The sequence below is a fragment of the Ostrinia furnacalis genome, unplaced genomic scaffold, assembly GCF_004193835.3.
Source record: "Ostrinia furnacalis isolate ACB-3 unplaced genomic scaffold, ASM419383v2 OfSCF3453, whole genome shotgun sequence".
In the NCBI taxonomy this organism is placed as follows: Eukaryota; Metazoa; Arthropoda; class Insecta; order Lepidoptera; family Crambidae; genus Ostrinia; species Ostrinia furnacalis.
The window spans coordinates 298,004-586,361 of NW_021133692.1; the positions used below are offsets into that span (position 1 = coordinate 298,004).

Sequence of the window (288,358 nt, forward strand, 5' to 3'; positions counted from 1 at the left end):
TCGCTAAGGACTTTATATTAGAAACAAATTGAAATCGAAATACTGCTGAATTTAATTAAAACTCGCTTAACCAAATTGAAACTATATCGGAGCAAAAGAACAAGATGCAAATTATTTTCTCGACCGTTTCAACGGTTTGAAAACTAAGGCCATAAACATACTGAGAGTTATTGCTAGTAGGTATTGCAACGTATCTAAAAGAATTTTGCCGTTTATTTTTAAATACTTGCATCAAATAAATACTTTCTTTCTTTCAATGCACCAGCAATAGAGTCGTTATTTATATGCTTGATAAATCCGTGATACATAGAGCACAAGTGATAAAATTGCGATAGTGATTGATATTAGCTACTGATATCACAGTTATGGAATCGATACTTACCTATACACTAGCAAAGTATACTTGCAATTTCAGGTATAGCACTTGCAATGGTGATGCATACAGTTAAGAGTTTAAGACGCATTAATACTAGTAATGTTGCCTTCAGACCTACTTACTGTCTTGCACGCAGCTCATTTGCTTCACTTTATTTTATTTTTATTTTTCTTTATTTAGAAAACCACAGCTCTTTATAATATTAATACTAACAGGTAATTTAATGACGCGCTTCAGAAATGCGCGTTTGAAACGCTGAAAAGCCTAGCCTGCAACCAGCCTACATAGACCATCAGAGGCATATCCATTAAATCACTCGATGACAGAAGAGTCACGTCCGGCGGCACTACAAAGGCAGAAGGATGAAAGGCGCGCCGCCGCTTTGTACTCGCCGCCGACCTGTTGTTAGAACGCGATTAATATTTTTTTAATAATAAGCTGATGGAGTTAATGGAATTTGATTGATGTTCTTTTGTTTTAGTTACACTTTAACCCATTAAAAAGTATTTTTAATCAAAATTTTGCTCTTTGCAATGTTTTTAACTAAATCCATTAAAAACTTTAGTATGTCAATTAACTCATCGACTGTTCTCTTGAAATTTTAGAATTTTGAAGTGTTTTTAGTGGCTCTTTGCAATGAAAGTAATCTATATAAAAGAAAGTCGTGTTAGTTACTCCACTTATAACTCAAGAACGGCTGAACCGATTTAGCTGAAAATTGTAAGGGAGGTAGTTTATAGCCAGGAGAAGGACATAGGATACTTTTTATCCCGTTCGAAATAAAAAAAAAAGTCTGCTTATTTATTGCCATTAAGGCGGAACAAAGTTCGCCGGGTCAGCTAGTTTTAAATAAAATAAATTTTGCAAGAGATTCATAACGAAGAACTTTTCAATACATACGAATCTAACCCTCTGCCTTTTAACTTTATTTTAAGGATCTTGTATGAAGAAAATGTACTCAAAACCGTTAATTAAAATCATTGCGTCGTTAGAAATTTTCATCAACACATAAAGTACTAGTGATGGACAATGCCGGTCACGCGATACCTCAATCTGTTCCACATTCCATTGTTCAGCTAATTATCGAGTGACTGACGCCATCGTATTCACGCTCCGCTGACTTAATTATATTTTGTGCTGGCAATACAATTTCTGTGAAGTCCTTTTAACTATCTATTTAGTTCGATGGTTCAGTTAAAAGTTCGTGATTCCATTGACTAGATTTTCGCTTCCACAGAAAGTACAAAGAAATTAATAGTCTTTCCTAAGGAAAATAATCGTAGTGTGATTCGATATCGACTGCGTTAAAAAAAAAATGAAATATGAAGATTTTAGTTCTTGAAAGATTCCGCTAGGGGCGCTGTACAATCCGTCATACATTGAATGTGACTTTTTTACGTAGTTGTTAACGAATGCGTTTGAAGTAAACTCACACTTCGCCCCCTGAACTCTGTTGATTATTATTTATCGGATAATCGCGTTCCTCTAAAAGTCTTCCTTTTGCCACTAATTTCAATTAGTTTTCAAAAGCCACAAGTTAGTATGATTTTCATTTGGAAAACAAGTAACAAATTATATTTTAAAACTAAGGGATAATCCTGTTTTAACAGCTTACAAATCCATTGATTGGTAGTTACTGGTTACTCAATTGTGTGTAAAATATTGAATTGATAAAATTTCAGTTTGCAAACTAAATTGTTTATGTTATTGACAAACTCCGTAACACGTATCCGAATAAAACTTTTAAATCCTAATAAAAATATCATTCACTCGACGCGAATTCTGTTTGATCATGTCAATATCAATAATCGTAAAGGCTCACCCTTGGGGCTGGGGGCATAAAGTCTAACATCGCGTATCGGCACCGTTAGTACAATCATGATTTCTTTATTGTCACTTATAGTCGTAAAGACAATGATATTAAATATTTATTCAGCCAGTACTTTCGGCTGTTTTCTCGCTTTGTTGATTCGCAGTATGGTAATGTGTGACGTCATAAAGTAAACGATTTTAATGCCTACCATCCCGGCGGTATGTTGATGTTTTTACTAGATTATGTTTATGGCTGTTTTTTAGTGTTTTTTCGCGCGTTGTAAATGTTACTTACAGTGTTTTTGGGCTGATATGAAAGTGATGAGCTGGCATGTGATTATAGTTAAATATCATTATTATGGTGAAGTTTGTTGAATACTTATTCAACAAACTCTTTGAGACCGATGTGAGTCATTGATTCTTCTAATAATAATAGTCCTAAAAATCTTGAACTATACTTACGAAATGCAAGACGCTACATAATTTCAGCTCACTGTAAGTTTATTAAGCCGAACTGGCCAGATGTATCACTATACTATAATGTCCATTTGGCCTAAAAACTATGAAATAATAAGGGTCAAATGAAATAGTAAAAGGCCGTATCGAATCAAATGTAAGGTCATACCTGGCGCTATAAAGGTAGACGCGCACTGCGCTCGTAAAGTGACCGGCAGTAAAACAGTAATGGACGCCGTCATACTTATTGGCCAGTCCAGTTTTATAGGCCAGGATAAGATTTAATCATAATAATTAATGATAGATGTGGGGAACAGATATTTAAGCTAATTACAGTGAATATTAAATTAATAGCCGTAATTTTCTGCTAAGCTACTTTATGTGATACCTACACTAGAAGTCCTTTTTGATAGGTAACAAGTCTACGGTACGATTAAGTTTGCTTCTAGTAAGCTTATCCACCTGAAATAGTCCGTGTTATGTATAACATACAAAATCATTTATGTTTCTGTGTTTAAGAAGCATCTCCGACTAAAATTGCAAAAAGAACACTACTAACTTTGCAACTTAACGGAAAAATACAAAATTTAAATACTTTTAAGGGCCCTCTTTTTGTAGCGATGCAGTGGCGCTGCTGTAGCGCGTTGGCATCACTTCTGTCATCATCATCATTTCAGCCGTAGGACGTCCACTGCTGAAAATAGGCCTCCCCCTGTGCTTTCAACGTTGAACGATTGGTAGCGGCCTACTGCCCTGCCCATTGCCACTTCAGCTTGCTAATCCGTCGGGCTATGTCAGCGACTTTAGTTCGTTTACGGATTTCCTCATTTCTGATTCGATCTCGCTGTACGATCACTTCTGTAGTGCGTTGCAAATGCGACTAACGCGCGTTAGTAGCGATTACGAAACGCGCGACAAAAAATCGCTGAGGGCGATGGCCCTGAAAAACTATAACATGGGTTTGGGTACTCACAATATTTTAAACCATTACTTTTCTCATCAAATATTCGTAAAATGAAATAGAACATCTTCTGGCATGAGCAAATATCTGCTTTAGTCCAATAAACTTGTCATTATCTAAAGTGAATCAGACATAAGGTGTCCACGACACGGATGGGACTCGTAAAGTGCAGCCGTAAAACTCGTAAAGGCACATAATGGCGTCTCATTGGTCACTCATTGGCTGCGCTAGTTTAATGCTCGATTTCCACCAAAGAGAAGAGGGAGATGATTAATTTCAAGTTTCAATTGCTTAGATTTTAGACCGTACGGACACTTAATATAAAGAATTAGAATTGGAGAGGAGATGGTGTTTTTTTAATATGTTGTCCCGAAGTGATGATAAGGCAAGCTACTTGGGACGTGTTTAAGCGCCCTTAAAAATGCATTATGTACAGTCGCGGAATGAAAAGGTTCGTCACCTTAGTGTCGGTTTTCGCTTGCACTAGGTACTGTAAGAGTCAAACCTGCCAACATAACAGTGCAAGAAACAGTGCTGCTAACATTTAAATAAATATGACGTTTGCTAACGAATAAGGTTTTGCTCGTTTATTTTTCTATCCCATCAGTGCAATGCAATGATGACATTGACCAATTGACAATAGGTTTTTTTATTTAAGAGAAATAATAATGGCAGGTTGAACCAATAAGAAGGTTTTAGTTTATCAATCATAATAATCTTCTTGACAAGATAAATCGTCAAACAACTTTGATCTGAATGATTTTGAACTTTACTGACGAACAGTTAAAGATTATTTTCTCTAACTCGAGATTATTTTGTAACATAGTTTCAAAAGGTAATATGTGCTCGCGATTCGTTGAAGGAATCAATTTGAAAACTGACGAACCTTTTCATTCCGTGACTGTACTAAACTAAAGAATTTTAATTTGAAAAACTTCTCCGCTCGGCTTCGCTTCGGAGATCTGATTATCTGAATCTGGGGGCGTAGTGTGAGTTTACGTCAAACGCATTCGATGTCGACTGCGTAAATAAAGTGACATTAAATGTATGACGGATTGAACAGCGCCCCTAGCGGAAATTTCCAAGAAATAAAATCTTCATAATATATTTTTTAACGTGCTCGCTAGTGACGACGTTTGATGTAAACTCACACTAAGCCCTCTGATACTCAATACATATTCCTTTCGTCTCGTTTCCACTCAACTTTGGTGGAAACAGTACCTTATAGTCGAGTGTAATAATATAATATATCATATTTGTAAGGAATTTTGCACTGTTAACCCATGAACTAAACCCATCATATTTTATTCCACCGCTGTCCCAATTCTCAAATTTCCGATACTACCATTTTATCTGTATAAATCAAATCATGCTTTTCTTATTCCATCTTGCGTAACTTAATGACTTTCACACGGCCCCGGGGCCGCCGTGGCTTATGGTTTCAAAGCCCTGGAGGGCGGCAAAACAATCTTCGCCGGGATATCGCCGACGTCATTGCCGAAATCTTTCTTCAAATATTTACGCGGATCTTTTGCGCAGCACTCGGAAATAGATTTGTGTCTAATGCTCAGGTTGAAGATGCCTGTCGAAACTGGTTACAGGAACTTAAAGGCGTTCACGTGGCACTTTAATAAAATATGTACAACAACAGCTGTTCCGAGCGATCTTAAGAACTGAATAACTATGTATGTGTCTGTGGTATCAATTTATAGTTTTTAATATTACCTTAAAAATGGTACCATTTTAATTTGTCATCTATGTATTTGTCATTTAGTTTTTGTGAACGCTCGAAACAAATAAGGTTGATTCCATATTTTTGCTCCCGAGTGTAGTTGTTGCAATTCACGAAAGCGTTTGAGCTTTACATATGTGGTGGCGCTACTGTTCGTTTTTCAAAGGTTTTGATAGATATTACACTATTGTTATGTTCATGTACACGTTCGTACATACACAAGTAAAGCTCACTCGCCTTCGTGAGTTGCAAGAACTATACATACTTTTATATGAAAACAATATTTATTACATTATGTATTTAATGAATTAAATAATAGAAGATATAATATATTTTGAATATCGTCACGACAATATTTATTTTATAATTCATAGCTCTATACCATCTACGAAGCTTTATCCAGCCTTGAACATTATCTACACTTAGGTATAGAATTTGAATTAAAAATATTACGTTAAAGTTGTGTTTTTGATTTTAGTAAAATGATTATACTCTAAATACTCAAATATATTATTAAATATCACCTTAATTAAATTACACGTTAATTTAGAATTATATATATAATTAATTAAATATACTCACAATAATTAAATAGTTTTGCTTTGGAGTAACTAACAATAACCGAATGCATGAAATTTGTTTAATTTGGCATACTTTATCGCTGATTAATTGATATGCATCAATACGTAGCATTAGCGTAGAATTTGTTTGGAAGCCAATAATTATCAAAATTAAAACGTAACGCAACGTAATACAAAGAGCGTAGAAAAAAATACGGGTAAAAGCTGACTGTCCAAGATTTCCAAATACTTAGTTTATTTTTATTTAAAATAGATAGCCAGTGCTAGATTAATGCCCGTTTTCACCATCAATCCCTAATTTTTAAGTGATCCCTACGAAAACCAAATTCCTGTATGTGTTACCATTAGGGGTCACTTAAAAATTAGGGATTGATGGTGAAAACGGGCATAAGACTACTTGGTGCATGAGCACCCAATATCGGTCTTAAGAGAAAAAAAAAAACATATTTGGTACCAATTGAAAAGCGACTTGCTTAATTATCATCATCATCATTTCAACCATAGGACGTCCACTGCTGAGCATAGGCCTCCCCCAATAATTTAATTTGCAAATGGATTGATCCGGCAATGTCGACGGCAGATATTACACTATGCATCTGTGTCACAAAATCACCTGTTACCTGTATGTCCTGTCACAACTGCAGAATATGCCACAGTGTTAAGTTCGATGTATTGTGCCGTTGTTTTACCTACCTTCATACATACCTTTATAGATCGATTCATTCACGAAGACTCGCCCCACTATTCTTCTGCTAATGTTTGAGTGTTATCGGTACACGTTAAATTATCCATGAGTGCACACGCACACAGCACACTACAATAATGACGCTCGGATTGCTCGGATCAATTTCCCCGTACTCCGCACTTCCCTCGACTTGGTGGGGCGCGTCTTCGTGGATGAAACGATCTATATCTAGTACATAATATATACATAGCTATGTATCCCAATCCCACTCCGCACATCCGACCGCATAGTCTTTGCAGATTTATCCCGGGCTCAGCTTGCGCGTTGCTCGGATCCGTCGTGTGTAGCGTGCTGCGCTGATCTCACATACTGTAGGTAGACGCAGTAGGCGCTGTTGAGAGCTAAAATTAACAACGAACTGTGATTTTTCACGTAGGAATTAACACTAGCTAATGCCTAATTTACGAGTTTTGGCGTCCATTTGGTAAACTGTAGACCTAGCAAAGCAGTCCGGNTTCCAACTGCTATAAGAAACCACGGCTATAATCTTTATGTTGACATGAGATTCAAAGAACAACAGCAACTGTTGTAAAATCAGAGTCAAATCATCAACAATCTCAGCTCACGAGTATTTCACTAACACAATCCCTTCGAAAGTACGTCGTACCAACATCTAATAAATATATAATAGTAAATCAAAGGTGACTGAATGACTGACTGACTGACTGACATCAACGCACAGCCCAAACCACTGGACGGATCGGGCTGAAATTTGGCATGCAGGTAGATGTTACGACGTAGGCATCCGCTAAGAAAGCATTTTACGAAACTACACCCCTAAGGGGGTAAAACGGGATCCACGCGTACGAAGTCGCGGGCGGCCGCTAGTTAGTAATATTATCGTATAAAATAACACNTGAAATATGAAGATTATAGTTCTTGAAAGTTTCCGCTAGGGGCGCTGTACAATCTGTCATACATTGAATGTCACTTTTTTACGCAGTCAAGTCGAATGCGTTTGAAATAAACTCACACTACGCCCCCTGAACTCTGTTGATTATTATTTATCGGATAATCGCGTTCCTCGAAAAGTCTTAATTTTGATACAATTTTCAATTAGTTTTTAAAAGCCACAAGTATGATTTTCATTTAGAAAACAAGTAACAAATTATATTTTAAAACTGAGGGATAATCCTGTTTTAACAGCTTACTAATCCCTTGATTGGTGGTTACTGGATACTCAATTGTGTGTAAAATATTGAATTGTTATAAATTCAGTTCGCAAACTAAATTGTTTATGTTATTGACAAACTCCGTAACACGTATCCGAATAAAACTTTTAAATCCTAATAAAAATATCATTCACTCGACGCGAATTCTGTTTGATCATGTCAATATCAATAATCGTAAAGGCTCACCCTTGGGGCTGGGGGCATAAAGTCTAACATCGCGTATCGGCACCGTTAGTACAATCATGATTTCTTTATCGTCACTTATAGTCGTAAAGACAATGATATTAAATATTTATTCAGCCAGTACTTTCGGCTGTTTTCTCGCTTTGTTGATTCGCAGTATGGTAATGTGTGACGTCATAAAGTAAACGATTTAATGTACCATCTCGGCGGTATGTTGATGTTTCTACTAGATTATGTTTATGGCTGTTTTTTAGTGTTTTTTCACGCGTTGTAAATGTTACTTAGTGTTTTTTGGCCTGATATTAAAGTTATGAGCTGGCATGTGATTATGCTTAACTATCATTATTATGATGAAGTTTGTTTAATATGTTCTTTGAGACCGATGTGAGTCATTGATTCTTTAAAAAAGCCGCAATATTATTCTCAACTTAAACACTGTTTTGGCATAAAACATGGGCTTACAAAATTTTGATTGAAATAAACTAGAAAATAAGACAGGAATAGTCCTAAAAATCTTGAACTATACTTACGAAATGCAAGACGCTACATAATTTCAGCTCACTGTAAGTTTATTAAGCCGAACTCGCCCGATTTATCACTATATTTTAATGTCCATTTGGCCTAAAAACTATGAAATAATAAGGGTCAAATGAAATAGTAAAAGGCCGTATCGAATCAAATGTAAGGTCATACCTGGCACTATAAAGGTAGACGCCCACTGCGCTCGTAAAGTGACCGGCAGTAAAACAGTAATGGACGCCGTCATACTTATTGGCCAGTCCAGTTTTATAGGCCAGGATAAGATTTAATCATAATAATTAATGATAGATGTAGGGAACAGATATTTAAGCTAATTACAGTGAATATTAAATTAATAGCTGTAATTTTCTGCTAAGCTACTTTATGTGATACCTACACTAGAAATTCTTTTAGATAACAAGTCTAGGGTAAGACGAAAAATTTTGCTTCTAGTAAGCTCATCCACCTGAAATGGTCCGTGTTATGTATTTTATACAAAACTAGCTTTCCGCCCGCGGCTTCGCCCGCGTGGAATTTTGTCAGAAAAACTTTATCGCGCGCGTCCCTATTTCAAAAACTATCCTATGTCCTTTCCCGGGACTCAACCTATCTCTATGCCAAATTTCATCAAAATCGGTTCAGTGGTTTAGGCGTGAAAGCAAGACAGACAGACAGACAGATTTACTTTCGCATGGATTATTTATGTTTCTTACGTTATTAAATTTAATAAGCAACTCTGACTAAAATTGCAAAAAGAACTACTAACTTTGCAACTTACGGAAAAATACAAAATTTAAATACTTCTAAGGGCCCTCGCCCACGGCGATTTTTTGTAGCGATACAGTGGCGCTGCTGTAGCGCGTTGGCATCACTTCTGTAGTGCGTTGCAAATGCGACTAACGCGCGTTAGTAGCAATTACGAAACGCGCGACAACAAGTCTCCGTGTTCGAGGGCCCTGAAACTATGACATGGGTATTGGGTACCTACTCACAATGTTTTAAACCATTACTATTCTCATTAAATATTTTTAAAATGAAATAGAACACCTGTACTTCTGGCAAATATCTGCTTTAAAGTTGAGGCCAATAAACTTATCATTATCTAAAGTGAATCAGACATGAGGTGCCCACGACACGGATGGGACTCGTAAAGTGCAGCCGTAAAGGCACATAATGGCGTCGCATTGGCCACTCATTGGCTGCGCTAGTTTAATGCTCGATTTCCACCAAAGAAAAGAGAGAAATTATTAATTTTAAGTTTCGATTGCTTAGATTTTAGACGGTACAGACACTTAATAAAAAGAATTTGAATTGAAGAGGAGATGGTGTTTTTTGAATATGTTGTCCCGAAGTGGTAATAAGGCAAGTTTCATATAAGTTATATATATAAATAGTAATAAGTTTCATTCAATACATATTCCTCTCGTCTACTTTCCACTCCACTTTGGTGGAAACAGTACCTTATGGTCGAGTGTAAGAGCGTTTTCATTTTTACATTTAGGCGATTTAGCAGCACGACAAACGCGCGACAGACGCGCTGCCGAAAATTTAATACTATGTGACAGCTGATGCCTCCCTTCACATTACAAAAACGCCGCTGCCGCGCTGCTGTCGCGCTACTAACGCCCTAATGTGAAAGCGCTCTAATTATACCTATCATATTATGTGTAAGGAATTTTTCACTCTTACCCCATGATCTGAAGCTTCATACTTTATTCCACCGCTGTCCCTACTCTCAAATTTCCGATACTACCATTTTATCTGTATAAATCAAATCATGCTTTTCTTATTCCATCTTGCGTAACTTAATGACTTTCACACGGCCCCGGGGCCGCCGTGGCTTATGGTTTCAAAGCCCTGGAGGGCGGCAAAACAATCTTCGCCGGGATATCGCCGACGTCATTGCCGAAATCTTTCTTCAAATATTTACGCGGATCTTTTGCGCAGCACTCGGAAATAGATTTGTGTCTAATGTTCAGGTTGAAGATGCCTGTCGAAACTGGTTACAGGAACTTAAAGGCGTTCACGTGGCACTTTAATAAAATATGTACAACAACAGCTGTTCCGAGCGATCTTAAGAACTGAATAACTATGTAATTGTATGTATATGTGGTATCAATTTATAGTTTTTAATATTACACATGCCACAGTGTTAAGTTCGATGTGCCGTTGTTTTACCTACCTTCATACATACCTACTTATAGATCGATTCACCCACGAAGACGCGCCCCACCGTTCTTCCGCTAATGTTTGAGTGTTATCGGTACACGTTAAATTATCCATGAGTGCACACATACACTACAATAATGACGCTCGGATTACTCGGATCAAATTCCCCGCACTCCGCACTTCCCTCGACCAAAAATTGGTGGGGTGCATCTTCGTGGATGAAACGATCTATACCTAGTACATACATAGCTATGTATCCCAATCCCACTCCGCACGTCCGACCGCATAGTCTTTGCAGATTTATCCCGAGCTCAGCTTGCTTCAAGCGTTGCTCGGATCCGTCGTGTGTACTAGCGTGCTGCGCTGATCTCACATAGTATAGGTAGAAGCAGTAGGCGCTGTTGTGAGCTAAAATAAACAGTCAACTGTGANAACTGTGATTTTTCACGTAGGAATTAACACTAGCTAATGCCTAATTTACGAGTTTTGGCGTCCATTTGGTAAACTGTAGACCTAGCAAAGCAGTCCGGTCACCGTTCGTCAAAAACTTTGTGAGAGGTTTTTGTTCTTGGAGGCGTGATTCGACTGAAAAGAAATGTCCTTTATGTCGTTAGTCATACGACAGGATCTTTCCATAAACGTGTCTTTACTTTTATTGTCTTTTGAAAAACTGTCGCTCAACAAAGTTTGAATTTATTCCTTCTTTTGAATCATCTTAGTAGGAATTTTATTTATTATCATTTAGTTATTGTGTAGCTATATTCACTGATGGAAGTATTATCAAAAATTAGAGCAGCTTTTTTTAAGCGATAATTTCAATTTTACTTTTGCTCTACCAGTTTAATAGTACTGCACTTTCGTGCATTATGGTGTTGCGCGCCGCACGGTTGCTGTTGCATCGCTCGCAGCCTTGTTCGTCCAATCGGAAATCTAAGATAGCTCCGGTTGCTCTTGCTGGCCTTTTGTTTGGGGCTTAAGTTGTCTTGTTGCTGCTTGATACTCGTACGCCCGTACGCCATTTTAAAAACGAGCCACCGCTTAATTTTGTAATATTGGAGCCATAGAGATATAGAGAGATGCCAACTTCGAAACTCAGTGTCGCATAATTCACGCACACAAAGTAATCAAAATATGTGCTCATTATCCACTGCGGTATTAGTTCTCAACGTTCGAATAATCTTTAGTACTACGCAAGTAATGTGAACTGTTTACATTATGACGTTGCTGCTGTCATAATTGCATTCACGAGAAATGTGTTCTGTTTTTGGGCATATTGCTGCGACACCGGCTACGCCCCCTTGTCACATCTCCCTTTAGTTCTTGTGATCTGTGGTTGGAGCTGATTTCGTTTGGAGATGCAGCTAAAGATTGAAGGTAAAGGTAGCTGTTTCGACGTTATTTTTGGGATTATGATACTTTATTTTTAGGTAAGCCGCTATTGGAAAGTTTTTCTCCGTAGGCTTTTGGGTAGGTGCTTACAATTTCCATGTCAATGATTTCTATAAATAAAACGCTCACCCTTGCGCCTACACCTCTGAGGGTCTTAAAATTGTACAAAAATAGCCTATTCTTTACCTAATATATAATTAGTAATCTAATTAACTCATTTTGTGAATTCGACTGCCCGCAACGAACAGTATCGAATCTGAAAAAAAAAATACTTTATAATAATTTATCCTGTAGGTAGTTATCTATCTTATGTAAGTAGTTATAAGATCTATTTCACAATATAAATGTATACTCTGATAAGCTGTCGTCTACACAGTTACCTAATACAAGACGTACCTACATAATAATATAAATAAATCCAAGACTAAATTGTTTTCAAGCCGACTTTATCACATCTGCGCATTAAGGCGCTCCAAACGGAATATACCAAGATTATGGCAGAAATAATTTCGAGATTGGTGGCACTTCAAAAGAGTAAGATTTTATATTTCATTTCTAAGCGGGAACCGCTTTCGCTGCAAGGATTATAATGTGATAGGGAATTGAAATAATTTCGCCGACAGTCTCCGGATTTTATATGTGCATTAAGGTACGTTCACACTCTAGAATCTTAACGAATACACACATAGGTGATATTATCCGTTCGCTTTAAGGTTGCCGCTGGCGATATGACGTCACTCGAAGTGAAGCGGCTATAACTATAACAAACTATATTTGAAATATTTTTATTTATTATTTATTGACAAAAATTGTGTATTTGCGTAAAATAAGACACATTAATTGCGTTTAATCGCTAACTGATTGCGTTTAATCTCAGTTGGGAGAGACGACGCGCATTCCACGGACCGGCAAACTTAGCGCGAACGGGTAGTACTTTTGAAATTGTAATATCTGTTATTAAGTAAAAGTATAAGAGTAAATATAGTGCCTCTGAAGAAATCTTTACAAAAAAACCTATAGTTTTAAACATTGCAAATTCCAGGCTTTGGTGTTAGTATTTTTTACTTAATTGATACCAACGGTGTCCAAATTATTTGCTTAAGAATTAAAAAAAAAATTGCTTCTTCTACTGAGTATGATCTTTTGTTTCTTTAATAAATTGAGTTTAGACACGCGTTAGCATATCAAGCCAAGTTCAAGTAACAGAACTGGGCAAGCAGCACCGTGTGTAATATTACACGAAACATTTGGAGCCTTTTTGACCCCCTCATAACTCAAAAACTATTTCACATATTACTATTAATTGCCAAAGTATTTTTGTCTATTGATAGAATTCATTAGTTATAGTAATATTTTAACTCAGTACTCCATTATAGACACGCCCTAATATTACTCCGATGTGCTTTTATCATTTCGTATGAGAGACGAGTGTTTGTATGTGAATTGTCAGATGTTGGATGTAATACACTTCTTTTGTGCGCCTCGAGATTGAAAATAGGTAGGTACCTTTATATTTTTGTCGCCAAACGCTTATGGGAACAGATTTATTTTATTTGGGCTGAATTATTCGTTCGTGCCTAATCTGATTATTAAACGAATTACATATTACACATGATTAAATCCATAAAAGTTGAGTCATAAGAAACATTTTCATCTTAACGATAAATACTTACATTAACCTCCAACCATAAGAAAATAGCTGAAACCGGCTGAAAGAAAGCAGAATATCGAAGAATTTCAGTTCATAATGTATAAGTCCTTACGGGGTTCTAACCCGCTAAGTATTGCACTTGTTTTTTGGTAGGTCACAATTACCTGAAGATTTTGAAGATCATGTACACACGGCCACACTGTTAACTATCCATTTCCGTTTTTGCTCTCGCTCTCATCAAATGGTGATTCTTTGCGATAGAACGAGACGACATGGCAGGAAATGGTAAGTAACACTGTTGCCGATGGTACCTACCACTTACCTACACCGTATTATGTGATAACAACGAGGTAATACCAGATTTTTCAAAATTTCTGGAAATAATTTCTTCCTTTCTCTTTGTGCTAGCCAATAGTATTTAATAAAACACCATATCATTTTTTATAATATTTATTAATACCCCCTTTTCTCTCGTTACAATGTATTTACAAAATACAAAAAAACAAAGTAATCGTTCGTAGTAATCTTCAGTGTGCAGTCCGCAGCAAAAGTCATTAAAAGATCCTAAAACCTTAGATGTTAAGGTACATTTTGGAACTTTCGCTACAAACTTTACAATCGTAAGCGAAACGTACAAATAAGTTCACCGAACACCCATGACGTCATCTACGCATTATTATAAGAAACATAGCTAGTTATAGATCAGCTACGACACTATTATTATATCAGTATTCTACTTTACAAGTATACAAGAGATGGAGTCAACAGTTGGAGGCGTAAAGTCAGCGGTGCACTCACTCATTTTATAAATGCTTAGCCAAGTTCTGCTAACTCATTTCTTCTCTAGAAAATCAAATTCTCTAACCCACGGTGGCGTTATTTTAAAATCTAAATTAGGCTTTGATAATTATAATTAAAATTCATCAAAATGTGCTCTAGAATTAAAAATATGCAAGTTAAACATAGGTGTCTTAACTTGTATTTAGTCACTCATATTTACCAACATAGTCATATTAAATGCAAGTTACTGACAGTCCACTTGCTGAAACGGTCGGCCATTAGTGAATACCTACTCAATGTCAAATAATAAATTCAGGATTCACTCCAAAAAATATATCTTACACTTCTTATTAATAAAAGATCAGCATAAAACGGTTCACATTATCCCTTTAGGATTCCAGTCAATAATAAAACTGTGTGACCAAATCCCGCCCGAGCCCTATTTACCTTCAAAGACTAAACCAAAGTTTCAGCCTTTACTTAGATCTCGGCTTTATTTGCCCAGACCCAGGTAAAACTGAAGTAACTCAAAGTCAATAGAAGAGGTCAAGAAGTGAACAAGTCTTTTGGATTTCACTCCAGGACTTAACGAGTACTTTGTTGCGAGCGTTTTGTGTTTTGTGGTGTAAGTCGCAACTCAGTTTAAGTAGCTGAAGATTTGAAAATAGGTCGCCAAGAAATTAAATTAAAGATGAAAAGACACTCAGTATTGAGATTCAAATAATCATCTGAAGATAAGGTGGGTAGGACTAAATATCTTTGATATAATCATAATCTTTGGAATAGTCATCATTGTTACTGACGGGATTGCTACCATGTACCTTAATTTTGAGTTTCCGATATTTCCGGCGCTTGCAACAGTGCCGAAATATCGGAAACTCAAAATTAAGGTACATGGTAGCAATCCCGTCAGTAATAATAATTATGATAGTGACCATGAAAGTTTAAAACTTTGGTATAGTCATTTTTAAGGAATCAAACTAATGAACTTATGTCAACAATCAGCCTTAATTCCGCTTTATTAATATTTCGTTTACCTTGACATACGGTATAGACAGCTTTTAATAGACTTTCTCGTCTCCGCAGGAAGTGTCTAGTTCACAAATCAGATTTAGAAAATAATATTGGATATAAAAATCAAATTATTTTTTCTGTTTTTCCCTTCACAGGGCACGACCACCTGTATTACACGTGCCCATAAAGCTTTTCCTAAATATCGTTAAAAATAAACCTCATTCTGACAACGCCACTCTTGTAGCGGAGTTTTGGGCTGACACTGTATAGGTTTTTTGTCGATACGATAAGAAGAAGAATCTCATTTACCAGTTACTAATCATAATATGAATTACTGTGGGGATAAAAGCTGGTAAAATTTATTTGCTTCCAATAGGATTTGAACTCATAATCGCAGTTGTTACAATGGAGTAGGTAAGATATTTTTAGTCTCAGAAGTAAGTATAGCACTAGGGAGTAGGTACTTATGTGCTTTCCAATTAAATTTATTTGTTACTGACACTCCTAATTACAAAAATCTTCTGGAAATCTGTCCGTTGCAAATTCAAAGTAGGTAGATAAATAGTTGACCAAACACCTATAAAATGAGTAACCGCAAACTGTAGTAACAATGAAATTAAACTCTAATAATTGCGACGCGATTCTGTTAACAACAGACGAAAAACAGTCAATAGATTTTTATTATTTCATTTATTTGTCATTATTAACTAGCAATTAGGAGTCCGTACTCGTTCCCGTATTGTAGTTGTGTAAGTTAAGCGGAGTGCGCACGAGCTAACTTGTTCTTCGAAGTTTTACCTGCGCGAACTTATTTGACACTGCAACGCAAACATGTGGAGCGCGCATTAGGCTGCGGCGAAAGTTCCCGCGGCTACGCCTGTCGGCCGCCGAGTTTATCTTTGTGGAAACTGCTTTGCGCTTGTGTGCACTACTGCTTACTTTCAACGGATATTATTCCAACTTAATTATTTCGCGAACCACGAGCTTGTCTTATAATTTAAAAGCGTTTCAATGGTGGCTTATGCAGTCTTTGTCTAACTAAAATATGNAAATGTTATGTATATTTTAGTAAATCTATCACAACTAAAATGGAATGTTATAATGTCTTTTTACACAGTCAAGGAAAGAATACGGACTCCGCTTCAAAACCTTGTTCTAAGAACAAAAAAAAACAATTTTTCACCACTCGAATGGTTATCTACTAGATTAACTTATACACGAACTCGTTTTTATGTACAACAATTGGAAATATTTACATGCTTTTGATATAAACATTTATCCTACAATTACGTATAATTGTAGTTATGTACAAAATTATGTTACTTTACACCTACTTGCGGGAACATTTGCTAACAATGTTGTTTTCCTTTGAAACAATTGGGTTTTAATTAACTAAATATCACAATGAAAGGAATGAGCAATCGTTAATATATAAAATCATTAAATTCTAAATTACAGCCAAAATAAATGTAAAGGACTCAGAATAAATTTAAACTGACAGATCTGTAATAAATATATTTTGTAAGTAGGTATCTACTAACCTTGCGCCTTTTGACCTGTAAAATATCGTAGGTAAGCCACAATAGGCTAGTTGCCTAAAAAATTTTTTTTAGTCCGTAATGTTTAATATCAAAAAATATTGGACACATATATTTTTATTTGTCAATCTAACAAAAAATTACATAGTTATGGTGCGTTGAAGTTGCGCACGACGTCACGACGTGCGGCATTTTTAAGCAAGCGTTGACGTCACGGGCCTCTTCTTATGAACTTGTCGGCCGTTTGGTGTAGTGGTTCAGAACGGACCACTATGCCGAGAGGTCCCGGGTTCGATTCCCGGCCGGGCAGAAATTGAAATGATGAATTTTAATTTCTGTAACGGGTCTGGGTGTGACTATGTATAATATTTATATATTTAAAAAAAAAGTATATAAGTAGTATATCCGTTAAGCTAGCACCCATAACACAAGCATTAAGTTGCTTACTTTGGGGCTAGCTGGCGCTGTGTGAAATTGTCCAAAGATTTATTTATTATTTATTATTATTTATGAACTTTGGCGCGCTTTATCCTTTAAATTTTCATTAGTTTGAAAAAGTGAAAAATACGTGTAGAGTATTTTTTGATAAGTTAACTGACGGACTAATTAAAACTCTTGCTTTTTGACCCAGGCAACATCCCCATTAATAATGAACATAGCTTTTTTTTTCAGTTTTATTTGTATCAGGTGTTTTGACGAACTGTTAATTTAAGACTGCAACTGTAAATAAGTACTTACAATAAAAGTAATTTTTAACAACCTTTTTAGATAATTATAATCCGGATCGTTAAGAGGTAGTTTAAAAACATCCAGTAAACTCCAAATTGTTTAATTTTGGTGATTTATATTATCATTCCAAAGTTAATAAATTAATGTGACAATTTTAATTCGTAATCTTTACAATTTCTAAAAGACAAACGTAATAAACATAGTATTAGAGACAATTAGTGTTAAATTACAATTATCGCTTCGTCGATCACACTTTGCCGATTTCTTACTTTGCATACCAACCCCTAACCAATTTTAAATTTAGTTTAAATCTAGACTAATTACGGAGACTGGGACCGGCGTCAAATTCATTTAGTTATAAAAAAGTAAATTTTAAATTTTTCAATAGTTTTTCAAATTGTAAACATCACAACCTGTTACATACTTTTGTTATTTAAAACCACATTGGCCGTTCATAAGGTTAAATTAAAAAAAAACATGCACTCATTTAATTTTTTAAAACTTTGACGAAAGAGCAAAATTCTTTAAACTTCCCTAAAACGTTTCTGATTTCTACAAATGTATTTCGGACCAGATATGCTTTCAGTTGTTTCAATTCAGAAACTAAAAGGCAGCCCAGGTTTTTGCAGTCATAAAATAAAAAATAAACTCTTTGCTTTATCAAAGCTGCTTTAGCTTTTGCTGCTCTATATTTTATTTGTGAAATAAAGCTTTGTCTCCTTCAGTCAATTGTTGATTTCGATGTGAATGAAAAGAGACAAAACTGTGTTTAATTAAAACTGGGACCGATTCTAATTTGTATGAAGAATCGGCCGATAGCTAATTGGTGTACTCGAGATGTGCGTAATTTCACACAATGTCCTTACTGATTGCCCGGCTCAACAATCGGCCGACAGAAAGTCTATAGCCTGCGGCTAGGCTAAGACGGCGGCTCGTATTACGATACCACGCTCAAAATTTGATTTAAACTCAAGCGTTCACTTTAAGATTATGTCCTGTGATTGGTATTAAACACAATTTCAACCTATCAAGAACTAGGATTGAGTTTCAAGAATCATACATTGGAGCCATAGTGCGTTTTCAAATCAGTGGCATGTGACATCTGTGCGTCTAGATATAGATCGTTTCATCCACGAAGACGCGCCCCACCATTCTACCGCTAATGTTTGAGTGTTATCGGTACACGCTAAATTATTCATGAGTGCACACGCACACTACAATAATGACGCTCGGATTGCTCGGATCAAACTCCCCCACCCCGCGTTTCCCTCGACCAAAAATTGGTAGGGCGCATCTTCGTGGATGTAAAGATCTATAATAATTATGTATAAAGACTGGTAGTGGTGCGGTAACGGCGCCATAGTGTCTCAATGAGGGCTATCGTTTTAGCGCTCACCAGTTAGCGCCACTGTAGAGTAAGGTCCTGTCACTTGCTAGTAGCGAAAACAGTGGCATCAACTGGTGAGCGCTAAAGTGGTAGGAGGACTATCGCATTTGCACTCATCAAGATGGCGCCACTGTAGAGTAAGGTCCTGTCAATCGCCAGGGGTGCTAACTGTTAAGTATAAAAACGATAGCCCTCATTGCAGCGCTTCTTCATGCCTCTAATTTGACAGCACCCTATTTCACTAATAAAGGGGTAAACAACAAAATATGATCAGAATTCAAGCCAATCCCATACCCTTAGCCTACGGTCCCCGGGCCGGTCAGGGCGATCATCTGCAAGCCATCGAGGAGAGTAGGTACGTCACGGCGGCGCAGCTCAGCTGGGACGTGAGGTAGGAGGACGCTCGGTTGCTCGTCTGCATGGCCGCCGGGTGCTCGCCTGGGGAAGAATGACCAACTGAGCAAAAAAAAACTTGTGCTGTTTGTATGTAAAGCAGGTTACATCTAGCTGTGTAGTATGTAATGTATCAGATACTCTATCAAGTGAGTAGATAGGCACGAGCCCGCTGCTCGCTGCTCGCGCGTGGTTCGCAGGGAGATCGCAGCGACCCGCCGACGGGCGTACAAAGGTGGCTCGCAGTGAGCTCGCAGCCAGATACGCGATGACCGTGGACAAGCCGTACTCACTTGAAGGTTGGTTACGTTATTTATGCTACGTTACGTGCTACATGGCAGGTGAGTATCCTGCCTTAGGCACTCGTGCCTGCACACCTTACCTGCTCCCTAAACATTTACAGCCTTGCGACACTGGCGGATTGCAAGCGGTTTCAAAGTGGAGCGGCGACGCAGCGAATACGTCGCGAATGCGCAACGTTCTCGCCTAGATTTCGCCGCGCAGCCGCGGTGTCTCCGCCAGTGTGGCAAGGCTCTTAAGGCTAGATTAAGAGAGCTTAGTGGTAGTCCATTGTGATCTTATTTTAGGACACGCCTTAAGAGTAGCGAGCTTCCATTTTATCCTACCGATCGCTATACAATCTTTATTTCTTTGAAACATGTATAAACTCATGATTTAACCTACGCTTTAAAATGTTGACTAGAAGCGAAGGATCTTGTCAAATTTTCTAACAACTTTAAGAGCGATAATCTTTTAATCCTTGCTCAGCACAACTTTTCCGATCTTGTGCCATAAAATTAGTATTGTCATATTACAAAGCTAATTTGGAATAAGATCATTCCTCCAAAAGGTATTAAATTTTCATATTCATACTCGCGCAAAGAATGGAAATCGCTTTGAACATCACATCCCCAGAAATCCTGTGAACACGTTTAGTATGTTCTAGTTTTTCTGGTAATTNTTATAACATACTAGTGGCCGCCCGCGACTTCGTACGCGTGGACCCCGTTTTACCCTTAGGGGTGAAGTTTCGAGTTTTTTAGGGTTTACCCGGAAATTGTTCAAACTTTTCTCGCTGTAAAAACCATCCTTGGACTTCAACAAACATTAAAAAAAAAGAATTGGTAAAATTGGTCCAGGCGTTGTTGAGTTATGCGCTTACCAACACATTTTGCGATTCATTTTTATATTATAGAAGATTAAAATTATTGATTTTAAAACATAATTTAAATTGGTTTAGAACTTGTGCTGTTTGTGTTAGGTACTTGTGCCCGCAGACTTTACCTGCTCCCTAAACACTTACCACACTGGCGAATTGCAAGCGGTTTCAAAGCGGAGCGGAAGACGCAGCGAACACGTCGCGAATGCGCAACGTTTTCGTCTAGATTTCTCGCCGCGCAGCCGCGGCGTCTCCGCCAATGTGGCAAGGCCCTTAAGACTAGATTAAGAGAGCTTAGTGGTAGTCCATTGTGATCTTATTTTAGGACACGCATTAAGAGTAGCGAGCTTCTATTTATCCGACCGATCGTTATACATACAATCTTTATTTCTTTGAAACTCGTATTTACGGTAAGAGGCCTAAATGATGCCACTCATGATTTTTTAACCTAGGTACGCTTTAAAATTTTGACCAGAAGTGAAGGATCTTTTCAAACTTTCTAACAACTTTAAGGCCCGGTTTTTTGATTCGTAGTTAAAATAACCAATGGTCAAATTTGACAGATGTCAAATGACAAGTGGTTAAATATCAGAAAAAAATGTTTTTCGAACAATGGTTAGCTTGACTTTTAGTACATTTTTTAACTATTAGTTAACATTTTGTTAATATTTAACCATTAGTAGCAAAATTTAACAATTAGTTATTTTAACTAAGAATCAAAAAACTGGGCCTAAGTGCGATAATCTTTTAATCCTTGCTCAGAACAACTTTTCCGATCTCGTGCCATGAATTTAGTATTGTCATATTACATTGATAATAATTTTGGAATAAGCTCATTCCTCCAAGAGGTATTTAATTTTCATATTCACACTTTCGCGCAAGGAATCGAGATCGCTTTGAAAGTCACGTCTCCAGAAATCCTGTGAACACGTTAGTATGTTCTAGTTTTTCTGGTAATTAGCGCACATGTCACCCAATAAACAAGCGGAAAACCTCCGAGCTCTAATTGAAGTTCGGAATAGTGATAACTCAGAACTGACATCGGCTCCAGATAATGTAGCTAACGAACCCGAACTAGCGCGGTCCGGTAGATTAGACTCGCTAACTTTTAGTCAACGTTCGAGTTAGCGCTAATCGATCCGAAGTTTCGACTTCAAACGATTTTAAAGGCTAGGACAAGTGTCTTTGGGGATTACGCTCGTTAATGGTTTCCGATGGAGGAGACATATTTGTGAAATTTGATATTGTTCAGCATTCACGATTGAAATATAAGTCTTCAATTGGCGGAGCAGATAATTGGTGTTTATTTTACTTTGAATTGTCTGGAGGCAATTCCATTGAAATACTAATTAGTTACTTTAAAGCGGCACATTAGCTTTTGTGTTATTTTTTAATTATCTACTATCCTCGATAAGATACTCTATTTCAAAACAAACTGAATTCTCCGCCCTCTGTCATCTTGTTAAAATAAAATATTAGATCACAAACTGATAGGTAGGATTAAAAAACCCAATACTGAGGAGATGTAACAAAAATACATTATAAATTAATTTTAATGCATGATCCATCATTCAGAGACGAAACGGAAAAAATATTTTACCTACACAAAATCATAGAGGCCGGGTGCGCGTAATAACTTCGAACTCCTGCTACGTTCTTCGGATTAATTTCGTTGCGGGTCCAATGGCAGTTTCACTTTCCCCCTTCACTGGTTGAGATTTTATTGGCGGTCAAGTTTAAGATCCTAGGATAGATCAGGATCCTACAGAGGAGTTTCAGCGGTGGGAACCTGAGGTGGGAATATTCCCATTTTGTCTCCATCTCCAGGCTAATATCTATATATATAAAAGAAAGTCGTGTTAGTTACAACACTTATAACTCAAGAACGGCTGAACCAAGTTAGCTGAAAATTGTCAGGGAGGTAGTTTAGAGCCAGGAGAAGGACATAGGATACTTTTTATCCCGTTCGAAATAAAAAAAAGTCTGCTTATTTATTGCCATTAAGGCGGAACAAAGTTCGCCGGGTCAGCTAGTAGGAATAAATCAACTTACCATTGAGCACGTGCACGGACACGGAGGCCGGGTGCGCGTTATTCGGCACGCAAGTGTAGTTTCCAGAGTCCGTGAAAGCGGCCTTGGTGACCAGCAGCTTGCTGGTGGTTCCACCTTCCGTCTTCTCCGTCTCCAGGCTGATCCCCCCTCTGGGAGAGTCGAAGTCCACTACTGAGTTTCCGTGGTACCTGCGGAAAGATCTCACGTTATTACGCTAGACTATGTAAGAAGTATGATTGCATTTTCTTGTGACGTGTATAAATAGATTTGGGATTTTTAAGGGTCTTCGCCCACGGCGACAGCATCGCTACTAACGCGAGTTAGTCGCATTTTCAACGCACTACAGAAGTGATGCCAACGCGTTCCTAACAATGCGACTGCATTGCTACAAAAAGTCGCCGTGGGCGAGGGCCCTAAAGTTCATTTATGACATGTTGTTGTCAACAAAATAATGATTATACCTACCTATTCGTAAGAGGAAAAAATATATGCCCTAAATAATGGGCATAACTATTTAGTTCTTTACCCGACAAGGTTTACAAAAATAAATCTTAAATTCCTAGAAGCTTATGAATGGACTGCAGTTTTTAATAAGATTTGCCTGTATTTCAAAACCTCAAAAACTTCTCACGTTCACAGTGAATATTTTTGTAACTCGTACATTGTTATAAGTTTATAGAAATATAGAAACTTCTGTCTGGTATTAGTTTTAGCACACGCCGTACGTGTCTTTGTTTCTAATTAGATAAGAGCGGCGGATGGAGGCAATCTTTCTTCTCCAGTAGAGGCTATTTACTTTGAAACCGAGTTATTCAGGTTCTTATTTATTTGTTTATTGTACAAAGAAAAATGCCTGACTTCATTTGTATTCAGCACCGCCGAGCAATTTGTGGTAATATTCTACTCGAATGGACTTTCATAAAATACTTTTGATTTATTGTGATTTTATATTATCTAGTTCGGGCATGTAATGGAATTCTATACCAATCGTTAGCATAAAGTAATAGTCAAGATCAAATTGTTTTCTGAAACAAAGTGGCGATAAAACAAGACAAATAATGAGAAAAGCATCCAGAACGGTTTGTTCAAATGGAGGGATTGTACTTGGATTTAGTACATTGTTATCGTCAACATAACGTGACAGTTAGAAAATAAAGAAGCTTAACGACTAGATTATGTGACGTAATTGGATAATTCAGGATAGTAAATCAGGCCAACTATTGTTTCAGCTCTATTTAATTCGGCGTTAGTGGAACGATCCATTAATTGGTAATCGATTACAAACCAAGTGACCCGTAAAGATGGGGATCAAGACACGGTAATAGGGGGGAAAATAGAGAGAAATTACAGAGAGATTCTTTAATCTTTGCTCAGCAATGAGAAACAATTGACTGAAAAACAAGTGAATGTCATAAATTCAAAATGGAACTGCATTAAAAAGTGGAGTGCGAAAAGCGCATCTCTCCAAATCCTCATTCCAGCAGCAAACACACGTTCTCAATTCAAATCCAGAAAAACTGTTTACCATAACACAGATGCGCTGGAGGGCGGCGAAGAATGCACATTCACCGTGCACGTCAACGATATAGTGCTCCCTTTCTTCACGAACACTTCTGGCGAGCCCCAGATCGTCGCCGCCGCCGCTGCAACAAACGAAAACGAACCTTAACGCAAACGAATCGGATCCGTATCACAACACCGCACACCTAGAATGCAATTTGAAAATGTGACACGTTTGAATAAAGCATTCTAATCCGGTGGACATCCGTTCTTTGTTTTAGATTTTGAAACTTGGAAGATTTTAGATGACAATTTTCTTGACGAGTCTCATGAATTTCGTAGTATTACATAAAGTATTTCATATTTTTCAAGTGGGTTTCTTTCTATTGCTCCATATCAAACTAAATATAAATGGGGTCATTCACATTTGCCTATACTTTCATACTGCCTATCACGATAATAAGACGTTCAAGACAGAACAAAGAAACTTTGTAAATGTTTCACATTGATGTTACGTGTCGCGAGGCGCATGTGAATGAACCCTTATTTTTGGGACAGAGATGACACAAACAACAAATATAGGCATGTAAGCCTCATGCTATAAAATTATGATGTCACTACATTTCAAACGACACTAAATGAAAGATGACGTCATAAGCGTTACCATGCAAGATGCCACAAGGCGCCGTTAGAGATGCGGTCACAAAATGGTGAACGAATTTTTAACACATATTTTCTGAAAAACTGCTCAAATACTTTTAGTTTACAGATTGGGTCTCTAACTCGTCTTAAAAGCCTTGACCCATTTGGAACGAGTAAAATAATAAATAATTCATTCTGCAACTCGTCCAACTGTACTACTTCTATCTTGATCAGAAACGACAACGGACTTTACATTTTTTTATACACTTCAACACTCTAGTTGTTTTATTAGCTAAATTCCATGCTAGTTAATTAACTTTCAAATTTTCAAAATATATTTTCTAAAACTCGTGCCAATAGAGCCATAAGCTTGTGGGTCGAGTTGATGAAAAAAAAATCGTCTGCAACTTGCGGCGGAGACAAATGGGAGTGCCTTGTAGCACGCTTGTAGCCAAATGCGAGGCGCTAGATGAAGTAGGAATCAAATTGGTACCTGAGGATCGGGGCGGGGCCTGGGTCGCGGGGGTGAGGGACTCATCTGGAATGCACAAGACAAAAGCTTAGGAGAGGGCAGAGAGAGGGAATACGAAATAGCATATGACCGTAAAGTAGGGACGTGCAGAAGGCCTTGTACAGATTTGTGCGAAAAGTAAAATTCTAATTCCTACTCTAGAATAAGATTTAACTAGAATATATCAGATTTTCTTAAGTAAGATTAGTTTAACAAAAACATTATCATTTAAAGATGAAACATTTTGAGATACGTCTGGAAAACCAATCTCATTTACTAAAAATTTTGGTTTGATTGATTTTTTTAATAGCTAATGGAGTCTTAACTGCGTCTTATATTTATGATACAGCTACAATGTTCGAAAATACATCTATTGACTTGCTTTGTTATTTTCTTCTTCAGTCTGTAATAATTTGGATAGTTTTTCTATCTCAAATATTTTATTCAGAGCCTCAGGCTTTTAATAAATAAGTCCAGCTTGTCGTTATTGCATTCCATTCAAAAGAAATTCCAAAAGGAATTTTTGTTTAAAAGTGGCTCTAAGCTCTAATGTAACTACATTTTATAAACCAGATAGGTTGTTAAAGTTTCTTATTCTATCTCAATTTACTATCTAATTTAATTTTTATTTCATGATTTTCGTCGGTGTTGCAATATTTCAGACTGTTCATGATGTTTGAAAGATTGTTCTGTGTTATAATCAGCAATATTCTCTTCACTACAGCAATATCAATATTTTTGTTACCGTATTCTGCATCTTATTGACTTGTACCGTGATTTTTATTTCCCATAGGCTCCGATTCCTACTTTTGTTTACTTATAGATCGTTTTACCCACTAAGACGCGCTTCACAAAATTTTGGTCGAGGAAAGCGCGGAGTGCGGGGAGTTTGATCCAAACAATCCGAGCTTCATTATTGTAGTGTGCGTATGCACTCATGGATAATTTAGTGTGTACAGATAACACTCACACATTAGCGGAAAGATGTTGAGGTGCGTCTTCGTGGATGAAACGATCTAAATCGAATGAAGTTCGTTAGAAATGGCCCTACTCATTTTTCGTATGATGTAATATGACCGTAATAGATGCACCGACCTTGAAACTATTCGATTCTGTGCTAGTCGTGGACGAGTTTGGAATCTCAATTCGAGGTCTAGATAAGACAAAGTCTGTGAATGGAATTGAATTGAATAAAATGAAAGCTTGAAAGGACGTGTAAATAGTGCAGTATTTTTAAATCAGAATAAATAGTGAAGCTTTTATAGAAAGTACAAAGAAAATGGCGTTAGTAGCTTTAAATAGGTTGTATGAAGTAGATAAATAAGTAAATATTATAAAATAAAGTGTAATTGTTATCATTAAACATTGATTGAAGAGGAAAGTTAAACTCCACATAAAAACACACGTTAGAGTTATAGGTACGGTACGGTTAAGGTTAAGGTGATGCAACTCAGCCAAAGAAGTAAGAATTCGAGTTACGATACACTTTCAATTGTTTTTATTTTGCAAGAAACATCAACAACGAAGTGAGCATGACAGGTACAAATTATTATCATACAAAAATAGCTATCAACCTCCTCCCTGTTACCTCCGACAAACGCACTCGTAACTCACACTTAGCAAAAAAAAACTATTTCCACCGACAGCGCTCATTTGAAACCGGCCAAATTGAGACGGCGCGAATAAATTTGCAAAAGAGATATGGAGAGAGCATGTACGCGATTTATATTACAAAAACTATGCTTGGGGATGTATGTGTCGATCATTTTTCAACAATAACAAGCTGCGGGTAATTGGCTCGCAATTTGAGAGGTTTGCTCGTAACGTGTAGCATTTTAGGGTTCCGTGGGCAGTCGGGTGAAACGAAACTCATCATGGTGTATTACGTGAATAGTTTTGATCTAGTGGGAGTATCTAAATGGAGAACACAAGTGAATTTGCTCAACATAACCAAACATCTTGATGAAAACAATCAGGACACAAATGCTACTTACATTGTCTTAGATTACATAGAATGTAAACAAAATTGCAGTAAGGTTTACTTTGTGTGTAGACTATCGTTCGCTTACAGATTTATTTCTAGCCCTGTATTATGAAACTTTAAAATAGTGAACGAATTTTTGTTACTTACAAAATCAGCTCTCCGTCTCTTATTCACTCTCTTTCTCTAAATTACTTATAATTATTTTAGATAAGAATATAATCATGTAGATCAGAATCAGAATCAGAATCATGAGACTTTATTAAAATATTGTCAAACTCACCAAGAATGTTTATAAACCCCGGAGAAGTTAGTAATGAAGGTACTAGGTACTCAAAACAATTTAAAAACCTAACGCTCTGTTGTATTCTGAGAAAATTTCCCAACTAGTTATTTAGTATCATTGAACAAGTAACTCAGAAAAGAGTTGATCCTAATATTAATCCGGTTTCAGTGGTCTGATCACGTAGCGGGAGCTTCGGCGGATTAATCAACTTCAATTTGTTGAATAAAAATCGTGAATGGACTCCACAATGTCTATATTTCAATAGTTATGCCTGTTGATGACAATCCCCTCGACTTATTATTTCATACCACCTGGGTATAGGTGGGATTTTGAAGACTTCAAACGTAGGATTACTCTAAAACCTTTACTGAGCTGAAAGCTTCATCTGAAATATTTTAGGGCGACATTTCAAATATCATGACATAACAAAAAATAAAAATAAATAAAATAAATCTGTTTTAAGCTAATCGAGGAGTAAGAGAAATTTCTGATTTTAAATGTAGAGGTCTAATAAAAAGGTAAAGTGCCCGCAGTTAGTGTCAGTTAGTTATCTAACTTACCTAATTTATTCCCATTCATCAGCTGTAGATGGGAATAAAGAGGTGTTTGAGAATTTACTATCCAAGAATGGCTAAAGATTAGCTTTTTTTCTTTCAATTCTTTCATCAATTAGCAGAAAATGAAATATCACATCACAAACCTGAAATAATAGAAATGTTCTAAATTCTATACTGTATTTGGTTAGTAAAAAGTTTATACTATGCTAATACTAGTTAGTTTAAAACTGAACTTTACAATTGGACTTGCAAATGCTTTGAATTGTAATAATTAAATGGAACGTGTTTGTCTTCAGCCGTAAACATTTTAAATTAAAGACAGGTAAATCCTTTGAATTCGGACTGATATTTGCGTCAAATATTTGTGTATGCCTCGTTAGCCAAGTTTGAAATCTACACAGTGAAATAGATACTTAAATAACGAAATGCGAATATTTATTTTTTCAGTGGCTCGTAAATCAGAATAATTACTTATTACAGGGCATATTTTTTGGAGCAAAAAATTGAGTAACTGATTTTTTTTTCTGAACAACATCGAAATGTGTACAAAATTTTTACGTGGATCACAATTCTACGAGTAATACCATTTAAAATAGGTACTTCTCTCTTATAACGGTTAAATTTCACTATACCTCTGTCAAAGACTTCTTTTCTAGGAACACACCGTCCCAAGGAGTCCCCTAAAAGGCGTCTCTTTGACGAATCGGATTCACTTAAGTGTAGAGTCACAGGCAAAGGGGTGTCATGAGAAAGACGTCTGTCATATACCTGCTCGAATATACTGAGAAGCAAACTGCTAACATAATGCACAATATTTAGTCTACGTGACGCGAAGGAGACCCAACCTTGTGCAACATTTTGTTGAAAAAAAATTTTTTTTTTCATGTTATTAATTTATTTAATTCCACACATGAATATATTGATGATACATTATGATAAGTGTGAAGCTTGTGGGTAGGTAATTTTCCGGGGTAAAAAGAAAAGGATTTTTTTATTCCAAACCAAATGTCCCGATCAGCTTCGTATCTGTAGTACCTACATCTGTCGATTTCTTACATAATCTTCCAAACTTTCTCTGGACTACAACAAATATACAACACAGTTTTAGCGAGACTGACGTACGAAAATATGTTTTTAATAGTAGATTGATTTTAAACACTATTTATTGCAGTTAACTCGCACACACAATGCTTTTTTAAACTATACTTTTCTTTTAAAAGTAAACATTTCACATTGTAACCTTGTTTAAAACTTAACTTTTTTGAAGTTGCCGCCGTTTGTGTGGAATTTGGTCCTGAGATATTTTAATTTAAATAGTCTTCAATTCGAGATTTAATTGCTTCTTAAGATCGTAATTCATTCTAGCGATTAGGGAGGCTTACAACTCACGAATAAAATGTGGGCGGCTTAAGACAAAATAGAGCTCTTTCAGCTTGTCTGCTCAAACTGAAAAATAAAGAGGCAACTTAAATATTTAGTCTATTTATTGACAGCTGGATTATCTTTTTTAAGACAAAAGAAGTAATGACCCTATATTAGNGTGATAAATATAGAGTGAAAATATATTTTTTTGGAATATTTCTTTTTTATTCTGCGATATAATAGCAAAAAATACTACCTTAATCTCGAGCTAAGCTTGTAACAAACAGACCTCATTGACGATAAAGATCGGCTACCATAATAATGATGATTATTAATAGTTATGTACAAAGAGACGTCTAATGAAGGGGCTCATCAATTCAAACATCACCACTGCCCTCAGACGTATTTCCGGCTTTAAAGCGATTCGACCAAGTGGTACCATTTTTGCCCTTTGAAGTGTCCCGCCCTTGCGTTCGCTGAATAATTTAAGACTACACTCACAAAATAAAGCAACATATAGTAGGGTCTTCAAACCACTACCAAAACCGTTAAGTAGCTTAAGTACGCTTATCTTAGAAGAGTGCTAAGTGTCTGAAATAATTTATTAATCCAGAGTTCTTTCAATGTTTTAACTCTCACTATTTATGGCTGATGCTTACTTACACATCAATAGATTCTTACAGCTGATCCTGATTAAATACCTCTTGAATCATGAAAATTTTTTTGAATCTTGAGACCTTGTGATATTAAGATTTTAAACGCAGACTCGAGTCCAAAGAAAAAAGGATAATGCTTTGAAGATGAGATCTAAAATAGTGTATCATTTCTTACTAATATACTCAGAATGAAATCACTGCATTTACGCTACTATAGTATGACGGACGGACCTTTGTTCATCTATATTTCACTTTGGTCCATCTTCTTCGGTTGGTTAGTAACCACTTGGACCCTTTTTAGATGAGATGATAAATATTTCATACCGTTTAAAGTACCTTTGATTGAACGATGTAGATTTCGTACTATCGATTCAATTTAAGTCGTTTCTGTCGAACAATTAATCGATCAAAAAGCAATTTGCTTTGAGTAGATTTGCGAAATTAATTAATTTTGTTCAAGTCTTGCTCTACTCACTTACTCGCGGCAGGTTCACAGTGATGCAAATATACTTTGATTTGCTTTAACTGAATAAGGCCCAGTTTTTTGATTCGTAGTTAAAATAACCAATAGCTAAATTTGACAGATGTCATATGACAAGTGGTTAAATATCAGAAAAAAAATTTTTTCGAACAACGGTTAGCTTGACTTTTAGTACATTTTTTAACTATTGGTTTACATTTTGTTAATATTTAACCATTAGTAGCAAAATTTAACAATTAGTTATTTTAACTATGAATCAAAAAACTGGGCCTAAGAATTTTATTGGTTGTGTTTTAACAACTACATTTAATTTTGTGTGTGGTGGGTTCATGTTCATATCTATATTTATAAAAGCAAAAGATCACTGATTGACCGACTCACTCATCACGAAATCTCAGAAACTACAAGTGCTACGAGTCTCCAATTTTGCATGGGGGTTTCTTTTAGAACATAGGTGCTCACTAAGACAGGATTTTGCAAAATTCAACCCCTAAGGGGGTAAAACGGGATCTACGCGTACGAACACGCGAGCGGCCTCTAGTAGTAATAAAACTAATTTTAATATGCAGGTAGATACACTCGACATCAAATAAATCGCACCTCCCGCGACAAGCACTTTTAAACGTGTGCATCCCCACTTCCCACCAATATTGGCACCATTTAAAAGCCTAGTTCTAAACTTCATTTCATTAAAGGAAAGATTTTTATCCCAAAAATGTGTCTTTAGAAGGATCCAGAGTCACTTCTTCAAAAAATAGGTAGTTACGCTTGAGCCAACTTTTATGGCTTTAAAACTGTTAAGTTGGGATTAATCGCTATCTATCTGTTAAAGAGGACACGTGTGATCATTATTTGGTTTTATAACCATAAAATTTGGTCTAATTGATCCCAGAGAGAACCCAAAGTGAGGTCTTTTTTCAAGTCACATTAATGGTATATGTTAATCATTTATTAAGAAATTAAATGTTTTTCTTTAAGGATATATTGGGCTTTCAAATAACACCTACATTGTTGGGGTACCATGATTGTGTCAGAAGAAAATCTTTAAAGTTCGCGTCGCGGAAGGTGCGGTTTATTTGATGTTGAGTGTAGATAGCTTCAAGCTTACGAAAAATACGTCAGTTACTTAAAACTCCAAAAAGTTCTCAAAGTCAGCAACATTTACTAAAAATGTTTACAAAATTACCCTAAAACTCAGGTTTCCTCATAAAAACCAAACACAAACGTCTTGGCCCCAGTGCACGCTGACGTAGACGGATGCGTTCCACTTTGTACCGCCGCATTAGCCCCCTTCTAATATGACGAGAGATGAATGCGAGATTACGTCATCGTCACTTTTCACGTAACGCGAAAAAGGGGAGCGTGATGAGCGCGGGCACACAGTGAATTAAGGATGAGAAGGGGTAGTTTGAAAGGAATTTTATATTTTGTTAGTTGACATTAAGTTTTACTAAGACAAAACACTAGTGTTTCTGCACGTATTATAAAAAGGCACAAATATGGAGATGTACAGGTTTAAAATAATGATTAAATCATGGATCAAAATTGAAATTCAATCAATGACAAACTTCAATAAATACTAAAATTTTTAAATAATATTTGGCTCCTATGAAACATGACATGCCTGGTTTAATCATCATCATCATTTTAGCCATAGGACGTCCACTGCTGAATATTGGCCTCCCCCAATGCTTTCCATGTTGATCGATTGGTAGCGGCCTACGTCCAGCGCTTCCCTGCTGCCTTTATGATGTCGTCGGTCCACCTTGACGTCCCACGCTGGTTTAATTATGTACAAATTTTTGATATTTCCGAATACCTTAATGCACGTGTCGCGTCAGTCACTCCAATTATGATACGTCGTTTATAATTTTCTTACTTCTAATAATTTGATATTAACATGTAACAAAAAGTGGAGGAACTTCTGTTCCCACTTCGCGTGGTGAGTAGTCGTTTCTGTATGAGCTAATTTGTTACAAAAGCCGAGTACGGTTTTATTTTTTGTCCCCCGTGTGTTTTGGTATATTTAGTAAAGTGCACGCGTAGGCGACGGGATGTTATTGTGTGTTAAGGAATATGAGCTGTAAAAGTGTCGTCAAGTATTTCTAAAAAGGTCAGAGTCAGAAAAAACCTTTTTATAATGGTTTAATGTTCTTACCTAAATAATTATATTTTGGCACTAGAAATAATGGTTTTAAAAGAATTTATTTAAAATCCTGTTTCCCATAGTAAAAGGAGTAAATTAATAAAATTTATAGCGCCATAGTTTTCGTACATAGACAAATATTTTAAAGACCATGCGTATGATTACTTTTATATTAAGCCAGAGTTTGGGTAAAAAACGACCCCGGAAATTGTTTTTGTTTATTTAATAGTCATGTTGATTAAAAAAGGTCTTCCACACAAACAATCTCGTGTTGACCTTACTCATGCATTTCAAAATAACAATTACGGCCCTTTTAATTTACTATTTCGGTTGGTCATTAATTTTGTAACGGTACAGTATCTCGGGGGACCTGTAGCATTATGCAAAAATACAAAACAAATTTTTGTACGAAACGGAATTTATAATGAAACATTGAAATTGTCTGTGCATATTTCATGAGAGAGGCATAGCTTTTACCGCTGACCCAGGTTTGTTGGTGAAGGTTATCGCGTCCGAAATCCACGGAAAATAATCTCAAACTACGCTTGTTATAAAAGCAAAATTTTCCTGGAAAAAGTAAATAGGAGGGAATCTCGAGTACCAAGAAGAGCACAACTAAAATTGAGATTTTTTTGTGAGTAGCATCCAATTTGTATGTTTTAGGTTTTCTTTCTGTAGATTTTCTCGTTTGCATGTACTCGTACATTTCATAATTTATAATACGAAAAGGACAAGTGCTCTAAATAATATAGGTACTGTGAATTTTAAGTATATTTGCTTTAAAGTTTTTAAAAATATATTTTGTAATAATTCCGTAGCCAAAAATGTTACTCATGTTGAAATTCTTTCAAATATTTTACTTTTTGATTACTTTATCTTCATAGCGAAACAACAAAAGTGCCTTCTAACTATCAAAATTGGGAAATTTAAACAAAAAATAATAATAATTTAAACGAGAATCATGAAACTTCAATATTGTTCCATTGAATAAATTTATTTGTTGCTTTTTAAAGTTTGTTAACAAGTTTTGCTGCTGTGGGTACTTTATAATTGAGTTCTTGTAACGTCAACAAATTGGTTCTAATTAATATTTTAACTTGAAAACCATTTCTGATTTCTCTGTAATTGGAACATTGTAACAATAAGGCTTTGTTTACACCTGCACACTGTTCCCACACGTGTGCACGTGCCGTATTACATTAACCGGTACGGGGAAGTCGTGTTGGTTAGTCTTAATGAAGATCATTGTTAGTTTCGCGTACATTCTATTGCATACTTTTTTAATAAACATAGCCCTTAATGCTAAAAGTTGCAGTTTAAACTAAAATAATGTACCTGTGAAATCTATTGTGCTTTCTATCTCAGAATCTTAGCAACTGAACTAAACTCCTTTTAAGGAGTCGCACATCAAAGGAAAACTTTTATGAATTTATATTTGTAAAATGGTAATAAATATTACTTTTATGTACCACAATTTAGTCTAACGCCATTTTCTTTGCCAATAAATAAATTATTATTATTTAGCTTTAAAAAATACACCCATCATCTCACACACAAATGCAAACGTATTTCAGCGTGTTGTGTTACTTCACCTTGAGTAAAGTACTTGCCGATCAATTTTTCAAAACACGTCTATCATATTAAATTAGGAGGCAGATAGGTATTAATTGTGTTGTTTTGCCTTGCTGAAGAATATGGGTGTATTTACTAATCAAATTTTAATAACAAATCTAACTCAACTTACGTTACACCTAGCCCTTACCTTCAACATTGAGCATGACCGCCATATTGATCTTCGGCTCAGTGTTGATCTGGCACTCGTAGACCCCTGCATCCCTCGGCTGCACGTAGTCTATCTTCAGATCCCAGTCGTCCGAGGGTTCTGGGTGCAATACGCTGAACCGAGCGTCCCCGGTGTACGTGAAGATGTGGGAGGTCAGGATGTGTAGGTCGCGTTTGCGCATCCATGATACCTGGAGATAAAGTACAGTTTAGCTGTGGTTTTTAGAGCTGCATTTACATGGCGTCGTCGTCGTCAAACAACGACGTATCTGCAAAACGTTATCTTGCACAAACACGTCTCTGTATTGCGTTAGAATAATTATATCCATCGGTGTTTGATTCTGTAGCTTCGAAAATAACAATTATTTTATTTATAGGAGCTACTTTTGAGTAGTTTTATGCCAAAAAACAAATTTTGACGGACATAGACATGCGACGTTGCTCGACTACGACGACGATGGGATTCCCGTGGATGATGTAAGTGGCTACAAGGAGAAATGTGCGAACATTAGACCTCAAAAACCCGTCATGGCTTTTGGTAGAATGGAGTGCTGGCCAAACCTTCGCCTTTTGCCTTTGGTAAATTTGAGAGGGTTATCCTTCTCAAGTGGCTAAATAACCCAATGATAAATTATAGGAAAATTTGACACCTATGTACATTTTTGTGCATCAGATTTAAATAAACCATGTAACTTAAAAGGGCTATTGCGTGAATCTCTTCTTCTCAGCACTTGCCAAATGTTGGTCTCGAAGCGCTGGTAGGGTAAAAAGATTATGAGACATGTAGAGGCTCCTTAAGAGCAAAATATTTGACGATTTGTAAGCACTATATTTTATAATAGTCTATACAAATAAATAAATTTTGACTTTGACTTTGAATCGCGTAAATTCGTACTTTGACTTTCAACTTTATCAATTTTCATTGTATAATGTTGTATTGTTTGTGCCATTTTTTTCTTATTCATCACCGAAACCACGTCCTTGTCATTAACAACGTCCGATATTAAATAACGCGATTAATTTGACAAACAATAACAAGGATCATTAAGTGGAATGAAATAATGAAGTCGATGTTAATTTAACAAAGCTATTTGTGATTATATTTCGCGATGAATCATTTTAATTGAATTTGTGATATGAAATTTCTGAAAATGCTTATGATACGATTAAAACAGATATTTTTCTTCTCCCTTTTTTTGGCAGTCAAGGCAAGAGCATACACCATACAGCTAAGTTTTTTGTTTAACAAAATATGGTGTAAAAAACGGTTCTTTTTCAAATGTATTTTGTGTGAATTGTGTGCCTACTCTATTTGCAGTTTGGTCCCCACCTTAACTCAACGAGCTTAAATATTATGTTCAATGTGCAAATATTTTTTACGTGAATAAGTTTTTACGTGTAAGACAAATAAAATTTGAAATCTAAGTTGTGTTCTTAAAGAATCGCAGCAAAGGAAATTGCCAGAGCCATAGCAGCCTTTGAGAAACTTATACGCTTGTCGCCTTGATGTTGAAGGTTTTATTAACTTAACCATAGAAAAGGCTCAACGTGAGAGCCAATTTAAAAACCTTAACTTGAAAGCATGTCTTGTGTTATTCACATTTCTTTTAGTGCAATTTATTTCTCACCATAAGTATGAATATTCATAGGTAAAAAATATCCATTAAAAATAGCCACATTAGATTTTTAGAATAATACAAACATCTTTAAAATTGGTTTATTTGTTGAAACTGAAATACTTACGCATTTCGTGCTGATGTAGTGAAAAACCCCATCACTCAATAATTTGTCAGTCAAAATTTTTATGGTTCTAAATGCCATTTTGCTAATTCCATAAATAGTTTATGGATCAATGATTTATCGGAACCTTGTTTCAAAAGCAAAGTAATGATTTGGAAAATGTCACAAGTTTTCTAGCCACTTCCCAACCTTGATTAGGCTTTTGACATCGCAAGTAGATAATTGGGTAAATACGTAACCGTAATTATCTCACCTAATAATATCAGGTTACTCATAAATATGTTTTCCCTTACTTATTCGGTGGGCACTCGGTAAATAAAGATATTTATCACCTGTTTCCTTATTTGCGTGGATCTTCCAAGGCTCTAACCTTGGCCCAAAGGAAATTAGCTAAATTATCAGTAACCCAAATATTGTAATGAAAAATATCTATATTTAGGTTCGAAAAACCATAACTTACTGATTTTGTACGTACCTATGTTTGACAGAAGAAGAAGACAGAAACGGACATAGTATTATAAATTATTATCTTAAGAGTTTTAATTGCTTTCATCTCACAAAAACGACACCCGCTTAATTAATTATTTTATATAAGTAGAGAACTATTTATAAATAAATATGCACAAAACATGCAACGGCCGTCGGAACACTTCAGACGCTTGGCCTTTGATTCAAATTACACCAACAATAAACGTTTGAATTATATTTTTAATTCGAGCGCTCGGGGCCTGAGAAATTAGAAAATAAATTCTCCTCCTTTGTCGAGTTTTTGTTTTTGTGCGTAATTACAGTGAGCCGGTCTAAGCCAGGCTTGTAATTAAACAAGATGGAGCATCCAGACTCTTTACAGCATTCGAAATAAACCAATTAAGTGACGGCTAAGCGCTTTTTCGGAATCATCATCTCTTTTTTGAAGGGCCGCGAGCAAAGTGCGGCTTAGGAATTTATCCTACATAATTGAAAACGTCGTGATGAAAATATTTTTGTGAAAACTTCTCAGCTCACTTAAAATCTGTCTAGTTGAGAGAACGTTAGACTCGCTAGACCGAATCCATGTTCAATATCCACAACCACTCAGCGCCACACAAATAATTCTACGAGAAAATAATAAAGGTTACGATCACGAAATTCATTAAATAGCAAAAAAGAACTGAAAGGGATTCTGCAAATTCTTTTGTATAATAATATATTTATTTAAACGCAAAGGTACAGCTTCTAACGTGAAACATTCCGGGCGTTTCGTGCAAAGAAAGAATGCTTCAAAATAAGAAAAGGTAAAGAGGTCATTGGCAGAAGTGGCATTAAATCTTCCCGGGCGCCGAAAAAGGCGAATACTCTTGCGTCAATCGAGGCGACCAATGAATAACCAGAATTTATTGCGGCCAAAACTAGCAACCAATGGGAGAGGAGAATTTATCGCGACCGAAAGCGTCACACGAAATAATCCTTGAATCCCAGCGCTCATCCCGCGACCTTTTTTTTGGAGGAAATGACGTAAGATAATTCCTAGCGAACAATATATTATAATGCATCGTGGGACATGTCAGAGGGCTATTTATTTTCAGGAATGGGTTGCGGGGTCTTCGTCCATTAATATGGCGGCCAGCCGACCGTGGCTGAGGAGGGATATCGAGGGCCCGATGAGGAGTTCGACGTTGAAAAATGATGTGCGCCAGGTGGAGGGCGTCAGATAAGAAATATACACTGATGGGACAATACAAAAAGTTGACTCTAATGTAGGCTATTTGTAGGCACATTTGGTAGGATTTAGAGGAAAAAAATTTTTTTTTTATAAAAAAGGAAGGTAGTTGGAATGAAGGAATGACGAAGGAATGCCAGTAGGTAACATAAACATATACATTCTAGAAAAGAGGTCATTTAAAATAAGCCTAAGTAAATTGATCAATTTTGACACACTTTCACTTATTTATTTATTGTTTTGATTCTCCAACTATTTTGAACTCTTTACTCATTTTTGCGTTCGTTGTTTATCTTCAACAATTTTTATGTACCTACCCAGAAATAGTAGGTAGGTACTTACAATCAAATACATACAGATCTTTAGATTTCTGCGAAATCTATCAACCTATCTGAGTGGGAATCGAACGTGAATTTTGTATAAGGTTCATTGAATTTCTTAATTACTTCACTTTATTGACGTAGGCGAAGCGATACAGACGTCTCAATGTCATTACTACCCTCACTCGAGTAGTAATCGAATACACTTGTAAATAAGTAGACTGTAAACTAATTAAATAGTGTCAAGGGATCAAATGTGTCGATTAATAAACGAACAAAATTGTAGTTAGATAATGATGATACAAAATTTAAGTTAGGTTTACCTCAAAGTATGCCTTAGTCGACACAAGAAAAACATAAACTTTTTATGAACATTATTATATTTATGAACATAATTACATTATTTTTATTTTAAACTAGCTGACCCGGCGAACTTTGTTCCGCCTTAATGGCAATAAATAAGCAGACTTTTTTTTTAATTTAGAACGGGATAAAAAGTATCCTATGTTCTTCTCCTGGCTCTAAACTACCTCCCTGACAATTTTCAGCTAAATCGGTTCTGCCGTTCTTGAGTTATAAGTGGAGTAACTAACACGACTTTCTTTTATATATGTTACAGGAAATGTATGAATTCTAGGAATTGTATACTATTCCTAGGAAATGTATACAATTCCGAAGCTATTTAGGAAATGTATAAAATATTGCTTCAGAGATTTTTTAATACGCACATATCCTAGGACATGTATACTTTTCCTAGGAATTTTATAGAATTCACGTAAATCAATGTAATTCAGATTTCTTTTTTTTCTCCGAAACATAAATGGCGCTACCACGCCGCGGCAGCTGTGTATGTGTAAGGTCGCAAGTCTAACCTAACCTAACCGAGACTTAGTTATCCAGCTACAGGAGTACTAAAACCTTCATGCCAATAATAGTTTAATAAAAGATGTTAAAATTAGGGTTTTCCAATACTTCAGCGTAATATGTATGCGTGATGCCGAAATAAAGGTATGCCAATAGGCAAGTATTTTTTTCGGCCAAAGTATAATAGTGCGAAAACAACTGTCAGGCTAAACAATAATAGTTGTGAGTTAAAAGTACCTATCGGCCAATGTGGTTTGGTTAAATGAAATTTTAGGCGTACTGAGGGGCACTCGATCACACGACCGCGCTTGTGCCGCTTAGTTTTATACATTTCCTAATACAATATTGGAATTCTATAAAATTCCTAGGAAAAGTATACATGTCCTAGGATATGTGCGTATTAAAAAATCTCTGAAGCAATATTTTATACATTTCCTAAATAGCTTCGGAATTGTATACATTTCCTAGGAATAGTATACAATTCCTAGAATTCATACATTTCCTGTAACATATAGATGAAATAAGATTTCTCATTTTGGATATTTTGGTTTGTTGGTTATTTTGTGGCGCTGTGATCTTGAGGGTTGAACTTTGGGTGCGGACAGTAGTTGGTAAAAAATCATGAAACTCATTTATTTTTTGCAGGTAGACTTTAGAAAAGCGCTATTATACGTTCCAAATATAGCTTGCCTTATCAACAAACACTGTGCTAAAGGATCGTATACCTAATTATTATCAATATAACACCTGACCAAGTAGATTTATGAATATCTTAACCTTCGTGCACGTGCTCAATCACAGTAATCTGGCCATAAACAACAGTTATTGCAGGACAGTGCGGGCATTAGCCGCATTAACGAACAGCGGCAATAAACCGCGGTGCAGGGACAATAATGCGAATTAATCCTGGATTCTAGGAGCAACCTCTCTTATTGAAATTAAGATTGGATTGAAAAGCTGAAGTTAACTGAACTTCAATCACCTTTCAATACTCAATAATTTATTGTAAATCCATCGAAGATGTTACAAAATATAAGACCAGTGTTATGGAACTCTTGGCGTTACGATTCCACAACATAGTTTTCACACAATGACATGTCACGGTTTGTCATTTTCACACATCCATTAATTAATTATTTAAACCTCTTGAGCTTGTTTTTAGATATTTTGGTATGTTGATCTCGCCTCAGAAGTTTGATAAGAGTGAAGCAAATCAACAAAGATTTGAAACGCTGGACTTGACGTTTTTTCATTTCATAGATTTCAAGTGACTGTGTTTACATAAAAGCCTGGTTCACCGTCTCTAACTGTCAAGTAGGCTACTCGTTGCTTAAAGTTACAAGTACAACGAAACCATGACACTCACAAGACTTTAGCGCACAAGTGACAATTCAACCAGGCAGGTCATGAAGTAACTACTTGGCTTTACTCGGAAATCGTAAAAGAGGCCCTTAGCGTTTAAGACCTCATGGTCGAAGGCCACGAATGTGGCAACAAAAACTCATTTGCTTATTTATTTTAAAAGAAACATAATAAAGTAAAAGTAGAGTCCACCACATCGTAAAGGTAGCAGGGAAGCGCTGGACGCAGTCCGCTACCAATCGATCAACATGAAAAGCATTGGGGGAGGCCTATGTTCAGCAGTGGACGTCCGATGGCTGAAATGATGATGATGATGATGAAAGTAGTTGGTACTTACAGTTCTATTCCCTATGTGTTTCGCCCGACACCTGAGCACGGCGGCCTGACCGACCACCGACGAGACATTCCTCGGAGACACGTCGTCGAAGTATGGCCTCTCAGGCCGCAAGCTTTCGCCGCTGCCGGCCCCGGGCAGGCCTAGACCTGGGGACAAGAATAGGACTTATAAATAACAGATAGTTTCAGTATAATTACGTCCAACGCTGAAAATATGAGGAGATCCGTAGGAGAACCAGAGTGACTGACATAGCCCGCAGAATCGCTAAAATCAAGTGGCAGTGGGCGGGGCACATAGAGTGGGCGCGTAGAGCTGATGGCCGCTGGGGCAGGAAAGTTCTTGAGTGGCGACCACGAGCAGGGAAGACGTAGCGTGGGCAGGCCTCCCACTAGGTGGACCGACGATCTGGTGTAGGTCGCGGGAGGTGCCTGGATGCGAGGAGGCTTAGGACCGGTCTTTGTGAAAATTCTTGGGGGAGGACGTTGTCCAGCTGTGGACGTCTTTCGGCGGAAACGAACGAACGTCCAACGCTGGAAAAATAATCCCCAAGGACTTTCACAATGGCCGGTACAATTAGTTGAAATCAACGATTCTCCTTCGTCACATTATTATCACATTATATCAGGGTTCTTAAACTAGATGGGTACACGTAAAAACAAAGTATCATCTTTTGTTTGTTGTTCTGTTATGGAAAATAAAATGATTGAGTATTGAGTTAACTAGAAAGAAGCCTACAGCGGCAATTTTTTTTTCATGAAATACGTTCTTGTCTTAGTTAAATATTATTGGACGCTTCAGATATTACATAGATAGCATTTATGAGTGAAAATATACGAGATGTTAATTCATATCCTTACATGGAAGGAGAAATATTATGAGTAATACACCATTCCCATTTTTCCTTGTTATCAAAGAGATCAATTCTATTTCTGAACACCCTTAACTCAATTTGGAAAATATTTTCAGAGTCATTTAAACGTAAAAGACTTCAAACTCTAAATTAAAGATCAGAAAGAATAAAATTCTGAATCTGTCTCAAGTGCTTGTCGAACTAAATTCATTTAAGCAACCCTAAACGATTTGCTTACTAGAGCGAGACATATTTATACAATCTGTGTAAGAGCGACAAGGACAGCTTGACCTTAGCAACTCATTAAGTCAGTGTTTGCTCAGTTGAAATGCGACACAAAATATGAACGAGCAAACAAAACTACGAAGTTTATACGTAAATATGAAAATCAAAATTAAATATCTATGTAGTAGTAAATCCATTTGCGCCTATTTGTACAAGGGTTATGATGTCTGAAAGGTTGTTATAAATATTTAAAATCCCAAATGTTTTGTGTAAATATCTTGTAGCGATATTAATGTCACAGTGGAATGTAAAGTCATCTATAGTAGACACGAGTAGGTACATTAAAACATCAATTTTGTCCATAACTTTGTCTTAAGAAATTATTGCACGTATTCACAAACATAAGGGAGAGTCCGCTAATTTGGACCAGTTTTTTTCAATCCCATTTTACACATAGTTTTCTTTTGTTTTTGCTAATGTCCATGGTATATAATAAAAGATACATTATTCAACTTACTATTTCATAAGTATTAATTAACATGATTATTGTATATTTAGCACAAATTAACAAAGTACGAGTTCAGAGCTTCGGTCCAATTTAGCCAACCGGTTCGATAATTTGTACCACAGGTTTACTAAATTGGATTTCAATAAATTTCAAGCCTTTAAGAAAACTATGGCAAAATATTATACGATACATTCTTAACAAATTAGGAAATGAAGAGGAACAGTAGTTAATAACATAGACAATCGATATTGTTTTACACGTTATCACGATTCTGAGTACAAGTTTTGTAATTCCAATTACCGTAACGCACACTTGTACCTAATCTACTTTGCCAGTCTTTTGCTTTCATTTATTATTAGTCAAACATAACTACGCTATTATAACTTCAAAATATGATTTACAAAAAAAAAATCAAAATCCTTTGGTAAAGTTCCATACAAATTGATGTGGTACAATTTAGCCGACTAGGTGATAGTGCTTTTAAAAAATCGGTAAAAAATATAGCTTANACAAACATACTATGTGGTCTTTTCAATTTTACTTTTCTATATTTTCCACGTTAAAACGTCGAAAAGCATCGATATTTCTTTGGGTATGTTACACCTTAGTATCATATTTCAAAAGTAGATAAAAAATAATTATGAATGTTAAACCCTCAGATTTTCCAGGAATTTCACAACAAAAAATAAGTAACACAAAACATTTTCGTTACAATAGTAATATTCATCTAAAATCACAATACAGCACGCACAATACTGTCATAATAATAGCTGTAATAAAAACACAGCCGTTTCAAAACAAAAGAAAATTTTCCCGTCACTTACCGCCAAAATGGAATTAAACGTCTGCGAAACTAACACATGTCAAACACAAAACTACTCTAAAAAACAAAGCCCGCATAATATAAACGGGGGCTAAAACAAAAAGCATCATTATGGGAATGTCCCACCTCACTCTGACGTCACGCTCCGAACCGGAAATAGAAGCCTTTGCCCCTTTTATAAAGGAACGAGAGTATAAACCTGCGGTGGGGCCACGAAGCCGGCGTGACGTATCGCCGCATCCGGTCGGGAATTAAGTTTAATTGGCTTTGTAGTTCATTTTGGAGTGGTTAAAAGTTTCGGGTGGGTGCAGAATAGCAATGTCTTTTTGTCTAAAATACCTAAGAGTAGGTATACGGTAAAGCTGTGACCTAAAACAGGTAATTTTTTGTTCTGTTGTTCTGTTTCAATCTTTAGTTTTGAATTACAAAACCCAAAATAATTAATGGAAAGCCTCAATCTATAGGTGCGTGAAATTGAGTCGATTGTGAAATGTAATCATTGATAATTATTTATTGTCGATTATACATAAATAGGTAGGTATCATAGATGTCAATTTTATGAATGGGCAAGTCGGTTATAAAACGTTACTGATGTTACGATCATACTATCATAATAGTATGATTGATTCTTTTCATCAATTTTGGGAGTTGTGTAGGCTCTTCAAAAATGTCAGCGCTATATTTAATGTTCTGGTGAGGGTCGCGCGCGGGAGGTGCCTAGATGTGGGCGGCGCTGCAGGACATTTATCCTTTGTGTTTTGCTTGTGGATATCCTTGGGGAGGCCTTTGTACAGCTGTGGACGTCATTGGAATGAAACGAACGAACGATATCTATTCCGTCACCTAAACGTTTTACAAATAAATTATTTGATTTGAAAAAGTAAGTTTGTTCTGGCGTTTTTTCAGCACTTGCCATAATGTATGTCTCGAGGCGCTGGTAGGGCCCAATACCTTTTTTTTTCTTTCTTTTACTGTACGATGACGTTCATAAGTGCCACCAGTGGTCAAAATTGAATAAAATATTTTTGATTTTGATCAAAATTTGGGCACAGGCAATGTCTTCAAACGCCTCGCTCCTGGCCCCGCGGCAGTCGTTCGCTGCAGCCGTAATGTGGACGACAGCGATGAACTTCTTTGTGAACACGACGACTGCGCTTTGAGCACAACACATCGGGATTTTGTGTTTTTTTTTGCTATATGTAATAGATACTTTTTATTGAGTAGTCTTTAACTGGTAGGTATTGATACGAGAGCTATGGATTAACTTATGTTTTATTAGAATGTTCAATTTTAATAAAGTAAAAAAACCAAAAAAGCTTTGAATTCAAAAGCAATGTGTGTGAAAATAGCATAAGATAAATGAAACATGCGTTTGCGGGAAGGATTTTCTTTATGGAATCCATAAAAACTAGCAGAACTTAAAGATCGCGAATACAGTGCGTTCCAATGCGTCTGAAAAAGATTCGGTGAGCATGGGATCTAACAGTTCTTTTAAATAAAATAACCATATAACTGAATCGAAACTATTATCATTCGTTTACTATAAAATATATCTACCTCTCATGCAGCATTTGAAACAGCTGAAACAAAATTCCATCCACGAAAATTTCGCAAGTGGCAATTTTCGCTTGAAAATTATAACAAATGCATTTAGGAAATACCACGAAAGATAAGCTGAAACTATAAACTTGCGTTCCTTGCGGAAGCGGCGAAGTGTACAGACGATATCACATCAAACTAAACACTGGGGCATCTTATATCGTTGGAATAGGATCTACTTTGGAACAAAAAGGTGTATAGGTGCGGTCGACGGTAAGTTTTACGAGAGACGAGCGCAGGTGTTCCGTACAACGCCGATAACCCCGGAATAAAACTACGGTTCACTTAAAACTTAAATGATATTAATATTTTTAAGAGCTCAGCCCCTACTTTGAAGGCACTAAAATCTGAACATTGAGTTAGTTGGTAGCAACTTTTAATGAAGAAAAGAGCGTGTCGCTCATCCGTGGCTGCGAGTATAATAACATTATTAATAACTTTAAAAAAAAAAATAACCGACTTCAAATGCGTGAACACAAAAAAAAACTAAAAATTTAAAAAATTTGATAATACCTATTCAACAAAAAAATAATCGTTCAAATTGGTTCATAATCGGCGGAGATATTGCGTATAAAAAAGTTCATCCCCAATTTTCCACCCTTGGGGGTGGAATATTTTCTTCAAATTCGCATGAAACCACCCTTTTGATAATACCTATTCGACAAAAAAATTATCGTTCAAATTGGTTTATAATCGGCGGAGATATTGCGTATAAAAAAGTTAATTCCCAATTTTCCACCCTTGGGGGTTGTTTTTTTATTATTAAATTTAAATGGGACCACCCTTGAGGTATTACCTATACGCCGAAAAAAGATTTGTTCAAATCGGTTCATAATTGACGGAGTTATCGCGTAACAAACATAGAAAAAAAAAACATATGGGTCGAATTGAGAACCTCCTCCTTTTTTTGAAGTCGGTTGAAAACACGCTTGTATGTAAAATTGCATCTTAAAATTTAAATGCCCCAAAATTATATGCCAAATTAGTTTTAAAGTTATTCAAATAGTTTAAACTTTCTTTCGAGGTAGTGCTTACAGAGCTGTGAGTTTAAATAAGCGTGGTAACAGTTTCTAGATTCATACCAATAGAGAGAATTGACTTTCTTAAACCTGACCACAGTAAATACAAGAACAGTAGACCTTCGTTAACATGTTAGTAGAAAAATTGTCTGGTTTTTTAATTTCGTAGAAGTTCAAGTATAGCCTGACCAGGAACATAAAAACCCTGGAATAGAGGCGCTTCAATTGCATTTGATAGTGCAACACTGAGTACAGTCGTACATGTGTTAAATTAATAGGCTAAATTTATGTATCAGGATTCAGGATTACGGGCTAATTTGATATTTTCATAAATTAACGAAAAATATTATTAAAGGTAACCTGGTTTAAATAAATTAAATGAAACCATCAATCGAGCTAGTAGGATTTATTTTATTATTCATCAATAATCAAATTCAGAACTTGAATATTCAACTGCAATGTCTGCTCATGAACGCTTCAAACTCGGTACTTCTTTCCCAATTCCATAAAATTCAAAACTTAGAAAGTGACAAAAAACTTTAAAATAGGTAGTTGAAACAGACTACAGCTAATTTTCATAGTGGACTGTACTATACGATAAACATGTCAGTCAATTTGACAACCTTTGTCGGAAACATTATTCAATGAAAATATTGTCCGAACCCTTAGTATTTCTCTTCGACAAATACATTAACACATCGTGAACCACTTTTCTTTCACGACTATAAAAATATTTAGCAATTTAATTCACAAAATCAATTGCAAACATTTAAAATAAAGTTTGTTTACACTTTGACAACAATAGACTGACATGCAAGGTGACATGTCAATGAAGTTTTCAGTTACTGTTGCCATTAAAAGAAATTAGTACCATTAGTTTTCCGCAACATGGCGAGGGTTTTTATGTTCCTGGTCAGGCTATAATACAGAAGGCCATAGTTCCTTTTCCGTTTTTTTTTCTCGCTTTCATCAAATGGCGATTCTTTACGATAGAACGAGACGACATGACCGGAAATGGGTAGATGGAAGTGTGGCCCATAGTACAAGCTTCCGAGACTATCTGTGTGCTAGCTATCAATGTGTCTCACATAATATTATTATTATCAAATTATCTTTCACTGTTAAACGATTTTGATATTACTCCTAATAATCGATAGTTACAAACTAACTACGATTAGGTTCCTCTCCCCAAGTAAACAAATACTGTTTTTCTTATAACGGGACTATTCCCACTTCTCGTTCGTCACCACTGCGACTCCTGTGTAGCCAGGATCTACAGCTTGACCGCCATAAAAACGCAACCAATGAAGGTCAAGTTTGTCACGGGGGAAAGTTAAACTGTCATTGGACCCGCAACGAAATTAATCAGAAGAACATAGGAGGAGTTCGAAATTAGGGTTCGACTGCCCTCCATTGCAAAGCGGATGACAGGTGACAAACAACATAAGAAGTATCGAGGAGGTTTTCCCACACCAGTGAGTCTTCTTCTTACCCCTTCTACAATGTTACTTAGATCTTTTACTTTTCTCCCAGCATTTATCGGTGTGACGCAATCGAAGAACACTTTAGCAACTTTGATTGTAAATTCGTTTTTACTGCCCGACTTGCATGAACACTGTCTTGGGATGGAAATGAAATATGATTGGCTAGGATTCCGGCGATTTCGTTAGCGAATATACGAATAAGAATATCTGTAAAGTTATTTGAAAACACGCAAAATGAGCTTGTGGATCTAGATCCAACTTTTCGTTATTCAGAACTTCAATTGAAGCAGAATTGATACAAGTTCATGATTAAATAATCCTAATAGACAATAGTGTTATGGATATAGGTCGCTAAGCCATTTTGGTTAGTTAGCTTTTGGAAATAATTTTAATTTGTCTCAACGCGACATTTTTTATATGAGTTACATAATAATATGTACTCACGGCTTGACGTTTCGGCTGCTATATTGCAGCCATGGTCACAAGCAGACTGGTGGCTCCCGGCGCCGACCGTTCGAACGGGCTTGAAAATATTCGCCACTAGTGGTGTAACAAATAACCGTGTTTCTCTATTTTAGTTGAAATGGAACGCGAAAGTTTAAAATCTGATATAACGAAAGACAACGTATAATGTCATTATTATTGAAAAAGACACGTCTTTCCCATTTGAGTTTTATTACAAATAGACTTTAAATATAATTCAAATAATCAACGTTACACAGCTCATTTACCAGTTACCCTAAGCAAACTCAATTAAAAAAATTAAAACCCTATTCCACTTGGTGCAATTGCAGCAATTAGTGGAACAGTAAAAACTAATACACCTCTTTGGTTATTGCAATGCGGACTGCACCAAAGCGGGCTTCGCGTGATCCTATCGCGTGATCAGCCTGCATTTGGAGCGATACCGATACAAAGGCAATGGGAGAATGCATTTCCAATTGAAAATGTGGACTTGGGAATAAATAAATAGGGCTTTAATATTGGTTATGATAAAATCTACAACAAATAGTCAGAAAAGAAGACACAGCAAAAAGTTTCAAAGCCTACATTACCAATTATAGTCGATCATTTAAAAGAATTCAACCAAACTTAAGCAGCCAATACATTACAATCATGAAATCACACACTAAATTACTGCAGCTCCATAACTAACATAATTGCAGGTGCATTTCAATAGCACTCAACCAATTTTTTTTATTATGTTAAAGTTAAGCAGAGTGCAATGGACTGACAAATGAAAAATGAAAAATCGTGACAAAGAAAAGATTAATGTGTAAGGTCCAATTTCCACCAAAACTGAGACGAAGCATGACAAGCGGAGGCCACATGTCTTATGTGAAAATAACGAAATCTAATTGGTTATTTAAAACACATCTCCTCTTGTCTCCGCTCATAAGTAAAAATAAGAGCTGATAAAACTGTAAGCGAAACGTTTTTTTAAAGCTTGAATTTAGTATTTTACATTAAATGTATACGTACTACAAGTTAGGCCCAATTTCCACCAAGGTGGAGATAAGCGGGGACAAGAGATGTGTTTTGAGACTTTATTTCGTTTTTAGAAATCATATTTCTCTTACTTATACATATTAAGTTATTGTTTTTAGTGTGTGATTACACACTATCTTCTCTTATAAAATAATCGTCTTTCACCATCGAAATAGAAATACGAAAAGCCAAATGTCAAATAAATACCAAAACTGGCCGCAGCTGACACATAATGTGGCTAATGCACTCCGCGCCGGCTATTGCTGAGATTGCTATTGCACTTCAGCTCGAGGGCTAAGCACCAATGCATTTACAACCGAAGAGATAAACTTATTTTTCAGTCACTTGTCAAAGTGAAAAGAACTCGATGACTTATTTTACTCTAACGTTCTGACGTAAACCAATGTAGATAAATAATAAGTAATATGCTATTTCTGCTATTTCTATTTATTTATATTAACCGGCAGACAGTGGTGACTGAGTTTGTTGCGGCGCTTCTTCTCAGCACTTTCCAAATGCTGGTCTCGAAGCGCTGGTAGGGTAAAAAGATTATGAGACATGTAGAGGCTCCTTAAGAGCAAAATGATGATTTGTAAGAACTATTTATTAGTCTAAACAAATAAAGAAATTTTGACTTTGACTTTGACTTTAATAAATAAATAATAATAAAGTTTATTTAGGTAACTTTTACACATTTTAATTACAAGTATTTGGGGCTTCCCATTAAGCAACCAGTTTTGCTTGTGTTAGGAAGCTTCGCTCTTCTATAATAAAATTACAAAATAAATGATACTGTTAGAAAAAGTGTTGGTGACATCATATTTGAAATATTATTTGTCTTATGCCCGTTTTCACCATCAATCTCAAATTTTTAAGTGACCTTAAACTAAATGCTTGTTATGTGTTACCATTGGGGTCACTTCAAAATTAAGGATTGATGGTGAAAACGGGCATTAGCGTCCAGTGTCCACACATAATGTGAATATTCTCAGTGCCCACTCTAGGTAGTTGATGAGGTTGTTATTGCATTAGAATTCTGAATTTAGTTCTTCTCAGTACCAACCGATAGATATGTTGTCCTCAAGTGGTGGTGAGGCAAGCTGAAAAGGGACCACAAATTAAATAAAGAATTTTAATCTTTGACTTGAATGAAAAAAAAAGTAATTAAATAAACAAATGACAAACGTGTGTTGCTAAGTCGTCCTCACTGAATGAACCTATAAAAATCTACACTAATATTATAAATGCGAAAGTAACTCTGTCTGTCTTGCTTTCACGCCTAAACCTCTGAACCGATTTTGATGAAATTTGGCAAGATAGTTTGAGTCCCGGGAAAGGACATAGGATAGTTTTTATCCCGGTTTTTGAAACAGGGACGCGCGCGATTAAGTTTTTCTGTGACATAAATAGACAACGAGAGGCATGAGATCTAAAATAATAGATTGAAAAAAATATTTTGTAGCTAGATTGTATCTAAAGCGCTTCAAAAGGACGCGCTTGTCGCAAAAGGAATTCAAAAGCCTAAAATAGTTTCAAATAGAAGCGACGCGACCCGCCCCTAATGTGGCTAATGCACTCCACTCCCGGCTATTGCCGAGATTGTTATTGCACTTGGGGCTCAGAACGAATGCATTTTCTAACGGGTCGGTTGAGAAAAGAGGGGTAAGGCTCGATTTATCATTCGATATTTTTTAAATGTAACCAGATTTTTCATCAGTTTTAAATGTAGGGAGATTTTTAGTGTACCTACTTCGGTAGAACAAAGTAGACAGTGAAGTAAACCTGTTCTCGAATGGACATCACCATCAGTGTACTTACCATGGGTTAACGTTAGGTGTGCTCGCTAGCGACTGCGTAAAAAAATGACATTAATTGTTTGACATATTATGCAGCGCCCCTAGCGGCTACTTTCAAGAAACAAAATCTTCATAGAGATTTTTGACGTACTCGCTAACGAGCATGCCTATCGTAAACTCATGGTAGGTACACTGGTGATTTAGTCTCTGCTACAAGAGCATATCCCTATAACAGCCAAAAATGGAGGATTTGACCTTCACTCCTGGAGGACTAAACCTTTGATAAAGAGGCTGACAATAGTGTCTGAGTTTCTTGCGCTGCTTATTCTTAGCACTGGCCCATTTATTGTCCTGAAGCAGTGGTAGGGTTAATACTGGGACGTGTAAAAGTACTTTTTTAAAGCCTATTTACAGAAATAAATGAGTTTTATGAGTTTTTACTCCTTACGCTGGCTAGATGGGTTGGGAAGGCTTGACGTTTGTATATTTTGACCCTTAGCCCTCGTGGTCCTATTTATTCTGCTACTGGTGTTTACGTCTGCTGCCTACTTGCTTGATTGACCGATAACTTCAAGCAAATCGCATTTTTTTGACGTTCTTTAATCCTTCAAGCTCCGCGAATCCAGACACAATACATAATCAAATTGTTACGCAGTTGCCGGCTACCGCTTGGGGCTGAGAGATTAAGGGAGGATATTTTTTTTAATTTGATTTGATTTGATAAAGTCCCGTAGTGAACTCCCATAGACTGAAACGGTGATGATGATATTTAGACTATTTTGCATCACCCTTCATAATACATAAACTGTAGATAAGTGTGAATATCCATTACACTAAGCATTAAATTACCCAATCCTAATTACCGTCCTAAGGTCGAGCAATATTATTGTAAGGTTGCTTATTACGGTAATTCCTTCAAAAAATTCATATTGGGCACTTCATAAATAATGAAATTTTGGACCCCTGTCGGCCGGACCTGTGTGATTACAATAATAGCGGGCAAGGGTGAGTCGGGGCTACAAACGGATTCTGCGAATGCCCTGCCATTCATATTTCGGTATAATGTCTGAAATTATACTGAAAACGTAATAATATTGTCCTGAATGGCCCAGCAGGGATTACGGATACAGCTGACTTAAATCAAAATATTATTTCAATAATTCATAACAATATTAGCTATATGCAGATTTTTTGTATTTCTCGGAGATATAAAGCACTTCTTTGTTTGACGATAATGTACCGACCTTTTAATCTATAGATTTATTAGTAACAGGCTTGACTTTGTCAAATAATAGTCTAGATTAATTATTTTTTGAACAGACATTGAGAAATGATGAAATGTCATAGCTGTAACTCTGATGAAAATAATACGAGTAGGTAGGTAGGTCTAATGTATACAAACTTGAAGAATAATCAAATTGAATGTTGCACAGATTTTCTTTTTATCCGACAAAGCGATGTCAACGTCCAGTGGTCCGCCAGAAAGTGATAAAAAGAAACATTCGATTGGATTTTATACCTTTATAAAGCCGCACCTTCATCCCTTCGCCCTTTACATTCATTCCTAAACACATCACACGCCTATTAGCCGATTTAACAGCACCAGTAATCTATCCCATAAACCGGCCTTATCTTTCCAAATGAACACATAAAAAACGCCCGACTCGCTGACGGGCGGTTTTTCGAACGCCAAAACGTGCCTCGACTCGCAAACAGAGACCAACACAAACAACTTTCAACCTAGACCCCATATAAATAAAGAACACACCGAAATTTCTTCTAGCATTGAATATAAAGCCCACAGATGGCCCGCAGGGTTTGCTTTGTTTTGATTTTATTGCCTTTATTTGCTTTTAGAGTTTTAAAAGATAAGTTTCGCGGGATTTGTGGGATTTTTTTTACAGCAAGTTGATGGGAAATGGGGTCTTAAACTTGAAGAGGGACCGTTTTCTGATAGTCTTTTTTCACCTGACAGCAATAATGGGTATTTTGTTTATCTTCAAATTGTTACAGTAGAATATAAATCAATCACATTGTTTTAAGATGATATCAAAAATGTTTGCAACAAAAGTCAGTCTAGTTAGCTTGAACAATATTTTGATCGTAAGTGCTTATTAATAAAATAGATCTGTACAGATTATGAATTCTTAAAATTGCAATTTGGTTTTCAAATTGGCTCTAAATAAATCTCTGTCTAGACTCTCGACACTGAATCATATTATTATTATCTAGATTTTTAAAATTGTATACAAGTTGAAAATTGTTACTAAATATTTGTATTTTGTATTGCTTGGTATCGGTTTCAACCGTGAATACAACGCCAGAGCTTCTTTCTTGTTCTTTTAATTTTTTTTTAACAGTTCCACTAATAAATCTCTATTTTTATTTTTGCAAGTGAGCTTTTAAAATCACTTTTACACGTCCCAGTATTGACCCTACCACTGCTTCGGGACAGTAAATGGGCCAGTGCTGAGAAGCCGCAGCGCAAGAAACTCAGCCACTGTCAACCGAAAAGATGTAAGACTCGTTTTTTTTTTCTTCCAATGAATTAGCTCCTCATACATTAGAATTGAACAATAGTATTGATTCCTCATAGTATCATAGGCACAAGCGAACATTCAATACGATCTGCGAATGACGGAATTGCCTCCCTCGGAGGTCAGGCGGGATGAGCGCAGCTCTCCCGAGGGAGTGCGACCGCATAACCAATAACTTATGATACGGGTGCGAGAGTGAGGATAAATATATTATGTATTATGGACGCACGTCTTATCTCTCCAGAGTAGGTTATTGGGTCCTTTGCTAGTTTTTTCCATGGAAAACTTTTGCTGGACGGTTTGCGGATCGTTGTTATAATTTGACGGTTAAAGTATGCCAGAAGTTACTGGGTCAGAAAGTGTGCTCCAAAAATTATCGTTAAAATGAAGGCAAGTAGAAATAGAGCAAAAAAACAAATCGTGTTGTATTCGAAATGTACTAAATATTAAACAAGCTAAACGCTCCGGGCTTTGGGTACACGAATGTATCAGTAAATTATTACAGACCTACTTTAAGTAGGTACCTTTATGTATATTACTAAAGTATTTTTTAACAAAAGTAGGCCAATGTATAAGAATATGTAGAATATAACCAATAAGTAACTTTCTCGAATTAGTTTGTTTTGTCATCTATCAGCTAGGGAATATGAAACGAGGAATACCTAGACAAATGAAAAAAATGTACTAATAAACATTGTTGTGTGAAAGATATCGCCATTAAAATGTATTTAAAATAAACAAATGTTGTCCCCCATAAAACACCATCTAAATCAGTATCACCCAAACGCCATGAACACCGATACGTGTTTAAGGCCCGTAAACGTTACGATCGCGCGATAACGTGTAAACTCGCCTTTATAAACGTGTGAAATCGCCCTTATAAACGGCGCGAACGATATAAATTCTTGTAATTGTGTTCCGAAGCGAAATTTACGTTTTGCACATATAATGGCGTAGGTATTTGAACGGAATACCATGGCGGTGGCAGTTTGGATAATAATTTATATCAGTGTATTTTGTTATAGGATGCAATGAGCGAATACTGTTGTTTCACCTCTTTTCATCACTTGTATGTAATTTTGTTGTAAACTTTTATTTGGAAAATCTTCCTGCAGGACTTTTGATACCGACCTATGTACGTGTAGTAAGGCATACTACGTGATTATTTCAATAATTTATTGGTAATTGATCCATTTTATGAATTTTTATAATTTTTATAAGTATAACATATTATTATAATAATTATAATTATAATATAACATATAACGTTTATTAATAAGTTACATTATGTAATTAATAAACGTCGCGTTAAGACCCGTGTCTTACTATTTTAATTGAAATGGAACGCGAAAGTTTAAAATCTTAAATGAATTAACACCTGTAAGGCTCATAGTTATAAAAAATAGTAACTGAACTAAGCCATAATTTTACTCAGAAGAAAACCAGTGTCTTCTTATTATGATGATGCCACCACATAGTGATATCACGTCATAAACACGGCAGAGTAATACCACAAAGAAAAGTTTTCAGTAGGTGCTCATCCCGAAATACCTTCCATCGTAACCCCTTCATTCAACAAAAAGTATTTTAAAATCTAACATTGACAGGATAATAAATAAAATGGACAGACAAATAAATCACTCATTTGTAATACCATTTTTGATTCCCTTAGGCCCTGAAAGTTTCGAACTGGTCGCGTCATGTGTGGTCTTTCAACGGACGCTATGGCAAAAACTTAGATGCAACTCAAAAGTAACTAGCGGTTGCAGTTTCATTGCAGTATCGTTGCAGTTGCTTTTCACCGTCTGTTCTGGGCGTTACTGTTAGTACCAGTTATAGAGTTCAAAGTTGTTACACAAAAAGAAACAAAAAATGAAATAACTTGAAAAAGTTAAAATTGTGTAAAGCATGCTTACTGACATCATTTTTACTGTTCAAGAGTAATAAGTCCTTTTATCACGTAGCACTGTAACTTAGCGTCTACGGCGTAGCGTCGTAGCATCGTAGCAGCTACAAACAAAGTTGACATCATTATAATAGACTCTATCACAACCGTGTAAGGTGCATTTTAATTGCATGTTACCTGTTACCCATTACGTTCAATTTGGCTTCACATGGAATTTAGCTACATTGATATAAACATAATTCTTGTACAAGGAAGCTTTGCTACTTAATATTAACGGTGCTGCAACCGCGCTAGATGCGAGTTAATGTGTTAATACAACGATCTAAGTTGATGTTATGAGAACGTTGTTGACACACATTTTAAAGTGAAAGTTATGTAGGTATTTAAATCATCTTTTTTATTATCATACATATTTATGATTTGGTTTGTTTATGAAAAATAAATACGAATTTACCTAAGCACTTTCAAATTCGTCTTTTTGGCACATAAAAGCTTTTTGTAATTTAAGTAACTTATTCGGAACTAGTCCCATGTCGTAGATAAGCTTATTTTCTCGTACATACAAGACACTTACGAGGTTTTAGAAGGAAACGAATGAATGACCACAATATTTCGGGACACGAATACACGCGCGGTCAATGTATTTAGGCGTGAAATGTAACGCACGTGTAAAGCCAAAACGATCGGTTAAACACGCGGAAAAAACGCAAATAATTTTTTTGTTTGCGTTTTTTCGGCGTGTTTGTTTTTTAATTGGTTATTTAGACCGTTTATTTAAATTATCATTTTGAAACCCGCGATATTTTTTCAAAGGGCAGGAATTTTGATCGTATTCGCACATAAAAATCGGGTTTAGTTATAGAATACAGTAATTCTTTTTTAGAATAAAATGTTCTCTTCTACAACAAATCTACATAGTGTTAGCCCAAAACTCCGCTACAAGAGTGGCGTTGTCAATAGCCTTTATTAAACCTTCCTGCGTGCAGTAAAATTGTTTGGGCACGCAGGGCGACATCATGTGCTTCATCGACTGGGGAACAAAACCACACTTGCACTTCAAATTTGAGCCATCCAAGAATCCCCACTTGAACAGATTGTCCTTACTACGGCCGACCTGACTCCCAAGTCTATTTAAAGACTTCCAGGTAAGCCAGGGGAGCTCATGCCCAATTTAGTGTTGTAACCATAATTTATTATACTGTTAATATTCAAGTCGACATTTCTTATATTTCATAATTCATCAATCTTACTAAATAACTCGTGGCATTGTATTAAACTTGAAAAATGGGCTGAAAACAGAGCACTTAGGTAATTAATGTAGTAGCGAACGGTCGTTAGCAAGACAGGTCTATTTAATTTTCATGGGCACATTAAGACTTTTCTTTGTGAAAAGTAATTTTTGATATTATACTTTTAATACTAGCGTCGTGGTAATTTAAACTAAGATATTTAGAAAAGAGCAGATTATAGCTGTCTTATCAATCATCTAAATATGGTTTTAACTACTGAATATTACTTTTTTAATATTGCGAACTCTTACTGACTAGTTCTATCCATTATCATTATTACTCGTATAATTTCGTCTCAAAGGGCACGTTATATTTTTTTATGTTCTATAGTATAAAGTATATTGGCGGACTTAGGTGTATACTCTATAGACCAATCAATGGAAAAATAAAAAAATGTTTTCTTTGAGTAAAATTAAATTTTTTATCTACAGTATTAAGAGTACTTTCCCTCCAGGTGGCATTACAAAATTCCAGCCTGTAGGTATAGTGGCGCCATAGTAGTGAATACAAATGCTTAGTCCCTACCGCACCAGTTGGTATCACTTTCTTAGCCACCAGCAAGTGACAGGACCTTACTCTACAGTAGCGCCAACTGGTGATCGCTAAAACAATAGTCCTCATTATGTCAATCTTGAATCGACAGCGGTATAACGTAAATATTGCAAACCCCTGCCCTGAGTAGACTCAGCCGTTGTTCGAACGATAAATAATCTTACAACTCTTGTTACTGAAATCACCAATTTCATGCTCCGTTTTCACTAATTGCGAACGCTTCGTTCATGATTTGAAAGGTCAAAAGTTTTGGGGTCAAATCAAATCGATACAATCAATGACTTAATAAGGTAGGTACTAGTATGTAAATATGTATTAACTCAAAACAAGATATACCAGGAATTCTATTCAAGTTACAAATTAACTTCTTGGAAAGCTATTTAGAAAGCTATTTAGAGCATGTATTCTGGTGAAGGTAGCTACTAATTTTATCTTCAATGAAAACATCTCGTACGTTTATATTTTTATAGCCTTCCTAGAAATCATTCACCATTTGTCTTTCATGTAGGTTGGTACAGTCGGCAGCAAATTTGATTATTATTTTATTTTTAGCACCATTAACAACTACATAAGAGTTGCTAGTGTTTGCTATATTGAGAAGTGAAAAAAAACTTTCCAATTTATAACAGTGGCGATCACAATAGACCGATACCGGTCGCAGTGATAGGTACTGTCGCAGTGATACTAGGATTTTATAGAACTAGAATAGCCGCTCAACACAAAAAACAACTTTTTAACTTATGTTGCGACGTGAAGAAGACGTGAAGCCAATTAACTGGAGATAAACGAATTAACCTGTTTTTACTAGTACTTACTTGCATAATCTTTTCTTAAAGCTTTTAAACCTTTGTTTGTCACCTGTCATCCGCTTTGCAATGGAGGGAAGTCGAACCTTAATTTCGAACTCCTCCTATGTTCTTCCGATTAATTTCGTTGCAGGTCCAATGACAGTTTTAACTTTCCCCGGGAAAAACTTGACCTTAATTGGTTGGGTTTACTGGCTACACAGGAGTTGCAGTGGTGGGAACGAGAGGTGGGAATAGTCCCGTCGGTAGTACTAACTTTAACAAAATTTGTACCGAAAATTATCATAAAAAAGTATCGTTCCATTTTCCAGTGCCCGTCAAGCGACTCGCTCGCGCAGAACACTGCTCGCCGTCGATCGCGTAACCTCTATAAATCAATTAAACTGCTTTCAGCGGGGCAAGACAAAACGCTACAACGTTATTTCGAAATCATCCTCCTGGAATAACTTAATTTTTGTACATTGTTGGTTGGGTCTCTCTTTGAGTACATACTTTTATATTTGATGTTGACAAAGGAATCGTTGAAATATTCGTATTCTTTTTAGTACCAATTGAAGCATCGGGAAAAATACCTTTTAATTTTTGATCACTAAGCACCACTTTTATTGCTATTTTAGATCTCTTATTTTTATGGCATTGAGCTTTTTTTTTATTCAAAAATGATTTTAAAAATCTTGCAAATGACTTTTTTTTTTGTTAATTCATGTTATTAATACTTAATATTAACTTTTGAATATCCCTAGATTTCTGTTTTAATAATTTAGTAGATTTTTAGCCAGCGTGAAACATCTCGTAGGAGTATACAGTATACACCTGCTTGACTTGACTTAATAATTACTGGGTCAAGTTACTCTCCGTACCAAACAAGCCATCGCGAAGCCATAAATCAACTGGATGGTCCTCCCAATGGCTGGGCCATCGGACGGCCCGACGATACGCTGTATTTCCATTATGTTTTATTGCTCTCAAAATGCTTGAGTAACAGCACTTGAGCAGTTTCGTGGACATTTACTAATATTGGAATCAATTTATTGNCATCATCATCAATGATTAGTAAATCAGAGAGAATAGGCACTTACAGGGCAGGTGTTTACTTACCATCCTAGACTGCATCTTACTCAAAATCAGGTGTGATTGCGGTCAAATACCTGGTTTATACTGCATAAAAAATATTCGATAGAAAGACGCATAGAGATTTCCATGTAGCTTCAAACCTCTAGTAGCTCATAAGGACTATAAATAAACAAAAGTTTAATTACGTCACCACTTATTTAAATGAGTTTCAACAATCACGCTCGACTACAAATGAAAAATAAAGCGTAGCCTTTAATGGCGTCTAAGTAGATTCGCGCGACCCTTTTAAAGAGGGCGTAGACGTGTGATGTATATGTTACGGTTAATGTGATTAATTGAAAATTATTAATAATAACTGGTTATTATGAAAAATTACCGACAGTCGCGGTAAAAGTGATAAATTAATCACATTTAACAGTGATTATTTAATAATTCAACCTTAGTACTAACAAATTTCATAAAAGAGAACAACATCTTGTGTACGTGCTCGTATACAGCCAAACTTTTGAACGTTTTGATATCATATATTAATATAATTTGGCTTAATGAGTTTGGAATGATTCTTGCATAATATTAATTTTCCATGATGCCTATAACATAATGTTTTGATTAAAAGTGAAAAATAGGTTAAGGTGCGGCGAGGGTGGCCCTTGGGCCACCCCTAAGCCGCCTATTTAGTTTTATACACACATAAATGACCTCATATTAATCACATTTACCAAATCATGCGGTTATTATTCATAATTGCATTTAACAAGTGTCATTTTTTATAGTTACTTTTATGAATCCTCAATGTAACCTTGTTGGTGTTCAAATAAATAAATAAATAATAACCGGCGATTATTCATAATTTTCACATTTATCACTTTGACCGTAACATGTATAGCAGGTACATAATTTACCTACTTTAGATTATATTGATATACATAATAATCAGTTTGAAAGTAGCAATCTACTGTGATGAGAAAAAATTAGATTAGTTTTTCAATTAAGTAAATTAATATTTTTAGTAGCTTTGAAATTACTCAATTATTGAATAATAAAACGACGACTTTCTCTTTGCCTTGCAAAATTTTATAGTGGAACCGAGTTTTTACAGCTTTTAAAAACTATTTGAATTAAATGGTGGCGTCATTTGCTTTAATTAATTTGAAAAAATTCTTCCACGATTTCACTTAATTTGTTCATTAGTTCAAAAGATTTTATAATAAATCTTCTATTAAATTCAGAGATGATAAAGATTAAGAACTAATTCTATAAAGATTAAGGACTTATTCTATGTAAACAACTGGATTATTTCAAATCAAATTTTAAGACAACAGCAGAATAACTAACGGCTTTAGTAAGATTACTTAAATGGCTGAAAAATTGAATTTTTAACTGGTTTATTTTTGTGTTTATCAATTTTGTATCTACTTTTATCAATAGTTGATTGTAACAAAACCTTTTTTTATGGAGAACAAAGCAGTGATCAAACCGCAATCGTAACTGATGTTAAGTGAGATGCAGTCATATCTGCCCTATAAGTGCCTATTCCCTCTCGCCTTGAAAAGGCCTGGCTTATAGTCTTTAGGGAAGACAGCAGCAGGCAGCGAATTCCAATCCTTAGCTGTTCGCATTTTAAAAGAGTTATCGAAACGAAACCATCAAAATGAAAATAGATATTCGCGTAGGTACAGTCGAGTTCATAAATATATCGACAGTGCCAATGTTTCAAAATTTTAACGATCATAATATTATTTCAATACAAACTCAAACATCAATAAAAGTAATGATTATAAACTGTTCATTCATTAACATGTTGCGGTAGCGTAGTCAATACTGCAACTGCAACATTATTTTGAAACATTGGGCACTACCAATATATTATGAACTCGACTGTACATTATACACTCAAAATCCAGGTGAATAAATTCAAATCCTATTCCATTACTTACGAGCTGTACCCACTTTGCAAGGGTTACGTGGGATTAATGAATTCTAACTAATAAAGAGTGTAGAATCGCGTTAGGTCCCGAGTGACTTTGATAAATGCCCGCGCAGGAACGCCAGGCGTCTTCTTAATGCTGCTGTAGGATTACCAACGGGGTATGGAAGTTTAATACATTTGCAAGTCTGTATTTGATCTAGGATTAGCTTAATTTTGCGTCTAAACTTAATGATACGTAATGAGTTAGGAACATATTTTGAAGGCTTTTTCGTTAGAGTTTCCCTACTGAAAAAAAAAGGATAGGAGAAATATTTTAAAAAACCTAACTTGGTTCGCTTAATACGTGGTTTAAAGCCTTTAAACTTAATAAAGGTTTTTTGCCGTATCTTAATCCTTTTTTACATTTTGTGCTTTAAGAAGAAGCCTTTTCCAAGGTGCTGTGTACCTCTCGATATTATTGATAAGATTTGATACAGGAATTTATAAATGAAAAGATAATAAGCATACAGAGCTATTTCCATGTAAGCATATTATATTTTCCACGATAACATGCAAACATTTTCAAACTATATTACATAGTTTATTTTGCATCAATCTGAGTCTAACGAAAAAATCCAGAACGTGTCCAATATAGTACTTACTTAAGAACACTTTTGTGATAACTGTCAAGATATGTAGGCCGCGTAGATCCTCGCGACATTTATACTCTCCTATCCTGTATAACCCAAAACATCCGAGCTCTAATAGGTGATAAAGTATCAAAAAAGCTTTTCCTAATCTTACGGCCCATTTTTCTCGTTCTTCCCCTAAGTGGGTCCTTGGCGGGGAAAGTTAAACAACAACTCGGTTGGAGCTAAAACTTTGTGGTGAGACCTGAGAATGTCTAGACAATGTTAACAATCCACGGGTTGTTTGCTCGATTTACATGTGCCAAGAACGTTTTTATTAGTACGGTATGAGCTGTGCAGCATTATCGCGAGAGTTTCTGCAATACTTTAGCTCATGTAAGTTAATGAATGTTACTCTGTTGCTTTGGCTTTGAATCCTATTGTAGTTTAAGAGGTGGTGAGCAATTTAAATGTACATCACACTTAATACAATGAAGCACGGTTCACAATAATCACGATATCAAAATGAGTTTATACATCAATGGGCAAATTTGAAGATTTTGTTTTCATAAAACAGGAAGACCAAACTTCTAGCGAAATTTAATTCAATAACAAAACAATTTGGGTCGTTGCTGACAGAATTGAATTAATGGTTCACAATCAACAGTGATTTTCGTAAACATAAACGTCCAAATAAATCTAAACACCCTATTTAATTACAAACAAAGATCGTATCGGCACTCTAACTTCTAAACCAAAAACAGACCCGATCTTTATGGGCCATAAAGTAGCTAAATAGTTTTTTATCGGCTTCCATCGAGTGGGGGGGGGGACGTGACGTCATTTGTCACGCGGCTCGTCGCCTCCGCTGGATTAATGGAGTCGGGTGAGTTTGCGGGACAAAGTATTAGTTAGTGGGACAATTGTTGCAATTTCTATTCGAGGGGCTTTTACACGCAGCGATTGTTATATTTTCGCAGAATAAAGGTTGATTTAAACTGTTTGTTCGAACTAAGTTTGTGGCAATTTCACGAATGGTGTTGTGAAAACGTATTTCCAAATTGTGTATTTTGTAGGCGAAGTTTATTGACACCCACTAAAAGTTCAAAGTTCTCTATGGAATAGTTTGATAAAGGTGTAGGCGTAAGGGAAGTGGTTAATTTAATTTCAAAATGTCAAATAATTCAAAGTCCTATGATTCGGATTAATGAACATCGTCGTAATTTAAGTTGCCTTCCGCGGCGTGGATCCCATTGTGATAAAATACCAAACATATTTAGGTTTGGAATTATCACTCAACCACCGACCACCGACAATCGTAAGATTCATAACTTTAGTAATCGCTACTGAAGCATCACGACCATAGTCACGACTGAGCTAGAAGTAAACCACGAACAGGCATCAACTAACCAAGATAAGCATAATATCTTAGAATTTGATGTAAGTACTATTGAAAATTGCGAAACGAAATGACATCAGAATATCTATAAAAGCGAAAGGTCACTGACTGACTCACTCATCACGAAATCTCAGAAGCTACAAGTGCTAGGAGTCTCAAATTTTGCATGGGGGTTCCTTTTAGAACGTAGGTGCTCACTAAGACGGAATTTTCCAAAATTGAACCCCTAAGGCGGTAAAACGGGGTCCACGCGTACGAAGTCGCAGGCGGCCGCTAGTAGTATTATAATTATAAACCAATCATTATCAAAACTTCCAACATAAAGCAGTCAATTCAAAAAAGGGTTATACCATTCAGTAATTACTTTCGTCACCAACTTAACAGTCCACGACCCATGGCTAGCCCAACATAAAATTGCGAATTAATTCACGGAACTCCCCTTTCACTTCCATAATCGGGAACACCACTAAAATGTTTGGCCGGTTTGGACATATCTGATTTTGTGGTCATACGTCCACTAATCCTACTAATCGACGCGACCGCGCTCCATTCTAAGCCTTATTGCGTGTTCGCACCGTGAATAAACGGCGAGAATCGTATGCAACTGGAGTACAAATGAGCTGGTCAAATAGGTTTAGGTGTTTTCTGATTATGTGAGCCGTGGATGGATGGGAGAATTGAGGCGTCTAGTNGTCTCCACATACAAGAGACGCTAATTTAAGTTGCCTTCCGCGGCGTGGATACCATTGTGATAAAATACCAAACATATTTAGGTTTGGAATTATCACTCAACCACCGACCACCGACGATCGTAAGATTCATAACTTTAGTAATCGCTACTGAAGCATCACGACCATAGTCACGACTGAACTAGAAGTAAACCACGAACAGGCATCAACTAACCAAGATAAGCATAATATCTTAGAATTCGATGTAAGTGCTATTGAAAATTGCGAAACGAAATGACATCAGAAATCTATAAAAGCGAAAGGTCAAAGGAAATCGCAGAAGCTACAAGTGCTAGGAGTCTCAAATTTTGCATGGGGATTCCTTTTAGAACGTAGGTGCTCACTAAGACGGAATTTTCCAAAATTGAACCCCTAAGGCGGTAAAACGGGGTCCACGCGTACGAAGTCGCAGGCGGCCGCTAGCAGTATTATAATTATAAACCAATCATTATCAAAACTTCCAACATAAAGCAGTCAATTCAAAAAAGGGTTATACCATTCAGTAATTACTTTCATCGCCAACTTTAACAGTCCACGACCCATTATGGCTAGCCCAACATAAAATTGCGAATTAATTCACGGAACTCCCCTTTCACACCCATAATCGGGAACACCACTAAAATTTTGGTCGGTTTGGACATATCTGATTTTGTGGTCATACGTCCACTAATCCTACTAATCGACGCGACCGCGCTCCATTCTGAGCCTTATTGCGTGTTCGCACCGTGAATAAACGGCGAGAATCGTATGCAACTGGAGTGCAAATGAGCTGGTAAAATAGGTTCACGTGTTTTCTGATTATGTGAGCTGTGGATGGATGGGAGAATTGTTGTTTTCGCTGTAGATGTAATCGTAAGTGCTTTAGTTCGAATTAACGTATTAATAAACACGAAAAGGTTTTCATGAGGGCTCTAACATAAATCTACATTGACTTTTTTTATGTTATTTTAAACCTTAGTCTCAGTGGAGATGGTGAATTTTAACATCTCTCTCTTCTATAGACAAATCAAGTTTTTATTTAAACAAATTGATGCGTTAAGTGTTTTTTTCTACAACAGAACCACTCGCTTCCACCTTTGGCCTGATCATCATTTACCATCAGGTGAGATACAGGCCAAGAGCTTCCACGTTGTGGATAAAAAAGAAAAAAAAAAAGATGTGGATCAATTATTATTCAGGGAAATAAATGCCAGTACATTTTGTAAGTATGACCCTACAATATATTGAAGTACCCACTTCCACGTTAACTATATTGAATATTAGTAATTGTTTGCCCTGATATCGGTGCGTGGGCTGGTATGTCGTTACAAGCTAAAATTGTGTTGACATTCTATCTAAGTACATTTTAATCTAATCTTTATTTGTATACTAAGGGAATACACAGCGGTTATACGACATCTTATCTATACGTCAGTCAGTCAAGTCAGTTGACAACACATCAGACTATGCCATTTACTTTAAAAAACAGAACCATTTTCAATTTTTTTAAATGCTAAAATGTTTACATTCATGTACTGTCGTCTGCAGTCTGTCCATTATAAACTTTTTGTGACTAAGGCCCAGAACACACGGTGAAACGCAATTGCAACGAAACTGCAACTTCTAGTTACTTTTGAGTTGCATCTAAGTTTCTGCCATAGATTACGTTGAGAGCCCACACATGACGCGACCAGTTTGAAACCGGTTTGAAATGGTCGCGTCATATATGGTCTCTCAACGTCAAATACTCGTACAATTACAATTTAAGGTTCTTTAACTAAACTAGATAGAAAACATTACAATGTGATTTCCATTTCACTTAGTTGTACCCTTTTCTCAGGGTCGAGCCCTCAACTCTCTGGTCCAGCAGCCACGAAAGTGTTCACTTCCACCACGAAAATAACGTTAACGTTACCGACCGAAAGCCATAATTAAATAACAAACAAACTGTTAAGGGAAAACAGAACTTTCACGCCCCCTGCATTAGCGATTGTCGCTTATTTAGATATAAAATCGCGGGTTAATCACCAGCGAGATGTACCGATAAGTGCCGTCCCATTTAGCTCTAATGGCCCTGAATTAAGTTATACTTAAATGGGGGAGCGTTGTGTTGTTTGATGGAATTAATTCGACGGTACTCCGTGACGAGAGGTTGGTATCGCTCGTGCTGTCGCTGTCGTGCTGAGCTGAGTGAAGTGGTACGGGGGAATGAGGTGTGAGATATTTAGAGTAGTAATTCAGCAAATATGGCTTTGATTTAAGATTTGGTACATATTTATTCGTTTAATGAGACTGCAACGTTGGCATTAAATAATGTGCGTATTTTTAAGTGAGTTTTTTTTGCATGATGCCCGCGTTTTGACTCCATTTTTATTTTGACTAGTTTGTCTAGTAAAATATGAAATATTCACATGCCTTGAATGTAAACAACGTCTCGTGTAGCGTCCCGAGTAAGGTGTCCCAGTTCGATTAGCCGGGTTGATGTTAATGAGATCAAACAGCCATTAGTCAGGCGTCGTTGCCAAGTTCTTGGGCCCTCACTTTTTGTTGCCAACTCCGGGCCAGTGCGGCTGACGGCTCGCCAGTTTTAGTGTCGATAGTTTGCAACTGTTCAAACATTTGAAACTTTATTTTGTAATTAGTTAATAGAAATAAACGTTGCTTGATAGTAAGTTTGAATGAATACATTAGTATACAGATTTTCATAGTAATGTTTCATCTTTCAGAAATGATATTAAAGAAAAACATGTAAATTCGTCTATTTATTCAGTCCCAATACAAATTTTCTTGTAAATTATTAGTAATGATCATATTAGCGTTTTAAATAATGTTGTTTTCGTTCTCTTCACCATCAAAGTAAGCCTAAGTTGATTTCCTAGGTCTCGTCTATCGTTTATCAAAATTCACCATCATGTTGTGTGTTAATTAATGATTCAGGTGTGAAAACTAACGGGCCTAGACAGAATATCTGTCTAATGTGATTCGAATAAAAGTGTTGACTTTTTCCTTCAAAGTATTGCCTTATAAATAAACCTATCTTACTAATATTATAAATGCGAAAGTTTGTGTGGATGTCTGGATGTTTGTTACTCTTTCACGCAAAAACTACCGAACGGATTTTGATGAAACTTTACAGTATTATTGTTTATAACCCAGAATAACATATAGGCTATAATTTATGACGATCTGTGACAAATTAAATTTCACGCGGGTGAAGCCGCGGGCAATAGCTAGTTCTAAAATATATTCACATTTAAGATTAGATATTACTCTCTCGTTAAAATATCGATGTAAGTCATCAAAGGACGACTCTAGCAAGAGTCGGTCTCTGATGATTCGGTTCTTTTTGTTTCCAAACTCCGACTCGAGTGCTGTTTGTTCGGTCGGTCATTAGGGGCAACTCAGAGGCATTCACCTGGAAAACTTTCATTATAATTATTTCCAGGAAAGTACACACGGAAAAGGACTGAGTCGTTGATGCCGTTACAGTGTGTGGTATAATGGTAAAGGATAAACATTAAGGGCTAATATTTTTAGCTATGCTGAAAATATTAGCCCTTAATGTATTATTAAAAACCATCAAACTTATGGAAAGTAAAACTAGGACATTCAAATTCAAATAGTTTATTTAGTACAGAGGCCCTTTCCAGGCCACTTATACACGTCCCAAATATAGCTTGCTCTACCACCACTTCGGGGCAACATAATGGGCTGGAGCTGAGAAGAAGCGACAAAAGAAACTCAGTCACCTTTAGCATCATTGTAGAGTCAATTAGATATTAAGAGATTCTTAATTAATATTTGGCAATTATGAAGCATAATCCTAGAACTGATGATTTTAGACTAAGAATAAAAATTAAGCCCTGCGCTATTATGAAAACAAGAACATGTTTTTAGTGCACGTGGAAAATATTGATCCAAGATTTACTAATAAAAGACAAAATGGAAAAAGTAAACGCGGAAGGAAGTCTAACCAAAGAATGGGCGAAAAATTTTATTTACCGATCATTTGTTTATCTCCTAGTGTTTTTACTAAGGAAAACACAATAAAATAAGCATAAAAAACACATTCCAGCTGAGGGGAGAATAATCAAATCCTATATAAATAAAAAAGCCAACAAAATGACCACGTAACCTCACTTTTATTTATTTGAAATGTATTGTTCGTTTACAAGATATTTATTTGTTACAATAAAAAAGATACTGTGTTTGTGGAAACCATAGTAACAACGTATTGGAAAAAAAAGATAAAATATTTTTATTTTTAAATATAAAATATAGGTAACGTATTTTTTAAATTATTATTCACCTAGCTTTGTCTAATTTAGTATTGATGACGTACTGTAGCACTTCATGTCTTTGTATAGGTGTAGGTGGTAGGTGACTATGCCGATGTACCTACTTTAAATAATATGTTAAACTAATAACCCAATGGACGGACCATGATTGAGGTTGGCGGAGAATCTTCTGCAGAATACAGAAAGTTAATGCTCAGCAGAAATCTGGATATTTTTCAGGAACTAGGGCGGTTCCTAAAGTCTGACCTTTACGATAGAAGCTCTCAATTACATATTTAATTTGTCTGTTTATTCGGATGTATCACCTGGTACAGTTTATCCGGCACCTCACTCTACTGACCCGTGATAAAAGTGAGCCGCTTGACTTGTTTTTAAGCAGGTGATCGATTCGTTAAGTCGAGACGGATGATCAGAGACGATGGATCAGTGAATAAGCCTTAAATGTCAACTGAATGATACTTTTTTTTTCATTGGAAAATAACTATTTTCCAACTTACTTTATATTTAGAAACCTGCTCGATAAAGTTTAAGCACGTTTAAGTTCTTACAGAAGTGTGCAGTTCATTATTTATTCCGATGGGAAGACAACTACCTACATAGATGGCGTTGACTATCACATTGACAATAAAGTAGCATTTGGCCCCCTAGACAAAACACACCCCCTACACTCTTTGATCGAATCGAAAATCGAATCTGTCAAAACTCCATACAAAAAATAGGCTTTTCGACCACTTTTCGACTGGTTTGCTATTATAATGTGCACTTTGTCTAGCTAGACCCACGGCTACATTTTGTGCAGCTGACTTATACAGATATCTACACTATCTTTAAATGCTTTGACTGGTCATTAAATCAAGAAGTAGGTACCCAAATGCGACAAACAAAAAAGTATTTTGGGCCATAATTTCAGGGGGAGAAGGGAGGGACAAGGGCCAGTGTGTCCTCCCAGGACCATTACCCAGTTATCGGGGAAGTTTGGCATTATTTTATTGTCAGACATTTTATAGGCGTGTTTAGTGTAAATTATTGCTGTGGCCATCAACTCCATGAAATATTTGGCAAACATGATTATAACGCTCTAATGGGTCAGTTCACTGAATATACCTACTTGGAGTTCAAGGTTTTTAGTCCAAAACTTTCGATAGGAGAGTAAAGGTTTTTTTTATTAATAAACACCGTATCTATTTCAAGAGTAGCTGGGTATAATGTAACAAAATATCAAAATAATTTTATTATTATTTATTATTTATTTATATTTATTTAATTTTATGCTGTATTATGTAATTGTATGTGAAATTGTGAATGTACCCACTACAAACTTTAACGAATTTTAAAGCTATCTAAATGTAACTGTCCCAATGTAACTGTCTTTAAGTTGTAAAGTAAATTAAAAAAATAAAATAAAATAAAATAAAATGCTCGTGCTTAAGTGTCGTTCTTTGGGTGACTTACGTCAAGCAGTGCTCTGCGGATGGCATGTCAATTTGGCTGAATGATGATTATAATAGATGATGATGAGGTACAGTGTACCAGGGTTGCTAAAACTTGACGTAGCACGCGCGATGCCAACATAACAAGGGCGTCCGCGGCAAACCAGCTTCTTGGCACACTCGTAAACGCATGTCAAGGTAAATACTGAGCTGAGCCTATTGATGCAGTGTGGCTCAGTGATTGTTTTTTCTTTTTATTTACTTTTTATTCTAGGTGATAGTAGAGACAGTGCAGTGGTAGGTAGGTAGTTCTAGATGAAAAAGGTTTTAATGACATCATGTTTAATTGTATCACATATCTCTCCCACTCCCAATGATGGATTATGATTATTCTATTACCATTGCACCCCAACGATAACTTACGTAGTGTTGCGTAAACTTTCTCAAACTCGCTATATTGTTAACAACGTGATTTAAGAGATTTATACATTCGCCTTGGGCTCGGACGTCGTTGATACCACTTTATGTCCCGCAGAGTTTTTTGGCCTATTGACGGCACTTTTGTCAGGGTAAGTTATGGGTGCTTAAGCATTCAATGCCTCTTTGATAGTTTGAGTGGTATTAGCATGTATTATTGGGTCGGAGATGGAGGCGAGTTTAAATTGTTCGGGTTACGAGGTTTCTGGGTTACGCTCGATAGTGTATTGCGTTCTATTTTTCCGTGATGTAACTTAGTAATATATTGTAATATTTTTTGCAGAAGTATAAAAATAAAAATAATTTAAAAGCATTGTTGGAAGGTATTTAAAGGGATTATTTGTTACTACGATGATGTGCCATAACTTATTTGGAGAGAAATCAATTCCAGATAAAATGAAAACTAACTAAACATCTTAGTTTTGTAGATTAGAGTTCATACAAAGAAAGTTCACAATTGAAACTTTATAAAAGCCAATATTCTTCCAACAATCACTTAACTAGGTACTGTACAATTTTCGATACCCCGTTGGTTGATGAACTCTTAGACAAACAATAAGTAGTTATTCAAAGTTATCACATTTTTTTTAAAATTTGATATCTTTTGTTTGATGAGATTTTGATGTGATTACCCAATTATCCAACAATCACACACAATCACTTAAACCAACAACAATCAAGCAGTAACCCAGCTTACCCAAATAAAAATATCCATTCCGAAAATGCAAATGGGCGTCTCGATAAAATAAAAGCATCCCGCGCCGCTCTCGATGGGCCCGTATAAAAATAAAGAAATACAGAACACGGCATAACCTTTAAAAAGGCGCTCAAAGTTCGAGCTCAGACTAAATAAATTCAAAGGGAACAGAGCTCATTTCAAATATTAAAAACCGGGATCCTCGATATTCCCTCGAAAGAAGCTGGGACGAGCGAAGACTGAATACTTCGCGAGGTGCGGTTCCGTATTTGTAAGAATTTGTTCGGAAAGAAATTGTTTATTTATGGATTACTCAAAATGAAGTAGCAGGCAGGATTTTAGATGGCTTATGCCAGTTTTCACCATCAATCCCTAACTTTTAAGTGACCCCTTTGAAAACAAAATTCCTGTTATTGTGTTATTATACATTTATTTTTAAGTTGTAAATGGGGTCACTTAAAAATTAGAGATTGATGGTGAAAACGGTAGTTAGGTAGGTACTTCAAGGTTCTTAGGTAGGTATTTTCTTCAAATCATAAAAACATTTTACAACTTAATAGGGTTGGTTTAGAAATAAGTATGACTGAAATTCAGTCACTGAATGCTTATTAATAAATCAAAACCACTTGCTCTTTTCATAAAAGGTATAATTTTAGACGAAATAAAAAAGGCATTGACAAAGTAACGCTTCGTTAATTTTATTTATTTGTGGCTGATCTTTTTTGGATTTGTGAACAGCAATATTTTTAATCCATAAAACTTTTCTCACACAAAACCGCGAAGTATTTTTCAAATATTTTCAGCATCCCACAACTAATCTAGACGAGCTTTAGCTTTTTTTTATATTAATATTAGTACCTTGGTATGCAATAGTTAAAAAAATTCATGCAAAAATGTGTCCATTAACTTAACTTAATTCAGTAATTAAAAACTGTTGAGTGCGAGTACAAAGAAAAACCCGGCGTGAATGTTAATTAAATATTGGCTTTTCCGCGTTAAAACTGGCTATGTGTAAATATTTCCAAAATTTTACGCTTGTGAATAATGTTGTTGTTTCTTTACCAAGCTTGTTGAAAATTAATGAGACAAGAAAATAATAACCAAAAGGTACGTAATTTAATACTAGTGCTTGATGAATACGTATTATTGTGCTGAAGTCATTCAGATCAGACAAAAGTAAACAAATAACAGCAAAATTGACATGACACTCTCTGAAGGCGATTTCATTGTTTTAAAAATATGTTGGACTGTTATTTCAATTATCATGATTTAAGAATATTCAGATTAATCCGTGAGCTATTGGTAGAAGACATGGATTGATGCATGCCCTGGCCTCTGTGATCTTATTTTACAAACAGCAATAATGTGGATTTACCTTTACGCGTTAGCTTTGTCGATGACCACTTTATCAAGTTCCAAAAAAAATCAGAGAAACTTTGCCGCGAACAAAACGCCCATGCCTCAATCCCCCTTCCAGCGTTCGCAGAAAACGCCAGAAATAAATCACTTCTCGCACGGATCCCTTCGCAACTTAAAGAACCCTAATACTTCTGTGAATGACCCAAAATATTCCTCGCAAGGTATTACGGGAAAGTTCAATTCTCCAAGCTAATGCTTATAATCTTTGCAACTTTTAATAGGACAGGGCCGAATTTGACGGCCATTATTCAAAAAATATACTCCGGGGGTGTCCCGCCATCTGTGAAACTTTATTTTATTCGGATTACGTCATCTGACTTAAAATGTAAGGCAAATATGTGTAGTGGTCTCATTCCAGTTCTAGTCTAAAATGACCGACCTCTAATTTTATCTGTGCCACAGTCTACAAAACTTGCACATAAACAAAGTCATCACCTGCCTTAAATTTAAGACATGACGTATAGGAAAATACATAGACAGCTGCGGTTGCGGGTAGGTCCTACCTCCAATCTTTCGGAAAATGTATGAGTTGTTAACAAAAGTTGAAGCTCAATGTGGTTCAAATTGTTTGAAGATTAGTACGCTATATCTTATTATAACTCCACTCCATTATAAATTCCAGTAAGATGATTAACAGTCACTTGGAGGCACAGAAAAATAATGAAAACTCGATCCGATGATTAGTGTTTTTCTACGTCATAATTTTTGTTGCTTTATTGCACTAGATAAGATAAGAAACAGTATTCATTTAGCTTAATCCGCTTCTATGTGCATGTATGAGCCTACTCCATTCGCCTACGATGTGACCTACCCGGTCCCCGGACGCGGTCGGTAGTTGACATTTCTGTAACAATATGGAAGACGTATTGTGTTTTGCAATCGTGTTTTCGCTTTCATATTTCGAATTAAAAAGGAAAACTTTATGTAACTTTTTTGGGAAGAAAATGATTGACAGATATATTTTCAGGGAAAAAATATTACGGATTTTATCGCAGCTTTGTAGCAACTTTTTCAATCTGCCTAGGATTAGGGTGTAGCATTAAATTCTTAGGCTGGGTTGCACAATCTTACTATAACTTTGACAAACATAAAAAATCTGTCAAACTCCGTACAAAAAACACCGGTTATCGTTATAGTTACGGTCTATTTAGTTTGTACCATTCACAAATAATATTCATTAACTAAACTAGGGCCAAATTATGCTATTATTGCTTTCATAGCAATAACTGTGGTTAAACTTAATGTGCTTAGTAATAACACAAAATTACAATTTGTGCACTAGTTGTCGATATTAACAAAGTATGTTCCTATTTTGTGTTCCAATTTTATTTACGTTCAAAATTATGAAATAAGTAATGAAATATCCATTGTAACGTCCGTGAAATGCTACTGTGGTCGTTACTACAAATGTTCAGAATGAAAGTGCAATTACCCTCATGTCCGAGTTCGCTGACCTCGAAGGACAACACTAAAATCTCTGCCGTCGTTTTTGTGCTACGTACGACCTACGGGTCCCCGGCGACTCGTGCGCGAAGCAACTTTTGTCATTACATTATGTACTACGGGTCTGTCAACTTTGTTATAGTCGCTTATAGACATCACAATGAATGTAAAAGGTTTTTGTAAAGAATGTTACACAAAAACATACATGACATGATGTTTTTGTGATCGTAACTACGTCTGCATAAGTGAAATGTGGCATTTAAGCAGTTTCCTTCTTTAAAATTAAAATAAAACAAACACGTTGGACTCCAATGGTTAAGAATTTTAAAACTCATTTTATTTTTGCAAGTAAGCTTTTAAAAAGCACTTTTACACGAGCAGATGTGTGCTTCGTGTAAATTGTCACAACAGAGGTGGCAATTATGGTGTCAGAACTTTCGTAATCTAACTAACATGGGATAACATGCCTGCTGATACCTACACAAAATGACTTTTTTTAACGATATTCTTCTTTGAAATACTGTAACGGCCCTGTATAAGGTTCTAAGGGCCACAGCAGACAGTCATGCTAGTTTTAAGATCGGTGATGGGCGATTTTGTAACTGTATCGATGCTTCCTAAAAGCGACTCAATCGCCGCTGTTGCGTTTTTGAGTGCGCGGTGTATAACATATGGTCGCTGCTTTCAAACGCGGCAAAATTGCCGATCGCCGATGCTATGAGAACCTCCTCCCTTTGTTGAAGTAGGTTAAAAAGTATCATTTGTGTGTTGTGGCTCTAAGGGATTTCCATTGAGCGCTGAACTTTGAGCGCGCATTTGGCCATATTTTAAGCCGCAGTACAGTGCGGTGTAATTTGCCCGCATAATTGAATTCCCATCCGGACGGGTATGCGTCGTGAAATATGCGGCTTATTGTCAATTTTATTACGATACCCACATCTTTTTTGCGGCTGTCGAATTATACTTGAAATCTGTTTTGTCATACGTAGAAGATAAGTAATTACTTGCAACTGTGGGTTATATAAAAAGATTGTATTTACTAGAAGCATTATTTAGCGGTGTGACGCAGCTTTCCAGGAAAAGCGTAAAACTAAATTTCATTGACTTTGTTGTGAAAAAGTTTGGAAAAACACTGTGACATCATGTGAAACCTTTTTTTGTTACAAGAAATACAAATTGCAAGATGATGAATAACAAAACTAAGGATTTATCCTAAGATTAAAAAAATGTTAAAATTATTACAAATTATCATGAGTAGGATTGGATAATTTTTCAGTGAAAACAAAAACCATTATCGGTAGCTTTAAATCTCTTGCAATCCGTCAATTTCGTTAAGCGATCACTTTTTTGTAAAAAAAGACTGAATAAAAATTTTAGATGGGTATAATCCTCTTATTAATTATAAGTTTTAATAAATTACATTATTTCGCACCTCAAACTTCCTCAAGCATATTTTGGGTCACCAGAAAAATGCGACCGCCGTTATATGAAAAAAAGTTGAGCGCTTCCAGTTAAGGGGGATATTTTGTTAAAAAATATGAGGGAAAATTTTCATCGTACCCCACATTTAGCAGCGCTCATCACTCGCCTTAACGTCCACTAAAACAAAATGGCCGCCGTCCATTCTCCCGCCAAATTAACTGTTCCAGCGGCGAGTGGCGCGATGACGCGCGAAATCGATTCGCTGAATTACAACCAAGACTTTTTAATTTTAAAACTAGATAAACGTGCGATTAGCTGGGTTTATGGTGATAGCCTCGTGTAAATCGTACAACTATAATGGATTTAATAAGTATTAGAGCGGAATTCTTCGATGATGAAAGGAGGAAATGTTCACAAAAAACAAACTGCTTGCAAAAGAATACCTACCTACTTTGTAGTCGAAAAGAATAAAATTAAAATGTATTGGAAAAGAAATGAAATGTTAAGCAAATATTTCCTTTTCTTTGACGTATACACATTTTTCCATTGAATTTCCCAGAGCTTAAGATTTAGATCTTTATCTGTCAAAAGTAAAAGGTAGACAAAGGTATAAAGATACGGAACTGTATTCGGGAGTGGAAAAAGGTTTTCGTTTCCGAGAAAACTTACGAATCATTTGCTATTCGGGATACACTTTACATGACCATTTTGGGTCCATTCCAGTGATAACCCAAATCATTTATTTGTTTAGAGTTAGAGCACTTAAGTATAATAGCAGGTAGTTAGATAGATACGCAGTGCAAAAAACTATAGTTGACCTATTTTTGTAATTGAAAAAGTTGGTTGGTAATATCTACTATAGTATTTTGTTCACTAGATTAAAACAATAAACCTCCCACTTGACTGTGCAGATGAAAAGCGATGAATAAAAATTAAATTGTGCTTGCTAAGGAAAAAAACATTAAACTTAATTTACCTCCATAAATTTTAATAAGCATTATTAACGTGTTTCATCCACTAAAGAGGTTTTAACGAGGAACTTAATTAACTGTACAATACGAGTGTTGTATTGTTTTGATACAGCTGAATACTCAGCTGCTTAAAGCGATGGTAGAATCTTGTACAGGGTGTTTGGAAGCTAGGCGCAAAGCCTAAGCCGTTAGCATAGACCACTAGAACATTTTGAGCCCTATTACTTTGTTCCAAGTAAAAAAATAAACACCCTATATAATTGAAATTCTGCTCAAAATATGGGGAAGTTTTAAAAATAGTGGCAACAAAGGCCCGAGCTATCAGTCCCGGGGGAATGACGCGGAAAGCGGTTTAAGTGTACCGTCCCGCGGATTATACGCGGGTTACGTACCTGCGTGTACAAACTATTTCGTATTTCATTTTGGGATTAGATTTTAATACTCCCATTTTTCTGGGTAACACGAAAAAGTTGGAAACATTTTGATTTCTAACAAAAATTAGTGAAACAGTGATTGTGCCCAAAATATTTGATAGAGCTTTTTTTCGTAGTTTCATTATTTTGACTACGATAGTTGAAAAGTTGATTTATTTTTTTTACCACTTTTTCGGAGTAAAATGTGACTTTGAAGTATTAACATTGCAGTCTTGATAATTATATTTTTTTAATATCTTATATATTTTTTTTTATATCTTATACTTAACTTTTTAGTGATAAGTTATAAAAATGAAAACTTAGGTATTCGAGGCTAAGTATTTGAAGTAAACTACAAAATAGTTACTGAAGACAACGCCACCCACCGATGCGCTCCATTAGCGAGCGTTTGACCCACTTGGCACGGTCCCGGGTTCGATTCCTTGTTTTGCCCGTGTTTTTGTATCTGCGACTGTTTTGGGACACTTTGAGTTATGGTGCGAGAATAAGTCACAACCAATTAGGGACGGATGGAAGTAAGATATTGGCAAGTGGTGGTAAATGTAAATACTTCTACAATTCTGCTGAAATGTCTAAAGGTTATGTATTAAGTTCGGCCTGATCGTCACTTACCATCAGGTGAGATACAGGCCAAGAGCTTCATCGTTGTGGATAAAAATAAATATTTCAGCATTACTGTCTAGGATTTCGATTTTATTAAAAGGGATCAATTTCCAATTATAAGGCGACCTGAATTGTTCTGATTCAAATTTTTACCTCACCATCATCATCATTTCAGCCACAGGACGTCCACTGCTGAACATAGGCCTCTACTAATGACTTCCACATCGCACGGTTTGCAGCGGCCTACATCCAGCGCCTTCCTGCTACCTTTATCAGGTCGTCGGTCCACCAATTTTTACCTACTCGTACTGAAATAAGAAACTTGTACTCGTACCTAAGTAAGTAGATCGTGTTTTTTCAGAACCATACCATTAAATATCCACCAAAGAAACATGAAAAACGAAATACATTTTGTTTGTTTTATTCAAACATTTAGGGCACAAAATATGATTAAGTATGCACATCGTAGCAAATATTGTTTTGGACACGATTCTTTTGTCTTTGATTCATTTCCACGCTTGTTTTCACAAAATAAAAATAACTTTCATTCACAAAATTTATTACGAGCAGCATGAAGATCCATTACAAAGGGAAAATTGATATTTATTAACCACGAGACGGAACGAAATTTAGCTTCAGCATAATAAAATTACTTAAATGTGCCTCACAAACAGAATTTAATTTATGAAATTAACAAACAGCCAATAAACAGACTTTGTTTGTCATTGTCTTTTATTTTCTACAACAATAACATTTGTTTTGGGGTTCCGCACCTAAATAAGAAAGACGACATTAAAATAACAAAGAATACTACGTTGTCCGTAAGTCGTAATCGTTTTTGTCATGAACTCTATTAATATTAAACATATATGTCGATACTTCCATGGAACTCTAAATAAGTCTATTCGTATCGTATTTTTATCGTTACATGCTTTGAATAGTCTTATGATTACGATAAAATAGTGAAATATATGGCTACAAAAAAGAAACCGAAATTGTGAACAAAATTAATAGAAATTGTGAAAAAACATCGTAGTATTATGACATAGTACTCGTACATATCGTAAATCTATCAAAACGGCAAATCCGCACTTCTATTGGAACTTTCATCTAAATTCATGGAAAAATATAAAATATTTACAAACATTTTAGTCATTCAATGTGTTGCGCAACCGATCCGATTTCTATATCGAGTGTGAATTTATTCATTCTTATCGGTCTGATAGCTACATTTAAATATTTTTTGTAGAGCGGTTAGTTTTAAGCTGCAACACTATCATTTTTTAATAGCTGGGCTTCATTTACGACAATGTCCTAGATCTTGGCTATGCAGAAGTGCGATTAGTCTCGTACTGTATCCTAGAGCAGTTTTGATAGTACTAAAACACAACTAGGGCCTCATGCAAGTTAAGTCCGAAAGCCCAAGCCATGTGCGTGCATGGTGCATTGTTCATTGACTTACTTCTAAATTTCTCAGATGCATAGGTGAAACGCTAAATATGCCCACGGCATTCCGACTTTTTGCTTGATGCTATTTCAGAACAACCGTGAATGTGACGAAGAGAATTAAATTCCAAAGTACAGACAACAGCATGTTAAGCCAAACACAGGGGATCTTATGCAATTCTCATAAGGGTTATGTTGCAATAAAAATGACTAGTCTGATGTGATGCCGTCTGTACATTTACCAGCATATCAGACATCATTTTGTTGCAAAAAGAACCTTATTGTCACCACTTATGATATTACCTATGTTTGATTGTTCTGTTGTCTTTTGTACTAGTAGGAAATAACCCTAGATCATAACAGGGCTACTCCGAAAAACGTGATCCAAAGTTTCAAATGTTGCCATCCCTCTCACGCATATCGAGATGCCAGCATGAGCGACGATGACAGATAGATTTGAAACTACGTAAACAGCGTTCGGAGTAGCCCTCCAGAGGCGATGCACAATTCGAAAAAGGAACATCGCGAAATATCCGCGCAGTGGAAGTTGATTGATGGCTCGGACATCACTTTGAGACTTTGTCGCGCAGTTCCCAGTGTCGGTGTGAAATAACTGTAGGTAGTCCAATTTTAGACGGACATTGACTTATTTGAGTATTAACTGGCACTATGACACTTGATTTCCTTAACATTTTTTAAGTAAGTGATCCTCTAATTTATAATCGCATAGGATCGCATGTCACATTATCATTTTTTTTAAGCAATTTTACCATGATGAAATATAACGTGAGGTTCGTAATGAAACATCCTTACAAAATAAGTAGGTAATTTTTACTCGCAATATAAAGAAACCTAGATGCAGGATCATAGTCTCGGGAAGCCTTACCTTACTTTTAAGTAGGATATTGATTATTTTGGTTTAATGTTGTTAATATCCCTAGACCTTAACCTTTAACTATGGACGTCGGGTCTCAGAGGCCCACCCCCCTTTTCAATTTCTCGGTTTAAACACCTTCCCGCCACGTGCTGCTCTCGACCATCTCAGTAGCTTCAGTTTTAACTGTGTTAGGACCGAGGAGGCATAAAAACGCGTTTTCCGGCACTCATTACGTGAGTAATACCCATTCAAAATTTTATCGGGGTCTGGGAGACCCGATGACTTTAATTTCCATACAAACATACTTGTATGGATGTGACTTGTCAACTATATTTTTTTTATAGTATATCATTATAATATGTTGTGAATTGTTTTAGTTTAAGAATACATAATGGTAGAAAGTATCTGAGTACATTAGCTATATTATTAGCCCAACTATCTAAGTAACATTCCAGAAGTAAGGTTTTACTTGTAGACGATCCTTCTTTTGAGTTTAGATGTCTTAGAAGGTACTATTGCTGCCGATTCCGATTCTGAATGGTGTTTATTTTGCCTATCAAAGCTCTCAAAGAAAGATGACACATGCCTGTAGAGATAAATTTGTCTTTAGTGTTCTAGGCCACTGTTTATAATTTTTGTAAGTTTAACCCTTGTCAACATTTTTATTTTATGTCTTTCAGAAATTCTGTTTATGTTTTTATGTTACACGGTTATTAATTAGCAAGGAAAAAAATATTAGTTTGATTTATTATTAATCGACTGTAATTAAGGAGCCTATATGTGATGCTAAGTCAATTAACACTGAAAAATGTCTATGTTTTTTAAATTTGCCAAAAAATAATTAAATAATGATTAAAAATTGATTACATTTACTACTAAATCCTTTATTAATAGTTATTAGANTTGAAGGATGGAAAAGTGGGTACCTTGGAAGCCATGCGGTTATAAGCCGTTACCCTGAACGTTCCTCTCTTCTTCCGGGGTCCAACGGGTCTCGCACACTTTTAGGCTCCAAGCAGCGTCCTCCACGGCCTCAAGCGCGCAGTGCCAGATGAAGCCCTTGCATCTCTTCGACAGGTAAGCGTTCAAACTCTTGCAGAGACAGAGGTTTGATGACAAGGAGGAAATGCGAAGAGATCAGCAGTTTAGAAAGGAGAAACAATTCATACGAAATGAAGAGAAATTAAAATATATGAAATATCATCAAAATATTATGTTTCAATTATAAAATCAATGTAAAATATGAAATCGTTTAAACTACAAAATATTGTAAAATCCCGCATGAAAACTGCTCGCTAATTTAAACTTCACTCGCAGTTTTCAGCATCCCAGCCCTCGTCCAACATAACGTTTAGGAAATTTCTCATGTGTGAATATTTTTAAATTATATTAATAAATTATCGTGGATGCATTCTGCATCACACGATTTGAAACATAGGGGATCACATCCCCGAAAATAACAAAATTGCGGTTGCGCAAGATCGACCAAAATTCCAAAGTCATTTGACAGCTCAACTGACAGCCGCGATGTCAATCGCGAGACGTTTCGTTTCGCCGCTTAGATAAAAAGCAAACACTAATAAAAACCATGATGAAAACAATTTCCAGAACACCGAAAATACTCCATTAAAAAATAGAATAATCAAAATAAAAACATTAGGAAATGTTTCAATAAAATATATTTGAATTTACTGAGCAAAAAGCGCCATCTATTGCAAATTAATTCAAAATCACGCCAATAGATGTCGCTAGTGGTATCCCAAATCCAAATATCGAGCAAGAAAATTAATTTGTGAAAAACAGCCAAAACTGCAACGCTACATATTAGCTTCATACGTCAACTTTATACGTCTTAATGGAACTCAGTTATACTACGACATACTGAGTTCCATTAAGTTTTTATGTAGTTTGTAAGAGATTTTAAATTTTAAATCCACTGTGACGTCAAATCAAGTGACGGCAATAGTTTAGTTCTTGCAACTAACGAAGGTGAGTGAGCTTTACTTGTGTGTGTACGTGTACTGCACATAACGTCGTGTTTATCAAAACGTTTGAAAAACGAACAGTATTAGCGAGTCACCATACATGTAAAGCTTGCTCGCCTTCGTGAATTGCAACAACTATAGCCGATTTAAGTTTTTTTAATGAAGGAAAGGGACAAAGTTAAACAAATCTTTTAGTATTCATTTGTACCCCTATAGAGCTTCAACCAACATAGGGCTAACGATGTTTAAACAGTTTATTATTCTGACGACAAAAGCTGTGGCGATATGTAAGCAAGCTTACAATAAATAATTCTGTCTGTCTAAGCCTCTTTAGTTCACAATGTACAATGTATGTTTTGAATTAGTAATTAGACGATAAAATAGTACTTAAATAACTAATACCCATTTTCTGAATAGAGATTTTTAGCCTCATGCTTATTTTCTACCTACTCAGGTAAATATGAAAATCAATATGAAAAGTCCATACTTCAGTATGTAGAAAATGAGCAAGCTCTAATACAGTGATAAGCTTAAAGTGTTATCGCCTCTAGTACATGGAAAAGTGAATAGAAAGAAACCCATAGTAAAAAGTAACTTTTTTTTTATCCACAAAGAGAAAGCTCTTGGCCTGTATCTCACCTGATGGTAAGTGATGATCAGGCCGAAGGTGGAAGCGAGCTTCACCAGGAATCCTCAACCACGGAGGAACTGGCTATCTTACCTCTAACTGCCGGAACACAACAATGCTGTTAACATTGTTGTTATGGCGACAGACTTAGTTAAGATGGTGGTAGATAGCCAGGTGGGCTTAGAATAAGCCCTACCACCAACCAAACCGCACAGAAAAATCTGCCTTCACTGGAAATCGAACCCGAGACCTGTGCGTCTGAAACAGGTGGTCTTACCACTAGACCACAGAGACGGTTAAAAACTTACCCTCTATACATACATACCTAGTTAACTTTTATTTATATGCGTGAATACATCCAAATTACTATTTATCTGTAGCTCCTGTTTCCTTCCAAATTTTTATGTCCCGCAGTTAATATTGCTGTGAGCGGATTGGAGATATATCGGCACTACTTAATGTTTTTTAGAGCGAGGAGAGTTTAGCCGCTAAACGGCGATATAGAAATATATGGCGGCAATATATTTGGTTGTGTCTGAAGAAAGGGATACATTGACTGGAAATTGACAGTCCGGCCTACACAAAATATTGAGAAGTTTAGTAAGTAAGAGGCGAATTGAAATGTGTATGGAAATCTCACCTTTGTTAATTAAATATTTATTTTTAGAAGTACCTAAGTAGGATATTAATAGTAGTAGTAAAAGTTTGCGTAAGTTGTTTCAAAACTCTATATCATTCATATTCCTCGGTAGGTACCTATCTAACTATCTATGTAAGTACTTCTTATGTTAAGAACTGTATCTTAATGCGATTATTTACTTTATTTGATAAATATAATTTCGAAAAATATTCACAATAAAATTTACTTCTCAATGTTGGCAACAATAGATAATATCATTTAACCATATTAAGATAAAAACCATTGAAAAATTACTGGGGTAATTGGGATAAGATGCTAAGCTTAGGTTGCTTATTTATCAAAATAGATATTCCAATATCGCGTAAANAGTCAATTAACACTGAAAAATGTCTATGTTTTTTAAATTTGCCAAAAAATAATTAAATAATGATTAAAAATTGATTACATTTACTACTAAATCCTTTATTAATAGTTATTAGATATATATCAACTCTTTGATAAATTCAAATTGGTTCAGATATGAAATTATGAAGAATTTTAGATAGGGGTCTGTGAGACCCGACGTCCATGGGAGTGTGATTATTTTTTCACGACTATAGTTAAAGGTTAACAAAAATATATTTTTGAATTTAAAAATTCAGGAAACCGCAAAGCTTACATTTAGATTTTCCCTTTTCAAATGGAACAAAAATAATCCGCCGATTTATCTGTTAGCATAGCCACCGCTTCATTCTCTACCTACAATACCCGCTTTCATCACAGCTAAAACGAAACTAACACTGGCCGAAAATCTGAATACTGCCAACGACAACACTGGGTGTCATCGCCGATGAAAAAAAAAGTAAAACGTCAGAAAAAAGGCGGGAAAATTGCAACATATCCGCGCGGCAAAGTGAATTGATGGGTCGGACGGATCGCGCGTACATTTTGTCGCGAGAATGGCGAGCGATGGATGCGACGAAAAAAGGTTGCGCCCAAAAAAGGATGCGTGGAATTGGCTATTTGGACAGCAGTACAGTTGTTTACTTTTACGTCTCCAGTAACTAAAGAACTCGAGTCTTTTAACCATTATGATCGTAACAAGTAATTGACAACGGAATTGACAAGCTTATGCGTAGGTTGGTACCTATGAGAAGTTTTTATCATAAAGCAGCAACAAAACAAATTAAATTTTTTGTTGATGAGAGTGGGTTCAACATTCTTATAGACAAGTTCAAATAAAATTAGTATTTATCAGTAAAATTATTTGTCTCACATCAACAATCACGCAAGTGATCATTACAAAAGCACTCGATATTTTGTTAACCGTACCTAGTATTGACTTCGAAGCTGTCATGGCCGTCACTGTCACTGTGAAAAATGGAGTACTCTCCCGAAGGCGCCCGAGGGCCGCCTAATGACGGCACTCACAATGGAGGACTTACTCGAATTTAAAAAAGATTTAAAGTTGACATTTGATTTTTTAATGAGCTGTCGCGTGGACGAGTGTTCTCGAAATTTGAAATTCAAATGTGGAATTCAAAAATCATTTCGGCGTAAACAATAGAATAAATTGCTATTTGAATACCTTGCAATTTCAGTTTGAAAATACATAGATATTGAGTGTTAGGGTGGTATACTCGTACAATACTGCCGTCTATAAGCTAAAAGGCCGCTTAATGACAAATTCGAAACCAGAATGACGAATTTATTCGTTGATTAGTGTAGGTTTTATAGGTAAATAATATGTACATATTGTAACTAACGTGTCGCTTTATGTCGCTTCTCAATTTGATTAGTAGAGTCAGTTTGGGTTGTTTACTAAAACATAAGGCATAAACTCTTACAAAACTTTAAAACCAACATCTTGTTTCACTCAAAACTCAAGTGTTCAATTAATTATGTAGAAAGTAGGGTACCTACTCCTTTAATTTCAATTTTAGCCATTAAGTTTAACGATTATTTTCAAGATTTCAAAGTTTAAGACGTTTTATGTACCAACTTCGCTTCTTAAAGTTTAATCTCGTGGCGAAACTTTTTAAAGAAAACCACGTGATGCAAAGTTTTCTTTTAATTAAATAAGTATTGATGAGATTATGAAGCGTTGGCGTCGACGTCGATAAAGTTATGGTATCCGATACCTACTTTGTTGGTTCGCGAGATATGACGCGGCAAAATCGCGTTGAGGCAAACTTTCTGGAACTGACTACTCGGACAGACGACCTGATAAAGATTTAGAGATTCCTCGCTCCTAATTTCAGAATATTATCTAAATAATCTAGACAATGAAATAAACTCTGCCTATCGTAACGTTCTGATTTTTCCTGGGTATCGAAATGGGAACATAATTATTATTTCCCTTTATTATACCACTTTTACCCGTATAATATGATCAGTTTTTAAGACAAATTCCCTAAAGTTTATGAAATAAACAAAAAAGTTAAACCACACTCTCATTTACTAGGACATCAAAACTAAAACTTTGAAATTTAATTTTCACCAAACCCGCCGCCCAGCACAACAACACAATACAAAGGCTAACGAACCAAAAGTACCCGCGATATTTATATTTAGAGACAATATTCCACCTTGAAGTGTATGTTCGTCACATACTAAACCGACTCACGTATTTTTCACGGGTTCCCTTAACATGCTATTGCGTAATATTGTTCGTGAATTTGTATACGTGACGCGAAAAATAACGCGCGTAGGCTCCCAAGTCATTCCATAAATCTTGGTACTCGACTAGTTGTATGACACTATCAAGGTTGTAAGCTATTAGTAAATTGCTTTTATTTGTAGCATACATGCATTGAGTGTGGAATATACTTAACCTTACTGGTTCTTATTAACTAAGGGTTACCTCCTTATGAAATAGTATGTCTGAGGCAGATATTTCATCCTTTAAATATATAAAATTACTTAAAGTATTAAGTGTTAACTCACAATCAGCCCATACTTGAATATCAATTTAAAGTGGCTCAAACGAGTGCGCAACCACGCACCAAACCACCAACTTTTGAAATGTTCACTAGTTTGCGAATTATATGAGCACTAGACGAATTCCCAACAATACGTCCCAAATGTTTGGAATTCCAACTTTACACGAGAATTGAGATTAAATTTTTAATTTGACAGTTTATTCAGAGCGTTTAATTGCATTTATAAACTTTGATTAAACGTATTTGTGATGTTAAAACGTCATGTGGGAGATTAAATTTCAAATGAATACTGTTAAATTTAAGTGGCTCATTAATTTTGCTCCAACTATTTACAAAATTGATAGGTAGGTATTTGAAATATTATTTTAAAGTGCATTGACAATAGCTTTTTGTTAAGGGCCTCCCCCTTTTTTTCAGCAGTGGTCATTCGGCTGAAACAAAGTAGAAAAATCGCATAGTTATTAATTAGTCTAAATTAACAGTGATTAATTATTAACTGAAAAAATCACCTGAAACGCAACTGTCTAAGCTGTTGTTCCTCTCAATTCATAATTACCAACAACAAAAAGCTCTTAGATAAACAAATGTTCATGAAAATAAAGTAAAACGCAATCATCGAGCCACGAGAGCACACACTCCTAAGGTTGCTATAAACAATCAAATAACAGGCGTGCTTAAACAAAGAAGCATATAAAATACAGGCAGTACAGATTCCGGGAACACCGCCGAGTCGCAGAGCCGGCGGAATCGGATCAACCGGGAGCGATCACAAAGGGACTTTGAAGGCAGATGAATATTTTGCGATGCAACTCAAATCTTTTTGGGAAACACAAAGGTCTGATGTGCTAAAATTTAGGATTGACCTATTCAAGGTTCGATTCTCTGTCGAATTCAGATTACAATGGACTGCTACTTACCAATGTTATCTACGTTGGTTAAAAGTAATATTTTGACTATATTAAATTAAATTTGAAATTATTCACCAAAAAGTTTCGAGAAACTTTAAAAAGTGGTTAGAGCGAGCTAATAACTTCATTTGGAGAAAATAACTTCATTGGCAAATGAGTAGTGCAAAGTCAGTGGACATACCTAGGTTTCAATCCAAGAATGGGTGTTATGTAGTTTTGTACATAATTTATCGTATATTGTTTTTGGTTAAGGCGATCGGAAGCAATAAGAAACAAAACTTAGTATGTAATGTTTTTTATACACAATAATGAAATTGAAAATTCTGTCTGCTGTGTAGTAAAATAAGTAATAAAAATCATTTAAATAGAAGTCCTTTGTTGATTCTTATAGCATTTTCCATAATATTACGCAGACAATTGTATTGTCATAACATTTTCCGGGAAATCTTACGTGAAAACAAGCTTCAATTATATAAGGTTTCGAGGAAGCATTCATATTATTTAGTGGCTTCAATAAAGCAACGTCGAAATAAATATGCGTACTATGTCTTGGATAAAATTATCAATATTTTGAATAGCAGATGCTCTTAACGCTAACATTTTTTAACTTACCTAGTCAAGGTATAGCAATATCAATTGAAAGATTTCGCAACATAATATTGTTATGAAGTTACGTACTTTGGATTATTTTAATGAAGAAGGATAGCATAGACGTAAGCATTGCAAAATTATAAATGTCGCAAACATGGCTTGCCAACAATAGACTATAGAAAAATAAATTCTGCCTGTCAATTTTCACCCGATGCGACGGGCCTTTAATTATTATGAATGAAAAGTTCTTGTCCATCTGGGGGAAAATTCTACTATTCTGAGTCGTTATCGAGCAAAGCAAAGGCTGAAGTACATTGACATTATCACAACGGAATTCCTTGCAATGCTAACATAGTAGTCTAAACCGGCTTTTTAGTAAAGCAATTTTGACGAGTGACAGCCGATGCGCTGCAGCTGTCACGTAAGAGTTTAATATTGACTATCACTTCTCCCAATCCACAGATAGGATAATGTAAAGTAAGAGGTACAAATATGCATTGATAGTGTAAGGCCTCAGCCTCGAATTTAGCGGGCAGCGGGGCGGGAGCGGCGGCGGCACGGGAGCGGGGCGGGCAACGCAGACCCGTTCTCGAAACAAGCGGGCAGCTCGCGCGGCGCTTTAGCGGCGAAGTGTTGTGTTCGGGGTTGTGTTGCCCGCTAAACTCCCCGCTAAACGCCCCGCTGCCCGCTAAACTCGAGGCTGAGGCCTAAGGAATTGGGTACGTCCAGATTGCATTATTAACACCGCAGAACAATTTGTCGAGGTGAAATTGAGACACAGAAATATATTCAAATCTATTTGTGCCAGACTTAAGGTATTCAATCTGGACCGAGCAGAATTTACAATTTAAAAATTTGTTGACATGCAAAATGCAAAAGTAAAGACAATATTTTTACGTATTCCATTTTACTATACAGTTTCCGAAATACCTCTACAAATGTTATTACGTCCTTGAAAATACATTATGATCAAATACATAAAGTTCAAGTAATATTATGACTGAAATCTTAATCTGGAAAAAATCCTCGTCAGTTCGATTTTTCAAGTTGTTTATTTAAAATTTAGTTTGAGAAGCGACTCAATTCGCTAAGAAATTTTAATATTCTTGGTATTATTTTACAGGCTTACCTAAAACTAACTTAACGTAGTTTAACTGGCTTCACTTTACTCAAATTTCTAGGAAAGTATATTAAAACTGATATTAACAGTATTTACTTAGGTTACTGGTGTGTACTATTAGTTATTTATCTTTTACTGAACTTTTGAGTCGGCTTGGCCTAAGTGTCTCCTTACTTGACTGGTTCCGAATGGGTACTCTAAGGGCCATAATTGTACGTTTGACTGTACACCTGAGACGGCCCCGAGGTCTCAAGTTATTGTCAGCTTTTGCAGGCATGTTGTCTTGAGACCCTTCACTTAATGAAGCTCTTGAAGAGAGGTGAGTTTCGAATGTTCAGGGCGGTGAACTTCTCGAAATGAAACAAAGGAGTTCTTCTTTCTTATTAAAGTGGCATCGCTGGCAGTCTTTTACAATTCGTTGTATATTAAAACCATAGAATACGACAGCTTGAAAACGTCGCACTTGTAAAAAATATAGAGCTTGATAGGCGGTGTAAACATGTAAAAAATCAGTAACTAAATAATCCAACTAAATCTATTAGATACCGTGATCTTATAAACACTTCGTTTGACTAAAGCTCACAATATAATCGTTGGCACTGAAACTCTACAAGAAATGTTTTCAAAATGTACCCCAGTTTTGAACCCGCTTTAATCTCACAAATCATTCCTTTCAACGTCGGTATAAACAAGCCAACCCTCCAACGTCTATCGCAATCTGGCGAGCTTAACACGCAAAAACTACACGGAAACCTAAAAAGGTTTCTTGCAATATTTCCCCCGCATTTGCAATCCGCAGTGAATTTGCATCGTGAATAAATTCACAAATGTACTCAGAGTAGGGATGCGCTCATACGATCCGATCTTTTCAAGAATACGATAAAGAGATAATTTGGGATTAAACCATTTTTAAGCAGATTAAATAGCAAGCCGATGTTTATGTCACTTTACTTACCACAAAACTTTTCTTTGCTAGTATCAAGGATCGGATGGCCAAAATCAAATACATACCTAACTCAATAAATATTGTTTGGTTTTGGTTCTATCTTTGGGGACAGTTTCCAAAGCATTTTATCATTTACAAAAGTGTACGCGGATGTTATCGGATTGGTGCTACTTTGTTTCTCAGATTTCTTCTTCTTTTTTTCAGTCAATATTCTAGAAACTAAAATAGCCTGCGACACTTGTGACTTAACGATGTTGTTAAATCGGATCGACTCTAGAACCGCACATCCTTAACAATTTGAAAGATGAATCGCTGCATGTAAGCGGTGTAAGCCGCGGGATTTATTTATAGGAAGCGGTAATGCTGTGGCGGGTTAATTTTCATAATGTTCGCCGAGCTTTGAATTTCATTGCTGTTTTAAAAGTGTTGAAAGTGAGAAAGAGTTGGACGGTTGGAATTCAACAAATTAGATGAACACTTTATAGTTCCTGTACTTTTCTGTATATATAAAAGAAAGTCGTGTTAGTTACTCCACTTATAACTCAAGAACGGATGAACCGATTTAGCTGAAAATGGTCAGGGAGGTAGTTTAGAGCCAGGAGAAGGACATAGGATACTTTTTATCCCGTTCGAAATTAAAAAAAAAGTCTGCTTATTTATTGCCATTAAGGCGGAACATAGTTCGCCGGGTCAGCTAGTTTGTCATAAAAGATTAACAAAAATAGCGGATATATAGACAGACATCAGTCTTTGGTAAATAGGTACGGCTCGGTAAATTGAAAACACGTCTACCTGTGTACATTTCACTAAAACGTGGTTTACGTTTATAAAAAAAAACTGCAAATATTTTTATAGCGAAGGCAATATTTATAAAGCTTTATGAAAGGTTTTTCTTTTATGGCAATATCATATTGCATAATATTTGAACACTGAGTTCAATTCCTAGAATAAATTGCCACTATCCGTCGAAAAAAAATTACGTAAATAAAAACTGTAGTCGTTTCGTATGGTATTCTATGGTGAAGAGTGTATGTAAAACTGTTAAAAAAATTTTCTTTAATAGTTGACGAAGCGAGTTAACAGATCGGTTTTAATTTTTTTGTGTTTTTATTACTACTCGCTACTCGACAGCAGATTACACTATATTTTTTATAACACAACGGATTATAGACTATATTATAGATTATAGACGTCGTGTAGACATTAAGTGATAAGCTTGATGTTTTGTTCTTTAGAAAATCTATGTTTGAGATTACCTAGTGTAATCACTAGGAATAAAAGTAAACCCAATAACTTTGAAGCCACTAAATCCCAAGTTTTACTATACGGGGAACTTTAAAGGCGGCTTTTCTAAAATAAATTGATTTCCGGTTTAATTGGTAAAGTTTCTCAAGTTTCGCATGAAATTAGCGAAAATTTCGCGATCGTATAATAAATTAAGAGAACCTCAAGTCAAACACGAGGAGGCAAAAGATTCGAGTATCAAGTATCGCTTAGCGAGCGAAATAAAAATTGGGACAACGTTGTTAAGGCTTTGAGAATTTGAACGTGTTTTGTTTTTTAGAAGAAAAATAAAAAGAGAATGTTTTTATACGCACAAGCTTCATTATTTTATAGATGGCCAAGTAGGTACATTATTACGTGCGTGATAAGCCTCAGGCTTCTATCTCACAGCTCTAAATGTAATTGCCTAGCTTGTGCATTTCAAAGTGTGTAAGGACGCTGCGTGCACGCTGCGGCAACATGGTACTTACTACCGTTCTATTCATAAATAAATAAATAAAACATAACAAGCGCATCATGTTCGATTCATTAGTATAGCAGTACCTAGACAATAAATCATCGTTTAAGATTTGAAATGGACATTATTTTAATAGAGACATTTTCTCTTATCTCAAGATGGCTAAACTCGGTTCAATTTCAAAATACTTTAAGCTCTTTAACAAAAAGCACTTTTCTTTCATAATTTATCATAATTTTTGTACCAAACTACTTTGTTATCGTTAGAACGAAATGAACAAACTTTTCTAGCCTAAGTCAGCAATTAATAAGTAATTTCTCCCTCGGGTGCTATGAGTTTTTCTCGCATGATTGAATTAAAACTATAACTTTGCTTAGCCAAGAAAACGTGAGTAATTTTAAACTGTACAATTTTAACAGTAAAAGTTTAAGTCAAGCTCTACGATACCGCCTAAACGAGTTTTTCAAAAACGATTCCTTTAGAACATTTTTTTTGCATGAAAAAAAGTACAATCACCATAGTCACCAGGGACCTATTAAAATATTATCGTTATTACCTAATATTAATATTAGAAAATGTCGCAATCCCGTCCACAATGTGAAGGGATCACCAAGTTCCAACACACGCGTATCAACTTTAACCCTTCCAAAATTGTACCCTTTGAAAAAAGAGTAAATAGAAACATGTAAAAAATGAAAAAACCTCGGGCGTTATTAAAATTTCTCGTCCCCATCGGGCGGGTATCGGAGATATTTGACCCCTGGAACTTCGGAACCTTTTATGAAGCATAAAAACAAACGAGACAAGCAAAAACAGAGTTCGCCAGAGTTTTTTGTAGAGTTATAAAATGGGTAAGGTAAAATTAAATTTTTAACGTTACGTTATCGACGAAGAACAACTATGTTATGTATCTAGGACAAGGAGATATTTTAAATATTGAAATTATAATTCGTGTCAAAAAACACTGAGGTTTGGTAACTGAATTGAGATTTTTAGCTGAGCATGCTCAATCTCTACTGAAATATGAAAGTTCACACTTGAGTAGGTAGAGAATGAGCACGCTCAAGCTAAAAACCTTAATTCAGAAACTGAACTTAAGTGTGAAGGAGATAAATGAGACTTTTAGACACAGTTGAAGTCAGAAAGTTAAATAAAATAGTGTTGTGCAAGCAAACCATAAAATACTAATGCAGAAAAGTAATGAGTATAATACTAGTGAAAAAGAACAGATAAAAGTAACAGTTCCGTTTGCAGGATCCGACGAGACAAATGGACGGCGGAGTGCATAATGTCGCCCGCTAACGTAATATAGAGACGCTGCTACCGCTTGAGATGGAGATATTTCATTTCTCTTTACGTTTTGTCTGCTTTGCATAAAAAAAAACGCTGACCATGATATCAGTTTGTTTGTAAATTAACAGTTGAAACTATGATTCACGTTAGAAATAAAAACACTGATTGTTAGTTTTCATACCTGGAAGAAAAAACCTAACTACACTTGAAATAGATTTTGTCGTCTGCTCGTTTGCTCCTCCTGTCCCATAAAAAAGAATAAGTAGTTGTACATAAATAAATCGTTATTTAGCTCCAATTATTTGGCATAAAAGATAAACCTGCTTTTCATCACGATAAAGTTATTTAAATGCAGGCTAAATATTAACCAAATGAAATATTCACGTTACCAATTAAGAGAGCTGTGAAATTATTTTACAAAACAAATAAAAATTGGAGGTCAGTGAAACGCTGACTTGAACCTTATATTTATTTATGTAACGTATAATATGGTTTAAACATTACCGAAGTGCTTTTAAAAAGTTCTACGTTTTCTTTTAATTTTCAATTACACGAGTTACCAATCATTAAACTCTGACATACCTACGTAACAGTAACCACTGCACATTATTTGCTGGTATGTGGCAAGCATTCAATATTTAATTAATACCCAGTACTGGCCAATTTTATTGGAATATTTCAAATATTCCGTTTGTGCCGGCAAATGAGTTCTTTTGCGGTCCAAATGGTATATTACATTTAATTTACAGATATATTACAAATTTACAAATAGAGGAAATGTTTATAATTAATTATTTTTCAAAGAAACTATTTTTGTTTTTGTCGACAATATCAAAACGATTTTCAACTGAGCTCGTTACATGTTATCCTTATATTGTGATTACTCAGTTTGCATGATTTATACGTTTTCGTCTGACGATAATGAAGAAATATGTGAATAAGCACCAAATATGTTTTTCAGTCAAATGACTGACTGAACTCATACTGAACTTAGCATTCTATCCCTTCGAAAGGAACTAACATCACCTAACAATGGCTGTTAAGAGTTAATTTTGCATTTTACCTACTTAAATGTCGGTATAAATATGTAAAACTCTCTCTCGATACTCTTTGTGTATTTCACAGAGCAAAAATATCCAGTATCCAAGCCTTCAGAAGGTATCCAAAGAAGCGATGCATCAACCAGCGGCTATTACAGCAACTGCAGCTTAGCGGCCATTTGTCGCCGCCACGCTATCTGGTTCCCGCTTCACCCTGTATAAACATACAGGGTGGCGTAAAAATAAACAGTTTTGTTGAAAGAGAAATGATGCGCATCACGTTCTAGTCTGGATAGTGTTTGGCTGGGTTCGTTTATTTTTAGATGTGCATCCGACATGGCTCACGTAGCCGAGACAATAACAGACACAGAGTAATGTATTGTGGTCTCTGAAGCACGCAATCTATGCGCCAGAGAACACACCTATTGTTCTGGTCACGAAGTGAGTATTCTCTAAAAGAGTTACCTAGCTACACAACTGATTTCGTTTCTACTGATAATGGTAATTTCACTCAAACACCTAGCAACTATTGCATTTCTGAAATTGTTTAGCCTGGAATCTCTTGATTGGGATTCGCCGGGTCACTACGTCGCCAGTCCAATATTTACTGCTAAACTTGAAGTTGATAAAGGGTTTGTAAGAATTTGTGGACTTCAACAGGCTGTGGTTTGTTAAGGATATAACAAAAATCAGATTTATTGAAAAATTTATAAAAACAAAATTATTATCGGGTGCCCAATTCACAGCGGCTTGATGCAGTGTATTAAGAAATCAATTGGACAGTTTTCAACAACATTTTTATGTGGCTTATTCAAAACCTACCTACTCATAAATAAATATTTTCTGCTTTTGTTATTTAAACATTTATAGCTTGCCCATTTCCCTCCCCATTGGCAAAAACAAAATACAATTACATAACCGAATAAATACGTTGAGATTGTAAACAGCTGAGCAGCCCACAACAAATTGTACGGAAGGAGCCAAATTGAAATCCACGAGGCATCGTCGCAAATGAAGTGACATGCCCGTGACAGGAATATGCCATTTCCTCCGTTTTGTATCTGTGTTGATATTGTGCCGGATGGCGCGATGGCGTAGTGGCGGTGATCTTTGTCGGTGCTAAGTTCGATTACTGATGAAGACAATTTAGAAAACCTAATTTATTTTTTATGCTATCGTAGCTGGGGCTAATGTCTATCAAAACGTTTGAAAAACGAACAGTAGCGAGTCACCACACATGTAAAGCTCACTCGCCTTCGTGAATTGCAACAACTATAAGTAGCCGATTGAAGTTTTTTTAAATGAAGTAAAGGGACAAAGTTAAACAGATCTTTTAGTATTCATTTGTACCCCTATAGAGCTTCAACCAACATAGGACTAACGATGTTTAAACAGTTCATTATTCTGACGACAAAAGCTGTGGCGATATGTAAGTACCTACCTAAACTTACAATAAATAATTCTGTCTGTCTAAGCCTCTTTAGTTCACAATGTACAATGTATGTTTTGAATTAGTAATTAGACGATAAAATAGTACTTAAATAACTAATACCCATTTTCTGAATAGATATTTTTAGCCTATTGCTTATTTTCTACTTAGGTAAATATGAAAATCAATATGAAAAGTTCATACTTCAGTATGTAGAAAATGAGCAAGCTCTAAGGCCCAGAACAGACGGTGAAACGCAACTGCAACGAAACTGCAACTGCTAGTTACTTTTGAGTTGCATCTAAGTTTCTGCCACAGCGTCCGTTGAGAGACCATACATGACGCAACCAGTTTGAAAGTTTCAAACAGAAACTTAGATGCAACTCAAAAGTAACTAGCAGTTGCAGTTTCGTTGCAGTTGCGTTTCACCGTCTGTTCTGGGCCTAATACAGTGTTAAGCTTAAAGTGCCATTGCCAGCCGTACAAGGAAAAGTCAATAAAAGAAACCCATAATAAAAAATCACTTTTTTTATCCACAACGAGGAAGCTCTTGGCCTGTAGCTCACCTGATGGTAAGTGATGATCAGGCCGAAGGTGGAAGCGAGCTTCACCCGGAATCCTCAACCACGGAGGAACTGGCTATCTTACCTCTAACTGCCGGAACACATTGTTATGGCGACAGACTTAGGTAAGATGGTGGTAGCTAGCCAGGTGGGCTTAGAACAAGCCCTACTACCAACCAAACCGAACAGAAAAATCTGCCCCCACTGGAAATCGAACCCGAGACCTCTGCGTCTGAAGCAGGTGGTCTTACCACTAGACCACAGAGGCGGTTAAAAAATTACCCTCTACACATAGTTAACTTTTATTTATATGCGTGAATATATCCAAATTACTATTTTTCTGTAGCTCCTGTTTCCTTCCAAATGTTTATGTCCCGCAGTTAATATTACTGTGAGCGGATTGGAGATATATCGGCACTACTTATATGTTTTTAGACCGAGGAGAGTTTAGCCGCTAAACGGCGATATAGAAATATATGGCGGCAATATATTTGGTTGTGTCTGAAGAAAGGGATACATTGACTGGAAATTGACAGTCCGGCCTACATAAAATATTGAGAAGTTTAGTAAGTAAGAGGCGAATTGAAATGTGTATGGAAATCCCACCTTTGTTAATTAAATATTAATTTTTATAAGTACCTAAGTAGGATATTAATAGTAGTAGTAAAAGTTTGCGTAAGTTGTTTCAAAACTCTATATCATTCATATTCATCGGTAGGTACCTATCTAACTATCTATGTAAGTACTTCTTATGTTAAGAACTGTATCTTAATGCGATTTTTTACTTTATTTGATAAATGTAATTTCGAAAAATATTCACAATAAAATTTACTTCTCAATGTTGGCAACAATAGATAATATCATTAAACCATATTAAGATAAAAACCATTGAAAAATTGTTGGGGTAATTGGGATAAGATACTAAGCTTAGTTGCTTATTTATTATCATATTATCAAAATAGATATTCCAATAACGCGTAAAAATAATATAAAACATCACCCCCTATTACAGATGCTAATACAACCCGCTCACGGCGTCGTTCCAAAGATACCAAAATTAAGGTTCCTAATACATTGACTACATTTCCCTGAACATTACCTTTGAGGGGCTGATGCAAATTAGGTAGATGTGTGCCAACGTCAAATTGCACGCGAAATTGCAAATCACTTGACATTCTGAGATGGTAATTATATTTGTTTTGTGCGTACGGTTTGGGCGCGTTTACTTATTACAAATGAGTCGTGTAAACTAAGTATGACGAAATGTACTAGTAAGATTAGTTTGCAAGTAATTTCGTGGATTACCTATAAGTACAGTAAGCCAATAAGTTTGCAAGACGTCTTTGTTGCAATTTAATTAAGGTTGTGTTCTCAATTTTTTGTCCAATTTGGGTGTCACGAAAAAGCGACTTTTCCTATTTACGTTGCTTTACAATACTTATTATGAAATTTTGTTAGATGGTTTTCTTTTGCAACAATTTGTTTTTAGTGTGATGCATTGGAAAATAAAAGCATTGAGTAAGTTCAATTTCAAAAAACTATTTTGACCTTTTCTTTATTGTGTATTTGAGTTTTTTCGCTGTACCCTCAGTTGTATACTTAAGCGTGGGTCGTCGTCGAAAACGATAACTATTATGGTTATTATCGCGATACTTCGACACGCCATGTTGTGTACACTATTGCGAAAATGCCATAGCAGCATACAGTCAAGTTTTGACCGGATAATAAAGACTTTGATAGCTCTAAGTAACTAAAGACGTAAAAAAGCATTGGCCATTATTGATAGAATTTCCGTGATTCAAGAAAAAATTTCAAATATTGAAAACAGTTTATAAAATAACGTGAAACAATATCTGCGACATATTATGTTAAAGCGCAATTCACTAATTCCGTATCTGTAATGTGATAATGTCAATTTACAGCACTTGGCGTCAGCAAACTTACCTGAAACAAAAACAAAAAAATTTAGCCAAAAATACTGAGAGCGCAAATTAGGATTTTTATCACAAACCATCTTACAAAGGCAATTTTCCCTTTGCCTAGCTTTGATTCCGCGGAAACCACCGAAAGTAATTTACATCTTTCAGCTTCGAGTTAACGTTTAAATTTTAATGAGATTTCGCACAATATTATGTGCTGTTTGCGAAAATTATATAAAATTACACGTTGGAAGTGTAAACAGCTGAAATTACTCAATTATAAGATACTTTGTGATAATAATATGTCAGTAGCCTGAGTTTGTTTTGGTTTCAAGAGCTATTTCGTCGTTTACGTACTATAATTAATATAAATTATTGTATCATCTGGTTCTTCCACGTGCGTGTATCAGATTGATGATTGATGAAGCAATTCTCAATCTCAGATTTATAAGAGTTTTCTTGGAAATAAGTCAGTATAATAGTTCGTCTATCCATATAGCATATATTCCTCTCCAGTTATGCTTACTACATTATAAAAATAATAACATTTCAACGTAAGATTCCTTCATTAGCAGCAGATAGCAAGCCCAAACACGACTGTGGTTGACTGATGTTTCTCATAACGATAATGCTGTAACATTTTTCTCAATTCCCTACGCTTCCTTCCTACGTCACAGGACCTCCCTGAATAAATCATTTTAATTCCCCGCAATAATTAACAGACTCGGCAACAAATGTAACACTTTTTGCGCAACAAAAAAGACAAAACCAGGGGATATTCCGCGTCCTTTGCGCAGTGGGCGTCGATACAGTAGGCTCTATAAGCTTTCATATACCTATTACATCCGTGGCCAAGAGTTTAAAAAGTCAAGTTATACTTTTTCGATGCCAATGTTCACAAGAATGGGAGCTGTACATTTTGGTGAATGATGAAACTTTTACGTATACTTAATCAAAATAAAAAACCTTTGCTTTAAAAGTTATTGAATATTAAGGCATCCAGGTACTTCCCGCGATATTCACCAGAAGGTCGGTCCTCCTAGTGAAATGAAGTCGCAGGAAAACCGAAACAAAATGACTGGCAAAGAGTTCAAGTAGTAGAGGGCGGGGCACATGCACGTAGAGGTAATGGCCATGGGGCAGAAATGTTTTCGACTGTCGACCATGGGCTTAAGATGGAAGATGTTGTGTTGGCAGGCCTCCCATTTGGTGGACTGACGATCTGGTGAGAAAAGTACCAAGATTTTACATTAAAAAGCCTCTTTTTAGAAGACGTCGAAAAGTCTACTGTGTATGTCTCTGTTATAACGTAAAAATGCACGAAATCTCGTATTTATTTAACTTTTTTCGCAGTTTTCCAACGGGTTGATGTTCATTTGCCCGCGTTTATCCGGGGCCGGTGACGTAAACAGTTTTGGAAATGTGTTTTGCTTTGTATTTTCCGCTCGTGTATTATTTAAAAGTGGCAAAAATTTTATTATAACTGGCTACTGAAAATTGAAAACGTTACGCTTTTATGGAAAAAAATGTATACAGGTGTTTTGTGTTTTTTTTAAGAGGGAATATAATGCCAAATGAGTTAATAATAATTAATAATATAAATGTGGCTATAACTGTGTAACTATCCCGTGTGGATTGAACTGCGGAATAAATCTTCAAGAATCCTCTTAGAAATTGAAATGCTGGAAAACCCGACAGAGCTAAAAATCTATCTAACCCCATGTCGGTGAGCTCTTAACCTGTCAACTTTCTGGTCTAACAGGCTCACCAACAGCGCTCGAATTTGTACGTCATCGCGTTTCAAACGTAATGTCGTTAGATGCAGAAACTACGAAGAAAAATGCAGTATTAAGTGCTGGATACGAGTACTATAAGCGGTGACCATGTCAAAAAATAAAAAATACTTTACAGACGTTTTTTGTAATCTTTTTTAGTAGACAAAGCTTTCTTAAAATGATTATGACAAATTTATTGTCTCAAATTGAAACTCATATGAATTAATTGTACCTACTGATAGATACAATAAATGTTTACCTAAGGACCTGAATATGTCAGCTCCTCAATACAATAACATTATAAATAATATGAGCGTCACATAGTAAATTTGAGTATGTTTTTTTAACCTTAACATGCCAGGTATAAGTAACCTTCTTTTATAAATGAAATATGTTATGATAAAATAATATCAAGGTATTTTGTTCTCTTGATTATTATTCTCGGTAAATCATTAACAGGCTTCTTTGCGAGTATCACACACAGTCAATTAAAGGAAACCTAACTACGAGTATATCAGAAATAGCTCAATATTTATGCGTCGTTGAACATCTTTCTAAGAAAAATAAGTATTAGACGTTTTTATTTCGATTTTGTTGCTTGATGTATTTATTTCTTGCCTTTTAACCTAATCTAAACGCGAAACCTTTACAGGAAACTACGTAACACACGCTCTCCGCGCTCACTTCATTAGCAATAGGTAACGAAATTAATGTTGACATATTGAATAGGAAAAGAAGGTATTTCCCGGGTACAATACACCACTAAATTTTTATCACCGAAAAAAAAAATTCTGGGTAATGAGTTATTGATACTGATCCCATTTGTGCAAAAAAAGAAGTTAAATAAAGTGACTCAAAATTTCCTCCTAAAATTGGTAATTTATGGACACACGCGTCGCTAGCACTATTTACGTACGATAATGTAACACTTATTAGAATTCAAAATGGTCTAAGTTAGCTAAGTATGTAATAATAACACTGGAAGCGTTGTCGAGGCGTGAGCGAGACAGACAGATCGATGCAACGTGCGAGCGCGTACGACTACTTTAGCGAGCAGCGGAGTGACAAAGCTGTGACGCGTAAAATACGGACTAGAGAAAATTTAATAAAAAAATTAGCTTTATGAAAAACATTTCTTTTTCTTTTGCTTTAAATATTTAACACGTTTCTACATAACCTGTTAAAATTTTTTCGGTGATAAAAATTTAGTGGTGTATAAACGAANACACACACACACACACACACACACACACACACCCACACACACCCACACACACCCACACACACCCACACACAAACTCTTTCCCTTTCTCTCACACTCTAATATGTAGGTATATCGAATTGAATCGTAAAGTAACAACCACCACTGTGGTCTAGTGGTAAGGCCACCTATTTAGGACAGCCAATTCCTCTGTGGTTTAGGATTCCGAGTGAAGCTCGCTGATCATCCATCAGTTTCCATCAGGTCAGATGAATGGCAAGAGATTCCTCGTTGTGGATAAAAAATTGTTCTGTTCAGTTAATTAACTCTGCTGCACGCGGCAACCAGGAAGTTTGCCAAGGAAAATAAGTACGAATTTGTGTGGGTTCGCAGCGGACGCATATTTATGCGTAAAGACTCTATATCAAAAATCCACCGTATAACGAGTGACGTTGTGTTGAACTCTCTTTTATAAGTTCATTTTAGATACTTCTTTCTTTGTTTTTGTTAATTTAGGCTGAAGCTTTAATTGTAATATTCAATATTAAGATCTACTATCAAAATGTAAGAGGCCTTAGAACCAAAGTTGAGGAGTTGTATGCCGCTGTGCTGCACTGTAATTACGATGTTATTGTTATGTCTGAAACTTGGTTGAATTGTACTGTCTTTGATTATGAATTGTTGGATCAGCGATACAACGTATTTAGACGTGACAGATCTACAACTGCTTCTAAAAAACGAGAGGGTGGCGGCGTGATGATTGCTGTCCTGAGGGAGCATGAGGTAATCCGTAACTTAATATGGGAGACTGAATGTGAGGACTTGTGGTTGTCGTTGAGGGTTGATGGAAACTTTAAGGTTCACGTCTGCGGTGTGTACATCCCCCCTCCAGTAAGACTTGATGAAATTGATGTATTTCTTACAAACACTACTGATATAATTCAAAATAAAATAAATGCCTCTTCGAATGTCATAATAATAGGGGACTTCAATCTTCCTAATATTAATTGGCTCCATGATTCCGAACCAGGCTACTCTTCAGCTGGGTCGCCACTTAGCACTACAGAAGGAAGTTTTGTGGACGCGCTATCTTTTAACGACTTACGTCAGTGTAATTACATCCAAAACGAAAATGGAAAAATTCTAGATCTGGTACTCTTCAATAATCCCGCATTAATATCCGTGTGTAGGGCTGAAACTGCTATAGTTCCAATAGATCCCCACCATCCCGGTATCATTATTCGGTTGGGAAGGCCCACCAGGGCTTTTGTTAGGCCCAAAATGGTTAAAAGTCTCAACTTCCACATGTCCAATTACGATGAAATAAACAAAGATCTATGTAGGGTTGATTGGAGTCCCGTTTTGTTCGCTGAAAACATTGAAACTGCCGTAGATCTATTCTATGGCTTATCAATGCCCATTATAGAAAAACACACACCTTTGCGTGCAAAAAGTAACACGAAATACCCAGTATGGTTCAGTGTTCCGCTAATAAAAGCACTCAAGGAAAAGAAGAAGTACCATAAGAGATTCAAGAAATATGGCAACCCCTTGGACAAACTGACATTCTCACTCCTACGTAAACGCTGCGACGCAATGATAAAGTATTGTTACAATACTTTTAAAAAACGGGCCGACGAACATATGAGATCTTGTCCTAAATACTTTTGGAGATATGTGAAGGAGAGGAAATCTAATTGCACTTCCATTCCAAATGAGATGCGCCTCGATGAAGTTGTGGCAAAAGGTGGACAAGGAGTGGCAGATCTTTTCTCTCACTACTTTCAATCTGTGTATGGAACCATAACAAAACACAACAATTTACCCACTCATCCCATCATTGCTGATCAAGAGCTGAAGAATAATTGCCCTCTCCTTCTTAGTAAATGCATCATAACTGAGGACGAGGTTCTGAAGTCTCTGCAGAATTTAGACTGCAATAAGGGCCCTGGGCCAGATCTTCTACCTCCAATTTTCCTCAAAAATTGTGCAGACAACCTATGCAAGCCTCTAACAAGTCTCTTTCAACAGTCCTTAGAGACTGGGGTTTTTCCAAGTAAATGGAAGCTAGCCCACCTTACTCCCATTCACAAGTCTGGAGACCAGAATAGTGTCAGAAATTACCGTCCCATTTCTATACTCTCCATAAGCGGTAAAATTTTGGAATCAATAGTGTACAAACAGATATTGCCTCACGTCCAGAGACAGATAAATCCCAATCAACATGGATTTCTCCCACGTAAATCAACTTCCACCAACTTGGTCGAATATATTACCGATGTTTCGCAGGCTCTTGACAATCAGGAGGAAGTGCATGCGATATACACAGACTTTCAGAAGGCGTTTGATCTAGTAAACCACGATCTATTACTTACGAAACTCGCCAATATGGGTATACATGGCTCCTTGTTGCGTTGGTGTGAGTCGTACTTATTAAATCGATCACAGCTGGTGGCTTTTCTTGGTTTTTCGTCGAAGGCTTCACCTGTACCGTCGGGGGTGCCCCAGGGTTCTCACTTGGGGCCACTTTTCTTCTTAATTTTCATCAACGACCTCTGTACTCGAATACAGAGCAATTTTAAAATGTTTGCAGACGATCTTAAACTGTACCGAATAATCTCGGATCAACATGACGTTACTATATTGCAAAACGATATAAATGTCATAATGGATTGGTGCGAAGCTAACGACATGCGTCTTAACCCTACCAAATGTTTCTTTTTAAGACTTACTAGAAGAAAAATACCGAAAATCGCGTCATACACAATTGGAAGTGTTCAACTAGAAGAGGTCTCGGTTATTCGAGATTTAGGTGTTATGGTTGATAGCTCGCTTAGTTTTCGAAATCATTTAGATCATATAATCGCCAAATCGTCTCGACTCTCTGGATTTGTCAATCGTCAGATGAAGTTGTTCAACCAGCCTTCTCTGACGATTAAGATATTCGTCGCCCTGATACGAGGTATTCTTGAATATTGCAGTGTTGTCTGGAGCCCCTGTTATCAAGTCCATATTGATCGATTGGAAAGAGTTCAAAGACGTTTTCTATACCACCTTGCGTATTCTGACAACAAATGCCGTAATTTAACGTCCTACACTCAACGCCTTTCGCACTATAAATTGGAGCCACTGTACATTCGACGTAAGAAGTCTGACGTAGTTTTTGCCTGCAAGTTGCTTCGTGGATCTTTGGAGTCTTCTTGCACCCTCGAGCGACTGTCACTCTCCGTCCCACGCCCAAGCAGCCGCCTACTGAATCGGAAAACTTTCGAAAATCCTCTATGCAAAACCAATCTCGGTCAGCATTCACCACTCTATCGCATTGCGTCGGGCTGTAATTCTGTTCGCACCGAAGTTGATATTTTTCACGGTTCTATCGCCTCTATCAAAAACAACCTATGTAAATTTTATTGCTGCTCTAATGTTAAATGAAACTTTAAGTACATAGGCTAATAACTTTAACATTTTCTGTTTACACAATATTATTGTATGCATGCGGTGTTTGCATCTAGGAGGTTTTACATTATTAATGCCAACTAAGTTAAGTTTATTTTATGTATGTAACTTTGTAAAACCAGTTTTGCAGACCTAATAAAAAAAAAAAAAAAAAATAATAATAATAATAATCATTTATGTAAATATATTTAAACTCCTACTGTTTTTTATCATAACACTTTTATCCCTTAACATTACCATAATATTTTCACTCATACCATAGAATAATAATAAATACTACGTACAGAAGTACGTTCTTCGCGAATGAAACGTAAGGCCACAGTTCTAACCTAACCTAAACCAATAATTATGAATAGGACCGATTCGTTTCTGGAACTTGACTGAATNGTATTTTGTTCTCTTGATTATTATTCTCGGTAAATCATTAACAGGCTTCTTTGCGAGTATCACACACAGTCAATTAAAGGAAACCTAACTACGAGTATATCAGAAATAGCTCAATATTTATGCGTCGTTGAACATCTTTCTAAAAAAAATAAGTATTAGACGTTTTTATTTCGATTTTGTTGCTTGATTTATTTATTTATTGCCTTTTAACCTAATTTAATCGCGAAACCTTTACAGGAAACTACGTAACACACGCTCTCCGCGCCCACTTCATTAGCAATACGTAACGAAATTAATGTTGACATATTGAATAGGAAAAGAAGGTATTTCCCGGGTACAATATAAACGAAATCTTAATCTTTATACCCGTCTGCAAAGAAGTAATGCGCTTTCAAAACTTTGCTAGCTTAACCCTAAAATCTATCAACCAAGCTCCGAGCCCACTAACCAGTTTTCTCGTTCCTCAAAAATTTAACTGTCAAAAAGTGTAATGTCAGCTAAGCCAGCGAGCATCCCGATTGCAGCCGTCAGCTGTCGCGAGCGACGCGCGGCCACCGCGTTTTTGACAGCCCCAAATTGTCCCTGTCATTTGCTGCGATCGACTGCCCGAAATGACAATTAACAACGGGTTAAAAATGATATTCGGAACACGCTGTATGGGATAGGGATGAGCTTGAATTTGATTTTTTAACGAGTTTATTGCGACGCTTTTTCTCTGCTTTTGCCAAATGTCTATCTCGAAGCTCTGGTGAGACAAACAATTATGAAACATGGTAACTAGTGTAAAAAATCCAGTATAATTTTACGCCTCTGAAGATCAAGACAATCAACCCTGATATGGTAAGGTCTCAAAAAGCGTCTGGATGCGGGCAAGACTGGTAGTCGTGAAAATACAAGTTAATTTTATAAATACTCGGTGGAAATCTATGTCCAGCAGTGGACGTATTTTGGTTGGAATTGAAATAATTTAACGAACGACTTTAATGACGTCACGGAAATGGGAGTACTACTCGTGGCTGTGTCTTTGGCACTTTCTTAGAATCCCAGATTCCATCATGATAATAAGAGTAAGTATAATAATTAATTAACATTTAAATTTTCATTTATAAATCATCTGCCAAAATGTTTGGCGGGAAACAAAATGGACGTCTATTTTTAGTCAGGCAAAAGTAAACAAGTAAAGAAAACTGAGAAGACAGGTGTCACGGGCGTCATAAACAATTTGTTTTTCGAGACGTCCCGCGTTATTATCCGCAATAAGGCGGAACTCGGAAGGTTAACCGAATTTCCCGTTCTTAGAATTATTTATTAATTGTAAGTAACAAGAAGCCTACGGTTTCCTTAGTCTTTACCTAGAATAAATATTATTATTATTAGTCCAATCATTTGGTAGTTTAACCTGGAAAGTTTTCCGGGAGTTTTTAAAATTGGTATTTATAATTTTGATGTGCTCTTTCCGAATTTCAACTTTGCGACCTTGTAAGGTTGCCGCTCGCGCCGTCATATTGAAAAAATGCCCCCCTAATGAAGGTTTTTTACAATTACTCCTTTCCTATTAAATTACATTCCTATTACACAAACTAGACAAAATGGCCTGCAAAGCTATGATCTGTAAGATACACAATTTACTCGTATGTACTTACATGTTCAGTCAAACAATTGACGCAAAATAAGTAGATACGCACCATACATAGCCACAACTCGTTTATTTTGAAGGCTTTATCAAACCCTGGAAATAAAATTGAATTACTATTTGACTGTGACATGATAGTTTCTTTACGTGGCTTTTCAGTTTATTCAAAGGAATTCTAAAGATTCCGACACCAGTTTTGACCTTTGTTGTGACTAATTGATTCATCACCAATCAATTGTAAAATAAAAAATAACGTATGTATGTATAGTTTATATTCCTAAAATCGTTAGCTATCAAGAAAGCTTATCTTCAGACGACAAAGCAAATTAACCCTTTACAAAACTAACCGGCCTATGATACCCTAAGCTGTTTTTGAGTGGGCCTCACTCCATCGCTCACTCGGGCGAATGACAAATTGATTTTCCCCGTGTCTAGACACAATAAATAACACTGCACAACAAAAATGCAACTTTTGGCTGATGATTGACTTTCATTACATGATGTTTACTAATTTGACGTCGCTGATTCTGAATCTGCCGTCCATTTTTTCGTAGCAGCTCTTGTTTACGTGTTATAGCTTTCACTCAAAAATTGCTAATTTACAGTCTTAATTCGCCGACAGTTCAAAAAATACTATGTTTTCTTTGTATAATTTAATATGGTAGCATTAAGAAGTGTTTGTGTGAATGATCTAAATCAATTCTGTTTCATTTGCGGAGAGGATATGTTTAAATAATCCGTTTAAATGTGACAAAGTTCGTAAAATTGGCTTACAAAAATTAGTTTGGGGACCCAGTGGAAATGAAAGATAAGCCTTAAATTCCGCAAAAGGCGTGGAAAAGATGCGTTGAATTTTTAAGTTCATAAACAAATAAGAATATGTGTAGATTTAGGTACGAAACCGCTATGATCTGAAAGGAACCCTTGAACGCGACGACTGTTATTTTTATTTTTGAACAAAAATGGTATTAACCAAAAAATAGTGAACTAAATGGTAATTCCTTGCATACGTTTGGCATGTAGACGTCTTTTCAACCCTAAAAAGTCACCTGAACCTCATGTTGATACTTCACATGAGGATTTTGAGGCGAAAACTGTCAGTGTGGGAGAGACTTTGAATGTGACCCGAAATTTTCAAAACCATGTAGCCAAGATGGTTTAAACGATCGTTTTAGAGATTTAGGATCTTCAAGTCTTCCGAAAAGACATAGATGAGTTATTTTGGCATTTTAATTTTTTTTTTTGAATATCCGAAAAAATCTTACTATTCTTACACATCGAACAACGTATGAGTCACTTACAAACATGTTTTTTTGGTTGGATGTAATATAAACATCGAATTACACTCTCTTCGCAATCACCTGAACAATTTTATCACAACTCTTAAGGATCTAAGTGAAGAACATGGCGAGCAAATCCACCAGGGCCTTCGTACGATAGAGGGACGCTATCAGGGCCACTGGAATACAAAATTAAAGATCAATAACTAAAAAAGAGGATCAAATATTATTTTTGTTTACCAAATATTAAAAGAGTATGTTAAACATAAATATTATGTTACCTTTAATGAAGATCATTCATAATTTATCCGTAGATCAACTAATATAGACCCAATAATTAATATAAAGATAAAATATAATAAAAAACATCATTTATTTTTAAAAGTGCACATACAAAAAAGATCAATTAGTTTTTAGAGGATCAAATAATATTGTCCCTTATTTTATTTTCTATTTTTGTGACGCAGAAAATTGACATCTAATTGTTCCTTGAGTCGCTTTGAAATCATATATCTTTGTAAAATAGAAATAGCGTTTAATAAATATAATAATGAGAAATGAAGCATCAAAGGAAATTAAATGTAAATGTGAAACATTATTCCAAGGACTGTTAATTATTACGCGATACTTTCTTAAGAAATGTTAATGTTACTGTAATTAATATTTCGCACGTGAATGACTATGCAAATTCTTTAAATATCAAAATAACCTTGACTTATAGTTTATTTATCTACGAGTATGTACTTCTGACTTAAAAGCCCTTTACCATTTAAAATAATTTGCCTGCGTTATTTTATTTTACGCACTATACCATAGCAAGCAAAACACTGTAGAATATTTTTTTTATAAAAGTCACTATTAACAAAGTTAAAATTGTTTTTTATTTAGTGCTACGATCGGCAAGTACCTATGTGCTTATTGAGAAGTATATAAAAGGAAATAATAATAACATTTATCATATTATTTTCCGGGAAAAATACTAATAATAAGATCAAAGCAGTGATCTGATTTCACCTACGCCTCTTACATAATTACATAAGACGCACAGTACAAGCATAAATCTCTAACGACACTCTGAAATCGATCTTATCTTCCAATTTTAAGGTTGTTATTTGGTAGTCAATCTAAGACGTTCGGTCGTTTCGACCCGCCACGGCACAAAATTAATTGTGCTTTAAGTAGAGCAGTGTAAGGTTATTGTGAGAGTTGTCAGAGCATTTTGTAGCGTTGTGATGCCGCAGCGTCAGCATGACGCCAGTAAATTCAATTAATTAAAGATTTATGATATGACGTGTTATGAATTTGATTTCATGTTTTTGTATTTGAAATCTATATTTATAAAAGCGATAGGTCATTGACTAACTGACTCGTCACGAAATCTCAGAAACTACAAGTGCTAGGAGTCTCAAATTTTGCATGGGGGTTCCTTTAAGAACGTAGATGCTCACTAAGAGCGGATTTTACGAAACTCCACCCCTAAGGCGGCCGCTAGTAAACGATAAAGGTTGTTTAAAAACGACTTGCAACAAAAGTTATAGAAAGCGTAATAATTTTAATAGCCAAGACAATTCATTTTCATTTTTCCATTCAAAAGCTACGCGACACGCCCCCGTCACCCGATTTCCATACACTTGACAGTTCTTGAATAATCCTTTACAACTCAGAGAAACTATTTCTCGGTACCGTCGCAAGTTGCTTTGGAAACGGGACGTCGCCGGACAATGGGGACGGGACAAAGCCGGTTACCCCTGTCCGACTTTTACAGGATCGACTTTCCTCTTCACAAAACCATGGATTTTGAAACATCAACTTTAGTATGTTTCATACAAGATCTATAGTTGTATACAGGCCTCGTCCAGGGCATAAAGTGTGTACACGTGTTTCAAATTTAACTTGCCCCCCACTGCTTCGGGACAGCATAATATGGCCCTGTAATTTGAACAAATAGGGCAAGGTATTGAGTTACATTTTGTCAGTCTATTGTTCACTTCAGTAAATACAATATACAAGATTGTATTATGTGAGAGATAGTCAGGTAGATCGAGGCTATCTAATACATTGATAATCACGACTATTACATCTTAATGGTAAGAACAGTACGCACCCTTAATAATATAGGGGCACAACTCAAAATTTTTGGTTTTTTACTTTTTGTACTAGAGAGGCACATTTTCGTCAGTTCTACAAGATGGCTTTAACAGAAATCGAAAACAATGATCAGATAAAAGAGTTCTACATTTTGTGCCCCTTCCATACTTTCGTCTATCTTCCCGCTAGAAGGGCTGAATCAGAGACATGCCGATATTTGTTGAATCCGGCCCGCGCGACTGTGGTCCAATTTGGAGTTGTGCCTTTGTGTGACAAACTTTTAAGTAAGTGTTAGTGAGCTAAGACTAATTAATTCCATATATTTCTAATAATATGTTACATTTTTATTTTTATTACATTGATAAAGTCCCGTAAATCATAGAAAATTATAAAATAAAACTTTAACTTTAGTTAGGCGTACCATGGATGGGTGTTTGTAGTTAAATTTATAAATCTCCTATAAAAGTAATTTGCTTCTTGGTATTAATTTTCTGTACCTATTGGTTGATTACCAGCCTATAGAATGTTTTATCGCGATGCTAAGAAATAAAGCGGTGGTTATGAAATACTTCCCGACAAATAAACTAATCTATATCTATACTTATAATAAATCTGTAGAGAGGTCAATTCTGTACATGAAATATATTTTCAAAATAACTACCAGGGGGTGATTAGTGATCGATACTGATGCCAAAAATGTAATCAGTAAAATTTTTGTCTGTCTGTCTGTCTGTCTGTCTGTCTGTCTGTCTGTCTGTATGTTCCTTATAGAAACAAAAACTACTCGACGGATTTTAACGAAACTTGGTACAATTATTCTTCATACTCCTGGGCAGGTTATAGGATACTTAGGAATTCCCACGGGGCCGGGAATTAGCGGGAAAATCTTTTTGTATGAAAAATCTAAACTGCTTAAGTAAGACGCTTGAAATTTGGCATGCAGGTACCTTAGTACACTTAAAGCTTAGTTACAACAGGATATTGCAAAATTCCCACGGGAACGGGAGTTAGCGGGAAAAAACATTTGTATGAAAAAATCTTAACCGTGTAAGATAGATGAAGGGGGTAAAACGGGATCCACGCGTACGAAGTCGCGGGCGGCCGCTAGTGATTAATAAAATAAGAGACATACCTACGTGTTAAGGCTATTAACGTTCGCTCGGGGCTTTTTCTTTGTTTATTCTATGAATAAACGCACTAGTCAGTCAAAAGGTGAATTACTTTAATATAATAGTGTTATAATTTTTAATTATATTATTCATTAATTTATTACGGTCACATAAATTGATGCTAATTAATCACTCAGATTCTGAGTGATTAATTAGCATCATTTACGTATTAAGTTCAAGTTACTACAATTTTACTGATCAGCTATTAGACCTTGAAATTTTCAGTTTGTCTAAATTTAAGTTCTAAAGTGCTTTTTGTCTTAAAAATATGAGTTCGTAATTAAATCTTGTGTTAACACCACTAACAGTTTTTATTAATATGTGGCAAATATTGTACACAAAAGCAAAGAAAAAAGATCACGGAGTTTGTGATAACAAACCAAACATACTTTGGGATAAAAATTTTACAAAATAATAAATATTGGGTGTCCAATATCGTCGTAAACCTTGTGTACCTAACTCTTTGCAATACTGAAGTCAAGCAGGACGTAAAGCGCTTCAATTTGGAGGGCCAAAGATATGTATTGAGCTTTCTAATCACTAAAATGATCAAAAGCGAAATGATGATGAGTACGGAAAAATTAAAAGCAGCTATCTTCGATGGACTGCAAATCCGTGCTCTTATATAAGACTGTATTAATTTGTAAACCATATAACACAAATTGAATCTGAAGCAACGCTAAGGTGTTTTAGTAGTAAAATATTTTTTGGGGAATGTTAGAACACCAGAATGGATATTCTGGTATTCAAAATTCGTTGCTAAAATCCTTCAAAAATTACACACGCCAATCTGAGTATTAAATTGTATTTTTTACAATAGCCATTTAAACTGATTCCCACATAATGTGGGTGATTATAGTAAGGGACAAGGAGAACGGTTCCTTCCACCAGGATAGCAAGATAGTGGAAAAAAGATACCAAGGTACTGGCTGTTGGACTTTAATAAGTGATTATCCTGAACAGATCCATAACAGAAAACCTTACAGAAAAAGTTTTTGTAGGTTTTTTCTTTATTTGATGAAAAGCACATTTTTTACAGGGTAAGAGTCCCTATCTATCTAATTAAAAATATTTTGAATGCATAAAATTAGTATTTTCATGTCGGTTTTCTCAGAGAAATACCATCAGGTGAGATACAGGCCAAGAGCTTCCTCGTTGTGGATAAAAAAAAAAAAAAAAAAAATAGCTAATAGTCTTTATTTTAATCTAATTCGACACATCTAATAATTTTCTAGTATTCAGCACCCTACTCTTATACTGAATTGGCTTTAAGCTACTATACCGCACAATAACTGTCCCCAATGTTATTGGGCGTAAATCAATATAAAAATGGAATAATACACTTATTTTTAAATATTAGAGAGCAATATTAGGGAATATGCCATATAAAACAATTCATCCTAAGGATTAGATGGGCACAAGTACAAGTAATACCCAAAATCACAACAACAGAAATAGTAAAATAAAGGCCTAACTTTGAAACATTTTTTTAAACAATTTTTTTAAATACTCATAATCAATATTTTCAAAAATGTCTTATGTCAAATTATATAACAGATACCAGTGATGAAGTATGCTTAATTTGAAAGTTGTAGCTGATATGTAAAATAAAGATTTTAGAGCCAATTATGTAAAAAACCGCGATCCGCCGATTGGTTTTTTGGCTTTTCCCAAAAAACGGAATTTTGGAGTTGTGCCCATTCATTATTAAGGGTGCGTAGAACTAAATTGCAAATGCATCAATTTAGGTTTCGAAACCAAACTCTGGATCTAACTGATTACTCCAGAATAGCAAACCCATTCCTGATCATACATCACAGGAGTCAATTTAGCGAATCCCAACTCCACGGAGTCTCCTTGCATTCGGGACAGGGGGCGGTAGGTACCGGAAGTAATTACACACTTCCGGTGCCGGCGTCGTGTCACTTACGGGGCATTAATTTGGCAAGTTTACAAGAGCCGTAGTTAAATCGGTTTACTATGGAGGCTTGCTATGGGCGCACAATGGGAAGGAAGGAGATAAAAGGAAGAAAAGTGTCTGCAGTTAACTGCGTGTCGCGTCGTTAATATAAGACAAACAAACGAATCCGTAAACAACAGTTAAGTCTCTCGTCTACAGGCAATATAAAGTTGGTAAGTACCATAACACAGAATACTTTATGGAATGTAGCTTAACCATTGAGTCAAGCATGATTTTGAACAGTGGAAACCTTACTACTAAAACCTTAGTACCAAAAATAGCGTAACAAACCGAAACTGATACCTTTTCAAAACAGTTTTCCGTATAAATAGTACCCAATTTAACTTCTCACAATGGATGTTTTCTATATTCAACCCGAGTTCATGACCTTATCAGATACATTAAATATAGACATCCTTTATTCCCACTACATAAACAGTTTATCTTATAAGTATGTAAGGTGATGATAGTACGTAAATAGCCCTTTTGTACATTGAAATGATAGGTATATTATTTTATTGATTTTCCAAGAATAAATAGAACCTTTCTCTGGAGGTAGACTCATACCACCCTTAGCATTCCGCATCTTTTAACACCACTCTACCTTACCTAATTTTCAGCTGCTCTATGTCAACTGGCCCTTCCAAAGTGACTGGTTAAAAAATAATGTTGAGCGCTATAAATCTGTATTTTTACTTACTGCTCTTTTTATTCTGGATAAAATCGAGACACTTTTAATTAATTCGTCTTAAAGCATTATTCCTCGAAGACTCTAAATCCGAACTTTGAAGATAATCTAGAAAATTAATTTACAAATCTGGGACTCGGGAAGCCTTGCCGGCTTGCAGAACAATGGGCCTGGAATAGTCTGGAATGAATGGAATGACCCTAGTTTTATGTAGAATTACCGAGCTAGTACGGCAATTAGAATGAGCTGGTTTTACCGTGTGAAGGAGGGGCTGAAGCGTGTTGAATTACATCAAAAAGACTTGGGAAGCGTTTGTACTCGTTTGAAGAAACATGGTTACAGAACGACGCGACGTTTTATAGCATGTTTCATAGTTTAAAAAGTTACATTTTCGCTCTGAATTATTTCTATGATGTTAATGATTGATTAATATGATACTGATAAAGACAGGGTGTTCTCAAAATTGTGTATAACCCATAGGTGTGAAAGAATATGAATTTGAAGCAAAAATTCAATTTTCAACAGCTGCATCTGTTCTGTTCAAAATCTCAGCAAAACAAAACCTTATTATTGTGTCCGCGACACTATTACACATTAAACCCACTAAAACTACTGCTTATTTCTGTTTTCACTACAAACGTAAAAATAAACAATCCCCAAGACTCGGGATCCAATCCAAAAGGAGCATAACGCCATCCCGCGCCGGGATCAGCCGGGAACAATGCGCCTGCAGCGGGATGACCTGCTCCTGTTTATGTAGAATTAGCCGCCAGTATGCTAATGAGGTGTCGGAGGACAGAGGCTGTCAAACCTGTGACTGTGATACTTCCCAAGGGCGTTAAAGAACTTCAGTAATGTAAAATTTACAAAATTACAAACACAACCTTTAAAATATTACTGACAATATTTTAATCTTAATGAGATTGTTGAGATTATACATAATTCTAGAGATGTTTATATGAAAACTCCACACTACAATCGCTTAAGTAGAAGATTTTTGTTTGTTTTACTAATCTCATAATCCTCACAGTTTTGAATCATATGCAACGAGTACAATTATTTTATTGTTGTAAATATTTCTAGTTTTCATTTATGTACAGAAGGTTAATTATTACGTAAACAACGAAAACTAACTTTAATACTAACACTCGATTTTGTAAGTTTGCAAAGTGTATCTGCAAAAGTTTGGGAAATGCTGCCCTAAAAGCTAGATCTGTGGAAGACAGAGGACAAAGCTGCTGCTGCTAGCATCTGTCTGTCTGTCTGGGCATTTTTTATGGAAAACAAACCTATTTTAACCTAGGGGTTTTCGTTATTTTCCGCCCGCCCGAGCGGCTGTCCACCACACACTCTTTAGTAATAAAACCATAAGTGCTGATATACATATTTTAAAATGCCTTTTAACTCCTTTAAAAATAATTAAAGCATTCACTACTATTAACTAGTGTTACTAGGATAATTGACAAACAGCCTCAAAATATTTTATGCCAATCGATAAATTCTGATCCTCATAAGTGCCTTTAATTCACAGAATCAAGCTCGAACAGGTCTAGCTATGAGCCCCACGTCCATCCACCTGTCATGTCGCAGTGCGATTGTAATTTCGTGGATGGGGGCCATCGCAAGCCTCATGATACGGAACCCTAACGTGCTCTAAACTGACGGGCACGTGACAGCCAGATATGTACGGTCAGCAGGTAAGGTCTGACCTTCATAGATTTTGTAGGTATTTGTTATTTTTTTACACTTTTGCAGCTGATACGTTGTCCCGAAGTAGTGGTAGGGTAAGCAGTATTTGCGACGTGTAAATGCCCTGAAAATTACCGACATACCAATAATTTGAAAAAATTGTGTCACTTTAACACTCATTGAAATTAATTAATTTTTATACTTTGTAGCTTTTTATTTTTATTGTGTCTTTTAAAAACTTATGATTGAAATATAATAGTTTCCAAATACTTGGCTTCAACTTATCCTTTGTGAAAATAGAATTTTAGCCATGTAGGTACAATTTTGTTATTTTTCGACCTTATTTACAAACCTCGAAACAATATAGTTGACTGTACAAACAGCAGTTATAACTGAGTTGGACGAATTTAAACCGTAATATAGAGCGAGTAGATTTGCTAATTGAGTAATTATAATTCAAGTGGACCTGGTAATGAGGAGATGGTAATGACACCTAATTAAAAGTTTGATGAGTGGGTCCTCAGGAAACGTGTGTATGAATATAGCGACACCACATTGACCTATGTACTAATTATTATTTACAAAGACAGCGCGTATTATAATTACATTAAATGTGTGATAAGTAACTCATCATTACATTCTTGATTAATAATTAAAGGTTTATTTAATCTTCACTACACATCCCGCAGTCTTTTGAATTATGGAGGATTTGGCATACACTCCCTATTCTGGCTAAAAAAGTAAAAAAACGGTTTATAAATCTTGTTATTAAACACTTCGTTACCTAAATACCTAGTCTTTAGAACAAAACTGTCATCGGTCATTGATTGAAGTAGGTACGTGGGTTACTGTCGATTCGTCACCCTTTACAAAATTCCTTACGTTATTTATTAAAGACGAATTTGTATGTGTTTTTTTTCGTGACGTATCGATTCTGTGGCGAATCGACAAAAGCCCAAGTACGTCTCCAGTCCACAAACGTCAATCACAGGTATGCGGCAGTGCCAGTACTGCCACAGAGCCGCGGCTCAAACGCCGCAATAAACTTCAGCGCAGTCTCTCGGACAAAGACACAAAGCCACATCGATCCCTTTCTGTTGCCACTGACGGGAGCGAGTGTTCCCCTTTTCAGTAAAAGTCATTTTCACTATTTTCTGATTAGTGTTGACTGTCCATTAGGTGTTATGATGACGTTAGTTACACAAAGATGCGATTAATTTACAGAGAGACGAAGTATCGGCGATATTTTAATTATTTTTTTTGCTTTATAACACCAATTTACTTTTCGTTCTTTCGTTTCACCCAAATGACGTCCAATGCTGGACAAACACTCCCCAGGGGTTTCCATAATTTCCTCTAAATCTTTGCATATCTAAGTATCTATTTATTTCGTTATCATTGTTTCAGCTATTGTACTGGCTATCTAATCTCATTTGGTTCTGATAATTTGGATAACGCTTTTTCATTATACAATTTTTGCGTAACTACTGCGCGGTCCAATACGCAAACCGTCGCAAATCTAAAAAAGTCATTTCATGCTAAATGCTTCATTTACCTACATAGCTACATTTTCTCTTTCATATCCTTCTATCATTGTGAACTGATCCCAGGCGCGTCAATAAAGTTCACAACACCTGGCGCGCGTCTGCAAAACGAAGGCAAAGAGACACAAAGCAACACTGATCTGCGCTGGCATTGACGCCGGCAGAAAGTTTCTGCGCTTTCGACTCGCTTGCCAACTCTTTTGTGAGTCTAGCTGTTGATAGCTATTGATGGATATGATGAAAGATTTTTTTTTACTATTAACCTAGACTTTAACTAGTTAATATTGGCATTTTTTAGAGACCCCTATTCAAAAGATGCCAACGTAATCCTGTTACTAAGCCACCGCTGTCCAATCGTTCGACTGTATATTTTTATGCATAACAAGGCTGGTATTTGACCGCAATCGCACCTGGTGTTAAGTGAGATTCAGAAAGAAAACTAAAAAGGATTATGAATACGATAATATTTTATTACACTTAGTGTTGGCTACAGGAAATAAAACGAATCTATTCGAAAAGGTAGTTTGTTATTTGACTTTTCAAAACTACTTCTGACATGGCCATGTGTATTTTTTGACATAGTGAGTTTCGTAACTCGTTACAGCAGAACTCGTTCTCAATTCTATTTAAACCTGCAGCATCCTTCTATTCGAAAAACATCAACAGCGCAAACCAAACTAATCAAAGCGACCATAACGCAAAGCTAACGACGATCTCAAACGCGGACGAGTCAACTCCGTCAATGTGACGGCAATGACGTGCGGGCTGTCAGCATGACGAACGCCCGTATTCCGAGGGCATAAAGTCCCAATTAGCGGGCCCGCAGTCAGCATCATTTGCAGATTACATATTGGGTTCGGATTTTGAATTTCATTTGGATTCCGTTTCTCTGAGTTGACAGCAGGCCCTGATGCTGTTGTAGCGATAATTGCTCCGGGCAGTTAGAACGTTTATGGAGCGAGATATAGTATTTGCAGTTATCTGATCTCGAATATATGCCAGTGCCGATAAATTGGTATTTCGTGGAAATACGTTACAGGTTTTGAGTGTTGTCACATACAGTCATAGTACTTTAATTGATGTGGTTATTTTTTGCGCTGTCTGCAACGATTTTTCAGATTGGATTTTTTAAAAGCTCTTTTGAAAAGTATATTAGCAGAAAAAATACTACTACAATCTTAAACGTTCTNTACGTTCTTTATAGAGCTTGGTACCCGTGTAGAAATAGTTCAAATTAACAGGTTTGAATGAACTTAGGTAATATCCCCAAAAGAAAAAATCCCTGCTTCAGTAGTCACGTAAAGTCTAGTAAGTATTTTTGATAACAAATTAACTCAGTAAATTGCGCTTACTCCACTAAAATATAATATATTTATCAACACGTTTATGACGTACCTACTCCCTCTTTGTTCACGAGCGTGCTTCACAAAACGCTAAAACATTCGGTTTCCGCGTCACAGCCACAAAGCGGTAGCAACTACGAAAGCGATCGCTCTTCACGTCACTCCAGCTCGAGTTGCGTGTATAAAAATTACAGTCATTTTAAAAATACATTTTGCACTCGTCACTTTTGAGGCGGAAAACAAAAGAATAACGTTTAGGTGACGTAGAAGTTTGAGTCAAATTCTAATGTGGTACTCAAGAAATGCTTTTTCAAATGCTTCATTGTAGAGCATAAGACAGTTATTTTGTTTAAATATAACTCATTCACAAGAAATGTATCTACATACTTAGTACAAAATGAATTCTAAACTTGGGTTCACAAAATTTAAGTGGCCCAAATCTACCTTCAAACATAGCATTAGGCGCGACCAGGTAAAGGTGTCAGTCTAGTTTAATCAGTCTAGTATTTTATTTATGTCTTAACAACATCGAATGATCATGCATGATTTTACTATCTGCGATGCTTTGTTTGTATCCGGAAAACACTGAAAGATACTAGAAATGAATAAAAGAATTGCGTCAGACGCACAAACTGTATCCCAGTCAAGTAAATGATGGAAACGTGGTCCAACAATAGGCGAGCTTCATAAATCAAAAATACAATAGGAGCCGAATCCTTTCACAATAAAGATGGCCCAATCACTACACTTGACCAGACCATCCTTCGCAATACAAAACAATATCCAGCGTTCGGCACTCCACATCTGTCAACTTACGTATGACATCTACAACATGGGTTCCTCTGAATGTGGACTTGGAACGAACATCGCATTAGGAAACGTAACATGTGTAAGTAAGGTTTCAACTCGTACGCCAGATGTAAGCGGTTTATAATTTGTATGCAGATAGGTTTACGTCAACGGAGAGTCGGGCCGTACAGTGTACTCAACGGTCACAAAGATAGTAGACCTTGTTCAAACGATATAAAGGTGTTTATTCGAGGTTTAAGCGTGATATTTAGTGCTGCTGACGATTTTATCGCGCCCATAGACCGTAGGTGACTGTGTTTGTATGTCATTAGAGAAAAGTGTGTACAATTTCATGTTTGTGAACGACGTGTATGTAAATGACGGCCGAGAGTTGATTAAATATAAAGCAAAGTGTAGGTGAGTGTAAGTGTAGCGCAAACAAGAGTTATTTACGTGATAATAATGTGTTTGTATGTATCATTATAGGGCACGGTGTAAAAGGAATTCATTAGTCAAAGTTGAGTTGGTTTTGTAAGCACCAATATTAAGTATTTATTTTTAGTGCCGTATATCTAGATATGACCAGTGTGACTAAGTAACATAGCCCGCAGAATCGCTAAAATCAAGTGGCATTGGGCAGGGCACATAGCTCGTAGAGCTGAGTGGCGAACACGAGCCGGAAGACTTAGCGTGGGCAGGCCTCCCACTAGGTGGACCGACGATCTGGTGAAGGTCGCGGGAGGCGCCTGGATGCGAGCTGGATGCTGCAGGACCGGCCTTTGTGGAAATCCTTGGGGGAGGCCTTTGTCTTTCAGCTGAAACGAACGAACGAACGATATCTAGATAAGGATGTAGCAGCTGCAAAATTGCTTCCATAAGATAAAGCCTAGTCTAGTCACCACGCAAGTTATATTAGGTGCAATAATGGATGCAATTATTGAAATAGCCCCTTTGACGCTTTGCCAGCGCCGCCGACACCGGCCTAAAAACACTCCCTTTGGGAAACGCAAGCAGTGAGGCCAACGGTCGATAAATTATTATGTGTAACGATAAAAGTATGTAGTTACTGATGGTAGTATGTAGGATTGTAGGTACTCATAGTTGTAGATAATAAGCTTAGACGAGACACGAGACTGAGCATAGTGAAATGAGGACATTTTATTTAATTTAAAATATCTAAATTCTTCCTATTCGTTACGCTCTGCGCAAAGCGGTCGTGGTCACGTTGAGGCGTTGTTCACATCGGTTGTAGAGGCGGATACAACTCTCCGCACGATCTCCCTCCATCTCTCTCTATTGGCAGACTGTCTGGTACAGTCACATACGCCGTCTCCCATATCTAAATTCCTCCAATACTATTCACTGCTAAAAACAATAAGACATTTAAACCAAGTAGTCTGCAGTTACCAAGCGTTAGAGGGAAGTAAAAGTGAATTAATAGAGCTCTTATGGTATTCAGTAATATATTAGATTTCATTTTTTAGTCAATAAAAATACTCGTATCAAAATGAGGCAGATTATCGACAAAATCAAGAGTCAATTAACAAGTCACATCACTAGCAGCAAGATTAAGCACAAATTCAACTCCAACTGAGGGAATTCAGTGCATTATTTTACTAGTAAGTTATTCCATTACGTGTAAAATTTACAACTAGATTCATTAAAAGTTGGCAAATGCCCAGCTCTAGCTATCGTCGTGGACGGTTTGCATAGTGCAGTAATGTTTAGTTCTGTCCGATCTGCGGTTTGGATTTCGGATACTGATTCTGATAAAAAACATTGGATTAGGAAATTGCTGCTCTTTATGACACTCAGGTACATGAAAATTTCAGAACCTTTATTTAAATTGTTGATAAAGAAATGTTCAATCTATCACAATAATACATTACTTGAATTAAAATCGTATTAGGTGTTGTTTATTTTGTGTAACATCGAGTTTACTTTTGACTTCAATCACACTTATGAATATAATATTGAAGTGTTAATGAGATCCAAGATAGAGCAAGTTTACCCAGTAAATTCCAATTCATTCGCTTTTTGAAGACTTACAAGTTATAAAGGGTGTTTTTAGAGGTATCCAACTTTAAATTGGTTACACTGTTTCTAGTGATATTTAATTTGATAGTTGGAGGTACATTTCGTCCGACGATAGAAGAACATCCGATACCATCTCTTGGCATCTCCCACCGCTGTATCATAATTACAACAGCGAGCAAATCCCGCCACGACCCTCAAGAATACACAGCAGGAACAGTAAATAGTCTTCATACATATTAAAGCGCAGATAAATACTGGCGTGTATCATTTCGGTTAATATTCATAGAGGTGGCTGTCCGCGCCCTGACGTATGTTTTGGCAAAGAATGTGCGCTATTTAGATGATAGATATTTACGGTTGGTTGGACGATGCAGTTTGTATCTTGTTCTGGAGATTGTGGGTTCGATTCCGGTATAATTATGTAAAATTATGGAAGATTTCAGCTGATTCGTAAAATGTAAAGAACTTATTAATATTTCACAGTATGGTTGGCTTTATGCCGATTGATTTGATAGATATTACTCTAAGTGAACTGAGATCCGCAAAAAATAAGAGTAATGTAAAGCATAGGTTAAGATTCGATGGGACTGGCATGTTTTCGAACAAAAGTCCCTAAATAAAAACAGATTAAAAAAACAATTGCAGCTAGATCATAATTCAGCAATGCATTGAAATGCACTTCAGCGGAATAAAACTTACAAAGCATCAAACTAAAACTCGAACACACTTTCTTAACGCCCGAGCTTAATCTTGCTCTACGATTTCACTTCACAATACAACAAACTTATACGATTCTCCAGAGCCTACTACAACTAACGGGGCCGAAAGGAACCATTCAAATTCAATTATGTAGAATTAGCCTCGCCAGGTGCGCAGGGAGGCTGTGACACGCTTGGCCCGTCCGATCTTTCTGAACTTTAACTTTTCTTACTGAGATTTTTTCAGCTATTCTTGTTTCCGTAAACTATGTTTCGCCATTAATCCCTCCTGAAATTGTGCTGAGTGATTGATCGGCCAACGCCAAAATTAACGAGTCTAGAAAGATGTCCACAGATTTATTTTGTAACGTGACCATCGTCGGAGAAAATACTTTAGGGGAAATGGGAGCTTGGAAGTGAAGAAGTGGCAAAAAGACAGGAAAAGTATGCACAAAAATCCGAAGCAAGGTGAATAAAAACGTTAGTTTTTGCATCTGGGAAGAAAGAGTAATGGTTTTGTGTTCAGGGCAGTGATCTGAGCAAACTCTGTAAGTTTTTGCCAATTGTAGAGTAGAGGACTCAATCATTTAATTTTCATCCAAAAGACGGCATCTCGAGAGAAAAATATTTTAACGGTTATTGTCATGTGGAAGCCACAGCATTCATTATTTCATAATTATGTCAAACCAAAAATATTATTTCATATTAAATTGTAAAGTGTCCTTTATATGCCAAAATATTAAATGTTTAAGTATTTAAATGTCCAAAGTATCTGATAATTCAGATAATAAAGGTTATTCAATAATTTGAATTGATTTCCCAAAATACCTACTACAAACGATAACCATAAATGTACATACAAAACCACTCAAAAATTAATTACAGAGCTTTATTCCCCATTAATAGATACTCGTACGAGTATTAATTATAAATTAACAAATTAAATTATATTTAAAAAATTAACAAACTATAAGTACGTACTAATTTGTTTTGTGAATTTATTATCATGCCGTAATGTAAAGCAATATATTATTTAAGTTAGCGCTACGATAAGCGAAATAAATAAGCAAGCAGTTCCGTTTTAAAATATAACATTACGTTCTACAAAATCACGTCTCCAATTAGTTATTATTTGTGTTTTTCATTAACAATTATTTATTCAGCGATGGAACGCCGGATTGTGAGCATAAATTATTATAAACGGCTTGCAGATATAATTATTATTAACTACGTTCTTTCTGTGGCTCTACTTGCTTTATATTTCAGAAAGAAGACGAACTTTTTTCTGCTGAGTTATCGAGTACATAGTCTTTATGATAATAAAAAATAAAGTTTGAACGCAGACATAAGTTAATTCATAAAAATACCAGTTTTTGGCAGACGTGTTAAAAGAACATAAAAAGCAAGTAGTTAGATATGCGTCTAACATACAACAATATTGTTTGGCTTTCATAATAACCAGAGAAAAGAATTATGACCTACTCTTCACCTGGCCGAACGTTGAAATTAACTGGATCTTTATGTTGATAAAGCTAAAGCCTTTGTCCAGCAGTGGACGTCTTTCGGCTGAAACGAACGAACGAACGAACGAACGAAAGCTAAAGCTAATTTCAACGTCCGGATTTTAGTCAAATAAGTACGTCAACACTTGACTAAAATCCGGACGAAGCCCAGTTCAGGCGCTAGTATAAGAAATCTTTGTGCGAATCGGAACAGAATGTTCTAAGATCTAAGCTACGTTCGTTCTATTGCTCGTTCGTTCCGGTTAGTTCCGCAGTTCCGCTATGCACCACTCTTAAAATACTTACAAAAAAGTACAGCCACGAACCACATTCTTCGTATTTTATGAGTGGTGCGTAGCGGTACTGGTGCATATAGGAACTAACCAGCTCTTTCTGTAAGTAAGAACTTTAGATCTAAAGACAAACACACATTCGCATTCGAATTAGTAGGAACGAGGCGTTGCTATGCCGATTGCTCATGAATGAGTTGATGGAGCCATTACATAATTTACTCTCTCAGTACGAGTATTATGAGCTAATGAATATTCCATTACGAAGTAATTACTGAGACTAAGCAATAAGCATAATTATTCAAAATTGTATTTCGTAGTTAAACTAAAGACCTCATTTGGAATTAACTCTGTGAGAGTTTTCGTTCAGCCAAATGACTTCCACTGCTGGACAAAGGCCTCCCCCAAAGATTTCTCATCTAAGAGTTTAGATGAGAATTATTTTAGTTTTGCATCGCCATCTATCATCGTCCGATCATTTTAGTCTCCACTAAAGGACACGATCCTTATTAATTTACCAAAGGACTTGGGCTCAGAATTTGTATAAATTGTAATTAATTTTTATTACAGTGTTTATGACTTTGTGCGGTATAATTGAATTTGAATTGAATAAATAAAAAGAAAAAAAATATATCAGATCGAAGACACGAACAGATTGGTACCCTCCTTCTTATTAGTGCCCATCTGAATTAACCTGCGTACGAAGCACTTTCAAAATCATCTCGTGAATTTTATGAAATTTCCATAACTGCGTGTTGGGCCCATAACCTACTTTATTCAAACAAGATAATGATTATAGAGCAAAACGGTCCCTAATGAGCTTGCTAATTATTTCAGTAACAACCCAGTTAGAATATCATTTTTCATGCAATTATAAACTTTATGCTCCCGATCATAGAGTCCTATCTGCAGCGGTTTGGAAAGTTGCGGCAAAATGTTCCACGCTCGATTGAAGTAGACTCATTTGTATCAATAAGTGCGAAGTTATGCCTAATTTTGGTCGTTGGAATAACGTGAAATTAGCCCTTTTTGGGTTTTGGTTGCGGCCCTGAATTATGTGTGGTTGGATAATGTATTCATTTGAATGTAAGTTGCTTGCACGATCCTCCTCATACAAAAATACATAATGTATTAAAAAGGTGCTTTTTAGACAAAATACTTATTCATAACGATACTAGAAAGTACCGTTGACTTTAAGACAGGAAGTAACTATAGTTTAAGATGACATTTCCATACTAAGGCTGGGTTGCATTTCACCATCTTACTTTATCAATAAAATCGTCATAATAATCTGTCAAACTCCATACAAAAAACATCGGTTATCGTTATAGTCACAGTTAAAGTCAGGTTAAAATTAGCCTAAATGCCAATTTCAATTTTATTAGTGTTCAACTTTTTGTAATAAGGAGGTAAAGGTTTGATACATTACATCGTAGAAAATTCTTTGCTCGAGTAGCCGATGCCTGTTTACCGTATTTCCTCTTATCTACGCGACATTTCAGAAGTCGCCAACCCAATTCCGGGTAATATACTTTCCTCTGAACGTATAAATTTTGGACGAGAACAAATCCGTATAGTAGCCCTTTTGTCATGCTGCGTAGGGTAAAAGCTTGGCGTTATTATTAATGTGTGCAACTTCAGTGACATGCCAAAACACACTTTACAGTGGTAAAGATAAGATTGTTATTTGTCCGATTTGTAGTTTATGGCGATTCGAGGATTTGTGGCTAACAGGTATTGATCCGAAGGATTCGGTTACAGCTCTTAAATTATTAAGTAACCATGTGTTAAAACGCATCCACTTTATTAGTTGGAGCTCTGTAACAGAATACTGCCACAAAATTTTATAGAGTTTTACGAATACCTAGAAAGAAAAGAACAGTACAGTTTTCTTTTTGAACTTAGTGCAAAATACTCGTATCAACGAAAAGTTTCTACTTATATTTTACCATGAAAAACATTTCTTGGAAAACGTTGAAAATAAAACTTATATCGTTAGAAGAACATTTTTCATCGAATATTTTACCATGAAAAACATTTCTTGGAAAACGTTGAAAATAAAACTTATATCGTTAGAAGAACATTTTTCATGGATAATCTGAACATAATATATAATGTTTTCTTACTGCACCTAAGTTAAATTATATTGTAACTGTATGTTTCCCAAAAATAAATAAATAAATAAATAATAACAAGGTACCTACAAAATTGATTTTCTAAAAAAATTTTTAAGACATTTGATTCTGGGAATTTCTGTGTAACAATATTATCGTAAGTAAATATTTTTATTAGTTTGTTATAACTTACAAACGATTTAATCAAAAGTCAAAAGATAGTCATGCTGGCTGCAAGAAATTATTGAATGAAAAAAAGACGATTGAAGAATAGAAAAAACAAAGAAAACCTCCAAGTTGTCGTCTTTCTCTATCCAAACTTTAGACGAACATTATGTACCTATGCCTGTATACGCAGACATAGAATCTATGTACAAACGACCGCACATGCCAAACATGGTGACACTTTATGTCTTTGCAGCAGGAGCTATTTTGCTACAAAAGTGTATAGGCTGGTGTGCTACCTTCTGTACCTTTTCTTCGTTTCCCTTGTCATATTTAGGGTCCGACAGTCACTGAAGTGTCACGCCGCGTCGTATTGAGTGGAAGGTTTTGCCATCTGGTTGCTATGTACGACCTGCTTTCTATCTTAGTCACTAACACATAAGTTTTATTTCCAAATCTAATCAATGATATATTTTTTATATCTACCATTCGGTGCGTATTAACTGGAGATATTTTTGCTCAATTATGTTATTTTTTAAACTACTCGGTGATTCAACTATCTGGTGAAGATTTCAGAAAGCTCCTGGATGCGGACTGGCCGTTGTGTAAATCCGTGAAGGTTCCATCTAGCAGTGGACGTCTTTTGGTTGACAACGAACTATCGAATCTTTTGANACTTTTTGTAATAAGGAGGTAAAGGTTTAATACATTACATCGCAGAAAATTCTTTTCTCGAGTAGCCAATGCCTGTTTACCGTATTTCCTCTTATCTGCGCGACATTTCAGAAGTCACCAACCCAATTCCGGGTAATATACTTTCCTCTGAACGTATAAATTTCGGACGAGAACAAATCCGTATAGTAGCCCTTTTGTCATGCTGCGTAGGGTAAAAGCTTCGCGTTATTATTAATGTGTGCAACTTCAGTGACATGCCAAAACACACTTTACAGTGGTAAAGATAAGATTGTTATTTGTCCGATTTTTAGTTTATGGCGATTCGAGGATTCGTGGCTAACAGGTATTGACCCGAAGGATTCGGTTACAGCTCTTAAATTATTAAGTAACTCGTGTGTTAAAACGCATCCACTTTATTAGTTGGAGCTCTGTAACAGAATACTGCCACAAAATTTTATAGAGTTTTACGAATACCTAGAAAGAAAAGAACAGTACAGTTTTCTTTTTGAACTTAGTGCAAAATACTCGTATCAACGAAAAGTTTCTACTTATATTTTACCATGAAAAACATTTCTTGGAAATCGTTGAAAATAAAACTTATTTATCGTTAGAAGAACATTTTTCATCGAGTTATGGATAATCTGAACAAAATAACAAGATACCTACAAAATAGATTTTATAGCAAAAAGTTTTCTAATACATTTGATTCGGGAAATTTAATTTTCTGTGTAACAATATTATCGTAAGTAAATATTTTTATTAGTTTGTTATAACTTACAAACGATTTAATCAAAAGTCAAAAGATAGTCGTGCTGGCTGCGAGAAACCATTGAATGAAAAAAAAAAATGATTGAAGAAAAGAAATAAAAAGAAAACCTTCAGTCATCTTTCTCTATCCAAACTTTAGACAAACATTATGTATGCCTGTGTACGCAGACATAGAATCTATGTACAAACGACCGCACATGCCAAACACTGTGACACCTTATGTATTTGTAACAGGAGCTATTTTGCTACACTGGTGTGCTACCGACTGTACCTTTTCTTCGTTTCCCCTGTCATATTTAGGGTCCGACAGTCACTGAAGTGTCACGTATTGAGAGGAAGGTTTTGCCATCTGGTTGCTATATAACGACCTGACTATCTCAGTCAGTAACACATAAGTTTTATTTCCAAATCTAATTAACTTTTTTACACAAACAAATTAAGTTTGGTGAAATTACATATTTTATGAGTTTTAAATGCAACAAAAGAATGTCGGTTAAAAAAACTGGAAATAGAGTACATACATGGAAAGATTTTTGCTCAACGATACATTTATTATATCTACCACTTGGTGCGTATTAACTGGATATATTTTTGCTCAATGAAATTATTTTTTAAACTACTCGGTGATTCAACTATCTGGTGAAGATTTCAGAAAGCTCCTGGATGCGGACTGGCCGTTGTGTAAATCCGTGATTGATTCTTTTGATTGATTCTTTGTCATTTGTAGAAAGGACTATTTACCACTGTGCGTCACAGTTTATCGTTATTTAAACTAATAGTTGTAAATAATGTACACTAAGCCAATATTTGAAACGGCACTCACAATCGGGTGTTAATCCGGCGCTGTAGTATTTGTCCGCCGTCACAATGGCCACTTTGTTCAGCACATTTGATAATTGCCTCGCAGCATAGTTATGGGCTATTTCAGGGGTTCCCAAAGTGTGCGCCGCGGTAGAAAGTAGAATGGAGCGCCGTGAATCCTTTGCGTCGCGTTAGCACTTGAAAACCATTGATCGTCGTCGAACGTCTTTACTCACCCGTCTTTCGACTGTACCTTTTTCAAAGGCTAGGGCGCCGTGACAAAATAGTAATACTAATAAATTTGTAAGTCCGCCGCGGGATGAAAAAGATTGGAAACCCCTGGGCTATTTGCAACCAAATCGCAGTTTGGTTATGTTTAGCAATCGTTAATTTGGTAAATGTTGGACTAACGAGGTTTTTGAGCGATGGTATTGTGCGAAGAAATCACTAAGCCCGATTATGGTTGCATATCGATAACCAAGTTCGGTTTTCAATGCAGTACTTTGAGTGTCAGTTGAGTATAACTAGCTGTAAAATATTAACCACATTCGACTAAAATTATTATCCAACGGTTCATTTTACAATACGCTAATACTTACTCGTAATTGTGAAGCGAAATTTCGCCTTGATTATTTTATGACGAATTTTCATAATTGTAAAGAAGTCTGCAAGTCACATAAAAGAAACACTAAAATAGAATGTGAAAATAGTATTTAAATAAAGTTATTTGAACTATAAAGCTTCAAATTCAGAAATGAAACGTTTCCATTTTTATTTCAAATTCATAAAAACATCAGTTGCTCTGATATTAGCTACTATCGGTTACGTGTTTAGATTGTTTGTGTCCATAATTGAGTTGAGTGTTGAAAATAAATAAATAAATGAATGTGAAAAATGAATAATTCTTTTTAGTCCGTTTGAAATATCAGTAGCTCTGTAACGATAAACTTTTTGTGTTTTGTTCTGTGCAATAAAATGCAAGCCGGGATAATCTGCGAATGTGTCCGTTTTGCGGTCTCGCTTCAATTATCAATGTCCGTCCATTGCCGGTGGATAATCCATCGATATTAATAACCCATATGCCAGTAAATACCTAATAAATAGGTAATTATCGGTGAGGTAATGTAAATTGTTTCAACGGATGCGGTGGATACCTCTAACTTCAATTAATACCTATTTGATTTGTTATCACTTTGTAACAACTGGTGATTAAGGCCTCAAAATGTATGTAGGAAGCACTCTGATTCTTGAAGCAATCTTCCTCACAAGTGCATATAGCCTAGTTGTAATAATATGATTTTATGTAAAGTACTTATGTCAATTCGTCCGTCAAAGCTCCGATATTCATTTAACGGAACTGAAATATGTGTTTTGTGGGACACTGTACAGTGTACTTACAAGTATTCGTTCGTTCGTTCGTTACAGCCAAATGACGTCCACTACTGGACAAAGGCTTCCTCCAAGGTTTTCCACAATGAACGGCCCTGCGCTGCTTACTGCTTACTTACAAGTGCACACACTCTAAATAGAATCTGTAGTGTTTTAACATTATAACAACCCATAAATAAAAAGAAGAATAAACAAGTGATAGAAATATCAATTCATGCATAATGCATTGAAAACAACGCATTACCGTGGCTACTACAAATATTGATGGCACTGGTCATAAGATTTTCAGAACCAATAATTATGGTTTGTTTCGTATTCATAGGACGGGCCAGTTCGGGCCTTAATACAACTAGATAACTACGAGTAAATTACTTTCCCGCACTCGGCGCTGTAATGCATACAAATATGCCTTCGATCTCGTCTCAACTCTAAATGTCCACTTTAAAGCTTTGAAACTTCAGTGTGCCTACCATGAGTTTACGTTAGGTGAGCTCGCTAGCGAATACGTCAAAAAATTCTATGAAGATTTTATTTCTTGAAAGTAGCCGCTAGGGGCGCTGCACAATATGTCATACATTTAAATGTCATTTTTTTACGCAGTCGCTAGCGAGCACACCTAACGTAAACTCATGGTAGGCACACAGATGTGTCAAAACTTTTTGGAATTTTAAAAGCACTAGTAAAAATACATGTATTTACCTTAAACTTGCTCGTTAAAGCACTACAAACTTGTCTTGCTCGAGGCAAAGTGTGCTCTTGTATAACAAAACGATATTGTTCAAAGTAATACCCCACCGAGCGTGTTTTTATACCGCTGGGTTTTATTTAGAACTAGCTTCTACCCCATATTTTGTTACAGAGAGTATATCGCGCATCTTGTCATTTAATACTGGACTAAATTATATACCTGACCATACCATCATTATATAGAATTTTACCTATTATATATGCCTCACTTGAGGTAGGTAATTATTATGTTTCCCCATAAAAAGTTAAAATTTTTCATCCCCATTCAAATCCTTATTTTCTTAAAATATTCTACATTCTTCTCCCCAATTCCAACCCACGCATATTCAATAATACTGAAAAATATTCCTAGCCGCTTTGTGCTTATAAGTTATCGACTCACATCAATCAGAAAACTACCAAAATAGAAACCAAAGATACACCAAATATTTTGTTCTTAATGCTATTACAACATCAAATGCTTGTAACATAAATATTATGAATTTCTGCTCGCACTCTCTTTGAATACTGATAAGTCAGACAGCACACAGCCTGACAGACCCAGAAAGCTAATCCAGGTCCATAAACACTACAGAATTCCACCTTCGTAGCGTCTCCTAAACGCTACGCATTCTCGCGATCGGCCTCTTACGTGATTCGAATCGTATAATCGAATCAAAATCTCGACCGCGATGAATTTTTAAGGCGAAATCAGGTGTGTAGTTTCGTCGTCGAGGCAAAATTCATGAGGGACCGTGCCTCGCAATTTAATAAAGAGCCTACGATGCTCCTGTTTGTAAAGCTATTTCGGAAAAATGCTGCAACGTTTTCGTATAGAAATTGTTTAGAAAGTGGTAGCAATTACGGAAGCGGGCTCTTATTAAACTTGTTCTTTCTGTACAACGATGCGATGCGTAAAGTATTGCACTTTTTGTTTCGGGGTGAAGTAATCGAACGGGCGTGTGGTTGGGTAATTTTCTTGAATTGAAATTGAATTTGAAATGGAATGAATTTTGTTACCAAAAATACACCTAGGCTTGGAGTATCTTAATAAATAAAAACATCATAATGTGGGGAAACAGCCCTGGAGCAAAGCAAGTATTTATTGCTCAAAAACGCTGTGTTAGAGCTTTATGTGGGATTGCCCCTGACGTATCATGCAGACCACACTTTTTGACTATGGGAATATTAACACTAGCCTCCATCTATATTTTGGAGATAGCAAAATTCGTAAAGTCAAATCATGAACTATTTACTGAAGCAAAGGACTATTATAGGACTAATACAAGAAATCCACATAGACTCATATTAGACATAACACCTAGAACTGCATGTTTTCAAAGAAATTGTTACGCAATGTGCATTAAGATTTTTAATAAAATACCTGCTTGCATGAAAGAGCTTCCTTACACTAGTTTTAAGTCGACATTACGAAAATGGCTCATACAAAATGTCTTCTATACAATTGACGAATTCCTAAATAATCAATCTCTAATGTAATGTAATTTATTAGTGTGACATTTTATTAATTTTGTAATGAATATTTGTATGCTAAAATTTAGCTAAATGTGAAATGCTCAATTAAACTTAAAACACCTATGTATGTACCACATTTATTACAAATAAATATATTCTATTCTATTCTATTCTATTCATGATATGAAAAGGTTTTGTAACTTTTATCCGAAAACCAATAATTGAATGCCCTCGCAGAAACGACATGTTTCTGACAGCCCACATAACTGTATGCACGTTTTTGTCAATTTTCTTTTTGTTAGCAACTATTCATGAGCACTAAATAAATACAAATATATGTCTATCATTAACAGACTTAAATGTCAAACGTCGGAACCTTTGTGCCTATTTCCTACGTCATTTCGAGCGCCACTAAACGGGGCAGGCGATTAAAGGACCCCTGTCATCGGCCGGCGCTCCAGGCTAGGCCTTTGTTAGGCACCCTCGGAGCCGGGATATCATGTTGAGACGAGTATAACATGTTACATGACGAGCTTTTAAAGAATTTGTCACAAATGCTATGAATCAAAATCTTTCATGTCCTTGCCGACAACGTTTTGTTGAAATATAATTTGATTACAATTTATGATGTTTCTATGAAATGTTTTTAAGCCTTTATATTATTTATTATTTGTCTGAAATAAAAACTTTCAATGTCAGACTTACAACGCAGGCTGTAGCACTTTTAAGGCTTCCACAGACCAAACGCGGGTCAGAAGCAGTGCGGGTCAGTTGCAGCGCGGCTAAGACACACTGAAAGCAGTGCAGTTTCAAAGCAGTTGCAACGCGAGCGGTTGTCAAAAATTTAAATATTCGAAAACCGCTTTCAACGCGCTGCTACCGCCCTGCGTCCGGTGTGTCATGCTAATATGGCCGCCATAGTAATACAACAGCGTGGACCCGCGTTTGCGCCGCTTCTGTCGGGCACCCGCGCCGCCTCGTTTGTATTTTGGCAGTTGCAGTGTGGCGCGGTTGGAGCGCGGGCCCGCGTTTAAATTTGGTGTGACATACTTCAAAGACTTTCTTGTATTACAACTTGCGCGGGCCTGCATTTAAACTGCGCTGCTACTGCCCTGCGTTTGGTCTGTCCAAGGCTTTATTCTTGCCAAGACAAATGTTAGTGTAATGAGAATGGGCGTTCACACCCGGAGTCACAAATATGTATTTGTATAAGTTCCTTTACTCGTCTTCTACTCGCTGTAGTAGCACTCCACATGTACATCATCCGTATTCATAAACGATGCTTACTTAAGTGAAGCAGCAAATCGAACGCACAGCGTTGAATAGAGCTCTGTGATTGTTTCGTTTGTGACCCTGTGCGTCCACGTGCACTGTGAGACTTCAAAATAATGTTTGTGAATACGGTTAGAAAGCCAATCAAATAGCCGTGATAATTGAATTGATTTATTCAAAAAACCAACGATCAGCTCCGCAATCATTGACGCTGTAATAGGCGTATACAACCCGTCGTATCTCCGCTGTTTACTCGCTCAGCTAAGCATTCGATATAATATCGCTCGCACCCCTCATCGCGCACAATCAGAATACGCCGCTTAGTAAAAAGGCAAACCGCACATATCTTACGGCTGAGGGGAGATCGTAACATAGATAGAAAAAGCTTCAGTAGAATCGCGTCTTGAGAAAACGAAGCACACGCCAAATATTCTATTATTATTCTCGTAGCGTAAGTATTTATACTGTTTCTGGTTGCAGTGGAGCAATAGGACAGAATTACAGTAAAATCACATTAAAATCATGAACCTACTCGTATCTTCCTGTGTACCTACCATGAGTTTACGTTAGGTATGCTCGCTAGCGAGTACGTCAAAAATCTCTATGAAGATTTTGTTTCTTGAAAGTAGCCGCTAGGGGCGCTGTAGAATATGTCATACAATTTTATTAATTTATTTTTTTTACGCAGTCGCTAGCGAGAATCCTACTCACTCGTACTTTGAAAGCACTATAAAGTAAGCTCAGATAATTACCTAACGCCAATTTTTACCGGTAGCGTCCTGTTCGTTCATTTCAGCCGAAAGACGTCCACTGCTGGACAAAGGCCTCCCCCAAGGATTTCCACGAAGACCGGTCCTGCGCCGCTCGCATCCAGGCACCGCCCGCGACCTTCACTAGATCGTCGGTCCACCTAGTGGGAGGCCTGCCCACGCTACGTCTTCCGGCTCGTGGTCGCCACTCAAGAAATTTCCTGCCCCAGCTCGTAGAGCGTCCTGTACTGGACCCTAATTATGTTAATGAAACATAAATTACCCGATCTACGACTTTCGACGATATTGTTGTTATAAGAAAGCCTATGAAAAGCCCCAAAAAAGTTTAAAAACCTTTTTTATTTATCTTAAACAGACGCGAATATTGTTTGTCATTCCGCCATTTTCCAGCAAGCCTACTGCGCCTTCTTTTATCACGCAGCATCGCAATCTCATGTGTTACATAAAACTTCATTCGCGCGACTCCCCCGCCCTCACAAATACCTCTTACGCCGAATTTATTTTGTGCTCAAAACATAAATAAGGCAGTGAGGGCCGGAACCGAGAGTAACTGCCGGAACGCCCTGCGACGGACCGGTAGGTACCTCTTGGAGGTCCGACGAGACTGGGTAACTCTATAAACAGATTGATAAATATGGTGACAGTTGGAATATTAACAGGACGTAGAGTAGGCATTTCGTTGAGATTTCTGGGAAAAATGTTTCCTGAAATGTATTTTCAGGTACCTAAATGGATCAAAAACAGTGCCAGTTGATTGTAAGCCCTTGCAGATTAAAATTGATTCGATTAATTCAGTCCGGTTATACACTTACCTTATATTATGTTTTAATACTCGTAATATCGTGTGAAACAAACTCAAGCTCACTTTAAATAGTTATCGTGTTCCCAAATTGGTTTTCCTATTTAATGAACACCTTATTTTTTAAATAACAATACAGATAAAAGTGCAATGGTTGTAGTAACAGACATCTCACAATAAAACAGCAACATAATAAAACACTAGACTCGCAATACTTTGTCAAAACCTGTCATTGTCATTATCAAAAACGAAAGCGTCCAAATCTTTCTTACATTCTTTCAAAACACTATAACAAGGAAGCGAGCAATAATATTCCCTCCGAGCGCGTCGCAGAAACAACTGTTACGCGAGCACCGTCCAAATGCTCCTTTAGGATTTGCACAAGCTACACTGTCCACGAGTTTTTCTGCATTACAAGGTTCTTTTATTTTATCAGTTTTGTTTTCGGTCTGGGGAACGATTGAGCCAGTATAGCAGGACAGTTTGCTCTGACGCGTTACTTTTACATAAAGTTGTTTGTTCCGTGTCTTTTGTGTCGAAGATATGCTTATTTTTCCGTCTTATATGAACGTTTGTATTTTTATATGAAACGGTAAATTGATGAACTTTAAGTATGTGGTCTAGACGTATTGAAATATAGTCAGTATATGAATAATAAACAATATACCTAATACCTCATATAAGATTTTCAACTTTTGCGTTCCATTCCTCATTTATGGAAAAATGCCTGACTTAAAATACCGCAATTTAACATTCCTGTAAGTTTTTTTTTTACAGTTAAAACATCAAAATGCAAAGTGAAACAAGAAAACTCACTAAAGCAGTTTAATTAGCAGAATTAAAAGAATTTTTTGCTGAAAATTAATCACGAAAGTGCCACAACTCATGCTCGCCTGAAAAATACGCGTCCCTTTTGAGCCATCATTCAGGATTTATTTTGTGTTTAAATAGATAATAAAAGCTTTGTTCCAGTGACCTCTGCCCTAATAATTTCCACAAACAAAGGGAGAATAAAGAAATGAACCCATTTTGTTTGGTTTTAGGAGCGCTTTGTAGTCTTGGAGATGGGCTTGGGATAATTTGACAAACGTCAGTTTTAGGATAACGTAATCGCAAAGATACAAAGTGAAAATGACTGGTACAGACAACTGAGATGAGACTTTGATCGTGATTGGATTTCGATTTGGAGCTTTAGGCATGATTATAATGGAACAGTAAATAATTAAATAACAGATAATACAAAACTTACAGATTAAAATACATTTACCAGAGAGAATTATAAGAATTTTCTTTCACAAAACTTGAATTTATTTAGATACATTTTTTCTTCCTTTTACTAACTCAATCATAATTTTAATATAATGAGAAGTGGTAGAAACATAACCATTCAATTACGATCTGTTGGTTTGAGCAAATTAAAATGGAACATGTTTTTTTTCGGAACCCAATTTTCACTCTATTAAAAACGATTCAACACATCAGTTACCCATTCGTCCCCTGGGCTACGCACAAGTGCTTCCCAAATATGTGTGACAACGTGTGTATGCACAACTCTACCTGGCACACACACTGACACGCTGTGTACACACTGAGATATCGTGTGTAAACAAATCTGACGATTGTGGTTTGAAGTTAAAAGTTACGAGAAGTACTGTTAGTGTTACACTTTTTTTATTTGTATTTTCTTAATTGTTCTTTATGTGTCTGTCTTGTTGGTTGGCCTAAATAAATAAATAAATTGTGATCTTGGTACATTTGTAACTAATGCATTTCAATTATACTGACTACAAGTTTAAATGCTGTCAGTTAGTTTCTAAATGAGCTTTTCCCACGGCTTCGCCTGCGTGAAACATACAAACTATCAACCCCTGTTTTACCCCCTTAAGGGTAGAATTTCGTTCTTAGTGGATGTCTACATCCTATAAACTATAAGGAATCTACCAGCCTAATTTCAAGTTTGGAGTTGTTATAATTTCTGAGATTTTGTGATTAATCAGTGAGTGGTATTTCGCGTAGGTATATGTATACGAATTACACTATAAATGTAACACTTGTGGTCGTTATCCTCATCAGTGAGGGGCCGAGCAAGAAGATGGATTTATGAACGTTAAAACATAAACATTTCTCATTGTTCTCTATTGTTCTCATATATCTGCAAGTATCAAGATGTTAGTTCTTGAATGGTTATCTTGTTCTCAAACCTTGCCGAATATCCAACACCGTGTTAACGCATAACTTCACCTGTCTGATACACACGAGACATGCGCCGGCCGTGTCTGGTGTCTGCCGACATTTGCATGTTGGAGCCACACCAGGAAGTGATATCAAATCAAATATGGAGGACAAACGTTTTGTCACATGAATATATTGAAGAACAGGGCTTGAGATTTATAGCAGTCATTAACTAAGATAAATTTTGAATTTTAACGATATTTCTTTATCGTATAAATATTTGCTTAGCTACATCAAACAAGACATTAATTATGGCTTACTAAAACACAGCCTTAAAGCGATCTTGTAAAACCAACAAAAGTAAGATAATTAAATCATGTCTGGCCTACTTTGTTATCAAAATATCTGGTTAGTTTTACATAATTTGTGGTGGAAACAAGAAGAAGTCTACATAAAGCTTAGCCGCAAGCTTTTACTTAGTTTTAAATACACACTGAACTTCTGGCATACATTACCTACTTATGAAAGTTCTTCACTACATTCTGTAATTAAAACTCGAAGTTAATCGCTGGGAATGAATGAATTTTAATACGTCAAAATCTCGGCTTACGAAACTTTTCTAATAATGAACTTTTGTTATTAATTTTTACATGAAATATCCTGCTTTTGCTTTACACTCAGCGATGTGATAATTTTTCTTTAGTGAAATGACAGAGCTTTTTACATCCTTAGCCCATATTGAATTGCTATTATGTATGCCTATTGCCTACCTAATTATTCAAAAAAGTTTCAAAACTAGTTTAGATATTGTTTCGCTGTATAAATCTATACTTAGTATTGTATTCATAAAATTCACAATAGTACTCTATGACTAAGGATTCTGGTTGTAGTTTGCTTCCACCTTCAGCCTGATCATAACTTTCTAGTGACATGCATGTATACTAATAAATATCATTTTCATAGTTCAAAAATTTTAATACTGTCGGTGACCAAGACCATAATTTATCAGTGACGGTTTATACTGTAGATTAGCTAAAGAAAAAATACAGGAAGATAAAGAAAATAATAACATGCACCATGTCAATGAAAATAAGAACGAAATCAAAAGAACCAATTATTCTTATTATGCTCTGCGTGTCATTAATAAACAGTGCCATACTAACTGGCTCTCCCTTGGGGGTGTCCGTTCGTAAGAAATCACAATCTTAAGTATTAAAAGGCGCTTTGCAACGCAAAATTTAGAACTCTTGAACGAGCAATCGTTGGGCTATCTAACAACGCCGTGGCATGGTGCTAACGATTCGCCGGAACGTTATTAACGCTGTTGTGACGGTAGCTTAACGATAACGACAACAACGACTCTCCTTGAACGTGTTCCGTTAGAAACAGTTAAGGTCGGTTTAGCGTTAAAAGATTTTGCAGTCCGCTTCTACTTTGTAATGCTGTATTGTGGATGCTATGGACGTTGCTATATGAATTACTATCACAAAATTATTACCTAATAAACAATTTTAACTCTTGTTTAGCAATAAAACAATTAATTATATTTATTTTTGGTTTGCTTTAAAATAAGCTCAGATATGATTACTTATAAAATAATCCAAAAACTGTTCTATGGCTTCTGCTAGAATCAAAAATAATAGCTAGCGTTGACTTTGCTGTACGGCCTCAACCAGTTATTTTCTTATATAAGTATAGGTAGGCGCAGCGTTTACCTCCTTAGCTACGTAACTAATTCTGATAAAATTAGGTAGTACTGGCGCTTAATGAGTTTAGTGGGAAAAATGCAAATTAACTTCACGTACTGTTTTCCTGTTAGAGGTACTAAATTATTTTTAATGAAGTTCTGGGAAAAGGAAAATACATTCTTATTAGTCCAATGAGTACTCGCAGAAAGCAACTTCTTTGAAAAATGGAATTTCTACTTAAATGCTGTTAACTGGCTTGTCTCGTAAAGAGACCCATTTAGCAATAAGAAGGCCTTAATTGTGTCATCTCGAATTGTTTAAATTTTCCTGTAACTGACTTTTTAAAGACGCACATATAGAATAAAATTATTTATTATCTTGGAACTAAACCAGAAACTTATACATCTATCTACTGCATAAATTATTTGAACAATGAAGACGATGCGCTATCATTTATCATACTTAGGGTGGATTCGACCAAACAATAGTAAATAAGTATTAATCTCAGAATAAATAGTCAGTTTTGTCATATTTCCCATACTGAAACTGTCAATATGTCAGTTATACCAGGAGTCATTCTCGGTTAATGTTTGGTCGAATCGTGCCTTAGCCAAATCTCCTTGTCAAAGGATAATCTTAACAAACACATCAACATTTCCTCATTTTGTTGTAGGTGTTCCCGTAGAAAACTAGGATCATAGTATTAATATCCACAAAGTTTCATTCAACTCCAGCGCAAATGTAGGTCCGCTCACAAAAACCTTACAAACACCCGTGTTCCGCGGCTCTTCTGAAATCCATTTATTAAATTACATTTACTTGGTGGAGCAAATAACTAAAGCAGATTATACGAGAGCTTACTGAAACTAAAGGATGTTTTTCGTCCATTTTATTAATACGTTATACATTTTGCAGCTTCCACATACGTTTTAGTTGGAGAATTAGTAATAATTAATAATTATAATTATTAAATTTAATAATGTTGCTGTTTATTATAAAGTCGGTAATTAGTATTGAAATTATGTAATTACTGCTATTATGATAGGCACAATAAATGCTGCTCAGTAATGAGTTTTGAAAATTATTGCAATTGTATACCTGTTCGTTTCTGTACTCATTTAAAGTCACGCGTATTTTTAAATCCTTTCACCTTTAAGTAATGAACTATTTTCAAGTACCTACTTAGTTTTTATTAAAATAATCACAGTCTTACCCTTTAGTTTAAATTATTATTCATTTCCTAACACCCTTTTCTGACTTACCAATCATGTTTACGGCTGACCTCTCAAATTATACTTCAAATCCCAAATCACGAACCCAAAACAAAACTAAATCACTAGTGATGGGCGATGTGTCATGTCACGAAATATTAAAACCGATAAATCACCTGCTCCCATATCTGTGATGCGCGTCACGGTTGCATTTAGTCACAGTTTGATGCGAATGTTTCGGCCGTATCACTAGTTTCGGGTTTTGACGGGCCAAATCGAGTTGTATTTTATGAGTTAGGAATAAAAATGATACGTTATACGTATGAATATTTTGTATGTAGTAAATTGTGAGAGTGCCTATACATTTTTTTGTGTTTATACTATAATAATGGTTTCCACAAACTTTGCGGCAGGCTGTCTCTTGGAAAACGTCCAATAAAGGTTTAAGAATTTATTTCTCAAAAGAAATTGCACATTTCACTTAAAATGAGAAACAAGGTATTTAACTTATAAAATAAACGTAGGTAGATCTTAAGCTAAGGGCGTACGGATAAAATTGTTGACCAATAATAGAAATAGATCCTAAATAATTTTCTCATGAACAAGACATGATATAGAACTGCAGATGTTCTATCAGAAAGAAAATTCAATCAGCTGATAATGACAAAACATTGAAACTATAAAACAAAGTAGAAAGTAGTAGGTACGGGCATGCGTAAAAGGCCAGCAAACTTTAGTGAAACTTTAACGTGTATGTTTCAGGCTCACATTTCCCTATTTTAATGGCAAGAAGCTCAGTAGTGTCACTCAGCAAAGCAGTTATAAACTAATACGTGTTACAACAATAAAACAATTTTGAGATATCTTCGAAAAGTTGTCTTAAATGCTATGCTTTTCTCTTGATTCTGAAGCCCTGGCTTTTCAGGTAGGACACACAAAATGTAAAAAAATACTTTGTGTCTTGATCTATTGCGAGATTGCGAAAAGTTGTTTCCTCCCCAATGTCAGTTATTTTAAAAACAACAACAAAAAATCTACTGTTTTATATTGATGCCGGATCTGAGGCCTTAGTGCGAGTTTGCATTTAACGTCATTTTTTTACGCAGTCACTAGCAGTCGTAAACTCGCACTAAGACTGCAACTCCGCGACATGTCGCGACGACAAGCTAATAATATGAAATGACGCGCGCATGCGTTTTGTGGCCGCATCTGTCGCCGCGTTTTGTTGCCCAATGTGCGCTGTCGCTAACCCTACTAAGTTGTGTCAACCCACACGATCAAGAAGACTATTTGGTTACGTCACAGTTTAATGAGCTTACTCAAGCTAGCCATATTGTCCGAGCCAGAACAGTCAGCAGATTCGGACACGAGTCAGCCGTCCCGAACAAACACAGGTGCCTTCGATTAGAGATGTTATAGCGCAACTATAGCGCTACCCTTCTGCTAGTGATGTAGATAGTAGTTGCCAAGCATTGGGATTGTCGGTTTTTGGTCAGGAAAATTATGAAGAGGTAAGTAAGGAACTGTCTCAATTACACAATAAACACAAATAATAAATGTATACATTATTATTTTCATTGCAGCAGGAATGCAGCAGGCGCTGAATGCAGGCCGCTACCAACCCTGCGACGTGGAAGTCATTGGGGGAGGCTTATGTTCAGTAGTGGAAGTGCTGTGGCTGAAATGATGATGATGATTATTATTATTTTCATTTAAATAGTAACTTTTTAAAATAATAAAGAAACTCTAGAGTCTAGACACATAATAATGCTTTATTATTTAAAAAAATATATGTCTTGTATTTCATTCTGCTGTAATCGGAGCTCAGACTTAATGCTCTTGGAATAAGGTTATTGTGTCAAACGTATTGTATTTATTTTGCTCTCTGTAGCTGTGTCTCATTATTTAAATAAACTAATACTGCTCAAATTCGTTAATACTCTGAGGTCCGTTTCTTTCGATAAAAACAATATTACTTTTTTTCTTGTTAAAAAATCAAAATTCGCCGTAAAACTGTATCTCTCTTTCACTAAAACAACCATTTGATTGTGCTCGTTTGTCCGATTTTCATTCAATTGTTTTTCGGGAACGGCAAATGAAACGACAATCGAATACGCCATTCGAACACATTCAATTGTTTTTAACCCATTGATACACGTTCGTTGTAGTTAAAACGGGCCCACTTATGATATAAACACTGCACTGGAGTCGTTTAAGGGATGTGTAGTTTTGTAACAGTTGAGAAAGTACAGTCGCGGAATGAAAAGGTTCGTCACCTTAGTGTCGGTTTTTGCTTGTACTAGGTACTGTAAGAGTCAAACCTGCCAACCTAACAGTGCAAGAAACAGTGCTGCTAACATTTAAATAAATATGACGTTTGCTAACGAATAAGGTTTTGCTTGTTTATTTTTCTATCCCATCAGTGCAATGCAATGATGACATTGACCAATTGACAATAGTTTTTTTTTATTTAAAAGAAATAATAATGGCAGGTTGAACCAACAAGAAGGTTTTAGTTTATCAATCTGAATAATTAATTTTGAACTTTACTGACGAACAGTTAAAGATTATTTTCTCTAACTCGAGATTATTCTGTAACATAGTTTCAAAAGGTAATATGTGCTCGCGATTCGTTGAAGGAATCAATTTGAAAACTGACGAACCTTTTCATTCCGTGACTGTACATCACTGGCGCGGGTCGGGCCAGGCTAATGATCCGGAAACTCGCACGACTTTACGAGTCGATTGGCTTTTATGTACTTATTTAGATTTCTGGGAGCTCCTTCAACTCCCATATTTCTAAATAAATTACATAAATGAGTGTCCTCTTAAAGACTATACTTAATAGCTATATTTCTTTTACATTTTATTTCCTTCTAATCAGATCTAAACCGAAAAGTAGCCATACAAATTAATTTCAAGAAAAACAGACTGTGACTAATTCCGAGTGCCAAAGCTCTGTGATGGACTCAAGATGCTTTCATTATTTATATCAAAAAATTCAAGTAAAACAGTCCAACCGTATTCACAAACATTACTATGAGGTCTCACAGAGCGCGTGGACGCACAGGGTGACACACAAACCAATCACAGAGCTCTATTGAACGAAGTGCGTTCGATTTGCTGCGTCACTTATGCAAGCATCTTTTGTGAAAACGGGTGTTAGTATTGAAAACGTATTATGTCGTCTTTTGAATCTATACTTCTATACTAATATTACAAATACGAAAGTAACTCTGTCCGTCTGTCTGTCTGTCTGACTGTCTTGCTTTCACGCCTAAACCACTGAACCGATTTTGATGAAATTTGGCATAGAGATAGTTTGAGTCCCGGGAAAAGACATAGGATAGTTTTTATCCTGGTTTTTGAAACAGGGACGCGCGCCATAAAGTTTTTCTGTGACAGACAAAATTCCACGCGGGCAATGCCGCGGGCGGAAATCTAGTTTTTAATATAAGCAGTATTTTTCGAATCAAACGTATATCAAAGCCTAATTAGTGTACATTCAACTCAATATCTTTACAGCATTAGTTACTACGATAATAATAATTTAGTTGCTCCTAAACACCAAATTGGCTTACTTCGCCAATTCGATAAGGAACTTAGTTCATTAAAACGTAACTATTCGGATTAATCACCGTTTGAATATTGCGAATACGTTAATGACAGTTGAATGTGAGCACACCTGTTGTATGGCGGTACAAGGTCGGGACTATTATATTACTTAAGTACAGCCAGGATAATACCAGTCAAGACTATTTTCCCAATCAACTAGGAGTATATTCGGTTGCGCTGCGGAGCGTTGTTAGATAATGGTTTTAAATAATATGTTTACTCCACGAAGCTTAATCATCAGCATCATTATCATAGGGTGTAAGTCCTCTTCAATTCCTCTCTTCTTTACAGATAGGTACACATGGAGAATTTGGCCTACACTTCCTTACCTTTCGGGTCAGAAAAAATACAGTGTTTGTAATAAAAAAGGAAAGGGTAATATAGAAGTAAAATGAAAATATTAATAAAAAACGCACCATCGAAATGTGGTTGGTCAAAACTGTAGCTTCAACACTGACAACAATCAACTCCCGAAACTCAGCTGAGTTCCACCGCCAAACTTTAAGGGTAACTTTAACGATAACCGGTGAATTTTGTATGCAGTTTGACATATTTTTCATGTTTTTTATAGTTAAAGTATGATGTTGCAACCCAGTCTTAGTAGTAATTAGTCTGTTATATTCGTCAAAAAAGGTATTAAACGAAGATTTTCAACCAAACTTAGAGCTAACTTCAGCGATGAGTCAGTTAAATATAACCGGGAAATGGTTGTTTAAGAACTTTTCTGGCGCGCTTGCTTGTGCAATTGAATCAGCCGAGTGTGTTGTAGAACACTAAACGATCTTCCGACTTCTTCCTGGGATAATGAAGTCAGCGTTTTTAAAGTTAACTCTTTACATTTTGTCTTATGGAATCTATGCAAAAATTATAAAACTTTAGAGTAGACTAAAATTTTTAAACTATCTCACTCCGCTCATACTAGAAAACAAATACGTACTTGAGGTTCTGAATTCGCGTATGTCAAAGTGAACACTCTTAATTTAGTAATTTCTACAAAGCCCGACCGTTCTTTGGCTTTTTTCCTGGATTTTTAGTTCAAAGGCAATTCATTTAATTTTGCTGGCGCAGCGTAGTGTGAAATAAAATAAGAAAAATGCAAAAGCTTTTTTGTATTTTTATTTCAGGCGTACCTATGACGTTTTAAACTAGTGTATTTTTTCCTAAAAAAAGTTTCATGGTACACTTGTCTTAATAGCGCAATAGCACTGTAAAATCGGTCAGATTTATATCCATAAACCAGCACACATGGAATTGGAAAATAACTTGACTTTTTTGTTTCAGATTGACTGAAAAACGGCACGCACGTCGCCACGGATACAGTGACTCCCGCTCCCATTTTTATTTTTTCTCAAATAAATTCCTCCACATTTATTGCTATTAAATTATCCCTACTAACATGTTGTATTCACTGATTCCCAGCGGTATTGTGCAGGTGCGAGCGGCGCGTTAGTTCCAAGCGGCCGGCGGCGAATGGCGAGACATGATTGATTTCAGTTGAAGACGTTTGGTTGGCTTCTAAAGGCGTCACACGTCTTTGACGCTTCATGAGGCCGTAAGGCGAGTAAGCGGCCAGTTGGAAAATATATGCTGCGGCGAGGTTTGCTCATAGACCTATGCAATAAGACGTATCAACTGGCCATGCTAAGCAACCACTTAAATACATCAAAATCTCAGTTCCGGAAAAAAAGACGAATCAACTGATCACGCTAAGCAACTACCCTAGCTCAATTACAGAAGGTGGATGAACCCAACATAATATGCTAATATAACTAAACGAAAGAACCGTAAAAGGTTTAATTTCAAAGCTTAACAGATCACAACGTTACTGCAGAATGTAACGGCATTCGTGCAAACCTATATATACCCATCTGTAAATTGATTTATCGTAGGTATCTTAACTTTTTTTCCATCCTTATTCGGAAACCATCCTACAGTATAAAATAATGTTAACGTTAGAAAATAAAACCAAGCTAATATCAATTAATCAACCCAAACAATGAGTTCCAAACAAAACCCATTTCGGCATGTTAAATCCGCGCCCAATGGGTTCTGCGAAGGTTTCCTCCAATTAAGTAATTTCTGTTTTGGCACAAAAAAAGTCAAGTGGAAAGTCCGGCCTACCGTAAGGCCACACAAACAAACACTTGAACGAGTGAATTAATTAAAAACACAAAACGAGGAATGTGCCGCGAGAGCTGACAATTTATTTTTGTACAATTGTGTCTTTTGTTGGAATTTTATACAGCAGAATAAAACATGTAGGTTTCGAGTTAATCGGCTTTTCGAAGTAGACAGTATTTATTTGTTGCAGTAGCATCCAACAGTATTTAACCCACTTACTCCTACCAGGCGTTATAACACCGCTAAAAAGTAGTTCGGAATATCCTCAGATAAATTATAAAAATATCGAGAATTTGTTTACTGTTCCTTGTATTTTCTCTTCATTACGAATCAAGCCGTAATTGAGTATGTTCGATATCGCATATAATTGCTTTATTTTGTTAGTTTTTTATTATTTTGAATTCTGTTGTTTAGTTTTGTGCAAAAACGTCTAATAAAAGGTAAGATATTTCATAAACTTGCTAGTAATACCTCAGATTATACTAGTTATTATTTTATGTACTACTGTTAGCTATAAAACTATAAAAATATGTTTTTGAAAAGCTTTACATTTTTGAGACTTTTTATGACACAATTACAATCGGTGTTTTAACACCTGGTCGCATAATCGACGTCTAACCTGTATATTTTTGGCTTACCTGGAAGTCTTTAAATAGACTTCGGACGCAGGTTGGCCGTAGTAAGGACAATCTGGCCAGGTGGGGATTCTTGGATGGCTTGAACATGGAGTGCAGGTGCGGTTTTGTTCCCCAGTCGATGAGGCACCTGATGTCATGCCCTGAGTGCCCAAGCAACTGCACTCAGGAGGATTTGATGAGTGCTACTGACAACGCCACTCTTGTGGCGGAGTTTTGGGCTGACACTGTGTAGGTTTGTTGTCGACACGAAAAGAAGAAGACCTGTATATTTATTAAAAGTTTAGGCCACGATATAAAAGACCGCTGAGACTTCACGAATTGTAGACGTATTAGAAAACATTGACGACGATACTCAGATACCGAATTACATAGCAATTTTATCACCAGAAAATGCTAATACAGAACCAACGGATGAATATTCTGGTGAAGAAGACCACGTTACCTTACAAAATCTTCCAGGTTAGCCTGGTTCCGTTTATCTAATTATAACCTGGAAGATTTTGTAAGGTAACTTGGTCTTCCTCGTCAGAATATTCATCCGTTGCTTCTGCATTACTACTTATAGCGTGTAAGTTTTCTATTGCTATTTTTCGTGAACTCCAGGTTATCAACTTAGAGCCGAGGCAGAAATACAGTACGACAAGTCTTCTTCGGATAAAGATGATAACAGTCCGATCTCTGATTTTTTAAAGTAAGACGAAATGAATCTAATGATGGTCATCAATGCAGTTAGTTCTTCTGTCATGAAAGTACCTACCGCAATCACAATTACAACAATGCAATATAGTGCAAGTACCTACTGTGAAAGTTATGTGCCAAAGTCATACTCCGAAACAATATTTATGAAGAATGGCGCCACAACCAGGGTCCACGGAGCTTACATCCCTATGTACTACTTTACTTACGAGTACTACACGCAACTGACATGTAAAATTCGCAAGAATAAATCAATTTGGTGTAAAATATGCGCCACGTACTAAAGCATCCTAGGCTATGATTTATGTCTCTACCATCCTCCTACCTCCTCTGAATAAGATTTTGGTATTTTTTTAATAAATGAGTATAACTTACAACTCGTTTTTAACTCTTGAACCTAACAAAATCATAGTATATTTTTTTCTCGTATTAGTAGTCCATTCTCCGACCAGGTGTTAAAACACCACCCATTTTCCAGCTTTTCCAGTTGACCAAGAATTTTTCTAATATTTTTCTGTGGACACTTGACATCTATTTAGAAACATACTAAAAATTTATAAAAATTGACAAGTATAAAAAGTGTCAGGAGTATCTGGGTTAAGAAAAGAGAAATTGAAAACAATGATAATAATATTGTTAATTAAAAAGTTAAATATTAGATTAGGCCTATACTTAGTTACTTATTTTTTTCTATTATGATTTTAGTTAGGTGTATAATTATTATATCCCGGATCATGTCAGCTGTACGAGTATTAGCATAGTTCTTGTCAGAATAAAAGCATACTTTACTTATAGATTGTGAATCTTCATCTTATTTACACTTCTGGTCAAGTTCAGGCAGGCAAATATTTAGGATCAAAATATCATTCTAACAATCGTAAAACACAGACTTGACAGTTAGTTGGCAGTGGTTTTTCACGAAACAACGTTTTAGGTCCCTGTAGAACGAAAAAAAGCTTTCCGAGCTTTTTGAATCATCAGTAGATACCCTAACTCGCACAAATAAATATTTTATTTAAAGCGTAGATCCAGTGTATCAATTTTTAACAATATTTAAAAAATCGAATGCAATCCTGTCGTTTAGAAATTGGACGTTTTGAGCGTCGGGTGTACCGCGTTTTGGAAACATTTTACAAAATCAAAGGCAAAAGTATCACAAATTCCTAGAGAAAGTGGAAGTCCACTTACCTCTACCGGGTAGTGAGAATTTAAAAAAGCTTTGAGAGATATTTCTAAATCATCAGAATTCTATTGTTTAGAAACTGAATATTTCGAGCGTAGAACCGGTCCTATCAGGGCAATATTTAACAAAAAAATAATGCATAACATACACACAAAAAACAAAAGTCGATTGGAGTATTCCTTTTATGAGGTCGGTTAAAACTTTCCTCCACTGGGTATGAGAATTAAAAAAACCTTGCCGAGCTATTTTTGAATCATTAGAATGCTATCGTTTAGAAATTGAATGTTTCCAGCGTAGATCCTGTCCTATCAGGGCAATATTTAACAAAAAAAAACAGTCGATTGGAAAATCTCCTCCCTTTTATAAGGTTTTTTTTAAAGTATAATAAATTCCGCTACTGGGTATAGAAATTTAAAAAAGCTTCGAGAGCTATTTTTGAATCATCAGAATCCTATCGTTTAGAAATTGAACGTTTCGAGCGTAGATCGGGTGTACCTGGCTTTGGACATTTTGAATTTTACAAAAGTAAAAGTACAAATTCCTAAAGAAGGCANATAGCGCGAGCACTCTAGGGTTAAGGAAAGAGAAATTGAAAACAATGAGAATAATATTGTTAATTAAAAAGTTAAATATTAGATTAAGCCTATACTTAGTAACTTATTTTTTCCTATTATGATTTTAGTTAGATTTATTATTATTATATCCCGGATCGTGTCAGCTGTACGAGTAATACTCGTACAGCTATAGTTCTTGTCAGAATAAAAGCATACTTTACTTATAGATTGTGAATCTTCATCTTATTTACACTTCTGGTCAAGCTCAGGCAGGCAAATATTTAGGATCAAAATATCATTCTAACAATCGTAAAACACAGACTTGACAGTCAGTTGGCAGTAGTTTTTCACGAAACAACGTTTTAGGTCCCTGTAAAACGAAAAAAAGCTTTCCGAGCTTTTTGAATCATCAGTAGGTACCCTAACTCGCACAAATAAAAAACTGAATATTTTATTTAAAGCGTAGATCCAGTGTATCAATTTTTAACAATATTTAAAAAATCTAATGCAATCCTGTCGTTTAGAAATTGGACGTTTTGAGCGTCGGGTGTACCGCGTTTTGCAAATATTCTACAAAAATCAAAGACAAACGTATCACAAATTCCTAGAGAAGGTGGAAGTCCACTTACCTCTACTGGGTATTGAGAATTTAAAAAAGCTTTGAGAGATATTTCTGAATAATCAGAATTCTTTCGTTTAGAAACTGAATATTTCGAGCGTAGATTCAGTCCTATCGGGGCAACATTTTACAAAAAATACACATACAAAAAATACATATAAAAAGGACATAACATACACACAAAAAAAACAGTCGATTGAAGAGTCTCCTTTTTTGAGGTCGGTTAAAAAGTATCACAAATTCCTAGAGAACATATATAGCCACTTACCTCCACTGGGTATGAGAATTAAAAAAAGCTTTCCGAGCTATTTTTGAATCGTCAGAATCCTATCGTTTAGAAATTGAATGTTTCGAGCGTAGATCCTGTCCTTCCTATCAGGGCAATATTTAACTAAAAAAACAGTCGATTGGAGAATCTCCTACCTTTTATGAGGTTTTTTTTAAGTATAACAAATTCCGCTACTGGGTATAGGAATTTAAAAAAGCTTTGAGAGCTATTTTAGAATCATCAGAATCCTATGGTTTAGAAATTGAATGTTTCGAGCGTAGATCCTGTCCTATCAGGTTTTGGCAACATTTCACAATAATAAAGGGCAAAAGTATCACAAATTCCTAGAGAAGGCAGATGTCCACTTACCTCCACTGGGTATGGATGCGGTGGTGGCCACGTAGAAGCAGTGCAGCAGCAGCGACAGCAGCATCTTCGACGTCATCGCGGTTACTCGCGCGGTCTCCGGCGGCCCATCGTACGTGACGTCACTTCACATTGCGTTCGCTGGAACAATACAAACATGTTTTACAGCTAGTTTGCTTATTAAAATGACTACCTATACAAATACAGCGAAAACGTCAAGTTGTAAGTCAAAGTCAGTTTTTATTCAGTACGTAGGCCCTTTCCAAGGTGCTTATTACACGTCTCAAATACAACTTGCCCTACCACGACTTAGGGACCACATAATGCGCTGATGCTGAGAAGAAGTGGCGGAACTCTGTCACCTTTAAAATTAACTAGGAAATAATAAACATTGTGTTTGAGATTCCTTAATCTTGTTTAAAATGCTTACAATATAACAATGTATCCTTGAATCTATACAATTACAGGTGACATGTGTGATTTGGGTCCTATCTCTCAACTAAACGTCTTGTTGTGAATGTGGAGCGAGAACATTTCTTGCTAACTTAAAATAACAGTCTGTTATCTATCTAAAGCTATTCTCACAATTTTCTTCCTGCTCTAAACAGAAATGTTTCAGGAAATGATTACTGAAAAGGTAAGCAGTATTATTAACCCTTCCACAGCTTCGGGACAACAATATAGGACGTACCTACGTTTCGTTGCTGAAAAGAATCTGTCAGAAAATCAGACAATTAACCGAAATTAAATGCTTAAACAATACTTCAGCCTAGAATATTATTGTATTGAACATTATTTAAATATGTGTGTAATATTTCCATGATTATAACAATGTAATGGTTTTCAGAAAACTGCGGAAGCACTAATTTTCTTATCGAATAATTACCGAGAACAAACACGATGCCTGTTATCATGGGTAATACTAACACGCCCGCAAGATAATCGTCGTGAACTTGATAGGCATAGGCTGTACATAGGTATTATATTATGGCATATAATATGGCAGTCGCCATATTATATCGGCGATGCGGAGATTCAAGTTATAGAAACGTATGAAACTAAATAATCAACATCTTGTATCTGTTCAGTTCAGTATCTGTTCAACTAAAATAGTAAGACACGGGTCGTAACGCGACGTCCATGAATGAGTTACATTATGTACTCACGGCTTGACGTTTCAGCTGCTATGCTGCAGCCGTGGTCACAAACAGTCTGCTTGTAAAAACAGAGAAAATGTCTTAAGAAAGTTGCTATAAAACACACATTAGATAATATTACTTTTCAGTGCTTACCCAATTAAGAGTTATCCACACTAATATACTAATGCGTACACTAATGAACCTTGTTTACCTTCTGTTTAATGTTGTTGCGAATAACGACTTTGGTTACGAGATATAAANATCCAATTAGGACCGTAATAACTCAAAGCTTAAAAATTATTTCATAAAGATATCTTTTTAGAAAATGAAAAATAATATTACAACAATATTATCTTTTTAACTAAACAGAACTGACGGTCGAAGGGGCAGCAACGTTCTGGAGTCAGGCCACGTAGGTACAGGAAAATGTAGGGTGAAAGATTCACCCACAAGGTGGACCGACGACCTCAGAAAGGTAGCAGGAAGGTGCTGGATGCAGGCCGCTACCAACCGGGTAATATGGAAATCATTGGGGGAGGCCTATGTTTACTAGTGGACGTCCTGTGGCTGAATTGATGATGATGATGATCATATTAACTAAGTGTCTACAACCAGCAGGTTGTCAAGTCTACCAAGGTACGATGCTACACTTGAAAGGTTTTTTCTTACATGATTTAAAAACATTAATGGCTTGAATTTGAGTTTTCTACGACATTTTATTCATATTATTAACGATAGTAATATTTTTTCTGCACATTTCATAGTCGCTTAAGCAAGCATACGCGCTATTTCACGCTTCACTAAACCGAACCCGAGTGCTCATTCCAGCTTGTTCACTCGTAGCGTCGTAGGCGGCTACAAATACACGACCCTAATGGAGTTTACAACTACAGTGCTACGAGAAGAACTACAGCTACAGTGCTACGAAATGCAATACACTTAACATCAGGTGCGATTGTGGTCAAATACCTGCCTTGTTATGCATAAAAAAAAATACAGCAACAGTGCTACGAGATGCACTCATCGCGCACATCGTGCGTATACAAGCTTTTAAGCAGGAACTTTTACTCAGTTTTTTTTTTAATTACTAACAGTTCCGTTAACCCCTCATGGTATGCTGTAGTAGGCGTGTGTTGCAAGTGGGTTTACTGCAATATTCCAGCGGACAAATTCAAATTCAAATTATTTATTGCATGTCACATGGGTAAGGGTTGACAAGAACATAATATTGTAGGTACATGTGACGCCCTGTGAAGGCGTTGCAAAAACTTAAAAATAACATTAAAATAGATAATTATTTGTCAAACTAAAATTAAATTGATTAAACATTAAAATTATAAAATTATATATTATAAAAGTATACAATTCAGGAATTATTATTATTATTGTATAAACAAAGAATTATTACATAATACACTTGTCATCAAATAAATCGCACCTCCCGCGACAAGCACTTATCAAACGTATGCATCCCCACTTCCCACCAACATTGGTACCATTTGAAAGCCTAGTTCTAAACTTAATTTCATTAAAGGAAAGGTTTTTACCCCAAAAATGTGTCTGTAGAAGAATCCAGAGTCACTTCTTCAAAAAATAGGTAGTTACGCTATAGCCATTTTTTATGACTATAAAACTGTTAAGTTGGGATTTATCGCTATCCATCTGTTAAAGAGGACACGTGAGATCTTTATTTGGTTTTATAACCATAAAAATTGGTCTAATTGATCCCAGAGGTGAGCCCAAAGTGAGGTCTATTTTCAAGTAACATTTATGGTATATGATAAATCATTTATTTAGAAATAAAATGTATTTTTCTTTAAGGATATTTATTGGGCTTTCAAATAACACCAATTTTGTTGGGGTACCATGATTGTGTCAGAAGAAAATCTTTAAAGTTCGCGTCGCGGAAGGTGCGGTTTATTTGATGTTGAGTGTATTTTCATTAAGACAACGGGGTTTGAACCCACGTTCCTCAGATTTCGATTCGGCCAGTCTGACACCGACACTGTTTAGTTATTGTCGCTAAAAAGTTTTCTTAATTATAGCTACCCAATGAGATAAAGTGATGTAGAGATAAAGTAAAGATTTACGAAAGCAAATCTTATAAGAGCTAGAGCTTTTCCAAGATAGAAAAGTCAATGAAGACATGTTTGATGCCCCATTTATAGCCTTATCTTCCCCGAACGCTGCCAAATAGGGAATCACACGAGCCCTAATCCATAGACGATCAAACAAGCCGGCCATAATCTGATTGATAGCGTCGCTAATTGACGACTGATTACAACGCTCCCATGATTACGTTAATAATCATGATTCATTTTGGAGGACAAGAATCACGGATTTGACAACCTTGTTATGTATTCGTACTGGCGTTATATCTAATCTAAATCTATGTAAAACTCAAAGGTGACTGACTGACTGACATAGTGATCTATCAACGCACAGCCCAAACCACTGGACGGATCGGGCTGAAATTTGGCATGCAGGTAGATGTTATGACGTAAGCATCCATTAAAACATCGGTAAAACGGGATCCACGCGTACGAAGTCGCAGGCGGCCGCTAGTTTTTCAATAAATTCCTAATTCGAGTTACATTTCCTATACCAAAATCGCTTACAACAATATCAGTCATTCTAGTTAATGTGACTGCATTAGCGACATTTCCATAACACCGTTTACTGCCGCCGCGGCGTTTACGAGCACATCAATCGGGGCACTAATTTACTTTATTTACGATACCCACTGTCACGAGTGACATCTATTTGTTGGCCAAAGGGGCGTGCACATCAGCCGGATTTGATCTAGCAATCGTGGACTGATTACTATTTTCAGCCTCCAAAACAGAGTAACATTTTGATCGCTTCACGGTGCCAAGAACTGGGTTCGACACCCAAAAAAAAAAAGCATTTCCAAAACGGTTTACCGATTAAAATACTGCTGCTTTTATTCGATCAAAGGTTAGTAAAATTTTAAAAAAATCCATCAAATTCATGTGGATGGTTTGAAATAAGATAAAATAAAGGTCCCATTAAAAAAATTGATAATTAACAATTTTTATGACTTTCTAACTCGAAAACGCTTGCATATCTCGCATGCACTCGCTTGATCTAGATACTTTTCTCAACTAAGCCCTTTTCCAGTAAAGTTGAGCAGCTACGGTAGGAAAATGAAGTAAGTAATTCTGTCTGGATTTTACACTCGCTTACCGATAGCTAAAATTAAAGCTAATTTAGCACTTAAATAGTTACAAGAAGGTACTCATAGCTTTTAGTATCTCAAAGCACTGAGTTTGAAATTAGTTGATCGTTTCCTGATTCGTAACGACAAATGGTTCACATGTATTGTTATAAACTTTCATGGTCACTAACATAATTATTATTGACGGGATTGCTAACAATGTACCTTAATTTCGAATTCACGATATTTTGGTTCACATGTAGACGCTGCCTTACGTCAGAAGTGTCGTAAATTCCAAAGTTGTCGGGCCTGCTGAGCCTGTTATGTTTTTGTAAATACGATACTTTGTCAAGTATTTATGTCTTAGTATTAGCAATTCGATCAACGATCCGATTGCAGTAGTTAGTTAAGTATACATCCTGGTAATGGTGATACATTTTTAGTTAACTTGAATTTTATTGTGCTTGCTCGTTCGTTCGTTCGTTTCAGCCGAAAGATGTCCTGCACAAAGGCCTCCCCCAAGGTTTTCCACAAAGACCGGTCCTGAGCCGCTTGCTGCTTGCTTGCTTGCTCACATGGAACTAACATAACTATTATTAATACCTAAACAATGCACAGTGACAATATTTAAACCTCAATACTCAATAAGTTTATTGCTATTGACAACAGATTTACTTACGAGTTAGTAGCAGGAACGCGCTGGATGCAGACCGCCACCAACCGGCCATTGCGGAAATCATTGGAGACTTATGTTCAGCAGTGGACGTCCTATGGCTGAGATGATGATGATGATGATAATAACAGATTACATTAAATTTATAATTCTGATGAAACGAATAAAGCTCTATAGATATTAAAAAAATAAAGCTTTTTTCCCAGTAACTAGGGCTTAAAAAATCACAAATGTTTAAGAGAGGAAATTTTATTCTTCGAATTTTTTCAGGAATCGTCTATTTGTTTAGGACACCCTCTGTGCAGATGTAGAGAAACGGCTCAGTGTGTTTACTAGCAATCAATTTGTAACAACAGTCTGTTTTATTACAAATACACCAAAATACCGTTTACATTTTGGGATCAAATTATATTGATCTTAATAAGGTAAATGAATGTGTTTAATTAATTTTATTTGGGTATGGGAAATTTATTCAATGAATAAAGGCTTGTGGAATAGTTGAATGCTTATCTGTAATTTTTCTTGAAATAAGTAATTACATGATGAATATTTTAAAGTCGAAAGCATAAAAATATCTGTTTTTCTGTTTATTTATTAGGATTTCGCGAGTATTACTCGTACTGCCACTGATAAAATACTGCTTGATAAAATTTAACTGCCTTCTGCTTTATCAAAATCATTAATTTACTCTATTAAAGATCTTACTAAAGCAAACGAGGCAGAGTCGATCACGCACTCCACCATTTTGCGGCGCAGCGGGCAAACTCAAGCGCTCGCAAATCCAATAGGCTTTCAGCGCCAATTCCAGCGTCTAACCTCGCTCCGAAGACATCGTAAAACAATGAACGGCCCATTTGTACATTCGAAACAGAACATTACCTGCCCATTACATTATCGAGGCCATAAAGATCGTCGCTGCTCCGAATCCGTATAGCAAATGTTAGCAATTTACTTTATTACAGCAGCGTATCACCACCAAAACGTGCGGACCCTTCGGTGGCGCGCTTCACACTCCTATCTGAGCTAAAATCTTCGGACTCGAGGCGGCGGGGTAGGTCGAGCAACGCTGGTGCCTCGTATAGGTTCGGTGGTAGATCGCCAACCTCGTTCTGTGACACTTTTTGAAGCCAAATTCGCTGCACGAGACCTCTATTTGTCAAACACGTCCCGGGAGACGCGTTGGATGCAGGGTGTCGCCATTGAGCGGAATGAAGCCATAAAAAGTAACGTTCGCATGAATTTGAATGATGTGCCTCGGTTTGATTCGCTTAATTTAAAGGATTACAGCTCGGACGCGGTTTTAAATCCGATAAAATTATGGCATCACGTTTTTTATTCGTTTTTGTTTCGTAATTGATATCGATGACAATGGAATGTTAACCATTGGGATTTCAATTTGCAACATTTTATGATTTCACTCCAGCTTAAAGGTATTTGTCACTCACGTCGTTCCCTGAACAGTTCAATAATTATTTCAATGTTCATGAACTGCACGGGACACTCAAAACAGTCAGTATTTTTAAACTATTCATATAAATTCAGAACTGGATGTCCTGAGTCTTGAATCGTATTGTTTTATGGAGCTAAGAAACTGTAATGAAATCGCCATCATTTGTTCAGCGTTCCATTCCACTGGCTCTAATTTTTATTCTAGAAGTTTCTCCGCTAATTGGCGAATGAATGTTTTGCGAAAGAGTTTCTAGAGTTGTCTTACATGAAGATTTATAAGGGTTTGCTTAATTAATGTCTTTGCTTTTGTCGGCGAAATAACGGCCTATTTTGGTGAATAGATTTATTCTTCGACTTGTTCGTTAAAACAAACACTTTGGATTCTTTTTCGATGTGCTTATTGCTTTATTTGTTTAAATTAGTATGAGGAACTAATAAGCAAGTAGGTAATCCGTTGTTCGAATTTTGGAAATCAATGTTTTAATGGTATCATACTTTTTGTATCGATCTGTCTATGAAATAACTAGTCAAAAAATGTGAACTGGTATCACATTGCATACACACACAGACAGAATATAGCAGCTGTCAGGCGCGCGATTATTGAATATTGGTCTTTTTATGCATTGGATTCTAAAATTACGTAAAATAGAGATTATTATTATTCTATTCTAATTAACAAAGTCAATATGGTGCTTAACTGTCATCAACCCTCTCTGTTAGTAGGTCGGAAAATGACGTCATACAATAATAAGCATTAATTGGTTTATTAAATCAGCGCACATAATGGTGCGTGAGGACCTTTTGTGAGGGCTGAGGACTTGCGAGGGCGAGGAGAGGACACGGCTGAGGATCTGTTGTTAAATATTATGCTGATTATGTAGAGAACGTAGAGTTTGTATTACATAGTGTCTTTCGAGCTCTATGATAATTTAAAGTTCTCTTGCAAGACACTTGTCTTGAGTCATCAGACGTTACTACAATGAATGTATTTAGACTTTTAAAGATATTTTAAGTTGGTCGATTGTGATATACTCGTTCGATAGATTACATTCGATATACATACCTATATAGATCTATAGATAATGTGTCTGTTTTACCGTGGACACTTGTAATAAGAAATATAGAGCCAAATAAAATTTTAGAAGTGAGTTCACCTAAGAAAGAGTTTCGCAAACTAAGTTTTGTTCTTTTTCTGTTATAATCACTCAATTTTTAACAGAAGGTAAGTACGCGTCGTTTCTAACATTTGATGATAAGGGCGATGTCAAGTAAGATCGTGCTAGGTAAGGTAAGTATGTTTGTAATAAAAGAAATATTAGATGTGAGTTACCTAACGTCTATTCTATTTTTGACCACGTAATCATTTCAGTATATTCCGATGCACATTACCGGCTCGGTCCCTTGAAGGCCTCGACCGATGGCCCTCATCTCGAATAATCCCCATCTAATCTCCATCCAGATTACAGCGCCCTATTTGTAGTACATTAAGAGCCCACCATTAGTCAGGGGAGCTCGATTAAATAGCTCCAACTTTGGTAATCCCAATATGAATTATTTGTTTTATTGTTGAGGAATGCCATTATACTGATTCGGTTCAAATGGTCATGTTATTGTCGATAGAATATTTTATAGACAAACCAAAAGTCAATAACAAAAGTATCTAACCTACCTACATTTACTGCTTAAAAANGGGACACTCAAAACAGTTATTATATTTAAACTATTCATATAAATTCAGAACTGGATGTCCTGAGTCTTGAATCATATTGTTTTATGGAGCTAAGAAACTGTAATGAAATCGCCATCTTTTTCAGCGTTCAGCGTTTCATTCCACTGGCTCTAATTTTTATTCTAGAAGTTTCTCCGCTAATTGGCGAATGAATGTTTTGCGAAAGAGTTTCTAGAGTTGTCTTACATGAAGATTTATAAGGGTTTGCTTAATTAATGTCTCTGCTTTTGTCGGCGAAATAACGGCCTATTTTAGTGAATAGATTTATTCTTCGACTTGTTTGTTAAAACAAACACTTTGGATTCTTTTTACGATGTGCTTATTGCTTTATTTGTTTAAATTAGTATGAGGAACTAAAATAAGTAGGTAATAGTCCGTTGTTCGAATTTAGGAAATCAATGTTTGAATGGTATCATACTTTTTGTATCGTTCTGTCTATGAATAACTAGTCAAAAATGTGTACTGGTATCACATTGCATACTGACACAGACAGAATATAGTAGCTGTTAGACGCACGAGTTTTCATATGGTGCTTATCTGTCATCAACCCTCTCTGTCAGTAGCTCGGAAAATGACGTCATGCAAGAATAAGCATTAATTGGCGCGTGAGGACCTTTTGTGAGGGCTGAGGACTTGCGAGGGCGAGGCGAGGACACGGCTGAGGATCTGTTGTTAAATAATATAATGATTATGTAGAGAACATAGAGTATGATTGATTTATGTTGTATTACATAAAGTCTTTCTAGCTCTATGAGAATGTAAAATATCAGACGTTAACTACAATGAATTTATTTAGACTTTTAAAGATCTTTTACGAGTAAGTTGGTCGATTGTGATATACTCGTACCTAGCAGAAAATGTGTCTAGTTTTACCGTGGATACTTGTAGGAATATAAGGGCAAATAAAACTTTAGAAGTGAGTTCATCTAAGAAAGGGTTTCGGAAACTAAGTTTTGGTCTTTTTCTGTTATAATCACTTACCCCCTTACTAATAAAACTTACACGTTTGTTGAACAGTGTTTGAAAGTGACGTTTAGTATGGAAATAACATTTTAAAACAGTGTTCAACAACTGTGTAACTTTTTATTAGTAAGGGGGTTAATTTTTAACAGAAGGTACGCGTGGAGTCTAACATTTGATGATAAGGACGATGACAAGCAAGATTGTGCTAGGTAAGGTGTTTGTAATAAAAAAAATATATGTGAGTTACCTAACGTCTATTCTATTTTGACCACGTAATCATTTCAGTATATGCCGATGCACATTACCGGCTCGGTCCCTTGAAGGACAGCCTCGACCGATGGCCCTCATCTCGAATAATCCCCATCTAATCTCCATCCAGATTACAGCGCCCTATTTGTAGTACATTAAGAGCCCACCATTAGTCAGGGGAGCTCGATTAAATAGCTCCAAGTTTGGTAATCCCACTATGAATTATTTGTTTTATTGTTGTGGAATGCCATTATACTGATTCGGTTCACATGGTTATGGTCGATAGAAAATTTTATAGACAAACAAAAAATTCAATAACATAAGTACCTAACCTATCTACATTAGGCAGTACCTATATACCTACTTAAAAATACTACCTATTCTACAGTTTCTGCCAGAATTTAAGAGAATCAAAACTAATGGAGGCAACTGTTCAACTGTTTGCATTATTTAAGTGCTTTAGCATTGCAAATGATCTTTCTAACCATCTGGTTAAAATTTATCATCAACTACCGCGTAACAGAGAGCTTGTGAATTGTTTTTAAATATGTAGGTATACTCTACAAAAGTAATAGAATACAATGAACGAAACGTAGATTTTTCGAAGAGATTTATTTTTGTCAACCTACGCCGTTACTTTCGTCCTTACTTAAAATAGATGTTTATCAATAGTCTTCCAAAAATAAAGCTTCAATTAGCGAAATAACTCCACACTTGGCAAGTGCCGTGTTTTTATCAGCTAACTTTATTTCACCAAATTGGTCACTGTCACCAGCCAGGCACGGGCGGGCTATCTCTGGAATCACGGGCACTAAGCTTGTATACCTACCCTACACGTACACTTCGTTCGGACGAGTGCCAACGTTAGATTACAGACGCCAGCCAGTCGCTACGCCATCGCCACTTGGCACACTCAGTTTCCCAGTTTTTACTAAGATTCCTAGGTAGTTAAAATAGGACTAACCATTTGGCATATTTTTCGTGTCATGTAATGGCTTATTTTGATAGTTTTTACGTGATGATATGTATAAAATTGTACGTTCTTATTCTGGCCTACTGAACGAAATACGTACGTCACCAATACTACGAGAGAAAATTGATTGAAAGGTTTTATGGTGAAAATGAAATTATATTGAAAAATAAAAAATCACATTACAAGTTATTGGGTTCAAGTTCAGTAGTAAAGTCAAGAGTAAGAGAAAAAAAGTGACAGTCGTAAAAACACAAAAAAGAAGTTTTTCGCCGGCCAGGCGAGCAGCCAAGGAATTTGGTCGTACCTTTGCAACCCTTTATGATTTTACTAGGCCATATTAGACAGACTACCGATACACCTACCCCTATCACAATCTTTGACAATCGACAATCCTAGTTAGGTCGGGAAAGTATTTTGTGGTGTCGCTTCAAGACTTTCTAGACAACATAATTCGTTATATCACACTTAAGCACGCGATGGTGTTCCATATTTTACACGAAAAAGAAAAATCATGCTTAGATTTTGGCATCTTAGATATTATATTGACGACAAAACTCTACCATTGTTTTGTTGATTGTAAAAGAAAAATAAACTGTCATAACCTTTGTTGGATTTCGTATTTTTGCGGTTTGTAAAAATAAAATTATTGTAGGGTAAGCTTGCAAATATTTTGAATCCTATCATCTCCCATCCCTTTCCAACATGTGCACTTTTGCTGTTGCCGTCTTCGTCTATCACCGCGATCTATGAATGTGCAACGCATACGATGGACATCGCCCCTTCTTAATTTGCGCCTACGCTGAGACAGACGTGTCTTTATTAATTTGTGCGTGACCTATATTTTATATCTATTTTGTGCAAGACAGCTCTAAAGAACAATAATTGCCAAGTGTTCGGCTCGGAACCATCGTGTGTGGCTTGTGAAACCTGAAGAGTGCCCGACGGAGATATTATTGGTAAGTGCGCATGTTTCCTTTCCAAATTTCCTGTCGCCATTTTTCTTCGGTCTCTTCGTCCCAGTTATTATTTGCAAGCTTACAACTGCGTTCTTTAGGCATCTGTTTAAGCATCCGCAGAAATACAGTCCACTAATACATCGAAAACCTAGCCTAATAGGTCATGAACCAAAATTTATAAATTTAACCGCCATCTGATTTCAAACCAAAAATGATGTAGGATTTAGGCTACTACAACCTTCAATAAATAAATTCCAAAGAAAAACCACCCAAAATTAAACATTAAGGGAAGGCACTATCTTCCGGTTGCAGTGGTTTGGGACACTGTTTATCTTTATTGGGCAAGCCCTTCTTCTTCGTTAAATAAACTTAGCTTCGGCCATAAAAAGTCAGCGTAAAGAGAAAGTTTTAAAGGAGAATCCAATGGGCATTCAATTTTTGCTAAAATGGTATTATCTTTGCGAAGTTTCATCTCGTAAGATTTGAAATTAGGGATATGAAGTTAAAGGTCCAGGTCATTAAGAAAATCAAAGTGCAGAGTGAGCGCTAAAGACTCTACCTATAAATAAAAAAACAAAAAGACACATGTAAAATGTAATAATAGCAATAAGTGAGAAAGGAGAACACTTTAAAGTTGTCGTACGTAGTGTTCATTAAAGAGCTGAGCACCTCAAGGCTCCGTAATGGGGCCGGTACTTCTCCCCCTTGTTATCTCATACGATGCCTCCTTTGTTACGCCTCTATACACTAGTTACACGTTAGTCTGTCCTGTTACCGCGGCCCACCTGCACCGGTCGTTAGAGCCGCACAAATACCGCACTGTTTGTACAATTAGTTACTGAACAGTTTTAAGTACAGTTTCAAACTTACATGCACGTTTCTGCTCTGCTCTTGATATCTTCACCTATGCAGAGCAGTTTATTAAACAACTAGCGGCCGCCCGCGACTTCGTACGCGTGAATCCCGTTTTTCCCGCTAATTCCCGTTCCCGTGGAAATTTCGGGAATTCCTTTCTTAGTGCACCTCTACGGTACCTAAGCTACGTCCTTTCCAAATTTCAAGTGCCTACGTTTAGCCGTTTAGGCTGTGCGTTGATCTGTCAGTCAGTCAGTCAGTTTCTCCTTTTATATATTTAGATACACTCGAACTACCTCGCTCGAAATGGCTTTTAAAACAGAAAACGATCTCACAAAAGCCATAATTCTATTTTGGGCCATAACAATAAATCAACGCGTCAACCGACAATCCATCAGTATTTCATACATTTAACATCTGTTTCCATTCGATTGACCGATGCAAAGAGCATTATTTCCAACTCAAACGGGAATTTCCAGTCGAAAGATAAATTAAACAATACACTCGAACTACCTCGCTCGAAATGGCTTTTAAAACAGAAAACGATCTCACAAAAGCCATAATTCTATTTTGGGCCATAACAATAAATCAACGCGTCAACCGACAATCCATCAGTATTTCATACATTTAACATCTGTTTCCATTCGATTGACCGATGCAAAGAGCATTATTTCCAACTCAAACGGGAATTTCCAGTCGAAAGATAAAATAAATAATTTTCGAGGCGTGATAGAAAAGACTGATGTCAATAATTTATTATTTTCGTTTCCTTTAAAGCGATGCCATTAGCGGGCCGCTGAGTGCTTCCCTCCCGAGCTCAAATTTTCCACTTCCAACGGGAATTTTCTAGAACAGCCTCAACGGCTGCCGTGAGGATGTCTAAATTTTATCTTGCATTAAGTAAATCGGGCTCTTTACGAATGGCGCTTATCAAATTTCTTTGCCTACCCGCCGCAGTGGAGGCAAATGTGTGTGAAGAGGCGTCATGTTTTAACTTTGATGTTCAGTGAATTCTTTCCTTGAGCGGTAATGACATGGACTTTCAAATTTCAAAGGTAATGGGAAGGTTTCGAGTGCGCGTAATCCATGAAATCGGTTCGGGTTAAGACAAAAGGATTTTGTTTTAAGTTTGTGCACGATCCGCGTGTTTCGTCGATCGATCGGGAACCTATGCTATGGATTTCGCGATGAAAGGAGGTGAAAGTGGCTCTAATGAGAGGCCCACAATAGCCGCCGGGCCCGGCAAAGGTCGTCGTGACGTAACAACGCTGTAGTGATTCTTATAACGTCGATTACCGTTCAAGTATGCCCATTGTACTGAGCCCGAAACGTTCGGTAGTGCGTAGGACCATTATCGCGGGCTCTTTTTGTCGCGTCCCTGTCCCTTTTTTGCGTCCGTCCCATGTAAGACAGATAGCGAATGGGCAATAATTGGAGCCTAAACCTTTTTTGTTGGCGACGCTTTGGATTTTAATGCGCTTTCGGTCCTTTAACCCGGCGATTTCATTTTGCGGGTCATTAGTGTGTGGCAATTGTTAAATTATACGTGTGTTACAAGCGTAATCGCGGGGTGGAATGTGTAACGCATAATTTTAGTGTCAAAGAAGTATTAAATGGGCTGATAAATGACAAAGATATGAAATGTGTTTACTTAAACGCTCGCGTGTCTTTTGTTTCATTACCGAAATAATGCGAATTGGAATATCATTTCAGAATAAAGTACCCTCATTTACATTTATATCACGCGTTGACAAGTAATATGCTAATACGCTTTTGTCTTTGATACGTACCTAAGTTATTCTTATAACAAAGCCTTGAAACCACTCAAATCACACAAAAAACGTCTAGCTATATACCGCAAGTAATAAAGCTCCCCCAATTGTGAGGAATCAATGAAACAGATAATATCAAGTTACGGAGAAAAACAGAAAAAAGAGAGGCCGAAAATCTGAAGCTTATCTTCGCCGTTTGTAAATGAACTAGGGTCGCTGTAAAATGGGATTAAAGAGATCTGCATGAATTTCATCCCGAATCTTTGTCGGGGTTGGGTTGTAAGAAATATGTGTAAATATTTCTAGGCACCTCATTACGGCCGTTCGGGATGGCGGCATTAATTTATAGCTTAATACACCGCGGGATTGGATGACTGGTGGAAGACAGCGACGAGGAGCGGATGAAGAAACTCTTCTTCCAACGTATGAGATTTTGACACTCGTGTCAGACTTTATGAAAGGCTACTGCAGCTCGCTTGACACAAGCCAAGTCAAAGTCATCAAGCCGCTGCATCGCATACCGTTTCATATACAAAAGATGATGTTTGGCAGCTGTGATAAAAACCGGTTAGCGCGCATTTTGCCAACCAAAAGAAATTAAAACATTGGGATGTCATCCTAACCTCGGATCCCCCTGGATCGTTTATGCTCAATAACCTAATTTGCATTTTTCAAATCATAATTCTAACGAAAATGTATAGGCGGGTCATACTACCCAAAGGAAATTATTCCTATTTGTTACTCAAAAAATGTCAAAAAGAGTTTTAATATTGCACATCAGGATAAATCCAACAGCGTCCCGTGACTTGCACCAAGTCAGCTTTTATCTCGAATAAACAAGACGACAACCAGGAATTTCTTTAAGGCAGGCTGTTAAATAAAATTTAGCGTTCTACTGGCGCGGTGATTTTGAATTGAATTTTTTTGTGGGGCTGGCCTTTACCACATGCAGAGCTTCTCTTAACTGATACGGTTATGGCGGCCGGGATGAAACGACCGTTTAATTCAATTTTCTCTTAAAGAATTTCAGGCCAACAACGGCCGCAAGGCAGGCTTTCCACTAAGCTTCGCAAGTGATTAGCGAGGTATATCCACCAACAATTCCGTTTTCTTAGTCGCGCTTGGCTTAGCGACTCTGATAAAAAGTTATTTTACATGAAACGATGTCAATAAGAAGCAATTTTGCTGAGCACTACGCTTGCACGTCACAGAATATGGGTACTTAAATACGTAGCGTTTCCCGTCATAGCTTTGATCAAAATGGTAACTCAGCTGCGCACTTTTAGTGAAAAACTAGCCTTAGCGTTCGGGCCAAGTACGCATTAACCATTACGCGTGGTGGAGGAAAATTCTGCGTTTCTCTATTAATTAAAATTTACTCGTGCTCTAACGTTTCTATGGATGAGGTTTTTAATTAAAGTATACTGGTTTGCGCAATCTTTACTATCCCTAGTTTACATTTTAGTTATGCTTTTGTCGCATATCTGGTCCTTATAATATCACTTGCTGTCTTGGTATTTATTTTCATTATTAACAATAGAATTCGAATGTGCTACTTTTGTAAAACATAGTCCTCCCTTACTGTGAAACAATTATCTCCTGAGCTTACAAACATACTACATTGTTGATTTTCCTATTCCCCTTCACATTCCGCGTCGCTGCGACAGTTCTGCGGCGACCGCGCGTCTGCCGCGCGTTCTCGTGTGGTTCTTGCGGTTTTATTCATTGTGAAGAAACAGTGCATTGGTTAATTATTCGAGACGTACGAGAATAAAGACAGATTCTGTGAAATTTTGTTAGGGAAAGCCAAGTTTGTGTGTAACATATTTTATTACTGTTTAGCTTTAGAAAATTATTACTTTCTTAGTCATTTAGGCTGAGTGCCGCCACCTAACTTTAACGATAACCGGTGCTTTTTGTCCATGTAAAAACATAGAAACTCCATAGTTTGACAGATTTTTGACGTTTGTTAAAGTTACAGTAAATAATAAGTAATTGGTGCAAGTCGCACCGTGCAACCCAGCCTCAGTCTTTTTTTAGTAGTCTATTAGATTATTTATCTGTTATCAAGAGTTACAGAAAATCATTAAACGTTGCTGTCTTGTAACAGAACTCAGTTATATGACTTAAATTTATTTAATAGGCAAGGCTTATGAGATAGCTAAAACTTCCTAATAATAACAATACTGATCTATACCGACTAATCGGTAAAGCCGTAACATCACGAAATGATAAAACCCACGATATACTCAGAACTTTATGAATGTTTGAACAATTTCGCACGTTGAGTTAAAATAAACAACCTCGGCTTTTCCGATAGTGTTGCTACAGTTCACCATATCGAATATTATGTATAAGTAAATAGAACTGAATGGAAATCCTTGGGGGAGGTCTTTGTCCAGCAGTGGACGTCATTTGGCTGAAACGAACGAACGAAATAGAATGCAAATTCCTAGCAGGTCATTTAATTACATTGAGAATTTGATAAAATAACAAGAATAATAAACTTAATGTTAAGGAACTCCCAGCTTTTTAGATGTATTTGCAGCTACAAGCCCCTAACTGAAAGATAATATAAAAATTGACTCAAAAATGACAGTGGATATTGCATCGGTTATGATAAGTTCACTTTCAATGCTGCAATCTAATTTAAAATACTGATAATTACTGAAAACCTTTTCTACTTATAAAACAATGCTTCTCTATATCATCGATATACTTATTCTGCGATATTGTCCCACACAACACTACTGTGCGTAGTTTTGATTGGTTTCCGTGCGGTTACGCCATTCTTGCTGTTTGCGTTGCGTAATCCGGTGTGAATTCGTTTCATAATCGCTCTCCCGAATGATAACAAACGTCAAATTTTGTGATGTTTGAGGACTTTGAGGTTTGGTTTAATATCTATAGTTCTGTGTATTAGGCCTGGTTTCCATTAAGGCGAAGCGGAGTGTCGGATGGACTAAATTTTCAATATAATATAGAGCTGTGCGGAGGGAGAGATGTGGAAATAATGAAATCTGGTTGGTTATTCAAAATACTCCTCCGCTCCACCTTGATGGAAACTAGACCTTAGGCTAAAATAGCTTATTGAAAATATCGGGCTGAAAGTATAGAAATGGATTTTTTGATTTATGAGTTAATAACCAAACGTAAAAGTGAAAAACACATTAAGATCTATTTATTCGACTAGTCTTTCTCAAATCTTTTAACTTTACGCAATACTGTAGGTTTAGTTTATCCTAAAAAGACTCCAAAGCCAATAAAGTATCGCGCGAGCGTTATAAACAATGTACCGTGGCGTTGCCGCCAATATCGCTCGCGGAGACAAATCGCGCGACCGTAAAGCTTGCAATATCGGCCGCGTAGGCCTGAATAAAGGTTTTATGAGACTGGGATTTGGATATCTTAGACCTAGGGGACATCGATTCGGGTTAAGCTATATTCACATTAACGTACGACATTTCTGTAGAATGGATGTAAAAGCCATACTTAGGTATATTAAACTCTGAAAATATCTGCAACTGTTTCGAGCTTAATCCACTGAACTGATGCAGTTCTTCTTCTTATTCGTTACGCTCTTGGCAGATCGGTCGTGGTCACGTTGAGGCGGTGTTCACATCGGTTGTAGAGGCGGATACAACTCTCCGCATCTCTCTCTATTGGCAGACTGTCTGGTGCAGTCACATACGCCGTCTCCCACCGCTGATTTCACTTGGTCGGTCAACTGATGCCGTACAGAGATACATTTTATTTAGTTTTAGATTTGGAAACAACTTAGGATTTATTCCGTAAATTAAGCCTTATTGGGGCAATATGAAATGTGAAAAATTTTGACAGATGGAAATTCAAGCTAGCAAATGCTTGTACTGACACAATAAAAAACATTGCAATACCTAAATACTTTTACATTAAAAATATGTATTCGACCCGACAAAAATATCAACAAAGACTTCAACTTGAAGCGTTATTAAAATACTAGCTGNAAAATACGTCTAGCTATATACCGCAAGTAATAAGGCTCCCCCAATTGTGAGGAATCAATGAAACAGATAATATCAAGTTACGGAGAAAAACAGAAAAAAGAGAGGCCGAAAATCTGAAGCTTATCTTCGCCGTTTGTAAATGAACTAGGGTCGCTGTAAAATGGGATTAAAGAGATCTGCATGAATTTCATCCCGAATCTTTGTCGGGGTTGGGTTGTAAGAAATATGTGTAAATATTTCTAGGCTCCTCATTACGGCCGTTCGGGATGGCGGCATTAATTTATGGCTTAATACAGCGCGGGATTGGATGACTGGTGGAAGACAGTGACGAGGAGCGGATGAAGAGACTCTTCTTCCAACGTATGAGATTTTGACACTCGTGTCAGACTTTATGAAAGGCTACTGCCGCTCGCTTGACAAGCCAAGTCAAACTCATCAAGCCGCTGCAACACATCCCGTTTCTTATCCAAAAGATGATATTTGGCAGCTGTCATAAAAACCGGTTAGCGCGCATAAGATTTGTGACGAATTTTGCCAAACAAAAGAAATTGAAACATTGGGATGTCTTCCTAACCTCGGATCCCCCTGGATCGTTTATGCTAAATAACCTAATTTGCATTTTTCAAATCATAATTCTAACGAAAATGGACCAAAGCAATATTTTCTATTAAAATTTGTTATTAAAAAAAATTCAGTAAGAGTTTTGTTATTGCACATCAGTGGGTCTAGACAAAGTGCACTTTTTGATCGAATCGAAAATCGAATCCGTCAAAACTCCATACGAAAAAAAGGTTTTTCGACCACTTTTCGACTGGTTTGCGATTATAATGTGCACTTTGTCTAGACCCACAGGATAAATCCAACAGCGTCCCGTGACTTGCACCAAGTCAGCTTTTATCTCGAATAAACAAGACGACAACCAGGAATTTCTTTAAGGCAGGCTGTTAAATAAAATTTAGCGTTCTACTGGCGCGGTGATTTTGAATTGAATTTTTTAGTGGGGCTGGCCTTTACCACATGCAGAGCTTCTCTTAACTGATACGGTTATGGCGGCCGGGATGAAACGGCCGTTTAATTCAATTTTCTCTTAAAGAATTTCAGGCCAACAATGGCCGCAAGGCCGGCTTTCCACTAAGCTTCGCAAGTGATTAGCGAGGAATACCTATCTACCAACAATTCCGTTTTCTTAGTCGTCCTTGGCTTAGCGATTCTGATAAAAAGTTATTTTACATGAAACGATGTCAATAAGAAGCAATATTGCTGAGCACTACGCTTGCACGTCACAGAATATGGGTACTTAAATACGTAGCGTTTCCCTTCATAGCCTTTGATCAAAATGGTAACTCAACTGCGCACTTTTAGTGAAAAACTAGCCTTAGCGTTCGGGCCAAGTATGCATTAACCATTACGCGTGGTGGAGGAAAATTCTGCGTTTCTCTACTATTAATTAAAATTTACTCGTGCTCTAACATTTTTATAGATGAGGTTTTTAATTAAACTATACTGGTTTGCGTAATCTTTACTAGACCTAGTTTAGATATTAGTTATGCTTTTGTCGCATGTCTGGCCCTGATAATATCCACTTGATAAGGTGTCCTTGACCTCCTGTCTTCGTATTTATTTTCATTATTGGGGACAGTCCACCTAGTGGGAGGCCTGTCCACACTACGTCTTCCGGCAGGACCGGTTTTTATGGAAATCCTTGGGGGAGACCTTTGTCCAGCAGTGGACGTCTTTCGACTGACACGAACGAACCAGCGACAGAATTCGATTGTGCTACTTTTGTAATACATAGTCCTCCCTTACTGTGAAACAATTATAATTATTCTGAGCCAATTACAAACCTACACTGTTGATTTTCCTATTCCCCTTCACATTCCGCGTCGCTGCGACAGTTCTGCGGTGACCGCGCGTCTGCCGCGCGTTCTCGTGTGGTTTTGCGGTTTTATTCATTGTGAAGAAACAGTGCATTAGTTAATTATTCGAGATGTATGAGAATAAAGACAGATTCTGTGAAATTTTGTTATGGAAAGCCAAGTTGGTACTACTGCGAAACGTATTTTATTACTGTTTAGCTTTAGAAAATTATTACTTTCTTAAGTCATTTAGGCTGAGTTGCGCCACCTAACTTTAACGATAACCGGTGCTTTTTGTATGGAGTTTGACAGATTTTTGACGTTTGTTAAAGTTAAAGTAAGATGGTGCAAGTCGCACCGTGCAGCCCAGCCTTAGTCTTTTTCTAGTAGTCTGTTAGATTATTTATATGTTATCAGAGTTACAGAAAATCATTCAACATTGCTTTCTTGTAACAGAACTCAGTTATATGACTTAAGTTTATTTAATAGGCAAGGCTTATGAGATAGCTAAAACTTCCTAATAATAACAATACCGATCTATACCGACTAATCCGTAAAGCCGTAACATCACGAAATGATAAAACCCACGATATACTCAGAACTTTCTGAATGTTTGAACAATTTCGCACGTTGAGTTAAAATAAACAACCTCGGCTTTTCCGATAGTGTTGCTACAGTTCGCCATATCGAATATAATGAATAAGTAAATAAAACTGAATGGAAATCCTTGGGGGAGGCCTTTGTCCAGCAGGGGACGTCATTTGGCTGAAACGAACGAACGAAATGGAATGCAAATTCCTATCAGGGCATTTTATTACATTGAGAATGTGATAAAATAACAAGAATAATAAACTTAATGTTAAGGAACTCCCAGCTTTTTGGATGTGTTTGCAGCTACAAGCCCCTAACTGAAAGATAATATAAAAATTGACTCAAAAATGATAGTGGATATTGCATCGGTTATAATAAGTTCACTTTCAATGCTGCAATCTAATTTAAAATACTGATAATTACTGAAAACCTTTTCTACTTATAAAACAATGCTTCTCTATATCATCGATATACTTATTCTGCGATATTGTCCTATACAACACTACTGTGCGTAGTTTTGATTGGTTTCCGTGTGGTTACGCCATTCTTGCTGTTTGCATTGCGTAATCCGGTGCGAATTCGTTTCATAATCGCTCTCCCGAATGATAACAAACGTCAAATTTTGTGATGTTTGAGGACTTTGAGGTTTGGTTTAATATCTATAGTTCTGTGTATTAGGCCTGGTTTCCGTCAAGGCAGAGCGGAGAGTGTCGGGTGGACTAAATTTTCAATATAATTTATAGCTGTGCGGAGGGAGAGATGTGGGAATAATGAAATTTGATTAGTTATTCAAAACACTTCTTCGCTTCGTTCTGCTCCAAGGTGGAAACTGGACCTCAGGCTAAAAATATTTCATTGAAAATATCGGGCTAAAAGTGTAGAAATTGATTTTTTGATTTATGAGTTAATAACCAAACGTAAAAGTGAAAAACACATTAAAATCTATTTATTCGACTAGTCTTTCTCAAATCTTTTAACTTTACGCAATACTGTAGGTTTAGTTTATCCTAAAAAGACTCGCGCAGCCAATAAAGTATCGCGCGGGCGTTATAAACAATGTACCGTGGCGTCGCCGCCAATATCGCTCGCGGAGACAAATCGCGCGACCGTAAAGCTCGCAATATCGGCCGCGTAGGCCTGTATAAAGGTTTTATGAGACTGGGATTTGGATATCTTAGACCTAGGGGACATCGATTCGGGTTAAGCTGTATTCACATTAATGTACGACATTTCTGTAGAAAGGATGTAAAAGCCACACTTATATTAAAACTGTATAAATAACTGTAACTGTTTCGCTACATCATTTCAGCGGATTGACCGCTGAAATGATGTAGCAGGTACCTACAAAGATAATAAATATTACCTATTTAGTTTAAGATTGGGAAACAACGAAGGATTTATTCCGAAAATTAAGCATTATTGTGGCAATATGAAAACTAATGTGAAAAAATTTTACAGTTTGAAATTCAAGCGAGCAAACCCGCGGGTAAATGCTTGTACTGACACAATAAAAAACATTGCAATACCTAAATACTTTTACATAGGTAGGTAATTTAAAAATGTATTCGACCCGACAAAAATATCACAGTTGATTAAATAAAAACAAAGACTTCTATTTGAAGCGTTATTAAAATATAAAGCGCAACACGTCCGTGCTAATGGCGTAGTTTATTTAAATATAAATCTATTCGGAATTACCATTAAACACGCGTGTAGCTGGCAACCCCGCGGGACATCAATCACCCGTAATATGGCGTAACTAGCACGTTCTTAATGTGACGTCAAGTGTTGGAGTAACACTACTTTATATGCTAGAAAAAGGCGTAAGAAACCTATTTGTTAAACTAAACTACATTTTGCTAGATTAGGCTGCAACCACACTGGTTGGGCGTAATCTATTAAAATACTCGTATTTGACTTGGCACCTGTTTGGTGCGGTACAACATTGTGTGTACAACTTAGTATTGGTAACAACAACTTAGTATTTGCAACAAAGTACTTCTATGACTTGTTTTTCAATTAAAAGTAATACGATTCCGTACTCTGTTTTGTGGTTTTATCAAATGAGTACAATGTAGTTAAATGGTTTGTCACAAAAACGGTGTTATTTTTAATTTCAGAGAGCTCATGTGTCGTCTTACTATTTGTTTCTTAGATGTTATTTGACAGCACCTCGGCATAATTTTGTTATGTTAGAATGTATTAAGTTACAAGAACAAAGATATTTTTAATATCTTTACTCAGACAATTGAGTAGCAGAAATAAAAATAACAAAACTGACATAGAAAGAACCTAAAAATATATTTTTCTGAAATATGTTTTTTGTTACCCAAATATTATCGCGAGATAATCTCGGCCACGAGGTTGGGATCTTCGGTTTATAAAAACAAAACACAAACTCCTAGTTAGAACGTCTTTTGTTTATATTAAGTCAATGAAGTTATTAATGTCAAATTGCTTTATACATATAAAAAGCTAGCTTCAACTGTCATCTCCTACTAAATAATTTATAGAAAATGCCAATCATTTAGTACCAAATAAATATTTTTTCTTTCTTTCTTTCTTTCAATAGCTAAAGCATAATATACTAGCTCTTATTTATTTTTTATTAAAGTATTATAATTAAATCTAGCCGCAACAACATTATCATTCAACAAAGACTGTATTCCAAACACCAGCACTATTTATCACAAAGTTTAGAATGGGGTTCCGGCATGAGTGTGGGTTGAGTTACTGTTGTAATTAAAATTCACTATTATGTCGTTATGAATGGGCACTAATTTAACGCGTTGAAGTTAGGCACGAGAATCCTTTTGTTCAGCGACGACGCGGTGTGATATAACTTAACTATATTTTTTCATTGAAAGCCAGCCACTATGAACAATTATTGCAGTCTTACTCTGATTGCCAATGTTCTTAAAATAGGCCAACTTTACTTTCCATTCAACTACATAATCAAAACACTGGTTTTAAGCTTTTGCTATTCTGCTCCCGATAGTTGAAAGGGCGCATAACACTTTTTTTCGGATATGAGTTAAGATACAACTAAGGCTAGCTCAAGGAAAGCTAAAGTAGATTGATTTGGTGTTAGATGTTTCAATTATCGGGGCACTATTTTGTTGTTTGGTAAGTTGAGAGTTTCTTTGGCCTGTCTCGCAGATCGTCAGAGCTTCAGATGTTATCTGTTGCTTTATATGCTATCAATTAAATCTCTTTGGTACTCATTACCACCGCCGCGGTTACCGCTTACCTGAACGCGTCGGTATCGGCAATATTAAAGACTCCGTATCTGCAATATTAAAAGCCCTCTTCTGCAATTAACCAACCGAGTATCGGCAAGCGTTTGTAGTAACTCGTTAAATTGTCACGCCTCGCGCAGGATTGATTGCCAACGCCTCAGCGACGCCTTTGTGACTTACCACTGTGCCACTGTCTCAGGGACGCAATAATTGCCACGGTTTTTGGGTTCCGTCAGAAGACTGTTACGTCATTAGCAATTTTGGCGATACGATGTGACGGCCATGGTGGAGTCATCTGTGCATGAACGCGAGATCTTTCATCTGATTGCAATTATTGAAATGAAAAATGGCGCTACAACTTTTCAATCGAAAAGTTGCAAATGCATAACAAGAGCGCGAGGGCTATACGAGCAATATTTTAGCCACAACGCACGCACGAGAGTTACAGCAAGCTGTAACAAGACTTATGTACCCTGAACAATGGTTCAACAAAACGGACTTTACGACAATTTTATTTTTATTTTCTAAAGCTATGTCGAANAATGTCGAAGCAGAAATATTTATCATTCTATTGGTTATTAAAATTATTGTATTCTAAACATCAGAACCATGGAAAAAACAACCACCGCCTGCTTGTCAACTTTCCCAGACAAAAACCTTTGTCGATTTCTTTGTCAGATATAAATGTCTCAACTGCGGCTTTGGAAGAAATAAAATTACTAACGCTTCGCCGATTTTGTCGGAATATCGTTATTTTGAACCGTAATCAAATCAAATTGCTCAATGATCACTTGAATGTCAAGCTCTTTGTATCCATGGAAATGAAAAGAAATATTTTCGCTTAATAAACGGAGTGTGTAAAGAAAGACTTGTTCCTTTTTTTCAGCGGTATTAACACGATGATTGCTACATGATACATTCTATAATAAAATTAATTTACGAACCATACTGTAGCGAATTTAATACACAAGAATAAAAAAAAATACGTTAAAAGGTACAATAGAATCACACGTAAATTGGTTCAGACAACGTGTAGCAATCTTCTAAGCCAGTTAAATAAAATCGTGACCTCAAAACGAAACATTTTAGCGTCCTAAAAGCAAACATATAAGACCTAAATTATGTTTACTCCAAACGTAACAGAATTATTAGACGCTGTATCTAAGAACGTTCTCACAAACCAACTCGCACGTGGATCCATTAGGGATGAGTGAAACAATGTAGCTCGAAGACAAACGCGTAATTTGTTTTTCTCAAGTCTCTTAAATACGGCGAAAAAGCCGGATTCGATTCCTATTTTTACCACGTTTGTCTAAAACGCGAGATAAATAATGTTTTTTGTACTTTCCTCCAGTTTTATCTTTTCATATTATTTTATCAGTATAAGCCAATTTTCTTATATTTTTATGTTATCTTATTCAAAAGTCATATTTATTTGGGTACTTATATCAATGAATCGATACGCTGAAAATCTGTGTTGAGACACGTCTATCTGTATCGAACTCGATATATTCCGCGGGTGTCATATTCAAAGCACGATGTTTTTTACTTTATTTTTTTAGTGGTCCGTACTTTTGTATCAAATAATATTTTCTGTCTATTTTCAAGAAAAAATATAGACAAAACAAGCCGTTTACGGGATTCGGTTTAAGTCGCTAGTTTTTGAAATATCAAGCCTACACACGACGCTAGAGGAAAATCCATTATTAAATAAATAAGAATTCCACAATACACGTTCCAATACCGTACCATCAACTAATGACGCCAAAGGTCACGACCGCAACTACTTACGCCGCTTTGTGCGCCCAGGCTCGACCCCACGTAAGGCCATGGGATTATTATGGGCCCACAAATCTTTATGGTGGCCCTCGAGTCTTTAATAGAGAACGTTTCTAAAGCCCTTTCCCAATTAAAACGTTCAATTGGAAGGGTACACAAGTCAACCGGTTTTTCAGGACATTGGGAGATGAAAGGCATGAAACCTCATAAAAGTGAATATTTTTCTGTCTAACATGCCCTAATATTAATTAGCATAAGATATTAAGGTTAGCATAAGACATAGATTCCCATTGTATTTTTCAATGACTCCCGATCTGTCGTTTAAATTTTCATAATCATCTATTTTTAAGAACTTCGTATTAAACGATAAATTGCCCTAGAAATATATTTTTTTTGTACCTAACTTACTAAATATCCTTCGTTACTATTACCAATCATTGTAGATGTAGAGAATATAAAAATATCTCACACGGATTGCTGTGAACTATAACTTGCCCTATATCTATCTAAATAAGATAGGACTTGTCTTACTTCCGTATACGGTCCAAATCAGGACATATCCTGATTTGATTTATACTCAGTTGTGACGGTCACCCTGTCGAAATCCATTTGTAATGTTTGCTAAGTTTCACAAAGGGCTCCTCCGTCACTCGAATCCTTGTAGGTCTCAAAGGCTACCGTTTCAAAGGGTCGAACAGGATTAACGAATGTTAAAACGCACCTTGTAATGGGTTTCGTATTGATACAGTAGAAATGTTACTAAGAAAAATCACTCGCTACTACCTATCATCTTCATCATCATCATTTCAGCTACAGGACGTCCACTGCTAAACATAGGTCACCCCCATTGACTTTCATATCGCACAGTTGGTAGCGGCATACATCCAGCGCCTTCCTCCTACCTTTATTAGGTCGTTGGTCCACCTTGTGGGTGGATGTCCCTACCTACCTTTACTCGTACGTATACGAAAATAAATAAAGTTACATTACATTACACACAGTTTTACCCCACAAGCGTCACTTTTATTGACTTCAACAGATGTGAGGAATTGAAAATAATATCAAATTATTCGACTTACGTGTAAGAAAAGACACGTAAAATAAAATTAAACGATCATGGGAATCATTAGAAGTTTCTACTACTGTAAGTTTTGATTGCTAAAGTCGTACGGCTGCTTTTTATTAGTTGAATGAATATTTTTTTCACTTTCTTGCACGTTTAATTATTAAGAAACCCGCTACAAGTTCGTTGCGTGAAGCCCTGAAAGTTAAGCTCTAAACGAATTAAATATTCGATCATTCCGAACAACGGGAATGTCACACCATCAGCCTCGCGATCAGCGGGCACGCAACTCTAAACAAGACGTTGTAAAAACACCCTAACCCAATGCAATAAAGTTCAAAATTGCAACCATTCATCCAGCCGGCTGGAAGTAAAAACCCAACGACAGAAACAATATTTTTTATTCGACAAACAGAATCGTAAGGAACGGAAATCCGATACAGACTTTTACAGTACATCAAATTATATTACGCGTAATCGAAATGGAGGTTTCTGCCGTTGGTTATAAAGTGTAAAATTGAATGGTAATTCGTAGCGTGTTGCATGTATCGTGAGCAATAACTTATTCTGATGGAATGTACCGCTGTTTTTTTTTTTTATTGCAACAAGCTTTATGTAATGTGTGAGAGGGAAATTAAAATTTAAGGCTGCGATTATGTTGGATTGTAAAGTAAAAGCTCGTGTGGGAAATTCAAAGAGGAAAATACAAAAGAGGGTGTGTTTACAGTTAGTTGCATCGCTGATTACAAGCTTAGCCTCCTGAGACCCAGACCCCTTAAAATTGTCGGATTGTCTTGAATTTTGGAAGGCAGGCTAAGTTTCATATGTACAACTAACAAAAAATGCGAAAAAAAATCTAGCCCCCCTACATACGCCAAAATGGGGGGTGTCACCAGTGACACTACGGGTTTCAAAGACATTAAAACGGGCTTGAATTAATTAATGTTTTAATTACTTCAGGTATGGTAAAATAGGCGTTTTTAGTTTCAAATTGATCTGAAATTATTTAGAATCATATAAGATTTACTTTTTAACAGCTTCTATTGAACTTGTTATTACAAAATTTAATTTAACTTGCAATAAATGTGTGAATGTATGTTTGAGTAAAATCTTGGAAGCTGAATTAGAGCTACTTCCTGCCAACCGATTGAGCTGAAATTTTGCATAGACATGTAGCTCAGATGATACTTCAATATAATGAGGTCATGGAGCTGATCTGATGATGGAGACGGAAGGTAGCCATAGAAACTCTGTGACTAAATGATGTAACTCTGTCGAGTTTTGACTCATTTGGTTGGTATTGACATGTACTCTGGTCTTGGATGATATCCAGGGTCTGATCTGAGGATGGACCATCAATTTTTTCATCATCTGTCTCATCAAAGTTGCATAACATTGACTTGACGTTACCATCAGACAATCCTAAAAGGACCATATTTCAAGTTACGAGTGCCCAAAGTGTCACCAGTGACACTCGAATTTATTGACGAAAATACTTATTACAATAGAAACATTTTAATAGTTTTATCGCACAATCTGAGAGATATATTACCGTAGCATACAGAAAACACAAAACAATACCAAAAAACTTGTTTTAAATAATGTTTTCTTTTTTTGGAATCTGTCATGTCGGAGGTCACGCGAATTCAAAATTTCAATTAATGTTTACAAAATCAAAAACCCTTTCGTACGAGGCATAGCAATTTTTTGGATATGTGATATATTCCAACGTGTCACACACTTTTATTAATTTTCATAAATACCAATAAATGGCGCTGTAAAAAAAAATATATACTCAAGTGTCACGAGTGACACCGGGGGTCTCAGGAGGTTAGAGAGAATTAACACTAGAGTACACGCGTGGCCTACTATGGGAGACCAGGGTAGCATTTTACGCTATAACTTTTTTTAAACTTGCGCCAGAGAGCTGGCATTCCAGGAAAGCCTCGTTTACTAAATTTGTCAATAAGCCAGTGAAAGTTGGGTCGCCAGTGTCTTCGCACTTTTCTAAAATTGGCCGTCAAAACTGCGAGTCTACTCAAAAGCCCGAAATCACTCGACAAAAAAATTATGGAAAACTTGCAAAAAACGGATGTACCCCATGTACTAGGTATTAGAAAGTCTTGAATACTATGAAAGATAAAAAACAAACCATATTTTTTCATTCAATTATTTTTTGCTAACATGGATCTCAGAGTGCAATTTTGGTCCAAAAAATTTACAACTTTTAAATCCGTGTATAATGTTTGATCCTAAATAGTTTTATAAATAAACTTTGATCATAAAAGAACCATAATAAACACTTTTATCATTTACATAGTAATTGTATTCATAAATTGCTTACAAACTGATTAACAGTGATTTTAAATTGGCTTACCAGAGTAGGCCGCGCGTGTATTGGTGTAAAAAAGGGGGCGCGTGTACTGTAGTGTTAAACACCAAATAACTTTAATAAGCTAAATTATTACTGAATCTTATCTACTATATTATTTTGTTTGAGCTTTGAATTATTAAATATCCAGTGATATGACTTAGCGTGGGTTTCTTTCATTCGTTATTAAAAGTTAGACATTAATTAAAATCTGCTTCTTTTCTTGCAGCTATTTAATATCTTCTATAACCGTTCTAATTGAACGTTGAATGAATTTATAAATCAACTTAAATTAAATGTACCTAAGTTCCAAATGGAACGTCCAACTTATCGAAGCTTAAAATGAAATTCGTAGTAAATCCGAACTCACTAAGTGAATGGTACGTATGCTACGTTTCTCTTGCTACGAAATGGGAGAAACTCGTAGCTGTTTCGTAGCACCGTAGCCACTCGTAGACAGGTGGAGGGAGACACGGCGACTTCTTTAGTTCGTAGCTACAAATATACGTTTCGTAAAAACTAGTGTTTTTCAATGATTGAATGAAAAGGTTTTGAAATAGCAAAAGCGTGCTGTAACGCATTTTCTGGGAATGTAAACCTTTTAGCTATTGAAAATTTGAAATCAGTACTTATCACAAACAAAGTTCTTTAAAACTACGCAACGGTTTTTGATGAGTTTTTTAGTAGAGTGATTTAAGAAGAAAGTTTATAAGTGTACATTGTACTTGTGCAAAGCTGGGGCGGGTCACTAGTGTTTAATTAATAAAGTAGTAATTTTCTACCGACAGCAAGTAGCTTATAAAACACTGTTGAATCTCTGATAGCATGAAGAAATCTTTTTGATAATAGACTAAATAGGTAGATCTGTGTTTTGTCTTAATTTTAAGACTGTGAAGTCTGTGAATACCAGGGACCCATTAATTGATATTGCCTTCCCAGCACACTGGAGATAAGATTTAATTACTACAGCAGAAAGCTTCACAAAATCGTATTAAAATTTTCGAAGTATCTCTAGATAAGGTCCCTATATTTTTCCTCTGGAATAATTAAGTCAGAAAATTGTATTAAACCTTCGAGTTTCGGGGCGATCTCGAATTTTAATCACGTTTAAAAATCAGAAGTATTTTAAAAACATCCGCCCCTTATTAAATTAATAAGATAATTTGGTAAGCGATATTGTTGATAGCCTGCAGCAACAATATTTTTTCGCGGAGTACATTAATTTCATTATTTTTGGCCTAGTTAAATTTTTAGCCGCTGGTAGTTCATTTATCGAAACACAATGGTAATTTAGTATATTTTTCCTTATCATAAAATGCTTTTTAAGTAACAAAAGTGCTACCTTTACGATCAGTACCACTACAGCACGTGTGTTTAGTTCCAAAACAGTTTCCGGGAAATAAATAAAACAAAAGCCCAAAATAGACATCCAACCAAAATCATTACTTTGGTCGTTGCGTGGGTGTCTATTATTACTTTGTTTTAGTGATTACCAAAGCCAACATTCCTCTTCGCTTCAATACTAATTTCACTTACACATTTCTTCGTGAGCGTGATGCCTGAAGGTAATTCACTTAAGCCCGAAGTTCGGGTCGCGAGCCTTCGCCCCCTGTCCGCAAAACAAACAAGAGGACGCAGACCGTACTCGACGCAGGTAACTCGATATAGCGAGTGTTTTAATCTATTACTCGATTTATTGAAGCGAATAGAATTAACTGACTGTTTTCTTATAGAGTGTGTTGTTTTTATTTGTTAATTTTACACTCTTGTGTTGACTCACTATTTGCAATTCTGTCATAACTGGACTAATCCCACGTATATTTCCCACCGCTGCAACTCCTGTGTGGCCAGGATCTACAGCTTGACCGCCAATTAACATTGTCATAAGTAATTGATCTTAATTATAACTACCTACCTGTCACTGTGAGAGTTAATTTTCCGTTTCAGCAGATTTTTCCAAAAAAAGATAAATGCTTGCTTAAGTGACGCAGCAAATCAAACGCACAGCGTTGAGTAGGGCTCTGTGATTGGTTCGTGTATCACCCTGTGCGTCCCGGTAAATAGATTCAAAATCTTTGAACAATTATTCATGAATCTAATTAACGGGTTTGAGGAACGAAGTTTGGTTACAGTGTAGGAGCAGAATAGTAACCTCATAGTAAGGACTATCGACTGTGTTTGTAGTAGTAGTGTTTGTGAATACGGGCGAGTCTATTTTACGCTAACACATAAGTATCATCTTTTATCATAAAATATACGGATTATTAAATTACGCAACTACATTTTATACGAAAACCCCGATTCATTTATTTAACGAAAAAGGTTATCTGTTCCCGCAAATCCTTAATATAGTTAATATAAGTTATTTCGCAAAATTAAATACGGATTTGAGTGGTTGCCAAGGGTAAAATAGTATTTTGGAGTGTAAGCCCCCGTCTGTCCGCTTTGACGATTAAGGGCGGCACGTGTAGGAAGAATTCTTTTCTATTTTAATGCTACAGGAATATAATAAACTGGCTATACATATAAGTATTTTTGGGGGAAAGTTAAATTCCTGAAAATTATAAATACTCTTTTTGGGACAGCACAAAATATGACTGTAGTTTAAAATGTTTAACCCAATATTTGAAACTTGCTTATCTTATACTAAGTATTTAAATTTATCTCTCGGCAGAAATAAAACAGAATATCTATCACATACACAATAACAAGATAGTATTGTAATAATAAGTTAGTACGTCTGTATCAATGTAGACGCAAATTAGAAATCCATTTACATGACCTAACTGGCATCATTAGAGTCAGTTAGGTACTATCCTATTTCTTTTTTCATGAAGTTTTCTAAACTACCCATAATATTAAAAATGACATGATAGTACATTTTAACGGATTTTTAATTATAATGATAAATTGTCAAGATACTAACTATTTACATTTGACATTAATTTATCATTTCGCTAAAATCTAATTATTCCCGTCACGACTCCAAAAAACTAACGCTCAGAAGCTGGTGCTTACAAATTACGCCTAGACAGCAGCCTTCGCCACAGTGCAGATAATAGTAGTAGCCTTCATAGGTTCAAAAGTAATAGAGCTGATGAGTTTGTCTGTTTGGTTGAACGTTAATCTCACGTAGGTTAATACCTTCGATTTGAAAAATGTAGGTACTGTTAAATTGTAATGGATAAAAGGGGATGCACTCTCGTTCCCACTGCTACAACTCCTGTGTAGCCAGTATTGTGTTGAATAGTCTATTCTGGAAAGGCTTAGGGCTATATTTCACCGGGACACCATGGCAGCGCAACCAGTCGCCGCTACCAACAAAATGTATGCAGCTTTGCGCAACCAAACGGACACCAGGTGAGTAACTCTCTATAGAGCTGTATACGTTTTGTTGGTAGCGGGCGACTGGTTGCGCCGCCATGGTGTCCCGGTGAAATATAGCCCTAAAGGCTATTTTTTATCATTTCCATAATGTAGAATGTATCAAAATTATTTATTAAATTCATGCTTTGTGGGTAGGTTTATTTATTCTGTTTGAAATATGTAGTTGCGTATGAACTGTGTAATGTAATGTGTAATGTAAATATTGTTATTACTTCTATGAGGCTACTATTCTACCGTACACTGTAACCAAACTTCGTTCCTCAAACCCGCTAATTAGATTCATGAATAATTGTTCAAAGATTTTGAATCTATTTGTATTATTACATTTTCTTATTCAATTAAGTAGAGCGCATTTGTCGAGTAAACTGATTTTAGGATGAAAAACAGAAGCCAATGAACTGGTGTTTAAACTGAATAAACCTTTACACGAGTATTTATTTGGGACTTATAACTTCACACGATAATATTTGTCCACTCGACACTTTTGACAAACATCATATTTTCTAGGCCTAATGGCTATTAAGTATTATGTAATATTACTGTGTTTAGTAAAATATAGTGTTGGCTACACTATATTTTCTTTGCATATGTTGAACTACTACACGAATAAAATCGAAGTATTTTTTTATATTTTTACAAGCAATGGAGAATTTAATTTTGAATTTGATCGCAAGTAGCGAATATAAAGTTACTCATTTAACAATCAAAGCAAACGATAATGTGGTAGAGGAATTAAATCTTCTCGTAATTCCTTATGTATAATTATTATTTTATGACTGTTCTCAGTTAGGTAAGGTTATCGGAATGAATTAATCTGTTTGGAATAAAAGGGAAAGCTCAAACAAACGAGCCATATGCGGTTTTACAATATTCACACCCTACAAGAAATAAATGCTTGAGAAGGAAGTACTTGTAAATCTTATGAGACATGTAGAATCTTAAGAGCAAAATGACGATTTGTAAGAACTATTTATTAGTCTAAACAAATAAAGAAATGTTGACTTTGACTTTGACTTTAAACATCTCCAAATTGAGTGTCAATTTTATGGGTGTTGGCTGAAAGTGAGTCCCAGCAGATTCCAGGAAAAGCGTTTTCCCGCAAATCAAAGTCTGGACAAGCTTTTTAGACCCTTTTGGCTTCCAGTAATTAACCACACGCCGTCCCAAACGTTGAGGCGAAAGTTCTCAATTTAATTATAATTAATACTTAGTCATCTTTCATTTAAAGCGGTCAGCGACACTAAATAATATTAAGTGTTTAAAAATATTGCTAATAAATTAATTAGATTTCACTACCCGTGTCATAATACAACGAATCATGTTTCGCGAGAAATGGAACAGAAAATGGAATGTGCCAAAGGAAATGACCATACAAAATTGAATTTATATCAGAAAACGTTGCATCATCATCTACTATAAAATTGAATTGAAAACGGGCGCTGAAAATATTTCATTTCAAGCATTTCGTATTCAAATAGCTTTTAAAGTCTTATTACATTATTTTCTTCGTTTTATGGCTCAGTCGTAGTTCCTCCAATTTACCGGGTTTTATGATGAATTTTCATAAAACATTATCGTTCAAGGGAAATACGGCAGAATGAGTGCGTGTCATATCATTCATTGCGTAATATTATTCGTGTAGTTTTTGAAGTTTGGGCATATTGGGCGTTAAACCAACAGAAACAAAAAGTATACTAAATTAAAGCTTAACACTAGTACTTCATTTCATAGTATGACAACAATCCTGAAATACGCGGGGATACGGAGATAGAGGTCGTTGAATATGCAAAGTTTCCATAGTATTTCACATCACATTAGGGTAATAAAAATAGTATTAGGTCCATTAGATTGCTTTTATCGATCATATTGAGAGTATTGTATCATATCTCACTATCGATTCTATATTTAGTATACCGAATAAATCATAATCGATTTTTCGATTGCAATAATCGATTATATTGCTGAAATAAGGAATTGAATTAACAATCAAATGATAGTAATGATGGTAATCAATAAAATTGATTAATCGAATTGTTAATCGATAAATCGCTATTTGGCAATATCGATTAATAATCGATCCGTGATCGATTATGCGACAACACTACAGCTTAACTGGTAGAAATCCCATTGAAACATGACTGTGTTCATGTCATTTCTCTAAATGGTACCTAGGTATGGTCGTACGCTTATAATGTAGAACATGGTTTAAATATACCATTTGTTGGCCCCACTGCCCCCACTCCTGAACTATTGGATATAATAATGGATAAATAACTTAATGTATTTGAAATGTAAGTAGATAAGTATATTAATTAATAATATTTTTTGTTTGCGCAATAAAGCACCTATTTCTATTACACATTATGTCAATTTCCAAGCAAACCCGGGAGTTTTTGGTAGTTATTTATATGAAAATATATTTCTGATATTAAGTCCTAACAAATAATAGTAGTTACATTTCTGTTGGTTTAACGCCCAGATTCCATAGAAAAGTGCCCATCATCCTTTATTTGGCAATATCGATTAATAATCGATCCGTGATCGATTATGCGACAACACTACAGCTTAACTGGTAGAAATCCCATTGAAACATGACTGTGTTCATGTCATTTCTCTAAATGGTACCTAGGTATGGTCGTACGCTTATAATGTAGAACATGGTTTAAATATACCATTTGTTGGCCCCACTGCCCCCACTCCTGAACTATTGGATATAATAATGGATAAATAACTTAATGTATTTGAAATGTAAGTAGATAAGTATATTAATTAATAATATTTTTTGTTTGCGCAATAAAGCACCTATTTCTATTACACATTATGTCAATTTCCAAGCAAACCCGGGAGTTTTTGGTAGTTATTTATATGAAAATATATTTCTGATATTAAGTCCTAACAAATAATAGTAGTTACATTTCTGTTGGTTTAACGCCCAGATTCCATAGAAAAGTGCCCATCATCCTTAATTGAATATTGTCTAATATAATTATGTATAATTTATTTAAATAAAGATTGTTTCAACAATGAACAATGAACTTGAATAAACAAACTCTTTCATGTATATTCAAAGTCAAAGTCAAAGTCAAAGTCAAAATTTCTTTATTTGTTTGGACTAATAAATAGTTCTTACAAATCGTCATTTTGCTCTTAAGGAGCCTCTACATGTCTCATAATCTTTTTACCCTACCAGCGCTTCGAGACCAACATTTGGCAAGTGCTGAGAAGAAGCGCCGCAACAAACTCAGTCACCACNGATTTGACATTAATTTATCATTTCGCTAAAATCTAATTGTTCCCGTCACGACTCCAAAAAACTAATGTTCAGAAGCTGGTGCTTACAAATTACGCCTAGACAGCAGCCTTCGCCACAGTGCAGATAGTAGTAGCAGCCTTCATAGGTTCAAAAGTAATAGAGCTGATGAGTTTGTCTGTTTGGTTGAACTTTAATCTCACGTAGGTACTATCTACATTCGATTTGAAAAATGTACTGTTAAATTGTAATGGATAAAACGGGGATGCACTCTCGTTCCCACTGCTGCAACTCCTGTGTAGCCAGTATTGTGTTGAATAGTCTATTCTGGAAAGGCTTAGGGCTATATTTCACCGGGACACCATGGCGGCGCAACCAGTCGCCGCTACCAACAAAATGTATGCAGCTTTGCGCAACCAAACGGACACCAGGTGAGTAACTCTCTATAGAGCTGTATACGTTTTGTTGGTAGCGGGCGACTGGTTGCGCCGCCATGGTGTCCCGGTGAAATATAGCCCTAAAGGCTATTTTTTATCATTTCCATAATGTAGAATGTATCAAAATTATTTATTAAATTCATGCTTTGTGGGTAGGTTTATTTTTTCTGTTTGAAATATGTAGTTGCGTATGAACTGTGTAATGTAATGTGTAATGTAAATATTGTTATTACTTCTATGAGGCTACTATTCTACCGTACACTGTAACCAAACTTCGTTCCTCAAACCCGTTAATTAGATTCATGAATAATTGTTCAAAGATTTTGAATCTATTTGTATTATTACATTTTCTTATTCAATTAAGTAGAGCGCATTTGTCGAGTAAACTGATTTTGTAGGATGAAAGGCAGAAGCCAATGAACTGGTGTTCAAACTGAATAAACCTTTACACGAGTATTTATTTGGGACTTATAACTTCACACGATAATATTTGTCCACTCGACACTTTTGACAAACATCATATTTTCTACGCCTAATGGCTATTAAGTATCTAATACTTATAATAAATCTGTAGAGAGGTCAATTCTGTACATGAAATATATTTTCAAAATAACTATCAGGGGGTGATTAGTGATCGATACTGATGCCAAAAATGCAATCAGTAAAATTTTTGTCTGTCTGTCTGTCTGTATGTTCCTTATAGAAACAAAAACTACTCGACGGATTTTAACGAAACTTGGTACAATTATTCTTCATGCTCCTGGGCAGGTTATAGTATACTTAGCAATTCCCACGGGAACGGGAAGTAGCGGGAAAATCCTTTTGTATGAAAAATCTAAACCGCTTAAGTTAGACGCTTAAAATTTGGCATGCATGTACCTTAGTAAACTTAAAGCTTGCTTTCAACAGGATATTGCAAAATTGCCACGGGAACGGGAGTTAGCGGGAAAAAACATTTGTATGAAAAAATCTGAACCGCGTAAGATGGATGAAGGGGGTAAAACGGGATCCACGCGTACGAAGTCGCGGGCGGCCGCTAGCGGATGCGGTTATACAATATTCACACCCTATAAGAAAAATAAATAAATGCTTGAGAAGGAAGTACTCGTAATTCTTAACATCTCCAAATTGAGTGTCAATTTTATGGGTGTTGGCTGAAAGTGAGTCCCAGCAGATTTCAGGAAAAGCGTTTTCCCGCAAATCAAAGTCTGGATAAGCTTTTTAGACCCTTTTGGCTTCCAGTAATTAACCACACGCCGTCCCAAACGTTGAGGCGAAAGTTCTCAATTTAATTATAATTAGTACTTAGTCATCTTTCATTTAAAGCGGTCACAGATACTAAATAATATTAAGTGTTTAAAAATCTTGCTAATAAATTAATTAGATTTCACTACCCGTGTCATAATACAACGAATCATGTTTCGCGAGAAATGGAACAGAAAATGGAATGTGCCAAAGGAAATGACCATACAAAATTGAATTTATATCAGAAAACGTTGCATCATCATCTACTATAAAATTGAATTGAAAACGGGCGCTGAAAATATTTCATTTCAAGCATTTCGTATTCAAATAGCTTTTAAAGTCTTATTACATTATTTTCTTCGTTTTATGGCTCAGTCGTAGTTCCTCCAATTTACCGGGTTTTATGAAGAATGTTCATAAAGCATTATCGTTCAAAGGAATTACGGCAGAATAAGTGCGTGTCATATCATTCATTGCTTAATATTATTCGTGTAGTTTTGGAAGTTGAAATTTAATTGAATCAAGATATTTAAAAGTAATTTATTCAAATACAGATTGTTTCAACAATGAACAATGAACTTGAATAAACAAACTCTTTCATGGTATGTATATTCGGTATTATTTTATAAATTTTGTCACAAACTTTTGTTAAAATATTACAAGTTTCACTTTCTTGTTACAACTAAAACGGCACCGAAATATAAAGTAGACACTTAAATTTCAAATGAACCACTTCATTTTGGCTTGGCAATTTTAATTTTCATTCCACTCATTTAATTTAATTGGATTACATTATTAGCTCGGGGAGCTGTGCACACTAAAATGGCACTTAAGATGACGGCAAATGAGGATATGCCTTGTAAATGTATCATAAATTTTTAACATTGTATGTGTTAGAGTCAAAAACTCATAATCGGTCAAAACCACTTTTGACTGTTGCTGTACAGGATGTGTTGTATTGCTAGAAAAGTCAGCATTCAAAAATATAACTCTAATTTATAAGGAAAGACGACTGAAGGTTTTTATCATTGCCTCTTGTTGACAGGTTAATGTATTAAAAAGTACGCACAAACGTTTGTCACACACGTTATAAATCTGTTTTAACTGCGTTATTTTTTAACGTAAGCGCTTTCAATTATTCGCGCTGCGATTACGCCGTGAAAAAATGTGAGTCGCGACACGCGCTGAGGTGATTTAGCTGTGTATTACTAGGGCTGCAACATTTGTTACAACAAAACTGTCACAGTATAGTGCACTAATTGTGCCCCATGTGGGCATCGAATCCAAAATGAATTAACGTCTCGAACAACCGGAAAACAAACTCTAAACGCGTTTAGACGTAGGAATATTTTTTAGCAATTTTGGTAACTAGCGTCGCGAATAACGAATACACGAGAAAAGGCGTTTTGACAATTTATTGACTTTAATTTTTAACAAAAGCATTATTTAGGTTCAACGTGGAACATTATTATCTTTTTTATGCCATTGATTTTTTTGTAATTTTTCCCTACCATTTGATTCTATTTTTAGTCTTTTTTTTTTTTTTTATGTGATAGGAGGCAAACGAGCAGACGTATCACCTGATGGTAAGTGATTACCGTCGCCCATAGACACCCGCAGACCCAGGGGCGTTACAGGTGCGTTGCCGGCCTTTAAGGTAAAGATACGCTCTCCTCTTGAAAGCTTGCAGGTCGTATCCGTCCGGAAACACCGCAGACGACAGTCCATTCCACAGTTTGGTTGTACGGGGCAGGAAGTTGCAGAAGTCTGCTAATGGAAACGGTTTTATATGCCTCCTGTGCCTTAAATAAAAATATTAAAAAAGTTGAGAGATCGACAGCCCTGCTCGCTAAGCGCATGTCCTCCCACACTTGTGTTTGCGTACGTGCGAGTGTTGTTTATTTTGGACTTACCATTTGTGCCATAACGGGCCGTGTTTGTTTTAAGATGTTTACTCTGTGGCATATAAACTACGAATCTAAGTTTTCTTATGCATATTTATGTGCTGTAATTTCTGTTTTGAGTGTACAAATCTACATAACCACATTTGATTATAGTGATGTTCATAAATGCATACCTAATGAAAGGTACTTTACATCTAGTGCCCTTCCAAATTGTAAGTCTGTGTAAGGAAGGGCAACGCATTGAGCCTATGATGACCTGGTTAGGTGATTTGATTGATGTAAAAGGGCTCATAGCCGTTCGATGTGATTGTTCACAGAACTAATTAATGAAATACATTCTTGAGTTTTTGAATTTATTGTATTTTAGACAATAATTGGAAGAATTGGAGTGAGTTAACGTGCCGGCCGGCACGTCAAGCCGGTTCGGTGGCTGATAGGCGAGAGGGGGATACAGTGAATGGAAGAGTGAACGCACGTGCGGACCGAATGAGATCGACCGATAGTGATGTGTGGACATCCTGTCATAGACAGTGATATTTTATGGGGAAAGCTCATACATATTTGGTGTGTCCCAGTAGACTACAAGAAGTTGATGATGCTGTTCATGATGATGACTATTAGTACTACGCTTTTTCACGCAAATCAAACCGCTTTTCTTAACGTTTTCCGCAACTAAGGCTGAGTTGCAATATCTTACATTAATATGTAAAACAAACATCAAAAGTCAATCAGACTCCATACCAAAACATTAAAGTTATGGTTGAAGTTAAGTGATGCAACTTAGTCTTAGTTTCCTGACGTTAGTTATTAACCCTACCTTTATAAAAGTCACTTGATAAATTAAATCAAACCCGCAAGCTATTTCCACACAGAAATTAAAATTGTTGCGTTCTAATTTAAACAGGTATTGAATTTTCAAACATGAATACTTGCAGGCTCTTGCTTGGGAATTCAAATAACCAATCGCAACTATGCGGGCGGCGCGATCCATTTAGTTTCAAAACATGTGCGGACATTTTTAGAATTCCTTCGTTATAAGCTGTGCGCATTAAATTGCATGAATTCCGTAGAAATATACAGCGTAAGCTTTTATTTTTAGTATGTGAGTTTATTAAGCGATAATACTACCAACGTCACGTTTTCATGAACTGAAAACTATGAAAGCAACGTAATATTTAACCGAGTAGGTATTATTTAATTTTCCAGCGTATGCTGGCTAAATGGAACTTGCAATCAATAAACAACAGCATAGGGAATCAGTTTTCCGGGTTCAAATACCAGTTTCATCGTTTGATACTAGTGTAAAATAATTATCTAAGTAACTTGAAATTTAAAGACAGCATGGCACTACTTACATAAAACCACACGATAAAATTATTTTGATTTTAGACGAAGCCGAATATATTGAATAGTTTGTAGAATTGGAGCCTTAATTGCTGAATTCCGATTCCGATCCGTTTATTTACACTCGGCCTATTATACTGTAAATAGCTATTTGCCGAGCCCGGCTTGTTTGCCCGCAATGGACTGCGTGTTAAATAATTTCAACGGACAAACAAAGAACGTACTTCGAATCCATACGATAACCACGGCTGGGTATACGGTTTTTAAGCGAGGAATATTGAAAATATTTTCATCGGTTTGGATATAAAAGGTTTAATCACTGTGAAGTTTTTCGGTGTAAGCGAGGCGGGTTCTGATTTTTAAAACGTTAATAAAATTTATTTATACTCATTAAAGTAGTAAACTTTGTTGGTGTTAACAAGGTGGTACGAATATAATTTAATCACCCTATAACAAAATAATGAAATTAAAACTGTTCAGAATGGTCTACTCACACTAGAGCTAATGCTAACTTATTTAATAACAATAATTCAAATAGTGGCACAAAAACCCACTGCTTTTTTCCTTAACACCTTTGAAACTTGATACTTTCAAGTCATAAACACGTTCCGCAGCACAATGTAGAACACGCTTGAATACAGAAATGGTTTGTTAAAATCCTTCGCGGCTGATGGTGTACTGTACGTGTACTACGACGCTACGGCGCTACGGCGCTACGAGATACGAGCCCGTAGCTGCTACGAGCCGCCCTGGGAGTGCTACGGAGAGTTTATGGTCGTATGTATGTGTTTATGGAGTTTGAATTTTTATACGTGACGTGTTGAAATTTATGAGTGCTTGTGATATGGAATAGCTTCCTTAGGAAATATTTTGGAAAATTTACTTACATTATGGTCTATACACGTGACAGTCGCCTTCCCATGTCTGGTGGTTCACGTGGACTACAATGCGGTTGCGGTTTCGTGTTCTGCAAAGAGCAAATGATTTTTTGATAAGCAGATTTGTGTGGGTTTATATTTTTATGATACCTCGCAGGCTATAAAATTTTAATCGGCTGATAATTTGATCGGCTTCCAATTATTATGAAGTTTGAAATTGGTCGATATCAAATCGGTGTAATGTGCGCACTTCCATACGTTTATATTGATTAACAGTCGGACCCAGCTATCAGCCGACTGAGGCTGAGTTGCACCATCTTACTTTAACTTTGACAAACGTCACAAATCTGTCAAACTCCATACAAAAAGCACCGGTTATCGTTATAGTTACCGTCAAAGTTAGGTGGTGCAACTCAGCCTAAGGCGTCAGCGTGGTCTGGCATAAAAAAGAAAAATCTAAATTACAATTAAAAATAACACACATAATAAAAAGGTAAATGACATAATTTCATTATTTCGTCCCGTGCATCAACGTAAGCAGTTTTCCAACACCTTTAGGCCCAGAACACACGGTGAAACGCAACTGCACCGAAACTGCAACTTCTAGTTATTTTTGAGTTGCAGTTTGAAACCGATTTGAACTGGTCAAACTGGTCGCTTCATGTGTGGTCTCTCAACGGCCGCTATGGCAGAAACTTAGATGCGACTCAAAAGTAACTAGAAGTTGCAGTTTCGGTGTAGTTGCGTTTCACCGTGTGTTTTGGGCCTTAGCGAGTTGAATCGCGTTGCAGACAATGCGCCCGTCGTATCTCGAAATAGCGGGTTTATACCGATCCCGACACGACAGACTATTAATGCCGCCGACTCAGGTATCGGCATGGCTTCGGTTTGCGGTCGAGTTTTGAAACCGGTGACGGGCTGCCTTTTGTGAACGACTGCCGGTCTACGACTTGACAGTGACTTTGTTAAGGCTCTACGGTCAGTTGCTACTCTGTTTACGTTGAATTAATCGAATGACCATCATAATACAGGCCGATTGATAGACAATATTATTAGTAATAATGTAAGAAACTGATAAGTGGCTGACAGAAATTTCTTAAACGTATAATGTACATACGTACATAATGCTTGTAAGTTATTAAGGCCCGATTCGACAAAACTTTTATCATAGAATAACTCCTGGTATAACTGGCACATTGACAGTTTCAGTATGGGAAATATGTCAAAATGGACGATTTATTCTGAGATAAATATTTACTCTTGTTTGGTCCAATCCACCCTAAATCTTAAAGTAGCTTATTTACAAACCTGGTGGTATAAAAAATGCCACATTTTTTTCAGACGAAACCTTTGGTTCACAACTAAAACTATCGCAAAGTATGTTACGTAAAAATATTACACAGTAATTTTTATCGAGAAGCTGTCGCTTTAAGTAAATTACTATGAAAAATTGCTTCAACGAATACACTATGTGTGCTATAATGAAATTAAATTTTAAAGTCCGGCGATTATATTTTTTGCTCGATTTGGGAGGTAATTTAATCCTGCTCGGAGGCATAAATTAAAGTCTTTTTACATTTTACGCGTCGGTAATTAATCTGCGGAGTCCGGAGCGGGCAAAGTCCTGATGTATGGTGGGCACGTGGTGGCTTGATAGATATACCTTTATTTTTATCGCCGCGGCCAGGGACGCGTGCTTGTTGAAGCGATTTGGTGCTAATTGGTGAAGACAAGGCACTCGTGGTTTGGTGGGGCGTAAGATAGGAGTATGTTTATGGAATTAGATCAGTCAAGAGTTATTTCAATAAGAAATGAAATATTAAAGCTGTATAGTCAACTTATAAGCGTCAGATTGAATCAGACTGATAGCTGAAAGTGTCTTTATGTACTAATTCAAGTTTGCAAAGTCCTAATTTGAAACTATAAGACCGCGTTTTTTTCTATTTGTGTGTTCAAACATTAAATTAACCCTGCACCTCCCAATTAGGAGATAAACATTATAATCACTACATCACCGCAGAGAAATCATAATAATTTATTAAAACAAAAAGTAAATCTCGTGAAAATGTAGATAAAATCTCAAATGTAAGCGTAATAAAAATCTCATCACTGAATATGACCGACTGCAGCAAAACGTCTCCCTCTCTTAGCATAACAAAAGTCAGGTCCTCGAATATAAATCCGCGCATCCATCGACTCCCAGCCCTAGAGATTTCAAGACAAAAATCCAGTGAAATACTTTATTCAAATAGAGCAAATAACTCACCCAGTGAAATATGAAAGGCGGCGAACTTAAATCCGGTCTAAAGGCGAGGTATTTTCTCTCCACAGGCCCGCGCTCTGTCTTTGGTATAGTTAAGTGTGGTTATACCGGCTTAATGGGTTAGCCTCGCTCGGCATTTCAAACTAGTTGAATATAAATAAACGAGGCTTTGATGACGAGGAGCTACTAAGGAAGACTGGTGAGTTCATGGATTAACCCTGCAGCTTGAATCTTGATCTGGTAAGTGGTAATAAAAGTATGCAAAGATAATTTTCCTATGCTACCACAATTGAACATTGGACACAGGACTGAGGACAATTTTATACTGGTGGGAAACTCAAGTACTGGCGACGATTTGAAGCAGATATTTAGGTGTAGGATTTCCCAGTTAGGCTAAAGTACCTATTAAGTATTGTACAGTGTTCGTGTTTTATTCTTACTTTTATCAGTAGGTATTAATGCACTGATGAGAGTACAATATTTCATAAATAGGAGAAAAGCATAAGAGCAGTTTCTACCACACAAACAAGAAAATGGCTGAAAATAGATTTCTAACCCTTTATGAAATATAATAAGAAGCTGAATAAAGATTTTGTATTTTATATAAGAAACGTTAAGTGTATCTAGCTTTTGGTTATATGTTTATTATGTCCACGAATAGTAGGTGACAAACATCTTCAGACCGTCAGATTTTACAGGCGTTCTTCTATCATAAATAATATAGTTGTCTAATAAGGCTATAAAAGCTTGCGCTCATTACACATACTCGTACATTTCTCCCTTGTATGATGCCTTTAATTTTCCGGTTTCATTTCATTTGTGGTTTTAAAATTGTTAAATTATCCTGATTATCCAAAGAAAATACGAGGTAACATGAGATTGTCTAATAAAAAGACGATCGTAATTTAAGGGAGAACCTAAACAAACATGTCGACCATATTACAAAGGTTGTGACGAGTATATTCCACGTGATAATGAGGTTAACCTCGTAGCTGGTACTTATAGTGACACACCAGTATAAAAGCAGTATGACCACAATTATTATCGACAGAACTGTAGCTTCAGTATCACCATTTCAGCAAAACTAAGTTTTAATATTTGTTGTACCTACATAATAAAGGTGAGAGCGTCCCTATACTGTATATTTCACAGCACTATTTTGCCCAAAAACTTCTCACATAGATCTACTAGCTCCGCACTAAATTATTCACCGCGAACATCCAAAAATACATACAAATACGCAACTCGTAAGTAGGTCACGGTAGGTTATTCTCACGGCTCTATAATTCTGAGGACCTACTCAGACTATCATTTAGATTGTCCTTTTTCCTTCTCTTTCACTTACACAAGATTACCAGCATGGCAAAATGAGATAGATAGAATCTATAAATCTTCAACGTTTTTCGGAGTAGACCCCCGTTTCTTGGTCGAATCTACACATGATTAATAGAGGCGAACTATCTCGAGGGCACAAAAAGGAAGTAACAAAAACGTTACCTTTGGCAAAAAGTCATTAATGACGCTCGAAGTCACGCTGGTGAAGAAATATTCAAGATAAAATGCGTAAAATGTTTTATACCTAGTACAAAAATATTAGATAAAAACTTATAAGAAGAAGAAAAATCATAGAGTTGTAGCCGTTCAGCTAAGAAAAGGAAATATTGTAACACTGTCTGTGTCAGAAAATTCTGTCATAAAAATTATTACGAGTAAGTGCCTTGATATTATTCACATGTTGTTCTCCAATTTAATGATGAGAAAAAGGCTCAAAGTAAAAACAACTGTTACTTTTATACAAGAGGAAATAAAGTTACTTCAAAGACGTCTTTCTAACGTTTATCTAGTAGATAATATTGTGTTAGTCGGACATCAAAAGGCTCACCGATGTCCCACTGCAGGGCATAAGCCTCACCCCACTTATGGGGTGGTTCGGGCCTTAATCCACGGACCCAGTCCGGATTGGAGGGAGGTTATAAGGTAAGAGGTCAACCTCTGTCAGGTGTTATGAAGCTGAAGGTATCTGTGACTATTAATATGAAATTAACCGGGACCAATTTAGGCGTACTCACCTATTCACTTACGACCGCTGAGTGTATTGCTTCAGATTAACTTTAGTCAAAGTCAAAGCTTATATTCAGTACTTAGGCCCTTTTCAGGGCGCTACACGTCCCAAATGTAGTTTGCTCTACCACCACTTCGGGACAACATAATTATGGAATGAAAATATCAAAATTATGTAAATTCCAACAAAGATGTTGGATTTGTTCTAGCTCGCGGCTTCATTCTGTCTGTCACCGTTATCAGTCAAATTGCTGTTTGCTCTCAGGTTGTGATTAGGCACCTAGTACGTTGTGCTGATTACATCTAGTTTATTTCTTTAATACCTACTACACATTTACGGCTTGGTGCTGAGAAGATCATTTAAATCTTATTTGCACATTTTTATGCAAAACAAGGCAGCTATTTTACCGCAAACGCACCTGATGTTAATATTAATAAATTATAATTAATAATATTAAACGCGTGGTTCCTCCAAAACCATGAAATCATGTTGCTAAAATCATTCGACATAAGTTAGGTCTGTAAACACTTTAAACTATCGGATTCATTAACAACTAACAAAAGCCTGCATTTAACGCAACGCCACATGACTCTACACAAACGTGTGCAGATGGTATGGCCTAAATATAAATTCTAGTATGAATACTTATTAATTATATGTAGATTCTATAAGACTTTATAACATTTTAAACTTCCATCTTGCATTTTTCACTATAAATATAAAAGTATTTTTGTTGCCAAATCCCGTGTAGTGATAATTTATCTGTATACTTTATACAGGAGTTTAGATAGGATATATCGATGATGCCATTTTTTATAAAAACCCAGAACTTGTTAATTTATTCTTGAACGCAATCACCACACTACTATTATTAGCATATTTCGACCCGTCACTTAAATTGGCGTTGTAGTACGTACACGAATAACCAGGCCAAGCGTCCATCTATTACTAATCGTGTAATGACAACTTACAACGTACAACTTTAACATCCTAATGTGTAGTGGCACAATGTAACTCTTAGTTCTAATAAACTCCAAACTTTGACTTAGAGTTAGGGCGTCAATCCACGCTACCCTCGCTCACCCGCCCACTTCCGGGACGAAAGGCTTAATTGCCCTGAAGACGAGTGCGTGAGACCGCAATTTTCCATCCCTTGCTTCCCATGGCGCACCGGCTTTTTGACGTCCCGCCATTGGGGCGATGCTATCTATGTAGAGTTACGACCTTGAGCGCCGAGTGGATGCGTGGGAAATTTAATAAACGTGATCTTCAGACGGGAGTACCTATCTATGAACTGGTTAACGAACAAAACGAGTCTGTTATAAAACCTCTCTATTATTTTTCTACAGATCATATTTATACTTTTCTTTGTATTCTCGATTCATTGTTTTCCTGCCCTTCTTTTATAAGTAAGGAAACCCTCTACATTTTTGCCTGAAAGCTTTTTTCGTTATAGAAAAAAGCCTATTATCTCTATGGGTTATTTGAAAAAAACAGCTTGTTNAAAAAATAGCTTGTTGTAACTCGACTCATTTTCAGTTCAATAAAATATATCTGTCTTTTGTAAATTAAAGTAACAATTTTCATAAAAAACACTCATCTAACTTATTAGAATATTCCTTTCTCTGTCGTTTATTTTAATAAATACCGTGTGCCAAATCACATTCACACTATAAACATAATACATTGAACAGCTTTAGACCGATATAGCACCTCATATTTCCTTACCACTCGGGTAAGTAACTAAATTAACGCGATCAATCCCACATAGTGTGGGTAGTTATTTACACTATTTACGTACAATCGATGAGGGTACAAGTGTGAGTACATAGAGCGGGATCATTTATCTCGGGCACATACATACGGGCCCGCTTCCGTGGCGTGCGAGTAACACATTAGGAAAAACTAGAAGCCTGGGATAAAGCCGGGAAGATGCCTTGATATCTTTAAGAGGTTTCCTTTAGTTACATTGGCTAAACATAAGGCTGAATTTATTGAACATATGTATAGAAGAGTATGAACCCTAATTAGGAACTAATTATAATTGTGTTATCATATTATGTTTAAAAAATTGCACTTCATATTTTGTGCTAGTAGATATCTCAACAATCTATCCAAACATATTTATATTATTTTATTGGGGATAACATCCTTCTTCCTACTTCCTACTAATATTGTATTCTACTAATGATGTTTGTTACTCTTTCACGCAAAAACTACTAAACGGATTTTGTTGAAACTTTACAGTATTATTGTTTCTAACCCAGATTAACATAAAGGCTATAATTTATGACGATATGTGACAAACTAAATTTTAATAATTAAATAAGAAGTAGGTAAAAAGCGCCATCTATCGTCATTGGTTAAAATCTACAGCCAAAAAATTTTTACGTTCATAAATATTCATGCGGGGGAAGCCGTTAAATGCCATCTATCAACATCATTAGTAATTAAACGACGTCCAAGCGTACGAAGTCGCGGGCGGCGGCTAGTAGAAAATAAAATTAAAAAGAGCTTGCCAATTATTAATTTTTTCATAACTCTATTCTAGCCGTTCGAGTTTAACACACTATTTTTACCTCAGAGGAACTCAAGAACGTTTTATTTACAAACTTAACATACAAAAGATCAACGCTTGTGTTTTCAGTCATCACAACGATAAATTATATCCCGTAATCCATTGTAAAATAGAATCCAGGTCAGTCGAGCGCAATATCTCCCCGTATCTCCCCGGCGTCCTTATAGGTTTTCGTGCCACGTGATTTGCATATCGGATCCAATTCCATCCATCGTCGCGCCTTTCCGGGTATTTAAGCTATTTTTGTTCGCAAATTTGGTGGCACTAACGTGTTTTTGAGCCGAGAATATCAATGGCGACAAAACGAGTAAAGTTCAATGCTTTTTAAATGCAAAAATAAATGTGGTTCGTGGTTTATTTTAGCGCTGCATGGTGATTTAACAAAAAAACAATAGAGAAAAAAATGCTATTTTAGTATAGATCCCTATTTATTTAATGTAATGAATGTCTTATTTAAAAGTCAATTGTAAAACAACGTGAACCTAATCTATCGATTTATTTTTTGTAGAAAAGTAATAGGCATTTTTAGAATTCATTCATTTTCTGCCTGCTAATTTACTAGAGACGATATCAAATTAACATTATAACGAAATGGCTTCTTTTCTGTGAACTACGAGTTTATTAATTACTTAAAATAATCAGAATTTTATTTAGTTAGCAATTTCAAGGAAAACTCCTACGAATACTACAAATACTCGTATGTAAAACGCAAATAAAAAATCGCTTTATTATCCGAGCAAAGGTCGGGTACACGTGATTTACCCAATTTGATTCCTATCACGTCCTTTGCACAGTTCAAACTCGCTTGTGCGAACTAAATTTTCCATGCTAAAGGTACTAATGTGGTGCTTGTTAAATCAGATATAGCGCCGGTCGCGCGAACCCGCAGATCATTTGGCAATAGAGCAGTCGCAAACTAGCCTAATTGCCACGGTTTTAGATATCGCGATGAAATTCCGAGTGTGGTGCGGACACGGTTAAGGATACAGCGGTTTTTGTACTTAATATGTACCTAATTGAGTAAGCTTGGAGGTTGTTGAATGGTGATAGGCACAAACTGACTCCGCGTGGGTAAGTGTCCTACCAGAGGACCATTGTGTCCTTCTAATTGAGCGGTGTTTGTCTAAGAGTGTACTTCAAGAAGGTGATTAAAAATAAACTAAAAACACAGCAAGTTAAAATCTGTAGCTTATTTAGTTAAAATGCTTGCTACTTGCCATTTCACAACAAAAAATCTATGATCTTCTTCTTATCGTGTCGACAACAAACCTACACAATGTCAGCCCAAAACTTCGCCACAAGAGTGACGTTGTCAGCAGTATTCCGAACATCTATGATACTGGCAACTATTCATCCAAACTTTTTTCACAACAGTGGAGTTGGCCAGTCTATTAAAAAAACAATTCCGCTCCGTCCATCCCTAAGGCTGCACCGCCCGGTTATCGCTTCAGCATTTTCAGTGCGGCTCTTATATCACTAATGACGTCACAGCGCGGTGGGTGGCGCTACCCGGCTTGTTAATGTGCGGTGTGGCCAGTCCATTTCTATTATATGGGTGTCGATGGCGTTTGATTTGCCAGTGCGACTGGCATGGCACAGGCAAATCACGCTGTTTATGGGGTATGAACCTAATTACTGTGTCGTAGCATGGATAGGTAAGTTAGGTATTCCCTATACTATACCCTGTTGAATTTTAGTGAAGACGGTTTAACACAAACGTAGCAAAAATAATAAAGCTATCATCATGTTCTCATTTGTTAAGGTTTTAATATACATATTACACATAAGTACGTACACAGTAGAAGTGCATGTTCTCATTTGTTAAGATTTTAATATACATACATAAGTACGTATAAGTACTTTTGGTTAGAAGTAAAAAAAAAACAATTAAAAAACATAAGCTAAAATAAACCTACGCCTGTCTAAATTGCCTTAACATTTTTTTGTAATTAATTAGGACACTTTACAGTCAATTTAAATATTTATTTAAACAATCTAAGCGACTATTTTCACCTAGAATGGATCGATTAAGTAACAAGGGGCCTAGAGCCTGTAGCTAGTTAGAACAAAAGATTAATGAACTATCGTTCAGTACAAACTATAATTACTGTTCCTGACGTATCATCAGTCATACCCGAATCGCGAGTCATATAACAGTCCGAAAGGCGAAAGTGTCACGCCAATTTGATACTTGGGTAGGTCAAGGGGAAGCTACTGAGAAAAAATGACGGTACGTTTCGAATTGAATTTTTTCTCGTCAAGGTCAGTGGATGCCAACAGTAATACAAATAATACTTATCCCTGTATTAGGGCCAGGAAACTTGCCGTATTACGAGTACATTTCAAGTATTGTAGAGACTTTTTTGATATTTGTAGCGGTAATTCTGAACTCTTTTCTTTTATACCTATTTTCATTAGATAGATAATTAAGAACTCCATGTTATTTGTATTTCTTTAAGTTGTTCGTGATTTGTATAATTTTAAAAATGCCCTACTTACATGGTTGTGTAGTCCCCCATATTGGCGCGGTATTTCCAAACGATTTGACAACTGGGAGCGCGTGCAATAGTGTGGCGCGGCGTAACGCTGTCAATTTATGGAAAATTTCACACTGCGTATCGTAAAGGTAGTCACTTGCTAATAATATTTTATATCTGTACATTTGCACTGCAATTTAATCCTAACCTAATATCATCGGAATAATTCGCGTAGCGTATGTTATTGTGCTCGAGCTTGTAACATGCTTAGTTTACGCTCATTGTTTTGAAGTAATTTGAACAAATTTCTACATGTGTAAGTAGCTGTTGTCTATGAAAAACAAGTACAGGATAGAACTCAAGTTATATTTTCTCATAAATCTCTTAACAAGCTCGTCGTTCATTATGATTACTTGTATCCCCGCAGCACCATTAGTCATATAAGCGCCGTATAACGGCGCGCCGGGGCCGTGTCACTCCACTTTGTTTGCGCCGAATTTATAAACGACGCCCTTTGACTAGAAATGGGAGTTGGTGAGTGTTTGTATTGTTTGCCACTAGTTTATGACTTGATGACAGTTTGTACGATACAAAGTTATAATTAATTCGGGGTGTATCCACATCGAAAGGAAAAAAGCGATATAAATGGTAATAGAGGCGGTTTTCCCACATAAATCCGTGGCGAGTTCATAATTTTAGCATGTGACAATCTAGTAGCCCATTACGTTGGGACTCTGGAGTAAAAGTATTTCATATCCGGCAGTAAGTAACGTTTTATATGGCTATTTATTACATATTCATGGTTAATATTGGTCAGTAGATACTAGATACTGAGGACTTCTAACACATAATAACTAACTTTTATTACTTTGGGGTGTAAACAGTTTTGCTAGAACTAATATAATTTATATTTTAATTAACATGGACCTTGTCCTGAGTGGTCATTGACTTTTAGCTCCTTTTCTCCGAGCTCTTATTAATCCGCTGGCAGACAGCAACGTTACGTCCCGGTGGGAACATATTATCTTTAGCAAAAATCGGTCTATTTCTCAAGTCCTGTAGATCGAAAGTTAAAGAGTCATCGATCAACGTCGAAGTGTACATTGTCTTGGGCCTTCTGTTTGCTATCGTAATCTTTTTTTGAACTTGAAAAGGTTTTTATAGGTCCAAGTGGAGTAGGACTAAGAACAGGTTTTCGTAGAAATTCGCGAACGCTGATATTTTGTAAGAAATTATGAGGATAGTAGCTTTAAAGTGACGGTGAAAGTTATAGCGAAAACTACTCACTCATAGCCTAGCAGTTCCAAAGACTGCTATCAAAAACAATGTATTCTGAAAACAAATTAGTAATAGCCCATGATTTATGACTGCGACTAATAATGTTTGTTCCTGGCTGGTCGTGGTCAGGTTGAATTAATTAAATCATATCCGACGCATGCGTCGCGTCGCGATGTCACTCCGAAATTAATCACGGCGCACGTCCTCACCGCGACAGGCGAGTTGCACTGTTATTACAAAGATTCAAGATAAATAAATAAATATAACTTTCTATTGTTGATAAGGTACGGTACGAGTACTTAGCTCCTTTCATGATTGATCCGTGTAATTTGCAATTGTTAACAATTCTTACAGATTGAAACTTGTCATTACTTCGGGGAGATTTTTCAATAATTGAACAAAAATGGTGAAGAATAAAATTTTTACATTGACAGTTTCTGTATGGAGGTCACTGATAAATAAGGCCAGTATGCAAAAATAAAGAGTAATTTCAGATCCACATTAAGGACGCAGGGTAATAAAGCAGTTCCTGTTTTGTCTTTATTCGCTTTATTTCATGTTTGTTGTTCTTTGAGATGAAAGAGTGGGTAAAAGCTTTTCCTAGTTCGCCCGGGCTGGATTACTCTGTACCAGTTTCAGCCGGCTCAGACCGGTTTTGTCCGGCTCACGTCTGGGCTTGAATGGGATCGGGTCAAGGTTCGATTTTGTTTTTACAATAAGGTTGATAGAATAAAAAGAGGCTAGTTGCTTACAAAGATCAGAATCTATGAAATGAATGAATTTTGTGTATAAATATGTTGTGTGTAATCCACGGTAAGTCTTGAAAGGTTGAGATACTTATGCCAAAGCCAGCTCATTAATTAAATGAATAAATAAGCCAATACCGCCAAAATAGGCGTGCTCATATAAATTATCTCACATTGTATAGACGAAAGTCAAACTGCAGTTTAATACTTCGCAAAGTTGTTGATACTTTGCGCCATAGTCGGTTAGCGAGTGTACTGAGCCGAGTTGCGAACTGCAAATTTAGTGTGTGCCAAACCTTGCGCTATAGACTGTGGCTATTTGTCAAAGTGTAATTTAAAAGCATTAGCGAACATAGTTTAGGGAACAAGCCCGTGGGAACGCAGAGGAGCGTCGCTCCACTGTGTGGCGTTGCGATTTTCTCTCTGGATTTTCGAAACGTTTTGTATAAAAACTTTATACAATTTTATACAACGGTGAAAGTTCTATGATGTAAACATTGTCTGAGTGGATGGAGAGCATCAAACTTTAGAGAAACCAATTCAATCTAAACTCTAATGTAATGAATTTCGAAAAATATTTCATTATTTAAATAATATTAGCACCTACCAAAATACGATAGAAATATTTGAGTTATGATTTATGAAAGACATACAGAAAAGGTAGTTTTAATTTAATAAATATGATAAGTACCATGATAAGCATAATTACTTATGCACATTAAATATATAATGTTCTTATTACATAAAATTTTACGTATCTATTTAAACTTTGTTTTCACAAGCAAACACGTTGTAAGTGAGCACTCTACAAAAATCACTTACAGTTTCAGCCTCGATAACCGATAGTGTTCAATCCAAACAAAGTCCCTCTAATTTTGAGTTCCTCATCCCGGATAATGAATAGGGATGAACGGGATAAGGAGATAAGTCGACAAATATATACGGCCGCGTCTAATCCCGCCGATTGTTCGGGCTCCGGGTAGGGTTGCCAGGTGTCCGGCTTTAGCCGGACACGTTTGGCTTTTTAGGGACTTGTCTGGCCAAAAATTGTCTTGTCCGGCCTGTCCGGCTTTTGTTAGGCTTTTTATGTAGCAGCGGCGCCAGTTCACACAAAGCACACATGCGCGTATCAGGATGTTGGGCTACCAATTCGAAAATGATAGTAGAACTCACTCATGAGTTATGATACTTATTGCCACCCCCCCCCCCTGGCATGGTAAAAAAATGCGAGTCCGGCTTTTAGGGTAAAATGTCCGGCCAAATTAAGCACTGAGTCCGGCTTTTGTGTTTTTCCGACCTGGCAACCCTAGCTCCGGGCTTTTTCTGGAATTCAGGAGTTATAGACTGTCTGGAATCCATTTCCAGATGTATTGGGCGAAGTCGAGTGTTTACTCGTATACTATGCCTACATCGGCAGGATTAATGCCCTGTAAATTAATTAGTTTTCAAGAGCCTAGACTTAGGCGACGCCTAGAGGTTACCTTTCTGTGAACATGCTTATGACTATGTTGCTGTAATTGAAATTGATTAAGATGAAACAGCTAATTCAAGAACTTTGCGTGATATATCGGTTCTTGTGCTATTCTTGAAGGACTAATGAGCTTAAACACAGATTCGTCGTATATAGCTATTGAGTAAGATACATGTTACGGATCATCAATACTACTATAGCATACAATTTGGTCATCGTCAGGGTAAAGGTTAAATAATTAATTTTGCATATACATACCTACTACCCTCTTACTGCTACTGCTATAGTTTATGCTATTGAGTATTGAACTTTAAGTTCGTTATACTATAGAACCCTATAGTCTCTACGACTCCCCTCCAAAAAGACAATGTACCCACACTTTCCTTTCACTGTCGTAAAATGGTTCAATCAAGTCAGTCGGTTAACCCGTTTACCCCTCCCAGCATCAAAATTTCATGTAACTCGCGCTATAAAGTGCTTTTACAAGGCACGAGTTTGCCCAGTTTGAACGTTCCGACTCCTTTCACTTTTTGACAACAATTTTATGTACAGATTTTCAGGCAGTGATCTTGGTTGTCGCTATATTTTTAGGATAATGATTTTCATTTGATTGTAATTTATTTTACATTTGAATAATGACCTTATCGGGGCTAGCAAAGTTTAGTTGGCTACCCAAGAATTGCGTGATGGACACCGTTTACACCATTCGACTTTTGCGCTCCGACTACCAACGGCTCGTATAAAATGCACCACCTCCACGATGCCCGGATTTATGCGTTCATCCCGTTACAAATCTTCGGTAAGCCACACTCGGAACACAGTTCACTTTGTAGCGAATTCCAAAGGATTTACGTTTATTAAACGAACAACGAACAATGGAGCAACAGTAAATATTGTTAAATTTTGCGAAATTAATTAATAAAAGATTAAAACGACCTCGTTTCCCCGCACCTGGCTGTAAGTGCGACACGTGTCATTTTGGTTAAGATCTAGTTGGCAAACTCTTAACGATGACTGACTTAAATACGAGATCACCCTAGTTAAGCTAAGAAAGAAAGAAGAAAAATCAATTACTGACAAATACACACAGATTTTATCAGTAAATCTGAAGCTCAAAGGTAGATAAAATCAACTAGAGCGGAGCCAATCAACAACAACTTGAAAATAATGAGCAACAAAACAAATGGAAGTCACAACATTTCTTATTACGCCACAACCAAACTCATCTAAACCTCAACAGCCACTCGAAAAAGAAATAAAAATGTATCTTTAAGACAAAGAGCTAAACAGTGCGGGACAAAAAACTGCCCCAGATGATTGAGGCGAAACTTGGCCGGCGACGAGAAGTTTTGACTTATTGGCCCGCGCAATAAAGGCGACTTTTTTTGTAAACAACGCGACATTGACGCGGCCTTCTCAAAATATCGCCACCTCGTTCCAATGAGACATCTTTTGTTTCATCTCGAAGAGAAGGAGAACGGATTTTTAAGGGACTATCGGGCTTGTGAAAAACAACTTGGTTTAAATATTTTTCAACTTATCTGCTCTAAAGCGGTTATTGCACAGTTTTTGTGTTCAAGCCGATTTTTACATGTTTTGATCATTTAACGCACTATTGCGGTATTATGAATTGTTTTTGAAGAATATCAGCGAATTTTGCACGAAAATGTGGGTGATCAAATTATTGTGAATAACGCCATATGAAATGTATATGCATATGCATTGTTTAATTACTCTTGGCTTCGGTTAGCCCGCCCTTGCGTTAGTTTGGGCTACAATAAATATGTATGTGGGTACTGTATGACTGTAATGTAAAAAAATGTCTCCAACTCGGTTGAAAGTAGTCTGGACACGCGTTTTCAGTTCCAAACCACAAAAATGTAGGTAAAATAATCGTTTGGCAACAAACATGAAGTGCTACTCCTGGAAAACTGCCTCGAATACTACTGCCCTACTATTTTATGTGTAACACCGACACAAAGCGTCTAATTTGAAAGCAACCCTTCACCCGCCGGAGTCTGCCAATCCCACGCGGCGTGATACCAAATACTTTATGTGCGGAACACTCAAAAATATTGCAGCACCCACTTGGAGTCGTTATCGCGACTTTTTAACACAACAAAGCGTTTTGAGAGCCGTTATTTTAACGGCAGCTGTTATTCAGAGTGGGTCATTTGTTATGATCACCACTTAAAACGTTTTATGCATTTATGAGAAGATTATTGCGGTTTTATTGCGAGCAGTTGCAGGTCATCGCTTGGGTGGGGATAAGTGGGTATTTGATTACACTTTTTATTTTAGTACTTTTAATCAGCATCTCATCATCTTCGGTTACTCTGTTTTAATTTAAAAAAATATTTTTATAAAAATAATTTTGCTTGTTTGTTTTTCTGATGAAATTGAGAATGTTACTTGGTATGCAAAATCACTTGAAACCTATGTTACAGTTAAGCTTTTACATTTACAAATACATTAGTTTTTATTTCCAAAAATACCCAGTAGTTATGATTTTATAGGCATTCAAAGTTCGCTTAAATATTGAGTCCCGCCGACGGTCACGTGACCCCGTGTGACGTACATTCACAGCGTCCGCTCACTAGAAAACGGATATAAACATACTTAAATATTTTTTTTTGTAAATACAAACTTATTATACATATTAACACCCAGACCCATCACAGAAGTTAAAATTGAAGCAAACCCAAACTTAATGCGATTGTGTCGTTTTATTGCGAATTACCTTCCAGCTCCATCATTAGACCTCGATTACTATATAGAATTAAAATACTCATCAATACAAAACGAAAGAGCCCAAACTCGATGCATTAAGGTCGTTTTATTATAGAGTTCCTATGGCCACCTTCCAGCTCCATTATNCGGCGTTGCGATTTTCACTCTGGATTTTCAAAATGTTGTGTATAAAAACTTTATTACAGTTTTATACAACTGGAAAAGTTCTATAGTGTAAACATTGTCTGAGTGGATGGAGCATCAAACTTTAGAGAAATCAATTCAATCTAAACTCTAATGTAATGAATTTCGAAAAATATTTCATTTCTTAAATAATATTAGCACCAACCAAAATCCAATAGACATATTTGAGTTATGATTTATAATAAGACATACATAAAATGTAGTTTTAATTTAATAAATACGATAAGTACCATGATAAGCATAATGCCATTGTGAATTAAATACTTATGCACATTAAATAAATAATGTTCTTATTTTACGTATCTATTTAAACTTTGTTTTCACGAGCAAACACGTTGTAAGTGAGAACTCTACAAAAATCACTTACAGTTTCAGCCCCGATAACCGATAGTGTTCAATCCAAACAAAGTCCCTCTAATTTTGAGTTCCTCATCCCGGATAATGAATAGGGATGAACGGGATAAGGAGATAAGTCGACAAATATATACGGCCGCGTCTAATCCCGCCGATTGTTCGGGCTCCGGGTAGGGTTGCCAGGTGTCCGGCTTTAGCCGGACACGTTTGGCTTTCTAGTGACTTGTCCGGCCAAAAATTCTCTTGTCCGGCCAAAAATTGTCTTGTCCGGCCTGCCCGGCTTTAGTTAGGCTTTTTATGTAGCTGCGGCGCCAGTCGAAAGCACACATGCGCGTATCAGGATGTTGGGCTATCAATTCGAAAATGATAGTAGAACTCACTCATGAGCTATGATACTTACCTATTACCTATTATTTTTGACAACGATTTTATGTACAGATTTTCAGGCAGTGGTGTTGGTTGTCGCTATAATTTTAGGATAATGATTTTAATTTGATTGTTATTTATTTTACATTTGAATAATGACCTTATCGGGGCTAGCAAAGTTTAGTTGGCTACCCAAGTATTGCGTGATGGACACAGTTCACACCATTCGACTTTTACGCTCCGACTACCACCGGATTGTGTAAAACGCACCACCTCCACGATGCCCGGATTTATGCGTTCATCCCGTTACAAATCTTCGGTAAGCCACACTCGGAACACAGTTCACTTTGTAGCGAATTCCAAAGGATTTACGTTTATTAAACGAACAACGAACAATGGAGCAACAGTAAATATTGTTAAATTTTGCGAAATTAATTAATAAAAGATTAAAACGACCTCGTTTCCCCGCACCTGGCTGTAAGTGCGACACGTGTCATTTTGGTTAAGATCTAGTTGGCAAACTCTTAACGATGACTGACTTAAATACGAGATCACCCTAGTTAAGCTAAGAAAGAAAAAAGAAAAATCATTTACTGACAAATACACACAGATTTTATCAGTAAATCTGAAGCTCAAAGGTAGATAAAATCAACTAGAGCGGAGCCAATCAACAACAACTTGAAAATAATGAGCAACAAAACAAATGGAAGTCACAACATTTCTTATTACGCCACAACCAAACTCATCTAAACCTCAAAAGCCCCACTCGAAAAAGAAATAAAAATGTATCTTTAAGACAAAGAGCTAAACAGTGCGGGACAAAAAACTGCCCCAGATGATTGAGGCGAAACTTGGCCGGCGACGAGAAGTTTTGACTTATTGGCCCGCGCAATAAAGGCGACTCTTTTTGTAAACAACGCGACGTTGACGCGGCCTTCTCAAAATGTCGCCACCTCGTTCCAATGAGACATCTTTTGTTTCATCTCGAAGAGAAGGAGAACGGATTTAAGGGACTATAGGGCTTGTGAAAAAACACTTTGTTTAATATTTTTCCACTTAGTTATTCTAAAGACTCTTAGGCTGAGTTGCACCACCTTATTTTAACCGTTACCTTCAATGACAATAACCGGTGCATTTTGTAAGGAGTTTGACAGATTTTTGACGTTTGTCAAAGTAACATGGTGCAACTCAGCCTTATTGTACAGTTTTTGTGTAAACTATGCCAATTTTTGCATATGGTGCGGTATTATACATTGTTTTAAAAATGTCAGAAAAGTTTGCGCGAAAATGCTTTTGCATTGTGTGTGCTCAAATGTATTATGAAATAACGTCATATAAAGTGCGTGTGCATCGGTAATTACACTTTTGACTTCCGCAAGCCCACCCTTGCCTTAGTTTGGGCTACAATATGCACGTAGGTACTGTATGACTGTAATGTAAAAAACTGTCTCCAACTCGGTTGAAAGTACGACTGGACACGCGTTTTAGGTAAAATAATCATTTGGCAACAAACGTGAACTGCTACTTCTGGAAAGCTGCCTCGCATTCTACTGCCCTACTATTTTATGTGTAACACCGACACAAAGCGTCTAATTTGAAAGCAACCCTTCACCCGCCGGAGTCTGCCAATCCCACGCGGTGTGATACCAAATACTTTATGTGCGGAACACTCAAAAATATTGCAGCACCCACTTGGCGTCGTTATCGCGACTTTTTAACACAACAAAGCGTTTTGAGAGCCGTTATTTTAACGGCAGCTGTTATTCAGAGTGGGTCATTTGTTATGATCACCACTTAAAACGTTTTATGCATTTATGAGAAGATTATTGCGGTTTTATTGCGAGCAGTTGCAGGTCATCGCTTGGGTGGGGATGAATATGTACTTTTTATTTTAGTACTTTTAATCAGCATCTCATCATGTTCGGTTTAATTCGAAAAACGAATATTATAAAAAATAATTTTGCTTGTTTGTTTTTCTGATGAAATTCAATTTAAATTGATTAATGCTAAGATGAGCAAACAATTTCTTCAGCCATCAGTTAGAAAATTGAATTGAAACAAATCTTAGAAAATTGAATTCTAATACTTGCGTCCGTTCAAAATCCGTTAGTCCATTATATCCACTCAAGAAAAGATAAAGTGAAAGCTAAAGGTTGGAGATAAAAAAAAATATAATCTGAAACTATGATCATGATTTGAAATAAACAACTTTAAAAAATCGAACTGCCTAGTCGGGAATCGAACTCACGGCAGTTCGATTTTTTCAAGTTGTTTATTTCAAATTTAGTTTGAGAAGCGACTCTAGTTAATCGCTAAGAAAATTCAATAATACATACTAATAAATAATTTATTTCAGTCTAAACAGAAACAGACAATAAAAATAAAAAATGCAATTGAGTAAACTCTAACACAACTCTAAAACTATAAGTTACTGGATATAAAATTCCTCCCTCGGTCTAGAAGACCATCCCATACCTTCACGATGGTTAAACGCAAAATTAACAACTGAGCTTCATTAACGGCTGTCTTTTGTGAAGTTAGAGTTTCTGGAAAATTCCACCGACAGCACTGATTGTTCTACGATAAATCGAGATCTTCGGGCAACTTCTAAATTTCCCTGATAAAGTTAGAACGTAATTCATTATGGGAGAGTTACGGAACGCTGATCGTTTTAATTTAAATTTAGAGAATTTTATAATTTGTGGAAAGAGTAATTGTGAAACAAGAAAACGTAATAAGTAGGTAAATAAAGTTTTTGAGACTGTAAATAAATATCACTTTCCTTAGTCTCTCGTCAAATGTACAATTCGAAAACTTATTTATTGCCACTTATTTAATACTTTCCAAATGGAATCAAACTTGGAATAAGTAATGCCAACAGTTTGACGCCTAAAAATAGAAAAGCGAAGGTAAACTTGTCGAATTTGGCAACAACGGGCCGGGTTAGCGAAAGTTACTGCGATCAGACTTCATATGGCCGGAGTTGGAAGAGTTGAAACGCTTCGGCGATCGCGACAATTTCCCCGCTCGGCACTCGGCGCGGTGGAAAAAACAAAAAGTTTTGACTTATCGCCGCGCCGCCCGTAAACATGTTAGGGGTGTTGACGAATTATCGGTTGTGGCACACATATTTATAATAATATAGAGTGTAGGTTATAAAGGAAAGGAACTAACATCTTACCGTTCAAAATTATATCGTTTTTGTGAACATTAATCAGTAGGTAAATATTTTATAACTTTAAATTCTAAGTTTTACTCTAAAACTACTCTGTGTGGGTGCGTTTAATTGTTATCTCAAGAATAATTTATGTTGCTTGCACTGTTTTAGTTAGTTTAAGTATGTTTTTACACGAGCCGGAAGACGTAGCGTGGGCAGGCCTCCCACTAGGTGGACCGACGATCTGGTGAAGGTCGCGGGAGGTGCCTGGATGCGAGCGGCGCAAGACCGGTCTTTGTGGAAATCCTTGGGGAGACCTTTGTCCAGCAGTGGACGTCTTTCGGCTGAAACGAACGAAAGAACGAAGTATGTTTTTGTTACAACTTTACTTATCTTTTACAACATTTTTATTAAAAACAAAAATCCTTCATATCGTACTTCGAAGAGCACTTTAATGAATGACAAACATACAAAAACAATAATATTAAATCAAACTTCATCGCAATTTCCACATCGNGCCTCGGCGCTCGGCGCGGTGGAAAAAACAAAAAGTTTTGACTTATCGCCGCGCCGCCCGTAAACATGTTAGGGGTGTTGACGAATTATCGGTTGTGGCACATTTAAAATAATATAAGTGTAGGTTATATAAAGGAACTAACATCTTACCGTTCATAATATCGTTTTTGTGGACATTATTAATCTGTAAATATTTTATAACTTTAAATTCTGAGTTTTACTCTAAAGACGTGGGTGCGTTTAATTTTTATCTCAAGAATAAGTTATGTTGCTTGCACTGTTTTAGTTAGTTTAAGTATGTTTTTGTTACAACATTACTTATCTTTTACAACATTTTTATTAAAAACAAAAATCTCTCCCCAATTTTAATGTCGTACTTTGAAGAGCACTTTAATGAATGACAAACATACAAAAACAATAATAATAAATCAAACTTTATCGCAATTTCCACATCGTATTCACACCCCTGAAACATATTTTAAGCAGTCGTAAGTTTCAGCCATTTTGTGAGCTCGAGTTGTCACAACTTAATTGATGTCAGGCATATATTTCGCAAAGCCTACTTCAAGAGTAACTTATCTAAGCAATTGTTGAGTGAATGATCCATGTTGTCGAAGTTCTCATAAAGTCTTCTAAATGGAAATTGTGTTTTTACTTTGTTAAAAGATTTGTTCATTTCTAAATAATATCCAATTTGGCACTCGGGATCTTTGATATTGCTTTTCTTATTGTGAAAATGAAACTTAGGTTCCAATTATTTTGTTTTTAAAGTATAAATAAGTATCAGAAGTATCTACCCAATTTATTACAGTAAATTATTGATAATTCTATTATCAATTTTATTTAATTTAACCATGAGGTACATAAGAAATTCTTCTTTTCTTCCATCAAAACTCAAGCAGTCTCAAAACCACGAGCCGAAAGGGTTCGCAAATTCGCTAATTACTGAAATATTAATGTTCCTTTGAACACGTCGGCGCGGAGTTCGAGGAATGTGAAAGTTCCCTTCATTAGCGATTTAATTAAAGCATTTTTCACGGCCCCGATTGATCGGGAAACAAGCCGTTGTTTGTGTCAAGTTCCAAAGTGCTGTTAGAGGATGATTGGGTCAAATTAATCATTGGAAATTGTTTCATTTCGCATTTTAATGGCATTTATTGACTGCGTTAGTTAACAAGTAAGTAAAAACTATTGTTTATTTGTAATTTAAAAGGTTTTTCTTCGTTAATTTTTTTTTGTGTCAAGATTTATCCTTAATGATCATCAGAGATCATTAGTGGTTTAAAACACTCAACTGCTTGTTCCCCATGTAATTAAAAATATATGTAGGAAAATATGATTATTTCCATCATCCAGTTCATAATTGTCCACAATAAACCAGCTTAGGTTTACTTAAACCGTTTACTCGCTACAATGTACCCCATTAACACTTCCGCTGCTCAGTGCTCTACACACACGCAGTGATATAATGTTCTACTTTATGATATTACCATAAACATTGTTTATTATGTTCTGAGTTAGCTTTTACTCGAGAAAGATCTCAAACGAATCCGCTAGATCAATGATATGGAGTAAAGTAAAATGGTTTACTAAGTGTGACCTTTTATTTACGTCCTAGAGTTACGATTGTCCGACTTCTTTAATTTTGAAAACAAAATAACGAAATGGCAAAATCATCTCAAATGAATCTACTATTAACTACAAGAATCTTCTGTCATTTACCTAATTTAAGATAAGTAATCTCAACTACAAAGTTCTCTGCAGAGCAGTTACGTAAATGATCCCTTCAGATTCACAGAACGTTTTTCTATCCACTCACAGACTCAAAACCCTGAACGAAATTAGCTATCTCTTACTATGCAAGCTCTCACTTATCTCTGGGTCTTGCCAAATGAGATTTATTTGTGTTCGCTCATTCCGTGCACAATAGCACAGGTACTCGCGTAAGCCTTCACAAAAGACATTTTCCCTGCTTTATATTTCAAAGGCTCGCGGTACATTCGGTTGCACCGGCATTAAAAGATTTCTCCGTATTTATTTCTGCCACTGGCATAGAGAACCGAGAACAGCTAATACGTATAGAAAAGTTAACTCCATAAAGTTAAGTAACTGATATTGTAGCTAAGTCTTTATCAGCTTAGTCAGCTTAGAAATATGAATAAGCATGCAGTCTTATGAAAAAAGCGCGTAACTAGATGGANCCCGCACAATCGTACCGTGCTCATTGAAAGCATGTGTGCCTGAACATACACTCCCCCCCGAACCAAGCTTGCCTTGGTTGACCTAATCACTAATAATTGGAAGCCTACCGAGTTTAGATACAGGCCGTAAGAGCCTGCCGTTTGCAGTCTGTACCTCTACTACTCGTATTATTTTGTCCTTGCCGGGTAAAAGCTTTACTACACGACCGCGTTTCCACTGTAAAGGCGGGTAATTACCCGCCTTTACAGTGGAATCCTCTTTTATCAAAACTAAGTCACCGAGTTTTATTGGCTCTGTCGTATCCGTCCATTTGTGTCTTATTTGGAGGGTATGAAGGTATTCGTCGCGCCATCGACACCAAAAGTGTTGTGAAAGACGTTGTAACAATTGGAAACGATTAAGCCGGCCGATATGAACTTCTTCAAAATTGTACTCAGGCAGGGCAACCAAGGGCTCGCCGATCNTAGATGGATTCTAGACCAACGTACTTTGGCACAAACTATTGATAAATCTACTAGCAATTTTCATAGCCGAAATTTCGAGACAAGGCTAATATAAAGCAAGTAACAATGAATTAAAAACGACTTATCACAACACAATAAAATATATATTCAGTGACTGTGTGAAATTTATGAGAATTTTCATAGCATGTATGTGCAAAGTGTTCTTTTTTTTTTTTTTTTTCTCTTTTTGGGACAACAAACAGTTACATTGAGGGCTTATGTACTAAATCTTAATAATTTGAAAATTTTGTAACAATGCAACCAGCACCATTGTCCACAGATAGGATATTCTTGCTGTTCTGCTAAAGCTATGACCGACGTATCACGAAATAATTGCTCTGCCACAGTCGGACGTTTCCCTATTCATTCCAAATAATTACTTTGAGCATTTATTATAAGGGAGAAGGAAATCGCTCGCCATCCGACGTTATTATCGTATGCCCATTAAGAATACTATTCAATTATTATAACAATATTTACTCTCGATATTTTTTCTGGGGAGCCAAGATTAGGTCAGATTTCGAAATACTAAAATGGGACAGTTCTCCATCATATGGGCTGCAGCTGAAATGATTTTAGTGAGATAAATGATCTACCCTCCGAAGCATAAAATCAATTTCAGTCAGAATAACTACGAAGATTTTTCCGACTATCACACAAACTTAGCTCAAAAATCAGAAAATAAATATATCGACCAGATATTAAGAAAATAATGTGGTTAAATTATTTTTAAGGAGCTTTCAAAATGTCTTTCTCCGGTAGTACCTACTTAATGGATTAAAGTTTTGAAGATATTAATAGTGACGAATATTACGACTTATCATCAAAATTAGTTTAATGTAGGCGTGAAAATGTAATAGATAGGCATTATTTAGAATTATAATAAAAATCTTCGTTCGTTTTAGCCAAATGACGTCCACTGCTGGACAAAGGCCTCCTCCAAGGTTTTCCACAATGCACGGTCCTGCGCTGCCCGCATCCAAGCTCTTCCCGCGACCTTTACCAGATCGTCGGTCCACCTAGTAGGAGGCTTGCCCACGCTACGTCTTCCAGCCCGTGGTCTGATAAAAATCTTAGTTCAGTTTATAGATTAATATCGCTTTGTTGTGGAAACTAAACGTCTGCTTTTGAAATCAGTGGCATTAACGGAAGGCGTTTGTTCGAGATATTGAAAATCAAATTCTAAATCACAAGAATTTGGTTTTCGCTAGTGTGAAACTTTGGGAATAAGCCATAAATTTAAAATACAGTTTAGTCACAGTTAAGTAAGAATAATATTATAAATAGGTATCATGTTATTCTTTATTTTGACGTTCGTGCCAACCGTTTGTGCCCACACCGTCAATCGTGGCGTTATTGGAGGCAGCGCCACCTGGCGTCAGCCGCCATCTTTCCGTATTTAGGTACCGTCTTACCATCAATCATGAGTAACGAGTAACCGATCGGGACGGCGCTGTTTCACTTCGATTTCAACTGGGGACTGACTTTTGATGGATCTAAAGTCGTATTACGGATTGAGGAAGCTGATTTATGCAATGTAATATACCTTTCTCATACCCAGAGATACAGTCGTAAAATAAGACACCGTAACAGATATAAATAAATCATAAGCAACAATGTTCTCACTATCGCCAATACACTTCAGATCAAGGATCCCTTTCGCCAAACACAATAACCTTTATTTCGATAACCTTTATTTCGTTTAGGTCAAGTGTTCAACCTAATAAACTACCACTATTCTGTAGTAGGTTAGTATATTTTAGCAGTTTAGCAGTTATGTATGTGTGTAGGTATTATGTTCCATCTTATCTCACGATCAAAGTATGTATTTGATACGTTAATATTTGCAGCTCTACTCTTATTCATTTAAACAAAGACTCCGGCGATGTTTTAGAGTCGAGCACAAAGTTAAAGTTTTCGGTGTAAATAATATGAAGGAGTTATGTATAATATTCTTATCAATCCGTTTCGAGAGAAAACTAACAACTAATCTCATGGTCACGTTAATTCAATTATAGAGTAAGAGCTAGTGAACGCCAAATTTTTTATGTTTAATATTTGGGTAGCTCCCAAAGCCACGATGACCCAAACTTCATAATTCACCAACATTATTCCTATATTGGGAGCATACGCTGACAAACTTTCAGCTTTTATAAAACGTAGGTCTGGCGTTCACTAGCTCTTAGTCTATTACCAAATCACCAACCAAGCAATGTCACAGAGCATTTTAATACCTAACAAGCAGTATTCCTTACCGAGGGGTGTACCTTTAATTGGTCATCTCCTGTAACACCAGGGTCTGGTCGTAACTGAATCGGCTCCCTGGAGTGACGGAGTGACGGCCCTTGACGGACGCCTTATTGTTCTCACTTTGACTGAGGATAGGGAGAGGTCCGTACTAACATTGCCCACAGGCACATCTCAGCTGGCATTTCGTCTTACGGGATTTTGTGCAATTGCCAGTTAAAAACGTCTAGGGTTTCCAAAAATTTAATTTGTATAATACGTACTCGTACATAGAATAATAAATCTAAGTAATAGCTGTAAGAATATTCTGCATAGAAGTAAATAGCTGTAGAAAATGTTATCTTGCATCTTATTTACAGATGGAATCTCTGGAACTTATATCCTCTGATTCCATTCAGAGAATTCCAGCATTCTTCACAAATAAATGCTTCTTGAGATTCCTCACATGTAAACAGTCTCAAAACAATCTATTTAAAATGAACCGATTCTAACATGTTAGGTTAAAATACCTCTAATAAGTCTTTATTGTGTATTTGCATCTTATCTTCTATGACACATTACAATAATCTAAATGTACGTGAAGATAGACATTTAATTGCTATTTTTACAACATTACATTACTCCAATGTCTACAAAGCTCACAATACTATCTAACTACACGAATATACTTTCAGCAGTAATTTCATTTTGTTCTATGTTCACTACGCCTTCAAACACTAAGCTTGTTTCTTAGACAATTCCAGCATTCCCTAGGTGTTGCTTTAGTTCTTAGAAATCTACCGTAATTTTATTCGGGAACTGCTAACTTAGAAATGAGTAATTGGAACACGTTATTGCAAAGTTCTTTAAACATAAGTAAGGGCGAACTCAAGTTTGCTAACGAAGAGCTTTTTTCGTTTTGAAGAGCGCTCGGTTCGGTTTGAAGTTTTTCTGTATTGATTCCTCGGTAATTAACTGTAAGTTTTGTTGTCTGTTTCTCCACTTGAGTTGAGAGTTTAAGTGAAAAATGCTCGTCGTAATTTTCCAGTTCGTTTGCTTTTAAGTTCTGCAACTTGGCAATATTATTGATGAGAGTTGGAACTCCCAGTTGGATTTCATTGGTTTTTATTGAAAATTAATTACTGTGGTAATCGTATCGAGTTGGATTGGAGTTTCATGTGATTTAAATATGTTTTTACATCCATTGGATGGCGGTGAGCCTTAGCTCATATACCAGAAGTCATGTAGTTACTAGTAGACTCATTTGCTATTTATGGTGTCAAAGTTAAAACTCATTAAGTAAACTCAAAAAGTCTAAAAATATTTCAGTGTACGCTAGTAAAAAATAATGGAAATTTTCACACAGTGTTGGTTAACCAATTCAAAATATGGAGCGAGTCTAACATCTACTGAAATAAGATAATTATAATGTAACCGCTCTAAGAGCCAACGAACAATTTAGTTAAGGGTCCCTAATTAGGCACCTAAAACGATATCATAACAAGCGCTTAAGTCGCAGCTGCTAGGTCAATGTTAAATTCTAATTGGCGATCTAAACTGACATGTTTCTGTTCGGGGGAAATGGGTTGTCGCCAAGTGTAGGGCTGACACGGGATTTTCAGGGCGATGTATTTGTTTGAATCTCCTCGCCTCAGCTTACAAATTAAGGAAATTAATCACATATAAATGCTAAAATTTCTTGCGAAACGTGTAACACGGAAAAGCCTTGAAACCGAGTTTTTGATGTGTAGAAATTTATTATATACGAACTTTTTAAATTTATTGCTAATTACTCGTCCAAATGAAGAAAATTATTATTCACGTCGGGTTACACCTTACACAAGTACGTGTATGATTAAAAAATGATATTATCGTAAGAGTAGAAACCAAAATCTGTATAATATACCGTATTCCATTGTAAAAATACTTTACGGACTTCAAAATAAATCTGTAAACCCGAGTCGCAGCCCTACAGGAACAATGGTTGTCATAAGCATTGCCTTAAAGCGTCCCTCCCTATTATTAATTTGAAAACTGTTGTCCCGGTGTACGCGAGCGCTACTCGTCGCGCGTGTGTACACGCCCTTAACTGTGTCTTGATACGTGATGGCCTTTGTTCACAGTCAAGCTCGGGTTTATTACTGCTTACGCAATTAATATACGCTCTACAAGCGTTTTAGCGTTTACTTTCGGATGAGTCTTGCGGTAACGCTTTTAACTTTTGTGTCGTAATTTTTATATTTTTCAGGCATGAAATAAAATGTTGCTGACACAGGCGTCTTTTTAGCATAAAATCAATGAAAGTTACGCCAGCAAAAAGAACTTTCAGAAGAAAACAAGATTAAATTATTGAGATACGCACTCAGAATATAGAAAGGCAAATATTTTCTATTAATATTTGTTTTGGAATAACTAATAATCCAATTCTAAGATTCCGCCACAAAGTTAAGCCACTCAATTTCATAATTGACTTTATTCTAAGAATAATAATTCCCGAGTTACATGCAAGTCTTCGGAGGGTCAAAGTTGTGGGCCTCCGGACTTGGGAGTGAGGCAAAGTTGTTTATACTAAATGTGTGGGAATTTCCTCTGAACGGCTGATAAGAAAATTCCCTCACTAGCTACCACAAATGTACTTTATTTCTGAATTTCCTTAGTTGTATGAAGATGCTACGAACAGTTGAACCGGGTATCTTAACTCAACGATCAAAGTAAATCAATTTGCAAAAAATATTATTCTCAAAGCAACATCCAGCCCTTAATATTTGATTAATCAAAGTAAAACACCGAGTCCCTGACCTCTTGTAACTTCATTATAGCCAAACGGCTTTAACGTTTGCTTTATGAAATTTACAGCGACGACGACCCTAACATAGTTTACTAAAAATATACTCGAGTAATATCGTTAGATTCACCTTTGCATACACGTATCTGTCAAAGAGCTCGCGAAAATTGAGTAGAAAGAACGGAAATTAAAGTAAAGGGGCTTTGTTGGACGGGCACAGAATATTATGCTGTGCTGCGCAGAGGGTTCATGTGAACGGTAAAAACTAAGTTTATTGCCTACCTAACCCCCTTACTAATAAAAAGTTACAGTGTTATTGAACACTGTTTTAAAATGACACTTGATCTTTCGAAAATTACTATAAAATATAAAACTATTATTATTGAGAGTATTTTTTGTTACAAAAGTTATTAATTAGTAATGATAATATAAATAACTTTACTTTAAAAACATTGCTATATGAATAAATAAAATAATTACCTACTTAACCATTTATAGTACCACAAAATTATAATGTTTTTATCCTTATGTTAGCATGGTGCGAAGTTAGATGATTATGAAGAATTATTGAAAAAAAATCTGTTTTCGATTTGAAGGCAATGTTTTTTGCCCCTAAAGTTACTTAAAAATGTTTGCTATAGTACTCGTACGTACCTAATCTTTTTAGATTTTTTTCGTTGAAGATTTACTTACAATTACTTAGAAGCTAGAAGGTCTAGTTACAGAAGCGTCTGTCAATATTTGGCTACGGCCCTTCATGGAGTAGAGCCAAGTCAGCGAGGTCATTGCACCTTCCACGGAATATTGCAGGAAATAGAAGAATTCAGATTAGTCTGTTGGGACACGGGACAAAGCGTGGAGCGGGACAAAATGGAGGCGGTACGTTTTACTGAGTAGTTGTGTCGCGCGTACGAAAAGAAAATATGCGCAACACTCTACTAAAACTAAAATATTTTGCACGGCAAATTTTATTATGTCACAAAATATTATACTGAGAAGCGGACCTTAGAGTAATGGACAATTTATATTAAAACTTCATCGTTTTTAATAATAAAATTAGGTACTTCCATTTTTAACCTTATTCTTGACTGAAATATTGAAACTAGAGTAGGATAGAAAAGTAAAAATCTTATCAGAAAATGTAAAACTTGTATTTTTCTTTAGAATGTAATGGAGGTATTCCGTTTTAAAAATAAATCCCCAGTAGTTAGTACTTAATCGTGTGATGGTTCAGTATCAAAACTAGCACTCTAAAGGCCGATTCACACATATCAGTGAATTCACAGTTCAGGCTCAGTACCGGCGCAGTGCGAAATATTCTTTCATACAGTTTCTATGAACGCATCCCCACTTGTCAGTGTCAGTAACGATACAGTGCTCTCAGTGTCAGTGCCGACACCGGCAATCACGGACGTATTCGTTGACGACGATATTATTTTTTGTCGGATCACGGACGCCGCCGCGGCATCAAAAACAAAATAACTTACTTCATAGTTTCTGAACAAGAATATTGAAACAGCTCTCTGACATTTTAAAATATTCAGAATATTTCACTGACGCAACACTGTAGCACTGATACTGAACTGAGCGGACACTGTGACGGAACTGTGGCTTCACTGATATGTGTGAATCGAGCTTAAAACCTGTCTTCAACTATTCGTCAAACTCAATACAGCACAGTCGCCGGACATCGGATTACCAGCGGCATGTGCCGACGACGCGGCCTACGACATCGCGACAGCCGGGCCGATAGACTGGGCTTGTCTTCCAGTAGCAGAGGAGGGTTAGAATATAATAGGATTTATTAAACACAGTACTTAAGCACAATTACAAATAAAACACAATACAACAAGAAAAAAACTGCGTCCATAGGCTCGCTAGGCATCATCTTGACATGCTCGTAAGGACATGTCAAAAAGCTGGTCGTCCGCGGAATCCCTAAACTATATCAAGGGTGGACATGACTTGTCTTTACTTCGACACTACACTACTCAGATAAGGATATTACGACTTTGTCTGAGTAGTGTAGTGTCGAAGTAAGGTCATGTCGATATCAGTAGTGTCGGAATAACGTAATGTCGAAGTAACGTTTATCGGAGTTTATTTAGGTAGCCAACTTCTGTCCATACAATATTTCTTTGAAATGCAAATAATGTGTAAAGTTTAAGCAAAAGAGTACTGACTTGCTTGGTCATCTCACTGCAACAGAGTTTATTTAAAAGAGATTTGGAACATGAATTTACGAATTCATATTGATATCCACATCGCCAGAGATACAGAATGTAACCCATCACACGCTTGACTATTGTTTTAGATCATCATTTCATAAGCCCTAGTCGCGACGAATTTAGGTACAAAGTAAAGCAAAATACGAGTATGTGCTAGGCGAAGTGATATTTTGAACGTTTCAGTGGAGATGCAGCCTAAGCTGCAACCGGTGTAAAAATAACGACGCGATAGCAGCGCGGCGCACACAATACGGTGAAGTTTGGAGTTGGGACGGACTCTATCGCCCGCGGGTTTAGTGGGCCCGAGTGAGCTCTTCGGCACGTTGAGACGAATTTTTACGTCGATCGGCGGACGAATTATTCGGAAATAGAGAGGCTTTGCACAGTGCTGCGAAGTCGATGAAGTTTTTATTGGTACATCTCAAACATGATTTTAAAATGAAATTGTGAGTGAGATTTTCGCTTTTCTTTCAATTTTTAGGTGATTTTTGAGCACTGTGCTGAAACAGTACAGCGTTTAGTAACATCAAAGTACCTACTACATATTATGCAAAAATCCTTGGCTTGAATTGTGGCGATTTTAGATGAATACATTCGCGGACACAAATCACACTTAAATAGATACATAATGAGTAGTACCTACTCTTGCTCATCTGGCTTAATATTTTACCCCAACAGCTTTCAAATATTTGGTCCACAGCCAAATAGATGTCATAGGCGAGTTAATTTATGATTTCTTATTATGCAAATTGTATTCTTAATACCAACATAAATCATGGGAACTCATCGATCTTCATCTTGTGTTGAGGGATTTGTTAATTTCCTATTTCCGATAGAACCTGTGAGCCAGGCCATAGGGGACGACTCAGGAAGCCAAGAGGTAATAGCTTTTAACTTATTAATGTCGGAATTGGACCGAGCTTAACATAGTTGGAGGTATTTAATTGAGAGCGCCGTTTAAAGGAATTAGTAATCGGTAATCGACTGATGTTGGGAAATATTGCCTATGAGGCTGGACTGTATTATTATGAAATTGGTTAGTTGTTGTAAATAAGTATTAATGAAATGTGATGTCCGTGGTCTAGATACAGATGATAGAAAAGACGATTTAATCGGCCCTACTTATCTAAATTTATATAACTCAAAGGTGACTGACTGACATAGTGATCTATCAACGCACAGCCCAAATTACTGGACAGATCGGGCTGAAATTTGGCATGCAGGTAAATGTTATGACGTAGGCATCCGCTAAGAAAGGATTTTACGAAACTCCACCCCTAAGGGGGTAAAACGGGATCCACTCGTACGAAGTCGCGGGCGGCCGCTAGTTTTTGGTATAAGGCTTTGGTGGGACAAAGAAACTTATCCGTGCATTAAATATGGCATCAGAAGACGTATAAAGCTACAGGTATAGCATAAGAATCCTCACAATAAATAACAAGCATCTTGAGCACCTCTCTAGTATTTTATAGCCGAGACACGATTAGATAGAGACAAATCATTATATCCTAGCAGTTTACCATTTAATTTTCCAATGTAAGTATCTAGAAACTGAAAATATTTATAATAAGACATTTTTATTTCATCATAACGAACGATGTAATAAAGCGAACGAGAGAAAAAAACTATCCTTACTCTCGACGTAATAAGTTTTTTATTGAAACTGAGCGTATACCTTGTGAAGGTAAATAAAGTAAAACTGATCTTATTACCAATTAGTAGGGTATCTTTTCGAATGGTTTTTTCTTTTAATATTTTATTGTTATGTTTGAGAGGCATCATTAATGTTTTCTTTGTCCAAGGCAATCGGTTTAAGAGAAAGCCCGTAATAGTGGCGGCCTTCGAGTAGCTCCCAGGCCCAAGGGAGAGATTTATCTCTATTTGTTGGACTGTGCGTTTACACTAAGCGAGTATATTAAGACTTTAATGGCGAAAAATAGATTGATTGCAAAAATACTTTGAACCTTTCCCTGAATTTATTTATTTTATTTATTGCCTCTCACCATAGGCCTCATAAAGAAGCTCAAAGTTGCACAGAGTGCTATGGAAAGGGCTATGCTCGGTGTTTCTTTACGAGATCAAATCAGAAATGAAGAGATCCATAAACGAACTAAAGTCACTGACATAGCCCGACGGATTAGCAAGCTGAAGTGGCAATGGGCAGGGCACATAGTACGCAGAACTGACGGCCGATGGGGCAGCAAGGTTCTGAAGTGGAGGCCACGTACCGGAAAACGCAGCGTGGGATGTCCACCCACAAGGACAAGGTGGACTGACGACCTGATAAAGGTAGCAGGAAGACGCTGGATGCAGGCCGCTACCAACCGTGCGATGTGGAAGTCATTGGGGGAGGCCTTTGTTCAACAATGGACGTCCTATGGCTGAAATTAAATGTATTTACCTCGTAATGCTGATTTTACTCCCTAATATTTTTCTGGGGACCAAAATCGTAAAAATATTCATGAATAACACGAGATTAAAGAAATTGATAAGTAATAAAATTTTAAATCAAAAAACTCAATTTAGATCGCAAACGTAGTTCCTAAATAAAATGCTGTCCCACAAAACTAAAACTTATTTTAAACTATAAAATAACAATTTTGATGAAACTTTTGTGAACTGGACGCTACACAAAAATTGAATATCTATTTTTCTTTTAAAAAATAACTTTGAAACTGTTGCTGTGTAGCACGTTTAATCAAAATTGAGAGACTTTTTAACGTCGCCGCTCCAAGAACGCGGAAGGCTTACCTTCAATTTTAATAAAAACGTTTCCCTTTAAGGGTAAGAGTCGATAACTTTATTTATCAAGGGTTGTTTGTTTTCAAATCAAATTACACCTGAATGGGCCGTTTAAAAAGTTAATAAATTAATGAAATTACGAGATGGAGCACGAAATTCGCAGTAACTGGGAAGTTAACAAAGAAACAACTTTAAATTATGTTTCACTAAAGTGTTCGTTTGTGTTTGCTCGCGTAGTGTTGGGGAGTTTGTAGTTCCTCTATCGACAACTTAGCCAATCAACCAGTGTTGATGTTGTCCTATTAATATTTTAAATGGGAAAGTTTGGCGCTCACTCCGCCCTCCCAACGGTTTGAACGAAAACGATAGCCCTCATTGAGACACACCGAACCCTTTACTCCTATTATTGTATGTTATAAAACTGTTCAAAGTAATACTACACATTATTGTATATAAATTGTGGTTTGGTAAATTAAAAACTTAATTTTATAAAACAGCGGCGAAATTTTATTACAAGGACAATAAAAATGCTATTAAGTAAAATACTTTTGTCTGAAAGTAAATAGGACACTACCAAAACATTAGCCACCTACAATACTGATGAAACAGCGTAAAATCTTTCTCCTGAACTTTGATACTGTCTAAAGGTTGACGACATCACTAACTGCAACAGTAATAAAGTTAGGAGTGGAACAACACTTTAAGCTCCTGGTCAACTAAAAAGTCATTTAACGCAATGGCATTCTTGCAAGCATTGATGTAGGAACAGCTCGTAAGACAGTTAAATTTTTGTCTCTAATACTTATGCGTCAGGTCATGCGCTAAGACAAAATGTAAAGTGGGAAAAATAAGCCGAACGTTTATCTCGTACCAGCTCTTTTGGTTTCACAAGTTAGAAACGGAAGATTCTAAATGCAGAGATAAATATGAAAAGATTCAGATAGGAATCAGCAGCATACTTTAAAAACTTACCTACATTGAAATGTTAAGTATTAACCCCGTTTCATGTGCTGAAGTCTTGCAGTTGTTCTATCTAAGAACCACTCGGAAAGATCGATAGTGATCTCTATACCCCTTAGCAACACTACACTTAACCGTAACAAGTTCGGTAGTGGAATCGGACTTAAGCCTTCTCTGGACAGTTAACTGGATGGCATTGTACAGGACGAGCCACGTCCCGGGAGGCGATAGTTAAATTCGTGTTGTGGTTGCGTTGCTGAACGCGATGGCGTTTGAATTGTTGGATTTTGGATTTGGAGACGACATACGAGTATGGTTTAAGGCGATTAGAGTCCTCAATGACCTTGGGCGTTTGACCTTCACGCCGCGAGCAACACCCGCGTACCCCGCACCAAAAACTCCGATTTGACACCGATCAAAAATACACGGGCATAGGTAGATACAGAATAGAAGCTCTTTCTTCATACATTACTGCCTATTATTTTAAACTTAAATTGATNTGTCTGCCGGTTAATATAAATAAATAGAAATAGTAGTAGTAGGTACATTCGATTCAGGAGCAGTTCACTGAATGTACCTATAATGTTACAATGCCCTTACAGGGCCATGTTTCGGGACTCTGTATTAATATTTAAGATCCAAATGTACCAACATGATGCAATAAACATATATGACTATGACATTATTAGACAGCTAGAATCTAAAAGATAAACCTCGTAATGCTGATATTACTAAAAATATTTTTCTCGGGACCAAAATCATAGAAATATTTTTGACTATCACGAGATTAAAGAAATTGAAAAGTAATAAAATTCAAAATGAAAAAATTCAATTTAGATCGCACACGTAGTGCCTAAATAAAATGCTGTCCCACAAAACTAAAACTTATTTTAAACTATAAAATAAAAAAATTGATGAAACTGTTGTGAACTGGACGCTACACAAAAATTGAAAATCTATTTTTCTTTTAAAAAATAACTTTGAAACTGTTGCTGTGTAGCACGTTTAATCAAAAATTGAGAGACTTTTTAACGTCGCCGCTCCAAGAACGCGGAAGGCTTACCTTCAATTTTAATAAAAACGTTTCCCTTTAAGGGTAAGAGTCGATAACTTTATTTATAAAGGGTTGTTTGTTTTCAAATCAAATTACACCTGAATGGGCCGTTTAAAAAGTTAATAAATTAATGAAATTACGAGGTGGAGCACGAAATTCGCAGTAACTGGGAAGTTAACAAACAAACAACTTTAAATTATGTTTCACAAAAGTGTTCGTTAGTGTTTGCTCGCGTAGTGTTGGGGAGTTTGTAATTCTTTTATCGACAACTTAGCCAATCAACCAGTGTTGATGTTGTCCTATTAATATTTTAAATGGGAAAGTTTGGCGCTCACTCCGCCCTCCCTAACGGTTTGAACGCAAACAATTGAGACACGCCGAACCCTTTAGTCCTATTATATAAAACTGTTTAAAGTAAGTTTTTAATCATACACATTGATAATATTACATATTGTGGTTTGGTAAATTAAAAACGCAATTTTGTAAAACAACGGCGTTTACGACAATTTAATTAGAAGGACTAGTGTAAAACACTTTCGTCTTATACCAAAACATTAGCCACCTACAATTCTAATAAAACAGCCTAAAACCTTTCAACAAAAATAAAATCATGGAGACGAGAGCAAAGATAAGTCATAAGTAGTCATAAACGTTTATTGCATCATCTTTGATACTATCGAGAGGTTGACCACATCACTAACTGCAACAGTAATAAAGTTTGGGAGTGGAACAACACTTTAAGCTCCTGGTCAACGTAAGACATTTAACGCAATGGCATTCTTGCAAGCATTGATGTAGGAACAGCTCGTAAGACAGTTAAATTTTTGTCTCTAATACTTATGCGTCAGGTCATGCGTAGGAAATGTAACATGCATAGGAAAAATAAGCCGAACGTTTATCTCGTACCAGCTCTTTTGGTTTCACAAGTTAGAAACGGAAGATTCTAAACACAGTGATAAATATGAAAAGATTCAGATAAGAATCACCATACTTTAAAAACTTACATTGAAATGTTAAGTATTAATCCCGTTTCATGTGCTGAAGTCTTGCAGTTGTTCTATCTAAGAACCACTCGGAAAGATCGATAGCAATCTCTATACCCCTTAGCAACACTACACTTAACCGTTACAAGTTCGGTAGTGGAATCGGACTTAAGCCTTCTCTGGACAGTTAACTGGATGGCATTGTACAGGACGAGCCAGTCCCGGGAGGCGATAGTTAAATTCGTGTTGTGGTTGCGTTGCCGAACGCGATGGCGTTTGAATTGTTGGATTTTGGATTTGGAGACCACATACAAGTATGATTTAAGCTTAAATACCTACATTTTGCGCAAAGATTTCAAATTCAGACAAGGTACCCTAAATTTACGTGAATTTTACTTTTGTTCAAGCGGCCAGATTTCATAGAAATCTTGAAGAATTCTGCCTCGAGGAGCTTTTGAAAGGGTATTTCACCCAACATACTCTTCTTACAAGGTTATCAAATAACAGTCATACTTAGGCAATAAAGTATAAATAGTGCCCCTATTTTCGAAACAAAAAAGATATTTGGACTCAATCTATTTTTGCGTTTTTCAGGAACATTGATACTTATATTCTTATAGTTTCAAGCTCAAGTTTGACTTTTTAATGTATATTTGTGTTATTTTAAACAGTTACCACCTATTGAAATTCTGTAAAAAATATTTAACTGTCGCATGCTTTAATATAATAGTTTTAAAAAATATTTACCACCGTAATATTTCAAAATACCAGCAAAAAAGTGGACGAGAAAACTCATTTCACAAGATTTTTGGCCATAATGCCGCCAATAACTTTTTTACTACGAACATCAACGGGCAGATTACCTTATAAAAGGCTCCGAAAAGACGATTCCCAGCATTCACAATTTATCTCTAAAGAGCGCATAACACGTTCCTGGGTATAATTTTTCAAGTGACTTCACAGCCTCTTATTTTCCCTAAACAAAACGTATCTCATCCCAAAGGTTCCCTAAAGACAAATCAGTGGTCCCCCTACCACGACGCTCGGGCGTAACAAGGAGCGTTCCTGCCGCGACTATTGTTATCCGCACCCCATCCAGCGCCGGCTAAGTTATAACCCGCTTTCGTCCTCGTCTTGCTTACTCTGTAATGTAGTTGTGGATAACTTAGTTACCGGGAGATTTAGTTTTAATGGAGTAGTAGTGGGACCCTCGTTCCTTGGCAGTGTTTAAGAGTAGATTATTGCGTAATTTCGGGGCTTGTGTTTTGGTTACGGCTGTGAGCGTATAGGATGTTCAGGCGTTATTGCGCCGTCAACTATCCTGACAAGGTCGGATGGTTCGAATGCCCCTTTTTATAGCTACTATACGCGCTCTGTTGTGTTCATTCGCAAGAATGACATACAATTACGAATCTATTTTATGGATAACACCGCAGTAAAAGTAAATATTATCTACAAAGTAAGTAGTCGTTATGGCAGTAAGATGTGGCAGCTTATTTTGCCATAGGTGGGACCAGTAAAACAGTTGTTGGAAAAGTATTTTATTTATTTATCATATTTTCCTAACCCAGTTGGAAACTAGAGTAGTGTATAACTGAAGACATTGGCAAAAGAAGTCGTGGAGGTTTATCACAAATTCTACCATATAAATTGCAAAACAATCTTCTTCTTGGTATATTTATAATACTAATTGTAAAAACTATACGGGTAAAATGACAATACATACCTACTCATATTACCTATAAAAGGACTTCTTCGCATGATAGNTTGACAGTTGTTTGAGTAATGCTTAGCGTTGAATGGCGTTTCAGTATGCGAAAATTCATTTAAGTGGCGTTTGAGTGCAACTTAATTTGAGAGGTGCTTAAAAATTGAGAACTGCTCAGATATTGTTTTGAGTATGCGAAATGTAAGTTTAGGAGCTGCTTAACTATTTGAGAAGCCGTCAAATATTTAAATGGCGTTTCAGTATTCGGCCGTTAGGCCCGTGCTTTCTTTTGATACCAGCCTAGAGCTGAGACACTAAAGTGTAAACCGAGAATAATAATAATATCCTTGGACATTTTACACTGCGCTTCTAGTCCCAAACTAAGCAAAGCTTGTACTATGGGTACTAGACAACGGATATAAACATACTTAAATACTTTTTTTTTTTGTAAATACATACTTATTATACATAGAAAACACCCAGTCCAATACAAACAAATATTATGTTCATTTAAAATACTAATTGTAAAACTATACGTGTAAAATGACAATACTTATAATAATATTACCTAGGTACATACATAAGGACTTCTTGACATGATAGTCCAAATTTTCGAAATCATTATCTGTGATAATAAAATAAAAACTGAAATGACCTGTCACAAAATTCCACCACAATAAACGCAGCACTAAAACTCAATGAAAAATGCCCTAGGGTCTCCGGCATAACTCGTCGATGAAACGCCCGGATAAAATGTGATGAAATAATTTTATCGTTGCACGCCACTTGTAAACATAAAAGCTGGTGATTAAATAAATCGCCAGTTACTGACTAATAACATTTTCTATTTCCGACGCTCTCTCGGCTATAAAAACCGAGAGCCAGCGAAATTGCCTGTTTCTTGTAGCGGGCTTCAGTGCAATCCATGGGAAATTCATTTTGCCCGCGGAGGGGAAATCAAATCACTCGATCGGCAAGGTAACCAGTACAAAGATTAGCTAACAGTAGCTTTATCTACTAATGGGATAGTTTGACTAANACAGATTAGCTAACAGTAGCTTTATCTAATGGGATAGTTTTTTGTTTTACGGTAAAAATAATATTTATTTTAAGAAATAACAGAAATTCCACCTATTTTAAAGTGGCACAAAATAGTGAAAGAGCGGAAAGGCCATCAATTTTTTTTACCTGGGCATTTTTATCAGATTTATTCTTAGCAGATATTGCTTACAATACTATTCGTATTATATCTTTGTCTTATTTTATTTTATTTTATTTTTTATTTTGTTTTATTCAGAAAACAAACAGCTTACAAATATATAAATTGCATAGATACAGTGTAGTTGGTCAAAGCCTATAGTTTTCACCTCTATATAACCAAGGGGTATAAAATTTAACAAATTTTAAAGAAGCAAAGAGAAAAAGAAAAAAAAAATGGATAGAAAGAAGTTCGAAGAAATTTGACTATATGTCAGGTCGACGAGTCTGACGCGTGAAATCACCTGCAATCAGTTTTCTTACAGCAGTAGGGTTGGTACAAAATAGGTCTACATGCGAGTGAGCGCTAAATATCTCATTGAACCTATTTGCCACCCTACAGAAGAACGAGTTCCGACGGTAGTTCGTGCGAGTCAACGGCAGGTGCAAGCAGGGGCGCTTTCGATTCTGTCGTCAGTTTTAGATAACCAACAAAGTAAATTAGTTTTACACTGCTTTAAAATTTTAGTTTTGTCTATTTTCCTGTGTATCTCCATGAATACTTTCCAAACGGTAGTCTACACACTTGTATTACTGCTCTGTCTTATCAATTGACTGTGGCTTTTATCTAGAAATTGAAATCAACACGCCAGCGGATAGAGGCCGGTCGTGTTGCAAGTTAGGATATTGTTTTTGACGGATTCCGATATTCAGTAGCGTTTGACTGGCTTAACGAAAATCGACATAATCTACGTTTTAAATTACAAAAGTTTTAATAGGTATTGTTTTTTTGTACATGAGAAAAAGGCGCATCTGTTCGAGTGTGGTGCTTCTGCCTTCTTACTGCCGTTGAGATCTTAGTTGACTAACTTAAAGAGTTGAACTTACTTAGACATTCATTCTCGGGTTTTAATAAAATGCTGGATTTATCTTCTTCGTATTTTAAAAATTGCCTTTTATTTCATCATCTTTCACATGTAAACTTAAAATACTCCTAAACAGCTAGCATTAGTTTTGATTTAACATTGTGATGAAGTGAAATTTAAAATCAAAATCTTCAAATTCATTTGAAAACTTCGACATCTTTAAAGCTTCAATCAAACATCGAAGTGCAAGATCAGTCATGAGTTTTTTTCAAAAATGTGTTTATTTGCTAGTCTAGAATAATCGATATTTAATACCATCTCACTACAAGCCCAAGCCCAAGTTAGCCGAAGGAAGATTCCCATTGCTCCCCAGGGAGCTGGCAACATCGCCTTTTGTTTACTCCTGCACAATAAACTATTGTCATTCTAATCACTTCGATTCTGAGTTTAGTAGAAGATTGGAACGACTTCGCGACAAATAGGAGCGTATTGAAATTAAAACGTGTCTGATCTATCTGTTCTTTACTATTTTACGCGCGTATTCACAAACATTACTATGAGTTGGTAACAGTGCGCGAAGACGCACAGGGTCATACACGAACTAATCACAGAGCTCTATTCAAAGCTGTGCGTTCGATTTCCTGCTTCACTTAAACAAGTTTCGTTTGTGAATAACGGGTATTAATGCAACTTAGCTTTAGGTCTTCATGGATGTCTACGGGTAAAGAATCTTTATTGTCATAAGAATTACTTCACTTACATGAGAACATAGAAATAAAAAATAAATATAATAAAGTTCATAAACTGAAAACTAACATTTTGTACTACATATCTTACTCGCAACGCATCGCTATCGTCCACTTCTCTGTCACCCTTCAGTGAGTGGGTACTTTTTCAGGATGAAAATTCTACTCATAAAACTCAACTTTATTTAACATTAGCACTCTAAAAAGTTAAATAAAAATAAAAATCATGTAAAAGAGCTGATAATTAGACTCAATTCCTTGTGCTCCCTTTCAGCACTGACCCACTTATATTATTATGCCCTGAAGCAGTGATAGAATTTGCTGTCAGCTTTTTTAACTCAACATCACTAGTAGAAATTAATTATTCTTTATACTCAACGTACGTATCTACATTTTGTTATATCTTTCCTACTGAGTGTTACTCGTAACATAAATAAAATAATCATCACAAATTTCGACATTTAAGGCTTACCTATTTACATTTCATATTCTAGAAAAAAAATCTGTCATCGAACAAACTAGATTTTTAACACAATTAATTATTAGTCATTTGTGTACTCTGCAAATGTATGTAATTTGCTACAATTTGGGGACAATTATAGTATTATGATTGTAAATGAATGATAATGTAAATGCACTCAAGTTAATCAATTTCGCTTTAGCTACGTAATCAATATTGCATCAAAACGCAAACACAGTGTTTACGTACCCGAGCGTACTGTTTACATAAAATTGCAATACCTGTATGGATATCATATAATATTTATTTAGAGGGCTATTTGATCTACAAACTTTTACTAGGTTCTATTCTTCCCAATTATTTATGAAGTAATTTAATTTAATTAAAGAAAATACGTACAAAGAATTTAAATTTTCACTCGTTAAAATTTTACGCAAACCAAAGTAAGAACCGTTTTATTTTATTAAAAAGGAAATGTGCCAGTTGGAAATTGGAAATGTCTACGTGTCCGATTAATTACGTAGTACTTATTATAGATATTAAGCTCAAAATGGAAGCACTGGACAATACAATGAATGGGTTGATCAATTTATGAAATGAAGTCGGCCATCGCATTGCTCGATTACGCTCGCCACTTTCGATGCTCGACATAGAGATTTCGAAAAGATATTTTTATCGATATTATACTTTACCTAAAGAACAATAGATAACATGACTATTTTTGTAACACATTATTTATAAAACCTTTTGGGATTACAAGTGGCTGAAGTATTTTTATGCGTCATAGGAATGTAGAATTGTCTAAATTTAAATAATTTTGATTGATCCAAATCTTACACTAAGCTTCAAGATTCAAACGAGAACATTTGTAATAAAGGCATTTTGAAAAATCTATAGTTTTACGAACGAATATGAGTCAATGTACAAATTCCAACGTCTTGTAAAACTATGATAATATAACAGTGGTGTTCGTTGCAAGTGATCTCTATCTATAAATAACTACTTTGTAAACCTATTAGTATAACTACTTTGTAAACCTATTAGTATAACTACTTTGTAAACTTATGTAACTAAAGTGCATTTTTCTGGAAATAAATTTATTCTTATTCTTTCTTAGGCTGAGTTGCACCACCTAATTTTACCCGTAACTTTGACGATAATACCGATGGTTTGTGTATGGAATTTGACACTTAGTCTTTTTTGACGTTTGTCAAAGTTAAAGTAAGATGGTGCAACCCAGCCTTAAATGCGTAACTATCCAACTCTAAAAACCAGTCGATAAAAATAATCGATAGTAGCACTGTCCATCTCTATTTTGTAGCTCCATCACGAGCTATTAATGCTCGTCCCGCGTAATGAGGCGATCTTTATCGCTGATTGCAATATAAAAGTACAAGGGTTGGTTTTATTTTGTCGGTTAAATAAGCCATTAATTAACAAAGTTAATTATCAAAAGACGAAGTTAATTACTGATTGTTTTGGTCAAGTTAATCATCATTCAATAATTAATTAGCCAACGGTTTGTTAGAAAATGATTGATTCTGTGCTTCGGACGGTAGGTACTTCTTAGGGTTCGGACAAACCAACGCGATCACACCGCGATCAGCCGGCGTGCAGCGATGGCGACCAGACCTAAATGCATTGATCGCCATCGCTGCACGCCGGTTGATCGCGTTGGTTTGGCCGAACCTTTATCGTTGCAATTTTTGTGTGCCAGAATATGAGGCTAGACTGCCACGGTGCAGTGCGGTGCTTCATAAAAATAATGTATAATTCGTACGCCGTGCTCTACCTATGTCCGAACCGACAGTCGTACGACCGAAAGTTAGCTTAAGAGGAAATCAAACCTAATGCTTTTCCACCAATGAAAACCCAACGACTGAAGGCTATAGTCCTAGGGGAAAAGAAAAACTGATATTGTTTGAAGTTAAGTATCGACATCTCGTCTTGTAAAGTTAAACACCGGGTTGCCTTAGTTGTTAAAACAACAAGAACAAAAATAAAGTAATCACTACATAGTATAAAACAAAGTCGCTTTCCGCTGTCTGTCTCTATGTAGGTATGTTTAGATCTTTAAAACTACGCAATGGATTTTGACGAGGTTTTTTTAATAGGTAGAGTGATTCAAGAGGAAGGTTTTATATTCTACTTAGCACCCGTGCAAAGCCGGGGCGGGTCACTAGTTTTGAATAAAAGCTTAAGCAATAAACACTTATTAAATTAATTGCAGTACAATACTCGACTCGAAAACCTTTTTAGTCGGCAGCTTAACGTAATCACTTAATGCTCTGTTTTGCACGCGCAATGGGACTCATTCTAGTTTCGGTTATAAATGAGGGGATTAAAACAAAATCTAGTACACTCTAAGCGGCAACTTAGTGCTGGGTCTCTTCAAATTAAATTCCTTCACTCCTTCGGGACGTACTGAGCCATTGAGTATTTAAAATTTCCTCTTAGAGTGGAAACTAATGTTCCAAGAAACTATCAAGAGGAACTCTTTGTCCCGGTATTTTCAAATGAGAGTCTTGTTCTGTGTAGTTTTAAAATTTGTTATCTCACATTAATCGCAAGAAAACTACACCAGTTTTTATGACACTATTGTTAGATTAAGGGATTTTTACCACTACATACAAAGATAAAGAGAAAAAAAACCTTTTAGAAGTTTTTCGTTGTAATTAGAAATAGGTACTGAGCTCACCCAGTTTAAAAGCTAATTTAATTTCTTGTCTCATCAGCGAGAGTCAAATACTATGCTGTCTAACATTCTGCATACAAGAATGCTCGCTTAGAATCCAAAGAAAAACTTGCCATTGTCACCGCCCTGGTGAAGAAAATCCCTACCATTTCATTAAATTATTTTATTTTATAAACGCATAATTTCGCTGGCCCCTGCGAATCCTCCTAATTCCCTAACTCTTAGGGGTCGTTCCGTTCGCGCCGCGGTTCATTAGTAGGGCTCCTAGGCTAATCATTGGCGCGCGTGCGAGGGCACGTCTTGTTCAATTTATTATAATCCCGAAGGACCCTGATTGCCTACATTTTACTGGATTCGTTAGTAGGTAAGTAAGTTGTTACACGTTGCGGGATCGGGGTTAGCTTTTCATTAAAGCATTAATTATCCCGAATATTGAGAACACGATTATCCCAACTAATATTATAANCCCGATTATATTCCACCTTCAATTTGATATTGTGATTAATTTTCAAAAGAACTACATAATACATGGGCAGGCTTTATTAAGACATACACGTGTAATTTAAAATGCGTAATAATGTAATTACACACATTTAGATAATTATCTAGATCCGACATCTCTAAGTCCCTAATTACTTAGCTGAAATCAATTTATCAATAAATATCTTCTGTCCATAAATTATCGGGCTTAAACACGTTTAACCAGGCCCACAATTGCCGGGCAATAATCCAAGATGGCGGTAGTCTTTGAATGGAGTATAAATCATTGGCGTGTTCCGAGTTTGAGACCTCGGGCTATAACTCAGACCGGATACGTATGTATATCTATTGAAAATGCGGTCGCGCCAGCCGCGAGGATCTTGATGCGAAAAATTTATTAAGTATGAAGGAATATTTGACGGTTCGATGATGTAGTAGATCTCTCTAAGGAACCGTATTCGATTCCTAATTGGATTAGTCTACACTGATACTATAAAGAGGGGAGATTTAATTATTTTGTTTGTATTTAGTTGCATTAGAATTCACATTATCCCTTATAAACATAGGTTACAGAATATGGATAGAAAATAAATTCTATGACATATAGAAATTAATACAGGCAAAAGTAGGTTAACATATTTTTAAAAATCTTATACCTACTTTATGAAACGGGGAAAAACTGGTAGGTAATTCATCATCATCATTTCAGCCATAGGACCATAGTGCCTGAAGACGAAAGTCTACAACCAATGTGTGTTACCAGTGATAACTTATGGCTCGGAAACGTGGCCTCTCACTATAGGCCTTATACAGAAAAAACTGGTAATTCAATAAAATAATCATAGACATACGAGTAGAGTACCTATTATGAGTATTACAATCGATGCGTAGTCTGGTGCAGATAAACTATTATATCCCCCAAGGCTATTAGCTCAGCCCAAAGGGATATATCAGGCACTAAGCTGATGCGGCATTAGGCCAACCAGACGTTAACAGTATCGCTAACAGACACGCGTAATCCCTGTGAAGTCCGCACCTACTCGTAGCACGAATAAAGGTTCTGTCTACGTAATAGAAATGAACATAATACTAAAACAAATATCTCATTAGTAAATATTGCGATTCTGTATTGTAGAACTACAATGGACCGCAAAGGAAAAGGCTCGGTTAGGAAATCTTCTATATCATTCAATGTACCCTGACCTGGTTTTATGAAACAAAAACATACTGGAAAAACTTACGCATTTTCATTTATTTTACATTTATTGAAAACAAAAACCTTATATTAATTTAGTGTTTATTTCATATAGGTATAAGCTAGGTCAGGTACTTTTGAAGATATTGAAGATTTTCTAACCGAGCCATTTTTTTTGCGGTCCAGTGTAACCGGATTCTGAGAGACTCCTGGTAGGTGGTTAAGGGTTAAAATGAAAAATTGCGGGCATGTGGATTTAGAAGCGTATGTAAGCAAAGTTGCCAATGGATCTATCCACTTTACCGCAAAAATTGATACTACCCATCAAAGTTAAAAATAAGTATTTATCCGAAAATCTAACATTAAAAAAACCAACAAATGTTTTAACAGGTAAGTGTTAAGCAACATTAAAATCGTTATGAACACTAATTTATACAAAATGCGAGCTATATTTGGGACGTGTATAAGCGCCCTGGAAAGGGCCTAGGTACCTACTGAATAAATGATTTGATTTGCTTTGAATGCAGGATAATGTATTACTATTACCGACATCTCTGTGTTATCGTGACATCTCTGTGTTGTCGTCAATCAATTAATAGAAACAAACAGTACTATTAATTCGATTGCGCCCGTCACTTAGTGGAAATGAACACCGGTGCGATATTTGCATCTTAATAAGATCTGCCATTAACGGCTGGTAATGATATGCATAAAGCGTTAATAACTCACTAGCTCCCCCTCGCGATGCGAGCTGGTGTCAGCGACTCGTGATATAGTTCTGTATATTGTGCAACATCACATTTAATTTTACCTAGTTCTGTCAACTAAATTGGTAGTAAAAGGTACGAGTATATGCACTATTCAGAGAAAGCAGGTACGAAGAATCTTACTCAAATAACAGTTTCAAGAAGTTTCGGTGAAGTAGTTTCAATGACTACCTTAAACAAACGAAATTGTCCTAAATCTTGTAAAAGTAAATTACGACAAATTAACTAACAACCTAATTTTCTCTAATAAAATCTTGTCGGCCGGCCGTTTGGTGTAGTGGTTCGAATTGGACTACTATTCCGGAGGTAGCGGGTTCGATTCCCGCACAGTACTTACAAACATTTGTGTGCATGAACATATTTGTTTGTATTGGACTGGGCGTTTTCTATGTAATGTATTTACAAAAAAAAAGTATTTAAGTATGTTTATATCCGTTGTCTAGTACCCATAGTACAAGCTTTGCTAAGTTTGGAACTAGAAGCGCAGTGTAATAATATGTCCAAGGATATTAATTTATTTATTTATTTAATGAATTATTTGTTTGAAATAATCATAAGTGCCACTTGTGGTCTAAACTGAATAAATGATTTTGATTTTGAAATAAAATAGCTAAATAAATAAGTAGGCCAAAATGTTCGTACTTAGTTACTGACTAAAACTACCTTGGTACTTACTACGTATTACTTATTCTGTGCTAAAACATGGACAACGAATCGTCGAATGATGCAGGTATTACAATTTTAAAGTGCGTGCGTTTTTCACGCGGGGTAAACAATAAATCGTGGCGCATGCCCAGAATATATCATAAGCGCGCGCCAAAAATCGGAGACCGATGCCCGAAAAACGAATGGGACTGGCATATTTTGTGATGATCAATATAACTGAAAACAGTTTTTGGCGGTCCGTAGAAAATCAGGCACCCTTATCTGGTGATTTATTCCGCTATGTAACCCCATCTCTCTATGGGACCGACTATGCATGCTTGTAAACGTTAATCACATTATTGGCTGTCAAAAAAATCCATACAAAAATGAAGAAAAATTTTTCAAAATATTTTGTAACTCTCTTAGAAGGGTGAAACTTAAAATTCTAAATACCTTTAGATCCCCAGTTCTAATTGATTACTCTGATAACTTAGAAATAGACTTTCAAAATAGATATTTTAGTAAATAGGTAAACTATTTCAGTAATACTTCAATAGTATAGTTAGGTAGTAGCTTAGCCCTAAACAAAGCAAACTTGTTCTATGGCTATTTAAGTTGTCAGCTCGTTTCAATGTCCCTAGTCGACAGATTCTAGTTACCCTTTGCACAGCCTAAGCATACATAACTGTTTAATCTAGTTCTAGTTGTATTTGTAGGTAGTATTTTTAACGAGGCGTCGTAAATCAGCGCCGGCCGCATATTGCATAAGCGGGCAGTTCTCGACCGATAAATTGCGGTGCGATCCGCAGAGGGCAGGCGTTATATTACTACTGTATAAATGCCACTTTTGAGGCTGCAACTTAGGCCCAGAACAGACGGTGAAACGCAACTGCAACGAAACTGCAACTTTGTGATGATTCTGATGAATGAAACTGAAACTGAAAGTTTCAAACTGGTCGCGTCATGTGTGGTCTCTCAACGGACGGATGCAACTCAAAAGTAACTAGCAGTTGCAGTTTCGTTGCAGTTGCGTTTCACCGTCTGTTCTGGGCCTTAGTCGTTCTATCCAACTGATTCAATCATGACAAGCACTGAAGTATTAGTGGTATAGGAATCGACATTTAGAGACCAAGTGCCCCTTTTCTCTTTAGAAAATACCTGTAATAAACTGTCCAAAATTCAAACAGTTTATACTTTACTCGTACATACATAGTACCTACTAAGCAACAAGGAAATGCAAACTTTTACTAAGCTTTCACAGACTATCAGCTAAGTCCAAAAACGGGAGAATTTGATCGCCACAAAATGAAAAGTTATTCATTTTATTTAGCCATTACATCTTTGATTTAAATATAGGTAGTGTCTTAAATCCTCTTGAGGTTTTGTTCTCTTGCAAGATTCAGCAAGTTCTCTCACTATTGTAAGTAAGTGTGGTTTGTACGCCTTCATTTCACTCAACAACCAGACCTCAAATCGAGAGCAAGATAACACAAATTTCAATTGCATATTTGGCGTGCTCTTTGCGCCGCCGCAACCGCGCTGTTTGGCGCGCGCTTGCGTGCCAGCCGCCAAGCCAGGCTGGCGTCCGCTACGGAAAGCGCGCCAATACTCATCTCAATATCTATGATTTGGAATGTCTAAGCCCGGTGCGGACTGCAGGCCACTTATGCCACTTTAGCGGCCAGAACAATCAAATGTACATTTGCATGAAATGGCTCCTGAAGTTCAGTTCAGCCATTTTGTGGTGTTACTTTTACAAAATGGCTACCCTATTTTTGTGATTTAAATATACGTGAACTTTGGCAACTACGAGTAAAAGAAACAATGCTATATACGTATTATAGCTTAAAGCTGAGTAAATAAAAACCACAATTTCTTCAATGCAATATACAGAAATCACTTTAAGCAGTCGCCCTACCGATACACATAAGCAAACATTATTATAACTTTGTACAAATACATGTTTTCTTTCAAAAAAAAAAATCAAAATCAAAAAANATTTCCTGTAACATATGCACTATTCAGAGAGAAGGTAAGAAGAATCTTACTCAATTAACAGTTACAGGCACTGTTTCGGTGAAGTAGTTTCAGTGACTACCTTAAACAAACGAAATTTTCCTACATCTTGTAAAAGTAAATTACAACAAATTAACTAACAACCTGATTCTCTCTAATGAATTATTTGTTTGGAATAAAATAGCGCAAGAAATAAGTGGGCCAAAATGTGGGCCAAAATGTACTTAGTTTCTAAAACATGGACAACGAATCGTCGAATGATGCAGGTATTACTATTTTAAAGTGCGTGCGTTTTTCACGCGGGGTAAACAATAAATCGTGGCGCATGACCAGAATATATCATAAGCGCGCGCCAAAAATCGGAGACCGATGCCCGAAAAACAAATGGGACTGGCATATTTTGTGATGATCAATATAACTGAAAACAGTTTTTGGCGGTCCGTAGAAAATCAGGCACCCTTATCTGGTGATTTATTCCGCTACTAGCGGCCGCCCGCGACTTCGTACGCGTGGATCCCGTTTACCCCCTTCATCTATTTTACGCGGTTTAGATTTTTTCATACAAATGTTTTTTCCAGCTAACTCCCGTTCCCGTGGGAATTTTGCAATATCCTGTTGTAACTAAGCTTTCAGTTTACTAAGATACCTGCATGCCAAATTTCAAGCGTCTAACTTAAGCGGTTTAGATTTTTCATACAAAAGGATTTTCCCGCTAACTCCCGTTCCCGTGGGAACTCCTAAGTATTCTATAACCTGCCCAGGAGTATGAAGAATAATTGTACCAAGTTTCGTTAAAATCCGTCGAGTAGTTTTTGTTTCTATAAGGAACATACAGACGGACAGACAGACAGACAGACATACAGACAGACAGACAAAAAAATTTCTGATTGCATTTTTGTCATCAGTATCGATCACTAATCACCCCCTGATAGTTATTTTGAAGATACATATATTTCATGTACAGAATTGACCTCTCTACAGATTTATTATAAGTATAGAAGATGTAACCCCATCTATCTATGGGACCGACTATGCATGCTTGTAAACGTTAATCACATTATTGGCTGTCAGAAAAATCCATACAAAAATGAAGAAATTTTTTTCAAAATATGTATTTTGTAACCCTCTTAGAAGGGTTAAACTTAAAATTATAAATACCTTTAGAGCCCCAGTTCTAATTAATTGCTCTGATAGCTTAGAAATACATAGATACCATTCCAGTAAATAAACTATTTCAGTAATAATTCAATAATAGTTGGTAGCTTAGCCCTAAACAAAGCAAACTTGTTCTATGGCTATTTAAGTTGTCAGCCGTTTCAATGTCCATACTCAACCGATTCTAGTTACCCTTTGCACGGCCTAAGCATACATAACTGTTTAATCTAGTTCTAGTTGTATTTGTAGGTAGTATTTTTAACGAGGCGTCGTAAATCAGGGCCGGCCGCATATTTCATAAGCGGGCAGTTCTCGACCGATAAATTGCGGTGCGATCCACAGAGGGCAGGCGTTGTATTACTACTGTATAAATGCCACTTTTGAGGCTGCAACTTAGTCGTTCTATCCAACTAATTCAATCGTGACAAGCACTGAAGTATTAGTGGTATAGGAATCGACATTTAGAGACCAAGTGCCCCTTTTCTTTTTAAAAAATACCTGTAATAAACTGTCCAAAATTCAAACAATTTATACTTTCATCATCAACAGCCCTTTACAGTCCACTGCTGGACTATGAGCCTCCTCCACTATAGTGGAGGGTTTTGCCATAATCTCCACGCTAGGCAGGCGGGTTGGAGATTGCAGTTTAAAAGATTGATGTTTTTCAGAGAGCGCTGCTGCCCATTCTCTGTTTAATGTGTAGTCCCTAAGTCGCCTCTTACGACACCCGCGGGAAGAGTAGGGGTTGGTGACAAATGTATTCTGCTCTGCCGTCACCACACGGCTTTTATTTATACTTTACTCGTACATAATTACATAGTACCTACTAAGCAACAAGGAAATGCAAACTTTCACTAAGCTTTCACAGACTATCAGCTAGGTCCAAAAACGGGAGAATTTGATCGCCACATGATAATATTTATTATTACATTATTTAGCCATTACATCTTTGATTTAAATATAGGTAGTGTCTTAAATCCTCTTGAGGTTTGTCTAGACACTATTGTTCTCTTGCAAGATTCAGCAAGTTCTCTCACTATTGCAAGTAAGTGTGGTTTGTACGCCTTCGTTTCACTCAACAACCAGACCTCAAATCGAGAGCAAGATAACACAAATTTCAATGGCATATTTGGCGTGATCTTTGCGCCGCCGCAACCGCGCTGTTTGGCGCTCGCTGGCGTGCCAGCCGCCAAGCCAGGCTGGCGTCCGCCACGGAAAGCGCGCCAATACTCATCTCAATATCTATGATTTGGAATGTCTAAGCCCGTGCGGACTGCAGGCCACTTATGCCACTTTAGCGGCCAGAACAATCAAATGTACATTTGCATGAAATGGCTCCTGAAGTTCAGTTCAGCCATTTTGTGGTGTTACTTTTACAAAATGGCTGCCCTATTTTTGTGATTTAAATATACGTTAACTTTGGCAACTACGAGTAAAAGAAACAGAGCTATACGTATTAGCTTAAAGCTGAGTAAATAAAAAACACAATTTCTTCAATGCAATACACAGAAATCGCTTTTAGGAGTCGGCCTACCGATACACATAAGCAAACATTATTATAACTTTGTATACAAATATATATGTTTTCTTTTTGTGTTCTAAGAAAGAACTAAAAGCTGGATTACTTTTGACCTTTTGCCTTATGAAGACACGTGTGACTTTAAGGCTGTCGCTAAACTACTACCATCAACAGCACATATGGTTTAACATCTTTATTTCTCACAAGAATTACGACTATTCACATACGTGAGAGAATTACAATATTTTTAGTAACAATAGTTTTGGATAAGCAGAAGGCTAAAAATATAACAATAACAACTTTTAAACAGAATAGAAATGAAAATAAATTAACTAAATAAGTGGGTACTTCGAAAAATTGTGCGCGCGATCCGCGAGTATCGTCAGCGCGCAGATTCCGACAAAACGTTAGCACACAAAAACACAGAATTAACCGCACGGGACTGGAAGTGGCCCAATACTCAATACTCAACATCTTTATTGCTTTCATAATGTTACAGTTGTTACAGTTACAACACAGATAAATATGGACCCTGTTAGGCACTGCAAATTAAAAATAAGATGGAGGCTTCTTGTATTTGAGACAGTTATTAGTTATTAGGTAAGTCTATTCTAACTACAGTGTGTTATCAGTGATAACTTATGGCTCGGAAACGTGGCTTCTCACTATAGGCCTTATACAGAAGCTCAAAGTTGCACAGCGTGCTATGGAGAGGGCTATGCTTGGTGTTTCTTTGCGAGATCGAATCAGAAATGAGGAAATCCGTAAACGAACTAAAGTCGCTGACATAGCCCGACGGATTAGCAAGCTGAAGTGGCAATGGGCAGGGCACATAGTGCGCAGAACTGACGGCCGATGGGGCAGCAAGGTTCTGGAATGGAGGCCGCGTACCGGAAGGCGCAGCGTGAGACGTCCACCTACAAGGTGGACCGACGACATCGTGAAGGTAGCAGGGAAGCGCTGGATGCAGGCCGCTACCAATCGATCAATGTGGAAAGCATTAGGGGAGGCCTATGTTCAGCAGTGGACGTCCTATGGCTGACATGATGATGATGATGATGATTCTAACTACAGATGGCTACAGTGTTTACCTCGATGTGCCGTCATCTGTGTATAAACTACTTACATAGCCGCTGGGTGTAAGTCCGATTAAACCAGACGGCCAAATACATGTGCATCCTGAACGCAGGCAGGCATATTTGAGCAACTAATTAACATAACAGATTAACGAAAATATCGTATAGGCATTAGGCACAAAGTAAACTAATACAAAGGTTCTGTCAAAAATAAATATACGTTAAACAACGTTGAGGTGAATTTTCGCAATTTTTCCTATATTTGCATTATATGACAATGCTTTATGCCAAATTTCAAGATTCTGAGTTTACGGGAAGTATCCTGTAGGTTTTGATTCCTTTGCGAGTGTCGAAAATTTGTTGAAAATATCGACATAATCGGCTGTATCTTTTGATTGGCTTGGCTTAGAAGTTTGATATTTTCACAGCTTAAAGGGACAATAGACCTGAGTATTTCATGTGATTTTCAGCTTGATACGTTCACGCGTTCTTGAGATAAAGGGTCTTGACAGAAGGACGGACGGACAACAAAGTGATCCTATAAGGGTTCCGTTTTTTCCTTATGAGGTACGGAACCCTAAAAATAGCTAGCCTACATACAACTACAAAAAAAAAAACAAAAATACTGAAAGCTTACAGTGAAATCAGAATCAAAACTGATAATTTTATTAGAAACAACGCTATTTAATTTATTCGAATAACCCTTTTCTTTTATCTACTTACTCGTAAAAACATAGAAAGAAAGAAAGAAAGAAACAAAAATTATTTATTTAACAACTAATAAAAAAAGTACAAATAGAAAAACAATGAACATAATGTTAAAAGAATCCCATAACTGCAATGTTTGTATTGGTTAAACTTATCAAGTTGTAAACGAAGTCGTCATGACTTGAAATTGACTTAATCCGCATTTGTATGGTTCATGAATGAGCGCGCACAAAAATTAAATGCAACTTCATTCCTTCACAACCTTAACTGAACTTCGTTATAAATAGAACCGATTTTTCCACCATAAAAGGGAATAAAACAAGCTATTAGACGCACTATTGACCGATGAAAAATTACCCCTCGCGGTACAATCAGGCTTGCCGTTTGTATGGGTTCTAATTTAAATATTTCGATCAAAGGCTTGAGTTGGAAGCGTGTTTGTTTTGGAGGAAATAAATTTGCATGGGCCTGCCGACCGAAATAGTCTAAAGTTCAATGAATGCGGGTCGGCGATCGCGAAATCCTTAGGCATTATTGCGAAATACCTTCCAACTATACTGATTAAATAATTAATAATGACAAATTATAGGACAAGGCACGATTGAAATACGATCTTAGTTTTAGCTAAACATCAAAAGTAATTTTATTCAATTACTGAGGATAACATACGTAGAGAGGTATGTATGTAGGTAGTAAGGGCTNTTTAATAAAGGTAAATTTGCTGTATAAAATATCAAAAGACCGACAGTAAAATATTTTTACCCTTAAAAGTTATCGCCATTTTTAACGAAAAAAATCACAAAAACGTGAATATCTCGCAACTTTGGTTTTGTCAGTTATTTAATTCTGCCACGACGGTGACGATATATCAAAAATTAATAGTTACTTTATAGCTTCGCTGCGACCTACAGGTAATAGGCTACGTTTAGCGGTACCGGTTTTCAAAAAGGAGCTCATGTTACCTTGTTCACATGGTCACCTTGTATGCAACTAAAAATTAAGGTACCCCTTAAAGTACCAGCGAATCGAGACACACACAATAGCTTAGGGTTTCATGGGTTGCATAAAAAAAAAACATTTATTAGCAAGTAGGCTTTTAAAAACACTTTTACACGTCCCAGTAACTATTAATTAACTCTACCACTGTTTCAGGACAATAAATAGGCCAGTGCTGAAAAGAAGCATTACTACTACTTGTTTATCACGGAATAATATTATTGGAAATATCACAGCTATCAATCACACGAATCAGGACCGCGCTGACATTAGATTAATTGACGACTTCAGTATTAATCTTTTGAAGTCGAGACACGTCTCAGAAATACGCTTCTGAAGAAAAGGAAAGAGTGCGATTTGTGGCAATGCTCATTTTTGATTGATCGGAGCCTTCGCTGGATTGCGGGCTCAACATAAATACGAGTTTACGTAAAGTTCAATCAAGTTCAAGAAATAAAAAACCATGTAGGTAGGATTTTATTATACCTAATCAAACACTAAGAATGTACTTAATATTAAAGTAGACTGACGGCCGCATGGCCCAGGTGGTTTGCGTACCTCTTAATACACTATGCCAAAGATCGCGGGTTCGATTTCCATACAATACAAACACAAAACTTCTTTACCTAATAGAAAAATAACATTATTTAACTGTATTTCAGTGTTTATCCGTAGCCTAGTAGTCACAGTTAGCTCTGAGCAGTTCGGTTAGTCTGATGGTAAAAAAAACAGATTACGTAGACTGTCTACGCACGGACAATGGATATTGCCCGCGGGCGGCGTGACCGGAGGGAGCAGCGAGCGGGCGGCGAGCGTTCGGCGAACGAACGAGCAATGTTTGGTTCGCGAGCGAACATCCAGCGAACAAGACGGCCCTGACGCACTCATTTCAACGAATTTGTACTTAACGGTATCATTTTGTCATTGTAAATTTATATCGAATAGATTCAGTCCACTTGGTATATCATTGATCAACACACACTACCGAAGCAGCACAGACTGACAGCCGCTTGAATACACGACCGAATAAGTCCAGTAAAGATGTGAGAATTTAGATTTTTTTTGAATGATCGACGGCGTTAAGCCTTGGATCAAATCCGCTCGATACATTCGAAGTCAGTACTAATCCGCGACTCGGGCCGACGCCCCCTTATCGGGCTCGTTCCCACGGCACTCCAGTTTGCGGGATCCAGTAAAACTGAAGTAACGTGTGAACACACATTGTGTTTGTTATTTGAATTACATTTGTAACTAGCTTTTTTGTTGTAAGGTTTATGTTCAAGCTGAGTATTCCCACTATAAAACAGTTGCATTATTTTGTATTCATGTCAATAAAACTACGTCACTTTCTATATTTATTTAATAGCTTACCCGGGGAACTCTGTTCCGCCTTAAAGGCAATAAATAAGCAAATCTTTCCTTACTTGCTCACCGTTTAGACCTACCCTGGACTACGACAAAAATTTTAACACAAAAATCAGCTCAATCGGCCCAGCCGTTCTAGAGTTTTAATCAGACTAACGAACATCAATTCATTTTTATTTATAGAGATAGATAGATAGATTAGTATTTACGAACGGATCGGTATTTTGCACTGCAAACGGGATGTTCGTATGAACGTTACAAACCGTACCGTACCTACCGTAAATGAACTAAAGTCGCTGACATAGGTAATCCGACGGATTAGCAAGCTGAAGAGACAATGAGCAGGGCACATAGTACGCAGAACTGACGGCCGATGGGGCAGCGAGGTTCTGGAGTGGAGGCCGCATACTGGAAAACGAAGCGTGAGACGTCCACCAACAAGGTGGAACGACGACATCAGAAAGGTAGCAGGAAGGCGCTGGACGCAGGCCGCTACCAATCGATCAACATGGAAAACATTAGGGGAGGCCTATGTTCAGCAGTGGACGTCCTATGGCTGAATTTTTTTTTTTCAGGAACTGGTTCCTGAAAAAAAACGGGATGTCTCCGTAGGAACAAGCCCCTTATCGGCTGCCCAGTATTCCCACATTTCCCACGAAGCCAACCAAATACGTATCATTTGGAATTATTACAAGTTACACTGACGGGTTGTCGTCAACTCGCTTCGTTATAACTTTCGCCGGCAACATATCAATACAAAATGTGGGTAGGTACCTATTTGTATTTATTAGTTTTGGCTGGAGCGTTTCAATGTGAGCGAAACAATACGCGACACAAAGTTATCTGAGCTACTTCACAATTTGGTGAATTGTATTGTAAATAAATTAATGTAATTATTAATGGGTATAAGTACTTCTGTATTTTGTAATGTGACAATCGACAATATCAACGTGTGGATTGCAAAAAGTATTTTTTGGGAAATAATGTAGTCCAACTTGGTATTTCAAGAAGTTCAAGACCGCTCTGAAATAATGAAGAATTTGCAGTGTAAAGGTTTTAGACAGCACAAAGGGTTTTGGCCCAAAGTGACTATGACTTCCATAATTATACAATGGTCATGAATATTCCTTTCCCTGGATTTCGGAGTTGTCTATAGTTGTTACTTTACAGTCGACCGATGGTTGCTGGCAGTTTATTAACAATTTAGAGGCCACTAGTCCGAAACAGTGGCAATAAAGTTCATCTAACATTAACCTCTCGCTATCCCATGGGGCTTATTGGCCAACAAATCGTTCTTAGTAGTCATTAATTTATTTAAGCCAACGGATTCGAAACATTAATAAGTAATTCGAATGGTTAACAGTTAGTTAATAGAAATCTATTCGAAAGGTTCCTTAAGAACAATCTTTTAATATAAAAGACTTTGAAGTTTCTTAGGTAGGTTCGAGTATATGGTAGGTAATATTTTTGCACACATTTGTGTTACAGTAGGGGTATGTGTTAAAATAAGAAAACTAGTTTTCATAGAAATATCTTAGTAAATAGATAGTTTCAAATGGTTAGTTAAAAGAACAATATTCAAATGGAGCATTAAGTTTTAACAAATAAAATAAAAATGTAGATTGTAGGTAGTGAGAAATACTTTTATAATGCAAGAGCCTACACCAAAATGTAGCCTGTAAAAAAATTCGAGTATAATTAAGGTTATGGTGAATAACATTGGTAATGTAGATAAACTAAACTTTCATAAAAACCCACAAAGGCAGTGTGAAAAATTCAGAAACTTTTGTCAACTTTTAGTTGACTGTACATATTTGTAACTATTATTATTTGAACCCACTCCACAACAGCGCTGACCACTCGGCAGCGAACCGCCAAATTCGATTGTGGTACTCGCCGCTCAGTGAAACCTACGCCAATGTACTTCATTTGACGGAAAAGCGACGTTATGTATTCAGCTTATGCTTTATATTCCTGTGATGTGGTGACTAGAAAAATAAATTGGGCTACTTAGCTACTTGCATCTAGTTTCTTATTTTAGTCGCAAACACAAAATAGAAAAAATATGGTATAGCCAAGTCATAACTATAGCAATGCAAGTAATAAATAAAATATCAAATATAGGTAAACTTAAAAATAAACTCATGGTAGGTACCAACCTACAACAAGGCAAAAAATCTCAATTGTAGGTGTCTCATACTATTAAATATAAACGTACACCTACTACGTACATTATAGTATGCAAATAAAACGCTAAGTAGTAGCGGCTATGACTTCGTAGGTAGGTAACGCGTGAAAATATTTTTCCGGAGCGCCTGTACCTACCTACCTATACTTACTTCGGCAATCGCTAGTCATGATTACTTTTACAGATCAATATCATCGAACGATGCCGCAATTTTAATTATTGTAATAAATCTTAAATTCGTTATATCTTCACTATAAAACAAAACAAAATAAATGCTATAATATTTTAAGTTACGTATTTAATAAAAATAATTATGACATCAAATACTGTAAATAAAAAACCGCTTAGTAGGTTTTGAGACAAATGGCAAACAAACTAAAGTAATACCTATATTGAAATAAACGTCTCAATAATGATATTTTACGATTCCACTAGTTCTAAAATGAGAACAGAAAATATTATATTGCAATGCCTAGTTATGTAATCATCTACATATTTTGGTTTCTTAAACACAATGTAAAAATATGTTGAAGTATTTTGCATGCATAAATTAAAATGTAAGATACCTATCTCAAAGGTGTAATGTAAAAGAAATTGTAGTCCGTTAGTTGCTAGAAATGAGGAAACTTCCCTGAAAATTAGTTCATGATTCCGCGACACGAATACAAACTTGTTTAAACTGAAGCGCCGGCGAGGATATTGTGTTACGTCAGTTTAAACAAAAAACAGCCTCGTAATGAGCTAGGGAAATACGAATTTCTTTGTCCCCATAATCCTTACTTAATTAATTCGGCAGGGAATAAAAAGTTTGTAGGCTGGAAACCAAATAATGCCTTCCGGTCTCCCGGGTGCTCGAATACGCCGTCTAATTTGTTCTCAAGTTTGTCTCTTCACAAAATTTCGCCTAAAGTGCCGTCTTTTCAATTCAACACAAACGTCTCGCAAATAACATTAAAGTTCCCGCGCTGACCAATTTAGAGTCCGTGAATTTGCGTGCCGTTTCTTTAACACTAGAAGTGCCGAAGATTACGACCCCCCTAAAAGCGCCGCTGGGTCAATTTTGTCCCAGCATATATTTTGTAACATTTTTTAGTTTCAGGCATGAACATTATGGTTAAAACTATTTGTAGTATCCTTAAAAAATGGTTTATCTATACAGTTAAATCAATATGTACTTATTTCTTTAAAAATATAAATTTATTCAATTTTAATTTTGAATTATTAAAAGGCAGATATTTTTGGTTTCATATAAAAATAGTCACATATTACATTGTGTTATACTGTATTAAAATTATGAAATTACTAATTTAACTATTCATTATTCTTTTTGAAGAAATAATAAATATCTTACAAATAATAGTGCACATTTTGCACAAAGTTTTTTTGTATGGATTTTTGTCTCTCTGGTCTACTATGTGTTTAGGAACTTCTATAGGTATGGTTATTTTTCTGTTATTCGTACACACACAGTGAAGTTTTTTACCAGTTACAATGAAAAGTATGTACGTTTAATTTAAAAAAATTATAAGTCACACATTTTAAAAATGTATCAAATCATACAATGTATGAACTGGTCCATGTCTTGAAGCCACCTTCCTACTAATATTATAAATGTAAAAGTTAGTAAAGATTGATGAATTGATGGATGGATGAACCGATGAACGGATAAGAAGGATGAATGGGTGGATATAAGCCTTGAACTTGAACTAAGTGAGTGTGGATTCATGGTTAGATCGATTGTTGTTTTTTCACTCTTTTACGCAAAAAAACTAAGCCGATCTTAATAAAACTTTGCAGTTTTATTGTTAATGTTTCAGAATAACATAATATAGTCTTTAATTAACAATAATATTCAGTTATTTGGTCAAATAACTAAGATAAGTGTCAAGAAATTAGGTCTTTCTATGATAAACTTAATTTCTTACTAGGTGAAGTCACAGGCAAAAACTGGTACAATATATTTACATTTCTGCATTGTGACGAGTCACCTAAACGTTCCTCATCTCCCCATTCTCGTATTTCCTCGAAACAAGGACTCTTCATCGAATTATTGTTGCAAATACCAAGGTGGGACAAAAATGACCCAGTGGCGCTTCTAGGTAAAACCGATTTTAATTTTTTTTCTAATAATGTTATATTATCAAAAACATTAAAAAATGATAAAATTCAATAAATCAGGAAAAGTCAAAAAGTTTCATGGACTTTCGTTGAAAAATAAAAAAGTTAGAGACGATCAAACTCGCGAGTGGGACAAAAATGGGACGGTGGCCTTTCTAGTGTTAATCTATTTGAATAATTGACTAAATGCCAGCTAAACAGCTTAGCAATCTACTTATCTTTTAGACAACCGTCTCAACCTACCCGCACAAATACGCTGCGAATAAATTCCTCCCGACACCCGAAAGTTGATTTAGTAGACACGCAAAAGTTTCTTCAATAAACATTTTGTTCGATCCACTGAACTGCAAGGTTTCCTTATCAATCATTTGCGAAGTGGCAGAAAGTTGCAAACAAGTAGAAAGTACTTACAATTCTGTCGAGTTCCGTCGGCAAAAGCACAACCCCACGTGTCACTTCACTTATTGTTGTAATCAACTTATCCACTCCAGAGGCCACTCATTTGTTTCTACGAGAATTTTAGGTTACAGTTCGATGTCTTGTTTTGGTATTCGTATGAATGAAACGGGCACTGCACTGAACTGGCGATCCTTGGCACACACGGTCGAGTCACGGGCCGCACGGCGCGGTTGCGGTGAGATCACTCGCTCGGTTGGCGCCCAACGTGGGGCGCGGGTGTCGGCGCGCGGGTCGGCCGGATACTGCCGCTGCGCACGCCTGGGCCCGGCCGACCCCTCCCCGCGCGCCCCGCGCTACCCACTGCAATTCGGCACACAAAAAAATCACATCAAAAAGAAACCTTTCCCTGTCAGTGAGCTTCAATGGACGTCCACCCTGACTTAAGTGCTAGTCTTCCAGTTATTAGATATCGGCGCCATTGTCGAGCCTTAATGACGCTGTTACCCTGAGTTATGCCTGAATCGTGTACTTCGCGCTTTGCGAAGCTGTTAATTTATAACGTTTCTGAATCGAATGCTTATGTAAATTCAGCTTCGTTCATGCTGAGGCTGAAGTTGGGCGGAATTTTTTTCACGTTCCCGTACTCGCACATCAAACGGGCCGTGTTCAAAGCGTTTTTGCTTGTATTCATATATTATTTTCCTCGCGCTGTTTACCTAACTTATTACCATGTATTCTTTTATTTACTTGGCAACTTGTAATCGTTACAAAGGGCTTGGGACCAAGCTACACCATTAAGAGCATGATCAAAGGCTTTCTTTTGTAATGTATTGTATAGTGATAGCACGATCACGATGGACGTATGACTTTTTTAATTCTACTGCCACGCATTAATAAAATGTAAAGTATTTTCTACTTTTTGAAAATTGTAAATAGTTTGAGTGAAACAAGCGAACGATAGATTGTCACCCAGAACTAAGTACTAACAAATGAACTACTGCTAGTAGAGGACCATTTTGAAGTAGTTATTACAATAGCTTCTATCAAGTGCTATCAGCTAGGTGCCAGCTAGTAGTACTAGCTGGCACCTAGCTGATAGCACTTAGGTTACTACACACATTAGGTACTAGCCTAGTACCTAATTTATTCACGGTACCTACGTACTCACAATCACAAGATTCAAGCAAAATTCCTGGTTGTGTGGCTTGGCCCTTATGTATCACACACGCCGATGTTACTCGGCTCTGTTTTCATTTATAAGTTAACATCGAACGTCGTATAATATAAAAAAGAATTCCATCTTCTTGTAGGTACTTACTTTTATACGAAGTTATTAGACTCCGCTTTGACTACCTTTTCCAGTATTATTGGATGTAGAAAATGATCAAAATTAGCATTTTTATACGAATCATTTTTATATTACCTTTAAAAGTAATAGCTGCGAGTGGTTCTGCTAACAATATTTTTCTTGGAAAATATAAACAAGACTTTGGTATTGATAACAAGATCTAAATGAATTTATAATAATACTAAGCTATAGTAGCCAGTTTTCTTCTACCAAAGTAAGAACAAATTATGTCCAAAAATTATCAGTTTTGAAGGAGCGAAAGTTTTAACAAAATACCCTCAGAAACAAAAACAAAACTGTAAGGAATTAAAATTAAACTTGCCAAACGTAATAAAGTAAGCATTTTCAACGATCTACTTTAATATTTATTGTGTTTTCAACCGACTTCAAAAAAGGAGGAGGTTCTCAATTCGACCCGTATGTTTTTTTTTTTTTTCTATGTTTGTTACGCGATAACTCCGCCAATTATGAACCGATTTGAACAAATCTTTTTTCGGCGTATAGGTAATACCTCAAGGGTGGTCCCATTTAAATTTTATAATAGAAAAAACAACCCCCAAGGGTGGAAAATTGGGGATGAACTGTTTTATACGCAATATCTCCGCCGATTATAAATCAATGTGAACGATTATTTTTNCGTTTACCTAACTTATTACCATGTATTCTTTTATTTACTTGGCAACTTGTAATCGTTACAAAGGGCTTGGGACCACGCTACACCATTAAGAGCATGATCAAAGACTTTCTTTTGTAATGTATTGTATAGTGATAACGCGATCACGATGGCCGTATGAATTTTCTGTTTCTACTGCCACGTATTAATAAAATGTAAAGTAGGTATTTTCTCCTTTTTGAAAATGGAAAATAGTTTGAGTGAAACAAGACGAACGATAGATTTTCACCCAGAACTAAGAACTACCAAATGGACTACTGCTAGCAGAGGACCATTTTGAAGCAGTTATTACAATAGCTTCTATCAAGTGCTATCTAGGTGCTAGCAGCTAGTAGCGGTATAGCTAGGTGCCAGCTAGTACCTAATTTATTCACGGTACCTACGTACTCACAATCACAAGATTCAAGCAAAGTTCCTGGTTGTGTGGCTTGGCCCTTAAGTACCACACACGCCGATGTTACCCAGCTCTGTTTTCATTTATAAGTTAACATCGAACGTCGTATTATATAAAAAAGAATTCCATCTTCTTGTGCTTGCTTTTATACGAAGTTATTAGACTCTGCTTTGACTACCTTTTCCAGTATTATTGGATGTAGAAAATGTTCAAAATAAGCATTTTTATACGAATCATTTTTATATTACCTTTAAAGGTAATAGCTACGAGTGGTTCTGCTAACAATATTTTTCTTGGAAAATATAAACAAGACTTTGGTATTGATATCAAGATCTAAATGAATTTATAATAATATGTAAGTAAGTAAGAACAAATTATGGCCAAAAATTATCACTTTTGAAGGAGCAAAAGTTTTAACAAAATACCCTCAGAAATAAAAAAAAAACTGTAAGCTCATTTAGTGGAATTAAAATTAAACTTGCCAAACGTAATAAAGTAAGCATTTTCAACGATCTACTTTAATATTTATTGTGTTCTTTAACCATAGTAAGGACTGTAAAGCACAACAATCGCCTTGAAAGTCCTTGTGTTTCTTTCTACATGACGATCATGAAATTGAGGATCAAGACTGTCATTATTTTAAAAGTGCCTTTCGAAGCACAGATAAGTTCGAGTTCCCCATGAGATTGGTTTACGAGTATCTTGGTCATCGTCACCATGCAATGCATTTTCAATCGTTATCATTATTTTAATGATTGAGTGGGTACATTCCATATCTAATTAAACAATGAAAGAGACACAAAACAGTTATGTTCACTTCACACTAAGTGACATAAAATCATGGCAATTTTGTTATTCCCAAAAGAATTTCACAAACAACCAGTTTTCCGTGGGCGGAAGGTTGTTGTCGCCGAAATACTTCAGACCCAGATTAAGCAGATTGCCGCCAAATATACATTGGTGTAATTCGTTACACAAATTGCTCTCTCGTAGGTGTGGGATCTCATCAATCCATATTACATACGTCGGGCTATAAATAAATAAATAGGGTTTAGTATGCGTGAGGAAGTATCCATTTGTCATCGTCGCGAATGATGCCTGTACACGATCGGCCGGTATCTTGGGTGGGGCAGGTCGCGGGTCTAGTTGCCGATATATCTTGTAGCTATGTAGGGCACAATCTTGGTGTCGGACTTAGGGCCGATTTTTCAATCGTTGGATAACTTTTAACTGTAGAATAAGTTTGGTACATTGACAGCTTCAGTATGGAAAATATGTCAAAATGACAAGTTTATTCTTCAGATAAAAGTTATCCGACAATTGAAAAATCAGCCCTTACTCGTATAAGCCGATGTAAAAGTACTACCCGTTCGCGCTAAGTTTGCCGGTCCGTGGAATGCGCATCCCTTCCCCCAACCGCGATTAAACGCAATTAATGTGTCTTATTTTACGCAAATACACAATTTTTATCAATAATAATAAATAAAAAATATTTTAAATATAGTAAGATACGGTTATAGATGCTTCCCTTCGAGTGACGTCACATCGCCAGCGGCAAACTTAAAGCGAACGGATAGTAGAATATTATTTAACGACCACAGATAGTGTTCCTCCACAGAATACGACAGATTAATCCGTTCTTGATTCGAAAATAAAGTATGTTGATGATACTGAAACAATTTCAACGACTAGTTATTTGAGACCATTGTGAAATTACCTCGACAAAGATGTGGGTATTTTGGAAAGCTTTAGAACTATCAATACAGGTACCCGACTAACAAAGCCACTTTCGTTCAGGTGGCTGATCAGGTGACAATCTCTTTTTATATTTCTGCGCAATATTTTCGCGAGATCTTTTTAGTGAAGCAGCACACGTATTTTCGTTGCCTCAACTTTATGCAAATGAGTCACTGACCTGTTAACCTCCAGACGAACCGTTCGTCATTTGCATGGGTTCCCTACCCTGTGATTAGCTCTCGTAATTGTCAGTTTGTAATTTATTAATTAGACATCGGGCTCGACCCTAACTCTCAAACTAAAAATCTGTCCTTACCTTCCTTTTAGTAAATGAAAAGGGACACGACCACTTGAGATCTGTCTAACTTTGGTTAATAATTATTAGTTTTCGCAGTAAATAATAAAAATCTTGATAATATTATTTTTTCTGTAATGACGAGTTTTGGTAAGTTCAGTTTGGTTGGGAAATTTCAGATTTGAGTTTATCCGATTATCAGACACTGCGGCACGGTAAGTCACTAATAAAATCTAGCACCAGGGTTGTGATCCCAGTTTTTATAACACTCGATAAAAGAAGAAATTTATTATTGGAGGAAAACTTTGTCTTTGACCATAACTAAAGTAATAAAACTGGTGAAAATCATAAAGTTCACCCCAATAATTGTATTAAAAAACTGACCCGACCGTATTCAAATCGGAGGCATTCTCAAGGACTTCTACCATATTCACAAATACAATAAGAAAAACTTCAAATGTCTGGATGCAAACAAAGTTCATCTAAGACCTATTAATTGGATGCGCCCCGCGTGTTTTTAAAGTCTAGATTTGGTGCAATGGTTTAGAACTTGACTGACTGGCTCGATTCCTTTTCTATCGATATATTTTTCTAAATGTTGTATTTACAGTAAAAAGTTTAGTACCTACTGCTACTGAATGACCCTTACAGGGTACACACATGGCAAATTAATTTGTATAAGATCTTCGTGTAAATCAACCACATGAACTTCATGTGGTTGATTTGATTGTTGATTTCATGTCATGAAGTAATGATTAAATTATTTGATTAATGCACGTGCTGTTAATGCCAATTAAAGCGGTGATCACATTAGCAGCAATAACATCTTCGCGCGCAAGGCGAACGCACGTAATAGGCCAGTGTAAACAGTCCGAGGAGACAGGCACAGGGCAGGGAGAACAGGCAGGGGAGGACAGGGGAAATCGTAACAATAAAACGTGTAAATCATACTATATTTTACCTAAAAATCTTGCCTTCTAAGTCCCATTTACGACTATGTAAAGGAGGAGTAAATCAAAGATAATATTTTTGAAATTAATGAATGAAAATTCATTACGTATTCTATTTTTAACTAGGTACGTAATAAAGCAAGTTTGATGTATATCTAATAAGAATTTGGCATAATTTTAGTTTTTATTAAACATTGATAAATGTTTCATCTAATTCTAATCTATTCCTTGGTAAAAGCTGCTGATTGCTTATTTGTAATCTGTGGTAAAAGCCTGAAACATTTTCCTAATCGCATTCAAATACAAGACAACTTACAAAGGCGTAAGAGAAAATACACATTCATATTACGTAGGTACGTTTAAGTAGGCTGGATCTTACTTTGTTTCTGAATTGCCTGTTTTCCTTGAACTGTAATAACATAATTCAAAGCTCCAAGCGTTCAGTCACGTTTCAGTGGCGTTCATGAATATTTTGTCCCCGAAATCAGCGCATAAGCGCCATATAAAGCATTCAATGGACTCGCAACACTGAGAGACATCGACAAATCCGCAACACACGAACTGTGAAACCTATAAAATTTATATCTAACCTCGATATCAGTAGAGGGAATACGTAATGAACATTAGGAACAAAGGCGTGTGAAAAGAGTCGATACCGAATTGTAGGTGCGAATTGATAACATTGAGGGTACACACTACAATAAACCGTGGAGTGTTATTTATAGAGTTCAATTTCGATTCCGCCAATGTAAGAGGTATTGGCGTGAACTGAAAGTGATTCTTTCAGCGTTGGTTACAGAGTTGGATTTTGTTTGTTTGCGGACGCGGTGGAAAAAGTGGGAATCGAAGATAAGTGGGGTTCCACCGCTGTGGGTCTGATATATTAGTGTTGCGAAGGTTTCTTTGCTGCAGCTCGAGTGTTGGCTGCTATCTCCTGACTCGTGTTCCGTTAGATGGGTATTATTGCCGGCGCGCTGTTTTCTTGTACACAAGAGGGCAGACACGTCAATCGAGTTCAAAGTTTATTGCGGTTTCGTTAGAGATACGGAAACTTTGAAGATATTATTGTTTATTTTTAAATTTTCCATTTACTGAACTTGATATCGAGTGATAAGAGAGTTTACAGTTACTTCACGCGACCCTTCAAGCTGCTACAATAAATTCAACGAGAAACGACTGGTCAAAAACTTAGTACACATTCAATATGAGTCATAAATAATTGAGTACCCACAATCTTTCAACCATTTAAACCTTCGTCGCCTAAGTTTAGCTCAATACATTAATTATTAAGTATTTCCACTAAAGACCAATTTAATGTTAAGTGTTTTGGGTTCCCTCCTCAAATCTCAGGGGTGCGCTCATAGATCAACCATGAGCGGTCAGTTTGACCCTAACGTAGGGAATACCCGCCTGACCTGGTGGTAACAGGCTGCACCGTCAGTTGTGGGTTCGAATCCCTCCAAGGGCAATTGATAGTGTGATATGGGATTATTTGTAACCAAAGCGGTGGTTGTATTATACGTTCCTAGTTGTAATAAATAACTACAAAAGCTTGACTATAAATATTTACTTAAATAAGATGGCACATCTAGACCATCTAGATCGTTTTTACGAAAATTTCCGGATTTTATTTATAAGCAAAGAATTCGCAAAAATTATCATTCATAATTGAGTTAACTTCAAATTATTCTCACTCCATTAGCTTCTTAGTTATGTACTATCACTTTCCTTCTAAGAACGAATGGAATATTTTAACGAAGCGGCACTTTAAATTTAATAAAAGCTAAACTTGACACAAACAGACGTTGAAAAATGACCTACATTCAGTATTTTACCGACTGAAATGTAATAACATTTTAGGTAGGTAACTCTTTCGCTTGAATAAGGAGCAGCTTTAAAAATACAATATAGGCCAGTCATTTCGGACTGGAAGCTGACAGCCTGCGAAATAATTCCGAGGTAGTGGGAATTTAGAATTAATTTAATGTATAGGTTTGTTTTGTTTTTTTTGTCAAGTCTATTACCCGAAGAATCCAACCTTGAATAAAATTACTATGATAGATTTTTTAAAACAATTATACCTTCCACGCTACTAAGTAAACACCTATCTACTCGTATGTAAGAGGCACTTAGGTCATTGGATTGCAGGAAAATAGCCGTTGGGAAATAAATCTCCTGCAATGTGTATGATGAATGAATTAAACAAGTGGTGAACCTGAAGGGAAAGTACGTACTTTATTCGTTTATTTTTGAAAAGAAAGAGAGCAGCATTGAAAATTTCATACCATAGTACCTATTCTTGTAAATAATTAAAACAATAAGATTGCATGTTGTTCCTTTCATTTGATTTATGAAGTTTACTAATGTACTGATCCGCTACCACTTCCGCTACCGCTCATCAAGCGCCAGCGTCCGAAGTCGTGCCAGTCGTACGATGATCAGGTGATTTCACCATCTACGCAAAGCTACAGCTATAGCTATGCCCAATATTAACGAAGGTGTACATAAAACAGTAACGACTATACTTGTACTATACAGTCGGTTCAATTTGTTGTTAAAAAAACTATCGCTTATACAGTTTAAATGTACAATTTAGAATTTGAAATAACATTTATGAAAAAGTTACTGAAAGTCAGGCAAAACATTATCACGTAACTACAATTTAACAGTTAACTGCCCTAACGGCCATAACAAAGTAAATAATAAAGGCATTTTATAGCTCAGTATTTATCTAAATGTTGGCCCATCTGCTTTAATAAGAAACGTAAGAAGGTATTAGCCTTTCTGGCCAACGTTCACAAGAGAGCTCATTTGTCAAAGATAGCGTGGCATACTCCCGTTTGGGGTCAAAGGTCAACGCTAATATTATCTGTCTGCCTATGTACGGGTTATTTGGGGTCATTCAGTGAATTTCTTCCATTCACCATATAATTTTATTCTTTTTTGGTGCGCTGCTAATAGAATTCTATGTTTATTTACGTTTCATTGCGCAGTATGAAGTTTCCTTCAGGTAACACGGATTCTGATAATCCAGTTTGATTAGTCAAACTATTTACTTTTAGATTTACTGTAAACCAAAACACTGTCCCACTTATTAATAAAAAGTTACACTTTTAAAATGACATTTCCATACTAAATGACAATTTAAGCCAGAGTTCAACTAGAGTGTAACTTTTATTATAGTGTAAGTATACTTTCGTAGTTAGACAAATAGATCCCTGGAATACTTATTATTTTGCACTTTGTAAAACTGTCCATCACAAGAAACTCATTTTTTAGACAAACGTTATTTTCAACTTCGCATACGAGTAAATCCATTGCAGATTAAAGTTTTAAAATATATTTTTTTCAATCTGCCATTATTGCCACTATAACACTTATGAGCTGCATAGCGGTATTGATCGCGAACTTTTAATTACATTCATTGCAGCCACGCGCAGGTAGTGCTAATTATCCTTTTTTAATTAACGTTACTAGTTATAATAAAATTGCGATTAACCGTTGAAAAATGATGACCATATTCTTGCTGCTAATCCAAAGCGTTTACTGTTTCTAAAACAAACGGGAAGTAATTCACTGAATGTAGTAGGTAAGTAAATATTTATCTATCTAGTGTATCTATAAAAGCGAAAGGTCACTGATTGACTGACTCACTCACTCATCACGAAATCTCAGAAACTACAAGTGCTAGGTCTCAAATTTTGCATGGGTCCTATTAGAACGTAGGTGCTCTCTAAGACGGGATTTCGCCAAATTCAACCTCAAGGGGGAAAACGGGATCCACGTGTACGAAGTCGCGGGCGCGGCGGCCGCTAGTTATGTTATAATTTTTTAAATGTATAGCTCTTTTAGGTATTAGGAAATACCTACCTGCGTCTTGTCTTATGAAGAAGATTTTTTAGTACTTTGGCATTAGTTATAACATTCCCCGTAACAGTTGGCCGGGTAATAAATTTAAAATGATGCAATAGAGTGAAAGTTCTAAGTCCACCTTTGGTTGAGGACGTAAAACCGTAAAACTTATCCATTTAAGTTTTAGAATTTTGCAGAAATCCTGGAATATTGAATCTTCTGAATGAAAATATCGGGTTCTACTGGAACTTTTGAAGCTGAGTGCAATTTCGACGTAAAATATAGTCTGTTTTAACACAATCTCGACAGGGTCATATCTTTGCTAAGCTCGTGGTGGCCTCGAGTTTGTTATAATGGAAAATATCTTGAAGAAAATTTCACATACAATTTGGTGCACAATAGCAGTACCTAAGTGACACAAGCTGAGATGCAGATTTGAATTTTAATTTCACTTTTTAAGAGCATTATTACGTGCAAACCGAGCATCATTATTGTAGTGTGCGTGTACACTCATGGATAGATTTAAGGACCATTTATAATAAAACTCCTAAGATCTATAAGCAAGTTGACCTCCACATGACTCGATCCCAACAATACTTTGTTGTCAAGTCGCGGACCCAGCTATACCAGCGAAGCACATCTATCTCCGAACAAAAAACAAACATCTCGCAGTCTTCACCGCAGCTGATACAATTTATGTACGTATCCAGCTGAGTTTTTAACTATTCGCATACAAAGTTGTCGCCGCAATCTCCATATTCATGGGCGCTAATAAACTCGCTTCATCAGTTCTGGGCCAGATGGCGGCGCACTTTATTTAGTGTCTATATTTTCTTCATTACCTTAACTAAAATTTTGAATTTGAATTAAAATAATATTTTCAAAGAGACATTTGAAACGGTTTTTGTTATTTCAATTCGTGTATCCTTTTAACTCTAAAACGACAAGTTATTAGCAAAATTTTTAAAGGAAAAAAATGTTACATTACTTACCCTTTTAGTTGGTCCAGTTGAGAGATCATGATCGCCAACTCCGTTTGTGTAGTCTGCCACGTTGATAACTGAAAAAGAATTGTGGAATGGAATCAATAAGTGTGTTTTAATCATGATACCTTCTATTGTTATAATTTTGAATTGGTTCAATTGAAAGGGCAAAAGTGTAAGTTCAAACTTTTTTAACAACATGTGTTTTTAAAAGTTTTTCGGCGCTTACATTTTCTAGTAGGTAAAACTTTTCGCTGCCAATTGAAAGTACCTATTATTCACGTTTCAAAATATTGAACAATCATTTTCCAGCGTTTTGAATGTAATCAAATTGTTATCGGACTGAATTGAATAAAAAGTGCTCGAAACCTTTTGTTTGCTCATTCCTATTCAAGTTACATTATTTATTATAGTTCGAGCACAATACAAAAACTATATGTGATAACTCGTTTGGAAAATGAAACAGATTCTTCAATATGTTACAGAGGTTTGAGTATCTACAACGTTTAGTTGTTATTATTTTTATGTACATAAAAACTATTATTTTGCACGCAACACTCTGCTTCGACAGTGCATGATTTTATTAGCCTAGTAAACAATTAATTGTACTATAAACGTTCATATTTCCGGGAAAAGACACGTACACGTACACATTTTCCATGAGCGAGATTCAAACCCTTAATCGCTGACATCTAAATCTACTCGTCAAGAACAATCTCAAGACCTTACATGCGATGTATTCTTGTCCCTCCTTCAAACTAAACCCAATTTAAAAACGTATTCAATCCGCAGTTGGCCCAAAGCTATTATCATTTACAGATTAAAAACCCCCAAGACTTGTCGCCGAACTCCCAACTTCTTCAGCAAATCACGAGAAAGTAAACCAATTTTCGCAATCAAAACTAAAATACAAGCCCCGAAGCGGCTAACCCAATTCCTTCCAAACACGGATGGATGGCTGGAAATTTGAATAATGCCTGGTTATACGCAGTTCAGTAAAAGAGGGTGCATTTATCCAAAAATAGCCTCAGGACGAACGAATAAAATTAACTTTATAGCCTTTTAGCCGACTTTCCGAGGGCNTTCTGTAAAGTTGACTAAACATCCGTTTATTAGGCAGTTTTTACGTGAAAGAGTATCAAACATCTATACTATTCCATACTCCCATTTGTAATATTAGTAGGTAGGACGCTAAAACTGCATAATTTTAAATTAGTCATAATATTCAACAAATTAATTGCTCAGTGATTCATCATTCAACTAGCGGCCGCCCGCATCTTCGTACCTACGCGTGGACTCCGTTTTACCCCCTTATGTGTGGAATTTCGTAAAATCCTATTATATGTTTTGTATTATTTCCTATCCTTAAATAAATAGATAAATAAAATTCGTTGGCAGATGTCTACACCCTATATGGAACCTACCTGCCAAATTTCAAGTTTGTAGGTGTCAGTACCGGCACCATCCTTATTTTTTTCGTTATCAAAATGGTAATTATTATTTAACAAACGTTTAGGTATTCACTCATTTTGGGAATTTGGCATTCAGTCAAGTACTTCAGTATTTCACAAATTATGTTATAAAAATACATGGCTTTTAAATAATGTTTGCCAAGGGGGACAACAGTCCTCAAATCATTGATTGAAAATCTAGTCCTGTTGTCTCCCCTAGCCAGGGGGGACAACAGGATTTCGAAATCCTGTTGGCTCCCCCAGGGGGGCCAAGCAGGGGGGACAACAGGACTGCACCTATTTTCAGTGGCTGGCTTAGTAAAATCGTGGAAAAACTGTACGGTCTTCAATCAATCAGTACCCAGATCAATTTATGTTGGATTACAGTAATTTCGAATTTTGAGGTTTCGGGCAGTTTATAGTTTCAAGTACATTATTAGGAAATCATAAGTTACACGCATAACATTGTGTTCATCATCATTGGGTTCCGTCCCGTTCACTCGGATGTGTATGACGGAAAAGTGCGTAAAATCGGTACGCGTAGCGCTACAATTAATGTACAATTTAAGTACTTAGGTACTGATTTCCTGTTGTCATGAAAGAATTTTATGTTTAACTACCGGCCGCCCGCGACTTCATACGCGTGGATCCCGTTTTACCCCCTTAGGGGTAGAGTTTCGTAAAATCCTTTCTTAGCGGATGCCTACGTCATAACATCTACCTGCATGCCAAATTTCAGCCCGATCCGTCCAGTGGTTTGGGCTGTGCGTTGATAGATCACTATGTCAGTCAGTCAGTGAGTTTTATTTATATAGAGATGTAATACTCATTTCAATGTAAATAAAACAAAAGTAGCCCAGCTTAATGAGCTAATATTAGGTTTCCTTTATAATTAAGATTAACGATAAATAAATTAGGTCACCAAAACAAGCAAAGAGCTCGACACTCCGCCGAGTTTGGCGAAGTTTACAGAAATTGAAACAGTAATTTAGTTCCCGCCTTATCACTTCCCGCAGGACCAATCAATACTCGCAAACAACGGGATACAATTTTAATTGCCTTTTATTAAGTGGAATCAGTCGATTATCGATGGGGAATTAAATATTCAGGGAGATTGGAGCTGGAACTAAAGTACTGTTTACTCCACAAACCTGCAGGAGAAAGGTTTCCTTGCCCCACAGTCTCCGACTTTGGTTAATCTGCTCCAAATTTTCTGTAGCCAGAGCATTGTGTTTCGGGTGTTGATTATAAACCCAGTAATCAATGGAACTTAATTCCATTTTACATTTATTATTGTTTATTACTTGGAGTGGGACACATTTGTCAAAAGTTTTTTTCAATGCCAAAGTGTGACAGATGGATAATTTTGCTTTTTTATTTCGACAGAGTAAAAAAGAGATCCGAAGTGTTTGAATCTTAAGGCATTGAGCATTGAGCTAAGTCTCAACAAAGAAATTAATGCAACTTCTTAGATGTTTATACTTAGCTCAACACAAACACATACTCGTATGTACTACATATGTACCCATTTTCTTAACTAAAGGCAACTATAATCCCACGATAACAAGTGAAAATTGAAATGTTTTCATACATTTCCCGGATCATTATACCTCATTACCGCTGCGACGTGCTCACTAATTCCTTTCCGTCAAAGGGGACAAAAAGGCGCGCAAAAACTGCACTCACTTTGTCGTTTGTCACCGGAAAATGATAATGGCAGTCCGTATCGCAACTGCATTAGGTTGGTTTTGGAACGAACAGTGGTGGCGCACTGGGAGCTAAGTAAGGAGCGTCATACTGACATGGTTATTGGTTTGGGTGCTGAAAGTTCCATGATTCGCCTAAGCTGTATATCAGTATGAGTTTTTCGATTTGAGGTCCAATTCCAACACAATTAACGACTAATCTGCTTTAAAATCTATCGTTCCCAATCCCAACAAAACCACCTTGCCGGAGTAAACTTGGCGACATACTTGTGTCAAAACTGTCACATCCGAAACTAGGTGAGTCGCTAACGAGCGAACTTTGAGCTCAACCTTAATACCTCTTTCGTATGCGAATTTGATGTTAGAAATGCTAGTTTATGTCCCCATTTATATCATTTATGGTGAATTAGGTCACAAATTAGTCTCTTTAAAAGAATGGCGTCCTAATTTGTTATAGTATTGTAATCCTTATTAGCAGTGCCTTTCTAGCTAACAATGTATCATACTTAATGAATACGACGCACTTAGTGTGTATTTGGCTTAAGATTCTAAAAATCTTTAACATGCACTTGCTCAAACTATTCCGACTAGGTCGTACGTTTCGACAAATGCCGGGTTTATTCAGCGGACGTTCAGAAACAATATGTATAAAGCGAATGCTCTATAACTTACCGGCTGTAAAACTCATGCAACTTTGTAGTAACCGCCATTAGGTGACCTTCCTCGCCCCGCTAACTGTTTCACATTTGGGGCAAAATTACGGGCGAAGTAATACCATTTGAAGGCCAGCTTATAGTGGCCTGTGTTACAACTGAATACATCTTGGTCAAAGTGGCGTAACAGACAAATTTCACCCGAATGAGTTTATGGAAACATTGTTTTAATACGAGTATGGGTTGTTAAACGTTAAAAGCGCAGTTTATTGAAGTTTATTCTTGTTCCACATATAAAATCACTGAGATAGCGGGTTCTTTTAAATAAACCTAATTGTGGAACCAAACTTGGATAAGGATGATATTTACGGAGAACCATAGATCTTTGAGTACCATGGAAAATTTTAGCAGTTCATACACGAATATATTGGGAGTCCCGAGCATTTCATACTCGAATGCTAAATGTGTGACATTGACATTAAGTGCATTGCGTTGGCAGAACGCCGCAGCACCGTTACGTTGCGTTTCTGCATACAATTTGTGTTAAATGGCGCTAGGTAATTAATTCCCGCCACTATAGGACACGGCAGACGCGCTACTTTTGGCATTGTAGATCGACGATTTAGTTTGTAAATACGAATAACAGCTAGTTGTGGATATGATGAGTTGGATATATCTATGGAGCGTCGTCGATGAGTGACGACTGATCACCATCAGCTATCATCACTAATAGTAATAGTAAAATCAAAGCGACATCATCATCATCATAATTTCAGCCATAGAACGTCCACTGCTGAACATAGGCCTCCCCCAATGATTTCCACAAAGGCCGGTTTGTAGTGGTCTGCATCCAGCACCTTCCGTCATAATAATGTAGGAAGTTAGAACATTATTGTCCTGAAATAGTAGAAAGGTATTTACTGAGAGCCCTAAAAAATTATACTTAAATGTTACTTATTTTATGAAGAATTTTATCTCCATGTTTAAGAACTGTTACAATAAATTCACATTTTCCTAATATTTTATAGCAAGCAACCGTTCTAATCCTTCCTTATTGCTCGCTGAATCAATTATCAGTCAAAGCGTGTGCCGAAGCGTCGGCAAGTTAATATTGTATTCCGTTTACAGGTTGATCCTGGATGAGGTGCGATGGCTTCCACTCGCGTGAAATATTCATTAAGAGGGCGTCGGCGATGGCTGCTGAGTGACGGCCATCAAAATTTGATATTTCAAAGATTTGTCGAAGACAATTTTGTTTACGAGCCGCGCAGGCTTCGCCGGGTATTTGGCAGGTATGCCAAGTATATTCGACGTGCGGGTGTTTCGTCTGGCGCGAAGTAAATATGGGAAACTATTTTGTTTAATGTATAAGTTTTAACTTTTTAGTTAATTTAGTATTGTTTCTATTCTATATTTAAAAAAATATGCGAGTAGTTTAAGTACTTTACAAGTAAAAATAATATTGAGAAATACTGACTAATCATCGAAATTTTTTGAACTTTTATCTTTTATAATGTTCCAAAGCACGGCCTCTTGATTAATTATATTCAGCACCGACCTTAGCAAGATAGTTAGAAAGAATGAAAGCTTCATGAGGTCGTATAATGTACACTATAAGGTATGAGGTTTATGTAGGTTTTCGTCCTTTTTTTATGCACAACGAAATCCTAAAAATTCACGTCAAAGTTGGCTAGTTCGCTCATCGGTGCAGCAACTCGCGGCTTAATCCGGGATTAAACTGCAGGACTAAGGAGCGGGCTTACCCGGTTTAACGCCAGTTATTAAATAAGTTGCCCTCTTGTGCGACTCACCCTTGCCTGCCGTACTTTGAGGTCAAAATTAAACCGTATACCTTTGCGCTAAGGAAACTACTTACTTGGTCTGTGACCCTAGACTGAAATGAATTTATAATAGGTATTTCAGAGATGAGATTATTTCAGATTTTCTATTCTTAATCATATTCACTTCATAATTTACCCAGTAAGCTAAGGTGGAATTTTACAATCGATATAAATGTAAAGATCCAAAAACCCTTATCATTTGTTTTTCAATCTTACAAAATTAAATTATATTACAAAAAAGTAATTACTTCTTTAGGGTTCCGCAGTTATTAAATGGTACCGACATAATAATAATAAAATTGAACAAACATATTGCCTTTTCTAATTACCTAACAATTAAGCTATTCAACATAACCTGAATGTAATTACCTAGTAATCAGTCCTCATATGATTACGCTTCTAAAAATAAGGATACCTTTAGAAAAACAGGGAACAAAGTTCTTACATAAGGTATTCTCATTACCTGCCATTTAGTAATTAATTGGCCAAAGCATTCTGTACTGAATAAGTAATTGACAAACACTGATTGTGTGCAAATGCAAAATTGATGACTCGCGGCCCGCTGCACTCGCACGAGTTAGTTGCTATCGACTCGATTCAATCGAGAGTTCATTTAGCCTAGTCGCAGACTGCCGACTTTTTGTCGACCGATAGTTGGGTCGGGCTGTTAATCAGTACAAACAGGTATGAAAGTGCGCACATTGGTATTGGCAGATTCTTAATGACTCGGGCTCAACAGTACTATCGGTCGACTAACGCCCGTATTCACAAACACTATGAGGTCTCACAGTGCGCGTGGACGCACAGGGTGACACACGAACCAATCACAGAGCTTTATTCAAATCTGTGCGTTCGATTTACTGCTTCACTTACCTAAGCAAGCATCGATTGTGAATACGGGCGTAAGAATTTGTAGACTGCGGGTAGTCTTAAAGGTATCGTTTCGAATGTAATTATAGTCATTAGGCAAGTTCGTTGAACTATCAATCGTTTTGAGGCTTATCAATTTTTGTTATTGATAAGCCTCAAAACGATTGATAGTTCAACGAAATGTTGCTTAATGTTGAACAGTTAGTGGAAAACTCAACCGAATCGTAATTGTTAGCGGACAAAATTTCAAACGAAGTGTCGTGTGACGTCGTTAGGATATTTTCAACAGTCACCTTTTTCGTATTTTACGTATCCGGTAAGAGTTTTTCAAGGAATGTCGAACGAGATATCTGGCGCTATGATTCACGGGAATTTGTTACCAGTGAATACTTTAAAATAGGTTTAAAATAGATATATTTTTTCAAAGAGTTTGTAGTTGTTGATCATCAATGTATCAAAGATGAATAATTCAATAAATAAGTATCTCACAAACCTTAATGCGAAACGAATTTATTTTACTCGTACATAATAGAAAAATAATACGCTATGGACAGACGACAAACCGACCATGACGTCCTCGTTAAAAAAATAAAAATACTAAAAATAATAACAATAACGTTTGCGTTTTTACACAGTTTGCTCGTCAAGGCGCATGAAACATAAAGTCGTGTTCCTGAATGCGACAGTGAGCACTGCCATTTGTGACTTTGACGTTCGTTGCATGTCCACAGACGTACAATTCGCAGTACCGTTTAACAAAACTAAAACGGCCGTAAATAAAATCCATTGCGAGCATAAAACTGACTTTAACTGACAGTAAGCGTTGTCCATTTTGGAGTTCTGTATATTTTTATTTCCGCAGCGTTCATGAAACGTGCTTTCCCAGTTAATTGCCGATTCCATTGTCGTATGTGCAGGGCGGCGAGTTATTAAATAAGTTGCGAGCTTAAAGTTCGGGACTTTAAAACTTTTCATTTATTTATAGCTGTTTTATACGGCAGCTGGACCGAATGCGAAAGTATGTGTAACAATATTAAATTTTGTTCTGATACGAAAACTGAGCTTGGATTGGATGGGGATGGAAAGTTAGATTGTTTCAGTTGTATTGAACTGACTTAATCTTGCTGAAACATTGCTAAAGTACCTACCTACTTCTAGAGATTCATCAAAACAATATAAGTTCTAAATCAGATACACATTTATGAAAGAAAGTGAAAGAGTCTGTAGTCAACTTAACACATAAGTAACATCACTTAACATAACATCTTTGCACTTACCATCAGGTGCGATTGTGGTCAAATAACTGCCTTGTTATGCATAAAATAAAAAAGTACCGTGAAAACAGCGACTTATCTTATTATCTTCTTTTTATAACAAAAAAGTTGGTTTATATTTCTTTTTATTTTGTACATCTAGAAACCTAAGAATCTTTACATCTTGTGGGCATTTGAACCCAGAGTACACTTCTATACTCCGCATTGCGAAACGTACACGTGACCTTTCTTCCAAAATTTATTGTTACCTAGCTGTCCTTGGACTCTACCTAAGTTTTATGACCAGCGGAGATATAAGCCTAGACCAAAGTATGTGTGTCTCTTGAAATATATGGCTATTCGTATTAAAAAAGTAGCATATTACAGGAATGTGTACTGTCCTCGTATGATTCAAGTGTGTGGGTTGTTTTATTTCGGTTTGTCATTTATGTAAGAACTAAATAGAAATCCACACATGTAAAATTATTAGATACCTAACTATTCCTATTTCATAAAACTTTCGAGTGTAAATTCCTTAAATATACCTGTCCACAGATAGCATAGCATCCTTGAAGAACAAGGAAGTGTCAGTAAGAGCGGAACAGCAACGCTTTCTTCCAAAAAGAACCTCAAAAATTCTTATCCCATTAACTCCGTACATTCTGCCCCAAAGTGTCGCGAATGTCGTTTAACTCCCCTTAGTTTAAAACCGAATTTCTTAGGAGTGCGGGCAGCGCAGGGCAACGCAACTTTTTGTCTGAACTAAGGCATTTTTAAAAGACTCCAAGTAGTATGGAAGTCATGAGAATATGGCGGTTACTGCAAATACCATTTTAAACCAAAACAATAGATAAAACATCTGACCCATATCAAAGGTCGCGTATGTTATAAATATTTTTGCTAACTTGTGACAAAAGATTTTCTGCATGACAGGCTTAGCCTAGCGTAGAAATCTCAGTTACTTTATGAACTGAAGCGTATGTCGGTACAACCTTAGCATAGCATAGCATATTCATTTAAGTAGGTACTAAATCCAACAACTTTGCCAACAACTTAAACTTAGATTTTTAAAAAAGAAATGTAGACACATTTCTAAAGAATCATTGATAACCTCGTTTTAACTTTTCAGGTGATTTGGACTCTTTCAGCCAGCGAAGTTTCAGCAATGTTCACAGCTGAACAAAGACCTCTCTCATGGATTCCTACAAAAACCCATCCTGCGCTCATCTATTCCAACTACATGGACCGACAATCTGGTGAAAGTCATGGTAAGCCCGCATCTGCAATGCCCGCATCTAGACGCGGCCAACGCAGGGTCGGTAGTTCTGTGATGTTAATTGCTAAAGTTATTTCGCATATAGTAAGTTATTTATCATAAATCCCTAACTGCTGTGGCTTACGCCAGCGCCGGCGCGCGCGCCCATGAGCCCAGGTGCTAAAGTTGACCGGTTGTTTGACACTTTGCTGAATTTATTTTGGCGCGGAGTCGGGCGGACGTCTAAATTGCCGCCGTAACGGCCGCCTGACCTTTGGAAGGTAATTACGAGTTTTGTAACGTACAGGCGATAAGACGATCTTCTGTTTAGCTACTTTTAGCGCTCCCACTGGAAGAAACTGGAGACTACTATATGGTACTAGAATAATAAGTACTATTAATACATTTCTTAATGGAGTAAGTTGTATATAACATTGTCTGAATTTTGATATGTCTTAAAACTTACTCGTACTTTAAAATCAAAATTTGTTGAAATAATGGTATGGAACGCTTTAGTACATGTACACTTTCATTTTTATTTCCTAGTTAGTCCTGGAAAATACCCAGGGTCAAATCTAGTAGGCCGTAATCTAAGTAGGTATGTGTATAGAGGCTGTTGCATATAATTTCGAAAGTATGAGTAGCTACCTACGTTGATCTAGCGCATATTATAAAAAATATGTAGTTAAATTGACTTCTGTCTGTCAGCATTAATTAATGATTTAAAGTTACGAGTACGTTGAAGTTAAGTGGGAGGGTGTGTTATCTGTGAAGTATTTAGTGACAGCTCTAGGTCATCTACCTTTCTGGGCTACAGGCTAGTATCACCGAGCACGTCGAACTTAGAACATTCGCAGGTGCAGCCGCCGCCGGCACTTGCAGGCGTCTAGACAGACAGCGTCCAATATCTGAGAAGGATTTACACCCGGCTGTAATTCGTTTATGACTGACGGTAAGCAATCACTACGCCACGAAGTCAAGAAATAAGACAACAGGATAGAACGCACGGATCTAGAAATCTTTGACCACAGATTCGGTTTCGTGACGTACTTCGATAGTAAATAAAGATACAAAATGTAAGACGACAAGCAATACTTTATCGTTAGAAAAACGGTTTGTACTGCTACTAAAATAATAAAGAAAGTAAATCAATAAGTAGTAAGTACTTTTCTTGAGTTGACGTATAAAGTAAGTAACTGTTGTCTGGCAACTAATAATCATGTCAGAGAGTTTGCTTAACCTAAACTAATAGTCACAGATTGCACGTACGATTCATGCACTTCCACTCCGTCAATATACAGCGAGCATGATGTTGTACGGTGACGTCGACAAGTGTAAAGTCGCCGAACACGACGTGACGACACGCTACACGTGTCCCGGCGACAATAGTTTGACGGCGGCCGTAATGTCGTGATAGTCCAATGGAATTATCTTGTACGAAATTGTTATTACTTGAGAATATTGCATTGCCAAGTAGCTATTTGATGATAAAAGTTTTAAGGACTTTTAATATTAAATTAAAATTGCGTTTAAAAACTTCTAACAACGTTTACTGCTAGGTTTGTATTTCATTTGGGTTATTAAAATGCTAAGAAAATTTAGTGTTTTGGCTATAATTTTTACGATCATATTATCTACATCCCTAGATTAAAATTTTAATTATCGAACTGCAAAGATGCTGTAAAACATAACGATGTTACTGAGATAACTTTTGCAAAGACAAAATACATCAGTAGTGGGGAGAGTGTTCTTGTAGTATTTTACAACAACACACTAATGCTTTCTTTAAGAGATTACGAGAACATGAAATTAATGATCTAATAGGAGGATATTCATTATTTACTTAGGTACTAGTTTTNTGACATCAATGACATTAATTAGGAATAATGATGAGGTAAGTAGGGTCGATACGCCAGATCTCGTCCATTTAGTGAGTTGGTAGATTTGAGGAATAAAAATAATATACAATTTTTCGTAATCATTTTGAACGAAAAATTGTTGTCATTATGCTCCCTTTAGTATTTATAAGTATAGTATTAAACTTGCTCTAAACCATTAGAAGTATTAATATCTTTGTAATATTAATATAATATAGAAAAAATGCATTCAAAATCACTATTAATTAATAACAGCATGGAAATAAAAAAATATAGATAAAATCTTACTAAGTAATTGGTATTCAAAATATTTAGGTATCACACTTAATAATTATAAACATACATTTATATTTTAAAATTTCAATAGTATGGCTCAATTTGCAATATGGTCTCCTCTCTAGGCACATATTTAAAAAATTGTCGTGATAATGTGGACGCAAATTGGCTATCACAAAGGGTAAGCTACATTTGGAGCGTGTATTAGCGTCCAGGAAAAGGCCTAAGTACTGAAAAAAAACTTTGTGTNAATAAATTTCTTTAGTGCCGTGCTAATTTCTAGGTTAATTGTTGCGTTTTGATACATATATTTTATGTCAGGTATATCTTTCCTTGACCAGTCCCCGAAGGCAGCGCCTGTTAACAGACATGACGTGTGAACCAGCCATCGCTTCACTCGACCATATTATAGGGAATGTAACGACCCAACAACAGGATAGAACGCACGGATCTAGAAATCTTTGACCACAGATTCGGTTTCGTGACGTACTTCGATAGTAAATAAAGATACAAAATATACGACGACAAGCAATACTTTATCGTTAGAAAAACGGTTTGTACTGCTACTAAAATAATAAAGAAAGTAAATCAATAAGTAGTAAGTACTTTTCTTGAGTTGACGTATAAAGTAAGTAACTGTTGTCTGGCAACTAATAATCATGTCAGAGAGTTTGCTTAACCTAAACTAATAGTCACAGATTGCACGTACGATTCATGCACTCCCACTTCGTCAATAATACAGCGAGCATGATGTTGTACGGTGACGTCGACAGGTGTAAAGCCGCCGAACACGACGTGACGACACGCTACACGTGTCCCGGCGACACTAGTTTGACGGCGGCCGTAATATCGTGATAGTCCAATGGAATTATCTTGTACGAAATTGTTATTACTTGAGAATATTGCATTGCCAAGTGGCTATTTGATGATAAAAGTTTTAAGGACTTTTAATATTAAATTAAAATTGCGTTTAAAAACGTTTACTGCTAGGTTTGTATTTCATTTGGGTTATTAAAATGCTAAGAAAATTTAGTGTTTTGGCTATAATTTTTACGATCATATTATCTACATCCCTAGATTAAAATTATAATTACCGAACTGCAAAGAAGCTGTAAAATTTTACTGAAATAACTATTGCAAAGACAAAATACATCAGTAGTGGGGACAGTTCTTCTAGTATTTTACTGGATAATCATAACAACACACTAAGGCTTTCTTTTAGAGATTACGAGAACATGAAATTAATTAACTAATAGGAGAAAATTCATTCTTTACTTACTAGTTTTGGTGGAAACGTAGCTTAAATATTGCGGAACGCGGTTACAAAAACTTAGTAACTTGTCGGAATAAGTTGAAATGGCGTCACTTCAGAGCGCCCTAAATTAAAAGTCGCAAGTAATAACCCTCTGAACTGCATCAGCGCACTCTATAGACGCGATTCGCGTTTACGACGCACTAAACACTTCTCCGAACTCGATCCGAAGTGCAGTGAGTTTTTGGAAATCCGCCCGGAATGAGGTTTCAGTTACAAGCCTGAAAGTTCTAGGAATTAATCGATGACCGACCAACAATAGGATTTTACGTCAAAAAAGTAATTTGAAACTAATTGAGTTACACTTAAGTTAAATTCTTAAAAAAAATAACTTAAACAACGGTTTTTCAGTTGAATCATTCAACTACGCACCCCCCATATCAACGATACGAACCCAACACACTTTTATTAGAGTGCGTGCGCACGACTTAGAAGTGTTATTTTTTAAATAAAAATACCAAAATGTTGCTAAACTTCGAACAGATTTATTTTTAGTTGTATGTATATTGTTGTATGTAAGTAGTTACTTTAACAATGTTTTTCTTCTCATCACAAAAAATAAGGAACGGTTAATTCTTAGTTTTCTACGAACACTTGCCGTAAAGTATCTCTTTGTTCTCCATTGCGTGTGAAACAAACCTCCGCGGAGCTGCTAAACGTGAATATTGTTGTTGCTTACCAACTGACTTAGCGCCGGAGTTGCCAACTGCTTTCTTGAGGTTAGCGCGAAAACACAGTAAAAGATAATAGTAAAATATGTTCGCACGAGTGCGATTTGGCACTCCCACAAAACAAACGGTTACACTACACATACTAGCCGCAGATCTTAAGGCTTTTAACCAGATTAGTTTGTTCACTTCAGTGACGTAATTGTACCTTTATTTTAAAGTGGAACAATAGCAACATGTCTTTAATTATTCAATTAGGATAATGAGTAGGACTTACCTTTAAAGGACATTTATGAAAAAAAATGTTAAAACTCATTAAAAAACTCTAAAACTCATTAAAACTCATTTATTTCTGTAAATAGGCTTAAAAAAAGCACTTATACACTAGATTTACGTTTACGTTAGATTTATTTATTTAAAGACTTTATTGCACACACAACAATGTTCCGTACAAAAAGGCGAGCTTAATGCCATACGTCATTCTCTACCAGCTGACCTTGAGCAAAACAGAGATATTTAGTTTATGGTACTTTGTTATAGCTCAAAGACAATATTGCCAACCTTGAGCTTAACATTTGCTTTAGTTAGCAATTTACTTATCTCTAGTGATTTTTAGTAGAGGTCGTTGTTTTACTATTATTCATTTTACTGTGGCAATGGTGCGATAACGCCGACGAGGCGTTATGCACTCGGAGGCAATAACGCGGTATACAGGATGTATACTAAGCTGCAACTGAGCTAGATGTGTCGTGCTGATCTCGATCTCTAAGGTAGGTTGGGGTGTCTTTAAAAGATAGCGTCCACAAGATAGCATACACTTTTAGTTAAAAATACGATTAAAAAGATCGACAATATTATATTTCACCATTTTCTACTACGATACTTAGCACGCTAATGGCTAATGTGAAATAAGATAAAGGATTTACACTTAGTATTAGGTATGTGTAGTAATGATGATTATGCATATATTGTTATATTTTGTTATAGGTACAGTTTATGTATAAGTTAGGTAAAAAAAAATCCGCGGCTTATTTTAAAGAGTTTTCATTTTATCAATCCTCGTGCAAGAAGATAACGTTAATTTATGTAACGTGTGTCGTGTAATTACTTTTTAAAATAATTTATTGCCATGTTTTTTTTTTATTTCAAATGAAAAGAGATTCAAGTTCTTGATTGAGACAACCTCAATGTTGGTGAGTTGTAAAACAAGGTGTGCTCAGTTGGTAGTTCAGGCGAATAGTCCCCGCGAGGGTGATGAAGGTCGACGACACGACGCGGGCAATCGAGGGACACTCAGCGGGCGATATGTTATTACGACCTATAGATATTGTCATATTATATTATCTCTCTGAAACCTCCTTTAAACATAAGATATAACTAAACAAAAATTATGATCAACAACAAGATTACACTATGATTGAGCCATCTTAGCCTGGGAAGTATGTATAAGAAGACAATGATGGTTAGCTTAGCTCTTTCAGCACGTATAATTTTACGTTATTTTCAAAACAGCAAAGCACGTTTGTTTGTCCCTTATTTATTATTATTCTGGGCTTTGGAAGTTATGTCAAAATTAAATGCTCATGTCGACTGCTAGGAACTCAAATTGTTATTAGTGTAACTCTATAATATAAAAAACATCACCCTCCTTCTGGCGCAGTTAGGTAATAAGATTAAAATCCTTCTATGGTTTCGATACACAAGTCTTAAGTTTTAGCTATGGTAATTATTATCTTCTAAAGATTACTAAATTATTAATAGAGACTAGGTATCGTGTTAATATCAAGGCGAGACTGCTTCTCAAGTGTTCAATTACCATAAATTACTTGGTGTGTACACGAAAGTAGGTACCCAAACATTGTTTTCGTGTAATTAGAATAATTACATGTAATTATGCTGCTCGTTTGACGAGGTGCCGCGTGCCGCAGCGCCATCGAGATACTGGAAAATGGATCAAACCATAGTGGTTTAACCACCATCGAGATAGTCAACGACACCAAGGTGTTTTTGTTAGCTGATTTTTCTATCTGATAGGCTAACCTTGAACAGGCCTCCCACCAGGTGGACCGACGATCTGAAGCAAGGTCGCGGGAAGAGCCTGGATGCGGGAAGCGCAAGACCGATCGTTATGGAAATCCTTGAAGCAGGCCTTAGTCCAGCATGGATGGCATTTGGCTGAAATGAAAGAACGAATGAATGCTACCCTTGGTACCTTTTAAAACTGAAATTTGCTGAAAAAAAAACTGGCTTTCAATAACTAAAAACCGAGATTTATCTGTGCTTGGTTCCAATAATATCCATCACATTCTTCATTTTCTTCACACAGTGGTCTACTTCAAATATTTTTGCAAGCATTCAAACTAAAATATTTTAATTTCATATTGCAAGGATAAACCCGGCGGTTATTATCCTAAATCTGGTGGCAGTGGACAGCCGGCTCAATTAGCGGCGCCGGCGCGTTATTATTATTGTAATAACTCCGCAAAACAGGATAACGTTTCCCGGGAAATTCATTTCGCGGACATTTCATTATAGACCAGGAGCTGACACTATTCAACTTATCCTGGGCTTTGGTAGCACATCAAGTTAAACACAGTAGCGTGTTATTTTGTTATAATACAGGCTATTTTGCAACAAGAGTGTATAGTATGATGTGCTGTCATGTTTTGGTCATGAAGCAGCATTTATTTGCAATACTGATTTATTATTATGAATAAGTAGCAGAACAAGATCTCATGAATTTGCTAGATGCAATAATTGCTTCATTACAAAAATCTACTTACCTGAATATAAGACTTGATCGCATAAGATAGCCGGGTACCTGAAAAAAAATAAACGTTTTGAAAAAGAAATACTTCAAACTTTGTAAGACATTTCTGTAATTAAAAAATGGTTGTAGTGTGTGTCAATTACCTGTAATGATAGCGACACTCTATCTATATCAGCATTGGTGTTATATTCAATTTAAAACAAAAAATGCGTAAAATATGGTGATCACTAGCTCCCGGACTACTACGTTTGCAGATTGAATCGCCTCGATGGAATTAAAGTAGGATGCGAAGCACAGCGCACGGCTGCATGCACTTTTGTTGTGTCGGTAATGCTGGTAATGTGGTTGTACCCGGGTAGAGTTCGGGAGAGGATTTCCCACCGTTAATGAGGTTGTAGGTAATATTAAAATAATAATCTAAGCTTTAAAACTGAATACAAATGAAAAAAAAACAACATTTTTGTCAGTGTCTGTGTTCATATTAAAGGTGTATTTTCAGCTTACGGCCGACTTGAAAACAGCAGAAAAAAATATTTTTAGGCTTTTGTTTTGTCGGAGGATGGAACACAGGAGCACGCAGGCCGAAATAGTACATAAATATCAGTGTTGTACCATAAACAGTGTAGAATATAAGCAGCGCAGAAGGTGGGTGGGAACTGGGGATAGCGCCATTACCTACCAAACGCGAATATCAGATGAGGCCCAACGAGCAATTCGTATGCATAGAATATCCGTGTAATTTGCGAGCTCATTGCGCGGATCACGGCGAGATTTAAAAAGGCGCCGGAATTACCGGGAAAATAAGAAAAATTCCCGTCCCCGCCGCCCGCGCCCCGCGCCGATCGCGCAGCCTAAATAATACGCAGCTAACGAGGAACGTAATCTAGACAAAGTGAGGAGGATTCCGATACCCGTGCGGCGCGCGGGACACACCGCGAGCTAAGCTTACAATCAATTTCGTAGTTTTCTTTCATTTCCTGAAAAAAAAAGAACAAATAAATCATTTTAACTTTCAATAAACAGTAACAGTAGTTTTTTGTATTTGTAATAAACAGTAACTGTAGTTATTACGTTTTGATAGAGTCTGTCACCTCACTACCACCTATTGTTAGTCCTATTTTGATTAAAAATCCTGTTGTACATTATTTGACCATATATAGCTTGCTTCAATTTACAACCCTATTGATTAATAAAAAAAAAAATATTATAATATAAATGAGCTTTAAAAATACTAGTCAGTCATCTGCAATTTCGCTAGTCTGCGCGCGGTCCCTTCGACCTTCTGTTCGTTTATCTTTCTAATGCAAATCACACCGATTGCTACTATCGCCATCGAAATCCACTAATTTACATGGCCTGATTCTAGCCATTGATTAGTAAATTGATCTGGTTTGTTTCTTACTACTGACATAATCTTACAGATAGTTTATAGGGCATTAATTCAAAATCCACATAATTATTTTTATGAAAGTGACGCCTTTTATCTGAAAAATTGCAATAGAAATAATAAAGCTGTTTGTTTTCTTCAATAATAAAAAGCTTAGTGATATTTGTTGATAATAACGTCCATTACTATTTTCAAATAAAATAAGACCATTATTTGTAAGTTTTAAAAACATTTGAGAATCAAACTGAAGACCTCCGGACAGGCCTGGCTCACTCCGCGCGGTACATCCGATAATTACCTACAGCGAAGCGCCCCGCCGGCGGGTATTATATCAGTCGAGTGTCACGCGCGCGCCCGTCAGGACGCTGGCGTGCGTTGTAGTATGATTATAATTCTATAATCGAAGTATTATTTAAAAATGGACATAAAGAGAAAGAAATATTGTGCGGCGTTCGGGTGTTTAAATTCGAAAAGAAATCTACCGGATTTATCTTTTTTTTCGCTTCCCCAAGATGCTGAAAGGTATGTTGGCCATGTAGGTAATCAATAATTCTTAGGATAGTATAGGAACCTAACCTACCATGACTACTGCTCAGAATGCGTTCGTTCGTTTCAGGCAAATGACGTCCACTGCTGGACAAAGGCCTCTCCCAAGGTTTTCCATAATGAATGCATACTTACCTACATACGTACCTCATTACAAATAAGTAGATTAATTATTTTTTCACTAGACAGCAACCCTAACAGCGTAAGAAGAGTTCAGAGGCACGCGATAGAAAGAGACAAAACTTGTAGGTGAATAAAATTGTAGGTACGTAGTGCTGTGCGAGCTGAATTCCACTGTATCGCGTCGTAGCAAGACTCGCATTTATTTAAATCGTCTTGCGGAGTAATCCTTCTGTACCTGTACTATTACTTATTCTGTGCTCCGGATCAAGAGAGCCCAACTCTAACCACTAAAACAGAGATGATTAACCTAATAATATTTTACGTTTCCTTATAACATGCTTCCACGTAAGTGCAAAGCAATTACTAGGTGTGGGGGTCAATCGTGTGATTTGTAATGGCAAACTGAACCGAACATTCCGGCGCGAACGACAAGATGATGCCTGGTGTTCGCATAAGTCGCGGCCGCGTGGCGACGCAATTACATGTAAATGGTGGTGCGGCATTAGCAGATTGTGAGCGCGAGCCGCACACTGTACCACGGAGCAGAAGGCGTATCATAAACTACTAGGAATGAGTTTCTTGCGCTGCTTCTTCTCAGCACTGGTCCAATTATTGTCCTGAAGCAGTGGTAGGGTTAATACTGGGACGTGTAAAAATGCTTTATAAAAGCATACTTGCATAAATAAATGAGTTATATGAGTTTATTTTTATGAAAAGACGCTATTTGAAGCAGAAGATTATGCACGGTAAAGTCGCGGGAATTTACTGGATGAAGGCAGCGTGGGATGTGGGGGTGGTCGTTGTGGAAATCCTTGGCTTTTGTCCAGCAGTGGACGTCATTTGAATAAAACCGATCGAACGAAAGTAGAAGATTAAAAAGGCAAATTGTTTGGAATGTTATACGTAACTACCTAGCTTGCAAGGGGAAATACTTTGAAAAAGAGGCTGAACATTATAACTGTGCTTTTCCGCAGCTCCAACAACCCATATTGTTGTCATGAAGCAATTAAAGCTTTCACTGCGAACTCAACGTAGTTTTTAAAAGCCTGATTGCAAAAAAAGCAATATTTTATAATTTTAGATACTAATTGTTCTCGAGTGGCGACCACGGTCTGGAAGACGTAGCGTGGGCAGGCCTCCTACTAGGTGGACCGACGATCTGGTTAAGGTCGCGGGAAGAGCCTAGATGCGGGCAGCGCAGGACCGTTCATTATGGAAAACCTTGGGTGAGGCATTTGTTCAGCAGTGGACGTCATTTGGCTTAAAAGACGACTAATTGGTCCATATGAAGAAACTTAATTTCTCTATGATTTCCAGATTCATCGGATGGAAGCGGCCAGCAACCTGCAACCTTTGAATACGAGTATCCACTCGTATATCTTTTTGTTAACAGTGTCTCTTTCAGGGTTTTTTTTCAGCAGGTTTCGATTACATTAGCAGACCTACTGCACCTTCCTCAATGGAGTAGCGCTGATAATACGAGTTTGAGTGTCGCTCGCGTGTCGGCCGCGCCAATCATAGCGCGGCGAACCTCCAGCCCTAATGGGCTTAATGCACAAATAATTTTGGGGCTACTTTTTTCAACGATTAGCTCAATTCCTGGTTAGAAGTTTTGTGTATAGGAAAATGGAGGGGTCGGGACAACTACTCGTACAAAGTAGTAAATAATACCGGATAATGTAGGACTAGTGTGCTTGGTCTTCATGACACACAATTTTGTATTAAAACATGTCATATGGCACCGCAAACTGGATGAAGAAAAACTATTATCATGTTCAATTTTATTCTTACTTCTTACAACTGATTAATATACTTACGAGCAAAAGTATAGAATCGCCTCTTGTGTTTTGTTCCCAACGATCTGAAGAACTCAATGACTATCTATGCATCTATGGTATCAAGTTAAAGTTTGTAATGTAACCTTTAAAATGGTACCATTTTTAATTTAATCTTCATAGTCGTTTAGCTACAAATATTACTCAAAACGAATGGGATGATTCCATACTTTTGTTCGCGAGTGTATAATTCACAGCAGGGTAAGTATAGTTTATAGCATAAGATCCCAAATTGAACAAAATAATATAGTGGCAGTAGAGTAGGTATTTACCTAAGTACCTATTCGATAAGTCGATGTCCCGTTTTAATTGTGCCTAGGTATTCTGTAAACTGAAAAACGTCATTGTAATAAAGCTTCAAGCCTAATGACGCCCGCAAGATGGCGCCGCGATCGCTGCGCTAATTGATCCGCCAAATTACCGATAGCGCACAACCTCAAGTGACGACGATCAAGGGTTTTCGAGATATCATGTCATATGCGTAATGAATCTCGGTTAGATAATAGGGTTAATCCAAGATGGCGGCGTGTGGCAACCAGACGGCAAACAGTCAACCGTTTTGATCGCTAATTATTTAATGAAATCAAGCGATATCAACAATGGATTCGAGACTAAGGTGATCGGTATTGTAAGTAAATGGTAATTAATTAAATTAATTGATGTGATGTTTTAATCTGTAATGTTCACCTATCTATTAGCTAAGGAGTGTGTCTATAACTAGGTAAAAAAACATGTACTTTATTATTACAGTTTTTTGCCCTTGGTATTATCCCCTGGAGTCTATCTGGGACACCGTGTTGACGTGGACGTGGTAAATTTATAAATTTACAACACTTAAACCAAGTCACGATTTGTCTTTATTATTTATAATGCAAATAGCCTGTCGCTCCATTTCTGGAGAGCTTGATTAACCTCATTGATCCGAAGGAGGAAGGTGTAGATCGATGGCTATGAGTAAATAATCTAGAAAATATTCTAGAAAACTCTAAATTGATTAGTTAGATGGTTTAAAGGCAAAAAAAATTATGCTAAAATTAACTTGTGTATTTACTCGTATTCATTCTTATTTTGGTGGGGACGTTAATACAGACTTAAATTTAATCATCATGTTGCCCAAAAAGGTAGATACCGGTTAAGCATAATTGGATATGCTATAACGTTCAATAGAATGAATCCACTCTGAAAAAATGCTCTTAATAAGTAGGTTCCTCGAATGATGTAGCAGTATTAAATAAAACTAATAACTAAACTCCCACTCCAAATAACACAACTAGATTTGGTGCTTCCATGCTTTCGCGTTCATTAAAATGTCCAGTTTCCGGGGCAACTTTAAACTGCACTTTAAATTGGTTTAACAAATACAGAGCGAAGTGTTTTCGGGAACTTTTGATAGTCTGGTGCTAGCGGAATAAATCAACTCGGATCAAAATCTAGGGTACCTAATCACAAAATTGCATGCGCTCTAATGACTAAATACAAATGAATAAGTACCTACGTGTAAGTAAATGAAAAGCAAATAAATACTCATAATCTAAATTACATTAAATCTGGCCGTAAAAAGATCGATTAAAAATTAAATTCTTGAACTAACGACGTGCTTTAATTCAGTTTTTAACCGACTCCATAAAAGGAGGAGGTTCTATGTTTTACTTACCGATATTATTTATTTGGCATTTTCTAAAATACATGTAGATAGGTATAATCGGTATAATCAAGAGTGCATTCGTTTTTATCTATAACATTAATCCGTTGTATTGGTGTATAGTATCTAACTAGATGGCATTAAGACTTATGTTTGCGCACACACTTTTATTACGTGATTTGGTGCCCAGCACTATCTGCCTGATTTATTCGCCGGTAGAGTCACAGTGCAACTTACAATGTTTTTATTGGGCATCTAAATCACTAATTAAAGTAACAGTAAAGTGGGTCAGTGTTTGACCATTAGGTTCTCATTTATCAGGCATTTCGTTCGATTGACTTTGATACCAGTTGCTACCCAATTAAAGTTACTGACAATTTTCCGAGTTCCATGTCTATGTTTGTGTCCCTTACAGGGACAGGGAATACAGGGTGAAATTGTAAACAGTTGCCAACACAACTAAACTCTATCCTACTGATATTATAAATGCAAAATAAAATCGATTAAGTTACTCATTCTCAGTCACTCCTAAGAATTTGGCAACCGTTTGGAAGGTCACCCAGTATTGTAAATAAAGCAAAAGTCCAGGCAAACAAATGTGTTTCGCTTGTGAAATGAATATTTAGCGCAATGATAATTGGGCTGCCGTTTTTAAGCCGCGTGCGAGCGCGAGCTTTTAAGCTATTTACCGTTTCTTGTGTGTAAAGCTGGAGCTTCACGAGATCTTTTTAATTGTTGCATTAGTTTTAATAAACGGTTTATTCTTTACGCACATTTCGCTTAAAAATGTGAAACGATCTTTTGCTAGTAGTACCACAGAATAATAATAAGTACTACGTACAGAAGTTTTACTTCGCGAAGGTATTTAAAANGGAATTAAAGTAACAGTAAGGTGGGTCAGTGTTTGACCATTAGATCCTCTATTTATCAGGAAATTTCGTTCGATTGACTTTGATACCAATTCTACACAATTTAAGTTACTATGTTCTGAGTTCCATGTATATGTTTATGTCCCTTACATACATTTTATTTATTTTATTTTATTCTTTTATACATACAGGGTGAAACTGTAAACAGTTGCCAACACAACTAAACTCTATCCTAATAAATTATAAATGCGAAAAAAAAATCGATGAAGTTACTCATTCTGAGTTGCTGCTAAAAATTTGGCAACTGTTTGGAAGGTCACTCTGTATTTTAAATAAAGCAAAAGTCCAGGCAAACAAATATGTTTCGCTTGTGAAATGAATATTTAGCGCAATGATAATCGGGCTGCCGTTTTTAAGCCGCGTGCGAGCGCGAGCTTTTAAGCTATTTACCGTTTCTTGTGTGTAAAGCTGGAGCTTCACGAGATCTTTTTAATTGTTGCATTAGTTTTAATAAACGGTTTATTCTTTACGCACATTTCGCTTAAAAATGTGAAACGATCTTTTGCTAGTAGTACCACAAAATAATAATAAGCTGGTAGCACATCTAAACTTTTCATAAAGGGCCTCTTTAGGCCAACTTTGTGGGAAACAATCTGGACCTATACAGGCAGAACCTGATGGAAAAGTAAACAAATCGTCAAAAGCAAATGCTTACGTAATGTGATATTTTACAATCTCGACATCAAATTCAAATCGTTTATTTTGTAAGTAGGCTTTTAAAAAGTTCTTCTACACGTTAATATTATTTTAATATGGGCCAGTGCTGAGAAAAACCTAAAACTAGCGTTATGTAGTCACTTGTTTTAAATGTGCTATCTTTTTTTCTGACAGGCATTTGTTTTTCCAGCAGTCTGGCTCCAGCCTAACATGAAGAAGCAACACCACGCGAGTGCCCGGTCGCCACGCTCGGCCTGTCAAAGCGCTAAAAACGCCGCATGTGAATTAATTACCCGCTGCACAAACGTCGCCGGCTCGTAATTAACAGCTTGGCCGAGTCCGGCGGACAGTCCGTGCACTGTGTGGACACTGCACTAGTTACGTTACTAGTTGGGGTGGTCTAGTCAATGTTAGAATGTAATTTTGGGTTACAAGTAAGACACAGAGATCAACTTAAACAAAGCATACCTACTAGATGGAGTAGTCAATTTTGGGTTAAGCCACAATAACGTGAAAAATAAATTTAAAAAACTTCACATATTAATGTAGCTAGACTTCTAGTTGTACGAGACATTTATTTATTTACTGAACATTTAAATATATCGCGTAATAATTGGACGCCATAAAATGAACATACAGAACCTTATAATATTTTCCAGCCAGTGAAAAGAGAAAGCTTGGGAGTATTGAAAATACTCATGATACACTGAACACTGAAACACTTTTAGTGTATGATGAGCTTAAAGCAAAAATAACATTAAGTCTGACTTTTACATGAAAATATAAAAAGCAAATAGAGGTTTCCAAGATACCTAACTCTATCTAGGAATCCTATTTGTTTCTCTATTTTTCTTAACTAGTGTAAGAAACTGCGTGTTTAAAGTTAGTTTCGGCGGATATCGCGTAACGAAGGAGCGTTCCACGGATCCAGAGTCGAGTAAATAAGAAACAAAAGCAAAAAGGATACTACAAGATTAGAAATTCTGGCTCTATTCCTCACTCATCCTTTGATGCTGTTAGATAAATGGACAGAGCTGATTTAATAAAACTGATTCGTGGAGTGTGAGTTAGTAAATAGAACAACATAGGTACACTTGGTACATATAGTGTGAAAATAAAAACGATAATTTTCCACCGACTTCAAAAAAGGAGGAGGTTCTCAATTCGACCCGTATGTTTTTTTTTTTTTTCTATGTTTGTTACGCGATATATAACTCCGCCAATTATGAACCGATTTGAAAAAATCTTTTTTCGGCGTATAGGTAATACTTCAAGGGTGGTCCCATTTAAATTTAATAATAGAAAAAACAACCCCCAAGGGTGGAAAATTGGGGATGAACTTTTTTATACGCAATATTTTTAATTTTTAGTTTTTTTTGTGTTCACGTATTTGAAGTCGGTTTTATTTTTTTTAAAAGTTAATTATGGTATCATGTTTTGGTGCTTACTTTCGCAATTCTATTTAGTTAATCAAACATTGGTAGGTACTCTCAACTGAAGTGTCTTAATTACAAATGCGTAACTTACATACTTGAATAGTTAAAGTAAAGAGCATTATTTACGTGTATTTTGTTAGAGTGGTGCTATGGTTTTTTCAAGTATCAAGTTAGGTATCTCTAAGTACATATTATTAAGCTATCAAATCATATCCCAATACATTTAAGCTCCTCCAGCGCGAGCCAATTGGGAATGAGTGTGACGCTCGGTATTAGGTTGTAATTAGGTTTATTGACGTGCGGCTGCAATCAGCTCGAGTGGGGTGTGACGTCGTTATAGCTCGCGTCACTGACGGTTTTGTTAATAGACTAAGTAGGCTTGGCTAAACTAGGCTTGGCACTTGAACAAACCGTGTTTTTATAATCTTACGCGATCAATTTTTTCAATCTAAATACCGGGACGATTGCATGGCTGGCAGTTACGTGATCTAATCTTGTAGCTGGAAAAGTTTAGTGGAAATAAACACTAGAAATCAAGGACATAAAAAGCATCGTATCGTCCTAACCTAACCTACCTATCATAGGTATAACTATTTTTATGTACCTATTATAGTATACTAGTCCTAACTTATAGTAAGGCTAAAGTATACTATTTAGTAGTAGGTATTTAGTATGTATAAGCCGCCAGTAAATTATGTAGCGCTCCTTTAGACAAGCTTTATCCATCCGAGCTTTAAATTCATTTGGCGTTCAATGTTTCTTTTATTCTTTTAATTAAGGTTTGAAATACAGTCTACAGCAAATCAGAGTATTCGTATTTTTATAAAATCGTACCTATAACAACGGCATACGATGCCTTAATGTTTATATTGATGTGCCGTCTGTACAATGCTATCGATGTTTAATCTCGCACTTGAAAGCTTTTTACGAATTCCAGAGGAATTTAAAATCGAACTTCAAAGAAGCGCTATCCTCGCGGGGACTTAGACAAACATGTTGAGTGATCATTAAATAATTCATTCGCTTCAAGTGCTATTTGCTTATTTAGGAGAATAAATAACGTATAAAAGCAAAATTAGAAAAAATCAACAATAAAACGGGCGCCAAAGCTTGAGCTCGCTACGAGTGAGGTATTTACTTATTGATTTGTTTTCTAATCAGATTCATCTGGTTCATCGTGCTAATTTAAATTATTTTAAATAAGTAGGCCATGCTAAGATACTTAGGCTGAGTTGCACCACCTAACTTTGACCGTAACTATAACGATAACCGGTATATTTTGTATGGAGTTTGACAGATTTTTGACATTTCTCAAAGTTAAAGTAACATGGTGCAACCCAGCCTTACTGTGCTGCAAATAACTAACTACGCGCACTTTATGAAGTTGAAAAACTGGTTAAGGAAACGGCGTAGGAAAACTTAGTTGGTTATTTCCTTCTCCCGGCCTGATTTAGTTGTCTTATTTATAAGTTCGTTGATCGATCCCAACAATGGGCCGGGATAAGTAACGCAAAATGCAAATAGTTTGGGAACTGCAAACTAGAAATCGGAGACTTTAAGAGGCGCCCGGCTCAGAGTGGCAACTTTAATTAAACCTAACTTTAGAGATGACGTCCCACTCAAGATAATCCCCGCCAGCGGGAGCCGCGTTGGGAATGGCCCTTAGTGAGCGGGAACAGGGCTGGCTGCGGCGGCAGGGCGCTGGTAGGCTATTAACTGTTGCTTCTTGCTGAGGCTAATTCAGAAACAAGTCGAAGGAGTCCAGCTTTCAGCAGGGTTGCCAAAACAATAATTATAGTTCATAATATCCGTCGTTACTGGGAAAGTAACTATCATGATGTTGTCAATACTGTCATTTATAATTTCATCAGTCAAGTCAAGTCATTTGTAATTGACAACAAGTTGACTTGCAAGAAATCGCAGCAATTCAAAAACTAAACTTAGGTAACAAGCTAACTTAATCGAACGATGTTCACAGAACGCAAAAAGAGTTCGAGGAAAGATTACCACAGTTAATCATCCAGCACAGTCACTTGTTCCACTAAACGAACCATGGTTATGGAATGGCTTAGATTATATTGTTGAATATGCTTAAAGTTACTAAAACCATAGCTAAAGCGTTTATTTTATTTGTATAGAGAACAAATTTAATAGTGTCTGGACAAACCTCAAAAAGGTTTAAGAAACTATGTATTTAACTGTCGGCCGTTTGGTGTAGTGGTTCAGAACGGACTACTATGCCGAGAGGTCCCGGGTTCGATTCCCGGCCGGGCAGAAATTGAAATGATGAATTTTAATTTCTGTGACGGGTCTGGGTGTTACTATGTATAATATGTATGTATTTACAAGAAAAAAGTATTTTAAGTATGTTTATATCCGTTGTCTAATGCTCATAGTACAAGCTTTGCTTAGTTTGGAACTAGAAGCGTAGTGTTAAATGTCCAAGGATATTTAATCAAATATGTAACGGTTAAAACAGAGTATGGCAGACTTTGATCGCCTAATAAAAAAAACCCGTCAGTTAGAAATATTTTTGGCTCATTATAGGTAATTTTATCGTTTCGGGAGTCCTATTCGGCCTAAACTCTACATTTGCCTTACAACCCTGTATCAAGTCCAGCTCGGAGGCGGTCAATTACCGAGATTGCGCGAGTTAGCGACACCAGCGATACTTTAAGCGCCATCTCACTGCATTTAGGGAACTATCGTCGAAGCCTGACTTGTGTTGACCTCCTACTTTGCAAATAATTTTGTCCCTCGCTTATTTAGAACTAGCTTATTTCAAAAATTACTGGTACCGCAAACATGTGCTATTTCGCCCTTTTAACACTTGCTGTTTGTAACAAAATATTAGAGTAAATACCATCACCTCTTATTAAACAAATGCTCTAAAACACTTACTTATTTAGAATGTAAATAATGAAAACCTAATTAAATTATAAGCTTAGGCTTCTGACCTTTGAACTCTTATATACGAATACATCACTCTTATTCAAACTACCAAACTGGAAGCCTGTTCGAAGTTATTTAATGATTACTGGGAATCAAACACAGAACCTCCAGGTTTAGAGCACACCCTAGCGAGCAGTTTTCGGTGATAATGCTTACGTATTTACTTAAGTTGTTTGCGAGCGCACCACACCGTAATGTTCGTTCAAAAGTTGGGAACACTTCTTTTCTGTTATGATATACGTCGTTCCTGCTTTGCATTAAAATATGATGAATAATTTACCCTTGACTCGGATCAAAAGACTCGGGAACTTTGAGATCGTTAGACTCTTCTTACGATGTTGCTAACCAAATATGTTTTGTTTCGTAGACAATTTTTCACTTTGTACAGCTCTTTATGTTTGCATGAGTAGTAATATGACGTGTTGTCGTATAAGTATCTATTTTTATAACTCACGTACGTTATTTATTACCATCTACTATCTATAGTTGCTTATTTTTAAATACTATTTTAAACTATGTTTTTTTCCATAAAGTCAACTAAATAAATTCAGTAATGGTGCTCGTGCTACGTATATCTTTATTAATGAGTTGATAAATCACCACAGAGTTACTTGAATAAACCGAAGAAGACTCTTGATTGAAGTAAACGTTTATAAAATTAATGAAGTAATTAGATTCACCAAGGTGGTTTTTTTTTCAACTAAAGTGGTCGTTTGTACGCATTTGTGCAATTGCTTAATGTAGTTACACTGTCTAA

At 36.4% G+C, this 288,358-nt stretch overlaps 1 protein-coding gene across 2 annotated transcripts; it reads right to left on the reverse strand.

Moving 5' to 3' along the window:
- Positions 1-19,416: 19,416 nt before the first annotated feature.
- LOC114357825 (T-lymphocyte activation antigen CD86) lies at positions 19,417-189,833 on the reverse strand. Of its 2 annotated transcripts, XM_028311608.1 has the most exons (8): positions 189,756-189,833; positions 148,484-148,621; positions 41,025-41,170; positions 34,683-34,893; positions 25,434-25,478; positions 24,324-24,441; positions 22,799-22,986; positions 19,417-19,632 (listed from the first exon to the last, which is right to left on the reverse strand). In XM_028311608.1, the coding sequence occupies exons 2-8, from the start codon at positions 148,557-148,559 to the stop codon at positions 19,523-19,525; spliced, it is 894 nt and encodes a 297-aa protein (XP_028167409.1). In that variant the 5' UTR covers positions 148,560-148,621; positions 189,756-189,833; the 3' UTR covers positions 19,417-19,522. The 2 variants fall into 2 exon arrangements, with proteins under 2 accessions (XP_028167409.1, XP_028167410.1); XM_028311609.1 differs by lacking the exon at positions 25,434-25,478.
- Positions 189,834-288,358: the final 98,525 nt, after the last annotated feature.

What these genes read in the sequence shown, in the direction of transcription:
- LOC114357825 (XM_028311608.1), bottom strand. Translation starts at nt 148,559, where the DNA reads ATGACGTCGAAGATGCTGCTGTCGCTGCTGCTGCACTGCTTCTACGTG. An exon ending in GGTCATGCTCAATGTTGAAG is followed by an intron (nt 25,479 to 34,682) that starts GTAAGGGCTAGG and finishes TGTGCATTCCAG; the next exon opens with ATGAGTCCCTCACCCCCGCG. An exon ending in GTCCGTGCACGTGCTCAATG is followed by an intron (nt 19,633 to 22,798) that starts GTAAGTTGATTT and finishes ATTCTTCCCCAG; the next exon opens with GCGAGCACCCGGCGGCCATG.